Here is a 243793-nt window from a genome sequence, read left to right on the forward strand (position 1 = left end):
ATGAAGATAATACGAGCTGTGGGAATATTGAGATAAATTCATTTCTATATCTGAATTGGGATCTAAAATAGATAAAAAGGGCAAACCAGATTTATTACATCCGCTGTGAACAAAGTCGTTTGAGGGAATAACAGCTTTATGTTTATTCAAACATAACCGAACCAATTATTCTTCAAATGTCAACAAAATCTTAAGAACAGTTCTCTGCTCTGTGGGGTACCACACGCAGAAGGTTTCCTTTTAACTCTGACTAGAAGCAAGAGTGGCATATGGCAGAAATCACTTGGTAGGGCCACAGTTACCATGACAAAGTTGAACTGGCCGTGGATAGATCTTATCATTTAACAGATTTTCACATTTAACAAATATTCTATCAAGACCTCTACAGGTACAAAACTGACCTGTTAAAACAAGATGTTGACAGATACCATTTCTGCTCTCGTTTTACCTTCCTCCACTTTTCCTCCAGCTGTTTCACACAAACTGGTGTGATTGTAGTCTTCTATCCAAAGCCAAATCCTACCCTTGCAAGGTTAAACTAAAAAAGCAAGCTAAACAAAACACACTTCCAGCTCTTTCCCTAGGCTTTTTGTGTTCCTTCCACCTTCCTGCTACGGTCTCGCTTTTAGTATGTGAACAGTATCCTCTTCCCCAGGCTTCCTATTGGGAGTCTTTCCTGGGCCTTTGAATGCCTACTTTTCTCTTCTGTTTCAGTCTTTCCCTGGAACTTTTGTTATACAGCTTCCGTAGAGATGTAACTTTTCCCTGGAAAGTAATATGGAGCAATTCCCACCATGATTCTCCCTTTTCATCCTTCTCCTTTAGCTGTATTATGACCTTTTGTCCTACAACTCCCAGCCACTTCCAGCATCTAACTTTGATTCCTTCCCAATCACCAGGGCCACCTAAAAAATATTCACCACCAAAATTTCTTTACTCTGAAGGCAGGTCAAAGCTAATAAAACTGACTGTCCTTTCAAATGTCTAAAGTCTTGATGCATTCAGCATGGTGAGAGCAATTCAGATCTTTAGCTTCAAAGCAATACTATTTCTCAAATGATGGCAACTTAAAATGTATGTCTACAATGCCAAAAGAAGTAGTGGGAGTGATTAGGGTCTTAATCTGCATCCAGCTAAATAATCCTCTAACTTCTCTCCAAAGAAGTAGAAAAGTCACAAAAGATACAAAGCAGCATCTTGAATAGCTTTCAAAAATAGTAGTTCCCTGAGCAACAGCAAGGGAGGAAGCTTCTGGAAGTCAGTACACCCATAAGGGGCAATGAGCGAAGAAGGTTTTGCAAGAACAACAAACAGCTAAAAATCTAAGAGCATTTGAAAAGGAAAGACTTTTGATATGTTTGTTACCTGTGTCTCCACCCATCACATAATCTCTAATCATTAATATGATGAAAATCTCTGCTGTCTCAAGGAGCTGACTACTCAAGTTGTCCAAAAGGGAGAAGTCAATATGAGCAGATGGTAAAAACTGTAGGTGCCCTGGGAAAGATAGATTACCAAGAATTTATGATATGGTAATTCTGTTTCTCTGAGTCACAGCAATGAATCTACATTTTTAGATCGAGGACTCATTGTATGTCTTACGCTCAAAATACGTCAGGTTGGAACACTCAAAATATATGAATTAAAAGCCATAAAGTGACATCGCTGATTTAAGAACCTGAGGGCCAAACCCATGCTGTCATAAAGAACCCCCACACACTACTTACTATCTTCAAATGTGAAACTGAGCTAGATATATACTTATGTTGTCACTTAATGTAAACTTTCCTTGAATCAGCTGTAATAAACAACTAGAGTAATATAAAAATGGATTTAAAAATGTGTTTGAAACAAGGCTGCAAGGAAGAAAAAGAGAATATTGTAAAGGTTGAGTAAAAGAAAACGTCCGAAAAAGATGACTGCGATCATTGGGTCTAAATGACATGGAGCATCAATAGTGCGACGGGGACAGCACAAGAAGGAGGCTCAGGAGATGGGGAGGTGCATTCTGTGCTTTGTTTCCTTAACTGCAGTGAGGTCATGTCATGCCTCAATGCCTCAGCTTCCCCACAGAGAAAATAAGGACCAAAGACAGTGAAAGTCATACCAAAGTATTTAGAAATCTGCTGATGGGAGAGCTTGTCACTACGACTTACTCAATATCTCCAGGTCGTCCAGGAACGGGTCTTCTCAATTGGTCAAAGAGGCAAGGAAAAGATTAAAAAAATAAATAAATCTGGGGTTGGACTGGATGATTTTTAAAAGTCCCTTGATGTTCCTATTTATCAGTGGCCAAAGTTGCAACTACTTCAGTGGGAGGATTTGTCTCTTGGCAGTGGAAGTTTTATTTCTCTCATTAGCCTGCTAGTGAAACAAGACTCCAATCAAATGTGAATATACAGATACATCCAAACCAGATGCTTTCAAGGTTTTCTATTCATCAAAAAATTCACTGCTAGTTTAAAAGATTCATCATTGTTTCCAGAGTTGAACAAATAATTCATGAGTAACTTATTCACTAAATTCAGCCTACTTTGGTTCAAAGATGATCAATGTGAAGATCATGATTTCCTCAAATGTATTCATCTTCGAATGCGATGAATATGTTAGCACATACTTTGCTCTGTGGATCCTGATAATCCAACTGTAAACTGTATTCTTTGCTGTGATTTGTCAAAGTAATCAGATGGCACTTAGTGTTTGATCAGTGAGTGTGAAGGCACTGCCAAACAACCGAGATCGTTTCCATATTTGTGTCCATAACACTGTAACACTCAATCTGATAACTCGGAAGCTGGAACGTGAAAAGTAAAAACGGCATCAAAATGGAAAACAAATTTATTTTAAAACTGATATGCTTTACAGAGACGTAAAGTGTATGGCTCAGAAGGAGCAGTTACAGGCAAATTTCAGACACCTTTTCCACTCTCCAAATTTAGGTATTGAGGACAGTATGCTTTTTTTCACTCTGCTGCGACTGTAACACTACTTATCTCCAACTTAGAAAGCTCAGAGGGACAAAAGGGGTCTCCAGCTGTAACTGCAAATATGCAAATCTTCAGCATAATTACACTGTATTTCTACCACAAACTTTAATACCTTTTCCAGATCCAGTCTTTTATTAGTTTAATCAAACACGTTTTAATTCAGGTGTTACAGCTCTTGTGAAGAAGCTATGATCCAGAGACCAAAGAGTCAAGAACTATTTTCATAGCTTTTAAAGAAAAGCTATAGTAATATCAGTGTAAAATCCCTAACAAAAACTATAGCCATAGAACTACCCCTTTTATTATACACTTCCAAGTCTTTAAATAGAAAAAAAGAACAGATGCCAAAGCAGAGCCATATGTTTTAATTGTAGCTGTATACAAGCATGATTTTATTTTTTCTGACAGAAAATCTATAACTTGAGTGGGAAGTTACTGAGTGGAATCCTCAATGCCATATTTCTGGCTAAAGAAATAAACTCCCTATAGAACATCTCAAAGTCTGAGCTGAGAGATTGAGACATTTTGATGACAATTCAATACTTGTCTCAAAACATCCAATTGCTTTGAAGTAATTGGTGGGAGGAGACAAGCTATTAATATTGGATTTATTTGGCGGAGTTTGTGTCTTACACTAAAAACAACCACTAGCTCCCATCTAAATTGCTGGCAGGTAGCATGCAATTAAATCAATGGTTGGAATTCAAACTACCCTACTACCGCAATGGCCAAATATGCCTCTTGCTTATTATTTTTAAAAAAAACTTATCTTCTGAATGTAGATAACGGGAAAACAAAATGGCTAATCAGACCTCAAGTGTCCCTGCAAGTTCAAGTCCTGGCTTCAAAAATACATTTTTCTGTAAACTCGTACGAATTGCATTTACTTTCAGCTTCACCAGATCAACTTCAAAGATGTTGTAACGAACACAGTCATGCTTACAGTGAACAAATGTCACTCTGGTGTGAAGGGCTGCAGAAACCTCCCTGCTACATCTCTAACCTTAAATTCTGTATCTTTATATTTGAGCACTCCACGTGCAATTTGTGCAGCCCAGTCCAGAGGCTGTTTGCTGGGAGTCCAAAAAAGCCACCACTGGCTAAAGGGAAAGGTCTCATGTAAGTTGATGGATTAAAGGATTGTATGTGTGTGTAGGTGAGGAGGAAGAGGGATCTTATTTTGAACTTATTTGAACTTATTTTACATATCCCAAACCAAAAGACTTAATTTAAAACTGAAAAAGGTGGAGAACTTCCGAAGTATCTGCCTGGAAACATCACCCAAACACAGTCTTCTGCCTTCAGGTGTCTATCTCAAATTCAGGTCACACCACAAATAAAGAAGAGTTATTTCCACATGGGAGCTATTCAGCAGCTTCTGAGTTGCATGGATCACTCCAGTTTCTGCTGGGCAGATGTTGAGAATGAAAAAAATGCCACTCAAAACAGTCATCCTCCAGGCTGGCAGCCCCACCAGAGACCCCATCAGCTGAATGGAGAGGAAGCATTAACTGTGCTTTCGCTAAGGTCTTCTCCAGGACAGGCTACTGTGGGTTTCTGCTACTCATACGATGTTATGGGCACAGCCAGAAGGACTGATTTGCTTCTGCTCAGTCCCCTGCAAAACGGACCGGAGTCCCTCTGCTCTCAGCTCTGTGGGTGAGCTAACAGGCTGGTGGATGTTCGCAGGCAAGAGGAAGCAGCTGGGTTTGGTACCATCTTCCGTGTCTTTTGAGTTGACCCTGTGCTCATCTCACTGCTGGGTTTTGTTCCCTTTCTTAGCCATGGATCCCTGACCGAGAGCCAGGAGTCTTCTAGAAGCTGGAACATTGCAGGAAAACACTGGTTGCACGTGAAAAATACCCACAAATTAAAACACAGGACGATTCATTCAGAAATATTTTCAGAAGATTAAGGGTATGGAAGCACAAATGAGAAGATAAAGCTAGATGCATAAACCAGGAGCAAATAGCGCTGCACCAGCTGTGTGCATTTTAAACTGTAAGAAATGAGCAGGCTGTACACAGAAAAGTCCATCTGACAGATTAACAAATTCAGCATGGATTTGTCCAGAGTTAAATCTATCACTGGTACGACGGTGCTAAATTGCTTTTAGGGGTTCATAGCTTTTTGAAACTGCGACAGCTTGACATGGAAAAGTGAATGTGTTAACCTGAAGCAAGGGCTTAGACCGAATTGTTTTTGTGAAGTGTCATTTATGCAAAGATCCGATTAAAAAAAAAAAAAAAGAATAAGAACAGAAAAGAATAAGAGGAATGGAACAGAAGAAAACATCCCATATGATTCAGTAACACTTCTGATGTAATGCTGGATTAAAAACAACCCGTATCAATCAGGACCTTGCTGAAACCTATCAATATCCATATTATTGAAGACTAAGAGAATAATCCATTTGGAAAAAAAAGGAGTTTTTTGTACTGATTTATCAAAAGGCATCTACTGTAGTAGTGGTGTTAGAACTGTGTCAGCTCCATCAACTTCTCAACACACTGCATCTGATCTCAGGTACTTGGACAACATAACGAATGGCAGGCTACAAGTCAGAATTGTTGCCAAGGATGCAATCCGAAGAATTATGAAACATCGAAGAGGTTAGAGCTCACAGACAGCATAAATTTATGGTATAATATGTGAGAGAGATAAGCAGGGGGTATTGCAGTTGCAGGAAGATGAGCTGTTTATTCAAAGAAAGCAAATGGTGTTTTCTGCTTTTGCTGTTGATCATTCTTAAACTGTTCAAATTAATGTAATGACTAGAGGGTCTCTGACCTGGAAGAACAAGGGAAATTCTCTGTCAACATGAGTGATTACCTAAGCATACAGACAATAACGAGAGATATGCACATGCAGTTGAAGCTAGAAATCAGGTTTTATAAGCCTTGTACAACTGACAGAAGCAATCAAAGGTTACTAAACAGGGGAAAACACTACCGAGGAAGCATACAGCAGCTGCTCTCCGCTATTACACACCGCTCAGCAGGACACCGCGTCTTCAGGTGATTTCAAAACACTGATGGTAACTCTTTCTGGGCTAGTAGACTTTATCAGCAAGATTTGGACAGGACAGCTACAGACATGGCACTTGGCATAGTAACCTCATCATTTCATGTTATGAGCCAGAAAAAAAGTTGTGAAATTAAGTAATTTCAGATTTGAGACCTGTACTAATGGCTGGAGGAATAAGCGTTCCCTACCTGGCCAGGGCAAGCCTGTCTGAGGTCGCTGGAACATGTTAACTCCCTGGAACAAGTACATGAGATCTCTTCCCTAGAACAAGAAGTGCATTTTGGGAAGGGAAATATTGAAACTGCTGCTTATTCAGATCCAGAACACAGGTAAAATCAAGCAGATATCCAGCAAGCTATCGCACATTATTGAGAATCTTTCTATTTAAACTTTTGTGCTTTCTCTGCTTCAACACGGGTTTTAAGTGTTAGGTGACAAAGGTACAATATCCGTGGCAGGGTGCCCTTTTCTTGAAACTGCACATTGGCTCTGACGATGAAAGTCATGCAGACCTTCACAGGCTCTAAAGCTGCAGTATCACAGCAGCCCATCTCACTGTGGTGTCAGGCTGTGCCCTCTTAAGCAGAATGTGATAAGGAACGATTTGGGAAGCAAAAGTTAGAGGAAGAGAGGGAATCAACCATTTGTTTCACTGTTTTGTCCCTCTTACAAGCCCCCAGCTGAGGGCTGCGGGTGGTAGGAGGAAGTGCCGGGTCCCCTTGCAAACCAGAGGCTGTCTGAAGCTCAGAAAACGTGAAGGTTTGGCTGTGGTCAGCCCTGTTGTACTGCGGCACCATTTCTTCCCACCCCTGCAGCAACACAGGGGCAGGCACAGGTCCCTGTCCTCAGCGGGGTTTGATCTGTAGCACAACGATGCTGGAGCACGGCAAGTGTGACCCCATTGCCTTTCCCATGGCGATAGAATCATAGAATCGTTTAGGTTGGAAAAGACCTTTAAGATCATCAAGTCCAACCGTTAACCTAACACTGCCAAGTTACCACTAAACCGTGTCCCTCAGCACCGCATCTACCCATCCTTTAAATACCTTCAGGGGTGGTGACTCAACCACCTCCCTGGGCAGCCTGTTCCAATGGTAGTGGCGACTAGATCAAAAACACAAAATGAGGGAACTTTTGCCCTCTGGGCTGTGTTGCAAGAGCACTTTGGGAATGAAGAGTTCACGCTGCGCTTCAGTAGCACCTAGCTCAGTAGAACAGGGGACACCACGTGGTGACAGACAAGCAGCAGAGACCACCAGAGCAGGGCCCTGCACAGTTTGTGGCTGCTCCCTTTGCAGTGGACACCTCTAGTTGGGCTACAGCCTTTCCTCTAATGGCAGCCCCTCACCCGGCTGCCGGTGCTGGTGCAAGCAGGACGCCAGCATGCTTCACAATTATGTTCTCTCCGTGAAAGACACCTGCTGCAATTCCTTTGTCAGAGTCTGGCTGTGATGTGAAAAGGAAATTGGGTTTTATTAAAAAATTGAACTTTATGAAAACTTCCCCTCCCCCTGCTATCAAATGCATTTCTACAAACAGAAAATCTAACTCTGCAGTAGGGTTTTTTTCTTTTTCTGGATCTGAATAGTACAGAGGAGACTGTGATATAAATGGAAACATAACAATCATATAACAGACAAAGCGGTGCTAGGCTGTATCGCTAGATCACTATGGTCTCCTTCATGAAAAGGAAGAGAGTGGTTGACTATAAAAGATAATATTAAATAGCTGTAGTTTACCTATAAAGCCTTTAAAGCACGGATGGCCATTATCTAGGGGATATTGATGCGGAGAGATAACAGGGTTATGCACTATTAAAAAAGACTAATAAGACAAGGACACATCTGACACTGTTGAGCAAGAAATATTTGCTCTTTCAGGGGGTGACTGGACCAAGACTCCAGTTCTGTTCTCAGAGCTGATATCATTATTTAAAAGCACACGTACCTTCAGCGTAATGCTCCCTTTGCTGCTTTATGCTAGACAAAGTGGCTGGGCATTCTTCTTTTCATCTTAAGAGATGGTGTTTAATTTTTGTTCAGAAATTGTTTTTAAGTAGTTTTAGGAATCTGCTTGTTATGCTTCTGTAAACGTATCTATAAAGACATGAAAGTGTGGGTGACACGTGCAGTGACGCATCTTCCCTCACTGACACAAAGCTCAGTGTGATTAGGCTGAGGTTATGTGAGCACCCAAGAGGTCAAACACTTATTGTAACTACACAATTTGAAATTAAAAAAGTGAGTTGTAAAGCTCACAAGAGTAGACTTCTTTAAATCGAGGCTGACATTTTTCTTTTGTGTTTTCCATTTCTCCTTCTCTTTCTTTCTTTCTTTTTAACAATATTGCCACCAGTTTGGTTTTAGAAAGAGGTTCCAAGCCAGAGCAGTGCCAAGGAGGAAGCAAGCCCATGAAAGCAGAGTACGTGGCAGGCAATGCTTCTTGGTCTGAACTCAAGTTTGAGAGATGTTTTTATAAGTCTGTTGAAACAGTCCTTAGGAACCAATTTCATTTTTATCAAAGGTATCCTCTCTCTGCCAAAAAATGTTGCTTTAAAGCAGGACCAGCTTGAACTGTACAACTTTCAGTTTTCACATGAATCACACAGAAAAATGCATTACTTGAATCCCTATTTCAAAGATCTCTGCCATGTCTTGTGGAGTTGTAGCCTTGGTATCGAATGTCCCCATTCATCTTAGGAAAGGGAAAACAGAGGATTTCCCTTCTCCCATCCTAGAAAGATATGAAAATTTCGTAGCAGCTTTATGTGAAAACAAACCAATTCTTCTTTTTCACCTGTATTTCCAGGAGATGATAAACTTGATGTGCTAATGACCTATCCTACAATATTTGTGAGGAGAGAGTTAAATTCTGTTCCCTGTTCACCAGTTTTTGTCTTAAAGGGAGCAAAGAGTTGGTAATACTATGCCTTCCCCATGTCAGCATAAGATTTGTGTGAGTACCCTAAATGCTGCAGCATACTATTTCAATCAAACACAAAAAGAGCGCATCCAGGTCTCCTGATTTTATCATAAGACATACAATATTTGAAATCATTGATTCATATAAATCTTGGTTTTCTTTCCTGTGTAAATTCTAGACATTCTGCCTGCAGAGAAAAGAATGGAACTACAATCTCAGGACAACCTACAGATACAAATACCAGGAAGCAAATGAACACAATCTGCAACATATAAAAATCATGATGTTTCGAAGAATAATAACAACTTAGTTGTTAATAACGCTCCAGAAATAGTAATTTTGTAATTGTATGGTCTATCCCAGGAACGCCCAGCTAGGACTTTAAACACCTGTGTTAATTCCAAGAAGCATTTTAGAAAAAGCAATTTCATCCTTATGCCACGTAACCAGCTCCAATCAATATGTTTTCCACAGTATTATGTCTATTAAGTGCATCCCTTGGTGACAGAACTACATATAATATGGACACGATGGTCAAAAAAATAAATAAAAATCCACAGTATGTAGTCAGCATCTGCGTATCGTTACAGCTTCTCTCTCCTCACTGTTAGCAACCCATCACAAAAGTGATTTGTGCTTGGGAGTGTACTCTAAGGGGTCTGTTGCAGGAAAATGTGGTCACGCATGTTTATGCTGCACCTACTGTGGCCAGGCCATCGGCCATTAAGACTACTCAACTAAAACAGCTGGTTTCGGCTCCTTACAAGCACCATTTGCATAGTAAAGACCCTATATTAATCATGAACAATATAACTGTGCAACCCAAATTAACCCTAAAAATAACTTCCAATATAGAGATGTGAAATACTTAGTTCGTGCGTGTTTTCATTTCACAAGAGCCTTGTTACACCAATTACTCTTGCTGGTTTGGCAAAAGTTAGATTTCCTGAGTGCCAAATTCTGCACACAGATGTATGTGCCTGGCTACCGCTGAAATAAAAATCAGAGGCTTTGACTTCCACTTTTCTTTTTATCCCTCTGGTCTGGAAGACAGTCTATCAATCATAGACAAATTGAATATGATGCACACCCACGTGCACGCCCAATGGCTTTATGTACACAAAAGAAAACCGGGCCATTTGCATTTAGAAGTGCTTTTATGAGGTATGCATTTAGTAACTATGTTTACAGCTGGGGTCTGGGAGACGATTTCAGGAATGGCATCCAGAGAACTGAATACAGCACTGGCAGTTAAAATAAAATGCTTGCAGCAGCCTGATCCTCATCCTGAAAGTGGGTGGTATCCCTTTTTTTGGCAAGTATACCACATCACAGGGACTGGATGGTGCTATTCCCCTTTCTACCCCTTCTCCATGCTCTTTCCCCTCTTCCCATTTGGCCTCTTTTAACACATTCAAGGCTCTGGGCAAAATGGCACAGGAAAGGAATAAGAGAGAAACAGGAACCCACACAAGTGAATGTTCTTTTCGTGGGTTTTTTTGGTTTGTTTTTTTTCTTCCCATGTTGGAGCTAGTTGAAGAGAAAAACTGTTAAGCATTCAGCTGTGGGCTTTAGCCAAACCTCCACCTTTGGGTGTTTTTTCAACCTTGTTTTCTCCCCTGATGCCCGCGGTTTTGCCGGTATGATTGTAGTTTGCAGCACGTGCAGTAAGGAGCTCTTTTGTGAATTCGACACCTCTTTGAGGATCAGAGATAAGAAGTACTGGTGCCGATGTAGGTGCCTGCAAGTTCATCTTCCCGAGGGAACTACTGCCCCTAAAACCAGCGAATGTGTTATGGTGATTCTCAGCTCACACGCAGACGTGGTGAGCGCCGGCAGCAACAAGCATACTGCTGAAGCAGAGTGATGGTTAAAATCTAAGGTCATCAGGCTTGAAACGACAACAACAGAGAAACTCTCCCAAAGCAACTGCTGCTTAATTGCTGAAAAAACTTTTAAGAGGTTAGTTGGTAACCAAAAAAAACCCCGCAGTTCCAGTGTATTTCAGTGGCTGAAGAGATTTGCATTGCCTGTCACCCTGGAGTCTGATCCCACGTTTCGCGTTCTCGTGCAGCCCCTATTAACTCTAACCCAAGTTCTGGAAAGCAGGAACAGCACAAGGCTGTGCATACAGTAATGAGCTCCGGCTTCAAAATACGGCTCCTTCTTCATAAAGATGAACCTCTAATTCTGTCTTTAATAGTCTGTGTGGCTGAGGGGGAACATATGCTTTGTAGGCTAAGTTATCAGGTTAAGTAGAAATTTGAGAGAGAGTCTGAGGCGTGTAACAATATAAAATTCTGCTCAGAACTATAACTGGAATGCTCCCAGTCCACCTCTTCCCCATCATTATTAGGCAGTAAGAGGGAAAGTAAGAGACAGAAAATGGGTGCGTTGCTTACCTTGTTTAATTTTATCATCTTACATGAATAAAAAAAAAGATGAATATTTTATAACCTTCGCTTTCATCATAAATAATTTTGTGACAGTTCAGCATTCCTGTAGATTATTTACAGCTTTTTGGTTGATGTGTGCTCCAAAAACATAAAAAAATTATAATGGTTTTTTGGATATTGCCACAGTGGCACGAGCACACCTTTCAGATTTCCCATATTCATTTCAAGGACACTCCAGACTGGGGCTCCACAAACTCTCCCTTTTCATGGAGCTGTTCTTTCATAAAGCACCAACACTCTTGCTCCAAAAATGCCAAATATAGTTGAGAGAACTCCTTGATAACATGTTTTTGCTAAAAACTATTTATATTCATAGATTCCTGACAGTTTGCTTCTTTTTGCTACAGTATCTCTACGTTTACCCTTCCCATTCTAATTTTTTTAAACCTTGTTTTTGGTTTAAGATTTGGAAAACAAACAAAAGCTCTAATCAGGGAAAAAGATATATAACTACGTAAACGACTTATTCTGTGCACACAATTACATGTAAATAGCCATGAATCTTTTTTAAAGCAAGACAAAACATAAAATAGACTGCTTTGCTGTAAATTTAAACCTATTTCACTTTCAGGCTTCACTGCTTCCAGTGTGAATCAGCCTATTATCTTTAAGTATGAAATTAGAAAAAAAAGATTTGCTGTTTGTGTACACCCAAAGATTAACATTTCCCTGAGATTAACAGTGTGTTTCTTGAAGATGGAAAGCATATAACACCAAGAAACGCATTTTAATACTGCTTCTCAAGAGCATTTTTGTTTTTATAGCAAATGCAGCTTGAGATTAAGAATTTGCTTGAAAACCAGCTAGAAAAACTGATATAAACCAAACCAATGAAGCTTTGTGGTGAAAGCAAAACAAATTACTACATGGTTCAAAAGTTAAAGACATAAAATCTGTAGTTTACAGTACATGTGCTTGCATCTTTTTGTGGTATGCAAAATAATGCATGAAAATTCAGGATTAAGCATATTTAAATGTCACTTGAATCAGAATTAGAATAACTGTTAGAATGTTAGAATAATAAGGCATCTGTTTGGAGCAATATCTGCTCTATAATTGTCTGGTCAATATTTTTAAGTTTGCTGAGGAATATCTAGCCAGAGAAAAAGCAGAATACACCATTGTTCCTTCCTTCCTTTATGCCGCCCGAACCTTCAGTCATTCCAGGAATAGTAAAAATATGAAAATACTAACAACATGTGATTTCTATGCTAAGTTTGCTTTGGGCTAATTCTCATCATTGGAAGACACAAGGACAGAGCAGGCTACTGCGTTTACTTCCCAGGGATTTACATACACGACAAAAGTAAAATATACCCTTTACTTATTTCCTCCAATTTGCCCGATTTTTCTTTCTTATTGAGGTCCTTTCTTTCTAGCCCCCAACGGGCCCTGCACTAGCACTAGCACGAATACCACCTCGAGTATATCACTGTGGGTAACAGCACGGGCTGCTAAGAGTGACTGATCCCATAAGGAATGGAGGCAGCTTTGGTGAAAAGCTAGAGGGTTTCCTCATCCATTGGCATTGGAAGTGCCCTGTGCCTTGGTGCTTGTACCCTTGGGGTCCTCTCCTGCTAAAGTCTGGAAAGGCGTCTAGCATTGTACTTGGCTCTCTTGGTCTCAAATCTTTTAATGATATCGAGGCCAGAAAAATACCATGAAAAGCCACCATCATCTATTGTTTCTGCTGACCTCCCTGAATCTCACACACTTCTTGTCAGACCAAAGATATGCTGGCAATATAAAGACCTGATGGACTGTGCTAGGATGCAACATCGTCCACTAAATTCTGAACACATTCTGATGCCCCTGTCCGCTTAAGGCATTTTGTCATATCTGAACCAAGCAAAGGTGGGCAGTAAGTCAGGCGAGGAAGGAAGGGCCAAGTGCCATTACTAGGTACTTCGTGATCATTCTGAGGACATCTCACACTGACCAGGCACTGGCCAAATCATCACAGTGAAATACCAGTCAAAAAGATTGTGGGGAAGTGGAGGGTGTCCTTGGAAGGCTAATGTGGGATGCAGTCATCTACACTGTGCACTGCAGGCTGGAAGAGAGCCTGAGATGCAAAGAGAGACCGTGTGTGTGTGTGTGTTGGGGCGGGGGGGGCGGGCGTTGTTTGGAAGTTTAGAGACTCATTCCCTGAAATTTTTGTAGTCAAGTCCTTTACTGTAGTGACCTAAATTTTGATAGAGAGCTCTTCAGACTGGGAGTTGAAAATCAGAAAACAGAGGAAACACAGGTTGTTTGCAGTTCTAAGAACAGTTCATAAAACGTGTACAATTTGATCAGTGTCTGCAATACTGGATAAACCCCTAGCTCCTACTTAACATGTAGAATCCAAAGTCTACGCGCAATTTTTGCATATCAAGCAGCCCATGGCACTTGAAGTTGCATAAGTGTGCAGCAAGAATAGTGGCTATCTGCCAAAGATTTACTAAACTGAATGAACAGGCTCTCACAGAGAACAACCTGCCTGACACCATCCAGAAAACCCCAGGAATGGGGTTTGTAGCTCCAGAGTCTAGCTGCGTTGCCACAAGCATCCATCTCTTCTTTCTATGTTCTTTCTCTCTTCCTCTTTGTTATTAAAATTGCAAAACCGACTTATACCCACTCCAGACAGTGGAACTCCATCTGGAGATTTTTAGCAAGGTGTCTGGAAAAGGTGTACAAGGAAAACAGGGTATGTTATATTCAGATTGAAATTCTAAGAAAGTTGTTCTTAGAAGGATACAAGTTTGGAATTCTTCTCAGATACCACACCTATGATTCTATGATTCTACAGGTACCTCACTGAAGACCAAAATCCTAAGCCTGCAGCCACAACTCCACCTTCCATTATCATTGAAGAATTAACTCATTTAGCTGTGTTATTTAGTGGCAAAAAGCTGAAACCCAATCACAACAGATAATTGGAGAAAGGCTGTTTGACCTTTAACATCAATAAACTCAGAAGTCATGAGAGAGAGTAAACAAGGAGCTCTATGAGGTTTTATTTAATGTTGTTTTACAGAAGATAACTGTATTTTGTCTTATTTTCTAGGTTTTGCAGTATCCTTTTTTCTGCTGACACCTTTCTTGGCAGATTACATAGCTTAAATATTTAGAGAATCAGTTGGCACAAAAAAAACCCTTGCCAGTATAGTTCTACAAGATGAAAGGTGGGCAAAAGGCGATGTGGGAGTTCACTGCGAGACAGTGCGCAGACTACCACAACGACAAAATGTCCCGCAGGCAATGGGAGAAACAACAGTCTCTTGGAAAACAAAGTCAATATAGAAAGGAGAAGTGAAAGCAAGAGAGTTATCTATTTGGGAGTATTGAATCAGTGGAAGGAATGAGAAAACAAGAGGCAGATAAGAGGAGATGACAGACAGATGCATCACATCTGGGTTTTAACTCTGCTGGAGTAGACCACCTCCACCCTGGTGTCTCCTAGGCAAAGGACCATTTTGTTATTTCATTGCCTACCAGCCATACAGAGCAGCTGGAGTATATGTGCCTGAGCAGTACTTGTTGTGGGCAACCACTGCAAAGCAAAGCAGTTTACACATACACACTCCTCCAGATATAGAAAACAGATCCAAGAAATACACACTCCTCCAGATACAGAAAGAAAACAAATACACACGCCACTTCTCAGAGATGGAGTACCTCAAAGCAGCACTTTAAACCGAGTACTCTGGAAGATGAATGTTAGGCTTTCAGAATACATTATGGCAAAATAGGAAATAGGGAGAAAATAGGGAAGAGAAACACTAGCAAAGAGCTGCTGTATGCGTCTTCTCGACATGTAGTAAGGTTCTAAGAGAAAGGCATCAAACCCCAGTTATTACCTAATGTACTGGCATGTTCCATCTAGTAGGTACCAAGCCAAATGGGATGCGAAGGAATGAAAAGGGACACTCCCACGGCTAGACCGCATACTGAAAACAAGGCAGGCTTTGGATTTAGACTGCATCAGCGCAGACCTGTGTGACGCTAAACCCGTCACGCCTTCAGCACTTCACCCAACCTTCTGAAATAAGCAGTGTAAACACCAAGCAGCCTGATAGAATGAGTCACAGAGGATGTAAACACCCTCGCTGTCATAGAGCTTTGCAGCGTGGTTTTGACTACTTCTTCAATATGCCCTGGAGCTGAACTTTCTCAGAATAGGTTGATGTTTAGTTTTCAGAGTGCTAGTTTTTTTAAGCGAGACTTCAAAGGTCAATGGATGTGGTGTAGCAAACAAGTATGAGCAAACCGGACAACTACAGGTACTAAGAGATGAACAGACTATCTCTACCCTGGTCTTCTAAGCAACTGACCACTGAACTAAGTCTTCATACAGATTGCAAATTAAGGGAGCCTTAGACTCCTCACTAGGCAGACAACTTTAGAGGAGAAAATTAACCTCTGTGTACTATAGCCAATAAAGTATTAAATCTGTTGTAAAGACTGTTCGGTTGAATAAGAATGTTGCAGACTAGCATGACAGAGAGAAATGTACGTCCAAATACGAGGAAGACCATGCTTATTTCTGCATAAGGCAGTATTGCTAAATACTGTAATGACAAAAACCCGAGGAGAACCTAGAAAAATGTAATTTGTGCCAATACTTCTCCAGAAGCCAATTTTTTTTTAGCAACACAAAACTCTTCCTAGAATGATGACTTTCCAATTCCTAGAAAAAGCAGGATATGGGAATCTTATAACTCAGAAGTTGGTTAGGATTTTTGTTTGGAATCGAATGCTGGATGAGGTAAACCAGTTTCCTACTACAGAGGGCAGGACCTAGTAGCAGGCATGATAAGGCTCTTGTTCCTAGTATATAGGTAATACGGGTAATATACTTCACTGACCCTCTGTGAGACTATTCCACTTCAGTGGAAAAGACAGACAAACATGAAAAGAATATAACCCTCCCAGGGAAGAGAATTGATTAATTCCTAAATGAGAAACATATTGCAAATAGATTGAGAAAGCTCCCCTACAGAACTGGAGGTCGAAAATCATTCATTGGAAATACTGCAGTCCTCACCAACAGCATTTTTTCTTGAAATTTCTGAAATTTATTTGGAAATTGAGTTTCAAGATGAACCATAAGTGGACTTCACAAGCCACTGTGCAAGACACTGATATTGTCATACAGGGTTATTACTTAGAAAAGCTGAAACCTCGATAACTTTTGATATTTGTTGTGTCTTTTCAGACAAGTCCTTTTTTAACTGATCTTTTTCTTACCCTTTGCTTCCCTTAATCCTAACAAATAGTGGTTTCATTTGCAGCAATATCCACATTTCCAGCGAGTGACATTCTTCCTAATGCAGATAACTTAAAGCAGAAGGTCTTATTATAGATGCAATATCTATAATGTGTGAGATGGATGGGACCTCTGTGCAATAAGAAAATGAGTGTCAAAAGCAGACATGTCACTAGCCAGTTACTATGACTTACAAGATGAAAATAAATGTTTAAATGCTGTGAAGTGATAAAATGTCAAAAAGGGAGGCGGAATGAATGGCCTGAAGTGGAGGGCTCGTTTGAGTGATCCAGTCCCAGAAAGTTCAGTCATAAGTTCAGTCATGCTGTCCTAACAACAAAAAAACCCTGCAAGTTTCTCCCATTGATCATATGCTTTTTGTACTTGCCAACAGAAATGTATATTTAGTAACTCCCTGAAAGATTTACATCTATTGCATTGACACAGAATACAAATGAGGCATTTTAAATGGCATTTTATGGTTCTGTTGTAAAACAAATTGCCACATCTGTTTGAATTCCTGTTTTACTATACTCATCCTTCAATCATCTTCAACTTGTCTTTACTCTGAGACCCTTCTCTTCCTCAAGCCTCTGTTTTATACCACCCAGAAGCTTACTTCTTTATTTTTCAACTTCATTCTGTGGAATATAGCCACAGTAGCTTCGCAACTTGCCATACATTCCATTAAGTTGAGATATTGTTCCTGTAACATAAGAGAAGAACAGTGCAGTTGCAGTTTTCTCAGATAATGTCAGATTAATCAGTCATTTTTAAATGCCAACAGGCACAAAGCGTAAAAGTACTCAAAATCCAGTGTATATAAAGTGCTTTCTTATGAGGTATAATTCATCACACACCTTTGCCATGGTATCAGCAATACTAATTTCGTCCTTGCACTTCAAACAGCGCATCACTTTGCACGCATTTGTCTATGCACATTGTTAAGGCACGTAGGCTGCTAAAATTCTTCATCCTTCCCCATTCGACAAAGACGGAAAACAGCCAAGTGAGAAACAGTAAAAGCATGTGCCCATATTTCTTCAGCATTAAACATCGGAAATCAAGAAGCTTTGCATTGTTCATTTAATACTTTCTGTGCAAACATAATGGAAAGCAATTTAACTGAGCATGGCATAGTAGGCAGTTATTCAAATGTGTGATATTAGGCACTCCCAGTCCTGTTCCCTCTGTGCTGAACGTAGCTTTTTTCCAGACAGTTGGTGATCTCCCAGCTTGCTGCAGGATGTAGATGTGCTATGTGCAAGTTGACATTTATTTTGTCAATATCGATCATAAAAGAACATTCAGCTTTTGAAAGCTGTGCTTATTGATACCATCTTGTAACATAACCCACTGTACGGGAACATCTAAATTGCACAGTAACCCAATAATGCTGGTAAGATCACATCGTATTTAGAAATGGCACAGCATCTCTAAAAGGCCTGGCAAACCTTTTGAAACTAAACATATGACATTATTAACAGTCCACTGAGCAGGCATTGCCCGAGAATCAATTCCTCAGCAATTTCCACCTTCTCTTCTCTTTCTTCTCTTTCCTTGTCATCCCTGCCCTTCTCTTCTCTTTCCAAGCTCAGTTCTCCTGTTAGACCTAGAGCGCAACTGCATGGAAAGCAGACAGCAGAAGCACCAGTACAGCACAGAACAGCAGCTCAAGATTGCCATTTTCTGCCTTCCTAGTGATGTGTTCCCCACTGTGCACTGCTGGTTCCAGTTCCTCCCTGCTGTGGCTAATGCTCCGAGTATTAATGCATTGGCACAACATCCATGAACTACACACCATAAATGATCTCCTCACTAGCACTATCCAGGGCATTAACGGATGCCACCAGCACACTCACCACCACCCTCACCATACCCTGCCAAAGTACCAATAAGCAAGGTCTAACATTCTCTGTTTCAGTACATATAGATGTCACCAACTTCATCCGATTACTCTTCACCTACAACTTTGCATCCAGTAACAAACACTTTTCCCAGTCTGTGAACACAGCTAGAGATCTCAAGCTGTCTGCACAATGTCCCCATCTCATTATGTCCCAAAGAAGAGATTATTAATAACTATTAATAATACCGATAACCATCTTCTTCAGTGACACAGATGCCATCTTCCTCATCCAAACTGGAAACAGAAATCCTTTCTTCATTTCACCGTAACCTAAGTGAACGCTTGCTTTCTATTAGATTGTCTCTGGGGAACTCCTAACACCCACACCAGTTTCCTAGTGGCCACAGTCAACATAAGCAATAATATATTATAAACCAAAGTATGTAAAAAATCTCAGCAGCCACCTAAAACATACAAACAAGATTGTAATACATAACCAGCCCCTCAAAGGTGTTAGTTTTTGCTTTCAGCAATCTAAAGAGTAGTTTTAACCAAGAAAAACACTTCTCCAGGGATGTAGGTCACATCTTTGAGCAAGCCACTCGCTGCCACGCATGAATTCATTTCATGTATAAAGGAACCCCGTGGTGCTCATAGATCCACGCACTCAGGTGTCTTCCCTCACCTCCTGCAGACACCTTTCAGTGAAATCTGACAGTGTCATTTATGTGGACATGAAGGACATCTAGTGGAGTCTTGCTTGCTCCCAGCAGAATGCAGTTTTTAGCCTCTGATCCCCGATTTCTTATCCTTGTTCCTGAAAACTAGCATATGCTTCTGTTCTCTGAGGTCAGGCAGAGAAGTTCAAAACCATACAGATTTCTCTCTTCCTGTTGTCAGTATGGATGTGCAGTTCCTCACCAGCATTCTGCACTCCCTCTGGAGAACGTGCTGGCTTCTGGTCTTTTTCGCAGTCTCCTGCACCTATATCACCCTCCTCTCCACTCGGTCTCCCAGCACAGAGGCATTCCTCTGCTGCGCCAAGAAGTCTGGACCAGTCAATACCACAACCTACTGGCTTTCTAAACTGCACAGGGTAATTGGTGAGAATGGTGTGCATTTAACCTGTTCTCATCCACCAGGGATTACAGCCACATAGACTTTCACTCTCTGGACTCATCTACACTGTAACACTTAAGGAGTGTAATTCGTGGGCAAAACCCTCTTAACTTTATCCTAGCTCGACACTTTAGCACCGAGATTACGGAGGGCCTGAACTTTCCACAGAAAAACAACAGAAGGCTTTTGTAGCTAGGGAATCAAACTCTCGTATATGGCGAAGCACAATTAAGTCTGCTGTGGAAAAAACCCAAAAGGCTTATTCAGATTGCCTCGTAAAAGCTTAAACATAAATATTTAATTCAGAATATTTTCTAAATTCACTTTCAAAAACCATCATTCACAGTATTTCAAAGGCTGAGGCACAGAGGTGTTTTATCTCTAAAAGAACAAGTAAACAAATGCAAGTTTCCCCCTGTTCATTTAGCTGAGTATGTCAAAGCTAGAAGTTGATAAAAAATTAGGAAAGATGTAAATAACCACCATTGCAATAGGTGGGTATTTCTCGTGGCAAAGATATAACCTGAAAAGGAGGACGGGAATTCTTAGAAATGACATGTTGCTATTGGAGTAAAAGCAGATTGCTGTGTTTCGTGTCACAGAGTCGTGGGAGTTAACACCCCCTTCCCACAGGGTATCTCTCTCGTTGCCCAAGTGTTACAGCGGGTGCCCTTCAGGGAGTGGTGGGACCCACTCGCCCGCGGGACTGGTGTTTTCCAGAGGCTGCCCCACTCCCATCACTCCATCACTTCCAGCCCCATCCCTCCCAGCCCCAAGAGAGCAGTCAGATCCATACAAGAGAAGCATGGTGCCAAGGCAAGCATGGCCAAATTGCGAGCACTTTCCCTCTCTGTTATCTTAATTGGGACCAATCCTATAGCTAGCCAAGACAGCTGAGCCCAGTAAAACAAATCACAAAATCATTAAGGAATTTCTTGTCTCAGATTGCAACGAGGGGGTTGAGTGCAGTGGGTATTGCGATCTTTTTTCTTCAGCCTGACCCTAATCCCTCTGTACCTCTCTATAACTCAGCTTTGGATGGCCAAACTCTACCTGTCCTTCCTCTGCTCCAGTTGATGTAACCTCATCCCTGCTGGCTCCACAGGGCGAGCCAAGGCCAACACAGGGCGGATGAAATCCCCTTACATTCTTCAGCAGAAGTGCCACTTCTTCTCTGCAAGAGACTGACCAAGGCTGTGGAGGCTCACATACTCCAACTGGGGCGAATCCCCCGACACGTAACACAGACATGGGAATTGTCTGGCTCTCTGCCGCACCCCAAAACCTGGTTCATAGAATCATAGAATGGTTCGGGTTGGAAGGGACCTTAAAGATCATCTAGTTGAAACCCCCCTGCCCTGGGCAGAGACACCTCCCACTAGACCAGGCTGCTCAAAGCCTCATCCATCTGGGTCTTGAACACTTCCAGGGATGGGGAACGCTTCCAGGGACGGGGCAACCACAATTTCCCTTGACAACCTCACCACCCTCACAGCAAAGAATTTCTTCCTGATATCCAATCTAAATCTACCCTCCTTCAGTTTGAAACAATTACCCTGTGTCCTATCATTACACTCCCTGATAAATTGTCCCTCCCCATCCTTCCTGTAGGCCCCCTTTAGGTAATGGAAGGCTGCTATAAGGTCTCCTTAGAGCCTTCTCCAGGCTGAACAACCCCAACTCTCTCAGCCTGTCCTCACAGCAGACGGGCTCCAGCCCTCTGATCATCTTTGTGGCCCTCTGCTGGACCCATTCCAACAGGTCCATGTCCTTCTTGTGGTGAGGACTCCAGAGCTGGACACAGTATTCCAGGTGGGGTCTCACCAGAGCAGAGGGGCAGAATCACCTCCCTCGACCTGCTGGCCACGCTTCTTTTGATGCAGCCCAGGATGCGGGTGGCCTTCTGGGCTGCAAGTGTGCATTGCCTGCTCATGATGAGCTTCTCGTCCACCAGCACTCCCAAAGTACTTCTCCTCAGGGCTGCTCTCGGGGCTGTTCCCCCTGCCCGTCCCCTGTTCACTTTGCCTCCCCTGTTGTGCAGGAGCTGGAGAAATCCATCCCAGATGGCAGCCCACCACGTGCACGGCACTGCACACTGAGCCTGACACCCAAACATTCTGCAGAGCACTCAGACCACGACAAGAATATGCACAGTTTCCATTCCCTGCTACAAATATTTTTAGCTGCTCTAACAGAACAACTTGTCAAGACGACCAGGAAGTGTTTTAAGAAGAAAACATGATATAATTTAAGGACAGAGTTACATGATATGGATATGAAGGCTAAAGCAAGAAGCATTTTGTGCTGGAACTGGGATGTATGTATGTCTCCTGGCCCAGGCAACGCGTAACGTTGAGCCCAACGCTTGCATCTACTCCACTTACCCTCTCCAGAGCATATTTCATTCGCCCTGTGCATGAAATCAACATATTCGTGATGGGTAGGAGAGACAGAAAGGGGATATCCAGAATTCACTAAATCAGTGATTGAAACACTATCAGCAATGTACTGATTTTTTAACATTTTTTGAAACAGACTTTCTAATCTTTTTTAGCATGTGTTTTATTATTTTTTTGCAGAGACCAAATTCAAGATTCACTATGTTCAAGTTTTCTCTCTGCCTCACATGGGAGCAGGATTCAGTCCACACGTTTCCTCAGCAGCACTGACCAATACAATTTTGGCCGTCAGTCAGCTACTAATGCTGTCCTACTTTCTTCCCTTTCAAGTTTGAGGAAAGTCCACCCTTAATTTTCTCAGTAAAGAAGTTGTTCATCTGTCTTACCTGAATGCCAACACAAGTGTTGCAAATTATTCTAAGGTGGGATTACAAACCTGTTATGAATTAATCATTATCCACTGTATTGGTGGAAACCTTAAAATAAGTCTCCCTAACATACTGGGTAATGGCTCCAGCAGTTACCAAACACCTCACGTAATTCTACCAGACTCAAGTGTTTCATCATCTTCCAGAGCACCCTGACGAGGTCTGTAGCTGTTTTGTCACGGCCCTTACAGCTTAGCTTTCCACCATCATTCTGGAACAAGTTCTACTGCTTGGAGCAAACGTCCCCAAGCAGCACACGCAGGATGTCACACAGGCAGTCAGCGAGTTAGCCATGCTGCTGTTCGCAGCACATTGCGAGCAAAATGAAAGGGTCTAAGGTTATTTTAAAATAATACTCAAGTAGATTTCCACCAAACACTAGAGGTACAAGGGCTGCCATCTGAGGAACTGAACACAGGCATAAAATGCTCCTGGGAATTTGCACCACAGCATCTAACTTTTTGGAGCAAGCAGCAAAGTCTGAGTTCTTTGATTTCTCATTGTTCAGGTGGAGACAAACAGAGAAGCCGGAGTGAGGGGTTAAGGTGGCTCCACATTTCTGAAAGTTGAACAGACGTGTCTCAGCCTCAGAACGGAGAGGCTGAGAATGCCAGGTTCACCCGTGATTTTGCGAATGCGTACCATGAAGTTGTATGTAGGTAGGCAGAGGGGGTGAGTTATGCCTCCAACGAGCGAACACTCTTGCATGTAAGCACTCTGATCCAGAGAAACCAGTCAAAACCTAAATGAGTAACGGGAGTGGACGTACATAAACACCATGAACCATTCCCGTACCCACACGTGCAGGAACTCCTTTTGCTTGCTAAAGATGCCCTTCTCTCTGTGCTGTGATCCCTTTCAACTGTACAGTTTTGCTGCTCTCAGCTAGAGAAGTCACTAAGAGCAATAATAAAAGTCACAAAGAATACATTTAACAGCGAGATACCACATCCTGTGGAAATTATTGCTTTGTATTAATATTTATTGTTTACCAACTGTATAATAGGAAGGCTAAATGGTTACTCAAGTCGTTTTGTGAGGACGCATTTATACTTGCAATTTTTAGTAAAACATTTGCCAATACTATCTGAATAATATATACGTATTTTAAAATTACCCTGTGGGCTGGTCTGTGGAGGAAAGTATCCTCTGTCGTGCTGGTGTGTTTAAGCCACTTCTGTCACACCATTACCTCTCACATGGACACCCTCATTTCAGCTTGACTAAATCAGGACTCGGTGGTTAGAATGCTCCACGGGAGGAGTTACGCTAGAAAAGGCAGCGGTTTAAAATTCACACCTTGTCTTATGTTAGCACAGCTTTCTCAGGGCCCAGATCTGTAATTCTGCTTCACAGAAATTTTATAGACATACATGTACACACACGTATATTGCTCTTAATTCATAGAGAACAACCTGCATTATTGTCACAGAGCAGCTACATTGTGGCCAGGAAAATTTAGGTTACTACATACAAAAAAGAGTCCTACTGTTTATCCAAAACCAAGGATCACATCTGTGCCGACTGGCAGTTAGGCAGAGCCATCTGTCATTTTGGGGTATCCTAATGGGATTTGGCATCAGAAGATGAGGTTCTGTAACCAGGTAAAGATCAAGGGACAAGAATGCCTCGAGGCTTCAATTACCCACAACTTCACATTGTGCTGCCTTCAGAAATCTGTTCTGGGAACAATATTAAGTGCAATTCATTGATGTTTATGGTTCGCATTTGCTGTTCCTGGAAGCAGAATAGCTTGTAAAATTAGCAGCTGCAGCTCTATAGCTGGGAAAAGGGCAAAAAAGTTGAAATGGTGGAATTTTGATTTTATTTCTTGATATTTCCCCCTTTGGCACAAATCTGGTTTAACAATGCTACGTTCAAAATGCCCTTTATTTCCAGGTGACCATTCTGTATTTACAGCCTGTATAGGGTTTATTGCATTCTCTGTGTACAGTCTGTATCCAGACCTCCAGAGACACCTATTTCTGAAGCCTTTTATCTTTTTAAATGCTGAGTGCCCTCTATTACCAAGAATTTTGGTAGTCATTTTATGAGCTCGGAATGAGATATTTTGTGAAATGAAACAAACAAACAAACAAACAAATCACCACGGAGAATGTAAAGTTCTGCTAAAAAAAGGTGGATAATTCCCCACCCATTATTCAACAATAATCCAAAATGGATTATTCCAATTAGAGATGTGATTTCGTGGCCGAGGCACGGCACTGCTGCAGACAGCTATTTGTACACGTTAGAGCTACAAAGTATCTTCCCTGCCCAGCGGAAAGCAGAAAAGTTTTTGGTAAAATTAGTAATGTATAATACGATTTGGAGCCAGGATAACTTGTATAAACTTGCCTAGGTGTTATGAAAGAAGCTCTTTTATGAAAGAATCCACATTTTTGAGTCTACAGAAACAAAGACGCTATTAAAGCCAACAAAGTTTAAAAGAAACAAACGACCTCAAAACTCCCACAATGAGATGCCAAACCAAATATTGTTGCTGACAGAAGATATGAAGTCTTCAGGCCTGAACTATTTCTAATGTCTTCTATTTTAGAATAATCTGTGAATCTGTTTCAACACAGCTTTGCAACTGCCAGTATAATGAAGACAACACTCATAACAATGCCTTGAATTTTGTGAGAACTGTCGAAGTTCCCAGCGGATGTAAAACCACTGCTCCACTTGACTGTCACATGCTCCAAAGACAGACTACTTAGCTGTAATTCTCAACTGGGAAGGAAATTGAAGAGACTTGGTTATATACGTAATTTCCTCTGAAACATTTCTGGAACATCCATTCCAGTTATCCTTTGCAGTACGGATAAAGGGGGATATACCCAGAAGTTCCCCACTCAGACATTTGGTTAAATGCAGCTTTAAGAGGACAGCATCTAACAAGTTCTCAAGCATAACCTTTCCACACACGATTTTTCTCTTGGCCAAATACTTCGTTCCTTCTTACAACAGCTATGATCAGCCTCCCTGCCTGCTCTCTGGCTGGCGTGCCGGCTCTCCACTTCAGCCAGCCAGGCTCTCTATCGTCTGGCCTTCCCTTCAGCAACGACTGCCTGGGGATTGCTTTGAACCTCCTGCTCACAACCCCAGCTCCCAAACCTGGTTCCTTCTGATCTTGACAGCTCAACCAGACCTGTTGGAGCGGGTCCAGAGGAGGGCCATGAAGAAGAGCAAAGAGCTGGAGCACCTCTCCTATGAAGAAAGGCTGAGTGAATTGGGGCTGTTCAGCCTGCAGAAGAGAAGGCTCCAGGGAGACCTTATAGTGGCCTTCCAGTACCTGAGGGGGGCCCAGAGGAAAGCTGGGGAGGGGCTGTTTGCAAGGGCATGTAGTGACAGGACGAGGGGCAGTGGTTTTAAACTAGAGCAGGGTGAGTTTAGATTAGACATTAGGAAGAAGTTCTTTACACTGAGGGTGGTGAGACACTGGCCCAGGTTGCCCAGAGAGGGGGTGGAGGCCCCATTCCTGGAGACATTCAAGGCCAGGCTTGATGAGGCTCTGAGCAACCTGATCTAGTTGAAGATGTCCCTGCTTACTGCAGGGGGGTTGGACTAGATGGCCTTTAGAGGTCCTTTCCAACCCAACACATTCTGTGATTCTGTGATTTTAACTGGTTATTGAACAGCTATTTAGATAACTGGTCAACCATTCCCTTTGCAGAATGGTATGCCACAATAAAATAGCTGGAAAGTCATTGTGAGTGTGAAACAAGGTGGGTTGGGATGTTTTGAGGCACCCATGTTAGAAACCTAATGCCATCAGACTGCCACTTTGGTGCTTGTGATTGCGCTTCTCCCAAGCCAAGCATCACAGGACACAAAGGTTGCCTGGAGACTGGACTGAACAGCAGGATGCCCAAGAGCAGTTTTAGAGAGTGGCACTATCACAAGAAGGGTGTAATTTCCATATTATGTTAAAATATTTCAGCTTTTTTGGTATGCAACTGGAACTTTCTGTGCATGTTTTTACTTAGAAATAATTAAGAAAAGGTATTCTCTTACCAAGTTTTCAAGTAGACAGTTGGTCATAAGCAGAAAAAAAAGGCAACAAATCAGAAGTAGTCCAGGGTGTAAGCACTGGGAGAGCCTTTGGTTTTTAATTCCCCTGTCGATTCCATACAGCTGTGTTCACAAAGAAAGAAAAACAAGTATAATTTTGTGAGGAGCTTCTCTCTTTTACAGAGAACACTGCAGCGAATGCACATCAACCGACTCAAGGTAGATTTTTTATATACTGCTCCTTGAATAACAGACCTCGACAGCAGAAAGAATGGCACCGCCTCATGCTTAGCATCGTCAGAGGTGCCGTGTGTGGGACTTGCTGCCCACGGCACAGCGCAACTTCTGCCCTCTCACCCTCCCCACTCCAGCAAGGCAACATTGAGAGCACCGGCCCCCACCGCAGAGGCAGAAAGGAAAAAGAATGTTTAGAAGGGGAGGCCATAAGTCCCTGGAGCTTATCTGCAGGACCCAAGCAGCCCGCAGCCGCTACCAAAGAGAAAAGCAGGTAGTCAGCAAATACTATTTTCTGCCTTTGAACCTGGAAGAGAATGTGACGGACTCGCCAGTGTTGCAAAGAAAGAGGAGCATACATGTCCAGTGAAGCTTTTCTTCAGGATTTAAATATTCCTTTTTCCAAACTTAAGAAAGCTGCATTGTTCATGAAATTTAATGCTCTAACTTGGTCCATTTTCAGAAGGTAAATCCTAAAAAGCTCAGTGTGGCATTTTTAAACAACTGCCACCACAAATCTCCAGAATTTTGTGTTTCTAACCTTGCTTTTAAGTGCTTGCATGACTAATAAAGTGTGACATTGCTGAGATTTGCTAGCATTCTTTTCTGTAACATAAGTTCTAGCTGACAAAAATATGGCTAAATTTAGATACCTGCAGCAAACAAGAACCTTCGAAACAAAAGCAGGCTTAAGGATTAAAATTGGCTATGACATGTTTGTGCTCCAACATACGCGAGTTCACATAACCCCTTGTCTGCTGCCCCATTCGCGAAGTCATGGGCTGGCTATGAAAAGTAATTTGCTGAATGCTAGCTATAAAGGCATTACTTAGTTTGATGTGCTGCTGCTCCAGTGGGTTGTGCCAGTATGGCAGGTGGAGCCTGCTGGGTCTTTCCACTACAGAATTTTTTTTTAAAAAAATAAGCCATTAGCGAGGGAAAAACAGACGGAAAAAGACCTCCTCTGTAGATAACAAATTGATGTTAAGAAACATTGCTTGGACTGCACAGAAGTCTCATACCAGGATCTCAAAACTCTAAATACATTCAGATACTATATTGCATTTTCCCAGTTTTCTACTGTCCAGGGGCACATCCAGCTGAACCCTTGCTTGTTTCACCTTATACGTTTCCTCACGTCCCCTGAAAAGTACGAACCGCAGTTCAGTGCTAGTTCAATAACAGCCAAATGGAAGTCAATTGATGGTTTATGAGACACAAATATAGAAGACCTAGAATAGGAGTTACACCTGGAAAAGAGAAATAAGAGGCGGCTTAAATCCTGTAGCTGAATTTCAAGTGTCCAATTGTCTCCTTTTTTCTTCTGTTTTCTTTTTTCCATTGTGCCAGCCAGCTACCTGAGAAGCCACATGACGATGACATAGAAACACCACTGCTTTCTAATACTATTGCTTAGAACCTCTGAGAATTAGCCACGTCATTTAAATGTCAATTTACTGCAAAGAGAAATTCTTTTAAAAAAAGAAAAATCAAAGTACCATTCAAAATTGAATTTTCATGCCATACACTTTACGGGGCTAGTCCCCTTCTCTAGCAGAGGAACATTGAATGTCTGATAGGTATCTCATAACAAGGTCAACTTTTTCTAGTCAAACTTTGCATTAAAGCACCCTAAGAAAAACAAGTCCGCTCATGCAACAGCAGAAACTAAAGCAAGAAGCCCAAATAATACAGCTGCCCTGGAAGAGCCTTCTTTTTCATCACAGTAAAATTCAACTTTCCTTTCTGAAAAAAGCCACCCAAAAGATGCCAGGACCTCCCTGTAGTAACAGAAATCTACAACATGGGTGAAAACTTACATATTATGCTTCCTATTTATTTTCTTTGCAACTGTGTACTTAGTCCTGGAGAGAACACTTCCTGCTCTAAGTACATATTTTGAATTCACTGTCAGATTTAAAAACAAGCAAATGAAATACCCAAACACAACAGTGCATCCAGAAGCATTTGTAGCCTCTTGTCCTGGGAAAAGCCAGAGCTGCAGCTCTGTGGGAAATTCCTGGCAGGTCTGATGGCTTTGTGTTCCTCGTAGACTGTTCGGATCATGGCAGAAATGAACACAATTGACTATCTCTAAAGTTTGCAGAAAAATCCCATGGAACACCCAGCATTACTGACAGAATAATTGTCTTGTGCCAGACGCAAAAACTCCAGATTGCTCAGGCCATTCATGGACATTGCACTATGCCAACCACCTCTTTACTTGCCTGTGTCTCACAGTCTTACACAATTTTGTTGATCATTAAGATCTTTAAATCAAACGAAACCTAGTCTAAATATGCAGCGTGAAGACACAGGTTTAAATATTCTCTGTCGGATTTCTCTTTGTCTCTCATATTCAGTTTACCAGGACCAATGTCTTCCATATGCACCGAAGTCTGTTCCTCCACTCTGTCAGAGGAGTGACCCAGAGACCTGATTAACCCAGTAAGTAACTTCCCTTTCAAAACATTTTTCACTCGACAAAGCATAAACAAAACCCCCAACTACTTCACTTCTATTGTTAGCAGATCAGGACAAAGAAAAAAAAACCCAACATCAAAAAGACCCCAGTGCTCTAAATCTGTGCACACTCCGGGCACCTAAATAACTACCAAAACATCATCACTGGGGAAATATTTTACTAGTGAAAACAATGACTTTCCTTGTCACCAGAATCCTCTTCTCATTTTTCTTCTGACAGCTGTAGGACCTGTGACACTATTTGTATATTAATCGCAACATCTCTGGAAGGTTCAGAAATCAGCAATACTTTAAGAGAAAAAGAAAAAAAAAGCAAGCAGTGAGCTCTGGCTGCCCCCCACCCCTTCTTCTCGCTCCTCCAGGGAACGAAACCGAGGAGCCAGGCAGATTGTGCCAGTCGCAGTCCCTGTGGAAGGAGACGGAACACAAGTGCTCGCTGCTGGTTTTCGTCTCTCTCCCACCAATGAGTTCCCCAGCACTCAGCGCTTAGATGTCCTCCCACGCAGTTTTCCTGTATGAGGATAGCTGCCATGCGAACACTACTGTCGTGCTAGCTGCCATTAGCAAAAAGCTTCTAACAGCACTGGCAGACAAAGGCAGATGATGCTTCTTTCCCTCTGTATTGGGACAACATGCAGTCGACCCAAAAGGGATTATAGCAGAGGCCACGTCAGGCTGGAGATGCCAAGTGGGAGGATGGCCCCAGGCAATACATGCTGCCATCCCAACGCTGGCTGTTCTAATGGCCCAAGAGCTGGGATTAACTCATCTCCCACTCAGCTTCCCCTTAGTAACACAGCATACGGACACAAAGCAAGACACCTACTGCATAATCAGGCCTCTCAAAAGCGCTAGCAGAGTTCACAGCAGTTCCTGTGATACCCAGTGTCATCAGAGACTTATGGCAGTGTCGTGCCTGGAGTGTGAATACCAGTAAAATTCATCCTACTGCCTCTAGGAAAAAATGCCAGGGGTCAGGAAAGGGCAGTGAAAACAGGCGAACCACACAGGAAGGTACGTTGTCCTCTAATGCAGAGGAAGAGCAGAGCTATACCAAAGAAAAGCAGGGCTAAAAATATCAAGAAGAGGGCAGAGGTGCTCACACAGAGCAGGCATACTGGGGCCACAGGAATGCATTTGCAGCTAGTTCTAACCCGCGCTGATTGAAAGACAGGTACTTGTGTGGGGAGAGTTGAAAAAGATGTTTTATTTCCCACCTCTGTACCTTTCCCCCCTCAGTTTTGTAGTAAAAAAACCCTTGAAACACGGGACAAGGAACAGGGAAAGAGAACAAAAGAAGTGCGTGTGGGGGGAAAAGGCCTTAGAAAACCCATAGTTTTTCACTGAGATTTTTAAAGTTTAGGGACACAGTTCTGAAAACAGAATATTGGGTTTGCTTTGTTTTTAATTGGAAAAACCCCAGCTGGCCCTACTCTTAATTAACTTGCAGATAAAGGGATTGTTAAACTACTGACATGCGCAAGGCACAATAACACATTCTCATTAAAAAGAGAACAAAAACACGACTGGAGAGAATTAACTGTACAGCTCCGTCCTCCATGGCCACAACAGAGCAGAAACACCTAAACCGTCCACTTAAGACACAGCGAGAACTATGAAGCTGCAGCCTCCTTTCGCAGGGACTGGGAACAAAACGCAAAGCTCTACACTCACCGTCAGGGTTTCAAGCCACCCACCCTAAAATTAGTTTTGGAGCAACTGAGGAGTGCAACACAGACAAGTCAATTCACAAACTAACAAAAACAACAAAAAATTATATGTATTAAAAAACCTAACCCTTCTAGGACCACAAACTCGAGCAGTTTAGAGTACACACCTCGGCAACATGGAAAGTAGCTAATTGAATCCAGCTCTCAGACACTGGGCTCTGTTTAAGAATAGATTAATTCATGATTTATTTAAATGATCTAAGTTCAGATTACCTCTGAAAGAGGTGGATCTTCTCTCCTTCCGCTCACCTGTGTTTTCTTGGTTGTTGCCTTGAAAAGACTGCTCAGTAGCATGACTCAGGACCTGAACTCGTCGAAATCTTTCTTTTCTCTCTATGGCTCAAATTTCACTCAGATCAACTTCTCATGAATATTAGGATAAGGAATGGATCTGAAAGAGGAAGAACAGGAGGGATGAATTCTTCTTTATAGAGGCAAAAGAAACGTAGAGAGTCTTAAATCAATGGTGAAAGGGCACCCCACTTTGGATAAGTGCTTGTTGTAGGAAATATTGCATGTAGTACACACACTGGCCATTCCAGCAATGGTGGAAAGTGCCCTTTAGATGTTATTTCATATTGTTACTCATGTATAAAGTAAAAGTGTATTTACAATAACTTATTTACTTATTGGTACTTGTTACCAGGTCCTTCACACACACCCTTTTTTTGCTTGATTTTGTGCACAGAGGCCAGTCCTTCCCAGATGAACACAGGCACTTGGGTGCTCCCTCTGTTCCTCTTCGGAAGTGCCAGTGACTTGAGTTTGTTCCTGCGAAGGCTGGTTTCAGGGAGCTTAGTGTTTTCTTGACCGGTTGTCCCTGTGAATGAGGCAGGATTACAAACTCGTCTCTGTGCAATTTGAATACACTAGCAAAACGCTCATTCTAACTGGATAAGAAGATGCTTTTCATCTTTTATCTTTCATTTTCATTGATGACATTCATGCCATAGTTCAGAAGACCACCCTTCAGCTTGTTCTTCGCTGAGACGTAGAGCTTTTAATTTATAAATTATGTCTTCTTAGAAAAAGAAAAAAAAGCTCAATTCTGCCAGTCATATTGTCCTTGTTTTTTAATTACCACCACCAAAGAGAAAAGGCTTTAATGCCTAGAAGAAATGTGCACATATTTTCTACCACAAAGAAATTCATCAATGTTTAGCACAATGGCATGTAATTAATAGTTGTACTTTAAAATTCAAGCTAGACTCATTGTAGTTGTTTGCCAAGAGGTACGCACTAGCACTGCCAGACAGAACCTATTTTTCCTATCGTTTCTGTTTTTTGGTAGGTAGCAAGACTGAACACAAACCAATGCGGCAAAGGCACAGTGTTACCAGAACAGTCCCTCTATGAAGGCTCACTCTACACAAGAATTATAGGCAAAAAATGAATGAAACAATTGCCTCGAGGCCCCCCCCCCCTTCACTGCACAATGGCCAGATGCTTGCTTTTATTTTTTTGCCTTTTTTTGACCCTTTTTTTTTTTTTTTTTTAAATCAGAACGTAAGGATGCTTTCCAACTGCACAGAACAAACCCTTCCTCAGGTGCTGCTCCCAAGTCCGATCCCTTGTTTTCAAACAGCTGATCGTTGTCCTGGTAAAATGCTGGAATAAAATTTTCCAACTAAGTGCCTGGTGTTCGCTGGCAGAGAAAGGAGGCTGGTTAACTGAGAGGTGTTGGGCACACATGGCTCGCGTGAGGGGCTCCAAGACATGAGGTGTGGTGGTTTTAGCTGATATTAGTGTCTCCTCTGTGTCCCTCTCCCCTTTCCTCACTCTAGATCTCTGTCCTATGGCAAGGGCAGCTGGAGGCCCACAGGCTTACTCTGCTCAGTCTAAATCTTCCAGCTGTACAAACTTTTCCTTTAATGGCAATGATGGGTGACAAAACCCATCTCAGCCTTGTCTCCCCCTTGCTTCTGCCTGTCTGCTTCTTCCCACCCGAGTGCTACAGATCTCTTATTTTTGTCGGTACAGCTGTGTGTGGAAACTGAATATCTGAAACTATCTGATTTAAAGGCGGGGAGGCTTTTGATTTTCATTTTATCCAAGGGGTGGGACTGGCTAAGAAGCCAGGCATGAGCTGGGATGGCTGGGGAACAGGCAAACGCTTTACTGTGCCACCTGGCACAACAGGAGCAGCACCTTTGAGGAGGGGCAGCAGCGGTGACTTGGCAGGGATGGCCTCAGCGGCTGCAGTCACATCTGCCAGGTCTCGTCTGCCGCTATGCTGACTTCCAAAAAAATGGCACTGGTAAGGTCTGCTGGAAATCAGGCCTCTTATTTACAATCTAGTTTGCTGGCCTTAATAACGCACAGGAAAAAGCTCTGAAGAAAGTTTTGTGTTTATTGGCTGGCCATGATCCTCTCCCCAAGCTGTGCTTGTTTGTTCCTCCTTCTAACACCATCGTGATGGCAAGATGACCCATGCTGGAAGCTGGGAGGAGAATCCTTGTCTGCAAGCAACAGACATGGGGGAGAAAACAGCTTACTAAATGTGATACCATATCTGAGGAGCTCAGATGCAGCAAGTTCATTTTTCATGCTGTCACATTCACAAAACCCTATCCACGTGTTTACACAACAGATTTACCTGTGCATCCTTGTGCCCATTCACTCATCCAGTGGTGCTTTGGGGATGAATTGGAGGTTTGAGTCAGGAGCTTCCTAAAGCCTCTGAAATGACAAATCCCAGATATCGTACACAACTAGATTTTTCAGTACTGCTGCTTGCCTGAACTCCTTTAGACCAGTATAACTTGTAACAAACTAATGGCATTTGCCCGAAATACCCTCTGCCAGGAGCTGCTGCTGGTCCTGCAGGGACAGTGTGAAGCAGGTCTTGCTGACTCGTTGGCAGAGCTGACCTGCTACCCCGCACCAACACAAAAGAAGTGGGAGCAGTCTTCAAGCAGTGAACACCAAACCTAGGTTTAAGGACAAGCATGGGTGGGGAGCGCACAAATTCTTGGTGTAGCTAAGCCTAAAACCAAAGCCGATTGTTATTTTCAGCATATTGTTAATTCATAAATCAAACTTCAGAAATACGGCTTTGATCTTGATATGTGTGTAGCTAGAGATCAAATTGGGATCTCCAGCTGTTTACAAATCTGCTGGTTCAGGAAGCAGGGAAAGCGGAATCAGTTATTTGCTACCCCGTCTTCTCCCACCTGTAGAGTTTTGCCTTACATTTGCTTGCAGCTCCTGCAGAGCAGGGGCATTATTTTCCTCCTCTGCAATTGTATAGCACCAAAGAACCTCAGCTGCACACTACAACTCCGAGGCAACTGCTGTACAAATAAGAATGTTACTGCTCCCAATGTACTGGCCAGTATAAACGTAAGGCTCAAAAACTGTTTTTGACACCTGACACTTAAAGCTCCTAACTGCCCACAGAAGGTGGGTTCCCATTCTGGGCTAAAAGGGTTTGCTCCTGTTCTGCAGAGCCGTCAGCCCTTGTCCACTGGTTTTCTTCAGAAATGTGAGCCATCTAATGGTCAGCTGCACCTCTGATTGCAGCCAGGTGGAAAACTGAGGGTTCCCCAAAGAGATGGAGAGCACAGAATAGAGAAACAGAGAGGGAGAAAGTATTTTCAACCTACCCAGCAATTTCCACAGCAGTAAAAATGTGACCAGGTAGATAAAAATGACACTAAAAATCCCTCCTTCAGGACCATTCCTCTCTTCCCTCTAATAGCATCCACCCAGGTGATAGACACAGAAAGGACCACTACGTGCAACTTTTCTTCGTAAATCCCCAAAGCAAGTTAGACAGTAAACTAATGAAAACAAGTAGTGCTTCAAATAATCTTTCACTCTTTCACCCAGTGATGATTGTTTGCTTTTTGTATTCAGATCCAATTATTTTTTAAAACAGGGAAGACAAGTTCCAAGCTATGGAGTTTGTAATCCAGAATTCATTAGCCTGAAGAAGAAAGTTTAAAGTAAAGCAGTACTGGTTTTCTTTGTTGTAAATTACTTACACCCTGATTATCTGGCATTTTCCTCTATGTAAAAAAGTGCAGAGTTTGTCTGTTAGTCTTAAATATTGGGAAATCTATCCAAAAGCACCTTGTCAAACTGGTCAGAGCTGTCAGTCTTGTTGAGCAACAATTCCGAGATTCAGTAGATATTAACATGCTGTACACATATCTATACATAAAAACTTCTATTTTGTTTGTGGTGAGATAGAATTATTTATACACCGACATACATCCAAGGCTATAAATAAAAATTAGCATTTTGTTCATGGATTTGAGCTAGACTTAGATATCCTAACTCTCTCTGTTTTTACAGATACATACGTATTGTTAGTATATACATAGCTATATCTAGGGACACTGAGTTTTTACAAAGATATCCAATGATGTGGTCCTCCGAGCTCAGGTTAGGGTCACCTGCAAGGAATTTCATCACCATGTGGCCCCTTTCTAAGGGGAAATAAGAAAGGAAGTAGGGAGGACACCAGAGTAGAGAAGGTTCTCACCAAATCCAGATATGAAAGACACAATTCGCCCCAAAACATTTGCCATAACAGAATTCCATCTAGAACGAGAAGGAGGAATAGCTGTGACCAGCCCTGGTGGGGTGAGACATTACCATAGCGCAAGGTTCTGCTCAGCAGTGGTTGAGTCAAACTGAGAAAAAACATAAGGCCAAACTGCGCATGCAGGTAAGCAAAAGAGGATGCGTGGATGGAGGCCTCCAAAAGGAGGCTGCAGCAGTCCTCCGTCGTACGGCTGAGATCACAGAGAACTCATCAGGTGGTGGTAAAAATGGCAGAAGAAAGGTATAACACAATCCTTAGCTAGTATTATCTGCTCTCCCTAGTTAATCTCTGGCAGGGAACAGCATCCCTCTGCTGTTACATACACTTGATGAATAGCACTTACTCAGATTGTGCATGTCATTTCAATTTGCTTGATCAATGCAGTTCAATTTCCCATTGTAGCCTCCAAACGGGCAAAAATCCTACACACAGGCCTTCAGCCATAAGTCAATCTCAGCTATAAGAGGGACGTGAGCCACGGTTCTGGAACAGAGGTTACCACAGGCTAATGTCCACCTAGGCATACCGTGTGCATATCTACATAATAGATACTGATAGATAATAGATAAATCAGAGAACAGACAGGCATAACTATAAGGACATATAGCTCAGATAGTAGATAGGTATAATTAGATAATAGGCACTAACAGATAATAATTTTAATCAGAGAGATGGGAAGGGGAAGACCAAACATATATCTTTCCTCTGAGATGAGCCTCTAGTATCTCCACCATTTCTTCACATTAGTTGTCAGCCATAAAGATAAAATTTAGGTTTTTCGCTGACAGCACTTGATACTGCTCCTGGGAGAGACATATTTGCTTTGGTGCCAGTTATTTTCTATCTATCTCTAACACCAAGAGGACAGAGTGGACCCTGCTCTCAAACATCAGGATTACAGAGTTTCAGAAGGAGTTTTAAGTAACTTTTGTTTTAAGCATTTTTCAGTTATTCCTGCAGGACCTCTTCCTGCAAGATGCCTCTTTTTCGCATCAGGACTAAATGATGCTTAGGTTTATCTTTAATCTCTCTATTTTATTTCATAGGAGTTGAAATAAATATTTGTTAGCTTCTGCGCTGGCCAACAGGAGCCTCCAGACCATTAACTGAGGGTTATGGCAGATGTTGGTCTGCATAAGTTGCAGGAACTCAACATCTGCAGAAATCCAACCCTTAGATTTTAAGGCATTGCTCTGTACAACTTTAGGTAGTCTTGAAAATGTTTCTCATGAGATTGGCCAGAACTAGCATGGCTTTTTAAGTTTATTCACTCCATCTTACAACTATCTTCAATAAAATATATTTGTTCAGTTGGAATTACGTATTCATTCAGTTGTCATTTGCTTGCTAATAAACCATGCATTATGGGGATTTTCCCCAGCTCATGATCTGTAATTAAGTAAGTATGCAAAGTATTTACTTGTAATCTTGTTAAACTGATAGCTTCGGCTCTGTTTATTCAGGACACTGCTTTTAGAAAAGTCCGTAAAGAAATCTGTCTTGTACATACAGCGCCATGAAAGAGCATCATATTACTACAATCTGAACTACTGCTCTTGCGTTGTGTGTTCTGGAACATAGCACAGCCAAGCCAGAACCACAGATGGTGTTTTACATGACAGCAGTCATGACTATTGGCCCTCGAGTCATTTGGAAAAAAAAACACAAACCCACAACCAAGCCCTCAACATCTACCAGGATCAGGTCATGCTGGTGGAGAGGAGAGAGAAAGAGCAGCATCACTGGTTTATAAACATCTGATTTACACCCTGATAGGTAATTATCCCATGGCTGGTAGGGAAAATTTCAAACAAGCAGTTAAAGTAAATTAAACATCAAAATAAAGAATGGACTCCAACCAACATGGCATTCCCAGTGTGCTGCATCATGCCATTTTGATATGAGAAGGTCCAGAGCAAAGAAAATATTTTGGCAGCTTTTAGGGCCCAAGTCAGTCCTACAATTCCTTCTTTGAGCATTTGCAGCTACAGAGACTGTGGTAGCTTTCAAACAGTTTGTTGTGCCATGTGTTTGTCATAACAGGTCTTTTTTTTTTTTTTTTTTTGATAAAGGCAAGCCAGAACCAAATTTAGCGTGACTCTCCAACAACAAAACTAGGCTTTGAGCAAAATTCATAGATTGGATAAAGAGCATCTCCTTAATGAAACAGGCGTCTTCACAGAATTACCCAAGTTCAAAGCTTCTGGCTGAGTGGCCAGATCGCATTTTGCTTTTGACTAAATATCTCAGGTTTGGAAATTTATCAATCTCAAATTAATAATTGATCTGGGGAAGCATTAGATTTCAGGCCACTGTATCTTGTGTGCTGCTCTCAAATCATTTGTAGCAAATATATCCAGAGTGTCAGGCACTCACTGGTGCATCCAAACCTAAAGCCAAGTCCCTGCAAGGACGCGCTGGACGTATCCTTACTTCCACAGGTAAAGCAAAATCCTGGATCTGTGTTAAAAAAGCCCAAAGTGAGTATCTTTCTATCTACTTGCCAAAGATTTACCCGATTTATCAAAAGTAGTTGCTTGGAAAAAAGGACTCCATGTGATTGTGTAGCACAGCATAGCACAGAACACAGGTCTGTATCCATCTTTGCCTCTGCCTGAGAATGCACCCGGAAGAAATCCCCTGGGTTAAACTTCACAGAATGCAAATGAGAAAGAATGGTGTTTCTAAGGAGTCCTTATGCCTGACACTTTGGAAAAACATCTACAATGCAAAGCATGTTATACTGCTAGTGGGAATTGCAGGAGGAGAGGGAACATTTTCTAAGACATCTGCAGGGAATATTTTACAAATTGAAGTGTGTTTTCTCTTAGGGGACTGTTTCGTCACTTTACTTGATTATCCATGATGTTTTAACGACCATGTTTTTTAAACGTTTTTCAGAAGAATGAAATTTTGATCCTGGAAGGGAAGGGTGCTTTATTTTGGTAGCCAACCATGACCTTGGGGGATTTCAAATGGAAGTGGGGAAAGTAAAGGAGTCTATGCAAAAATTAAGCAGACTGAAAAAAGAAACTGGAAAAAAAAAAGTTTATATAAATTTGTCCTTTGTTGAAGGAACACATGTCCTGTGTTTTAAGGAACTTAAACTAAGCAAAACAAAAAAGCAGAAAGTGGCATTAAAGTAATTCCTGTAATACTCCCATTCAGATCACACTGTCCATTGCTGCAGTGCAGCCCAGTGTAACTGGGCTAAACCCACCAGAAAGAGCTCTGTTTCTCCGCAGGTACAACTCTTGAGTCAATAGATAAGCCAAAACCTGAGCCCTGAAACCACTCACTCACTTCCTGATCTGACTTTAAAACTTGTCATTGCCACCCTAGCACTGGTTTTCTAAAACCTATGGATTTTGTTAGGCTTGCTTGCAAAGGTGCAAGACTGGGATTAATGCCAAGCAAACAGAAGTGCAGTAGTTCAAAACAGAGAGGCTGCCGATCCTTTAAAATTTCCTTTCATCTCTCCGGCTTTTTCACCGTAGCTGCTGACAGTGGTTCTGACACAGACAAAGGTCCAGGAGTTTTAGTCACTGTGCTCTGCAGGTCTCCATGGGGCTCAGGCAGCCACAGCCAAATCCTTGGTAACAGCCTCACTCTCCCATTTACCCTGTGAGTCGGAAGAGAAGTTGCAATGCCTGGATGTATTAGCAGAAGTACGAGACTGCAGCTGGAAACGAATTGTCCAAAAAAAAGTCTGTGTTGTGTGGATTACTCCTCACATCGCTTTCCAGTGTCTTCCAATGACAACTCAAGAGAAAACACCAAAAAACTGCAGTCTGATATGGTTTCTTGATGTATGTTGTGGAATTAAGAGCCAGAAGGTTCAGGCTGTTTCATGAGATGGGTAAGAATCCATCCAAACCATTGGAACTGCAGGGCAGGAAAGTTTCTGAAAAGAGCCGCCTTTTTCTCCCCCTCACGATACAGTTGCCTGGCTACTGGCCAAAGGCACCGACCCCTTCTCCCAGGACCAGAAGTACCCCGTCCCCTTACTGCCTTGTTTGCCTTTATCTCCCACTCTTGTTTCCTCACCGATCGGATTCGTTTAGTTTTGCAGGAGAGAAACAATCTGAACCTAAGTGCTTCCTAACATTAATCCAGCTTTCCCGTCTTATTGGAAAGCCCATTGTGCCCCAGTGAAGGGCTGGAAAGCCTGGCTGCTGCACCCTGCCTGCTGCCATCCCCAGTTGGAATGAAAATCAAACTGTTTCTGCTGACTCCTACTCCTAACCATTTGTAGCGGACAGAATGAGAGCAAAAACAGGGATTCCACCGAGCAAAGAAATCAGGAGGGCACAGGCGTGGGCAAAGCAGCTGAGGAACAGAAGGCAGCATTTGTTTTGACTGATGCAACCTGACAAAAGCCAAATAACGTGTCCATTTGCACAGCTGCATATTGCTGTAGCTGTGGCATGGACACACAAATGATATTTCATGTAACAAATTGGTAACACATAAAGGCATTTTTTTTCCACATTCACACATAAAAATTTAATACATTTTTATTTCAAAGAGATTCACACCATCCTTTTAGGCAAATCCTTTTTTTAGAATTAAACATATGATGAGGTTTATTGTGCAAAGTAGCACAGGTTCACGTGGGGCCAAGCCGTGAACAGTGACACCACCAGTTGTTCTACTTCAAAAGTCTAGTTCATTGAAACTTGGGTTAGTAAGCCTCCAAACTTAAAGAAATGCCTGTCTGCGGCTGGTTTAGGTACCCGGAAATGTGCACTGCGTGGTTAGAGGAGGGATGCACAGGGAGAACTAAGCAGCTCCAGTGTTAGCCTTCAGTGCTTTTGTTCCCCTGGGAAATGCAAATCACCATCTGGTTACTTTTTTGATGAAGGAAGGGTTAAAAAACAGGTGTAACTGAAGAGAAGATTTCAGCTTCACTGAAGAGATGCAGCAAAAAAAAATAATAAATAAACGCATAAACCTAGCTGCACGAAGCCATCTGGGATTCTTGTTACATATGGGCCTGAATTTGAATTGCGCCTGACCAAACGGCGCTGGAGCAACTCTAAACCGGGGCGCAGGGGAACGGAGCTGCCTGCGCAAGAAGACCCTCAGCACAAACCACAGCCGAGACCAGGTTCTGACCTAGGTCTTGCCGCAACAGCCCTGAAAAAGGGACGTCGGTGTGGCCAGCTATTGGGCCAGCCGCATACAGGAGGGATCGCCCAGCGACGCTGTCTCCCCAACGGAGACAGAGTTCTGTCTGCACCAAAGCCAATGTATTCTCTCAAATCATTCATTACAAGTAACACGTCCCATAGACTCCCAATGAATCCACTCTGCCACTGAAGTGGACGTTTCTGAAATACACAGAATGCTTTGTAACGTAATTTTCCTTTTCTTTCTTTAAACTGAAAATGCAAAGAGCTCTAGCCGCAAGCGAGTACAATGACAAGTGTTTTTAGGTTAAAAAATTACCATGTTCTGTAGTCCTCTCACCTGAAGAGGACAGCATCAATGAGTTTTGCAGTGTGCAAAAACATACCAAAAGACAATATTCTCCTGAGCTGAGGCTTTGTACATACAGTCAGCTAGACGTACAAGATAGTTTTGAGATGTCTGCCTCAAAACATATTCCAACTGACTTTCAGTTCCTCTGCTGTGTTGACATTTTCCTGTGACAGGTCTTTTTTGCACAGCATAGTTAGCTTTGCTCGGAAAAATTAAATTATTATCTTGTGTACATCTTGCTTAGATTATATGATATCCACCCTGTCAAAAATGTATCTTAATTAATTAAGACAACAGGCATTTTCCAGAATTGGCCTGTCAGATAAGATATCCTAGCATAAGAGAATCTTAAGGGTGATTTCACTTACAGAGCTTTAGTAAGACACTATTTCTTCACCTTCTACATGCAAGTCTTTTCTTTACCTTCTTGAGGGCTGATACAGCTTATCTTCAGGTCACTGAATATCATGAGACATCATGCTTAGAGCTTTAGTAATTTTTATTGTTTAAATATTTAAACTACAAATCCTCTGGGGATGTGGAATTGCAGTAGAATATCTACCAGAAATTTAAGGTGGAATACATGTCAGAGATGTTTTAATTGTTCTTATTCGGTCTTCCCCGTTCCCTGCCTTCCCAGAAAAGCATTAGTTACTGATATAAATCACAATAAAGTTAAATTTAAACATATTATTATGATAAAATAGAGAGATCACGGTTAGTACAAAACTTTACGCTTTCTAGCATGACAAGAGAGGAAAAAACCAATCAAGCCTACCTTACAAAAGCAAGCAACCAAAACTGTTCAAACTGACCAGGGACCACAAACCCTGCACTGCCTTTATGGTGCTGATGTGGGCCTCAGCACGGCGCACAGAGGGGATGCTAATGTGCCCTCCTACTTTTCTTCCTTTGAAATTAACCTCAACGCCAGATTTATTGGCTTTACACTAGTTGCTTTAGGGACAGTCAGAAATTATTGATGTAGCGTTCACTATATTACATTTATTTAGCAACAAGGGACATATTTAAGTCTTGGTTTAAGGTAGCGAGTCATGTCCTCATGCAGCTGAACTCTTGAGCTGCTTCACCAACAGCAACACACATCTGGACCTGGTACCAACTTATACAAATACACAACAAAGAAATGTAATCCTCTGAAATCCAAAATGGTGCAGTTTGGGGTGGGGTGGTGTTGCCGCTAACTAGGGGAAAGGAATCACACAAGTTGGACAGTCGACACCCCATTAAGAGCATTTCCTGGGAGTAAACTAACCCAGACTAGTTATTGCTCCAAAATAATGAGCTTTAGTATCAAGCACTTCTAATCTGTATGCTAACCGCACATTTTTTGTCCACTCAACTCACACGAACTGCAGGTGTTGTAGTGCTAATCACCCATTTGCTGCTGCTATTCCCTCTGTGCAGTAAACTGCTGACCATTACTCATTCTGTAGGTCTGTTAAAAGCGGGAGACAAAATACATACACAAAATGTTTGGAAAAATGCAAGCAAGGATTCAACTGTTGTGAAAGGCTGCTACTTGTGAGCACTTTCCCAGAGTGAGTGAACCAGTCTCAGGTTCTAGATGTGTGTGACACAGTCCTGTTTGCAAGCAGCGCCAAGGAGATACGACCAGTAGGAGCTATCTGAATATTTGGCTTCTACCATGAAGGAAGCATTACACACGAATGACTGTGTCCTTCCTATTCAGGATGCAAAACTTAACTTTCTCCCTTCACACAGCATGACATTCAATGCCAGTGCCCTGGCTTTGAATGCTGCCTGAATATCCTCCAAAGGCGTCTGGAAAGCACTGGACCAAAGCTTACGAGAGAGAGGGCAGAGAGAGTATTTTAAAATACAAGGTGTAAAACGCTATCTAGAGCTTGAGAGCCAACTTCTGCATGCAAACAGCCATCACATTTCCTGTAAGAACTGCTTCTGGAAGTGGAGTTGTACAGAGCTGAGCTGTACTTGGGGAATCTCGCCCTCCCCGCAGGATGTGCCACCAGGCTGCGGTGAGACTGCGGGGATGGTTGTGAGGGGGCAGCAATGCCGCTCTTCACTAGCCTTTGGCAGTGAATGTGTTGGTGTTTGACAAATAGGAAAAACATTGTTAAAAGGAAAACTTGGGAGGTGAAGGTGAACACAAAGAAAGGAGGAAAAGAAAAGAATTGTAGGGTAATCGCAGGAATGGATGTCAGGAATTATTTGAGCCTAAACTGCAAAACCTGGGACACCATTTAATGCCAGTTACATCTGACTACAAGAGCTCATTAGCCTCCACAAATCTCGTATAGCCAAGAAAATAATAGAAATATTTCAGGATTTTAGGTGTCAAAAATTTTATTTTGATATTCAAAACCACCTACCCAAACTTTCCCCTCTCCTACATGCACACACTTATACACACACGGAGGCAACTTCAAGCTGTGTCACATTTGATGGGAGTCAGACCGTCTGTTGATATCAGAACAGGGACTACATAGACAACACTCCTAACAACAGCAGAGCACCCATGGAGACTCTGAAACCATCCGTAGCCTATGGATAAGCCTGCCTTACCCTTGATAAGACAAGGGTCCAGAGGAGGGCCATGAAGATGAGCAAAGGGCTGGAGCACCTCTCCTGTGAAGAAAGGCTGAGAGAATTGCGGCTGTTCAGCCTGGAGAAGAGAAGGCTCCAGGGAGACCTTATAGTGGCCTTCCAGTACCTGAGGGGGGCCCAGAGGAAAGCTGGGGAGGGGCTGTTTGCAAGGGCATGTAGTGACAGGACGAGGGGCAGTGGTTTTAAACTAGAGCAGGGTGAGTTTAGATTAGACATTAGGAAGAAGTTCTTTACACTGAGGGTGGTGAGACACTGGCCCAGGTTGCCCAGAGAGGGGGTGGACGCCCCATTCCTGGAGACATTCAAGGCTAGGCTGGATGAGGCTCTGAGCAGCCTGATCTAGTTGAAGATGTCCCTGCTGACTGCAGGGGGTTGGACTAGGTGGCCTTTAGAGGTCCCTTCACACCCAACACGTTCTATGATTTGGGTAGAGAGAGCCTGTTTCTCTTCTTTTCCCTACATCCCTTCCTTTTGCTCTGTAAAGGATTGAGATTTGGTCCTTACTAAGTATAGAATAAGTATTCTCCATAACCTCTCCCACTACTAACTGCCTGACTTTTATGTTACCAATCTTGTTTGGCAGTAAACCTAGAAGTTTGAGGGATTTATTACCCATGAATTTCTAGGAGCCAAGAAGAATGCAGGAATACACTCTGCCATTCCTTGTCCTAAAGCCCCCTTCCATCGCTGGATGACAGGTCCTTCTAACTGCTTCTCTATCACCGTGGGGCACTCCACAAATATAGCACTAACTATAATCATATATCTGGATGGGTAATGATACAACTGTTGCTATTTACTGTTGCAGTAATTTTTCTTTTCTTTGAGTTGTTATTTTTTATTCTCTTTCCCTGGGAAACAGAGAGAGGTTGTTAAAAATTCTTGAGCACAGTCATACAGTAACTGTAATGACAACAGACCACAAAATTCAAGCATTCACATCAGAAAATACCACAGTATACTCTGAGGGGGAAACAGTCTATTTTTTCCTCAAGAAAATATTTTCTATAATAAATATATCTGGACAGTTTACAAAGTCCTCAGAGGCTAACCAGTTAGCTGTAACAAGTTCTGTACCTGACACATTTTTCTTCAGGGTAACTTGCTTCATTCAGAGTTTTAATGTTTAAATAAACTGCTGCCCAAATCAATACTCTACAAAATCATTCACTCCGGGAAAGTCCTTCAATCCTTCCCCCCTGTTTTAAGTCAATTTATATGCTACGCTGCAGCTACCTCCGGCTGCATTTCATTACCTTCCCACTCCATCTTGTAGCAGCCACTCTGTAGTTTTGGCTACTATTTTCTCAGCGAGGAGGTCCACGATATTTTATTTTGTGCCAAGCTGTCTCAGACAGCTGAAAAGCCCTTCTGTCTTGTCTCAGCGTTTTAGATCACTGCTGTATTCCAGCAGAGATGGTGAAATCTGAGGCCAAACAGCTGGAACACATCCGCTAGTCTTTGCCTAGTGACAGCAACTGAAGAGGTATCATTGCTGTTGGCTTTGATAATCTCAGACAAAGCAGGTGTGGGAGGAAACAAACCTAGGCTGTATTGATCCGATCCTATTTTATTTCCTTCCCAGCACCAAGTTTGTAGATAGCTGCTCTCCTTCCCTGACATTCTTTTTAAGATACTTAAAATGTCTATTAACAAAATAGCTTCACAAAGTTTTCACAGAACAGTGTTACTCTCTTCAAAAATCTTGTATCTTCAAGTCCTAACCTAGTAAAGCATTTAAGTAAATGCTTTAAATTAAGCTGGTGGATATTACTGTGCTAACAGAGATGGGACCACTCACATGCCTAAATCCTCTTCAGTAAATGCAGAAGTTCATTCTGTGTTCAAGGGGGCTCACCTGAGCAGCAGCAGATGCATAACGTATCCAGTTTCCAGTATCCTTCCGATTCCTTTCCCAGGCACACAGCCCCACAATATCCAGAGATCCTGTGAAATGCTTGGTCTCGTGACACGAGGACATGGAGGCTACAGAATGTGCTTCATCTCAAACCACGCAAAATAAGCAACGGCTGTACAGATGAACACCCCAAATGAGTCCAATTCCAAGCCTTGCCTTTTTCCTCCTCACACCAGGGCTGTTGGGCTTCTCTTCCAGTTGTCTGGAAATAGGAGGGAGAGGCAGTAGTCAGGAAGCACCTGCCCTTAATGCCCTACACACCCTCAGGCTCCCATTTATTTATCTGAGAATCTAAATAGGTCAATATGAACATTCAGAGGTATGTGACAAATTTTGTACCTCTTGGAGAGTACCCTGCATACTCTGCACAGACCCTTCACTCTACAGCACAGTTCCTGGTGGAACCTGCAGCAAGAAACAAGCCCTTACCAGAATTCAGACTGTTAGCTGAGGTGGTGCAGGAGATGAAGGGAAGAGATCCAGCTATTTTAACATACCACTTATTAGTGAATATTTGAAGACAAGCTATCCTCCATCTTTTTCAGATACAGGAAGACCTTAGTGATTTCTTTTAAATCACTTCTTTTCTTTGACTGAAAAAGTAGGAAAAAATGAAATTACTTTGGGAAAGTCTTTGCACTTACACCTTCCCTTCTCTTTAGAATGGGGATTGCACTTCTCTGTCGATAAACAGGGATCATAAAAGGAACAGAAACAGATTTCCCTCAGGCTCACTTCAAGATACACTTCTAGCCTACCTTAAGTAATGGCCCTCATTTACCAAACTGCTGAGGGCCTAGCTGTTCCCACTGATTTCAGCTGACTCCCCATGTGAACTGATGAATACCCTGAAAGGCCCTTGCTCATCACTTAGAAGTTTAATTTGAGGTTCCTGCTTCTGAAAACCTGCAAAGATCCAGAAAAATCAATACACCTGAAAGCTTGTGTAGTTAGTGAGCAATACCTTACGTTAATTTTTCAAATCTCTTTGGAAATACTCAGAGCCACAACATCAAACATCTGCATCTAAGGCACTGATCAGTGGTGGATGGCCGTCCCTCCTGCTCCTTCCGTCTCTACCAGCTGTTCAAGTGCACAGCTGAGCCTTGGAGCTGAGGCAAGAGAAAGAAGCAAATGCACAGAGCTGCTTCTTGGTTTTATCTTTGAGGCAAGATGAACAGCTCTGGGTATCCTCTCTGTCTCCTTTTTACACCGATGCAAAATGGAAAGCAGTGTGTTTCCACGTACAGAAAATCATTGTAGTTAACTACATAAACTCAAGAAAAAAGTGCTTGGAAAAAGTGCAAATACTGTGAAAAAAGAAGCAAATGTAAAAAGGAGAACTTCACAGACCAGGGAAACATCTAGCAACTACTTATTTGTTGCTGCTCACTGTTCTGAGACTACAAACAGGGAGAGATGAGAAAAAAGAAGAGACGGGGGAGAGAGAGAAAAAAAAAAATCTCTAGGATAGAACATTTTTTTCCCCCAAGACAGCCTTCAGACCTTTTTGTTTTATTTCTACTTTGGAAGAATGAAATATCCAGGCTTGATTCCACCTGTCAATCACTGTCGACAGCAGGCTTGCTTGGCTGCCTAGTCATTAGGACTAGCTAATACATTCCCTCTCCTCGGCCATCCTACACCAGAAAAGCTACCAGCTATTGACCTCCATACCAGGGCATGATGGGGCCATCTCAAAGTACTGTACCAGAGAAGAGAAGAGAACTGACCAGAAATATTCCAGAAATTTTTGCATTGCCAATGCTGTAGAAATGTATTTTTACTGCAAAAGAATAAAATTAAAAACATCTTTAAAAGCCAACTGAAAAATATTAGAGTTTTCTGCATTTGGAGGGGGGGGGAAATCCAATACAACCAAATGAAGACTTTCTTATAGATTTGCCCAGATTACCAGGAAAGCTATGGGAGAATACTAAAAGAAAGCATCATGGAGACAGAGCGAGGAAAATTCTGTATCCATAATGCTGTCATCCCAGAATAAACCTGTCAGTTTGTTACATATCCAGGTGTTGTTTTTCTGTAGCTTTTGAGATATTTAATGTGCAGTTCCACTCTTGAGATGCGACACTGTGAACATGGCACCTTCTTACTCAACAGATCATCTCTGCATGGATTTTCAGTCTCATCTCTGCTTACGTTAGGATTTCAGCTGCCTTTCATCATTACCGTGCTGCGGATCCAAGACGAGTCTGAGGGAGTTATCTATATCCTTGGGTTCACATGTCACTGTAGCGCAATCCTGTACTAGAGCATCTCAGGAACTGATCGGGGACCCGAATCCCTATTCAGGCAGAGGCTTGCATTAGCCATGCAGCACAGCAGAGCAAAAAGGCACTGCCAACACTGCTAAGTTCAGATCCTCAGACCAGCTGTGCAGCCTCATGGGCTTCAAATTCTGACACCACTTACACCTGCATAACCTCTGGGAAAGTCATGGGGCGGCACAGGTAGAAATGAGGGCAGCATTTGCACTGCGAAAATGTTTCAAGTGTGAACCAAAAAGCAGCTCATTTCAGAAGGTCAATTCTTCTGCAAAGCCCGAGTTCTTACAGAAGGCTTTTAAAACCAAGTTTAAGCACCACAGTGGCAAACAAAATGCATGCAAAAAATTACATAGGCAAGAACGTAGGCCTCTTTGATGTTTCATTCACAAAGCTGCTTTACAGTGGAACTGTTCAAATCGAGTCACCATCACCACACTGTGTGTTTTCGGAGAGAAAGGAAAAAAACAAAGGGATCTAACATTTCTGTATGGAGATGCAGGGTTTGCTATACTGGAGCAGACAAATTGTCCATTTTCATTCCCTGTTTCTGAAAGCAGCTTGCACGACATGGTTTGAACAGAGGCAGAAAACAAAGCACTCACTCACATGATGCATCCAGCCATTTGCGCCAGACCTTATCACGGGAGAAGACCTCCTTCCAGACCCCTTCAGATTATCTGACAAAACCACACAGCCTCGTATTTTGCAGTGCAACTTACCATAAGCTAATCTGAAAATAGGCTCAGGAAATAAACCCAGGAAAGTGACTCTTGAGTTATGAGACGTATTTGTTGAAGTACAGAACACATTTTTAGCCAAACACAGTTGCAATTTTTTTTCTCTAAAAAACCAGTATAAAGTAAGAGATCAAAACATCATTAGAGCCGAGTGTTCTGCTTTGAGTCTTCTTGATCAGCATACTTCGTAATAACACTTTCACTTGAATTTAGAGATTCTGCTCACATGTTCTAACACTCACTGAGAAGGGGAGGAAGGCAGAGAGACAAGGACAGAGAGTGCGAGTCCGTCTGAAAGCAGAGCAGTGTAAGCACATACACATGTATCCAGTCTACATTTTCTAGTGTACTTCCTACTGAGCTTAACTAATCACCTCCATGGACAGGTAATAAGAAAAGTTTCTTTGTACTTCCTATAGGAAGGGTTCCTATAGTACCCTAGAGGGATGGTAACAATTATTGTCTTGGGAGAGACTCAAGGGAAGACAGGATATGAAAAAAACATACATAAAAATAAACTATACTGTGCATTTTTTTGACACATTATGTGCCACTTTACATCATTTGGAGTTTTATTAGTGGCTTTGACCTTACGGGAAAGTATTTCAGAACCACTATTTCAAAATATAACAAGTTTCTATATAGTGCTGGATAGGACTTTGGAAGTGAACGCAATATAAAAAGAAAGTGGGATTGAGAACAGATCTAGCAAATCTTGGAATTTCCTGTTTTGTCCTTTTCTGAGAAGTGTGCAGGAAGAGGATGGTATCCTTTTAAATAATTTGCAAGCCCTTTACATTTCAACTTTTAGAAGTCACCAGAGACCAGACACGCAGCTAGAGCAGGCGTATCTGTACATAAAGAGCAGTGTTTTCAGGTTCAGCAGTTTTTGAAGAGCAGGCTCCCTTAAAAGGCTTCAAAGACACGAGTCAGTATCCATAGTTGCAAACTCCTACCGTGGTTTGTTTCTTCCTTGATTCAGAGGATCATTAAAGTGCTTTGTTACTAATATAGTTTCCAGGATCAGTGATCAGAATCTGTGCTACGTTCATGTGTGTGTGCTTGCTAACCTGTGCAAGCCACAGAATTCACAAAAGAACTGATACAGGCCCCAGTTAAAGAAAACTCCTGAAGAAGCTGAAAGAGCCCTCAAAAAGCTCTCACAAATCTTATACACCTGAGCTCATTCTTCATAATATGGGGACAACATTATTTTGGCATCTGGCAACAGAACAACTGAATATTCACAGCTGCATAATATCTGGGTGGAAACAAAGCTTTTTGATATGGAAAAGTAATTTTATAGGAGCACTTATGATTTTTCCAGTATAACGCACAAACACCATGGTGGTTTTTGACAAGGGCACTACCCAGACAGAATGAGAGGATAAACAGAGACCCAGAGAGCACAAATGTCTCTGGGGTCTGGATTTTCACATATTAGGTCATTGGTGGAACAATGGAACAGGACTCAGATCCTTGGGAATCTTCTGCAAGGCACTTTCCTGTGTTCTGCCTTGTGTCAGACAAGCAATCAAAATAACACATCCACAGCAATGGGATAAGCCCAACCCTCCCATTAGATTACTCAGCCATTTAGGGAACGTTTCCAGTACCCCAGCATTCTGGGTGCTGCCAAGGGCAAAACCATGAACCGTCAGCCACTGTAGCTGAGAAACAAAAAATTTCTAACAGGCTTAATATTGGGATTCCAAGAAAGAGTATTTCATGGCTGAGAAACACTTCACAGCAGTCTTTCATATTTTAATCTGTCATCTATTGAGAACAAAGAGAACCATCATGATATTAAAGCAATTTCTCTTTGACCCGTAGTGACCTCTAATTCACTGGACTCTGCAATTTGCTTTGTATTGGAGGTTAAGTATAGCTGCTGTAGCTGAGGACCGAAGGATGACATTATATTACTCTGCAGTATATTTCTCTCTCTGCAATGCATATATCTCATTTCTCACTGAGACGTACAGAGAAAGGAAGTTCAGAATGCATATTTCTATTAGGATGTGCTCACGCTCTGGAAATGACTTTAATACAAAGCCAAAAAGTAATATTAGCTTTGCCACACAATTTATTCTTAAGGAAGAACACTTTTATTTGAATAGGATCATTCTGCTAGCCAAAGATGTCTTTTACTTCTGTTGAAACCACGTTTCTATTGTGAACAAATAAAATGAATAGCATAAAAGCTTTTTATAACACCCAAATCTTATTCAAAACATACAGTAGGGGCCAACTCTTGCTCTCTGACACTGCACTAATGCTGCAGATGAGACAGAGATGTGTGTATCGACATATAACTACCTTACAAATGCATTCAATGTATTTCAAAAACTAATTGGTTTGTCATCTAATTGCCCTTTACAAAGTAGAGCTGACAGGACAAACAGTGGCCTCATCCTTTCATTCACTTTTTGGAAAACATTAGTAACTCAGGTCTGGGTGTACCAAGTTAGACAATGCAGATTGATGAGGCAGAAAAGACTGAAAAGACAGCCTTCTTCCTGAAATATGACATCAGAGACTTCTGTCTAGGATGTCTTTCATGGTAAAAGGCTTTCTCTGAGAATGCATGGCCCCTTGCTGCCCTACAGAAATAGCTCTGGAGGCTTTGAACAAAAGTATCTTCAATTCAAGTAGCGTGATAGCAGTTCCTAACTGAAGGTGCAATCTTCAAAATCGCAGGATAGCCAACAGAAAAGAGCTTCCAGAGTAATAACTGAGATTAGACCTGCTGCTCCACAGTATTTTGACTCTAGCTTCAAGGCATCCCCTCCAAAAAAAGTCATCGCAGCAATCAGCCAAACACAGATGTCAAGAACTAAGGTCCCACATCATGGAACACGTATTCCCGATCGTCTTGCAGAAAAGCCGCATGTGCCACAGAACACCACCCTTTTATGTACAGAAATGTAGACATAATCATGGAATTCACGGAAAAACTGAGGATTTAGTAGTCCATATTTTGAAGTAATCCTTCTCTTTCTTCCTGAATGTGCTGTTTAAGTGAGCAATGAGTTACAGGTCAGTTGCTCCACAATTTCTCAGAACAACATTTCAGAAGGTCTGAAGGCGACTCAACCTAAGTTTGTCAGATAATACGTATTAGTAAGCAAAATCTAACGACCAGGGGTGCCAGAGTATCCTAAATGGAGGGGTTTTGAGGCTTAGTTTTGAAAAACAGGTGGACTGAAGCCCATCTGGAGCTCTCAGGTATTTGCATACGCAGCAAATACACACTTGCAGATATCAGGCTTGTCTGCCATTGTTACAACTAAAGGACAATTGCCTATAAAGCTTTTGGAAAGGAGTTAAATTATTTTTAATGGCCTTTTTGCTTGCATGTTAAACACCTTTCTTATTTGAGTTAAATGTCATTTACAACTCATTTGTTTAATGTTAGATTCAAACCAGAGTGGAACTAAACTAATCAGTTTAGGTTCAACTTGCATCCTTTTCCAGTTTGAGTCACAGAAATTAAGCCTAGAAAACATCTCACAGATCTGCTTTACCCCTCTTGGTGATTTGTTTCTCTTCTATGTGCCTTCTAGCACATCTCTGTTTTGGGGGAGGTAAAAGTCAACCCAGAAAATCTGAACACCACTCTGTTCTGGTTAGATTTACAGCACTGTAGGAGATAGCTTAACGTTTACATTCCCCAAATCTCAACATTAATTTATATTTAGTACAATTAATAAGAGACATTCTTATTGATAGGAAGTTTAGCTATGCTTGATAGGGTTCCTTTAATGTCGTATTTCACCAGCAGTTCAAAATTTTCCTATATAAAAATGGCTGCCTTGCATAAGTTTTTATGGCCTGGTTATAGGCCTAAGAAAAATGGCTTTAAAATAAAAATGCTGATGCTACATTAACTCTAGCACTCTTCTCTAGAATAACATCTTTTGATAACACCTAAAATGACTAGGTTTTAAGGATGTTGTTGTAATGAGAAAGGAGGGTGTTTAGAGCTGCAGGTGGCACAGTTTCCAATCTAAGAACACAACTGGGTGCAGAAAATGATGCGCCTCTTACTTTCAAATAATAAATAAGACTATGATATATGTTTCTCTGAAAAGTTACAGACAGAGGAGTAGGTGGAAAGCAGAGGCCAGTGTTGCTGACAGGGATAAAATGGCCAACAACTGACTTTCTAAAACATCATCTAGGTTCTGTACTACCTGGCATTGCATCAGGTCCACTTGGGATTTGCTAAATATTATCTGACTAAAACCAAATGTACAAACAAACAAACCTTACCACACATTTTCCATGACGTTTTCGAGGTAATCACCGCTGAGGTAATGATTCCTGGCAGATTTCTTCTGGAAACCTGAAAGCTAGGAACTGAGCAGATTTTAGGCTGAAGTCAGACACAGCACAGTAAGAGGAGGGATCTGAACTCTTTAAACTCACCGGTGGGAATTCAGCTACAACAATTGCTCAAAAACAACAATGTCTGTTCAAGTGCAGTCTTGCCATCATATCAATCTTAAAATATCAAACAATATTGAATTACAAAAAAGCGCTATAGCTTAATGCTGAAAAAATTATTACAGTTAAAGGTTATGTTGTTTTCCTTAAAACGTTCAAAAGTTACATGAAAAGAGAACAAAAATCTGAAATCACCATTTTTATAATAATTTTTGTTCTGCAGGTTGCTTGCAACAAGCTCTTTTCCAATAGAGGCAATTTGAATCCATTCTGTATTCCTAGATACACTTGCATAAATCATCCAAAGCAAATGACAGAAACAATATCCTGCATCTCATCTCGCAAACAAGAATGTGATCTATTTAATCAAATTTCAAACTTGAGTTTAGCTGTCAATGAAAAAAAAAGTAAAAAAAATCCACACAAAGGGGATTTAGAAAGATAAGAACTGCCTTTTTTATGTAAGAAATTACATAAATAAGAGATGAGATTACAGAAATATTGTGAAAAGAGGTAGCAACGTAATCAAGCTACCCCTATAAGTTTGCCACCCAAACTACTTTTTTTTTTTTTGTTTGGTATGTTCTTATGTTGAATTTCTGGGGGAAAGTTGGAACAAAAACATTCGTTTCAGTCATCTGTAGGCACAACGTTTCTGTTTGGCTTGTGCTGAAACTCAGCAGGTTTAGATTGCTTAGAAGCAGTGACTAGAAGATAAATAAACATTCCAAGTCTCTTAATGATGCCTGCACTTGTCAATACAAAATCCAAAGCTTAATCCAGGTTGTGTTTTTGTTTTGGTTTCTTTTTTAGCTTCCATCAAATATGTGTAATGTTAAAAAAAAATGACAATGCAAGTAATACACTGCCTAATGGTGTGTATATATATGGGTCAAAGAATAAGTATATGGGCTTCTCTCATTCTAGTATTCATTAATATCCAAATGAATAAATAGCTTAAAAAAAAAAGCTTAATATTATTTTATTACTGTTTTCTGCATGCAATACTATACAAAATGTTACGAGGCATTTCTAACGTATCCACGTGTATAGCACAAGAAACTGGAAGTGAAGTAGCAAAACTGCCAAGCAGAAATTCTTTTAAAAAAAAAATCCCACAATGCTACACATGCCCAACTGACACAGCTGGATCAGATCTCAAAAGGCATTACTGATGCAAAGAGTTTAGCAGGATTTAGTGAAATGCCCTCTCCTTCCAACACGGCTGTAACCATTAACCACCGCACTGGAATTCCAACTTGTTGCTTGATTTCAGAATCTGAAGTTTTGGGGGTGTTTTTTGTTTTTGTTTTGTTTTGTTGGTTTTTTTTTCTGATTAACATTGCAAATCAGCGCAGAAAGAATTTTCCAGATCTCATCTGTCAAAACACATGCTGATATCGTGCGAAATCTGTGTTTCTACACTTTGCATTAGATGCAAAAAGTACGCTGGGGGAGACCTGAAGAGCAGATAGCTTGAGAATTCTGAGTCAAAAGATGAGCTCACTATTATGTTAAGAGATTAGTTAAAACCAGCATTTCCACAAAAGCCAAGATTTCTTCCTTACTCAAGAGCCCTGAATCCTTCTCCTATTTGGAAGCTGGTCTTGATCATGCACCATATAACCAGTTTCTAGACAGATACCGGGCAAACAAACTGGCAAATACGAAACCAAAGATTATTTTTATTGCTCTTCCTCTCTTATCTACCAAAGGACAAATTCTGCCTTGTGAGTTTCAGGGGAAGTACACCATTATAAATGAAGATAAAGGTGGGTAGAAAGTCAACTTTAATCAAATATAATCAATGAGTAACTAACAGTGTGCCGTTGTAAGAAACTCTGGCTGATACATTCAATGTGTTGAATGAACACTGCACCACAGATCATGTCATGAACATATTTTAGTTGTTTTACTTTATAGCTTTTCTAACCCCCTTTTTGCTTTAGCTTTATACTATGTGATAGAAGCCTGAAGCCATTAGTCTTTACCACCACCCGTTTCCAGCAAGCTTTTAAAATGCTTTTTACATTAATCATAACAGGGAAATCAAGACTCGTCTCCTGGCTTTGCTTTGAGCATTTGGGGATTTAAGAAGGTTGATTGTGCTGCTGTTCCTTGAAAGGGCAAGAGCAATGTATCTGTAACAGGGATTTCTTTCCTACCTCTATCAGAGAATGACAACAAATATTACAAATAGTTTGTACAAGGTTCAGTTTCCCTGCCAGTTAGTCTGTAGCCCCTTCTTTTCTACATTGCTTCTCAGTAGCAGAAAACCTTTGAGACTGAATTTTGCAGTGAAAAAATCATATTACAAACCCTACAGAAAGAACAAAGTGAGCTCTGGAAACTCAGCCTGTGGGGGAAGGTGCAGCCAGCCATTACATATGCTACTGCGTGAGAGGGGATACTTTTTATTAAGGTTTTATGAGGTGAGTTCTGGCAAGTCCTTGGGATCACTGACTTCCTGTCGGGCAGCAGAAACGGAACCCCAAGCCGTATGAGAATCTGTAATGATAATATTTGCGCCTTACACGAGAGGTGCCTGTAAGTCACTGACAGCATTTATTTATTTGGGTGCTACATATTTCAGGGGAGAAAGATGTGTTTCAGTTAAGATGTGCTTGTAAACATGATGCTGTGTGCTGGACCTCTAGGTACAATATATGGCCGCATAGATCTTACTCAGTATGAAAACATTTGTATAGAATACTTGGCTATATATAAGCTTTAAATACTCCAGCACTTTAAGAAAAATCTATATTTTATGGATTAAAATATGCATAAGTTTAAATTTGTCTGCACATTTCTTCTTTGGAAACTGTTCCTTGAGAATAACATTAATATTTATTACATTTTCCATGTCTGAGCAATTATACGGGCATAAATTCTTCAACAGCTGATTCTGCAGGACCTGAGTGGTTGGTTACATGGTATCCTATTTATGTTACTGGGATCTCAGGTAGGGATCTGTGCAAGGTCTGTGCTTGGCCTTTAAGACATCCTTCATTACATCAGAATTAGCATCCCATTTTACACCTGTGGGAGGTCAGGTAGAAGGCCCTGGCACACGTTTGCATTCAGCTTGGAGGCCTCTTTCACAGCAATGTATTCAGGGCTGCAGAGCAGCTTCCCTCAAAAGTCTTGAAGGCACAACCCCTGTTCCCTCCATTTTCTTAGTGTGACCCCTTCTGTGGTCACCAGCTCCGTTCCTCTCCAGCTGAGGAAAGAGAGGTGGTGGCTAAAACTACAGAAGGGGCATCCTCTGCTTCCCTCCCTGGTGGCACCGAGCTGCTGGCAGCACACAGAGCTCCTCGGGAAAGCCACCGCTTACAGCCAGATGTCACTTCCCCACTTTGGTATCGGCAATAAGCCCATTCCTCCTAATTCCTCTATGGGCTTACCCTGAAGTTTGTGTGGCTCTGCCATGCTTTGAATACCTTTGAGCATTTATTCTCATTTTCTAGTGGAAAATATATATCGTTACAGGATCTTACACAAAAATTGACGGAGCACATTGAATCATCAGATTAGCTGGCATACTTGATTTCTACATGGTGGGACGAAGAAAGGAAGCTTTCTATCAAGATCACGCTGTTAATTCTTAAATACTTGATTTTTTTCCTCAACTACAATTAAAAGTTCTACTTGCAGCAACCTATAAATGCAACAGACATTGAAATGCAGTTACCGGTAAGATACGGGCCAAAAAATCATGGATCCATGCTGTCTGCATCCCTGAGAGAAACAGCAAAACAAATTACACCGAATGGAAAAGTAAATGATGGATCTACCAACTGAGAATGATTCTTCACAAGATGAACAAGTTAACCTCACAGTACCATTTCCATATGTACTTGCTACACAACCGCAAAACCCGCTCTTTTTCTAGCTTCAGGAGAGCGTACCTTCAGCTGGCAAAGACAGAATGCTAGCCACTCAGAAAGGTGACTTTTTTTGGACAAATGAGGAAACTTAATGAATTCCCCACTCCACAGACGGCTGTAGTATATGTTAGAGCACCTGCTGCAACTCACTTCATATCACATTGCAGTTATGAAAAATAGTTTGCTATTTTGGAACCCCCTGGCAGCCAGAGTGAATCACTGAGGGCCCAAAGCTCATTTATCTTTTGTCAGAACTGAAGCCAAATGAACGCCATCTTGCCCGGCAGCTGAAGAATGGGGAAAAAAAAACACTCTGCAAGTAAAAATAACCAGAGGAGCATGCAAGAGTTGCAAAGACAAGTGACTTCTGGCAGGTAATAAAAAGCTTTTCACAACTCACTCAAGCTTTTTAGACCACAGTATTTCCCTGCAAGGTCCTGAGAAAAGCAAGTGGGGGAGAGGAGGAGGGGGCATGGGGAGATGATCAGGTAGGAGGAGGAGAGGGAGTAGGAGAAGAGGGGGAGGCGAGCCTGAGCCAGGGTCATACACACGCTATCGTGGCCTGCCGTTAGCGCTGTGACCTGCTGGGCACATACTGGTAGACAAGTTTAGGATTTTAGCTCCAGGTCTCACGTGACAGATGTAAGGAAGAGCTACTCTGACAGACGCTCTATACCTCCAAAGCAGGAAAGGCAACACTTGCTTCTAGTCAAAACCTGTGAAAGTTGTAAGACTACACGTGGAAGCAATTGGGTACGCTACATCACGGGCTGGGGAGTAGCTGCTCTCTCATTGCTACTAACCAACAGAAACATTATCTGTACCGCTCTCAGAGATCCACGCTGCTTTGGCTTCCCACAGCTCTGTTGAAACCAACACTTTCACTATGCAAGTGTTGACTTCCTCAAGGATTTTATGTAGTCTTAATAGTTTGCAAAAAGCACAGTGCAAGGTGATGAACCCACTACATACATCCCAGTGGTTCACATCGGATCCTTCTTCATATATTTCCATTTTGAACATTTCGCTGAATCACCAACTGAATTATTTGATTCATTGCACTGACTAAATTGAAGCAATGTTTCCTGATGCACACATGCCCCTAAAAAATCTCTGTGGTGACTGACATAAAGCAAAACCAGCTCCTCGAAAGTTCTGAAGTCCAGCAAGGTGTTGGCATGTTTTCCTCAGTGAAGCACAGGAATGACACAGGCAGAGCTACTCTCTTCTACTAGACTGACTAGAAGAGCTTGAAACCTAGAACGTTTTTGGTACAAAAGCCCTTTTCCTCTTCCAGCTATGCTAGCTGGTCTAATAAAAGACAGGCCTCCTTCAAACCTTGTCATGATTAATCTCTGCAATAACTGTATAATCTGAATGTGAGGAGTATAGACGCAGACACACTGTCTTTTCCTTCCTCGTTCCCCTTATGTCTGGTAATGTACACGCTCTTTCTTTCTGAATAGGAACATATTTTGGTTGTCCATTCAAATATGGATACTTGCGTATATCCATGTATTTTGTTCTGTGGCTGTCAAGGATACAGGAATCCTTGCAACCACTGTAAGAGGAATTTTAAGGCAACCTATTTCAGGGAAAAAGGTAAAGCCAGGCATTAACCTAGGTTTAATATGCACGACTGTTACACAGCGTTCATGTTTCTATGAGTAGTTACACTTTCCTCTCATGCTTACTAATTATCTACAAAGTACTATTTCAGCTATTAAAGACACCATTCAGGTATTATTAGACATCCTAATAGATGAAATAATACACTAAAATGCAGAGCAATTCACAGGAGTTACACTTTCAAGTTCAATAAAAACTGAACACAGTCATGACTTTTCTTTCCCCCAGCTGGAGCCACAAAGATTGTCCTTGGAGTTTATAACACAGCAGCATTAAAATGAAATCATTGCTCTGTTTTCTGTACAACAAAGGGTACCTCTAGTGTAACATGATCTTCATATGACTCTGACACTAATGTTTTACCTCAAATGCAAAACTAAAAAATATGGAAAAATGAAGGGAATCAAACAAAAACAGCTCAATGCTTTTGGGTAGAAAGACTTTAAATCAAGATGTCACAAAAACATTTCATTTACTTTGTTTGCAGATATTTAAATATTTATTTCTCTAACTTACAAATAACCCCTGACTTTCAGCCAATGAGCCAATTTAACCTGATTTAACTCTGACTGAAATAGGCACAGGCATTTCTCTTAACTTCCCTGGGAGACAGATCAGGTCTTCTAATTAGCTTTTATTCTTTGCTATTTTGATAATATGAATATGATTTTAAACACTTGTGTTACTGGACTTAATCTGGAAAACTAAAGAGTTTTAAATAGTTCTCACAAATTCAATTCCTCTATTTGCATCAATTTAAATACACCACAGACTGTTCATGAGCTGAAATATTGTGTCAAAAGAACGACAGAAAAGCAGGAAATGAGTGATGTAGCATCATAATTTACAAATAAAACAATAACACAGCCTCCCTCTTAACGCAGTGAGAAAAAAAAAAAAACAAGGAATTCTTATGCAATAATGTCGACGTTTGTGATATTTTGAATCACTTCTTTAAGATTCTATTCTATAAAATCGTTATATATAAAGTAAAGAAAAGCTGCCATTATAAGCCCCAACTCTTCTCTGAGCTGCATCGCAGCAATGACATTTGGACAGTGAAATCTTATATCCTAGATTTAACTTTAAATTCAAATTACAGAAGTGGATCTGCTCCTCCATACACAGCTAAGAAGCACTAACTTGATAACTTAGTTCCTAATGTGGTTTCCAATATGTTCAAATATTCTGCTCCTACCCAGATTACCTCTGCTCCGTCAAAAGTGAATGGAGCTCTACAGTTACAAAATACACAGATTACATGAAAGAAGAATGATGAGAAGCATTGGAAAATCCTCACCATATATAAAGCTGAAAGAGTGGGGGGTTTTAATCTGCAGACAACATAAATGCAAAGAGACCTAACCATTTTGACAATAGTAAACAGAATTCTGATAAGAAGACTTCTAGTTAGAAATATATTTCTTCAAAATGGTTAGAGGAGAATGATTTTCATTTTGGCTTACAATTATGTTGTACAGTTTATTTCTGGAGAGTGATGACCAAGAATCTAGCAAAACTCAAACAGGCTGATACAATGCTGGGGCAAAAAAAAATAATTCTCAAGTAAGGTATTTTCAGACCTGGCCTAGGACAGCCTTCAGCCGCGGGCAAGTAGATAACAGCTGCACTAATGGACAGTTACTCACACTGCTAAAGCAGCCTGAGTGTTACTGCTGGAAACAGATTTTGTCCTCATCCAACACCAGTGATTTCACGGACTACAATCTCTGTTTCTGCCTCTGCCACAGGTTTCTTTCATAATTCTCCTGCCCCTGTATCTCAAGTTTTTCTGTTAGCAAAATAAAAATAATCTTAGTGCTTTAAAAGGAAGCTGTAAGAACAACGACTGCCGCTTTGCCACACACAATGCTTTAGGAAAGTTTGTAATCAGGGTACAAAAGAACAAGTGCACCATGCAGGAAACTAAGGACACTTAACGATAACAAGATGACTGCAAGTGTTGGGAGGCACCTCAGAGCCTGAGGCTTCATTCAGATGCAGTCCTCCCTGCCAAGAACAGATCAATCAAGATTTTCATCATGTGAATTGAGCACAGAGTAATATTGTTAAAAATGTTTGTCATGTACTGATTCTGCGGTTTTCTGTTTCAATACTACAGATGTAACATTTCACCTGCCCCCCTCCTCCCCAGTCACTTTATTTTTAACTGTAGCCGCGGTTCCAGCTTTAAGCCGGTGTGGCCAATGGGCTCAGTCTGTAAGGCTCCAGGAATCCTCTTCCAGTTAACAGGCTGAGGGAGTCAAGCAAAACCCACCTCATCCTCAAGTAGAAAAGATTACCAATTTGGATGGGGCCTTTTACATTTCTGATGGTTCTCACGAACCAGACATTTTGACATAGGCAATGTTTGGAGTTACAAATGAGACCCCAGCTATTTCAAGAGACAGCTATTCAGCTGGTTTGTGGGCAAAAGTGGCAAAAAGCCCTCTTGGAAACCATGCGAGTAAAGCAGTAAATCACGCCATAGGGGCTACACTGAGGAAGAGAGGGTGCGCGAGGCAGGCATAGCCCAGCCTGCTCTTTTACATGACACCAGTTCTCTGTTAACGACAGGGATTTGCAAGAGATCTTGATATTAGCTCTTTACTGCCAAGTGACCTTACTTAAACAGGGGTTCCTCTCTCTGGGAATAGATAACATCCAATTTGACAAACAAACCTTATATTATATATAATACTATACTATCCACTCTATTTAAAGCTTTTTAGTTGAAATCATTTTATGTTCTTTAGTTGAGTTATTCAGATGCAGAAAGCTCATGAGTTTTCTGCTGTCGCAGAGGTGTGTAACTGAGCTAGTAAGCCATACAGCTCACGGCTCTTTCAAATCCTGACAGTTCTCAATTTCACATGGAGACAAAGTCCTTTCACGGCTTCATTAAGTGACATTTAAGGACCTCCATCAAAATTGCCAATAATTTTTGTGAACTTGGGGCTGAATTCTCAATACCAGAATGGATTTTTGCAAATGAATTTCCTGCATCGGTTTGGAAGGATTGGTTTGTCGCATGTGGCGTTCTCAGTCTCACTTTCTCTTAGATGTCCCTGGTGCTTTATCCCATCCTTCTTAATAGAGAAATGCAAAGACAAATGTTTTCTACAGATTGCCTAATAGGTATTAACCCTTTTTCTGAGCGAGCTTTTTCAAAGGTTAAGGGTGCATGAACTTTCTGCAAAGCAGGTACACTTCATGTGGAAACACAAGCAACATTTATTTTGTGCTACAGCTTGTTTTCATTTCCCTTTTTTTACATGGAGAAAAAGACTAATTTCCCATTCTATTTTGAAGCCATTTCAGCAGTCACCGTTTCAAAAGAAAGAATGGGATATATAACTTGAAATTTTTTCTTGAAAAATATTTATTCTTTGAAGGAGCAGCGCTTCTTCCCCCTCTTTAAGAGCCTACAATATAAAATAAATCTAGGAAAATCAGGTACATCAAAGCAGATCTCCCTATAAAGACACTTGGAAAAGTTAAATCATGCCACCACCGGAAAAGTACCAAGCCAGTTATAGCAGAAATGAGACTATGCTAGTACTTACCCTGGTAATATAGCCTTTGGACACCAAACTCAATTCAAGGAAGCACCATAGCTACAGTGCATGGAATTTTGTGAACTGCGTTCTGCTCGCTCTTCTACCAGAGAAGAAAAATCTACCATGTTACTAGAATACTGAAATTCTTTCATATGCAAATATGCCAGGCAACAGCATAACCCCAAGGGTACTGGCAAAACCTGTGAGACACCCGACTCCAGCGAGCTGTTCGTTAAAGGTGTGTTCTGAGCAAGACAGCAAACTGAATGGATTCAAGTTGTATCCATTCTCTTCCTTCCCTTTTTAAGGGTTTGATAAAGTACAGGAGACCTAGACTTACAAAAATTCCTGATCAGTTCTAGTTTCCTCATCGGGAAATGCAAATGCAATGGATTGATCAAAAACCAAAGAGCTTTCATAGGAAGGCAGTGAGTTCAAAGGCAGAAATCTAAGCAGAAAGGATTTCTTGGGTTCACATCAGATTTTCAGGCCAAAGTGAAAACCAGTCGTCTGCCTCCCCAGTCACTAGCAGCCTGGGATCCTCTGTGGGATGCCAGTGGGATAAGAGTAACCCATCTGACACAGGGGCCTGAACTCGAGTCTTGCGCCTTCCTCTGAGCAGAGTAGTGGTAGGCTTATTCCCCTCTGCGGAGACACTGAGGGATACTTCCAAATCTGAAATCATCATGGCTAAATACACTTCCTACACAGCTCTAAACTATGTCCCATGGCAAGTTTCTTTCTGGCAACACAAAGATCATGCTGTGTCATCCTCCTGAGGCAGGAAAGAAAATACCACTTTGGGCAAGAATGTCCTTCAGACAAGGACAGGCTGGGTTTTGTCCCCAAAAAGTATGACTGGCCCGACTTCTCAGTGGGATCCTCAATACATTTCAGAGACAACAGTCACATTTTAAAACCAACGTGATGTTAAAAAAATAAACAACCAAGAAACACCCATAAACCCCCACCAATTTGCAGGGAGGAGAAATGAGGTATGGAGGAGAACACATTGCCCCGAGTCCATACAGGAAGCGAGAGAGCTGGGAGAGAAGAGCCCTGCATCTCCATGGAATTTCACGGAATTCATCCCTGACAGAAAGAGCCATCTCCTTTTTCTCATGCAAGCATATAATAAAAATTACTTTGCTGCTACCTGTGTGGGCAGAGAGCCTGTTGTATGTTGTTTAAATGATCTAGCAGCTTACCTCCACAGAAAAGTCTTCTCAAATAGCTCTAACTGCTAAACATCTGCTGGAGGTGTTTCTTATGCCAAACAAATGTCACGTCAAGAAGGTCATTCACATTGTGCTAACACCTTAATAAGTCATTCTTTCTTTGTTTGGCTTGATGCTCTAATATTTAGAGACGGTTTGAAGTTTTCTACATTATTAGCAAGCAGCTTGTTCAGAACTATAGAGTGAAGGTTACATTGAAAGTGTCCTTTTTCTTTCAGATGAAGTTCATGTGCAGTACTCCAAAGCAATCTAAGAAGCTCAGTCCTCATTAATGTAAGTTTTGAGTCTGAAAATACAGTATCAAAAGGCTTTACTTGCCTGTACTGCTTAATTTCTCGCTCTCTCCACTTTCCTCCTCCGTTATTTTATCTTTGTAGCTGCAATATATAGCTTTTTAATGTTTCTGTGTTTGGGTAACAAGCTGAACTATGCACAAGGAGATACAGAACAGAAAGTTATCTGTATTTCAGATTCTAACTCTTTTGTAAATTCTTCCTGTTATGGTCTGTTCTTCATCACTTCACATTATGCACCAACAGAAGGAAAATAAAGATCACTAAGGACATATCCGTGAAACTTGCACACCATTTCTCCATCAAGACTGAGTCCCCGCTTACAGAAATTACTCACTGTAAGACAACGCAAATGATCTGCCACACACAGAGTAATGTGGCTCTCTGTGTTGTAGAGGTGGCTGTGTTTACAGCCAGGCTTTGGAATTCAGCACCCAGGGTATGGGTCAGTACACTGGAGAAATAAGAATCGGAGAGCAAGAGAGATCGCTTTCTAGTACAGCGGTGGAGAGCAACATTGCAGATTCATCCAGCTTTGTGGATAAACCTAGGAGAGTTTAGCTAATCCTCACACACAGGAGCAGTGCTGTTACAATTGCTCATTCAGCCATTCTGGGGTGAATCTGGATCGTTTGGGTTTTAAGACTATTATGATGGCTTTACGTTTCACTGAGCAGACTATTACACGTTTAATTCAGAAAGACAGTGAATTCTTAAATGTGGATTCCAAGTTTACTGTGCAGAAGAAAACAGTGGACAATTCAAACCGCTGTGGATATCATCACTTACCAAGTACCAGGATGAAAGTTAGTTTTTCTAGTAACAGATATGTAGAATACAGCATTTCCACACACTTTGGGAGGAGTAACAGAAACACACTTCTGAGAAGAATAAACAGTCTTTATGCCAGCTTGTCTTCTGCCCTTCAACTCCCCTACCCTACCTTAGACAAAGAAAACTAAAAATTAGCTGACCTTTTATGTGTCTGAAATTAAATTTCTGTGTTTTACTATACTACACTATTATACTCATGATTTTGTTCACAATTTCTTTATGCCTTCAAACTGAACCTCCATATTTTTATTATTTTCTAACCAGTAGATTACTGCATTTTGCAGCTCACTGCTTTGAAAATATGCATTTTTAGTTAGCTTTTATGGTTAGAGCACAACACTAGAACAGCTCTTATAAGAGACAAAGCGAGAGGCAGATTACTGAGGAAAACTTCTTAAGATTCACCTGTATCTTAGAGCTTTCAAGCAAAATATTGCAATTCTTATAAATGTAATAAGGATTCAGGTGAAAATAACATAGTATATATTTTATAAGAATAAGGCAGAGAATAGGAAGAACACCCTTACATTTAGTTTGCTTAACAGCATTGCTTCTTGCCAGGATTGCAAAATTGCCTCTGTCCGACTTACAAGCTATTTTTACAATTAGACAGCCACATTTGTGTCTTCCTGAAAATTCACTTTTGAATAGTTTTGCCTTGAAATTGAGGGACATTGTGGGAGGACACAAGAAGAATTCTTGCAGCAGAGAGAAGTGATCGTGAGGCAACTGCACCTAGTCCAAACACCCCTGTTGCACACCATCCTGCTTCGAACAGTGACCAAAAGCAAGTCCCTAGGGGACTCGCAGAACAGGCATATATGACACTTTAGAGCACTATTACTGCAACTGAGTCCCCAGCTGTTGGCAGCTCGAGGATTTCCTGAAATAGAGCAGTTCCTGTGTGTTTCACATCCTTCCCAGGATTTCTCTTCCACAAACTTGTACAGCCTCCTGTACAACAGCTCTGCTGGACTTAGGGGTAAGAGTTTCACAAATGAATATTAAGCAATTTTCAAGACAGAAATCTATGGAAAGAGGGGAGGCATGGCCTCAAGACTAAATGAGAAACCTATAGTCTCACCAAGGAAACGGAGGGGAAAGAGGTGTTTATCCTGCTGAAACATCTGGGTGATCAACACTGACTCTTGAGCAGCTAATCAGGGATAAAGCTAAGGTTTATCAGGGAGTGATAGGATGAAGGGTAATGGTTTTAAACTGAAAGAGGGGAGATTTAGATTAAATATTAGGAAGAAATTCTTTACTGTGAGGGTGGTGAGGCAGTGGAACAGGTTGCCCAGAGAAGCTGTGGATGCCCCATCCCTGGAGGTGTTCAAGGCCAGGCTGGATGGGGCTTTGAGCAGCCTGGTCTAGTGGGAGGTGTCCCTGCCCAGGGCAGGGGCATTGGAACTAGATGATCTTTAAGGTCCCTTCCAACCTGAACCATTCTATGATCCTAAGCTGGGAGGGCCCACTGCTACCAACTTTATCTATTATGGAAGACGTACTAGGAAAGAAAGAGTCAAAGCTGCCATCTGCTGTGGCCAGGGAAAAAACCTCACCAACTCCCAAAGAAGTCCCAAATTTTCAGACCGGAACAAGGCACCCTGATGCACATACTCCCACCCCGGCCAAGGGTCATCACCTGGAAAAATAGCATTCAAGCAAGAGTGGACAAACCAGCAGGTGGTGACCCTGCAGATTCCACAGCTGTGGCATTCTGAATGCTTGCAAAACATCTGTGTTCAAACCTTTAACAAGCCTGCTTTTTGCACAGATTATTTTACTAACCTGTGCATGCCCACATCATGGGCAGACCAGAAATTCCCTCTTCAGACCATGTGCTCAGCCTGCTGGACTCCCCCAGTGAGAGCACGCTAGTGCCCACAGAAAGGGAATCAGCTTGAAACTCCACTAAGGCAAAGGGGTTTTAAAATCCCATATATAGGATGTCAATTATCCCTATCCACATTCAAATGTCCAAAGCGTTAGTTCTGATTTTCTGCTTTTGTAAGACACAGTTGAAGTTTAGCTGGGACAATTCAGGGGGTTGGGTTTTTAAATCTGTCTGCAACCTCTGACCTCTTTTAATGACTGTCAGTAATATTGCTTCATTGCATACATGTTAACACATCTTTATTTGAAGATTGATACATACTTTTAAGCTACTTCTTAAAAGATTAATCTGTATTGGCAGTAAATTCCAGGGTGTTTTTTCCAGTCTTTTTGTTGTGTCAGCCATAAAAAAAATTGTAAATTATGAAATGTGTGTAGGGATCACCCTTGGCTGTACAGGTTCTCACACGAGATCACAAAGACTGTAGTATCTTATGGTAACAACACCACGGGGCCACGTACTGTTCTAGAAGACGTGTATCAATGTGATGTCTAAGTTAATCTGCCCTTTATGCCAAACTCTTACTGACATTGAAGAGTTCTGCATACACAGAAAGAGTAGATAGAATATAATACAAAAATAAAGTGGCAGCATCAACTGAAGTTCCTTGTTCTCCTGAGTTTGTCAAGGCTTTGTTATTTGGCAGCTTTTCATACAATATTTATTATGGCTGCAATTTTTCCCCATTAACATGTTTTATCTGGGAAAAATGTCACATTTTTCTATTTTAAATATACAAAGTCTGACATTTTTTGTGAGCTCATCTTTAGGAGATCGCTTTTTGTTCTAACCTCGGAGCAGTGGGGAAAAAGATGCTTCTATCCTCTTACTTTTTTGTTCCTTTGAAGTCGATATATTCCCTGTGTTTTGGGTTTGCGTGGTATACAGATTCTCACAATAGAGTGGAAGTCATAGGTGGTGTTCAGGCCTTAAGCTATTATTGCTCAAACTACAAGTGGATAGAAAACTTCTTTGCTAATATCAAAGATAAGAACAAGTCATATATCAAAGAAATGGGTCAGAGCTGACTCCTTGGGCAGCCTAGATTCTCTCTGGTGCATCAGCATTTCAAATTAGCAGGTGCACATGTGCAGTGTATACAACAAATTGGATAATCTACTGCTTGATAGCTCAAAAACATTAACATTCAGTCAGATGGTACTTTATCACTTACTCCACTATAGATGATGTACGTTGCAAGCAGCACAGGAAAAAAAAAAAATCTAGGCATGTCATAAGAATTCTTTTAGAACTCACCAAGGGGCAGTTTCTCCAAGCTAGTATTTTTTTTCCATTTTTTTTTTTAATAGTTGACTCATACAAACTGAAATTTGTATCTGCTCATCTAGAGTTCATGCCATGCATCAGAAGTCAAAGCATAATTTTCATCCTTCTACATGAACTGAATTGTTGTTGTTATCCAGTTTTCCAGATGTGAAAATCTGTCATCTCTGTCGATGTCTGTGTATCTAAATTTGTATTTCAGCAGTCTGGTTTACAGGTCTGAAACCATGCTGTGCATCTAAAAGGAAAAGGTAATTTCTTTCCCTCCTACAAGGAATGTCCCATTGCTATGATCCAATTTTCCTTTCAGAATTTGTCACTATTATTTTTTAATTAGGCACGTAATGCATCTCATATCCTTCATAGCCTTGAATTCCTTCCTTAATCTGTATTCTTAAAGTTCAGAAATACCAGTTCTCCATTTAAATAGCTGGGGAGATAATTCATGAGATATTTTTTTCTCTGTGTAGACAGGTTAATTTCCCAAAACAGGAAGTGTCTTTTTAAGGTAACATTTACATTCATATCACAAACATTCCATGTGTGAATCTTGTTATGTATAAACGGATGATATTGCAAAAAAAAAATATGGCAAGTTCTGATTTCAATGCCCTTAGATAGAAAGATTTTTTACCTACGTATGTCTTGATGGTCTGTAAGACAGCAGTCTTTGACTATTAGTAGATCAGATCCAACAGTATGTGTGCTGTTTTCAGCATCTTTTCCCCTCCAAACATTGTTTAATCACAGTGAAAACTCATTCACCAAGCTGCTTATCCATGGTGCTTACTTAGAAAGCAAATTCAACTTAATATGCATTTTTGAAGCTATATAACTATCCCAATGGCTTACCTTGAGATCTGAACAAAAGTGGTGCTTTGCCTGTCTTATGGAAAGCAGAAGACATCCCTGACAGAGTATGGGGTGCCTCGCAGGAGAATGCCTGAGTACTTCAAACCATATATCCATAATCTAAGTCTAGATCCTGATTATGTTACAACAAGCCAAGCCACTTCCACGTAGCACATCTCTTTTTAGTGCCCATGGCCTTTTCCAAAGCAGTGTGTCAGCAGCTGCATGCAAAACAGCTGAGAGATAATTAAAAAGACATAGAAATCTCTCTGCTGGTGGCATGGTGAGAATTAGTCAAGAGTTCTGCTAGTACAAACTCCGTCCCGTGTTCAGCTCTCAACCAGACTGAACAGGGGTTTGGACTTTATAAGCATTCTCACCATTCGGTCACCACCGCTTTCCCCCATAATATTTTCTACCACCGTGAAGTTCAGTGTCGATGTCCAGCTGGCAGAATAGTCAATATTAACAGGCAACTGCTCATTTTTGATCATTGAGTATATCCGCTACAGCACCATGAGACAAGCAGGAAGAGGTTGAGACACACATCAATTCCAGTTCCTGGTAAGAGACTACACTTCAATACTGAATGTTGATTTTGAGATTATGTCTCTTTACCAGGAACAGTGAGAACTGGCAGAAATTATCACTCCTGGGAGTTTGCATCTGGAGAATTTACCAGCTACTTATGAATCTCTGCTAAAGTAATTTTAACTGAAGAAATGTTAAACTTGTAACTATATGAAATCTCAGTTATCCACATTCTGGCACATGTAGAGCTCTCCGACCATTCACTGTTGTCTCTTCAGAAAAATCTGCATATGGTGCTACCTAGAACTGTACTAGATGAAATCTGGCCATGTACCTGAGCCCTCCTCCCCCATTCAGTGGCAACCATATTACAAAGATCTACATGATGACAAAAATAAAGTATGACGATATAGAACAAAAGCAGCATGGAGTCTAAAATTAAATCCTACACTGCCCAAGGAATTTGCTTGTCTTCTGCACCAGACCACAAATCAGACCTATTGGACAATTACTGAAGTTGGCAGTTGTGGAAACTGCAGAGACACTTGACAATTTTTATCCAATACATTATAAATGTTATAAATATTTCACTATATAGGCAACATAAGGCCACAAATATATTACCAACTTGCCAACTACAGGATTTTGCTACAATTATTGAGGCAAAAAAAGTTGTGTTTTGTGTTGGTATTTTTTAAGGAATGCAGCTACTTTTGTTACCCTGCTGTAACAGTCACCCTGGCTTCTATTCCAGCAGCCCCTTCTGCCAAAGTGGAGGGCCCTCCTTTTGCAAATCTTCTTAGGTCAAGTGTATGCAGGAATTACACAGGCCCTTCTGCAAGCAAAGAAGGACTGGGATTTTCTTGATCAGGAAGAAATTGGACGAATCTCCCTCTTTCAGACCACCTTGCTTTGACCGTAGCTACTTCCCTCTGTTATGTTTTAGTCCCAAAAATAGCTGTGTCAGGTTCAGTTGATTTCCTTCCAGTGCCAGGCTCTCCTTCATTCTATTTCTGAATTTTTTCACACTTTCTACATCATCAGCTCCATATAAAGAACACCAGTGGAAATGGCTTCTCCATTTAAGCAGTTACTATTCACAGGGGATAGAGAAGTTAAGGCTATTTTACACCAGTAATGGTAGACTCCACCCTCAACAGGTTTCCTGGGGCTAACAACAACATGCCAGTTTGATAAAATCTAACTAAATTCCACTTCACAGTTGCACCAATATAGACAGAAAAGCCTTTACATAAAGAGCCAACATATTTCTTTTTATAACCGTCAAATCCCTAAGAATAGGCCTGTGCCATCTAGTGGGCAGAGGACTTGCCAGGGTTTGAATGCATATTTCCCAGAAGTCCCGCTGTTGTGCTGGGGGGGTTGGTTCTGTGTCTCCCCTCTCCAGCCCCTGTATTATTTCTCTATGTAAAGGATGAGTCCAGATAGAATAGGGCTACCTCCAAGGACGTCTGTATACAGAATGTCTCACAGCAACTTGTTCTGAGTGCTCTGGAACTGGAAACAGGAATTAGATTAGTTTAATAAATGGAAATCTAGTTCTTGATAGATTTACAAATGAGTAGTTCCTGGAACTTCAGCACCTCATGAAGGGATGAAGAGTTAATGCCTACAACTACTTTTTTGGCAAATGTATAATTTTGCTTGAATTAAATTCATATTCTATATTTCACAGCACATATATATATATGTATGTATATATGTTGCAAACTTAAAGTTTGCAACTTGGCAAAGTCTTTGAAAATTGCAGGATTTCTGTTTGAGGGAGTATTTTACAGACACACGCCAAGAGTGTCTCCTAACTCTGGAGTGTTTTTGTCTAGGGGAAGCAAGGAAAAGGAATTGGCAATCTTCATTTCTAGTGGATCGTCCTTCACTCAATAAGGACTCATCCTAAATTGACCCTCAGGTAGGAAATATAAAGAGTTGTTTGAATTCTGTGCCAGCACTCATTTTAAAAAATGCACTGCTATCATTACTCGCATTAGATTGTTACTCAAAGACCATAATTGAAGCACTGTCCCATTGTGCGGCACAAATACTACACAACTCTGCTGGTTTGAGTACCACATAGCACATCAATTTTTTTTAGTGTCACACTAATTTCATTTTTTCTTAGTCTGATATTAATGCTTTAAAAATGTCGGTTTCTGTCGATTTAAGATCTGACACAAAAGGTTTAGCTGTTCCTCTGAAGAAAGCCAAACAGGCAAAATTACAAATCCAAAGTCTATATTTATTGTGTGATTTCATAAGATATGAAAGAGAAATGTTTGCTTTCAGCTGCTGTTCCCATTACTAGCATGATACCAGAACATGTGTAAATACTAGTATAAAATCCAATTTTGACAGAATACACTTCATCCCTACTTTGAGCAGCAAAGATATCACCAAAGTACAGAACCCATGTCCAGGATATTCTTCTGCCTTAGGAACAAATGAGAGTTACCAGACACGTTTAGGATGAAACTAACTTCTGGAGCTGAAAAGTCCTGTTTTCCCTCCAGAGGAACTTAGTTCCTCCCTCCAAAGAAACAGCTGACATGCTGAACCATTGGAGTTCAGGACCATTTAGCTGTAACAACTGAATTTCAGTTGATCTTTAGCTCTGCTATTGATAAAACATGATTCTGTTTACGAGGCAGCTCCCTCATTCATGAAATGGACTCTCTTATGCTGATTTAGGGCTATGGCAGAGCATCTCATTTGCAGAGGCCAATAGTTACCAAACACCTATCAAGCCACTGTAACTGACAAATCATGTGTCCTTGGTGTGCAGCATAGCCTGCAGCAGCCTGATTTCAGGCTGAAAAATAAGACTATTACGTATTTTTGTTTCAGACTAGGACTACCCATGGAGGCAGACGCCACTAAGCAGCTGGTGGCTAACAATTTTTCATGTTGCAGCAACAGAAGACCTTCTCTGATTCCTTTCCATCCTCACTGGGTGGACTTCATTCACTCCTGTACAAGTGAGAGCAGTATGGAGCCACTCACAATACTTCCTGTGGAAACACTATGTGAAGAGAAAAACCAGCTGAATGACACTGTAGAACAGCATCGTAAGAAGCACTTGCTTCTTGTTGACTCTAAATCTGGGAATCAGGCAGATGATTCTTGAGCAGGGCTAATGCGGCTACAAGACGACAGACATTTAGGCCTTAATTCACAATAGGTAGTCTTTGGTGACAGCTCTCCCTAGTGACAGTATTTCCTTATGTTTCCCCCACACTCCCCTTATTGCTTGCTCTTCTTCCTCCTTTATTTGTGCCAGCACAGGCACTTAGCCAAGGAACTGATCTAGCTTAAATAAAATCTGGTCAACAGAAAAGTGGGAACACTGAGGAGGCAATATATAAAAGAGCAGGAGGAGGAATACTCTCAACTAGTGTTGTGAACAAAGGTACACCGTCCTTGAGACCACAGCCTCTGTGAATCAGAGCAGAATCTGGGACAATTCTTTTTGTGTCTGTCTAAGATTCGGACATCAGAGTAGAGCTTGATGTAACAAAGCACCAGCAATGGAACAGAAGTGGTATCTGAAGACAAAGCAGGAAAAAAGAAAACCAACCAAACTTGCCAAAACTGCCAGGAAGCAATGGGAGTTTGATCAAGGGTTACCCCAAAATTGTAGAGGGTTGCTCTTTCTCCTCATTTAAGATCTAGACCATGCTGTGGTGGCTGGAGAAGCTACTATCACATGTAACCAAATCAGGTGGTGAAACCAGGGATACGGTGCTTGCAGTTTATCTCTGGGAACATAATCCAATTATGGATTCTAATTATAACCTAATTACCAAGAAGGTAGATTATGGGGAAAAGGGTGTGAAGACATCACACAGGAGGAAAAAGTCCACAAACCTCAAGATAACACAACACCAGAAAGCCAAAACGAAGTGACTAGCTAGGCTCCTCACCCCCAACTTCCTACCATACCATTTATTCCTCAAATGAATAAATTCAGTCAACCAGACCAAGTAAGGTGACTTGCAACACAGTCACCAAGTACAAGATGATAGCCTTGTACTACCTAAAACTGTCATAGACCTGTTCAGTATATACATAGACTCAAATACAATTCAAACAGCATAACATGCTAAGAAGAGCCCAAAACAAAACATGGAATTACTGAAACAGAAAACCCAACAAATCAATACAGAAGACAAGAAACTCCTACCCAGTGTCAGGTATTGCTTTCTGATTCTTCCTTTTGTCCTCTGTAGAAAGAAAGGAGGACAGAATGCAATAGTCTCCAAAGATGGACAGTTTACAAATCAAGATGTTCTGGCACTTCAATTAGCTCTGTGGGGGATGCTAGTATCAAATTTCTTTCGTATCAGCCACATAGCTTTATTCAGATGAACTAGGTAGTGTTTGTCTGTGGAACAAACTACATCCAGTCAGGTCTAGAGTTTCAAACAAATGTTCTAGTAATTTACACCAAAATACTTCCAAGGAAAATAGCCAAAAAAAAAAAAAGGAAAAATGGCTAACATGACTGTCATTTATGTCTACTGTTCACTAGGGCATTACTTTAAAACACCTAATAGCACCAAACAGAACTATTTCCCATAACGGCACCCATATAGTATTTGTCTTGCAGAGGACTTAGCAGTCCAGTAACTCTAGTGATGTACTGTGGATGTGAATAGCACATGGAGAGCAGGTGGGGGCATACATGGACCTGTGGTGAGGGGAACAGGTGGTCTACAGTGCTCATGACCCAGGGAGAAGACAACTGCAAGGAAAGAGCCTTAATGTTCTGCAAACATTAAGTTATCTTTATTTGTACAGGCTTGCTCAGTGCCAGTAATTTATCAAGCTCCTCTCTGGAAGGAGAGGAGGGAGAAGATAAGGGGTCACTTCAGACATCAGCTCGTTTTATAGCTCACTAACTCCATTACATGGCTGGACACTAAATATTGCATGAATCTTGGGACTGAATGTAGGCTATGGATTTGAACAGCATAAAAATAAGGACTCATGATATCATGGCTAAAAGACAACACATCATCTAACACTACGATGGTCTCTGTGTCTCTTCACTATCCTGGATATCAGATAATCTCAACCATATTCCAATGCACTCTTCGAGTAGATATAGTCACACCATCAGATGCCTCACACGTGCATTTTTAAATAAACAACCAAACAGATGAAATCTGACTGTAAGAAGCTACATATATTCAGATATCACATAAATATCAGCTGTTATTTTCTTATAAATGCAATTGCCAATGTGTAATAAATAAAAGAACAAACCAACAGTGTACCCTGCCAAGACAGGAACTCATCACTACAGTTTTATACTGCTGCCACTGCTGAGCTTCACTCAAATTTTGCCAGGCATAAGCTTCAGGTTTAAAATAACAGTGACTGCAAACTGGAATTTAAGGCAAAGCCAAGAACCTTTCATTCTTGCAAATTAACTGCACCAAATTTAAAGTACTTACATAGGGCAGAGTTTGGGGGTTCTTTTCAAGAGATTTTCAGTTTAGAAAGAAAAGATGAAGTTTGGTGGGTTTGTTTTTTTAAAACTTTGCCTACAATCTATTTTTCAGCCTTTCTGCTCCTCATGGTGATATGTGCACAACAAAAATTTCTCCTCATATTCCTTGATTGGCAAAAAAAATAGCATCACTCATAGCATCATTCCTCACAATCAAGTACCAGTTGAAAACCCAGCTCCAGCCTCCAAAAGGTAGCTGCAAGCGGGAGCAATCCCTAGAAAGAAGTTCCAAATGTTAACCTGGCTGCTAGGTGGAGGATTATTAGAAAACATGCTGTGATTCTCCCTTCTGCAAAACAGAAAGAAGGACTGGGTCAGGGGGAAGTCTACGAAAACCAGTTGTTCAGTTGTTGTTTTGTGAAAAATCAGAGTTCTTATGCTATTAGTGGCTGATCACTTGAAGGAAGTATGCAGCTGTTTTGATTAATGATTGAATTTTAAATATTTATGATGGATGAAGTATGTATCTGGAAATGATTGGGGGTACTGCTGTTTGTCGTATGCTTCTCACCAGGACTCTACTGAAAATGAGATAATATCACAACAGGTTTTAATTCCAGGATAAAATATTGTAAGAAATTATAGAGGCAGAAATAGTATGGGGAAAAAAAAAATAAATCTAAGTAGTTAAAAGCTGATTCAAGACTATTTTCAGAATATTTTGAAATGAGCTTTTTTTTTTTCCCTTAGAAACAATTTTCTGATGACTTGGTATCTAAAGTACTCTTGAATCACAACTTTCAAATGCATTTTAGCATTCAGTAGGAATTTGCATCACCTGTGTCACACCTGAAGTGTTGCAGGCAATGATAAACAAAAACTGGGTGGTGTTAGTAACATACAAAAAAATGAAGGCCAGGTTGCCTCTGATCAAGTTGTTAAAGCTGGTCATTGCCTACCCAGGTTGATACCATGGCTATGGACCTTACTATGGGGCTGGGCTTGGGGACCTGGAATTTTCAGTCTTCCTTCTTCAACAAGGAGGACAGGGGAGGGCAAGATCCCAAGCAGATCAACTCCACATTCATCCTCTCCATTCCCTTTTCCCCCAAGGTAGGATGGTAGCTGAGGTAAAAATAGTTTCCTCGTCTTCTCTTCTTTTGAGCTGCCATAAGGAAAAACAGGCACTGAAATTCTTTAATCTTCCATCCATCATTTTGGAGAGTTTTATACTGCCACAATGGGGTTTTTAAGACAGTTGGTGGCTTAAAGAAGATCCCCTGGGAAGATCCTGTCACCTGGTAGATTTGGGCATGGGAAGAGGTCATAGCTTCCCTAGGGACCATACTGTACAATGAGGCAGGCCCTCAGTTAATGCAGTTCAGGGCTCAGTTCATGCCTCCTGCTGGCAGACAGGCACAGTGTGAGTGTCTGGTTCTACACAGCAACACTAGACAAATGGGAAAAAAAACCCCACAGGCAAACCCAGGGAAACGCGACTACTCACCAAGACCTAAAGATTTAAATGTAGAGGTGAAAATTAAGTGACACATCCGCAATGGAAAATACTGTTGGGTGCTGTGGCATTGTATCCCTGCTAGTTAAGGCACTTCAAATATGCTGCAGTCTTTACATTAAACGATACTGTTGTATCCAAGATTCTTAGAAGTCTGATAAGGTAGATGTGTAGTTGAAAGAAACAAAAATATTGAAAACCAGCTATGTATAAGATACGATTCATAAAGGATGTAAAATACCTGTACTCACATTTTTGTTGTAGTCCTTCTGGAAAAATCCCGCAAATGCATGAGAGTGTCACAGAAAACATATAATCTATATGCATTTACCTCTAGAATAATGTGAGGAAATTATTAATTTTTTTAATGAAAAAATACAGGAGCCCATGATTTTTCATGAACTAGCTTCTAGCTTTCCACAGCAATAATTTCATATAAAATGAGCACATTTTGATTCAGTCTCTAAAGGCAAATCTTTAATTGAATTGGTGGGTGAGCATATTGCAGATTATAGTAACGTACATTATTGATCCATAGCAAAACTTTGCGAGTGGAGTTCAAATTCCAAGATGGTTTGACGATATCTTTTTTATTTTAGATATCTTCGCCAGAGCTGAAATTGTTTATCATATACTTCAGCCTAGGGCAAAATTTTAGACCTGAGCTAAGATCCATTAAAACACATATTCGTAAGGCAGATCTGGACACAAGAAGGAATAACATGGCGCTGCAACCGGAGCGTTCCTGTACTCACAATGACAGCTACTAAAACCCTTCAGATATTCATCAGCTCCTGATGCTTACTTTTTGAAAAGTCTCGATAATTACTTCCTGTACTTGGCAATATTCAGAAATTATTTTCTGCTGCCACAAGAAATATTTAGGAGGAAAATATTCTCCCATTGGTACCTTTCTGTGTGGTATTAAAACTGGGAATGTATTTATATTTAGGTTTTGCCCAAGAGGAAAAGATTCTTGTATAATTCAGTACTACACTTAGAGAGGAAAAAAACCTCTAGGCCACAATATGTAGTTAATATTCAGAATTAAGTCAGTTTATTATGCATCAACTGTTAAGTCAAACTCAGCTTTGTGTGCTGTAATTTATAATACAGCTTTATGCCCAAAGCAATATGGAAGCCCTGAAGCAACACTGTGAATTATTACAACTGAATCTGAACACTACCTACCTAAATCTATATGATTTCTTATATTTCTATTGCATGCAGGCTATAAACATGATGTCAGATGGCTCTATGCTGCAAGGACATCTAAATAAAATACCGGTTTCATGACCAGTGTCAGCATTTGGCAGTCTGCTTCCTGCAGTCTTAATAAGTGGTAGCGCAGCTGCTCCAGCTGATTTAACTAATTCAGTAAAAGTAATATAAGGAGCTTTATAACTTTCTAAGAACTAACAGATTTTTCTCCCCTAATGACATGGCAAATAAAACTGCACAGCAATTTGGTAACATTACAGTTTTGCCCAGGCTGAGACTTAATTTTTCCCTTTTATATTTAGTGATCTACATGGGCAAGGCACGGAGCAATATGATCCTGGAAATCCTCAGGAGCTGAAGCTGGACTACTCCACTCCTTTCTGCTTCCACACGCGGGCTCCTTCCTGCCCCAAAGTGAACAGATATCCCCTCGTGTGGGGGCAAAGCCAGGCTGCCTTTGCAGTGCCCTCACTATGGATGGTTTGCTTCTGAAGGGTTTAACCTACCCTATACGTGATAAAAAACAACGCTGGAAAGGGACACCACTGAAGCAGTCAAACCAGCTACAGACTCTGCAAGTGCTGGGGAAATGAACTTCCCTCACGTTTACCCAGACAGTAGCCTAGAGACAGGATAACGCGACTCTGTAAAATATATAGCGCCTTTGCCGCCTCTGAAAACCAGATATGTTTTTGTTTCAATCATTTTAAAAGGTAAGTGAGCTTAAGACCTGGGATCACTAGGCCAAACACATGTCAGAAGTGTCCCTTTGAAGGGTATTTTCAGACGTGGTGAGCAGCATGAGTGGAGACAAAACAAAGTTTCCATGTTAAAACCAGTAAGTTTTATTCTTCTGTCACTCGGAGAGCTCTACCCTCATCAGGAGCATTAGGAGTAAATTTGCCAGCTCAGGCTTGGTAGCCACTGTGCACTCCTGCTAATACTCCTCAAGTAACATGTGGCCTTGTGAAGGTATAAATTTAAAAAATAATAAAACTCTATAATCAAACCCCATCGACACTGGCTAATTAATTCTGAGTATTTTGATGTTGCTTCTCATCATAGTGTAGCACATCTCTCTGAACTCACAAAGAGCCTTATTTACACATTCCTTGGAGCAGTTTTTCACTGGTGTATCCCTATTATAATGGATTTATACATCCTCCTGACTTACACCTCTGTGAGAGCTCAGAACTAGTCCCAAGAGGTTTAAGCCTCACCTAAATTAGTTCCCAACGTGAAAGAATCTGCAAATAAACTAATTAGAGATTAATTGGCTAATACATATAGATAAGTTAATTAGGGATTAATTAGTGTTTATATAGTATGGTCCTTAGAAGATGTAAATTGCTCTTAAAGTACTAAGTATTGTATGTCAATTTCTATGGCTGTCTGACAGTTTTTAGCTGATGTATATATAACTGTGCTTGCTGTTCTTGCTGTTTCTACCAGCTTACTCATCTCCACACAATTCCTTCTGTAGGGTTTGTCATTATGAATTTGGTCTTCTCATCTTGCAAAAGCATTAACTGGAGAAAAAAAAAAAAGTCAAATCACGGTGCACTACTGAAATGCATACACCTCCAGAGAAGAAAAAGAAACATCCCCTCTTCTGTTGTGCAGGAAGGGTGACGTAAACCTGGGAAGTCATGCTGAGCTCTAAGTTGGTGGTTTCACAAATCCCCATGTGACCCTGGAGCAAACAAGTTCTCTCCAGAATTTGGATCCAGATGCTTCTTCATAAGCTCTTCTCCTTTAACCCCTCAACCTTTCTGAGGCACAGGCAGGATTCTTGTGGAGCATCCATAAGCAAAAGCGTGCCCGTACAACCTAGTAACATGAACTGCCTTCCTATTCTACCTACCTATAACTTCCCACTTGGTTTCAACTTTTAGGAATTTTATTTTCCTGGATCAATCTAACTCCCTCCAAGAGTAATGCCGTAATTCCTCAAAAATTGTATGCTACAGGCTATGGAAAATTTCTCATGTTGTCAATATACTTCTACTTATGAAACGTATTGTGAACTTTCTTTTATCAAGGTTTTCAATCCCAAGCACATATATTCCTACGTATCTTCCCCAGTTCTGAACTGGTTACTGATTCTAAGGTGTTCATCAATGAATGGGGGGCTATAACTGAGTCTTGGAGTCACCCCTAGGAAAGAGGAAACCTTGAACTGCAAGCTTTTCATGGCGAAGTTTTCAGAAGTCCTGTATGCTAATTTACACTCTAAACCTGATACTTGTCATATATATGTATATATATTAACAATAGAGGCTGAGCACAAAGCTAGTGAAAACTAAACAACTAATGCAAAACTCATATCACAATTGACATTTTGGACAACTGCTCAATTTTATTGATTACTCTGCTGATGTGCACATAGGTAGAGCCTTGGTGACCGAACAAAGCTGTGAGTTACAGGTCAGTAAAACTGAGCAGACTCCAGACACGCAAACCACATGGAAATATTCACCAGAGCTGATACTTGAAAACAATAGAGGGTAGAATCAGGGCTACTCTGCTGAGAAAAAGGAAAAACCTTGTGGTAAATTTGTGCCCTGGGAAGAAAGAAAAACTTCAGCATCTTGGCTCTAACAGGTATTGGCAGAGTCAGTAACCCAAAAATGAACAAGTCTTCAAAGTGAATATCTGAGCAGAAGGACAATTATTGCAGGACTAAACGTTAGCCAGGGAAGGCTTGTCTTGCACAAGAATCCACATAGCACCAGCTAAATAAGATGTACACAATATCCCCTGTTGTTTCCAGCACACATCCCACGTGCTAGCAAAGTAATCATAAAAAACCTTTCATATAACTCACGTAAATCGAGCTCCTCAGTCACGCTTCTGAACCTTCTTCTGGCTGTAACGGAGAGCTTCTGCCACAGCGTGCTGCTTGGAAGCACCTCTGGGAATGATGAATTGGACCAATAATTCTTTTCAGGTGGTTTCAGCTGTGCAGATTTAAATGGGGTTTTATTCTCTTAGCAAATAATGGGACTTTTATGATACTACCCACAAGACGGTTTGAACAACTACAACAATGATGCGTTTTCCTTTTTTTCTTAAGGTTTGACCGCACAATCCAAACACTACCATTAGCAGGCAAATCCGTAAACTGTGAAGAGGTTTTTTTAGTGCAATACGCAAAGTTCTCAATTTATTTTTGCCTTTGGTCTTTATCAGAAGAGTTCTACTTCATATGGCCATACCGGGACAGACAACAGACACTTGAAAACAAAACCGTTTAAAAGCCTAGGTTTGCTAGAAAAATGTATATTCAGCTAATAAACTGCTTCATGTCAGCACATTAAAACTAGTTAGCTAGAGAAGTTTGTTGAATCTTCGAAGTTGTACTAACAAAAATACGAGAATCGAGAACAGTCCTCCATTGTTTTGGATACAACGGTTAACTACCCACTCAAGATTTAAACCACGCAGGATTTCAAACACAGAGGTAACAGGAATGAATACCAGGACAATACCACCACCTCTAACACCAGTTACATACATACTGCATAACAGCATTTCCCAGCTGTTTAACACTAAGCCTCAGTTGTTCTCTGATGATATGCAGAACACTTCACGTGAGTTTTAATTTAGTTTAAATTCACCTCTAGCAATATTTTTTTAAACTTGCATCTGACCTGCTTAACTATGAAACTGATCCAGTAGAAAAATGGATGTAAAGTTGGAACTTCACTCCATTTACAAATTTCGTGCTAGGTAATTTTCAAGCTTTATACCTTCCCTGCTGTAGTGTTTCTGCCACATTTAAAGAGGAGTTGACATATATTTCAGAGCATGAGATTTCTTCAACTAGCTACAAAAGCCTCAACGCGTCATTCATCACCCATAAGACTTTTTCTTCTTTTTCCAGCCATACTACTGTCCCCACACTTCGCTGACAAAGGATCTCAGCAACAGGGGGCTGCCTGACTATGGAGCACCATTAGCTTCAAACATAGGTAACGACAAATCACGCTCTGCACTATTTCTGTAACTTTGGTTAGTCTTCAGCCCTGTGACCACATTAATTGCGAGTTCAGGACAACTTCCATTGGCCTATAAGCATGAAAGAGAACCGTGCTTATGAACTGGGAACATCTGCAGGAAGAGCGAGGGTGCTGGGAGGTGTGCAGGATGGTGTGGTACGTGCAGAACAGAGAGGGTCAGAGTTTATGAGTGTGGATACTGCTGGGGTTTACCATTATTGTTGTCAGTTGAGTACAATCAGAGCGGGTCTAACTTCAGGCAGAAGGTGACAGATTCCCAGAAACACAGCAAAAGACTCACTGCCCGACCACTGAGATTTAACCATTTTGCAGAGGGCAGCAGTAACTGAAACGCAGTAGCTGAATACAAGTTTTCAGAGCGTCTTTAGAGAGACTGATTTCCTCCTAGCCTGCCTTTGCACCCTTCCCCCTTTCTCTTTCCACCCAGAAAGCACTCTAGTTACATACAATAGTCTGTGCTATTTCTAGTCAAGGTCAGTAAAACTGGTTTCGTAATTTTGTCTTCAAAGAAAAATTAAAAAAAAAAAAAAAATTACTATTACCCTAACTTGGATGGTCTTTCAACACAAAGCCATGACTGTGAATCACCTTCCTGTTCCTAGGTGCAGCTCTGTCAGCTGAGACACAAAATCTTCCTTACGGAAGAACGTATTTCCCTGGCAAGGCTGTGGTTAGCGCGTGTGTGTTACTGTTACCTTGGCACAAGGGAAAATTATTCCTGGATCATCCTGTTTTTTATTATTTTTTTTTAATTTTCATTTAATTGTAAAATTCTTGAAATCATACTCCCCATCTGGACTCTTCCAGGCTTTTCCAGGACATTTGTAAATGTTTTCATTTCCCTTCAGTGAGTACAGCCATCTTTTCAAGTGTAGCCTTTTCCCTGCAAGCAGGCACCACTTGCAGAGCTTTCATACGCAGAGAATGTAGCATGCAGTAGAAAATGTGCAAAGCTAGTGCAGGATGAGTAAAAGCTCTTAAGTGTATGTTGCTCATTAATTAGTCAACAGAGTCTCCAGCTGCCTCTCTCATTCAAGGCTGTTTTCCTTTGCCTTTCCTTTTTTTTTTTTTTCCTTCCCCCCCACCCCCAGGAAACCAGCTCCGTACATGCAGCTTGCTTTAAAGAGATTTCTGCTGTGTCTCCGATATCACCTACATTAAGTGCTCCATATAAAACCAGGGAACACATTTTAGTAACATTGTGCTGACTCCTTTTTCTTGAAATCATTTATCATTTTTTAACTTTTTTTTTTTACAGTTAAATTTACTGGTATTGCACAGGGCTGTACTTTAATATGGACAAAACATCATAAATCCCTTAACATCTAGCTGTGTAAGAAAGAGCAAGTATGTTTTGCACATGAGCAGAAAACAGAATCCAGGCACTAGATATAATAAAATCATGTTATCCAACTCAAAACATGGGGAAACAGTACTGTTGTTTTACAAGAGAGTTCAAAGGCATCAGTGCTAATGATCAGCTCCAGCACTTACACACACCATGCAAAAAATATTAATAGCTTCTGACCCCCAAAACTCACCACATGTGCTAGTGTATAGATAAAGTGCATATATGTGGAAAGTGCGTTTTTCCAGAGCTAGGAAAATATTTGGGATGCAGCCTGGAAAAGGAGCTTGTGTCCCCTGGAATAGTCTAGGGCTGTAACCTTGGTTTACCATCAGTGATCTGTTACAATCACTAACATTTCTCAATAGCAATCAAGATCTAAAATAATGCTGTTTCTCTGAGGATAAAGGCTTGGGTATTGACGCGTACATCTAGATGTATAAAGATACATTGCGCCATAAAAGTTTTCTTCCATGTTTTAAATAAAAGCTGAGGTTACTTTAATGGTAGCTGAAGGTTGACACCTTTATGGATTATTCCGTTTAGCTTGCTTCTCAGTTTAAACAACATATCAGATAGAAAATAATTCAGAATTTCCCGTAGAACATTTTGCCGGGATGTCAGATGCTACAACGTGAGGGAGGTTTAATTGCTCTGCTTTTAAACCTAGCTCTGAGAAAGGCCTAGCCAGCCTGTAAGTGTCCCATTCAGAAATGCTTTTGGATTGTTTATGTCTTCTTTCACCAAATTTGTATGAAGGACAATCTTGAGCCATCTGGTGCCTATTTAATTTTTAACCACCTCTCACTTGGAATATTTCTTTCTTTATACTTATTTTGTCTTAACAAATTGGCCATAAGCTAAACTGCACCATCTGTGACTTCCAGTAAATACAACTGTTGCTAATGAAATTACCCAGCTTCATCATTTTGATTTAAATGCATTGCCTGCTTTTTCTATGACCTTTCATTGCTTGCCATCAAATCACAGCTTTCACACATTTAGATACACACTCATGTAGGTCAGGCTTCAGGAATAAATCTTATCTGTGAATCTCAAGAAGCCCGGCCAAGCTTGCTCAGCAGGCTGGCATGAGCTGCCACAGCCAGGGCCATGCTAAGAAATCATTATGGCATTTGTGACCATCCAGCTTAGGGGCTGAGCTCAGTGTGTTTCATGCTCCAGGGCAGATCCCCCGCCATGTGACCAATTGGTCACTGTTTCTTGTTCTCTTGCCTCCCATTTGTTTGACTGACTGAATTAATGATTCTGGATGCACTAGCCCAGTCTTTTGGCTACCCTGTCTCTTATTCAATCACAGGACAAATCTGAGCAGACTGAACTGGAGGAAGAGACTGGGACCCTTACCTTAAAGAAAAACAGTAGGAAACTAAGGAAATCAATGGACGATTAGTGATGGAGGTGGGGTATACCATCACACCAATTATCTATAAAGTATTTTATGTATAAAAGTAACCCGGTGTGATTAATTTGAATCTAGAGGAATCCGTTTCCCTTGCCCCTCATGTTAACCTGGTAGGTGCCAGGCATTTTGTAGCACCTCAATTTACATCAAAAGGAAAAGATACAGGTGAAATTTCTTTAGTCAGAATGTGATTCAGTCAAGTAGTGATTTACACATCCAGTAGACATAGGTGATTTCAGTGTCCATTTACAAGGCCCCTGCCATGCTTTTATTAGGAGCACTGCATGTCTGATACCAAGAAAACCTCAATCCCTCAAGCAGAGAGATGCAGCCCTAGTGAGCTGGAAAAATGAGAAGCATCTATTTGACAGGTACATGCGTCTATTTCGGAGGTCCCTTAGGTGCTTTGTTAAGGCTTTGGTTCAATATGGATTCCAAAGCACCATCCTGAAATTGCCGTCCTGGTGAGACATAGCTAAAGACAGACTTTCCACCCTCACAACCAGAGATTCAGACAGTGTTATGAAATCAGTTACTGAAAACACCAGCAGGTCAGGTGTAAGAACAGACCCGAGTACAGCATACACCTACTGTATCCTTCCCCAAACTTTTCCTTATAAAAACAGTAACCTGTATTATACAAATAATATTGCATTATTTTACAGTGTGGCAAGACTGTGAAGAGGTAACACATGAACGCTGTAAGGAGTAAGGAATGAGCAGACAGGTTCCTAGGTCGCATAAATTGGCTTGCTGTCAAGCCACAAGCACCAGTTTGTGATCCCTCCGCCACAGATGAGGAAGTCATAACCCTAGGTGCATTCTGCATTCTAAAATGAACCCTTATTTCCAGTTACCTGGAGCTGTGGTGAAGAATAAAGCAAATCAATTTAATATTTAAAATCAAAATATGGAACTGAATAGCTCAGACTAACTCCTTTTACATAAGAAAGAGGAAGATCCAACAGAAACTTCCAAAGCTCAAAATGGAGTTCATATTTAATCATTTTTCAGAAATCTAACAACTAGTCAGCATTAAAAACATGATGTGATAAAGGCACCGATCTCCTCTGTATATTTATGCTCCCCATAGCAGATGCTAGCCAGGACTATCACAATGGGCCAAGGCAGGCATGGGGACAGCTTTGGATATGCCAACCCCTTTCCACAAACCATCCATTCCATCCTTTTTAAATGGACATACTTCTGTTTGAGTGCCACTCGATGCCTATTCCGCGTGTCCTTCTAGCTGAAGTCATTAATTTAGCGAGGTCACAATCCACGCTTGGATCAAGCTGCTGACAGGTTACATCATCATGTAAGTGCTACAATTTATGAGGCAGGCGAGAGGACTGATGAGTTAGTAGGTGGGTTATGTTTGTACTGAGATATATCGGTATCCAAATGGAAAAGGCAAACAGAATAAGAGCAGATGGCAATTACACTGGCATTTTTGATAAAATTTCAAAAGTTGATACGTTTTGTCAGAAAAAGACAGGGCTTTTGAAAATATGTTTGATACTTTCTTCCTGTCAAGGAAGGGGAATCACCTTTGGAAATAAGCTTACTAGTTTTACTTAAACTTCCAAGAAGCCTGGCAGCGTCAGCCAATCTTTGCAGTTACTTTTTCCTATTTTCAGCACAAAATACATTGTTCTATTGCTCCCAGAACTGCTGTCAAGTGCAAACTACAGGTGAACACACTGTTTATTTGCTTACTCCGCTAGCACAACCCCAATAGGTGCTCATAAAAAGTTAGAAAGCTTAATAATTCATTAACCAAAAAACACTTTTTGGTGTAGATTTGATACACCAAATCAAAATAAAAGAGACCAATGAAGGCATTGAAGGGAAGGCATTCATTCATACTTTTGGAACTTGGGCCTTGGATGACTATCAGAAGCACTGGAAAGAAAGGGTAATTTTTAAGCATACTGTGAAGAAAACGTCTGTCTGGAATTAGGGATTTTGGCAGTGCAATAATCTTCATGATGTCTGGCAACATGAAAGTTTCTGTAGTATCAAGCTGATACACAGAAACAAAACTATAAATGGAAGCAGTATGAACAGCATTGTTCATTAGGGAAGACTTCCAGAAGCTGGCAGAAACTTTAGTGTACAGCCCACAGAAACTGTTAAAATCGCCAAAATGCAAGATGTTATATGGCTACCAGTAGATAAGCTGACTTCCTACGTATTTAAAGCAAGCAAGAACTGAGATTAAAAAAATATATGTGTAAACTCCAGCCAAAACCCATACAAACCAAATATACTCAGCTTTAATGACAGATATTTTAAAAAAAAGAAAACCGCAAACGCTGAAAACCCAGAGCCCTTAATGCAAACACCAAGCTTCCTTCCGCAACTCCCTTCTGCATGTAGTTGCAGTGTTCAAGAGACCATCCCAAAAAATCAAGCCGGGATTATAAACCAAGACTTTTTAAAGGGAAATGGTACAATGTAGATGGGAAGAAATACAGCCAAAGGAAAGTACTGCCTTGATTGACTTGCTATGAACCAATAGAAAGACAACTCAAACCCTTAACAGTTTGGGTTACACATGCTCTAATCTATATCAGCATGTCAACACCTGATAACAGAAAATCACAATGTAATTTGGCATTTTTTTGTTTGATGGGACTAGGCTCAATGTAAGAAATAAGGTCCTGCAAACCCCTCCCCAGAGTCAAGGCATACGTTAAACCTGCCTGATACCAATTAGCCTGCAGTCAGCTATGTTTCACAACATACTCACGTTATATGGCTAGAACAGGATGACATTTAAACTCACACAGCTCATGGGTATTACAGCTACACGGATTTCTTCAGAACTACATTTTTTTTTTAATCAGAAAAAAATACTACTCTTGTTTAGTGACTCCTTGAGAGATTCAAAGCTGCCTTGTCCTGCAGCCACAAGAGTGATATGCATCCAGCTGAACAACAACATACTGTGTAATCAATTGTATTTATGCTAAGCACCAGTATAGGTTAGGGGTGGACCTGCTGGGAAGTAGTTCTGAGGAGAAGGATCTGGGGGTCCTGGTAGACAGTAAATGATCCATGACCCAACAATGTGCCCTTGTTGCCAAAAAGGCCAATGGAATTCTGGGCTGCATGGGGAAGTGAGTGGCCAGTAGGTCGAAGGCGGTCATTCTCCCCCTCTACTCTGCACTGGTGAGGCCACAACTGGAATACTGCGTCCAGTTTTGGGCTCCCCAGTTCAAGAGGGACAGGGAACTGCTGGAGTGAGTCCAGCGAAGGGCAACTAAGATGACTGAGGGACTGGAGCATCTCCCTTATGAGGAAGGCTGAAAGAGCTGGGACTCTTTAGCCTGGAGAAGAGAAGGCTGAGGGGAGACCTTATTATAGCATACAAGTATCTAAAGGGTGGGCTGAAGGAGGATGGTGCAAGACTCTTTCAATGGTTCCCAGTGGCAGGATGAGGGGCAATGGGCACAAGTCGGAACATAGGAAGTTCTGTTCAAATACACGGAAAAACTTCCTTACAGTGAGGGTGACAGAGCACTGGAACAGGCTGCCCAGGGAGGTTGTGGAGTCCCCTTCTCTGGAGATTTTCAAGACTCGCCTGGATGCAGTCCTGAGTAATGTGCTCTAGGCAATCCTGCTTTAGCAGGGGAGTTGGACTAGATGATCAGCTTGATAAGGTGACCCACTTAGTGGATGAGGGAAAAGCTGTGGATGTTATCTACTTGGATTTTTGCAAAGCTTTTGACACTGTTTCCCACAGCATTCTCCTGGAGAAACTGGCTGCTCATGGCCTGGACAGGTGTACTCTTCGCTGGGTAAAAAACTGGCTGGATGGCCGTGCCCAGAGAGTGGTGGTAAATGGAGTTAAATCCAGTTGGTGTCCAGTCACAAGTGGTGTCCCCCAGGGTTCGGTGCTGGGGCCGGTTCTCTTTAATATCTTTATCAATGATCTGGATGAAGGGATCAAATGCACCCTCAGTAAGTTCGCAGATGACACTAAGCTGGGCGGGCGTGTTGATCTGCTTGAGGGTAGGTTGGCTCTGCAGAGGGATCTGGACAGGCTGGACCGATGGGCTGAGACCAATGGTATGAGGTTCAACAAGGCCAAGTGCCGGGTCCTGAACTTGGGTCACAACAACCCCGTGCAGCGCTACAGGATTGGGGCAGAGTGGCTCGAAAGCAGCTCGACAGAAAAGGACTTGGGAGTGTTGGTTGACAGCCGGCTGAATATGAGCCAGCAGTGTGCCCAGGTGGCCAAGAAGGCCAACAGCATCCTAGCCTGTATCAGGAATAGTGTGGTGAGCCGGACTAGGGAAGTGATCATCCCCCTGTACTCGGCACTGGTGAGGCCCCACCTCGAGTACTGCGTTCAGTTTTGGGCCCCTCGCTACAAGAGGGACATGGAGGTGTTGGAGCGTGTCCAGAGAAGGGCTACAAAGCTGGTGAGGCGTCTGGAGGACAAACCTTATGAAGAACGACTGAGGGAGCTGGGGTTGTTTAGCCTGGAGAAGAGGAGGCTGAGGGGAGACCTTATCACCCTCTACAACTACCTGAAAGGAGGTTGTAGAGAGATGGGGGCTGACCTCTTCTCCCTGGTGACAAGTGATAGGGCGAGGGGAAACGGGTTCAAGTTACATCAGGGGAGGTTTAGATTAGATATTAGGAGACATTTTTTCACTGAAAGGGTTATTAAACATTGGAATAGGCTGCCCAGGGAGGTGGTGGATTCACCATCCCTGGAGGTGTTTAAAAAAAGGGTAGATGGGGCACTTAGGGACATGGTTTAGAAGTGGCTCTTGTCAGGGTAGGCTAAAGGTTGGACTCGATGATCTTAAAGGTCCCTTCCAACCTCAACAATTCTATGATTCTATGATTCTATGATCTCTAGAGGTCCCTTCCAACTCTGAAGATTCTGTGATTCTGTGATTTTATCTGCACATTTGAGTATCAAACCATTTATCATCATGCCCAAAGGAAAAAAAACCTCTCCAAAACCTACCTCAAGTAAATTAGAATGATCCAAGAAGAATCAGAAACTCAAATATCCCAAAAGCAATAGTGAACAGCTATTTTTATGGCAAAAGTTATTTGATGGAAATCATTATGCAACTGTTATCACAGTTTATCAGCCTCTGATGTCCTGTGTGCCTTTGTATGTTCAGGCAGGGAAAGAAGACAGCCAAGCTAATTGGAGAGAACTGGATCTAGAAGAATAATCTAGCATAGGAAAAGTTTTGCGTGTTTTGTAACACACACTTCTCTGTTGTCAACAGTATCATCTCACATGCATCAGCATAGCAGGGTGACCAGGCTATCTAGCCAGCCAGCACAGCTTCTCAGAGAAATATTACCTTGTTCTACAGATGCAGTCAAGATAGAGCTATGAACATGTTCTACTGCAAGTAGGAGAAGGCAAAGTTGAATCTTGGTTGAATTCTGATCCAGAAAATTTCTGTCTACTGTTTTAAGTGAAAAACAAGTTTAAGAAGAAAGTTTAGGAGAGGATTAAACTTCTGGTTTGTTACTTGAGATATTCTTCAAAAAAAACCCCTAAAGGCAGTGACGTATGGTCTCTTACACAGAGGTTTCTACAGAAGACAAGTTTTGGTTTTAAAAGCATACAGAAGACCAAATACTGGTTTGGTGTTACTAAGATGACAGTTTTTAAACAGATGTTGTATTTCAACCCTTGTCCTTTTCTACAACCTCCACCTTATGATAATAACATGTATAGACTGGATAACTAATTATCCCTAGAAACATATTTGCTCAAGGCAACGCAGACCCCAGGTCTAAGTTTAAGAAGTAGCTTTGCTAGTACCTTTTCCCTTTAACTTTTGCTCCTCTTAAAAGCACTAACTTAGGGAAATAAAAGTCTTCCTAACCTACATTTTCACTACTTAATGAAAGCTCAAAATGGTACAACATTGCTAGAGCTGGCATTTGAAAGGGCAAGTGCTCTGACCTGCAATTCAGAAGGAGAATTTTTCTCTCGAAGAGCTGAGAACATGCATTGTTCCATTAACATCAATTATTTTTAATAATTCACAATGCTAATTTTAAAAGTTTGGTGTCCGGGTTTTATTAGCCACCTTCTAATTTCCATTTATATTCATTAGCATTTTACATCTTATATTATTTCCAGTGTTGAGATTCTCCTTCTTAATTCTTAGCGCACAACCTTATGCCAGTGTATTCGTACAGTATAGATGCAGTACAAAAGAGGTTTAAATTCACACTGCAACGTTAAACCACTAAAATAAATCCATTTTGATTCAAACATCAACTCAGCATTTTGCTATGAACTCAGTTCTCTATTTTCTGGTTTTTAGCTACACCTTCAAAAGACAAAGTTTCGGGTTTTGTTTTCAGATGTGCTTGCTTAATGTCTACCTAACCATTTAGAATCACAGAATGGTTTGGGTTGGAAGGGACCTTTAAAAGTCCTCTAGTCCAACCTGTATTAAGTGATAGTGTCAACAAAAAGGGTAGGCTTTCTTCCTCTGGGCGGCACAAATATCTGTTCGGCAATTTAGCCCGATGAGCTCCCCCAACTTTGTCAGTTCTGACCATCAGCCTGACTTTATGAAAAACGTTAATGAATTCCAAACTGATTTTATTTAGGAAAATCACTTTTTCACACTGTGAAACCATTGTAGTTCTTTTGCTGCATGAAGAATGCATGACAAACTCACTACATGCCCTTTGCAAGGTATATGGATCCATCCGCCCCCTTTGTAAAGGGTTACAAGTAAGATTTCCCAATGTACTTTCTCATGGAACAGGTGATCTCAAAGAAGAAGGGTTGCTCCACAGCACATGGTATTCCGAAGAGGAACTCTCCCTCCAACAACATGCACAGAGACAGGATCTGACATGTACAAACTTTTAGTTATTCTCTCTACACTGTGATTTTCTTGCTAGAAATCCTCTCTATGCTAATCAGTTCCTTTAAAAATAAGATTGCAACTTAACTGCACACTCAAACTCCCACCTTAAAAGAATGAGTTGAAAAGAACAAAAAGAGGGAGCATGTGCCTGCTAAAAAAAGCAAGAGAAATGAAAGATGGAACAACTTTCTCTTATACACAAGGCTCTGCTGATCTACAAACGAGTAAGAGCAGTGTGGAGAGTAAAATAGAAGAGGAGCACTCCTCCCAGTTGGATTTCAATCACTATATCTATTCTCCACAGTGAAATGCCTGTATTTCACTGTGAAATAAAAGAAAGCACCAAACGCAAATAACCTCCAACCCTTCCCAGCAAAAAGCCTTTCCAAACCTTATCTGCACGTTTTTGTTAAAACTTCTACCACTTCTAGTAGCTTAGGAAGTGACCACCAGTGTCACCGAGACTTTAATCAACCCTCGGCTTTCAAAACCAGATACAACAAATCATGGTTTTTTTAGTTAGAAGACACCCTTTCAAGCCAGGTGACACAACACCACTGAAGAATTGCTGACTGTCTCAATACATTCTGTTTGTAGAAGGGATTTAGTAAATAAAAATCATTTCATCGCTTTCTGAGTCATCAGCTTTGTACTTCAGATAACTTTTCCTTCTCTGGGCATTCACAGTTATATCAAAGAACTTCTCTTATCTGCTTTGTTCCCTGAGACTGGACATTTCTTTGAGCTCTGAAAAGTCACAACAAATGCAAGACCAGAAGCTTTTAAGATGCTTATAGCTTCCACTGCCTGTATTGTCTATGTTCTGTATTTCTGCCAGCTAAAGTGCAGAATGACCATTATTGTTCCCTCCTTGTTTCAAATGCTACTAAATATGTCACAGCTGTTCACCAAAAAAAAAAAATCTCAGGGAGACTTATGAAGAATATTTTGCCCTTTTATAAGTATTTACAGACAAGACTGGAAGAAACAAGACTCGGTACCTGAAGTGAAGTATATCATAAAGGATATACACATACATACACACACTTTGCCACCACCTTTCAGAAGAAACACACTGCTGATATACATTTGACTCTTAGAAATACCTAAGATGTGTTACCAAATTTTATTAAAAAAATAGCCCTATTATCTGCTGAGATATTAACTTGAGAATTCCTTAGCATTAAGGATATTCCTTAATACCTTCCCATAATATTTCTCAAGTTCTGTATCTGTAGTTGCCTAATGACAGTTACCTAAAATCTAAAGCATCCACACTGAATTAATAAGTTAGGAAGGATATCAGGCCCTCAGAATTTGATGTCCTGCTATTTTTGATCTGTGGTTCTAAAAAGAAAGTGAATTACGGGCTGGATGAAATTTAATGTGGAAATGAATTGATACTGCTTGCTGAGTAAAAGAAGTGTTTTAAATGTTGTTCTTATTCTCGCTTTCAGTGGTTTCTGTAACATTTCCATAGTTAATTCTACAAGTAAAATCTGTATTCTCTGTCACCGCCTCATGGCATGAAGTTCGGGCAGGGTGCTAAAACATGACATGGCTTTTTCAGTTGCCTTTGTCCTTCCTGGAAAAAAAATATCTGTGTTTGTATTTCTATTTAAAAAATTACTTCTAATTGTAAACTATTTCATATGAGCATATTAAAAAATCTCCATTGAATTAATGACAGGCACTTGCATCTCAACAGGTGAGCCTGAAAAAACAGCTTTGTACACGCAGTGGAAACATTTAAAATTTACTTCAGTTTTCCTTACTCAGTTATTTTTAAAAATTCAGGATTTCTTTTATTATTATTTTAATACCTGATCATTATTTATGACTCTTCCATTTTGGATCCTGCAGTAAAATAGTACAGAGAAAATTAACTTTGTCTTCCTAGAAAAAGTAGCAGAGCTCAAATAACGTGCAAGATGTTCTCTCGTGCTCCTCGCATTTAAGTAATCTGTAAGAGTTTACAGGTGCTTGCATATGTAAGCTGAGCAGGCTGCTATACAGGAAATTAAATCCAGGTCATTACAGGAAACATAACAATCTTTCATATCCATCAATATAGCTTCAGAAAGAGGGAAGGAATACACCGCATCACCTAACAGTATAACTAAAACCTGTCTACCTCTCTTGTGCAACATCTTTGACTCTGAAATTTAACATGTTTACCAAAAATCACCAAATTTGTTCCTACTAACTTCCATGTTTGTATGGGTAATCAATCATTCTTCACTATGTGTCTTCCAGAGATTCACACATACTGCATGATTTACAGATCTTTTGCTTCAAACCTAAAGGAAATTCATCTTTTCCTCCTCAGTTTTCTCTGCAAAAGGTGGGGGTTTTTTCCTCTAGAGAAATTAATAAACAAACTGCAGTTACCTCACAAATAAATTTGCATAAAGCCCCTCAGTTTTACAGCTGTTTCACATTCCTGGTAAATATTCCTGCTTTCAAAGAGAAGATCATCTGCAGGTAGAATATACCTATATCTATCTATCAGCTTAAGCTGGCTGATCTACAGAGACTTCTTCAGGAACAACTCTTCCTTCTTTAAAGCTACTATCTTTTAACTCTTCAAATTGCCATACAATACTCCTATTTTGGGAATACATATTTTTACTTGTGATAGAGAATTAGATCTACATTTCTACATAAAAAAAATAATCATATAGCAAAATCAGAAATGTGTCTGGTGATGCTTTATTAGAGCAACATTTACTCATTATTTTGTGTAGAACATGTGCTGGAAGACAGTTTGATGTTTAAGTGGGACTTGACTCAGCTTTCAGAAAAATAAGCTTACAGCACTTCATCAAGTCCTTTTAGGGATTACTTTGTATCAAATATATCCTTATTTGCATTTCAAGTTACCTAAAAGGAACCGCTATCAGCTTTTCAGAGTGGATAAAGCCAGACACTTGGTTCTGAATCATGGCATTTGATTGAAAAAAATAAATCCATGTAATAAAAGAAAGACACGGAGTCACAACAACAACAGAAATTTCCTATGCTACCAGTTATTCTGTTATACCACAGCATGATTCTTCTTATGTCTGAAGGTGGTGATAACAGGGAAGTCTCCATGCATATAAAACCTAAAGAAATGAGACTGAAAGAGCACTAGATCCACAAAATTAAGTGCTCAAATTCAAGAAATGTTAAAAATTAGAATGCCTGTGCAATTTTGGCAAGTCCGCTTTGTGAGTGTGCATCATCTGGCAGTCTCTCAATTTTATCACAGGAGCCCCGTCTCACTTAAGAACAGCGCCCAGGAAATGTACCGGATAGCAGGAGGAAGAAAGCTGGTGCCTGTAGTGTGCCCTTGCCCTGCCTTCCTTTCTGAGAGAATCTGGAAAGCCTGAGGAGAAAGATATCATAAGCAAAAGGACAGACTTCATGCCATGCTTTCTACCCTGGTTTCTGCTGCTGGCTCTGTCCCCAGGAATCCGTGATGCTGTGCAAATTACGTAAGGCAGAAGCTCTGTGGTTTCTCTTTATTCTTCATTTTATGGGGGTCTTGAGTTAATCGCTACAAGAGTTGTCACTATGGTTAAAAAAAATACGACATTGGTAACTGAGGTTCTAGAAATGTTATCATTCGGTAGAGTAAGTATCAGACTTTCATCTGCCCCCACTGTCCATTTGTAAACTGGAAGGAATGCTTCTACCTTGTCTACAAGTGGCATTCCAAAAATAAATTCTTAAATGTGAATGATGAGTGTCCTTACGGAAATCAGTATTTCCATATTCAGCACAGTGTGAGTACTGCACAGTAAATAGGACATGAGCCATAGCGTGTGCAATGAGGATAAAATGAAACACTGGAAAACTGCTCCTTCGTTGACTACTGAGTATCCTGCATAGTGAATGAAATGAGGTCCTGCAGAAAAGGTATGTAATTACAGAATTAAAAGTCACCTTATAAGTGCATCTGCACATAAGGAGGCCAAACTTAGGTTGCATGGGAACATCTTAATTTTCACATTTTACAATTTGAACATTTGCTTTTGCAATATTAAAGATGAAATTAAGCCCACCAGTTTAGACAAAGGGCTTTGCACAGCTGAAAACCTGCAAGTTGCAGAATGTGGCCCATCTCACCAGTTAACACCAATAGCCTGATAGCCACTCAATCAACAGGCTGAGTCCACCAAAACAGAGTGAGCCAACTAAATACTGCTGACCACTCAAAAAGTGAGTATCTAAGAAGCAAATGGACTGTTTCCATCCATTCAGCACTGCTGGAAAAAAAAAAAAGAAAAAGTTTAGTTTCAAAAGAATTTATCTAGAAAAAGGGAAGTGGATCTGGCAAGAGTTTGACATTGCTTAAGGCATGCACAGGTGGATGGAACTGCAGGCCAGGTCAAAGGAAAGAAGAGATTTATGTTATGTGCAAAGAAAAGGGCAGAAGAAAAATAGCCGATCGGGCTGGGCTGCACTGAAGTGAATGAAACAGCTGTTCATACAGGGAAGGAATGGTCAGGTAAGACAGGTTGGAAATAATAATCATAGGGCCATCTGCTGCCCTGGGACTTTGCACCCTCAAGGTATGAAACAAATTTTGTCTTCTAGGAGCTCAAGCAGTGTAGCTGTTACAAGCCTGTCAAGTAAACAATGTCTGAACAGGGCATTAAAGTTTCATGCAAAAGTTGTTCAACTAGTTTAACTCACAACAGTAAGTCAAAAGAAACCAGTGTCCTTTCAACTAGATTTTCTGTTTTAACCAAATGTGAACACAAAAGAAATATACTATTGAAGTGCCACTACTGTTTCCAGCTTATGTGGAAGAATTAACAGCCATTTATTTTGTAATTTCTGAAAAAAAGATCAGTTCCCATACTGATTCTAACTTTCCTTTTCCCCAGGAATTTTTTTTTTTAATGGTTTTGACAAAAAGTTTGAAATAGCTGGAATCCGTGGTGCAGGTATTTCCTTGACCTCTGTCAGTTTGTTTCAGGCTTCAGAATGCAGTACAGAAGCTATGCTATGAGATAAAAGCATTTTCTGGATGAATTATTGCTTCTATCCAAGTTATACAATATTTGCTACTGTCTGGAGAAAGAGAATGCATCCCTCCATCTCCAGAAATTTGTGTAGCTCTGTAAGCTGTTTTTGAGACCACTCTTGATGCCCACTGTGCTGGTAAGCCTGTAGTCCACTGCAGGAAAAACACAGGAGAGACTCCAGACCTGTCTTGGTATCTTGGATGGGTCACAACCTGGCTGGCTGCTCTTCTGCAATAAAGCCTCTCCTAGGCTGGATGCCACAGAAGTCTGTTTTAGTCCCCTCTCTTGCTTAAGTGGTATACCAAAGCATCAGGAGGCTGAGTGACAGCTGACAGCCCGAGTGTCTACAATTCCTAGTTTTACCTCTTTCTCTAATCAACTGGAGAGGTGAAGAGCATCTCCTGCATCAGACTGCAACAGCAAATAGAAGAGAAAGGCTGAGAGGCAACTTGGTATTAACTTGAAGAGAGACAACTGAATGCATTGTTAGGGAACTGCCCCCTCTTGCATACCACTATTTTAAAATCTGGATATGGTACTATTTTTTGGCTTTTGGATGCTATTGCTACCATTATTAAAATGAGCCTGCTTCCATATGCTATTCCTCAAAACAAGCTGGAAGAGTATTTTAACACAGTACACAGCTGATAATAGTAGTTCAGGCACCTTGCAGGTTAATGTACATGACCAATATGCCATGCCTTGCACCTTTTAACTACAATGCAAAGATGCATTTTTAAGTTACTGTTGAACTTTTAAAGCAGAAATTCTTTGTGCCACTGCTACCCTGATGACTGCCCACGCGCTTGGACAGCACTGACCCACATAGCGACTCAACATTTTCTACCAAGAAGATATCTAATTTGTAACTCAGAAAAGTACTTAAGCAGTCTAACTTCAGCCAAGGGGGCATTATCTACCTAATGTCACTTTTGTAATTGGCGCAGTTCCTTTCTGGGGCCAGCAGGTTACAATCGATACAGTTGGTCCAATTCAGTAGGACCAAGTAGCTGAAATGACACCTAGGTCTTCACTATCTGTCAAAATCTACCCGCAGAGAGCCTGCTCCTTTTCACAGCTGCCCCTTCTGCCCTGAGCCCACCACTAGGCTGTGGATCACTAGACAGTCCTCCCTCCCCAGGCTCACAGCCTATAGAACACAGCACGCTCCAGCTCCAAAACCTTTCTGCAAGGTTGTCACAGGTCCTGCCAAAGTTGAATGGTACTGAAGGACAACACACCCTTGAAGAACAGCTGCTTTCCTTCTTTGCATCACTATCAGATGGATCTCTTCATCAGCTATAAAAGAAACCTAAGGAGACAGCTTCTCAAGCCTAAACAGCCTTTGTGAATACCTCCATAAATATCTTTGCATTGGCTCAATGGAAACCATATTTGTTAGCCTGCAGAACACACTGTGACACGCACACCCATTCTCCAGCTTCACCAGAAAGACGACTTTGGCTGGTATGCTGTAAGAGAACAGACTTCAGGATAGGGCTTTAAAAAGAAATGTAGGCAGAGATGACCTTGCATTAGGATTCCCTGCTGTTTGCAGCCATCACTTAGAAACAAGCACTTTTAAAATTGTGTAGCAACATGGCACATTAAGTCCAGCTGAAAAGGAAAGATCATTTATTTAATTTAGTTTATTTATTTAAGTTGACCTGCTGAGGGATGCAGTGGGATGGGGAAAAATGAAAGAAGGAATGGCAATGACCTTGCATTAATGAAGATCACACTCTACTGGAAAAATAGCCAGCATTAGTAGGGGCTTTGCTCTAAGGAAACCTGCAGCTGTTGAGTCTCGCCAAAACTAATGACTATCATTATGCCCATTTGTGAAAATAAGCCAAATTTTCGACAAACGAATGAAAGTAGTTGGGACAGAGAGATTTGGAATGTAGTCATAAGATGCCAAAGTTAAGACGAAATGTCAACTCAGTATCACAGTTAGCAACCACTGCTAAAAACGTATGAAACACAGCTCAGACGAAAACTTCCCCTGTTACTGTGATTAAAAGGCAGATGCCAGATGACTCAACATGGCAGAGTCCAACACAACAGCCCAGGTTAGGAAATCAGTGTTGGTTTGGGGTTTTTTGGGGGAGGGGAAGTGGGGTTTTGTTTTGAGCTTTGTTGATCAACACCACTGGACAATACCTGCTAATTTAGCCTTCCACGGAAGAAACTCTCACTCAGGTTGTTGATGTCAGGCAGCTGACACAGAGGTAAATAAAATATCGCAAGTCAGAAATACCTATGCAAATGACACACCAGTCAGGCTGTGCATCCCTTATAGTAAGCGTGCAGCCTCATTGATTGGGAAATCCATTTCAGCATCACTAGGAAAATTCACTGTTTAGGATAGTCACAAACAATTAAAAGTTTATAAAAAGCCCAAACACGGTGTACATAAATGTTTTAGCATTAACATGGCAAAACCCTTGAAAACCACGCTCCTTGAGCAACAGCAAATTTTGGACAGTCTTCAAGCTAGAGGCTAAGCCAAAGGCAAATAAATTTGCTGTGGGCATTATTTAATACAGATTTACAGCTTTTCTTAAAACCAAAGTATAATAGATGTTTAATTTATTGCATCTGAAAATTCAGAATATATCTGGGAGAAAACTGTACAGTAATGATTACAAAATAGTGACCGAAGTCACCAAGAGTATTTTTATCTAAGATTCTCGGTCATGAAGCATAAAGCCTAGGTAAGCTGTTTCCCTTTTCCATGCAACTTTATATACTGCCATCATACAGCACAGAAAAGGCTTCTGGGTATTCTACATAAAGAGACAACTGGTGAGATAAGAAATTAAAAGTTTTAAAACTCCTCATATATCCTGTATATTTTCACTCGTTAACAATATTTCTTGAAACAAACCAATGATAACTCTTGCTCAGAACGTTAGGCTACTTGCAAGCTAAAAATTCAAAGCCACATAGTAAATTAAAAGTTTTTCCATTTTACTCCATTTTTACACCACCAGTCCCCCGCATTGGAGAATGACGTTTAATATATGAATCCACTTTGAATCCAAGCCAAATAAATGCTTTTCTTCGAAGAACTGTCATTATTAGAATTATAATTGGTCAAGTGAGGACCGAAACTTCTTCAGTTTTGATATCTGATCATACTTTCATTCACTTTTAAAATATAAATACAGATTTATACAGAGAATTGTTGGCTTAACAAACACCCCAGAAATCCAAGTAATACATTGCTAGATCATAAAAATATTAATGTATTAGATTGATTTTTCAATCTCAGTCCAAGATCTTTTTATAATAAAACAACCTACAGGTAATTTGCCTGTGAAGAGATTCCTGTAACCAGGCTGCAAGAATTTTTATTTCAGTTAAACATAAAAGAAAGAAGTAACAACATGGAGGGTTGATTCGTCTCAGCTCCAAATTACTATTCTTGACTAGTGACCTTCCCTGAAAGTGGTGATGTTGGAGGACTTCTTAAAAATTACTTTCTGTGTTAATTCTCATTCATATTTTTTGCAGCTACAATAGTGACAACATTTGACATACCTTACAGACATTTCTGGGCTCAGGCCATCTTCTATTTCTTGTTGCTTCGCTGTACCTGGCAAATACGCCCCCGCAGTGTGTCTGCACGATGCACGTACACAGTAACTTCTACTTGGGACAGTGTTTCTGTCGGTAGGAAGAGAGATTCCTCCCTCCCCAGGGCTCCTAGCAACACCTCCTGGATCAGCGGTATTACTGCAGCAAATGCATCCTACAGCTGTCTGCCATATGACAGGGAACAGCCAGGAGCAACTCCGACAATTTAGAAAAAAGGACGTCTCTAAATTCAAAACAGCAAAGGTTAAGAGTTTCATATGATGCTCTCTACCTCTAGCATGCAATTTTGCAGTGCGGATTAATACCAATGTGCATGAGAACGCAGCAAGTAGTATCACCTCGTACTTCAGCTTTTAGTTCAATTGAATCACTGGTTTGTCTGTGTATAAATTGCAACATCCCTCATGGACAGCTGAGTTCACTTCAATATCCTTATCAGGCCAGCGCAGTTCCTCAGGAACTTTGCTGCTTTGCTTTTAAGACTGGTGCAACTATGAGAAAAATCCAGGCGCTAGGACACAGTGCGCTCTTCCCTCATCCACTTCCAGAAACCGTTTTTTGCCCTCCAGTTGTGCAATCGAAATAAGAGACACCTTTCAAATGGTGTTTGGAAGAACACTGTATTAGCAGTCACTAATAAATACTGCATTTATAACACCTTATTTTCTTCAAACATCATCTATCTTGTCATAATAATTCATTGAACATATTTTAACGTAAAAAGAATATACTGGGCCATCGCACCAGTATTTGTACCTGTCGATGGTGCATGAAGTCCTTACTGAATTGGATTCCTTTGCTCAAGCAGGTAGGATTGTATATGTTATTTGTAAACAAATGTCAAAGAAATGTCTGACAGCATTGCTAATTTGTCTTGCTCATCAGAAGCACAAAGAGAGACTACATTCTTCTTAAATCTCCATCTGGGAAGAGAAAGAAGGGAAAGCCTCACGACACATACCGCAGATCTGCGCAAGCAGCCTTCCCCTTGTGTTCTATGTCCCTGTTTCTTTTCAGAAAAGGGAACATCTTGTAAAGCTACATGGAGTGCAAAGGCAAGGACATGTCTATTCCTTCCACTGACCTCTCTGTATCCAAGTCTGCTTCCTTCATACACATGCAGAGAAACAGAATTGAGTTTGGGCTCCAAACTAGGTTTAAAAGATTAGCTTATGTGTGAGCACTAAGACACCAAAACAACTATGTTTTCCAGCCTTTCTTGATTTTTCATATAACTCCTATTAGAGGTAATTGAGAGCACGTGCATGCACACTGACAAGATGCTAAAGCACTATGTGGCTAGTTAAGGTTTAATCTTGGTGTTGCCTGGTACATAAGATGACATCATTTATTCCCAGAAAGACCATAAATAGATTACCAGCTCTCTGCCACAGTAACGTATTTGGTCTCACATTTTTAATACATATCTTTATAAGTTTATTCTCCTAAGTGTCACCTCCAAGGGGCTTTGCTTAAAGCTTTGCATCACCAAATTTACAGGATATTAGCTGTGAAATAAGTCATTCCCTTCAATACCTTTTGGTAGGGGATGGTTGTTCCTTGTTTGTAACTGTCTCTAGTCACCATGACAAATTCATACCATTCAGTATGCCCATAGGGTAATTACTTCCACTGGGGGTGGATTGAGGTCAGGTGACTAAAACTACATCTGCCACAGGTTTCTGTCACAGCAACAAAATCAATTCTCATTTGGTAAAGTACCGCTCACCAACATCACCCTGCTAGTCTCTGAAAACAAAATGTGTCAGTTTGCTTGCTCTCTCACCAGCATCTAAACCACAGACCAACAAGGACAGCTGAAAACAGCCCTCGTCAGCCTAACAGATACTTAGCATCCGACATATTACTATAAAACCCCATTAATGAAATAACTTTTAAAGAGAGAAGGTAGAAGAATGTTTACCCTACACCTTCAGCAGGCTTTTTGGTGCATGTGATGACGAGCAGAAAAGGAGCAGAGAGGACAACTGATGACAGGAACAGCTACAGACATCTGAGTTTGATTTGCTGCTTAACGCAGACATAAACTTCAGTCTTGCTTTTTCAGTAGATAGCCAAACATGAATTACAGCACAGATATGACCACATTGCGAGTCAGCAAGGCTAAAAGTTATTGGGATCATACCATTGCCTAACACCTTCACTACATGTGTCAATTCTGCGTACACACAAATAGTTTCTCAAGAATCTGGAATATGAGTTAAGCAATAGATACCATTGCTACAAATCACACTGTTTCCAAGATATTCACCTCTGTCATCCTATCAATCTAATTTAAACATATATTTCAAATATGTATTTTTGTTTTAATCAGAAATCAGACACGTCTCTCGCCAGTTCCCGCATCAGAGTGAGGAAACCGCTCCTAAAAATCATCCATGGCAAGTTTCCTACAAGAAACTGTGTGTTGGACAGTGTGTTGTGACGGCAGCTGATTAGTCTTCATCCTACTGTCATCTTACATTCCTCCATCCAGTCAACAGTTGTATCATCTTCTGTCTTACCTTCCAGACCAGTTAGGAGACGTTCAGCGTTGGTGCTCTTCAGCTTTTGTTTGCAGTCAGTTTGAACTTACTGGAATTGTCAATACTGTCGACTATGATATTTATGGCATACTTCAAGTTTACGCAAAAAAACAACAATTCATGGCAAGTTCTGCCTATCTTATTTACGTTAATGCATATTCATCTCAACTTGTACAGGAATGCATCAATTTGCAGGGGCAAAATTCGTATTTCTTTGCCACAAAAGGTGTAACATATTGCAAATTTTCACACTGCAATATGCAGTATTTTTTTGTGGGTAGAAACACCATAGTTTGGCTTCTCTGGTGTGTCTGTATCTACTGAAATTCTTTCAGTTCATTGACTAGATCCTTAAGTTTCCAGACACATTTTTTTGGCTCTTTTCTCTGGCTTCTTGCTTTAAATAATTTTGGGGGTCTTGCTAGGAGACAACAAGAGCAAATCTGGTACTTCCGCAATGTATGACATCACTTACAGAAAATATATAAACTGTGTTCTTAGTCATGGCTGATTAGGAAAACAGCTCATCGCATACCAGAGAGTACCTTTGCTCACAAACCAAAACATTTTAACTGGTCTTGTTCAGAGTATGCTTCCAGATACCACCTTCATGCTTGTTCTGACTTAACGGGGTTCCAACTGGCTGCTTGCTTCTGCCCTCAGGCTGCCCATTTGGTTGTGCTGATACAACTGTCTGCAAGGCCAGATTGTGAATCCGATAAGAAAACTGACCCAGGTTAAAAAGTATGTATTTCTTTTTAACATTTACTTACTTTGTTCACAAGCATAGCTGCATAAACAGTGGTGCTGCCACAACCAAATGAATAATGTGGGAAAACATTCAGCTAGCATCAGCAGCAGGATAATCACTGAAGCAATCCTAGTGTTAACTCACATAGTCCTTCACATACCAGTGACTGGCACATTTGGTAACTGCCAGGTATCTGCTATCAATTCAAACTTTACTGCAAAGTCACTAGGGTTTTTTTTTAGTGCATTACTGCCTCTGACAACTAGCAAAATAGATAGTGGATACTGGTGAAGCTGAGAATGAAGCAATGTCCAAGGAGGACAGCGGGAAGTAGAGAAGTGACAAAATTATGAATAGAAAGCAGGAGAAATGTGCAGCAAAAGCAGCCTGCAAGGACCAAGGAAAGATGATTCTTTATAATTATACAAGTACAAAGCACATGCTGACCCAACCCATACCGATCCATTACTGACACTAAAGCTGCTGTGAATTTTGAAATTTGGGTTCTCACCTATAACAACAGCATCAAGATTCCAGTTAAACATTATGCCTGACTTACACCCTTCCTCTCTACCACGAAAACAACACTAGTAGCGCAGTTTCATATCTCAGACTTAGATCAGCTTACGGTAGCTCAATTGATGGGGGTCAGCATGGTGGGAAAAAAGGGCGTTTGCATTTAGTTCAACAACCTTCAAGGGCTTCAGCAGCACTGAGGGATGTTCAAGTTCAGTCAGCCATTGAACATACGTCTACACATCCCTTCATAATTGATGAGATCATTCTGGAAACTGCATCGAAGCTATAGCAACCCTTTTCATGTTTATCCAAACCCAAGACTATTTTTCGCGTGAAGCCATAAACATATTGGGTGAAAGTCCAACATGTCACAAATGTGGAACCTGGCATTTTAATGTCTCCCATACAAGTGCTTTGGAGGTACTCAAAACCACTGAAAATTCGGACCATTTGCTTTTCTCAGCTGCAATATAGCAGAAAATTCAGAAGTTCTTTCTGAAACAGATTAAGCATCAGCTAATACTGAAACCTTTTATGAAATTTAAGTAGTGCATTTGCTTTACTATTTAGCTTAACACTTCAGTCACATTTCTGAGGTGACTTGTAATGATTTGCACAGTGATGAATGTATACTCATACCTCGCCTGCTGCAGTGTCACGGCTCTGATGTGCTTGCTGTACATGCAGGGCTTGCTGTCTTCCTAGAAAGATTTCTCTTTTTTTTTTTTTTTTAAACTATCAGTATGTCTTGATCACCAGAAACAGAGCAATTATTCACAAAGAAAAGTGTTTTTAAAGTTCACCTCCATTTTAAGTAATGAAATCTCCAAACTAGTGCAGTGCTCTTATCCTCCATTTTAAGTAAGGAAATCTCCCAACCAGCGCAGTGCCTCTATTCTACAAAATTCAGCTGCCACCACTGTAACAAAAAATGGTTTATAAGCCATTCTCACAGAATTGGCTCTTGGAATACGGAAATTCTTTATGGGTTTTCAAAAGCTCATATTCATATGAGCCCAGTCAGTACGTAGTCCTGCTTTCATAGATTTGCTATAAAATTAACTATTCATTTTGCTGAGATCAAGTTGTTACAGGCTACTAGTTGGGCTCCGTGAAATAAACATGAACATTAAAAAAAAAACAAAACAAAAAAACAAAACAAAAAACCACAAACCCCAGAACAATCAACAAAAACAGAATTTAATTCCTTAATCCCTGTAAATGGCACTTATTGCTAGCTCCTCTCCTGAGGCTAACGCAGGATCCAGCCTAGAAGATATTTTCTACAAACAGATCGTTCCACATAGAACATTGCCTCCCTAAGACAGCTTGCATTCTTGCTGCTTATACTCAACCCAATTGCGGACCTTTACAAATTGCACTGTATTTCACGTCACATAAAATGACCACAAGTATTTCTTAAACCAGCTATGTAGTGCTTTGCCTAAATTCAAAGTGTCAGTCAAATGCACCATACTCATAGAATAATATAGGATAAGGGATTTTACTGTAGCAAACTCAGTACAAGTACTCCTCAAAAGGTCTGTGTAAAGCACACAGCATCTCAAAATTTTCAGCAAGTGAGATTGCATGAAAGCTATTGTTTCTGCTGTAGCATAATGAAGGATTAATTAAGTTTGCTGTGACTTGAATAAGAGGCTTTATTAGCCATCTTCTCCAGGTAAATTCCAGAACAGCCAAGGTAAAATATTTTTTCTAAAGAATTTTGCTATAAATTGAGTAACAGAAACATCCGAGAAAAAAAAAAAATAGAGCTCAGCTTAAAAAAACCCAGCCTCTTCAATAAAGTTAAATTTATATAAGCAGCTTAGTTGTGTTCCCCAGCTTGAAAGCTACTGGGCATCCCCCTCTCTGACATTACTACTGGACAACAAACTGCAGAAATTTTTAACTGGGCTAATAAGCAGTAATAAAATAGGCCTAAGAGTCAAAAAGAGGGACGTTTAAATACGCTTTACTTAATATTTGCCAAGAAAAGAAATGAAGAATGGCCACGTAAGCATAAACAGAGTACACCAATAATACAGCAGTCCTAAAGCGTTCCCAGAAATTAATTCTCTAGAATTAAGCTGGGAGCGTTTACTGTATCTTCATTTAAAACCCACAGCAGGTGGCAGTGTTGCTAACAGGTAGTATTGAGAACATTAGTATTAGCAAGAAAGCAGGAAATCTCTCCTTCAATCCAACATTTACCTAACCAGAATGCAGGCAACAGAGTTATATATCTATTCTTTATTTAAATGCTCTTACTTGAATTCTCACCGACAAAGAAGTTCTGACAAGAAAAGGGTTTTGTTTATTTTAAAGTGGATATTTGTCATGAAATAATGTTCTTCAGAAAAGGTCACACACTATAGGGACTCGATGACCAAATTAAATTATTTTTATTTTCAATAGAGACGTGGGCCTTTTCCAGGTATTCCATGACCATTCACTCATTTACCCAGAGTGTGCTCACCCACACACGTGAAATATCACAAGCGTCACATAACAATGCTCCGTTCCACCCCTGAAGGGCCCGTCATCAGATCAGCACAGAGCTAGGTGAGGCCGGCAGCCTTTATCCAGGTCAGTACAGCATTATCGATGACAAATGCTTCCTGCAGCATTCATTAATGCAATGGACACGCATAGGCCTCAACACAAGAAAGCAAGATTTCCTCTCCAAACAATTGTCAATACTTATATCTGGCTTTTGTACGCTTTCTGGACACTGAGTGCCAAAGCAGTTGCTAACCTCCGTCTTTGAGAACTATGCCATTGCATTTACCCCATTAGCTCTTTGAAACTATGCAGACTCAACTGTTTTTGTATGCATTGTGTTACTACCAGGCCTGTACAATATATAAATGTGTGTCATGCCCTTAGAAACTGCAGCATGCATTCTTTTTCTCCTGAGACTCTGACTTCCTATGCGCTAGAATTGGTCAGTGCGTGACTTGTCACCATGTTAAAACAACTGATATAAATCACTTGGAGAATGAGGATATTAACTTTTCAAAATATTCATTTTGACTGTCAGGCTAAAACTAAAACAATCACGCAACTGTGTGTTAACATCCTCTCACAGTCACAGAAATCTTTAGGATTTCAACTAGATATTTAGAGAATAGTGCAGGAAATGACAGGTTGTAACAGCAATCCAGGCCTTTTACCAAAGTCTGTAGGCATTGTCATAATAACGCCAATAGAAGTTCTACTTCATCTTTCTACAGAACGTTCACTAGCAGAGAAAGAGTTAATGTAATGGCAGATAAACAGAAGAGGAATGAAAGAAAAGCAGATAAAACGGGGCCACTGCAAACAACCTCAAGAAATAGCCTCATTTTTTCATTATGGTCTGTAAACGATGTTTTCCATGAAAAGAAACACCTGTACGTTAAACATAATCGTTATCCATCTCTTACTGCTTCAGGCTAGGCAGTTGGGGGAGTTTTTTTGGTTTGGGTTTTTTTTGTTTGAGTGCGTGTGCGTTTCTGAAAGAAAAAAACCCACCCAAACTGCCTTATTATAGTGGTACCAATGATCTTGATCTAATTATTAGGCAGAAAAAGGAAAAAAAGTGAGATGAAATTCAAAATTACAAGGCCAAAACCCACATATAATTAAAAAAGACACATAAATTAAGGGTTTAAGAAACAAGTAGCGAACATCCTCTTCAGATGAGAAATAGAAGCTTCCAGGTATTGGCACAGACCTCCTCTTTAGTTCTATAGGCTTAGAAACCTGGTTTTCAGAAATCTTGGAGAACAACTGATCTCAAACATTTATATAAAACGATCTATGTGTTTGTTCCTCTGCTCAGTTGCTGTCTTCAAATACATAGAATTTACATTCTAAGGAACACATTTTCTCATCAGAACCACTATGGCAAAAATAACTGCTCAGCAGTTGCTTCTCTCTGGTACTTAAATTTTAAATAAAGATAGACCAGAAGGAAAGACAACTGTGTGCTTTCTCAATGTTTCTGGATTTCCTTAAACGAGCCACTGCCAAGACAATGTGGTCTAGAGTAGAATACAAATAGAATACAAGGATCTTGTCTGTAGGAATTTAACACCAAACCAAGGAAAACTTTTTTTTTTTTAAAGTAATTTATTAGCAGGTATCGTTAACAGTATCAGCCCCTCCATAGGCTTGTTTTGGGTGAGAAAGTTTTCATTTGTTGCAAGGTAATTACAACTTTATAGTACAACTTCTTTCTTAGAACTGTCAGTGCTGGTACTTGCTAGATTCTAAACCACTGAAAAACACCTTTCTGTGTGGTCAATAAGAAAAATAAACACTGTGTACAAAATTAGCTTCAGCTCAAAGGGGAGTTGAACCCGGGACTAATTGTTCAGACTTTGCTGCACATATAACCTGTTTGGACAAACAAACAATGGCAACTGTCAGCTGCCATCGATCATTTACCTTATGTTTAGAGTGAATCTTAAATCATTGTCTCTTTGGAAAGAAAGAGAAAATTGAGATAGATACTGAACTGTCAAAAGCAGAGAGCTTTGTAATAGAGGGTCTTTCACGAAAACTTGGAAGTCAACCAGGGGCTATGCAAGATATTGAGCTTTTAAACATCATGACAAGTCACTAATGAGCACATACCTGTAGAAACCCTACACAAGACAAATGCTATAAACTTCATCGTGAACCAGAAATAAGAGTCTTTGGAAATCTATGCCTAATCAGAGCAAAAGCCAGTTTTGTTATAGCATATATGAAATAAATGCCTTAGGAAGTGAATTTCAGCAAGTAGAATCAGATTAGTGATATTATAAACAGTGCTCACTGGTTCAGCACTGACACTAGTGAAGATAGAAACAAGTAAAACACACAGATCAGCTAATATTTGTTTTTCAAAGTTTAAGGCTTTTCTAAACTTTGGGGAAAATCTTTGAGGAATTTACTTATTATATTAGAGCTAGCATTTTAACTAACTCAATGTAGACTTCAGAATGCACAAAGTAAATACTTCTGTATTTAAATATAACCTAAAAAATATCCACTTCTTTTATTTATAAACCTCATAAAGTAAGTTCTTAGGAAAATTCTCTGGATAAGCATTATATCTTTTGTAGGGAGAAATGGCTAGCCATCTGAATTTCCTCTGTAGATGAGAACTCTAGTTTAATTCTCAGGCTGTCATAGAAACATCTCGCAGAGAAGAAAACAAAGTTAAGCAGTTTGCTGCCCCTACAGATGGCCAATTCAAATGCTCAAACACCCACATAGGAGAAATATAGCTCCAGCCTCTCTAGAGTACTGGTATCTTGAGGAGAAGTCAGCATTGTCTTGTGTTCTCCATTCCACAGTATCATGAGAGGTCTGATGTACTCAGCAGACAATTTTTTTCTAAAGCTTAATAGGACAACATAACGGTAACCAAGTTGAATTTAAAATCCAGCTCAGATTCACAGGTATGAGAAAAATGTGATTTCCTGTTCCGCTAGCACCTTTTCCACTTTTTCCTTCATCACCCATTAGGACAAAGCCACTCAGTTTTGAAGGTTTCATGATACAACCAATTAAAGGAAAAAGTTTCATCAGCATATGATTACCTGGAATGTGGGAGACTTTTCTTAGCTGAGGGAAGAGGAGGGAGAGAGAACTCTCTTGTTTTGATTTCAGTTTTTAACCAAATCTGAGCAACTCTCCTTCAAGTCAGTGTGTGTCAACATATTTATGTTTTTAATTAATCAGCTTTCCCTCCCATTAACAAAATATTCCATTTATGAAAATTCAACAATAACTCTCTTTCCTAAACTTTTTTGCATAACTTTATCCAGAAAGCTAACAAGACAGTGTGTTTAATTTGTGTGCTCTCTCTGAGTTTTGGCTCAACGCATTCATTCCATTGTGCAAGAAATTCTTAAGTTTTAAACATTTGTTTTCACTAGGATTGAAAATATTTCAAAAAACATTTTCAAGATTTGCATGCTGCTGTAATAGGGAACTAGATCTCATCAAGTAACAAGTAGGAGGTCTGGATAGCAAAGGATTAAGTCTGTCTCTAGACCCATTTCTTCTAAAGAAAATAAAAATAAAAAAATAAGTCATGCTTGACATAATGCAACCATTTTAAAGATTTAAGTGAGTCCATATATTTTGATTATAATATGGTTCAGCACTTCTTATTGTATTTTCCAGTGTCGCACAAGAACTCTCCCAGTAATTGTTACAGAAGTGAAAGGCAAGGTGTACAAAGATAGAATTTATTTGGCTTGCTTTAGTTTACAAGCATTAGCCAAAATTAATGTGTATAAAGGGATTCGTATTTTCTAATGTTTACAAAACATCAAAGGACCACCAAATATCTATCACACTTTGTTACTGACACACTTGCACTGTCAGTGCACAGAATCACTCAAACAGAGATTTAACTTCAGTTAATGGTATCTACATAATTATATTTGATTACTCGACAATTTTAGACATCAAATACCAGTCAGTTACAAAAGCACTGCAGTCCTTTTTGCAGATGGGAAACTGGTGTGTTTAACAGTGAGCACATAAGAACTCTACTGCAAGACACACTAGAAGTCTGGGACAGTGTTAGTAACTGCACAATAATCCCAAACTGGCGTTGCAATCCCAGCTCATCCTTTCTCAGTGAAAAGCAAATGCCTCGGTGAACCAGCTGTGAAAGGGAACTGTAAGTTATTTTGATCAGTGTACACAGTATTGCTTACAAAGTGGCTAAGATACCTTTAAACTTCCATCGCTTCCATATGTTTTGTTGCGGAAGTCTGCTATTCTCACGGCATTCCCATGTTCCAAGAGGAGAGTGTCTTTTATGCTCCATAATAGGCTATTCTTTTCAGCACTTCTTTGGAGATCTCAGCTAACTCATCCTGTATGTCACTTAGCTTGTACAAGCTGATAGGACTGTAAAAGACATAAACCTCTTAATTTCATAGTCTTGTCACTATATTCTAATACAGACCATACAAAGTCGTACTCACTAGCATATAGCACCTTCATCACTCACACAAATGATATTTTAACATTCAAACATTTCAACATAAAAGTAATTTCCCCTATGATCCACCCTTACAAGACTTATTGTAACTTTATTGAAGAAATATGCAAGACTATATTGGGCTTTCTCCCCCCTCCCCAGTTTTAGTCCAGAGTGAATTGCGGGGTTTGTAATCATCTTAATTATAAAGGTTTTTCTGAAATGGAAATGCATTCCCCCTGAAGACTTTATTTTCAAGCCCTTATCACCTGTAATAGAAAAGGGCTGGTGGAACAGTTCAATAATATATTATGCATGCATTCACTTATGCTATGATCTCTACCTGGATATTTAAAAAGAAGCATGTTTTCTTAAGAAAAACTGATAGTAGAAACATTCATCCGTGTTGAAAGGGCAATGCATTTCTGCCCTGTATTGCTTTGTATCTCCTGAACTGAATCTATTTCAGGTTCCACTGAAAATGCACAATAAGTCTCTTGACTGAACTGCTAGAAATTCAGGTGGCCCCAGTTCAGATACACGCTGTGCTCTCACACCATTTTCCTTGTATATTTATAAACTTGAAATGTTAAGAGGTCTTTCTTCCCAAAACTCCTTGGAAAGCACTATAACCTTGTGGCAAGTGGATAGCTGCCCTGATCCCAAGCGTGTAGGTATGCTCACACCTTTGATGGACTTCATCCTGCAAAGCTTTTATTTCAATTTATCTTCACAAGGTACGCTGGTGACTGGATCCTAAATCATGCCCTATTTATTGCACACTGGCATCTGTTTGACTAATGTCATTGGAAGGATTTGGTGGTTTAACTGTCTACTTGTTGCTCATCTGGCACAGGCCTTTGAAAATGTCACACACTTGTGTATCTGTTGGTGGATTAATCAATTGCCTGCCTGCCAACAGCCTCTCTGCTAGAGTTTCACACTCTCTGCTTTGCTTTGTGCCACTGATTTTGGGGCATTTTGTTGACTCCACTCTACCAACGTGAGCATTGCTCATCTGCTCCAGAAAAAGGTCACAAACCTCAGCATGTAGAAGAGAACAGAGGTGACAAAGCCACACGAACAGTAACACCTCCTATCAGACAACACTCAAAGACTCCAAACCCAGCATATTTCAGTTGGAAGCTGAAATATTTTTTAAAAAATTTCTTTTCTAGTACTCAATTCTTCAATGACAACAAAAATGGAAACACTGTGGAGAGCTGTCCTTTTTCAATGAAAAGCTTAGTTCAAATGAAACTCTACATCTTTAACGTGCAGCTTCATTTGAAAAATTTCAACTAATTCGTCAGCACTGCTAACTTTTGGGATGAAGCTGAGCCAACCTAACAGCTTGTCATCATCCAAAGGGAACATTTACTCCCCTTCTTTCCATTTCCTTCCCCTCTCTAGGTACTCAGCTGACTGTTAACCTGGCAGAAAATTCATCCAGCACAGGAAAAGTGAAATATGCCCTTAGTAAACTAATCCATGCCACAGAATTTTTTTGAGTATTGGTATCACAGTACTTCATATATAGGTGGAGAGTAATATTTAACATGTATATTTCCCACCCTTCCATTGTTTGTTTGATCTCAAAGTTAAGACAATTAGGAAGGTGCGACCAAGCAGCACGTGGTTCTTTGTTGCCGTCTGAGGCTAAACCACGACAACCACTTTACCTTCTTCCCAACATTAAATCACTCCGCTCATTTGAATTTACAAGCAGTCTGTATTTGAACAAACAACATCTATGTTCCCTACAGGCTACAAGAAGCTGAAGAACAGCTAAAGCACAAGAGTCTTCCACAGTTGTCCTCTGATTAATCAAATATAGGCTGTGTCAAGCATTCTAATGTCTACTGGATTGTAACCATGCAGCAGTATACACTATACACGTATACCATAGAGTAATATATGAATTTTGGTGCAACTTTTGCCAAGGTAAGAAATGTAAGGCTGCGTTCTATTTTGCCGAACCAAAACTGAGAAAAGCAATCATTTGGTACACAGATGATTTGAATGCTGTGAATGATCAAAACAGTGAAGGAAGGTTGTCAGTGCGTTGTTGACTTAACTACTGAATTGCAGTAACCAAAATCCTCAAGTATATGGGTAATTGAGTGGTTTCCCTGTAAGACGTAGCAGGATAGATAAGTTGTGTATACCTTGTGCTTAAGAACAGAAATAGCCTTTAAAAACTCCAAATTCTCATTCTGATGCACATAAGCATGACATATCAGAAGAGTAAGCACAAAACAAGTCCTACTTAGGCTAAGTTTGTGGTTTGACACTACAAATCATTTGGTGTCAATCTCGCTACTTCTTCTGACCGCTCCGTTCCACCACTGACAGGTTGCACTGGTGTTAAGCCACATGGGTTTCCTGATCTGATTTAGAGTTTGGTTTGATGGACAGTTGGATTTACTCAACTGAGGGCATGGCACAGAAACGGGAAGGAATGGCTTCGACTGCCTTTCAACTGCACAAACCAATATTGTTGCTAAACGCTTCATATTGTCACACAATGGCCTGTTCCATGTGCCATGGCCCACAAAAGGACCAAAACAAAGACTAAGGCAGACCCATGACGAATATCAGTGCCTCCTTGCCACAACTGCAGCACTGGCAAGACTGGCTGCCTAACTGTCTTTAATACCACTTTAGCCATTTTGTTTAATGCTTATTATTTGCAAACACAGCCCTAAATGCGCTTTCAGCTAATTTATGTATTTTCCAGGTCTACAAGCTTGCTTAAGTCCTTAGATTAGGGACAGCTCCACACATGTCTCCATATAAGATGGCATAGAAGAGAATAGATGGTTAGCTCTGGAAATGAAGTTTTGTGCTCACCAAAAAACCCCAAACCCAATCATGTTAGTAGTCCTGTGAGTACTTCCATGTATTATTATATGTTATATCTATTTTCAAAGACATGTGCATAGAATTCCAAAGACTTCAGACAGATAATCTGCAACACCAAGAATGTGTGCCCTATATACAGGTACAATTTATATTTAAAATCGCAAATTTGCAAATAGAAAAGAAACATATTATGAGACATCTACAGAGGAAACTTCAAGAAATTTCTCCATGTACTCTTATCTATGACAAAAAGTAGTGTTATCCCAGTCTAAGAAAACTTTTAAAGCACTTCTTACTAGTCAAACATAAGTGTTATGACAGCTAAGTTACATAAGGGTTTTACACTTTGTGAGTACAGATCACAGGGAGCAACTACTGGAGTCAGAACATGACTCTCAAGTTTCCTGGCCTATCCAGGTTTCTCCATTCCACTTTTTATTCCCCATTCGTCCTTTGTTCTAAGCTCCTAAATCTTTCAAATAACTCTAAATTAGTCAAGCAGGCTCCACAGAAATTACTAGAAAGAAATGAGAGGCCATCCATAATTCGTTATGGATTTGTAAGTCGAGTGAAGACTAGTTCTCTTTAGCAGCAGCTCATAGTTGCAGTCTCTAAAGTAAGAAGTGGCAGTCATGACCCAAATATAGAATAGTATTGCTTATTTTTTAATTTTTGCTTTGTTTGTAAGTATTAGTCTTAGATAGATTTTAAGAACTATTTGAAACAGGTGTGATACGTAATCTCTCCTGATTAGAAAAATTAGCTTTTTATTAACTTCAGCTAAACAGCACAAAGAAAAAGTATGCAATCCCATTAAACAGTTCTGCAATGGCTTCTTGAGCCACCTTAGATCTCTCTGAATCTATTAGATACACAGAAGAAAAACAGGACATACCATATATCACATGGTCTGTTACACAGCCATCCTCAGATCAATTTCTGCAATTCAACAGTAGCGTTAACAGAATGAGCACTTGAGTAAAAACCACATGGAAAGGCTTTTACTCTAAAACATTTGTAAGAAATGTGTACACATGGAAATCTGCACTGATTCCTATAACACTATGTACACGCAAGAAATAACATGTGAACAATCATCGTAGTATATTTTTTCCAACACTTTTAAAACTGCAGGCTGGGATCTACAGTTTTTAAAGCTTTTGACAGCCTCTGATTTATAGCTCTATGCTCTGCATTGACCATATCAACTAGATGATTTTAGCAGTATGGTATCCAGGCAGAAGGAGGGTGAGCAGGAAAGCTGTAAGACAACAGCAGTAAAATATAAAGATTCATTCCCCCACCTTGTGGGTAACTACTGAAACAACAATTTACAGTAGCATCTCATCATTTGCAACCTAGACACATATTCATCAAATTTCACACATAGATTTCTGCTATACCACAGTGAGTCAAAGTTAAAAAAATCTTTGCAGTTAACTCAAAGTTGAAGTAATATGCTCTGTTTTATTTTTAAAGTTCCACAAAAACTTAGAGCATGTCTACTCTTTTGATGCTTATCAGAATCAGTAATCAATTATTCAAAGATGGTGTGCTCTGTTAGAGTGTGAAGAACGTCTTAACAGTGTACGGAAAAAAGTTAGCTAACCAGGGTCTAAATTTAAAAGAAAAGTTTCTCCAGGACTGTTCCCGTGACAAGCATCCTGATACTATTCTAATTTTAAAACAATTATATAATTGCTCCTCAATATCTTTGTCAGAATGTCATTGCACTAAACTTTCATTTTTTCTTATTACTTGATTATATACCTTTGAAGGAAGGATGAGGTCTAAAGCTAGGTTGCTTACGTGTAAGTTACTGACTTCATGATGCTTTCTGTGCTGTTTTTACTGGCAATTAACCTGCAACAATCCCATGGGATCATCTGCAGAAGTCTTTTTGGACTCCTTAAGAGCACCTTAGCCCAATATCATAAGTCTTTAAAAGTCAACAGCAAATTTCTTTCCAGCAGGGAAATGGAGAGCACAGCCAGGGGAAGCTTTATAAGCACAATACAGTCCTCATACATCAACTAAGTCAAGGGCAGATTCAGGGCCACATTTATCAGAGCAGAGGCTAGTACCTGCACAGCTGAGTGATTTACCTATAAAGCTTTGATTATATATGAGAGGAATGTATGTCATACCTGATGGGGAAACATTTCAAAGCCCTAGAAGTACACTACATAATACAGTGTACAAGCAGCTTCCCTATTTTTCAAGTCTTTGTTTTGGACAAGCATTTTAGAATTATACATCCTTACTGCGCTTACCTTTGATAAACAGCAGAGTCTAGAAACAACGTGGCTCACACTCAAGATGAACAGTGGAATGTGAGCGTTGTCAAATTACCAATAAAGAGAGTTTTCAGTGCTCCATCTGTTGACTCCAGTAAAGTGAAGTGCCTGGTAATGGTTCTGCCTCCCTGACTGAAATCCAAACAAAAAATTCTTCTCCTTGTTAAAATTCAATGCAGCTACTGTTTTCAAGTAGCACAGTTTGTCTTCATAACTAGATGAGGTATTTTCCCAGTTATTAACGTAAAAGGAATTTGTGGCAGGATTTCAATATATCAAATTAGCTTTTTACCAACTTTTTACCCCAGAGTTATCCATTTTACAGATTTATCGCCATCCTGCTTTCACTCTCCTTCACTCCCAACCTACCATGCCAATATTACAGGGTTCCTCCCACCTCCCTCTCCCCCCTGCAATCTGAAGACTAGATCAGGATAGATGATGAACAGTCTCACTCTAAAATAAATAACAAAGAATATAAAATAACTTCAACGTAGAAGTTTACTTGTTGACCTGTAGGAAGGGCAAGGATGCAATGACCTGAATCACATTAAATTCACATGTTCCTTTTGATAGATCAACTCTTTCTTTTTTAGAGTTATTTCTCCTTTCATACTTAAGCTTTTCTCCTTCAGACAAGTCAGGTGACTAGATTAAGCTACCATCTTAGTTGCCGACAAACATCTTAAAAACTCCAAAACAAGAGCAAATTGCAGCACAGAGATAACAAATGCTAAAGTCTGAAGATCTGTGTATTTGCATCATCGTTACCTAGTGATTATGCATATGAGATCCATAACCCAAGGGAGGCAATTGCATTAGTAAACTGAACAACATTAATATTCTTGGAACAAATTTTATTTTACATCTAGATGCCTAATAATCTTTCTTTTTCCCTTCACTCTGCCCTTCATGTGCTGTGTGGCATCATATGTTTAACTGCTAACTGCCTCAAAAGCATACCTTTGTTGAGGAAACTGAGACTAAAGCTTTGAATTTTCCAATAGAACCTGGTGTTGTGTTCGTTGATTCTCAAATCCCTCCACTTGTTTCTTAGATTAAGATTTCTCTTGAAGTGGTCAGTCCACTGGCATCTATTCCAAATAAGGTCTTCATACTCAGGTCTGACTAAATGCAACTTTATAAAGCTGTTGAAAGAATTATTTTGTCAAACAGATGCTAACTGGTTTCAAAAGGTTTCATAAGCTAGTTTTCACTTTTAAAACTAAACCTTTTTTTTTTTTTTTAATTTTTATGTACTCTGAGTGACCCCTTGTATGAATAATCCCTGTTGTCAACCAAAGACCAAGATTAGGATATACCTAGTGTAATCACTACGTTACTCTACTACAACAAAAGCATATTTACTGCCAGCAATGAAATAAAAATACTGGCACCTTAATTGTTAAGATTAATTCTTAATTTATCCCCTCCTTCTACTTCATAATTAATCCCCTCTAAAACTATTTAATCTATTACTACTAAAACACTCTCTATTTGGTGTCTATAATAACCAAACATTCTTCCAGACTCCTCAAGTGTTGAGAAAATGGTTAAACATGATGGTGAAAGGTGTAATGTTGCTTTGATGGGCATAGTTTGATGGGCATAGTTTAAATTAACCCAGGAAACACAAAACCTCACAACGTTGGGGTTTTTCTTTCTTTTTTGGGGGAGAGGGAAGTATTCCAGATTTCTTATTGTGAAAGAATCACAGAACAGCTGGGGTTGGAAGCTATCTCTTGAGATTGCACAGTCCAACCACAGTCAGCTACAGCAGGTTGTCCAGGACCATGTCAGGTTGTTCATATCAACAAGGATGGAGATTTCACAATCTGAATGTTTTTAAGAGTGTTGGATGGTGGTGGCGTTCGCTGCTTTTAAAAGTTGACTTAAGTAGTTTTAAGTGGTTGGCTTATTGTAATTCTGTATAGAATGACTGGTAGTGTAAACTTAATTAATTAGGGTCCTTTTAAGAGGAAAAAGTCTGAATTAAATCCAATTAAAATTCCCATTGAAAGAGATCCTAAAAACCCCTATGAACAGTTAATGCAAAATGGACCAGGCTCGTGTAATAAATTAGTAAAGAAGCTGATTGTATTTTCAAAGTACAACATTTCTGCATGTGAATACTTACTAGTCTCCAGATTGGACAGTAACTCAATGAAAATTATCAAAGTAAAATACTCCCTAAAAGAAGTCCACAGTTAAGCGGAATTGTTAGCACCACCCTGTGACATATACCCATTATCTATTCCAAAAGTTCTCAATGTCTTTCTCTTATTTTTTTTTAAGCATTAGATGGTTCTAAAATCATAAGCAAAAACATATTAACATGGTTTTACATGAAACAGTTTGATTTTATTAGGTTGAGACAGATCTGCATTGAGAAAGGATATATTGTTCTCTACCTAGGAAGCAAGCGAGCGTGCGGAGGGAGGGAGGGCATGACAGAAAGGACTGGGAAAGTTTCAGACAGGAGGCTACAGCTCAAGCAAGTGAGAAAACTGTTGCAAGGACTAAACATCCCGACCTTGTTAAAAAAAAGAAAAAAAAAAATTAAAAATGCTTCTGAAGAGCCAGAGAAAGCTATGGTGAGCCAGAAAGCAACAGAGTAACTGAAGCAAAGCAAGGACCCAGGCCTGACCTAAGTGGTTAAAGTCCTAATTAACAAGCTAGTATTTCATGCCTTATATTCAGTAAAACTTGGCTTTTGAAAAAGCAAAAACTTCTGGGAGCTCATTGTAAGGAAAAGTCTAGGAAGATCTCAACAGTTTAGCCAACTTGTATGCTCAGTAAAACTGAAACTCTAGAGCTTCACAGAAACATAAAATCTTAAAGGCATGGGAAATCACTTCGTTGCCAGACAATTTACAAACAAACAAACAAAAAAACCCAAACCAAAACCCAAAAGCCAAAACCTTTGAAAAGACCTTTCACTTTGCATTGCAGCACCTGGTTGAAAATCATCACTAAAGACTGCTGGAAAATGCACTCTACCCCAACAACGCCTCATCTACAGATCATCTAAAGAGGGTTTAATTCCAGAGTTGTTCTTACGCTGGACATATACTCAGGGACCAGACAAGAGACCCTCCTTGTCCCTTAACTCCCTCAGCCAGCCCTTCAAGAAGATACACCAGGTTAAGGAAAAGAGCAGAAAGGGAACAGGAAAAGAAATTTGCCAAAGTCAGAGAGCAAAGCCTAGGTGCAGCCAACAGTATCTGCAACTGGAGAGAATGCAGCAATGCAAAAGGCTGGATAAAAACCAAGAGCAAAGACACATGGTAAAATGGAATGGAACTTGAGAAAAGGCACGGGAAAGCACTGGAAACATATTGGTCCCAAACCAATCTTCATTTAAGCAAGAAATTGAATGCCTTAGCAAATGATCTCTCTCACGTCCTCTTGAGTGCTTGATCCAAGTGGTAAAGAAGGTAGTTCATTACTTCTTCAGATGGAATTTTTAGTGCCATCTACCAGCTCAAATTCAGCTAGCAACCCAAACTGCAAAGACATGCATTTCAAAATAAACAAAATTGTTCCATAGGACCCTACTGCTTCTTCAGGCTATTTTAAATAGGAAGCTACTTCATTGCACCTAAATCACATATAAAGTGAGAAAATAAAATATCTGTTTACAATTCAAGGCAGAAAGCTTACAAATAAAAATGAGGAAGTACAGAACTGAATCAAGGAGAAGACTGAAGTCAGAAAAGTGTCAAAACTGTTTTAAGCACCAATTCTCCACCTTAATATAGGCACGTGGTACTGTTTAAACATGCACTGAGAGTAGACTAAAGTGAAATCTATTTTCAACTATGAATAAAGAGGCTCTACAGATACAACCATCCCTTACATGCCAGAAACCAAACTGAAGGAAACACCGGGCTGTAGAAAGCTCTTCTGCAGTACACTAGCACTCCACTAATTTTTTCTATGTAGTGCCAGTGACACGTAGAAAACCAACAGCTTATAATGAATTTTAGAAGCAACATTTAAAATCATAGCACAAATAATTGCATATAAAAATTTATTGTCTTTTTTTTTTTTTTAAAGACAGGCTTGAAATATATACAACCTAGACAGCTAATTTAGCTAATGTTGAACAGAGCTTGCTAGAAAATAGGCGATATCACAGCATTAAAGGTTGTACCACATTTTTTTCCATTGTAGCAAATCAGATTAATAGCCATGTGCATACAATAGCAGTAAAATTATGACTGCAGATGCTCTCTAAAAGGTCTGTGTTTGGCAGCTTACTTTCAAGTATCTTAAGCTTTCTAGTTTTGGTGAGATCATAGGTACAGGTGAAGAGTACATTTATAGTATCCACCAGCCCTTCAGTATAGAAGTTTAAAAATCCAGGCCTAGCTCTCACAATTGCTCTGCTTACTGAATAGATCTGTGCAGGGACATTGCCATTTTTATTCACTGAGTTCATATCTATAGTACATATCTAGTACAAAAAAAAAAAACCACCAACAAAACAAACCCCCAAAACCCAGAAATCATTCTTTTTAAGTGAAGTCAGTTGGAAAGAGCAAATTTTCCACAAGTTTCTATTTGCAAGGACACTTTATATCTTATTTGAGAGCCAAAGACTGACAGCAAGAGCTCTTAGTTTACTGATCACCGAACTTAAATCTGTTTGCTCATGTATTCCTTGACCCAAAGAGTTACTCATGTATGTACCTAGTGTTAAGAATGGAACTTGTCTCAATGATGTCTGTGGGATTACTCGTACCATTAAGAACTAGGCACATACTTTAAATGTGCTTAAATATCTTGCTAAACGGCAGGCTAACAATCTTCAGGAAGAGAAACTGCAACAAAAATATTTTATCAGAAGTGACTTTTAGCTTAATGAGATGGCACTCTTCCACTATAAACTGAAATATGGAAAGCTAATTACTTTGATTTAAGCTTTTGACATACAATGCTGTCTAAAACGAGCATGTTGTTCCTCCTGGAGAAGTCCTTAAGCTACAGCAATACAACTAAAACCACATACATGCATATGACAGGTGAATAACATTTTCCATTTTTAAAGTGCAGATTTTCATTTACAATATAAACAACAACATTCCAAAGTAAGCATTTCCAAGCAAAAACAGCCTATTTGTTTCATACATATTCATTCTTATGTTGCTCCAGTGCAGTATTCTCTAATACTGAACAGACATTAGGACGAAATTAGACTAGATAAATTGTGTACACTTCTTTCTTAATTTAAAGAGAATGCTGCCTAAAATAGGAGGTTTTAATCAGTTTCAATCAGTAACATAAGGACTTCATTTTGCAAAACGCTAGAGCCACAAGTACTACAACCTGTCTGTAAACCATAAACTTTGACTGCAAACCAGATAACCACTTTATTTTAGAATCCATTTACAAAAACTCCTGACATGAAAAAGGGCAGAAAAGAAAATCTCAGAGTGGGAAAACATTTTAGCAAAAGTTGCCATTTTTAGACTTAAATATGTATTTTAGGATAATAAAATCGCAGTTTTAGAAAGAGGCATAGCTTCTTGAAATAAAGAGTTTATGGCTGTTAACTTTGAAGGAAGCCCTCAGATATTTTATCTTTACTTTCTGCATGATGTTTCCATGTGCTACTTCTATTCAATTTTAGGGATAAAACTGCATACCAAAGGTCAAACATGACAAATCCTGTCATTATCAAGATAGCATTTGTGGTTTCTTCAACTGCAACGATGCTTGTTTCACCAGCTTCTGTTGTTTCCTTGTTGCCTGGGCTTCCTGAATGGCACAACAAATCCTCTGTAAAGCAACATATTGAAAGAGAGAAAATTAAAGCACGCAATCTGCAGTTTTCTTCCATAAATTGCTACTAAAGCCAGTTAATTCAACAAACTTTGCAAGTCCAGTGATGTTGAAATAATGAGAAAGCAGCAAAATTCAGAGGTATGTTAAATCCTGGAGACTATAATGAACTTAACCTAGTACTTTAGGTATGTGAATTCCTTTCCTTTAATGAGTTTTAATATACAAAGTATAAAACTATACAATTTCAACCTTAAGTTATTGTTATGTTTTGTCACTTGTATGCTTTAGACTATCTTGTCTCATCATTCTCCTGGTTAAACCCATTTTTCAACATGAAAGTGTGGTAAGTGGTCCTCAGGCACAGCAGCTTATTATAGAACGGGTCTCTGAATATTACCATCTTTCTTACATGCTGAGTTTCAGCAACTGTTAACAATATCATAAGGAAAGATGATGAAAGAAAATAAAAAAAAAAGAATATACCCTTGCTGTAGTTTCATCCTGAAGCTGAATTGTCCTTACACATTCATGACCTGTACTGTCCTTCCTTTGGAACATCCTTTGATCCTGTTGCAGAGGGGAACAAAAATGTACTTCAGGTGACTCACAAAACAAGGACGCAGGATCTGATACTTAGATGGCTTGAATGTCCACTTCAGGTTAGATTTCAGTGTGGCCTCTGTCCAACCCAACTCACACTTTCAAGAAATCTTGAGTAATGCTGTCTCATAGTCCCATAGTTAGCAGTTCGAACAAAAAATATGTTAAAAGCATGTTTGGACCTCTAAATAGTGTTAAATAAAAAAAGTTTTCAAGCTATTCTTACCAAACCAGTTATTTTTAGAACATTTCCTTCGTAGGAGGGACAGCGTGTAAAGTCTTCAAATAAGTAATCCCACTCTGTTGTCAAATGGCCTAAGATTTCCACTTCTTTTACATATATCACTCTCCTGTTCAGAAGAAAAAAGTTAACATTCAATTTCTCCCTGGGACTGTAACTTTGCCAGAAAAGCAAAGCGAATTAAGAAGAGAGATTTGTTTGAGAAGGCATTTTCTACGTGGATTAAAAGTATCCACTCAGTCACAGTGGAACCATGTTGCCTTAATATATATTCTGAGATAATCACTTTGTCCTTAAGACTCATAGATGACTTATGATATTGCATAGTATACACAGGCCAATTTAAGCAAAACGCACCCAGCCCTCCAAATCCAAACATTTTGCTAGAATTGGATACTAGAGGGTCATCAGTTAATTCAAACCAGTTCCTCAGAGTCAGCCTCTACCAGGTGAAGGCAGTCAAACAAGCTACACACCAGCTACACAGTGACACAATTACTACTAGACTGACAGATGATCAGTTATTACTGCTTACAGTTGTGAGCTAGCTCCAATGTTAGCTAGCACACTAAGGAAAAAAACAGGTCGCAGTTTTCAATCAAGTTAAACTAGAACTTTAATGCATGTGGAGAAGAATTGGGATAAGAAGTACACACTTATCTGAATGTGCAAAGAACTAAATCACCTATCAGTACTTTATCAGTATCTTGAAAAAGCTTGTTCAGCTGCAGTATGAATTTTGAGGTGTGCTAGTCATTATAAAACAAACACAGCGGGATGCCTCCCATAGCGTCATTATGGATAAGCCCCTCTCATACTTTCAGGCAAGGCGGAAATTGGTGACTTTTGGGATATGGAGATCCATGGGTGCCTTTTTATTATCTAAATGTATTTAGAAATTTTTGAGTTCTCAAATTGTGTATCCAAGACTAGCAACATCTTGCATTCTAAAAATTGTCTGATGAGTTTAATATCAATTTTCACACTCAAAGAAACCTTAAGACTCCATTTAGAGTATCCTGTAATTAACAAGATTGTAAACATGTGCATTATCAAAACGTTGGTTTGACTGCAAACACTTTTCACAGGCTAATTGGAAAAATTAGAAACGAAGAGGAAAAAAAAGAATATTTCCCTCCAGTATGATGAAAGGGTCACTGACCTCAGAGTATACTGTCTTTCTAAATTAGTGTTTGGTATTGACATCATTACCATATTACATTTTCCATAAAGGAAATAAAATAAATTATAAAAAAAATCAAGAAGAAAATGTATAAGGAAAGCACATGTGCAGAGAACAGCAATCAGGTTAGATTTAGCCAGATGTCTAATCCCCAAGTTGAAATCAAGATAAGCCCTTAGCAAGCCTTCAAAACTGAATACCTATTGGTAACAATAAGGTTTGCTCTTCTGCCTCTTGGAAGTGCACAGTGATATTGATAGCTCTCATTTTCCAGCTTTCTGATGTGCAATTTCTGAAAAAGAAATAGGAAGTAATTTTGGGGCTGTAAAAAGAAAAAAAAACTCAAAGCAGTATTTTTCAATTCAAAAGCCTTTTAAAAAGTTACCTTGTTGAACTAGTGCTTTAAAGGCAGGTTCTCACAGTGTTCTCACTCCTGAAGCTGAGACACTGAAAGGTCTGATCTGTTCCACTCAAGAGGTGGAACACTGACACTGCAGTATCATACTATTTCTTCAGCTTTAATTTCCTTTCTGTGCTAATAATTGTTTAGTAATGCTCATTCTGTTATGCCCCATGCTGCAGATTTGGTTTAAGAGTGAAAATCCTGCAACAGTACCTTTGACAGTGGCAGCACATGACCCAGACCCTTAGAAATAACTATCAAGTTACAAATACTCAAGGCACCTCAAGGTCAGGCTTCTGAAGCATTGAATGTGCCCATTCAATATTCTAAATAATAAGGTATATGAAAGGGTAGATCAAATTACTCAACACGTTTCTGTTAGACAACTACAACTCAAGTGACAAACTATGAATACAGAGGTTAAAAAAAGTTTCAAAATGAAGTACTGAAGTGTTTACTAGCTCCCCCACCCCCCCGAGTTCTTCATTAATTTTTTTGTAACATATTTTTCAGATTTCCTATTCTGTACATGCTGTTTAACTGAAGTATAACAACATTTTCTAGAGCATGTCACCAGGTTCACAATATTCCATCAACTCCAAAAAGCAGCATGGAAGACAGTCTCACAGTCATCCCTAAATCAAGCTCACAGCAACACTGGCTTAAAGGCAACAAAATTCACAGAGCAACACATCAAAGTATTTATGGGAAGTGGATACACATCAAAACATCATGTACAAAAAGACAAAATTGCGAAAAGAATAATGTAATACCAAAGGGAAGCCAACCCGAAACTAGTTATGAGAATAAATCTGTGCCAACTACTGGTTCTCCTGCTATGAATTTGTCAGAAAGCAGGCGATCTGCTTCTGTTCGTCCTACTTAGCCCCCTGCTTGATTAACAACACATTAACTATGTGTTACAGGTAAAGGTAGTTGAGTTACTCAGTTGAATGAATGTTAGTTTTCAGGACAGAAGCAGTCTGCTAGAATTAAATACATGTTTTCTGTTATAACCCTGTACATATTTACCTAAAACCAGCTACCAGCAGAACACCCTAATGGGAAGCCCCTACAATACCCATGCCTACCGTTCTCTTTGGGGAGGAGGCCATACGTTGTTACATTTAAAGATGAAAACTCTTAGCATGAAAAAAAGTGAAATGAGGAATATACACATTAGGTTTAAAGCTAGTTCTGCATTTATTTTGGACTGCAAAGCTAATTATAGTTGTAATATGCAGCACATACATTCCTATACTGCAATCATCTCATGTCTCTGAACCTGCAAATCAAAGTGCCACTGATGTTGTAATTCTGTGCAGTTATTCATAAGCAACTAGACAATGTTCAGAACCCAGCAATACTGGTAAGAGTAGAGCAGTTGGATTATATATTGTCTGAACCTTGGAAATAAATGTTGGAAAGAGGATGTGCATCAACAGTCATCAACACAGGATTTTACAGGAAGTCCAATTACTACAGTCTTCCTACGTCACAAAATAAAACTTACTATTTATTGCTAAGATCAAGAGCTTTCCACTATCACCACAGAGAAGTCAACTGAGATGCTGAAATTCAATCTACAGTACGTGCACCTCAAACATCTACTCTCCCTTCTGCCACTAAGAATGTTAAATCAGTGTAAAAGGTCTTTATAAAATACACATTCCACTTGTAAATAATGTTTACTTTGCAAAAATGAACAAAGACAGTTATATAGGCATAATGTCCATGCATGTTAACTTTGTACTCTCTAAGCCAGTACAACCATCTTTTTTATCATACAATCTGTTTTAATGGAAAATGTGCAGCTCCTGTGTAGGAACGTGAAGAAACATAAGGAAGAACGAAGGCCACACACGCTCTGTCTGGAGGCAGAACACATGCACCTCAGAGTGCCTGCAACTGGATACTCCAAAATTGGTTTGATGTTCTTCATCACAAAATAAGATGACCTTCAGTTCATTTTATGGCTGTTACTGTGGAATTGAGCCCGTGTATAACAGCAAGTTTCTCAAGTTGTTTCTGACAAACTAATGAGAACAAATTAAGGAGGAAGGACTAAAAATTCAGTATGTTTTTAGTAATTCCTTGTAAAGATACATTTACTTCTGTATTTCCACAGCTGGATCTATAAAACTGATAAGATGATAAGAGAAGCTAAACTTGACTCCACATTTATCTGTCTATGATCATCCACGCAGGCTAAGAACTCTATATCGTTTAAGCAACCAAAATGGAAAGATCTTTTGTCAACTCAACCTACATTAGAATCAACTGTAAGATGCTCCAACATTTATTTATATTTGCATTTTATTTTCATATATTTAAGAAGTTCAACAAAGGTCTTAAAGCATCATAATACATTGTAAATGACCCCAAAACCCCTTTAAGATCAAAAGTGGATTAATATTCAAGAGTTTAAATCAATAGCATAGTGTTTTCCTGAATTTGCTCCCTAGTGAGGTGATGTTTTGAAAAACATTTTAATTCAGTATTTTCCACCAGCCAAAAATATATGTTCCACATCTTCTATAAAAAAATAACACTTTCTGACCATCTTAAAAATTTCTGAAACCATTAAACACACATGAAAGGAAGAAAAATGCCAGAAAGACTAGCTTATCTCAAAGTCTCTTCAAAACATCAGAAGAAAGATGGCAGCATAGGACTAAAATCAAAATACGAACTCACGTTTTATACCAGAACCATAGCTATTTTAAAAACAAGTACAAATTCTAGAATTACAAAACCCACCACCATGTAAGACTGCAATTCAAAGGCTGCAATCCATATTCTGAATCCTTTTGTTGAATATGCAGAAATGAGACATGCCACATATTTAAACAGATTTATTCATAAGCATGTTCCTCTATGTATACTCAAAGCTTTCGAGAGAAAGCCTGTTTCTCATGACTTCAGAAACAACCCTGATAGTATTTTTAGATTTTGCAGGCAATATGTTACTAAAGTAAGGGTTCCTACCGAGCTCTGTGCCTAAGAGATGCAGTATTTCTCAGAGCTATTCTCAATACACCTGATAGATGTCAGCACAATGGTGGTAGCATTATGCAAAAAGGGGGTTGCTCTTGATGCAAATTGCTCCATGATCTGCACACTCTTAAAATTCAGGCATCTTTATCAAAAGCTTTTCTTTTTATGAGAATACTAGAGCACTTTAAAGTTCAGCTCATTCTTATTTTACATGGAAATGAAAGAACCAGTGCAAATTTACACAGCAGAACAGTGACTCAACCAGAAATAGAATCTGCAGCTTCTTGAAACCTAGCATAGTATTCTCTCTGCCACACACTGTCTCACCACCATGTCTTAATTATTCATGAAGCGTTCTGCATTCTTTATAAAGCTCCATGCTTTAACTCTGAAATGAAACAAAGTAAAGCCATAGACACTGAATAATGTATGAATTGCATCATGTCAGACCCTAAGTGCTGGGGTTAGAAGACAGTCTCCTCACCAGAGCAGGCAGCAACACCTGCATATTAAGAGACAAAGACTAACAAGGCCAAAGGCATTCATTACCTGCTCTAGCAAATCTCATCAACTACAAACACTCATACAAAGATTAAAACTCATGAGAACTTATTCCTTGGAAAGCAGTTCTCCTAGAGCTGCCCTATTTGCTCTTTGATTTCTCCAGCTATACGTGCTGTGTGTTTTTGTTTAACAAAACACATTCTGTACTCCTAAGCCTCACTGCATGAGCTGGAGACATGGCCTGCAAGACATCGAATCTCACTTTCCAGGTTTTGGATTGACTGAACAGTTCCCTGTATAGCCCATATACATTAGATCCAGCACTTCTGGGAAAACGCAATGTGTAAACAACTTTACCCAAGTAAACCAATCTACTCCATCTGGCTACTGTCCTCATTCTGCACCAAAAAAACACCTTCTGGGTGGAAAAAAGTAGCTTGTCTTAAGACCTACATACATGCTTCTCCTAAGCTGAGCTCTAATGTCTACCATTGTCTATATTTCACGTACAAGTGAGTATTTAAGCAAAACATGTTTTTTGTCCAACCACTGGATAGTATTGAGGCATCCATTCCTTAAGGCAACTTTACAAGGTTTCAACCTTGTAACCGTGTATTTGTTTTAAAGGGACACATGCATTAAAATTAGTTAAAACAGATAAGAGGGTGAGGATTCTGGTTAAGCTACTTGTAACGTTGGGTCAAAATGAACAGCAGTAGTACCTACAAGTTGGTTCATTTGTGATTAAATTTGTAAATGCATATAAAACTCACTTTCTGACTCATCTTCCTTGTTGAATATCCTATTTCCTGTAAAGACACTGTCCCCCTCTTGCTTGTAATTTACATTAGAAACCAAAACTTTCCCCATACTAACCTCTAGCATAATAATCAAAATCAGTTAGTTAAAAAACAAACAAAATCAAAAATAACACAAACAAAAACCCAAACCCCTGTATTCATTACATGAAGAAATTTGGTTTGCTTATCACAAGAACTTAATTTCACTTGATTAGCTAAAATAAAAATTCACTAAATGTTTTATTTTTTTAACAATTTTAAATTAAATCAGCTGACTATTGACCACTAAATTCTAAAAAGGCATTAGCAGCAGAGATGTCTCTGCTCAATGTTTTTTTTTCCATGTATGATAGGCAGCTTGCTGAGAACAGCTCGTTAAGCTTAGCTTGTTAACTTATGAGATATTGTATTAGAAATGAAGTTTATAGCATTACTTAATTTAGAAATATATATAATTTCATTTTTTAATATATATATATGTAAATTCATGTTAACAGCTGAAAGTTTGAACAGCATGTATGTTCACGTATGTTGAACAGCAAAGCCCCAGAAGACTCTGTGAACTAGTTATATTTTTTAATTGATAAAATTTTCATAAAGTAGTAGTAGTGGTAACCTGAAGTGATAGTGGCTCAGCAGATGTATAAGTGAAATATAAGTATAGAAACCACAAATACAAGTTCTCTTCGCATTTATACAGAAACAGTATATCTGTATCACGAAATTATCAATAAGTATTTTCACAGAAGAAAATTCCATTCAATATCAATATTTTAAATTTTGCAGAAGTATCAAAATGTTGCTTTCTCCCTTCATCCACAGCCCCAGCTCTAAGAGAACGTTAATGAATGAATGAACTCAGTATCTGCCCTACCATGAATTTCAACGCCCCCCCCACTCCCCCCAAGTGCTTTCTGTTGTTGCCATTAATAAGGAGCTAAGCATCCTTAGAAAAACAAATATACAGGAAACAAACCCTCCCCGTCTTTCTCATCTTATTCATTGATCTAATCTTACTGAAGATGGTTATTCAAGTTAGTTAGTTTGTTTTCTTAGCCTGGGCAACACGAACTACTGTTTTATTCAACTGCTACACAGAAAAGATGGGGAGAGGACATTTAAATGCAATCATGCCCTTAATCTAAATACTTAAGGCAGATAAAAGACCGTGACAGAAACAGAGAAGAAATATGGAAAATGTTACTCCATTATTCCAGTTCTTGCTGCGTATGCAAGGGGAGAAAGAGAAAGAAGAGAACCATTAGAAATAAAATAGGAAATAAGGGTTAGATGAACATCTAGAAGGAAGTAGCAAATATGCAAGTTTTGGTCTTGAAATGTTAATGCAGACAATTATATTACTCTAACTTTTTAGCAACAGAAGAAGCATTTTAAGTTAAAATTTAAGAATGTAAAGGCTGGAATACAAATTAAACTGGATTCCAATTAATCTAGGACTTGAAAATAATTGTTACTCATCCTCCATATGTTAGCCACACACAGATGTACGCAGGCTAAATCTCCACACAATGCTGGTAGCTGTGACATTGCTATTAAGAACAATATAAATAAACACCAAAAGGTGGTATTTTGAGAATTCATGCAGTTTTTTCAAGCTCAGACACCAGCCACAAGAAAAAAAAAAAAAAAGGAATTTCAGTAGTTGTATTACATGTCAAACAATTCAAGCTCTATTCATCCTATTTAGAAGTTGCTTAATTTGTAAAACAGCCTCAGTTTTGTTTTTAAGCAAAACATTAGAACTGAGCATCAAAATTTTTTTCTTGTTTTCACATATTCAAATCTCAATCCTAATAATTCTTAATCCTACTACCTCCTTCCAGAGCATGAGATAAGCAATTACAGAACATGATGTGCAGAAGATCATTTAACAGCAATGCTGCAGTTTCCTTGTCACGTTCAGCTTACTACAAGCACTGGGTCTTCTCTGCTCTACATGCTTGCCTTATGTAATAGGCTGCGGCAAACTTTTATGACAGATGACAACTGCCATGGATCCCTGGCAGTTTTTTTGTAATATAATCCTTTATGGAACCCAGTAGATTAGAGAATTTAAACTGTATTTACAATGCAAGTCATACCTCAAATAAATCATAACCCTCAGCTTCCACCCTATCGTATGGTCGGATGATGCCATCTTCGTGAATGAAACGTGGAGGACGGAGATTAGATACTTCTTCAGTTGATTCTGCCACCCTGCCATAGACAGTGGAACAGTATTCTGGTAAGCTTACTACAATTCTGAGTTTCACCAGTATATCTTTAAAAAGTCACCCTTTCACTTGCCACATATCCCGCTTAGACTCACAGGGTTCCCTACAGACGTAAACAGTAAAGACAGACTGCTAGTAATAAATCCAAAGTAACATCAGCCAATTCGACAGCTACAAGAATAACTTGGAGAAGTCTACTCCCATCCATGGATAATTTACTAAGGTTTTCACGTTTATTAACACACCTTCCAAAGGTCCCCTTAAAACACAAGAAGCCCCAGATGTGCACTGCTAACTGAATTTCAAACTGGGAATTTTTTCTCTGACAATTTCAGTGGTCTATTTTTTACAGTAAGTTTAAATGACATTTAAATATTTGCATTCAGCAGTACACAAACATACCTCAAAAGTCAAATTTACACATGATCTTTTAATTACTTTCTGATCAGGGGAGTGAAAGGAGAAAATGTACTAGTTAACGTTTACCTGAACTACAACGCTGCAAGATCTATTCTGAAGCAACAATTTCCAGAGATCATCATAAAATACACTGATTTCTTTACAGGCAACTAGGCATCTCTCAGGCCCATATATCCTACTCCATACTGTATTTAACACAGATAGCTGTGTGTCACTACTGGACCATTTTACCACCTGGTATCCAACATACAGAGAGTACTGCGATACTTCCTCTTGACATTTTACCTTTGAATTCCCTGGAAGGTACTGCTTGCCATATCTACGATGCCACCAGTTGGGCGGGCCACCACTCCTACAAGCCCCTTTCCAATTCCTTTAAAAAACCCAGCTGCACCTTCTTTTTTAGCCCCTTTAAAAGAAAGGGAATAGAAAAGGAAAGAGTTTTAATGACTTACTTGAAGACACTAAAACACAGAATTAAACTATTAACGCTCCAGGCTGCATTAGAACTGTTTTGTATTGGAAACAGTCCACAAAAATAGATTACGTACAATCCACTTATAAAAAAAAAAAAAGTTCTCTATGAAAAGTCACAGGTTGCTTCTCTGTCTGTTCAGACATGTTGCAGTTCACTTAGCACCTTACCAGCCTAAGATGTTAACTAGACTCTCCTTCTAGACTGTAGGCCAATATATCAGTTTTGATAGGTTTATAGTAATAACAAAGTAATCTGAAGACTCTAAGATGCACAAGTATAATGGAAATTAACTATTTGTATCTCAAAATTACATGTTTCTGGTGATACATAACTACACAAGAGCCAAGACAGTGTTTAGAAGCACGTGTGTTCATCCATCAATGAGAGAAGGACTACACCTCAAAATATCTGCCAATAACCTATAAAATACAACACAGTAACAACTTCCAACATTTAAATCACTTTCACATGAATTTTAATAAGAGGCATTTTGTCTTGGATTTTTTCATCCTCTATCATACTGATAAAGTGACAGTCTTCACAAAAATAAATACTGATCTCAGGCATAAAACCAAACTTGCTTTTTAAGATTTCTCCAACCTTTGGAGTCCCAAAAACTTTTTAATTTGGTACTTTTTAATTTATTACTTTTAGTATCTTTATTCTGGCTTTAAACAATTAATTGGGTACTACAGCAGGCTTAACAAAATACGCCACAAACATTCCTCAATTTATACAAAGGCTGAAAATGTGGTAAGCCAATAACAGCTATAAATATATTTGAGTAAATCATCATATAGGGTCACATTTCAATTAGAAAGATAAAAATAATCTTGCTACGCCTTAGCATCACCGCATTTAGATTGATATTTCTTAAAATTACGAAGTAAACTGCAAAGTATTGGGAAGCCATTTAAGTATTGCTGTGCAACCTTAGTGCTTACCTTCTACAGGTTTCGTGATTATGCCCGTCACACCTCCAACAACACCCTAAAATGAAGAAGATAATTAAGTTCCTACTTAGAAAGAGGAATGCTATAGTCCAGCTGGGCAACACGTTGCCTCTCATCCTTCATTTTAAAACTTTACAATGAAATTCAATATTGGAAACACTGTTTCACTGGGGTTTTTTGTTTGGTTGTTTTTTTTTTTTTTAAATTTGCTTTTTTAAAAATTTTTAAGAAAATCATAACTGAGGGAAAGAAAAGTGGGGGAAAACTTAAAATAGCTGAAGAAATATTTATACTGGCAAGACAGACAAAAAAAAAAGTCTTTTATACAGTAATCAGTCCTGTAATAATTAAGAAAGTCACTATTTCACTTTCAGTACTAACAGGAAGCTTCCAAAATTCAGTCATGAGTGAGTGATACCAAGTATTCAAGATAAATTAATATCAACTGACATTCTGAAAGACTTTAAAGGACAAGTAGTTTAATGGCACCAAGGCAGAGGAATAAAAATCCACTGAGGTAACTTCCAAATTTTCAGCAAACGGTATCAGAAACAACCCCACAAAGTTTATTACTTACAACTACTTAGAAATGTGTTCACTTCACTGTTTTTATTTTCAATGGAAAGTGATAGAATTTATTAGATGACATAATCTGCATTCAGTTAATATAGATGTCTCAGTACTTGTTTACACGAGGTTTGTCTCATACTTAGCACTTTAACTAGAAGTAGATGTGATCTTTCAGCAACCAGAAAACGTTACTGATTTTTCATTTCAGAAAAATCTCTCAAATCTGATGTAGTACTTTAATGACAGAATTGACTGCGAGGTAAAATAAGGGCCCAGATACTTTCACTTCATAACACATTTGTTGAACATGAGCATTTGTTTATTTACATAATTCACAGCAGAAATTTGTGTTAGTTCCTACACTTTTCCTTTCCGAGACCTTACCTTTAATTACTGAGGTTGGCCAAAAACACGACCTTAAACACTGAAGCTGATCCACTCTACTGAGTCTCCTATAAAGCGACTGCATGTCTGTCTCTTTTGTTTAGTTCATGAACTGATAAAGAAGATAAACTTGCTTGCATATAATTTTCAAGCACGGATTAGGAGTTGGCACATCATACCCTCAACTTCAAATCCATACCCGTAACAAGCCTTTTCCTCCTTTGGCCAGGCTGTCACCAAAGTCTTTTGGCTGCCGACCCATTTCCTCTCTCCGTTTCTGCTGAAATTCTTTATCCATAGTAATGGCAGCCAAGCCTTTTCCAACAGAACCAGTGATCCTAGACACCACCCCTGCTGCACCACCTGATGGAACAGGGCAGAAACCAAAAGTTACTGTTCTTTCACAATTTAACAGCAGACAACACACAAGAAGCCACAAAGTTCATAGTGATTTCCCTTCATATTCAGTTTAGATATTGTGAATTTACACAGAGTAAATACCACATGTTGTCTCCTTGAGGAGACTCCGGAATCTGGCCTGAACTTAATAAATACAGCAAAATGTACCTGTTAAATGGCTTCAGTACGTGTTATCTAGCATACTGGATGGAATCATATTCTCTCTAATTACTGTGACACACAGTTAAAAAAAAAAAATCTAAGGTAACTGGAACAGTAACTGGTCCTAAGAACACCTTTCAGGCTTCTCCAGACGCTTTAGGACCATTACAATGATTTTCCTTATTCATCCACAGCATGTTACAAATTCGGTTATACATGCAATGTGTCTCAGTTTGATTGCTCAGACTACAAAACAGGCATTTAGATGGTCTCAAATAAGTTAGGTAGGAATGATTTGTATCATGAATACTGACAGCAGCATCTGACAAACTTGAATACTTGTCAAAAAATTACCATGTAGATATTTTAAAACTATAACTTTTCCCTCAAAATAATAATAATAATAAAAAAAATCTCAATGCAATCCATGAGCTAACCTAATTTATTAAAACAGTAATGATATGATACATACCCACTGTGTGTCCAAGAAGACTTTTGACACCAATTACAAAGCCCTCAGCAAATTCTTCAGGTCCTTGAACAGCCCCCTAAAAATGAAGCTTATTGTAAATAGCATAAAACTATAAGTTTATGCACCTATTTCAAGAAAAATTAGCAATTCCTTTACATTGATGAAAGTAAGGCCATTTGAATATGTTATTTCTTTAAAGTTAACATAAAAAATTACTGATTTCTTAACTGTTCAGGGTATAGAGTACAGTGACAGCAAAACTACAACCCTACCAGTATATTCAATCAGCCTACTACTCATACACTGTTGAGGAATCAGGAAGTCATACCTGGAACGGCTCATAGAAGAAAGCTTCAACTCCCTCAGACAAGCCTCTGATTAAGCCAAACGGATTTCCGAGAACATCTAACCCAAGCACAAGAACATACATCTGTTTCAGGAGCTAAAAAAGGAGTGGAGGGAGAAAAAAAAAACAAAACCAGCATTACTAGCTGTTGTTATGCATAGTTCCATGTTAAAACCCAAGGCTGGTAAATTTTTTTATTTACTACCTAAGTAAGGTGTAAGGGTACTTAAGTAAGTATTCCTACTAGAAGGAAGACATACTGCATCTTTTGCCTCAGTCTATGTATGAATAACCATTAGAATACTTCGGTGAAGAAAAATATAAATAAAAAGAACAGAAGCATTCACTTAAAATTCTTAAAACACATTTTCAAGACACTTTTGTATTTATGTTTTCGTGATGTGCCACCAGATTCAGTGCCACAAAATAAAAAATTAGTAGCTTTTAGATACTCCAAATTTTACACGAAGGCTAGACTAAATAAGCTTACTTGTTCACTATAATGTCTAACAGCTCTCTTCATCAGTTGGTCTCTCTTGTAGAACTGATATTTAATTTCAAAGAAAGCAAGTCTGAAAGACAAGTAATCACATATTAGTTATAGACAGACTTCCTCCTTCTAAATAGTTCTTTTTTTCCTTCAGATGATAGTCACGAAGCCCTATTCTCTTAAAAAGGAGCCCAAACCTCATCTTCCCTCCATTCCTCCTTTTCCCCAAAGGCTGTACACATTTATACTAGAGTCAGTCAGCAAAGTTTACCATGGACCAAAGCATTAAATGTATAGTAGCTTTATCAAAAATATTTTTTGTTAAAAATATCTTAATTAGCTTACTTGAAAATAAGATCATCCACATCTGTTAGAGTAGCTCCAATACTCTTCAACAGCAAATTCAGAGAATGGATAGCTATCATTTCCTCCCCCTTATCTGATGCTTCTCCACCAGAAGCCAGAGATAGGCTCAAATGCAACTGTCAAGACAGAATTAGTAAACAAGACAAATCAAGACCCCCCCCCAAAAAAAAAGAGACACACACCAGACAGGTTGTGTGTTGCATATGTAAACAAACCAGTGGTGAAACAGTGATAAGCATATTTTTATTCACTTTGAGGAATTGTACAATTTCAACAAGCATGCTTGAACTCAGTGGCATTTGTTTGTTAGCTTATGTATTTATTTATATTACCATATACAGAAGTGTCAAATTGCCCTAACTTTTGTTATATTTACATCTGTGAACTTCAGTGTAAACAATGAGAGAAATAACATGTTAAGTAGGTGGAGCTTAATTTCCTTTTCCCTTGTTCACCACCATAACCAACATTGCTCCCTTCCACTTGCTTAAAAGAGGGCAGTAATAGCAATTAACCTGTATGATTTGACTTTTTCAAGAGTCCCAATTTTCTGTTTTTTTTCAAAAAGCCTCACAGCCATTTTCATGTCTTCCCACTACCCAGTGGTTTAGAATATTTAGTTGAGTCACTGAAGTAAGGTAAAAAAATGGGAAAGAAGCGCCCCTTCCTGTACTGAACAGACAGCACGTCTAAGCATTTCAAATAAAGATGCAAGAGACTTAAAATTGTAACAGTTTCTTCAACAACTTTAACTAGACTAGCTAGAGGATCGTGTTCAAATATTACAATAGTGTCTTGTTCCTCTTGTGTCTTCCCTGTCTTCATACTCCTATAAGTTTATAAGCACAAGCATATTAGGTTCTCAGATGTTATTTCTTTTTTCTAACTGTACCCTAACAGATATCTTGAGAAATACATAAAAAGTTGAAAAAAAGTGCCAGAACTTAAGCATCTGTATTGGGATTTTATGCCTGTCTTTTATACATTTAGTGAAAAAAGACAAGTAAGCAATTTTTCTCCTACAAATTATTTTTCAATCTGATAGCCTTAGGGGAGCAGCCTGTTGATTCAGAATAATGTATAATTACTGATGGTCTTTATTCCCTTGCTCTGAAAAATCTAACTGGTTCAAGAGAGACATGAAGACATGCCCATGAAAATGTGTTTATTACAATTTATCATCCATTACTTGGGTACCTTCAGGCCAGCATTTTATCTAGCTCTCTTCATTATTCTACCCATTGACTCTTCCCACTTAGCAATGGTTAAGGGTCTGTTTGCACTCACAGGCAAGATGGGCAACTAAGAAAGTTTTCCAACAAAGTATTAAGCTCTAGAGAACATTTGAAAAAAAAAAATCCCCATTAGGAAGACAGCATAAAGACCTCAGTTACCCAGAAGGCTGATCTGAGGATGTATTTACTATAAGGAATTAAGAGATCATTGATATCAAGTGGTTTATTAACCAAAAGTATCTCCATTACATACCTTAATTGGAGAAATATGAAAATGCTCAAAGAAGCTGAGCATTGACAGGTCTGTTAGGGAAGCCTCCATTAGCTCAGTGTTAAGTGCATCCACATCTTGCTGAATTAATTTAGTCTGGTTTTGTTAAAAAAAAAAAAAGAAAAAATAGAACAGAAGTTTATCTAATCAGCATATATGTAATATAATTAATAATATTATATATAAATACAGGTAAAAAATATATACATTAAATAAACAGCACAAATAATAAACACAGACAAAAATAATAAAACAGTTAACTAACTAGCACCTCCAAAACTGAAAACAGACCAATTACTTTTGTATAACACATTATAACTGTGCTAATACATTTCTATAATCCAGGGTAAAAAAAAAAAAAAAACAAAACCAAACAAAACACAAAAAACCCAACACCACCACAAAACAAAACAGACTCCAAACACAAAACACACAACAATTTGTGTGACTTTTCCATTTTATGCTATATCACTTGATATTCCCTTATATTCCTCTATTACTTAAGATATCACTTCCAAATTAATTTAGAAATATTAGTAAAATAACTAACTTCTTGAGGTTCTTTTCAGTTTTGCATTTCCTCACAAAATGAGAATTTTTATATAGTACATCTGAAGATATAATGTCTAAGAAAAAGCAACTTGTAAGTATGACTCTCCTACACATACTAGAACCAAACATCACCTTTCTGAATACTATCCACCTAATTCAGAGCCATGAAAATTTGTTCCTTCTGTTCTCTAAAGACAAGACACTGTAGACTAACAGACAGTTAGAAGTCCACTCTATAAACCCTAACCTTATTTCATCTACCACCCTTAACAGTTTGTACCCACAGTTGAAACAATCGTGTCATCAATGAAACACTAAGAGAGCAGAAAAGTCACACAAACCCAAGTATCAGTAACTCAAGCTTGTCAATTAGTAACGCTCACAGCCAATATTTAACAGAAATATCAATGATTCACTGAAAATTATCTTATCATGTCCCTTTATTCACTGTTGTCAAATGCAATATTCACTCATTTAAATGGAAACATTGAGAAAATCTCAACACTGTTACCATAAAGGCCCTGTTCAGGCAAAAATCAGTTTCTTTCATACGTTACCCTTTGTCTTTCAGCTTCTGGGTCTGTAGATGGAGTGAAAAGTTCACTAAGTGCTCCTAAAAATCCTTGATCAATTTTCAGTGCCATTTCCTGGATTAGAACCATGAAGTATCTAAATAGGAAAATCAAACAGTGTATGCTTGTAGAAGTTTAACTTCAATATCACATGCTTACCCTACATAATTCAAGTTTTGTTATGCAATGTTGCATATTAAGACGATCTACAATATCAACTCCCTATTTACAGTTAGAAGGGCTTGCCAGCCTCACAAAGCTATACATTACTTTACTAGTGATTATTCATATCTTAACACTTCCAAAATTTACCTAGAAATATTAACCAGCACCAATTATTTCTTATATTCTATACATTATGATTCCATGTGCACCATGGATAATGTTACCTAAACAACTTCTTTCTTCCTATTACCCAGCTGCCTCTCTCCAAAAGGCATATTACTGGAGATTTATTTTATTAAAATTCACCATTCTCAAGGATTATATACACACTAGTTGGGTACTGGTACTTGCATTAGAAACCATCAGTGTAACGGTTTTGTCCCATTTTTAGTACACAACCTCAAGACACAGACATATTAACTAAAGAACATACATGTCACAATACATGAACTGTCTGTTGTTAGAGCACCAAATAAATCCAGCACTGTAGAGCAAACAGGCAGAAATGCAACTCTGATATTGTAGTACAAGATGGAAGTAATTCTGATTACTAAGGAATATGCATAACTGTCCCTTCATGCGGTCAGTCCTTACTTTCTAAAATTAAGTTTCTTTTAGAATGATGGTTTTTCACTGGAGATATTTAAAAACCTCAATCCAAAGTCAAGAGCTGTTTGGATAAGAAAACATGAACTTTAAAATAAAGGTTCACTTCTAAAATGCATTAAATCTCTAAAATTGTATTACACCACACTGTTAAAACTCACTTGAACTGCAGTACTTTGCTGTATTCGTTGAATCTAGTGATAATGCTGATGTCAATGAAGGGTTTAGGTTCTAAATAAAAAATAAATTAAAAAAAAATCTAAGCATATGTAAAAAGATAAATTGCAAAGTTACCACTTCCAAGGCTGAATAAATCTGATATCGCTAAAGGCTTTCTCTTACCTGAATCCAAAGCAATCGACTTGGGAGGGGCTACAGGGTGAAATACAACAGGAAACATCGATCCTGGTAACTGATTATCAACCTAAAAGATTATTGCATAATTGCAGGAATATTTTAATGACACTATAATCAAAGACCATTTTCATTTTAGAAGGCTTGAGAAACTTCTTTATAGATAGTGTTCAAGAACAACATAATTCTTATTTTGGGCAAAGGAGAAAAGAGGAAGAGGATTACTCTGATATGATTTTGGAATGTTATCTATTTAGTTATAGAAGGTCAGATGGTTGGAAGTGTTGCACAAGGGATGCCTACGCAGGTTCACACTCACAAAGATCCATTTAGAGGATCTGCAGCTGATGGCCTACGTTGACTGTAATAGTGAAAACTACCTTCAGGCAAAAATAAAAACAAAATGTGAAAGATAAAAGGAAAGAGGAAAAAACTCTACCCCACCAGCTGGTCAGGCAAAGCATCAACAAGGTCCTCAATGAGTGCCCTCCCCTGGGGGACTCTGAACCACAGCAAATGGAGATGAAGATAGCAACGATGATGATTCCTCACCATCATTTCCCTCTAGTACTAAACACTTCTCACTAGTACCTGCTCAAGCGCTCTATTGGTTAATTTAGCAACACTATTAGTACTGACTGGAGTATGCTAATCAGGTGCAAGTGTTGCATATTAATTCAGTGTTAAACTTTCCCGCAGATATATTATTGCGTACTATTTTTGAGTTTTTATATGTCTAATATCTACTTCCCATTAGACAGGTAGTTTTTGTACTAAAGAACTCTGAACCTCTAGATACAGTCTCTAGAATAATACGTTACATGACTGTATACAAACAACGGTAAACAAATTTTGAAAAAAATTGAGGTTTTTGTTTGTTTTAAACCACCTCTCCTTAGAAATAAACTTTCCATCATAGTACACTGCTTTACATTAACCCACAATTTTGTGGACATTTTCCCCATACCACTCGCAAAATCCTGGGATGGCAGTTCTGTAGTACTCTTCCATCAATGGAGCATTCATAGCTCTTCTGCTACTCTCACGTAGTGAGCAGAGCACCACATATATAAGATTTGGAGATACTTCTTCATATAATTGAATAAAATAAAAGCCTTAAAGTGTCCGTTTAGTTTATAGAACACGATGAAAGATGGTACCTGCAGCCAATACAATTGAGCCCGTAAGCTTCTTTGGTGAGGTGACTGTTTGAATTCAACCTGAATTCCTGACAGGAAGTTGCGTCGGATGTTGCATCTGACTGGGAGACGCATTTCCATTGGAACCTTACTAAAATTCACCTGGAAATATAGGAAAGCAGAGCTAACATACAGCTTAATTAGAGAAATAATAAAATGTTATGTACCTGCATGTAAAGTAATGAAAACCACAAGTTAGTCTGATAAACACATTACACTCCAACTTCAGTTGTCCCAAGTGGGAACTTCTGTGTCATATTAGTAACTCTTTCTTCATAAGTTATATATTACACTGGCATAATTAAAGATATTTACATGCAGGTGATTCTTTCCCAGCTGATGCTTTTACCCTTAACCTGAAACATTTAAGTTAGGAGAAGCAAAAGGAAAAAGCTTTCCTTAATTCTGAGTCAAATGTAATGACTTACAGATACAAGGTTTTGATATCACGTACTTTAAATGCACTACTGCAATGTACAATACCTAAATATTCTTACAACTGAGGGTATATGTGTTTTTCAAATGAAACGATGATATAGAAAAGAAGCCTGATAATTGTACTATAAAATGCCTATGTTTTACTTATAAATTTAATGTATTGAAATGTCTGTGTGGAATACAGGTATGTATAATTACTGTCTGAAAAAGCTCAGGTAAGTGAATTAATTTCAAGAGCCTTTGAATGCTACAGGGTCCTTTTTCATATCAAGTCACAGGACCTGCAGCTTACTAAAAAGTTAAAACCAAGATTTCTGCAAAGAATTTAAAGTTAGATCAATGAGAATGTAAGTTCATGACTAACGTGCAGATACCGAGCAATCTTTTCTACCACACAAAAGTAAAATTCTTTGAGATTCTTACTTCATAATACAAGTCTGGAAAATACTTCAATACTGCCTCAGTATTATTTCAATACACAAATATTCTACTGCATAAAATGTGAAACTATTAAAAAAAACCAACTTGCTTTTTGTTTGTTTCTCTTAACAAAGCATCTATCTACTCAGCAAAACAGAAGGCTGTTTTAACTGTTGCCTATGTTCTCCAATCATTTAAACACTGAAACCTCAAAACCTACCTCAGTATTGCCATCTAGTTTATGCCAGCCTGGAGCTTGGAAAGCACTCTTAGAAAGATACTTTTGATAGGCTTGTTCCAACAGGTTTATTTGCTTTTGATTAAATGGTTTCCACTTTTGCCTCGGTTTGAATTCCCAAACAACACCAGAACTGCAAGACAAATAACAAAGTTAACAATTTAAAAGTACTTAAACCTTTCTTATTCCTGCAACTGATGTAAAAAGACATCACCTCAAGAAAACCCATTGTTTACTTTTTTTTTTAATAGAAGCTAAGAAAGGAAGCAATTAAATCCTACTTATTGAAATTGCACAACAGGAATAAAGGCAGAACTTAGTTTTACTTAAAAAGGTTTCACTTATATTAATTTAATTTGAAAGATGTCCCCTTCAATTTAACTGTATTGCTAAAATTATTATTAAAATTAAAGCAAATTTTGATTATTCGAAGGAATATTTAGGTTTCCATGTGCATTACCTAGTAATTCCTATATAAGAGATTTCTTTTTTATTTTCATTGTTAACAAGAGAAAGTCCAAGACTATGGATTGACAAGTTTATTTCTTGATCAGGTTGCTCCAGCTCCTCTGCTTGTCGTGCTTTAGAAACTAATGCAACGTCATCTGTGAAAAGTAGCACTCGTTGGCGTCCATCCAGGAAAGACACCCAGTGTATTTGAGTATTTGCATTGTAAGGGAATTGGCCACATTCATCCTGTATTGGGGGGGGAAAAGGGTATATAATTATATTACAGGAGTAAATCCATGATATTGCTATGTGTTTATAAGCAAGCAAGTTTACTGGCACACACAGAAACTAGAACTCAGCATTCTTCATGTTTGTTCAGTTTACTGCATCATACGGCTTTGGTGGCATCTCGTATCCCAACATAGGAAAGAAGTTGAGGGTTGGGATTTTTTTTTCCTTTTGAAAAGTAGGCATTCCAGAAATATTTGTGGGTGAGAATAATATTGGAAATTATAAGGAAACAAAGGCCTTACCAGCAAAAGAAAAGATTTAGAATCATAGGTGATGGGGGAAGCATTAAATCATATACCACGAAAGAGTAAAAGCAGACAATGATTAAGGTCTCTGCTCTTATTTGTTATTTCTTATTTGTGAATTTTTGAGGCAAAACCGAGATAGTTAAAGCCCTTTTCTCAAAAGCCCAAAATAATCATGAATGTAACCATAATTTTATACTAAGGAAATCAGTTTCAAACTAAAAACATTTTTAAGTGTAAAAAAATGTGACCCAAGGAAGTGCTTATACAGTAAAACACACTGTAATTGGTTAATTGCCAGAGTCCAGCTCTGAGAAACTAAATCCACTTCCAGTATAACCAAAAAACAAACTTGCTTTCCTGTCGCTACTGTTAGGTACTAATATTTTCTGTTTTCTTTTCTTAACTCTCTGTCTAATCAACAGAAAAACCAAGCTATCTCTGAAGAATCCAGAGTTTACTAAAAGGTGCAAGAGGGCTGCTATTTAGAGGCAGACATGTAGAACTTTTGTTTAGCCTATGTTCCAGTTAGGTGAGAAAACTCTTCCTCCATCAATGCTTGCTTCCCCATTCTTTAAGAAAATTCTTGCCTGGTCTTCTCCTAGATTTGCCTCTGCTCCTAGTTGTAGGTTCCCTCTTTCCCCTGCTCATTTTCCGTCTTGATCATTGTTATTTTGCTCCCACAGCACACATTTTCCTATTTTAACATTGCATGAGTTACAAACACAGAAATAACTCTTAGTGAGCAACTCAGAATTTTCTGCTCCATGCAAGCATTTCCCATAGGAAGCAAGAGTCACAACAGTCAGGGGTTTTCTCTATCCTTAGGGAAGTACTTAAGCCCAGTGCAACACTGCTAAAACAAAAAAAAAAAAAAAAAAAAAAAAAATCAGTGAATTATTCATCCTCTGTACTATTTAGTTATGTCTGCAGCTCATACACTTTATCCTCCTTCTTTCATATCCAAGGAAACCATGGATAAAATACAGGCTGGAGTTTGTGTCCAATCCTCCAATTATATTAATCTAAAATGTTGCTACTTGAGAGTAGGCTCAAAAGTCTCTTACAGATGCAAAGTTACTGAAGAAGCTTTCTGCCAGATAATTTTAATCTTTTTACAGTCACAGATTGGTTCAGCATTTTCTTCTCCCCTTCTGAAATTTACCTTAAGTAGGTCATGTTCACCAAAATTTTGCGAGTAGCCCCAAGTCAATTTCCTTGTTTTAGTTGGATCTGTCCATGCAAACAGGCATACTTGGTTTGGTTTCAACTCCATTTCCTCTTGTAAGCCACTGCAGGTTAAAAGATAAGGAGCAAAATGACAGCTTTCTCTGGTTAAGACCACTGATTGAAGCGGTGCAAGCAGATCACGGTGCTACATACTCCACCCCTCCAGCCTTCTGGGGTGAGGTGTGAAGGGCCTATGTTCTCCACTCCAAACTACTCCAGCTGTAGGTACTCCAGCTCTTGCGGAACTAAGATCTAAACTCCCACTTTATTCTCTCCACTATGAAGACTGCTTAAAGTAGATAAAATAATTCAGTAAAATAATATGATATAAAAAAGGGTTTTTTTTCCTGTTTTTCAAGGTACTGTACTGGTAAAAGAGAACTACTTTCTTCACAAAGGATACCCCCTTGTTAAAAAAACAATGGTGAATTGCTTCTTTCACATACCTCTGCTTATATCTGAGAGAGTCCCATGGAGTATGGTTAACAATGAGAGCTGGAGCAGCTCCCTCATGGTAATCCGAGAAGCTTATGACAGTAGAATGCTCAGAAATGTTCACATCTACCAGTAAGCCCCCATTCTGGAGAGACAGTTAGAGAGTTCAGTATTTGTTCTATGCATAAATTCAAGTTAGAACAGACTAAATTGTTATTTTTGGATCAGTCTTTCACCGGCCTCTTACAAACAAAAAAAGGAACTCTGCATTATCTAGTAACAGTAAACTCAAACACATCGGTCACTGGCTTAAGTCAGACATCAGTAGCATCCACAAACTATTTGTTGATTTAATTTAATTGAAAAATTATATTCAAACTATAACATTAAGAATTTATTTGCTTAACTTCAGTAAAAAGTATAGGCAAGCATTACCTTCACTTTGTTACAAAACTTAAAGTTATAAAGACTGCAATTTCCTGCATACTCCTTAAAAATCTGAAAGGCTACTCTAGACAAATGCACTGAAGTTTCTAAAGGTATGACAAATACACTATTACTGTATTAGCATTAGTCTTTCTTCTAATGCCTTTCAAGATATTTCTTCCAATATATTTGCAAGATCTTTCTGAGATATATAAAGCACAATTTTTCTCATTTGCTTATACAAAGGAGGTACCACATGCTTTCCCTTTTAGATAATATCTTCAGATAGCTTTCTTGAATACTTGTCTAGCAAGATAAATTGATGGTTTTGCTACGCTCTAAGGTCTGGAGAAGAGATGGGAGGGGACATAGCTACCTTTGAAAAAGATGATCCTAAATTCTCCAGCTCACATCAGAGGGATGCAAGAAATCATATTTAGCACTTTACACAGTAGTAGTAAAACCTCACTACATACAAGACCAGAAAGGATTCTCTTGTAAAGCTGAGCCATCTAATATCTTAGAACAGTGTGGGAAAAAAACCCCACTATTCTAATTAAGTGCATCAACAGAACACCAGATCACTGATGACATCTTGTTCCAAAAACATTTTTTCAAACTGCTTTAACAAACTTGGAGAGCTAAATTATCCTCACAGTCACTTGTATTTCAGCTAATTATGATAAGTATTATCTGCAAAAACTTGTCTGAACAGGCGACATTTATATGCACGTTCCCTAATGCTAGGCTAGGGTGAGCTCTGAAATAAGATTCTACTAATTGAATCATAAATTGTTTTAGCCATTAACTGTCTCCAACACATATTAGCTTATCAAGAAAACAAAAAATACATCCTATTTTCGGATAACTATTTAAACTAACTGAAGGCACCTAAGAAATACCCTCTGCAAAAGAACAGATGTCAGAGGTGTAGTACACCGTTTTTAATTTAATAGCAATAGAGCTGTTCAGCTTCCTATAAACTTGTCAAAACTAAACCAACTTGACCACATCACGCAGCTAAGAAAAGATTAACAACGTTGCAATCTTGATTCATAACCTTTTTTATGCAACAGAATTGAAGTGCAGTGCACCAACACCGTAGGGCACAAGGTTTCAATCTTGATGATCCTGGGGAGTCGAACTTTCCTAAGTTTAATACCATACAGCTAAAATGGAGTACTAAGAACACATCACACAAAGTCAGTCTCACCAATTCTTCCAGCCTCAGCAGAGTACCGTTATCCTGGGCTTTATAAAGGAATGGTTTGGATGAGCTTTCATAGCCAACTACTCTTACACAAAGTTCACCAGATGAGTTTTCAGGCCAAAATGGAAGACACTGTAAAACAAGAAATATGCATGACTTCAACAGTTCATATATGTTCAATATAGTAAGTCAGCAGTAACACAGTCTCGCGTGACTAAAACTATTTCAAATGCCTTGGTTCTTACCCCAGTATCTACTGATGAACGTTTCATCTACATTTAGTAAGTTATCTAAACTGAAAGACTTGACTGATTTACCGATGTATGCAACCTGTGCTGTTCAAGCTGCCCTGAGATGTGAAGTATCCATGTCTTGCCATCAGACATCACAGGGCTTCTATAGGAGAACTGCTTTTTTCCTTAAGTGACAGCTAGAGACCAGTTGTTTATCTACCAGAACATCCAAAGGAAAAAAACCAGAAACATTACCTCTGAAGCTGAGATATAATTCCATTTATTAGTTGGAAGCGAGCCATTAGGACCAATTTCTCCAACTTCTAGTTCCAGAGAAGATTTATTTGCTATTGTGTAGAACGGAGTGAAGGTAACTATCCTGGTAAGGTTAAAACTGCTCATTTTGATGCTAACTCCAACCTGTTGAACAAGGACAATTTCAGCAAACAATCAACTACAAACTTAAGAGAAAAGTCAGGATGGAAAAAAAGAAAAGGAAACATTACTGTAATTACAAAGGCTAGCACGCAACACTCTTGTTCTGAACATCTGTAATAAAAAAAACGAACCAGCAAACTATGCAAAACAATTAACACAATGCTAAAGAGAGTTTTAGCTGTAGCATTTTGTAGCTGTAGCATTTGCGGGGAAAAATCCAGCAGGAATCCTGTTACAGTAAATCAAGACAACCTAAAATGATCTTACCATCAGATATCAGTTAACAAGTATATGGAAAAATGACTCCAATATCTGCATATTATTATAAGTTGTATTCTTTGCTTGGTTGTGGAAATGCAGTCTTAGACAAGGCTGCTGAGTGAAGATCTAAACACTTGCAAACGATTATGAATTTTGAATGTGAACTCTTATCTCCACTATGCGAGTTCACTATTGTATTTTCGAACTGCCTAGTACTACACATTTGTTATATAAACCACATTTACAAATAACACGGGAAGCTGGCTAGAAGTTTTGGTGTTCTGTTAGAAACTGCTTGTTGCCAGGTGCAGACCTGAATAACTGAGGCATAAAAATCACCCCCCTAGATGTTAAATAATTCCATGATTTAAAAAGCGGCGTAAGTAGTGAAACAAAGGCCTTAAGCAGAAAAAGAAGTCAAGCCAAAAGAACCCCAAGAAAGCTCCACAAAACACAGAAACCTATCTTACCAGATAGTCCATGTTATTGGCTGAACACCTGACACATCCGTAGCTTCCTACAGTATCAAGGGAAAAGCTACTGGACCAAGTGCTAGTTGAAATACATAACTGGATCTACAGACAAAAAAGAACATGGGAAGTACTTCAATAAATTAATTTTTATTTTATAGTTCATGCATTATGGAGTGCAATTATATCACATGTAGCAGTATAAAGACAACATTTAAGTGCTTTTAAAACCTTCTATAAGTTAAGATAAGCTTAAGCATATAGTATCACTCTTCATATTCTGATTTATCAGTCTGTGACTGAGTTCTGGGAAAGATGTTACAGTAAAAGGTAGAAAAATAGAGGAGTCCTCATTGACTCATGTTCATGACAGCACACACACAGATGGGAAAAAAGCTACAGTTTTGTGGTGCTTCACAAACTTGAAGAGGGTGGGAAGAAATAATCAAAAGAACATCTTGCCAAACCATTCTTCAACCATTTCTTCAACTTTGTTGGGTGAAAAAAAAATATTTAAAAGGAAAGAAGGGCCACTTCAGAAAAAATCCTCTACTACAGTACTCCTCATTTCACCATGCAAATATCACATCAAAACAAAAGAAATATGTTTAACATAGGACAAAATATTTACATTGTGCATTTTAAATGTCAAAGTACCTAGTTGAGTAAAACACAAGCCTGTGATTCCTCTTTACTCAGTGGAAAATGCCTCCACAGGAAGATTCAGAGCAGCCACCTTTTTGAGTATAACGAGAGTCCTTGCTCTTCATTTGCGTATCTCCACTAAATTCCTCTCCCAAGGAAACAGTTTCCTGGTAGCGTACCCACTGAGTTTTCGGGACCTAACCGCTCTATACCAGCGGCCAGCTTCTGGTCAGGATCAAAGTTAGGTAATGGGATGCTGTGCAAGACATGGAAAAAGTTGCAACAGACTTTTTGTCTACCTGTCTTCTCTTCTACTTAGTCCAAAAAGTGTAATTAACAAGAAGAAAGCAGCAGCCAAATGAAAGCCTATAGATTTAAACACTACCAAAAAAAAATCCTTAGACAAAATATGCGTTTGTGGGGGGTTTTTCCCTCTTAGAGCAGGATTTTGAAACACCATCAGCACAACCACCACCTACAATAAGCATACCTTATTTTTACTAAAAATATTTTTCTTTTTAAAGGAGAACAAAACAATATCTCTGTAGTCTGCTGGATGCTTCACATGAGTGTCTTCAGCTCGATACTGGAGAATACGGGAAGTCTTGTTGATTATCCAATAAGGACTGAACACAGACAAGATCATACGACTTCCAATTCGCCTAGTATGTATGTAAATATCCACTGTCATCACTGCTGCAGAATGGCACGTGAAAGACACAGAAAAAAATTCAGGCATCCCATCACGAATTTTAAGATGCCCATTCCAGTCTTTGCCTTGGTATTTTATCAACACAAGCTCCATTATTTCTCCATTGATTCTTGAATGAAAAACATCTGCTGCACTCCCTTCTGTCAATTCACGGCCTTCTGCTGTTCCCTGTAGCAAAATTAAAAGGGGCGTATTAAGTTTTTAATATATTAAAATTTAGGTATTCAAAAAACATCATTTTTTTTTCTCCTCTTGCAGGATGCACACGTTTCAGATATCTCAGGTACCACATGTCCCAACCTCCAACCACCATAGGATCATTTGAGGCTGATCCTATGAATAATTTGAGATCAATTGTACTTTTCTTGCAGGACAGTAAAGACTGCTTAATGCTGGATTTCAGCAAGGCAAACTAGTTCCAATGCATCCCCTGTCTCTGTTCCCTCTCCCCCCATAATTTCCAATGGATTTTGGCAGTGAGTTCTTATTCATATACGTACAGTACCAGGTGCAACACTGAACTGGACTGTGCTGCAGATGTACAGCCACGACTTTTCACATTGAAGAACACCCAAGGCAGAAAGTGGCAGCTATGCCATACTGTTTAGTAGCACAGCTTTCCTCAAGAGTAGCATTACACAGCAATAGCTTTCCAAATTTTGACTGAGAAACAGTGTATTTTACTGTACTGAACAGTGGCCAGGCTTGATTAGTTGAGGGATGTGAAGATAATAAGCACATAACCATCTACAGGTACAGTGACTTAAGAAATAGATTTGAATTACTAGTTTCTACCTCCTCGGTCAAGGCAATGGCACTCTATGTTCTGAGTAGAAACTCAGAGTGATCCTGAGTACTGAAGTACAGTGAAGGTAAGGAAAACTGGAAATAGTGCCATTAGGATGTTGGACAGAAGTGAAACAAAGATCTAAATGAATGCCACAGCCAGTTATGCGAGTAGGACAAAACAGAACAAACTAGGATGATAGTTCTAAATCCTCACACCTTTTCTATTTACTGAAAGTTACTCAGCTTTCATGAAGAAATACTAGCTACTGAAAATACTGAAAGAAGAGGAAAAAGGTCTGCATAGCATCCTGCACAGAAATCTCCCAATTTGTGCAAGGGAGACCTCACAAAAGTCCTCAATAAAGAATCAGTGTCAGAATAGAGAGAAGTTGTTTTCTACATAGAAGAAAAGCTCCAGAAATTTCAGATGCTTTTTCTCACACCTCTCCCTGTGAAACAAAAGGTATCTTGCAAAACACAAACAGGATCTCAGAAGAAAGTAAAAAAGAAAGACCAATCCAGGAAAGGATTCATATTTAAAAAGCAAGGCAGAACTGGCCAGGTATACCCAAATTAAAAAATAGAATCAGTCCATCAGCTGACTCACTCATTTACAATAGGAAACACAAAAACCAACATTCAGTATCTTCCACTTCTAAGTAAATATAGCCTTACTTATCATCAAGTAAAGGATTTACAAATAAAACCATAAAATAACTTACCTCAAGTAAATATCTCAAGGAGTACGGTAAAAGGTTCCTCACAGTCAGTGTAGGGTAAAGGTGGATAATGTAGGCAGGATCCCACTCCTCTCCGTAAGTTGAAATAAAATTTAGTTCATCAGGTACAGCTGTTGAGCTGATTATTAGAGGCAAGAAATTTGTTTCGATGGCTGGGCACTGTAACAAGCACTTTACTTCATTGCTCCTATGTAGCTCTTCCCTCCAGGCAATGTAAGTTGTGGACTCCTTAAACTGACCCTCTAACATTCCTGTTGGTCGAATATATAGATGACACCTATGGGAAGACGACAGATAACGGTACACAATAGCTTTCCATTGACAGCTAACTTCACCCATTTTAAAGCAATTGCTAACGTGAGGAGCTTTTGCAGCACACTAATTACCTAATAAAAGTAGCATTTTGGTTTTTTTGGCCCAGTCAGGAAGAGTTCCAAGTGCAAATTTAAGCTTCCACACTAATGCTTTATTTGTGCATCAGTCTCACAAAGATTACGGAACAGAAATAGCGTACCTGTATGAATGCAAAGGAACATGAAATTCCTGTTCTGGTTTGGATACACCAATTGGCTCCAGCGACTTGCAGTCTCTAGCCAGTTTATAGATTATAAATGGGATTGAGAAATGGTTCTTGATCTAGGATCAAAACGCATAATTTTCATTACACTTCTACGGTACAAATTTCTAAAGGAAAAATGATTAATAGCAACAAGGAAAAACATTAGTAGATTTAACTAAAGTCCTCTGGAAAACAGACTTCTATGCATCTTAGTAAGAAATAAAATTCTGAAGGAAAACAATATGCAAGTGTATCAGAAAACTATGCTACTTTTAAGTTCCATGAACTGACAAACATGCTTAAAATGCCAAGTGACATAAAAAGTACATATTCCAACCTCAACGTTGAGGATATTAGAAAGCCAAAAGTTAAAAGTAAAAACCAAATTTTTAATTTATCAGGAAGACACACATACCAGAGTACAGATAAAAATTCATAACATAGATAAGAATTTGCATAACTTTTGTAACTTTTTGGAAAAGTATGATCTCAAAAAACCGCAGTAAGGAAGGAAGTAAGGAAGAAAAGAGTCACTCACAGAACACCATTTCTTTCAGGCTTTTGGTTTGGTTTGGTTGGTTGTTTTTTTTACCTGCAGAGGAGATCGTAGAGTAATAACCTTATTTCCTTCTGTAGCATCTATCTGTACAATGATCGAGTCTGAACGATCACCAAGAACGTTTCTTATGTTGTACAGTCGTCGACCTGGTTTGGCTATGGGAACGTTTACCACTTCCTTATATCCTTGAAGTTCTAATTCATAAAAATATTCAAAAGTCTTAATTAGGCAAGTCAAATCACATCACCATTTTCTATTTGAACTATACTTAAGCTTCTCTAAACTCATCAACAACCAAGATCAAAGCACTCTGGCAAAAGCACCTTGACATGGTATTTGAGCACCGCTGAAGGACAGCTTTAAGATCAGAATACTCTTGAAGACCACAACTTTAGAATATGATTTATACATAGCACAATAAATACACCAAAGGTATTTGTTGCGTGAGTTAAAATGCAATACAGAACACGATCTTTTTATCATGGCTGAGTAGCTTCATACGGGATGGGACGGAAAGGTAAAAACCAGAAGATAATGTATTAGTAGATATTATATCCTATTCTCCTAGGACTATTTTCTGGCAAAGCTCAAAACACGGAAAAATCGTAACTCCTCTCAAGTAACTGTGTAACTACGGAAAGCCAAACGGTAGTAGGGATATGTGAAATGAAGATCCTGTTTAACAGGAGTTGGAACCCACAGGCCTATGTCTCAGGGGCCTGTAAGATGGTCTATCAATGACTCCACGATTTTTTTTAATTGCCATCAGTATTCAAATGTAGTTTCAACACAATGTTCTTCACATTAATTTTGATCACATTGAATTCAAACATGTTCACTCCCACATCTTCCCATTCATGTTCCCATTATTCTCATGTCATAACACACAGGATTCCTTAGCATAATACCTAAATTTAAAGAGAAGACAGAGCTTTCTTGCCGGTGCAATGCAGACAACTTTCCTCGTTGGGGCGTTTCAAAAACAGAATATTCCAGTTCCATGTTCTGACCAATTTCTACATCATTCATATTTTCTTTTTCAACTGAACCAACTATCCGAAAATTGGAGCTAGGAAGCACTTTGAGAGGAACACCTAGGGCATTTTTCACGATGAAAGGTGCTGTCTCTTTGAAGGAATAGTCAAATGTGGATGCAGTCCCTTCTGAAAATGCCTGTAATTAACAACATATTACACATCATACATAAATAGCCACAATAACACATATATAAAGGTTTTAGACAGTTCCCAGCAACTACCATTTTAAAGAAAAAAATAATGAAAAATATATATAGCAATACCTATGCTTTGTACAGTAGTATTTCAGGGAAGTAAAGGCTACTTCCAAAAAATTTCATTATTGTTCTGTGATTTGCAGCAAATGTTGATGCTACAATTAGCATCCATGCTTCTCCTACAGAATTTTTTTTACAGTAAGATCTGAGACGCAGAAGTCCCAAGCACATTCACCATGTACATACTTCATATTCAGCCACAAAACTTATGCTTACAAACCTTTGTTTGATTACACAAAAGCCATGGTAACTGATTGTCAATATAGACTTGAAGTGTAAGCAAGTACTAACTTAGAGAACTGTTGCTCATTTAGAATTAAAATAATAAACAGTCTTAAGTCACCTTCTGTAAAAACAGGTTGATTTAGTAACCAAAATTTCTTCCCCCGATAAAAAGCCGGGGGGGGGGGGGGGGGGGGGGGGGGGGCGGAACTTAGGACATTCATAAGCACACCAACTATCATGAGAAAAATTGGGAAAAAAATATTTTTAACACCCTGGAAATTCTATTTCTACAGTTTGAAAGCCAATCCTAAAATGCACACTTTTATTAGTATTCTATTAAGGAGAAAAGACAAAAGGGAAGTAAATTTCTCTTTTAATATTTCAGAAAAAGGTTTGTAGGAAATAGTTGTGCTGTTGCAGGGCTTTACTTCCATTAAGCCTGCTTGGAGGGCTGTTCCTTAAGTCCTGCATAAGCACATTTGTTCTTCTAACATAGAAATTGCTTATTTCAAAAGCCTGCACCACCTTTTTGTTAACCCTAAAGGACTAATCAGAGTAAAACTCCTCAGCACTGCTAGATAATAGTCATTGGCTTGTGACTGGCAGCACAGAAAGTTCTTTTTAATAAAAAAAATTTCAGAACTTCCTACAGAACCACATAATTTGTCACCTTTGCCTGTTAGGACTACCTTGGCTAAATTACTGAAAACAGCAAGACAGCATTTGGATATTGTTATATTCATTGTATCCTTCGAAGAGATGTTAACTGCAGTTTGTGGCTCAGGAAGAACAATGAAATCATCCCCAGGCATCAAACTTCTCTCTTGAACGGGGTTAGTCTTCATCTAAAACAAAAATGTTATTAAGCAGTTATGAACACATGGATTACTTTCTCCTATATTACAACAGGAAGAAGCTTGACCTAGACTCGACAATTTCGCCAAGCAGAAGAAAACCTACTTCACCTTGCATATTGCAGACACCTTAGGCAAACACAGAAATTTTATACCAAACATTCAAGGCAAGTTAATTTCTTTCCTCTCTGTATGTGTGGTTACACACTACATTTTGCCCATGTAATGGACAATTAGCATTATTCAGAAAAAATTTAATGTGTCTAAAGACTCATGGGTTTTTTGTGTGAAATTGCTCCTCCAAAACAACAGCATTCAGAGAGTCAAGGTTCTGTCACACAAAACTTTTAAGAAATACAAACTATTTCACATAGTTTCAAGTGTGTTTACATACTTCCAGCTTTAAACTCCATTGCTTCTTTCCTCCTTCAACTCGTTCAATAAGCGGCTCCCACACTGCATAGGTTTCATTATAATAATGAATCTAAAGAAAGAATTAAAATTAAATAAGGCATCTGAAAATGAAGGACTTTGTTCCTTCCAACAGCATTTAGTGTGAAAAACATAAATAAGAAAACAATCAATTTTCATTTCACATTTTGGACATCTAGCACTAATTTTTAATGGCTTCAAAAATTAACACACAGAAGTGTAATAGATCATACATTTTTCAAAACCAACAACGTTTTTGAAGAACTGACTACCTGGTTTGCTTGTAAAGCAACCAGACAGCCTGGCAACTTCCTATCTTTTTAACGCCTTCGCTTAACATAATGCAGTCTCTATGCTCTCCTACACTGTTTGAAACAATGACTTTGAGATCAAAAACTTCAATGCCGCAAGAACTTCATTGCATTATGAAATAACAATTAGTCTGAGCAAACTTTAGTCTCAATCTGATCCAGTGGAACAATTAATCTAACTCACAGTCTACACCAAGTTTTTACTTCCCTTCAGCCACTGCAAATCTGAACGGAAGTTTTGGACCAAGTTGTTCTGGACGTTCCCTTTCAGCTATCTTCCTCATCCCTCCCCACTTCTGGAACCAGCGGGGCTTCCCCTAGTTGTACACGATTAGGCGTGTATCTTCCATGCTCTCTTACGATATCCACATCTAGCAGTGAAAGACGACTACTTGTGTATCCAGTACAGAATGGAGGATGAGGCATATTTGGTAAACTGACAAAATATAACTAAGAGGTAGTTAACCTATTGCACAGAGCAGCTGCACATCTGGTTGTATGAAATTTTAACATGCTGCCTCTATAAGAGACTTATACCATCTCGGAATTTACCATATCTTGGGGAAAAGAGCTGCAATAGCTGGCAAAACAAACATGGTGTGATTACAATCCAAGATGCAGAGAAGATTTTGAGAAAACAGTGTAACTTCTATCTTACCAATAAACGCAAGGCTAGAGAAACAAAAAAAAAGGTGGCCAATATGAGTTAAATATGAATATTCAACTAAGCCAAGCTCATTGTTCATATAGCAAAAAGTGAATATGCAAGAACAGAGGAACAGAGAGGACTAGATTATTCCACAGTAGTAACTGCTATTAAAATCTATTATTGATTGCAAAGTATCTGTAAAAACCACTTTATGCTTAGTCATACTTGCTGGATTACTAAAGAACCCCTAAGAGCATTACATTTTAAACTTATTATTAATTCAGCACATAGAAAGTGTACTAAGAAGTTACTTGAACATTATGAAATGTGCAGAATTGTTTTGAACTGCTAACAATTTGCTTCTACATACCTCCAGTGACATATCAGCAGAGACCTCCATCAGCGAGGACCAGTTTTTAAGGACACCTGAAAACACAGATTCTACTAACAATAAAGGGACAGTTCGATGTCCCAGACCACATTCCAAGGTGATCTGTACGGATTTCACTACTACGTCAAATTTCTCTTGTTTCAGAATATGTTCACGGTCCTTAAAAGTTTCTGTTGCTTCCGTGGCTACATCAACACCAAGAAACCAAGCACTGCACTCATCTATAGGCTTCACTTGCCACAAATTCTCAGAAACTTCAATTGGTCCTCTAGAATCCTCCTCTGTTGTTTTGGGTTTTATGGCAGCCATAATAGTCACCACAGTATTCAGAATTATTGGTGAGATCTTGAACAAAAAAAAAAAAATCGTTTATAGCTTAAAACATTTTAAAACTCATTAATATACAAAATATATGATAAATGGAAATGGCAAATAACTCTTGGGTTCCTTGTACAGGTACATAGCACTAAAGGCTCTTATAAGTGATGCAACTTAAATTCTAAGATAAAGGAACAGAATCCATTAACGGAGCTCCTCTTATTTTCCTTTTCTACAAAGTTTCCCAGTTCCTCCCTCACAATCTCACAGGCTCAAGAAAAAAATTCTCAGACTGGAATTTCACTTTTACCCATACGTGGTACTCCCATAACAGCAGTCAATATCAACCTTTTCCCCCACTACACTGTAAAACATGGATTTATTTTTAAGATCTTCGAGGTATTCAGAAAAGCACATTTTCAGAGTTATGTACACCACCATTTCAATTAGCAGTACAGTACATCCGTTGAAAGCTTTATGCTTTTGGAATAATGTACTACTGCTTACAGCTTAAAACTTCACCACTGACACCTTTTCAGATCACAAACGCAAATTTGTGAACTTTTTATAGGAGAAATAGCAAATTCCATTCAGAAAGACCTTTACTATAGACCCAAATATTAATTTACCTATTAAGAACAAGGTATTACACATTGTATATCATTCTGGAAATCATGTTAAGAGCCTTAGATTTACATGCACTACTTATAAGTCTCTCTGAAGAGAAAAATAGTGGTGGTAGCAGCAGGGGGAAGGGCTGTTCCATAAATTTGGAAGAAAATGGTAGAAGGAATCCTAGTATCCGAAGTATTTAAATTAATCCTTTTTTGACAAGAGATTGCCAAAGCAAGGAACATGTAATGATTTTTTCCAACACAGATCAGCTCTAAAAAGGACAAATGCTTATTTTTAGAATTAAACTTAATGGGGAATGGAAGTTTTAAATAGCAATATGTAAAATTAAAAAAAAAAAAATCACAAGCTACAGCTTAAGAAACACACCTGTTCTTCCAAAGATCTTACCTTTATAGTAAGTTCTTCTATTGTTACTACCACAGTTTGTAACCCCGAGACATGCATCATATTTTCCATGACTAAAGAACATGGCCGTAACACCTGAGTGTGAAATATAATTTGATTATTAAGATAACTCCTGGAATCTAACCTTTTCAAATGGTCTTGCATTTTTTAATCTCATAGGCCAAAGGGCTGCTGATCCCATAAAAACAACAACATATTCAATCTTTCCATAGCATTACTGTGCTTCATTCCAGATTTGCACAAGAGCACAAGTATCCAAATTTGCACAAGAGCAATTTTGTACTGGAAGGTTAAAAATTAGTGAAATAAAAGCTTTTGACATAAGGCTTAAAAAACAGACAAAACAAAAACCCAACACACAAATAGATCAATGGTATAGTCAAAAATATCCTGAATCTTTAAGAAAACTAAATGCATAAGGAAAAGATACCATGTGGGAGATGAACCATACAGGCCATCTTTGTGACTCAATGCTCCCTTCCAGGACTGAGTAGATGAAGTTCCAGACAACACGCTGACCCGAGTACTCTACTGCAACAAGTAAACTGATAGGCAGTAAACAAAGCTGTAGAGAGGTACTCTTAGTCTTCAAAACCACACAATTTCTTCACCAAGAAACTTTTACTTTAATTTACAAATGCACTACACAGGTTTTAGAGTCTTGCACCTATTGATAAAAAATTCACCTTTAAATGGCATACCACAGATGCACAGTTCCTTCCTATCTTCATAATAACCAATGATATAAAAAATGAATTTTCTGAGTGCTATGTATATGCCAACTAAAGGACAGGCCTGTCAACAGTTCTCATTACTTTTTTTGTTATGAAAAAGAAGTTTTCTTACCGTAGTAACACTCTTGTCCTGTTTTTCTTTGAGAAAGGCACAGGCCAACACTTTGAAACCCTTCACTTGAGCGGTCATCCTTTGTGCAAGCTTTCCAGATGTCAGAGAAAAGTCACATTGGAAGGAAACTTTTAAGGCAGGGGCATCAGCATTGGTCAAATTAGCAACAAACACAATTTCTGGATCCATGATCACAGCTTTTACTGTCATATTTGGACGTACAGATATTTCTGTGAAAATAAGTAACAAAACCCTTGAATATAAAAGCTTTGAAGACATTATTATGTACATAATACCTAAACCATGCATGAAAATTGCCACATAATTTTAGAGGTACAAATTTAACAAATAATGTCTCAATTTTTACAGGAATACTTTGCTGAAACTGAATATCACACAGGGTCCAACAATCAGCAGCAAACGAATCAGAAGTTTTCTTTTGAAGAAACAGTTTCCATAGTGTAAAAAGACCAGATGAGCAATATACAACTTCTTAACTGAATACCCACTCAGTCTCTAAAGAGACGGAGAGAATCATAGTGTATTTATCTCAGTTAAAAGCAAAACGTTCTAACCTAGCCATGGATCAAGTCACTTTGGTTCTTAACGATAGGCAGTATAGCGGCGTGCGGCCCATGGGTTACTCATACCTAACACTTGCTGGAAATACCGGAATATCACACCTATGCAATGGAACAAGTTGAGGCTCGGTGCACTACAGGAAAAGCAAAGCAAGCTAGGTATGTGGGTTGAAGCCAGCAACACATTCGGGTAGTCCTGAGCAGCCCCTGCAAGTGCCATTTTCCTCATCACACAACTTGCACTTAGCTCCAGCAGGGGAAGAGGAGAGGAACTGAATTGTTGGCATCACGGGGGCAATTCATAAAACCTAAGGATCACGCCTAGCACTCTGCCACAGCTCAGACAAGGCTAGCAATCACTTAAAACCAACAAAAAAAAGAAAAAAACCAACCCAGAAGTGGTCTTTCTTGCTGTTGTTTCATCGTGCTTTACCTTCAGTCTTCAACCAAAACGAGGAAAGCTGTTCATCAAAAACTTAGTTTTTCATAACTGAACTAATAATGTACAGTTTCAAAATAAACAACTTGGAGAAGTAAGGGTAAGAGATTCTTCACCGTTCATCTTTAAAGAGTAAGTTGTTCTTTTTCCTTCCTTATCTGCCTGCCTTCCTACTATCCACATGGCGCTTTTTACCCTAAGGATGCTTCCTTTGCAATATATTACACGTGTAAAAATCCTGTTTAGCATGACTGATTTTCAATATTTAGCTCTGCTGGAGAGCACAACTCCACTGTTTAACACAGCAGTTTTAGAACTTCTACGCTTACAACAATCTATGATATCAGTGGCCAATTTACGCATTGTGAAGAATAAACTAATTTCTTAAGTCTGATAGCAAGATAGCATCTTGAAAAAATTTTTGATTATTTATTTTCAGTATGAAGTCTGTAAAGGCGGGGAGTGGAAATCAGTTTTACAGACCTGTTTCTGGCTTGGATTTTCCAGAAGCACCGTGCTTTAATTGGAACTGTGCAGATCTTCCAGATGAGGATGCCGGCATTGACTTAATGAAAAAGTCTGCTACTGTCAACAAAAACTCCATACTGGCACATACGTACAACTTGTCAAGGACAGCAATGACTTCAATTCCATTTTTATCCTGCTTGTAGCTTATATCTATCATAGAACTATCATTTGTGTCATCTTTCTTGTCTATCATTCTGGAAAACAAGTTTAAGAAGAAACACTTAAAACATCAGAACGCATAGATCTGGAAAAACAAGGATGCATAAGCAGTGCCATTTTTTCTCCCCGTGCCATTTATAAATAAGAATTACAACATAAGCAATCAAGTGTTTCCTCCAGAAGAGTAATATCAATCTAGAATTTCTGTGCTAGTTTTGGAACTATGCAGCATGTACATAGCATGTAACAATCAGACTAACATTTCAGCGCATAGAACTCTCTAGCTGAGGCTGGTTGCTCTCTACTCAGCTGTTCTACACAGTTTACTGTAATATTCAAGATTCTCGGGTAATTTTTTTTTTGTTTTGGATAACATGGAAATCAACATATAAAAGAAATTTGCTTAACATTAAAAAAATCACATCATTCGTTGGTTTTGTGCCACAGTGTGACAGGTAACAACTGACAGTCCTACTAAGTTCTAGCAATCCCATGTGAAGCAAAGTATAGAACAAGGAAACAGTCTTCCTCACAGGCTGCACGGAGTTTTTTAATTTCTGATGCACTCAAACTTACCTTGCAGTCACATTCTGAATTCCTTCTCTGAGATCATCCAGGGTACATGCCTTGAGTTTAACATTGATATCCATTGAGCCATCTGAAAACATCTTCACTGATGATGCCATGAGATGCAGTCGGAGTTCACCAAGGCGTAATTTGTTACTATGCAGTGAAATCAGATGCTTCTACATAATGAGAAATAGTAGGACTGGTTACCACAGAACAAAGTCATAAGCACGTTTCCCTTGCTGCTAGCCACATGCATTTTGATCCATGAATTGAAGTATCTGATTAGCCCGTTGCTGTCATCAGTCCTCCAATGATACAAATTAGTCCAAGAAACTCACTGAGAATACAGAAGAAACAAGTTGGGTTGTACTAAAGTAGTTTCTTCAACATTTCTAGTGGTTGTTCAAAATGCATGGCCGAAGGCTAATCCATCTGAATTCTGAACCTCCTACCAGAGGATCCCTCTGCTCCCATCACACTAATTCAGTGAGGACCTCAGCAATAAGCAGAATGGATATCAAGAAGAAATTAAAGTAAAATCCCATTACAGCGTGTTTCTTCCCTGTGATACTCAACTCACATGAACTTTTTTAAATAATACACCCCTCATACAAAAAGCACCACAAATTCCTGCATTATAGTTATTTTAAATGCAAAGCTACCACGTGTTCACTATATACCAAGACTTCCAGAACAAGCACCTTCACATGTGGACAAAGCATATTAAGTCTAAAAACAAGGCAACATTGCACATCTTTCTCTTCTGTTTTCAGCGCAGGAAGGATGTTCATTATTGCTCACACTCAGGAATATGTAAGAGGGAAATAGGGGTCATGTACACCTTGGATCTGCTTACTAACTATACAGGCACCATACATAGTGCATTTTCCTTTTCCCTTATTCTATTAAACTATCTTTATCTCAATCCATGAGTTGGTTTGTTTTTTTCCCCTCCTTCTTTTCTCTCTCTTCTCCCTAATCACGGGGCAGGGGGCAGAAGTGAGTGAGCCACTGCATGGTCCTAATTGCTGGCTGGGGTTAAACTATGACAGCTCTGTAAGGCAAGCATTACAAAGACAACACAACTGACAAAACTCTTCATTTTACTACCCTGAGTTCTGTCCATGTGAGAAGCCTAACTTCTTCACCCCATGGTAAAATATTTGTCACAAACCTGATTCATATCACTATTGTAGAGAGTTACTGAAAGTGACTCAAAATTAAAGTCAAATTTAAGCGTTGTATAACATTCCACAGAAGACTGAGGTGTAGAAACATTTTTTTCTCCAAATGCAAGAAGAGGACCTGTCAGTGAAAAGAAAATAATTTTATATTTCTTTAGAACACTGGGCTTGGGGGTGCTTTTCTGGATTTGGGGTTTTTTGTTGGCTTTTTTTTTTTCTTTTTTTTTTTGTTTGTTGTTTTTTAAATTAAGATCAGAAAGTCACAAAAAGAGGAACTCTCTGAATCAGGAAGAGTACTCAGAATAACGCCTTTTTTTTTTTATACTCATTATCACTGTGTTCTGTTCAATGCATGCTAGAATTTTTTGGTATCTGCATAAATTCTTATTTATAACTTTTCATGTACACAATACATATGTAGCAAAATTCAGAAAAACAATTTATTTACGCACATTGAAGTGCTTCAGATAAACACAATGTTTGAATTTGCACTTAGCCCTCTGCCTAAACATACTCGGCTTTTGCATGAACATACCCTCACAGAGATCAGATTCATTTGGAACTTTCCCTTTTTTAAGTATCTGCGTATCTTCAATGTTCTCCTGCACAGCATTTGGCTGGGAAGAAGCCGCTCCAAGGTTTTCAAGTAAAATTTTCATAACAACATTTAGATCGTCTTCACTGAGTGCAATCTGTAAAGTGATAAACCCACAACTTCATTTCTGGGGACAGAATTTCTTTCCAACACAGACCCCTATCTTTATCAATAGTGTGCAAATGTTGAGCAGAAAAAACATGCTGCTTCCACCATAAACAAGCTGTCTAGTCAAAATGATCCTGGCCAAAACACCTAGAGTAATTTGCCCATTTTTCCTAAAATATCATTTGTTACTTGTTATGAACAGGAGTTACAACAAGAACTAACACTCTGCATGATAAACTTTCTAGTCTTGTAAAGGTTCTTTGCCTACTACAAATACAAGTAAACGATGATCGTAAGCACTTCTTAACAATTCAGTAATCCAGAAATATAACCAGATAGCAATACACAAGAACTATTCCTTGTACAATATCAAAACTCTAACAGATCTATAAACTAGGCAGTAAAGATGGAAGTCTTAACATTCTGTCAAAAAATACAAATTGCAAAGAGTTTACAAGCCCCTTAACTAGGCTAAGTACTATTCTGAGAATATATGTTACTTTTGATGTAGCTCTGACTTGCCATGATATTACCTGCATTGGTTTTAGGTCTCCTTTGATACCAATTGTTGGGGTTTTATGATACCAAGTTGCTGCTAAGTTTCTCTGGACCAGTAAAGTCAAACTGACAGGACGCAGAATTTCAGAATCTGGTTGAGAATCTGTGGATATAATGCACCTACAAAAGACAGTGGAAGCAGCAGAGGAAAAATATTTAGCAGTTGCAGAATCCCAAATAATACCGTGCTAATCTAGCAGAATTATGGGCACGTTTATTTTTAAATCGATAATAATGTGTGCTTACATGCACTTATACATAGGTATGCACTTAAGATGAACTCGGTTACTGTTCTATTGTTCCTTTTTTACAAGAAGTTTGAGAGATTGTGGACATATGTCCCTATCTAAAAGCACTCCTAAACTTACTTGAGGGGCATTTTTTTGTTTGGTTTTAGTACTTTTTCATTGCTTATCATCTTTAAATAATAGAACAATGCTGCATATGGAACACAGACCTGTTTTCTTTATGAACACTTTTCAACTCAGGAGAATTTCATGTGTACCTTGATAATTTCAAATGAGTTAGCTGCACATCCATGTTGTCAATGACTGGAGGAAGAGAAGATTCATCTGAAGACACCAGCTTGAATTCATTCTGAACTCTGATTAAGCCAAGATCAGCTACCAAAGCATTATTTGAAGTTGAAGATTCAGGAACAACTATAACTGGAGCTTTCAAGTTGACATCCATTAAGAGGCGGAAGCTCTTTTTAGCAAAGTCTTTCATGCTGGAAGCAGCCATTTCTGCTGCCTGGACAGTGACTGCAGTCAGGGCTTCTTGTGCCGTTTGGAAATTGTTTAGGAAGTTCTATTGATAGATAGTGAAAAACGTAAGAGTTTTACGAGAGCAAAAATAAGCCTCAAAAAAAAGGCAAGCCCCAGACAAAATGTGAATTTTAGAAAAAAATAGTACAGGTGTCACAGAAACATGGAAGTTCTAATTAAATCATGCAAGTTTCAAAAGAGAAATAGATTAAAGTCATGCACAAGCTAAGACACTGCTTACCTACTTAATTTTTAAGATATTGTTAAAGCTATCAACTCTATTAATTGCTTTTTTTGTCATCCTTCTCCTTACTTGTCATTCTTCTATAAAGCAATGCAACTTAAGTGACACTTCTTCAGCAAAATATTTCTATATGTTTGCGCATAAGCTCACCCCAGGTACAGCTCAAAGAGCTGATTACATTTTATTAAAAACCTTTTAATGACAAGAAAAGAACTGAAACTAATGTCTTACCAAGAGAGACATAAAGAATGTATGTAGGTAAATTATTTGGATGCAGCCCACTTTCAGAGACATTTTGCCGTCCACCCTTGACATATCAGTGTAGGCTTCCCCTGCAGTAGCATCTGGATAAAGTGCCATGTGAAATCTAAACACTTCATCTCCCATTATGGAGACAGCCTAGAAGATTAAGTCGATATAGTTAAAATTCCCAGTCTGTAATCTGTGATAGAATTACTGCTTAAGTTATCAAACAAGAAATACTTTACAAGAAGATCAGCTGCAACTTATCATCAATACTTGGACAGATATATGCTAGGCACAAAAGGAAACTGAATCAGCTATTTTATGGCATGTCTCTTCTCAATTGGTTATATATAGTCCATTTTATATTTAACCCATGCTACTCAGAATTAAATACATCAATACAAACACAATTAAAAAGAATTAAATACTGAATGGAAGCATATTTTGCTTCCCTCAGATAAAGGAAGTTAACAATGAAGTTTTGCTTAATATTTGGTGCATTACATCGTACTTAGCGTTATACAACACAGCAAATCAACTACAGTGCTGTCATTGAACAACTTAAAAGAACTAGGTCTTTTTTGTTTACAATCTGCAGAACACATCACCTTTTTATGGATTGTTTTTGGATCAACATTTGTAATTACAATGTCCTCAAGTCTGGAGAACACTTTAATCTTTTTAGTTTTCATAGCTACGGATGCATCCATTCCTGATTTGAGAGAAAAGGAAGAAGATAATAAATGCACTTCAACAAATTGCTAAGAAAACACTTTTTAAAAAAGAAGCATTATTTATTACTGAATAGTAAGAATAAAACTATCTTGGAATCCAGCATTCTACTACGTAACAACCAATTCTAAGCCCAATACAGAAGTCGTGACCTTACTACACATGACAAATTTGCCAACATAAATTGATTCTAAGGCTAGAGTAAAAATTCCCAGAGCTATCTAGGATATTAAAAAATGGAAGCTTGTGTTATTTATAACATAGTGCCTTTGTTTCTTTTAATTTTACTCCACTTACAAATTAATTGCCTTCTTTTTCCAAGTCAAACATTTCCTTCCCTTGCAGATATTTTGGCTATTAAAATACATAACCGCAACCATATCACACAATTAAAACATATCCAAATATACGTCACAGAAATATCTACAGTGCACACGCTAGCCTTTCAGAAGTGAATGGAGGGGAACAACATACTTCTTGCTACAATCAACTAATCTAATATTTAAATTAAACCCCTTACCTTGTATTCTAATGTCTGCAATGCTACAGGTCTGATCACAGACTGCAATATTGAATGCATTTAGCTTTGCAGTGAGCTTTAATTCATAGATATCATCATGGGCTGCATTACTAGACACTGGATAGGAAACGAGAGACATACAAGAACTTCATTATAAGTCATTTTTTTAAAAACAAATGTTAGATTATTCATTTTGTACATATATGAACTGTTCAGAAAGCAACCTGCAGTTATCCCCTAAAACTTACTGGTAGTTATTAGTCAAGACATAAAATAAGTCTTTTATTAACACAGTTTTCTTCTGGCACAAGAACAGTCACTGACTAACACAGGCAAACTGCAATCAAGATGTTTTTTCTCATTGATATCTAGTTTTCATGCAACAGTATGCCCAATACATTGTACATTTCATTATCTGAAACACTATCTCACATGAGGAATGCTCCTTTCTGTACAGAGCAGCCAGGCAAATTTAGGCATATTAGGTAAAAAAAGTTTCTGCCGCAAAACTGAAGATGGCAGGACACAAAATGTAACAGCCAGCCACTGTAAACTCAGTCCCAATAGATTTAGGATTAGAAAACTTTGGATTTCACAAACAACACTACAAACACAAGCACCAACCACACAGGACCTGGTGAAACATTCTTAAGGAGCTTCCATACAAACCTCATATTATTTCAAGGTTACAGATACCAATTATTAAAATAAGCACAAAACCCTTCAGTTCAGCACTTCTCTTTGCTTCCCCAGGGCTCGAGAATGTTTATTTTCAACAATGTAAGCACTCTTTAGAGACTTCAGACTGGAAAGCAACAAAGTTGTGACACTGATGCTTTGGATAGGCTTTGGTATTGTTCACTGCAACATCATTTATTTGACTTTTATTATAACAGTCAGACCACTAGCTAGGAAAAAGTTACATTGAGTAAGGAGAATTTGTAAAATTAAGCAGCAACAAAAATATCTGCCTTTTTTTTAATGAGATGCCTTGTTTTTCCACCAAATAGACTGCAATGTTGTCACCTGAAATGGTATCCTTTGAAACCAAAGGCTAGATGCTGTTAAGCAACAGAAGTATGGCCTTTCCAATACTGCATTACCTGGTCTAAGAGTACTTCCTTTTTCTTGTTCTTTTATTTGAGGCTTTTGGTCTGATGCTTTATCAGTACTAGGAAGACCACCTGATGGAACACTGAATGTGAGAAAACTCATGATGGAAAGCAAAGCCTCTGTGTGAAGTACTATATCCAAACATGAAAAGATGACCTAAAAGGAGGGCAAGGAGACAAAGCAACGTTGTTATTTAGTAGCAGTCCTTTGCATAACAACTCAGATTTACTGTCACAGCACTGAGAAAAAAGTGCCTTGCTCAATTTCACAAGTATCTCACCCTTGTATCTCCTTCAACTTAACACCACACAAGCTCCAGAACAGATAAGGGAGCTATGGAAGGGAAGTTTAAAACAGCTACAGAGGAACTGTGCCAATCTAAATATCGATACTTTATGTGGTTATGCTTTTTCAGTAAGCTCTCTTCATTCTGCGGCATTTCATTGTGGACTATTGAGCACTTTGGTTTACATCTTCAGAACCATGTAGAGAGATATTTTAGTAGGTATGACACAACAAAATAAGATTAAAAAATTTCAATCAGAACAGAAAGTAAATAAGTACCAACTGTTTGAGCCAATATTACTTAGTGAAACCTAGCACCATCTAGTCAACTTTTCCTAGCCTAAAGCAACTCCTGCTAAATGCTGGTTTTACTGCCGCATTAAGGGATGTCAGCTTTCTTGACTCTAAAGTAGTCCAGCCACTTTAAATTCCGCATGTTGTTGTCAAGAAGCAAGTTCCACCCACCATTACTACTTTAAAGGAAACATTTTAAAAGCAAAATGACCTGCTTACTTCAGAAGTCACTGAAGCCATGAAAAACTACACGCGCAGTTGCTTTCTGGAGAACTAGAAAAAGGAGTGATTGAACACAAGACCTCTGAGAATCCTTGTTTGACATTTCACCTCACACCTCAATTTCACTGTTATGAACTTTCAAGCTCTGAAACACAAGGCCTTCATTTCACATGCTGCTAAGTGTCTCCCTCCAGAAATAAAACACATCCTATAGGCCTCAGTTAGAAATACGTCCTTATAAATTTTAACTAGCTAAAAGTGTACAGCTTCTAGTTAAAAAAATTAATACATTAAATACTTCTGTAAAAATATAAAGCAGTAAGCTTTAATGATGAGAGAGTCAGAGGTTTGCGTTTGGGTTTTTTTTTGCAGTGTTTTTTCCTCTTCAATGAGAAGAGAAAGAATGGGCAACTAACAAGTTTACATAACTGTTACTATTTGAGAAGCTGAAAAAAAAAATTAAATACATCCAATACTTACATTGACGTTTTGCTTGGTGCTTTTGTAAGTAGTAACAAAATCTGGTCCATCAGCATCAGCCTAAAGACAAAAAAAGCCCAAGCACACAGTCAGTCTCTATTGAATTAACTACATTCATTAACTGAATTTACTGAATTAATTGAATTTACCACACACGCAAAGATTATTCCCGTTGCAAAAGAAAACAAAGGAAAATGGTGAAGCCTGAAGAAACAAGTTCTCTAAATAAAGCACATGATCACGGCAGCAAGAATGGGGTACTCGCTATGCTCTGCTCAGTGACATTTTATAACACATATTTTGTGAAAGTTCAACTGGCCAGTTACAAAACTTTCTTTTACCTAGGATTTATTTACACTGGATCAATATATGCATAGTACTTCGTCAGAACAAATTAACTTGTTTTTCCTCTATAAAAATTATGTCCTTATAGATAAGAGTATGAGTAGTCCACTGGTTCTACAACCTACCAGACTCACAAGTATTTGTGCAGCTTTTGAAGGGTGCTTTTTTTTTTTTAATAAAAGCTCAAGAAGTACCAACATACCACTCCTCAAATGCTAGTTTTACCACCTATAGAGAGCCACCTATCACTTACGTAGGCAAAGACTATCTCACCTATTAAGTTTCACAAAAATACTAATCTGCATTTTTCAGAGAAAAACGCTTACAAACATTTGCCTTCACCCGTGATTTCAGCAATTGTGTTGACTTATGAAGCAAGCCCTATATAGAAGCAGTTGAGAGTGAAATGAAATGATAAGTTGAAAAACAGGTATTTGGGAGAAGACTTAGACAAGTTTTAGATACAAATCCTACAGGTTTTAAAACAAGCAAAAAAAAAAAAAAGAAATTTAATACAGACTAAGTATGGAAGCCTGATTTTACTCAACATATAATCTTAGTTAAAAGGTATTGAAACCTTGATGTATTCCATTTTCAGAAGATGGTCATCTGTTTCACTTGAAGAATTAATAATGCAAAGAGGATCTCCTTTTGAGTCTGCAAATAAAGAAATAAAACTGTAAAGCATTTCTGCTCACAAGCTTTAGCCCACCTATGGAATGCCCCCATGATAATTCTCAATTATATACTAATTATATACTATACATATTTTTTATATATATATATATATTATATACTGAAATAGTGAGAAGCTGCAGACTAAGCATTACTTTGTGAAAACCTGTATTCTTTTTTTTTTCTAGTTAAACTAATCAAAATTAACTTATCTTGTCCCTGAAAGAAGATTCAAAATGGGGAAGTTATTTGCATTCCTGTAATTAGTTTTGCACTCCTATCTTTAGGTTTTTGTATTCAAAACCATACTTTTCTACTTTGAATACATGGCTATTTCAGTTGTTACTTCATCACCCCTTTGAATTGTTACCCGACCAATCAAGGAAGCACACTGGATTTCCAGTGCTGCCAGAACTAGTCATAAAGCACAGATTCAGAAGCTCATCAGAACACCCTAAACAGATAAAGTACTTCTCAGGAATGACCATTCTACTCAAAGTAGGCAACTAAGTCAAATAAATTAACTCAAGCTATCTCTAGCAACAGGAGTAGAACTTGGTATCCGGTAAAACAGATTAATTAAGTGCACCATTAAGTGAATTTGGCATGTAACCTCCTGGCCTTTTTTTTTTTCCTGCTAATTATTATTATTTTTGACCATGCTATCCTCTTGCTACAAAAGCTGATTGCACACACTGTACTGACTGCATTACCAGTTTTCTCGAAGACTTACCACTTATTTCAGTGCATCTCATAATAATTTTTTTCAGATATGCTGCTGCAGTCAATTCATGATTTCTAATTTTGGTTTCAGTTCCAAGCTGTAGCACAGTTAGAATATGTAACGGATATCTCTCCTTCTGAACCTGCTTCATCAAGGTTATTACAACCTTGAATACAGAAAGGGAAATAAATTCACTATTTCAGTAAAGCGGTCCAGATATTATGGCATGCAGTTATAACTGGGCATTATCTCCTCAGCTAAGCTTCAAAAGCAGTATTAATCTAGACATTTTGCCTTTTTACAAAGAGAAATTACACCAGTGTTTCCCTCCTTTCCTCGCTGCTCTTCTCAGCCAAACAACCAATCACATCTTAACCCCTTCAACAACAAAACAAAAATCTTAAGTCTATTAAATCGGCTAGAATTTAATTTTGTTAGCCTAGCAGTATATCTTTACCTTGTCAAGCTATGCTTTAGTTTCATAGTCAGACACTACACAGTGTCTGAACATGGAAAAAACAGTTACTATAAATCATACTGTTCTGGAAGGAAGGGCAGTAGAGAACAGATAGCAACGTGAATCAATCTTTGAATATCTGATGCTATGCAAATAATAATTACGGACACCGAAATGTTTCAACATTACAATTCTTCATGTATAGAAGATTTTAAGCATTACACTGATTAGAATCTTGAAAATGAGAAAAAAACTTGTGCTTCTAAATGTAGCTTAAAATTAAAGTAGAAGAACTAGACATAGTTATTAATGAACAATGTCAATTTCAATGCGGTTATTTCATGAGGCAATTATCTTCCATTCTTGGGAACTAAAAATAGTGCCTCAACCTAACCATTTGTCACACAAGGAATTTACAGAATTCAAGTTTGTCAATACTTTGTCTGCTCCATTATGCGGCATACTCTTTATACACTAACAAATTAGCATTTTATCATTAATCACCCACCATATACAGTCCACAGACAACGTGGCCACTACCTTAGTAAAAATGTCCATTTGAAGCATGTGTAACACTGTATTAAGTAAGACAAAATTGTTCATATGAATTGTTCATATATGAAATAAGAAAACAGAGCACTACAGGCTAGTCTGTAATATGCGTCAGTCCTACCATTAAAAAAATTCTTCACAGCCAAGACAGCAAATCTGAAAGTTAGAAGCTGCCAAAGGTACTAGTGACACATGTTGGCTAACTACGTGCTGTTTGTCAACTGGTACCTCATCAGCCAATTGCAGCTGTAGTTCTGCAAAAGCGGAGAAAACCCCAAACCTGGAATGGTGTCAACTTGCTACCCCTCTACACTTCAGCAGTGGGACAAATATTTTTAGTGTCCTTGAAACTAAGTTTTCTTATATGATTTCATATCACACACACAGAATATGTTCTCCTGGTGGCTGGGGATAGGAGGAAGTTTCTAGTCTTTGAACGCAACTGTTGCTCGGTAATAGAATAATTTTGGGTTTGAAGGTGGTTTTTTTCCTGTCTTAAAAATAGGAACCCAAATCTTGTATTGACAAAAACATCACAGAGATTTTGTGAAACAAAAATTACACACACAAGAAAACCCAACAAAAAACAAAAGCAGTTACTTAAAGTAACCTGCATACCTAAGCCACTTGGCCTGATTCTTGAAAAAGATGAAAGGCCATGCTGAGCTCTTCACATTTAAGTATCACAGACATGTTCAGAGAAAAAAAAAACATGCTTGGACGATTTCTTATGCATAAGTAGCTTTGTTAATTGATTGTTCGTGCATTTTCCCAATACTTCACCTACAATCTAACCTTCAGACTCAGTATCTCTAAAGGAAAAATACTAGTTCTGGCTTAACTATTCCAGCTGGTTTGTTACTAAGAGAATCATATGCAGCATTATGAAGGATTAAGGCTAGGTGAACACAGAACATCTAAAAGTAGTTTAGTTTTCCCTGTTAGTTGTATGATGTATGTTAAATATTCTATAAATACAATCTCACATAATACAGAGAAAATAAAACAGCTAAAGAATCTGGGTTCTGAGGGGCTTTTTGTTTGTTTTCTTTTTGTTGCTAGGTACCATCTTCTTGAAACAGTTAAAATGGACTTCATAGCCCACTACTTTTAAGAAACAGACTCGAGTACTGTATGCAGTAAGTTTTACAGATGGGTACATACCTCTTTGATTTCAAAGTTAAGTAGTATATTGATTACATCTTCATTTAATGTTCCTTTTCCCTTCTCAGACAGCATTCCTTCTGGAACACTCTTATCCTGTGTCAAAAATGATTTCTCCATTTCTTTGATTTTACCTGAAGCGTTCAATAAATTGGTTAGATTTTGAAGTTGCCACCATTTGTTTAAGCTTAAAAAACATATCCAATTCTTTTATTCATTTAGATGGCTTACATTCACCTAAAACGAACTAACAACATTTCCACAAGCAGAGCCTTTAACTTCCAAGCATGCAAAGGAAATAGAAACATGTTCTGGCAACAAGATGACTCTGACAATTCAATACCTCGCTAGTTCTGTGAAAATATAGCTAACATGATTACCAAATTTTCTTCTGATGTTTCCACTTTTTTGACATATTAAAGTATGAACACTGTCCTTGCAAAATTAAGTTTATCACTTACACATCATACTCTCAGATCTAAGCTTGCTTTCCAGATAATAAATGCTTTTCATTACTCCTGAAAGCTAACATACTTAATATTCATGACAAACAAATTTCATCTCTGACCTTCCTTTTGCAGTGCTGATTTTGCGTGAGTTTGTTTTTCTTCTGCTTCACCAAGGTTTTCCGTCAACACTTTGAGAAAGACACTCAAATCCTCTTGACTTAACACAACCTGCAAAATTGCACATCACAGTTCTCAGAAAAAACAAATTGAACGTACACAGCAGTTTGGGTGTTTTATATGACACTTTCAAACCTCTACATTTACACAGGTAGGTTAAACCCTGTTGACATCCCTGAAACTCACTCCACAGCTACTAAACATATGCAGCTTGTTGCATCTTTGTGTCCAGAAATAACGTAAAGGTTAGTTTTGCATTAATATTATCACCAGCTTCTCACCACCTTCTTTTCACAGGACTTACATTCATCGTATCCAGATACCCCGTGATCTCCAATACTGGTAATTTGTGAAACCAAGCTGCAGATAGATTTCGTTTCACAGACAGGCTTAAATTAATAGGATGAAGTATCTGAATGTCTGGATGTGGCAAACCTGTCTCCATAGTGGTCCTTAAAACAAAGGGGAAAAAACAAAACAAAACACATGGTGGGGAAGTTAGAAGTTAAGTCATAAGTTACACTTTCAAAGTAACATCTTAATGTCTCAAATGTAATATCTCTTTAGGCTTAAATGGCTTCCTGAGCAGAACAGTATCTTATTTTACTACTGATTTATTTGCCCTTAAAATAACAGGTTAGTATTTTAACACCAAATATTTGACACTGTCACCAACCACGGTTTCTAAGCAAGTGGATTCATATCCTATAGCTTTTTAATATTACGAATTAGCTAAGGCGTTACTTAGTAAAGTGCACTTTACCTAGACAGTTTCAGCTTTGTCAGCTGCACATCCATTTTGTCAATGACTGGAGGGAGCGAACTGCCTTCCAGAGACACCAAACTAAACTGGTTCTGAACCTTAATCAAGCCAAGATCTATTACTATAGCGTTGGGGGAAACCGAGGACTGAGGAATGACAATAACTGGTGCTTTCAAGTGAATGTCCATTGCAAGTCGAAAACTCCTTTGAGCCAGATCTTTTACACTGGTAGCAGCCTTTTCTGCAGCTTGGACTGTAGCAGCACTCAGTGCCTCCTTAGCTGTCTGAAAGTTGTTCAGGAAAGTCTAGAATAAGCAGTTGAAGAGAAGAGAGAAATGTCTGTAAACAGGTTTTTAATCTAAATTACTCTCTCACTTTACAACATCAAACACCAGTTATGCTGCCTACTGTGTAAAATTTTTCCTGGGGAAAGATAACTGAGTGCCTTCTGTGATGACCTCTAATAGAGGGTGAAAAATGTACTAACTAGTACAATCCACTCATTTTAAACCCATCTCTAATTTTCCTTCCTTCATTACATTCCTTCCTTCATTCATACAAGATTCTTTCACCTCACTAGCTTTCGGGGACGCATTATTTTTAGACCCCCTCTTTGCCCGCAGTGAATACAAATTCACATTAAAGCCAGCACTGAATGACAGAAATCCCACTAGTGCTTTATTGAAAACGCCAACATTAGGGTACTCGACAAAGGCACAAATATTTACAGGGATTAATTTGCAGTCCTCCTAGCATCTAACCTTGCAGAAAGTTTTGCCTCTAATGTTAGCTCAGACATGTTTGCAATGAACTCAGGTTTTTGCGAGAGTGGAAAGTGCAGCAAACACAAAAACCCAAAATACCTTAATAGCACCGACCTTTTCTGTTTCCAAAGCAGAGGGTGGGAAGTGACCCACTTGCATTGTCTTAGTTTTTTGAAATTCAAGCCAGTTAAGCCTTAAAGTTTTTCTATAGCACACATGAAAAATTAAGCCTATCCTTTCCCTTTCAGAAACTTAAGTTATCCCTTGTACGGAGGACACAAACAAGGAAGACTAATTTGAGAAGGCAGCAGAAACATAGGAAGGAAAAAAAGACTTACCAGAAGAGACATGAGAAATTTGTGAAGGTATACTATTTGAATACAGCCTACTTTCAAAGACACGGTACCATCCACTTTTGACATGTCAGTGTAGGCTTCCCCCTCAGTAGCATATGGATCTAATGTCAGATTGAAACTGAAAACTTCATCTCCTACTATAGACACAGCCTAGAAAGAAAGAAAGAGTACCACCAGCCATCAGCAGCTTCTAAAAAGGTACAAAAGGTACTTAACACAAAGAACAACTAAATATATTGTCAGCCTATCAGATGTACAAGTTAGATTTATTTTTTTTAAATTATATCTATATATCTATATATATATATCTATATATATATCTCTCTATCTTTTTGGACATCCATAAATCTAATATGAAAACTACACTTTACCGTGTATCTCATTTGAAAAAGAGGTATTCATGACAAATAAAATATTTTTTAAAGAGTAGATTAAGAATATGTATTACATTTCACTTCTATACACACAAAACTAACCAAGAATCAAGTAAAACTTAAAATCTTGTAGTTGAGTACTTTTTTGTGAAGGGTCCTTGAATCAACATCTGTGACAACTATGTCTTTAAGTCGGGCAAAGAATACAGTGTGGCTTCGCTGAAGGAGAAGAGATGAGTCAAGACCTGTAAAGTATAAAGAGAGAAACAGTAGTATTGCATAACAGAACTTAACACTTGCTTTCAGGGTGGGAACAGAGGACACCAGTAGGGCAGAGGAGAAAAGCTGCCGAAATTATACATTCCAACAAACAATTATTTTGTTAATAGTTTGCTAAATTCAACAAATATTTAAAATACCCACAAAAAAATACCCAAACATACTTGATTCTCACTTCTGTTTCCAAATGAAATAAGTCAGTTACCACATCCCTTGCTGAAGGGACTGTAATAAAAGAGCTCTATTCAATCCAAGGCATATTAGTCTCCCTGTATCCAAGTCAGACTAATTAGAAGTAATGCCTCAACTACCATAACTTCTAAAAAAAAAAAAAAGTATTGTAAGTTCTGGAAATAGAGACTTTTTGCGTGTTATGAGTCAGACACAGAAGATAAGTATATTGTCTACAGCTCAAACCCAAGTCCATATACTATTCTATCTGTTACTAAGATTTGAGAATGTGACCATACTACAGCTTTGAACAAAACATAAGAGAAAAAATTCTAATTGCTCAATACCAATCACCTCTGAAAAGAAATGAGCTACTATTAATAGAAAAATACTCAAACAATAATCCATCTCTTAATAACAAAGCTCCTGAGTTAGTTTACTAAAATTCCCTATCAAAAAATGTTACTATACTGTATTTGAATACAACACTTTTGCATACAAAATCTTGTGAGAATACATTATATGATTTAGAGACGGGCACAAGCAAAACGCTTTTTATGAACTGTACTGCATTATCTTGTATATCACACATTCTTAAATATTCATACTAATTGAGAGTTTTAGCAGCTATTAACAAACTTGGAAGTCAAACTCCCTCCACCCGAATTTTGACAGCCCCTTTGAAGGGTAAAAAAGAATCAAGAAAACAAAACCAAAACAATAAATCCAAACAAATTCTAAGAGTTCAAAACCAAAGAAAGCAGTTTTAAGGTGTTTGTGTTTTGATTTTTTTTTTTAATCCTAAATGATTCAGATACAGCAGAAAAATATCCAAAGATTAGTACAACATGAAAAGTCACCCATAACCAAACTCCTTCAAAAAATGAACCTAATTACCTGAAGAATAATATATCATGCTTTTCTAGCTGGAAGCCAAAACATTATGACACACTAGAAGACTGACTTTGAAAACATAACAATAAAAAAAAAAGTCAGATGCTGAAAATACACACCTTAAATACCTTTTAGTCGAAGTATTAGCAGCTGCTTTGTAACTAAACTACCAGATCAGTTACTACTAACAAGTAATTTCATACCTTGTATCTTGATCTCTGCAATGTTCTTTTTTTCATCACAAATATTTAAACAGAAGGCATCCAGCTTGGCAAAAAGCTTGAAGTCAAAGACGTCCTTATCCTTGGAAGGTCTAGCCACTATAAATGAGAGAGGGAGGGATTTTCAAAATGCTTATAATTCATATTTTCACTTAAACTCCTGAGAGTATTTGGGGGTTGTTTCGGTCCAGGAGGGTTTTTTTTGGCATTCAGATAACTTAGTTGTTTCCTATAGTTTCTTTAAATTGCTCAGTCTATTTATTTTTAACTTTAAGTCAATAACTCAATAGGTTCACGGTAGTGTTTTTTTCAGGTCATCTAATATTTCTTATTCCAAGATCCTAATATAGGAAGTTTTCTCTTAACTGTCAAGCTCATAAGAAATGGCAAACCTTGGAAGCCTATTTCAGGCAGCCAACACACAGGTTTTACACAAGCAAGTGTTAAGGCTGAGGAGAATAAGGTGAAGTCACACACATGGGTCAAAAACTATCTATGGGGGAAGACCAGAAACCATCAGGCCTCACTGATGGTCTGCACCTTCACTAACCAAGAGCGGCAAAGTGTTAACCCAAGTATTCAAATGTTTATAGGCTTTGTTAAACTGTACATAGCAGCAGCTTCTTTTTCAGCTTGCAGATTGAAATGAGGCCATTTAAAATTATTAGTGATTCTGAAGATTCTTCACTAGACACCTCATTTCCAGCTCACCCGATAAGCGCTTGAGTTTTGCACTTAGTATGAAAAACAGTGCGGCTGCTCCCCTCTGAGCCTACTTTGATATAAATTCATTTTTTATTTCAGGGCTACAGGAACAGCAAGATTTTCATTAGGCTAGCAAAGGACTCGACTACATTTTTGAAAGTATATTTAAATTACCTAGATCAATAACATAGCATAATCAAAGTACTATTTGTCTCCTTTATTTTACCACAATCATGCTACTGTTTGAGCCCTCTCAAATTCAAGTCGTGAAATGGCAACAAAACACGAGAATAGAAAGCTCACCTGAAGACAACATTTATGATCATCATCATTGTTTCATGTATTTATCTTTTTTTTAAATCAGTCCTCCAGACTGGTGAGCCAGTCACATGACCTTTGATCTTCACCCCACACTACAAAGCTAATCAGGTTTCTCTGGATTTGATCATTTTGCCAGCATCGGACAAATCCTTTCAAAATCATCATTTTGACAAACATAACCGTACCTTTCTTCAATCTAGTGTCATCTTCTTGCTTTTCATCTTTAGTTGGTGTCTCCCCACTACTTTCACTGCCTGATGGACTAATAGCTGTTAGAAAACTGACAGCAGACATAAGGGCCTCTGTATGCAGTAGAAGGTTCAATGATGAAAAAGCTACCTGTTGAAAACACAAGACTCCGTGAGACAAAAAAATTACTTACAAGAATTGGACTGAAGTACAAGAGCACCCAATGGAATATAACAATTTCTTAGAAACAGAAAAGCTGCATGCGTTACCAGCAACAGATCATAAAGGAAAAAAGCTTTCTGCGAAGCAGAACAGTGGTAAGCTTAGAAAATAAGAAAACCTAACAACAACACAACAGCTGTGACTGTTAACCTATAACCTTCTCAGTACAAAAGCAAAGTGATACAAAATTATCTTAGAAGCGCTAAATGAGTGAAAAACTCATTGTGGAGAAGTGCATTAAAAAAAATGGAAAACTTAGTTAGATGACTAAGAGAGATACACATGGAGTAAGGTAGTGTAACCTAAATGAGGATTCAGTCTTCTCAAGCAATATGCTCTGTCAAACACAGACTCACTCTTGAATGCTCCTGCAATAACACAATACTACACGTACGGGTAAGCGGCAGGTGACTGCCATGTAGATAATTAGTATATAGATACTCAGTATAAAGGTATTTCTCAACAAATCCACTAAGGGAGTCCGAAAGGTGAAGTGCCTGCCTTGTAGTTTAGTATCCACTTGAATGGGCTTGAAATTGGAAAAAGAGCCCAAATGCAATTCTTCCAGACACAGAAGTCCTATTGATGAGTTGCAAGGCAACACCTGATGATGTACAAAAAGTTGAGTTCTCTTAACATCAGCACTATCCCATAGCGTGAAGTCAGTCAACTCAGTACGTGTATCCACCTCAGTAGCATTGGAGTAGTAGAACTGTCATTACTTGCTGTGGCTTCAGGAACCTTTTATTGGCAAAAAGATTCCAGTATTAACTAGACTTCCCTGATGAAATCTATAGGTACTCTAAAACTGTTAGGTGGGAAGTGAAATATTTCAGTCCTCACACCAAAAATGGCAAGCAAAATAATGCCATAAAGTTATAAAGGGAGGTAAGTACCTATCACAGAAAACTGACAGCCCTTTGTAGTTCATTTTGATAACTCCTCAAGACACAGTTGTTCCTTAGATTGAAATCTCTGACTTAAAAACGCACCATTAGTACAACAGTCAGAACTTAAGAAGTTCGGTACTTGATGTCTAAAAACATTTCCCTATATTGCGATAGTTTTTAACAGATCAAATACTCATTCTAGAGTCTGTGACAAAAGTAACAGAGAGGAAAACGCAGTATCACAAGAAGCTTCTGAGTCATATATCAGGGTGAGGAATTAGAACATACTCCCCTTCACCCTCCCCCTACCAGAAAAAAAAAAAAAAAAAAAAAAAAACAACCACCAAACAAAAACACCCCTACACACTCATAAATGGATTTAGACTTCTTAGTAAATTTAGCAGAGTGCTGATTATGTCATGCTCACAATAAAAACAAATTGACAGGAAAGGGGAAGAATTCTAGACCTCACTCCATTTTCCCATACTGGGCATTTGAACTTCATGATCTCATGCATGAGAAGATCCATTCTTATGCTATTTTGAATTTTATTCACATGAGCTAGATAACAGATTTTTTTTGTCATAGTTAGAACTAACATACTGGCCGTATATTAAATTTTAGAAAAACTTCCAACTATGTTTTAACTCTTTAAATTTCCCTGCTGCAAGGTCATGGTTGGAGGGAAACAGGAAAGCCAAAAAACCCTTATTATTCCTCCCTTCTAAGCAAGCGAACCAAAAGAAAATAAGTAATAAAACCAGCAAGGACTCACTTGAATCATCTGTTCAGTGTTGTCAAAATTTGTCTGAAAGTGTGGCCCATTTCTGTCAGCCTGAAAATAATGATTCACATGAAGGTTAATATTAATTCCAACCAGTCACTGTGCTTTTCAGAAGACATAAAACAACCCACTAGCTCTGAATAGTAGGTTTAAGACTTTATAATATTTAAAAGCGCTTTAAAAATAAATTTTAAAAGCTTTATGTATACCTTGGTATATTCCACCTTCAGAAGGTCTAAGCCAGGTTTATCTGAGGAACTAATTAGATGAATGGGTGCTTTTTTACCTGTAACATACCACATGAAATACACAAGAGTTAGGGTAATTTCTCTTCTTTCAGAGAACCAAAGAATTTGTGCCTTTAACATAGGGTTTAACTTTCAACACCATTTGTTAAAATACATAACACCACCCAATATGAATCCCTGGTTTCTCTTTGTTAAGTCCAAAACAGCAAGTCTGTACCCCTTCTCCATCCAAAGATTGAGCACTAAGCTATTTATCTAATAAGCATTACAGTGGGAGTCCAGAGCTTATCACCTGTACCAGTGGGACAAGCACTGCCGATGTACAGCTGCATACTAAGTACTGTAACTGGAAAACTAGAACAAGGTTTGGATTTCAGTGAGCACATGAAACAGGAGAGCCACAGTTTCAGACTAACTGCTATATATGTACACACACTAGTATACTTCTCTTTCATTGCTTATTACCTCCAATTTCATAGTAATCCAAGCTTATTTTCTTTAAATAAGACACTGCTGCTAAATTATAGGTTCTGACAGTAGCTTCTGTCCCAAGATGCATCACATCAAATACAAGTATCGTTTCCTCAGACTTCTTTTGCCTGGTGAGTTCTACCAAAACCTGCAGGAACAATACCCAGTTATACCATCTTTTCACATGTCATATTCTCACCATTCAAACCAACAATGAGAAAAGCGCAAAATTAATGCCTTGTCTGCTTTACTGGAAGTATTATTTTTATTACAGAGTTAAAGTGTAAAAATAGAAAAAAAACCAGTGATTGTTTGATATTGAGAGATATAAGTATCATAGAAATATTTTGGATTTGCTCTTTGCAAGTGACCTGCCTGGGTATTTACCTTGTTCTTCCAGTGCAAATTTTCCACACCCCACCCCCAAATTTTAACTTGGTACTATTATTTTCTACCAAAAATACTCCAATAAGGGGCTTTTTTGCTGATTTTAATATATTTACATACTTCATCTGTGTTTACATGTTTTATTTATACATATACCACATATAAAAGAAATCATACACATACCATATATGAATTACTGAAACATAGAAATAGGTATGCATGTACATGTGTATTTTTTTGTTTGGTGGCTATGTTTTTGCATCCACTACATCTGGAGAACACTAGTAATAGAATACTGGATTTTTTTTTAAATATTCTTTATGTAAAAGATAAAAATAGAATTAAAGAGACATACCTCTTTAATTTCAAACTTCAACTGAAGATCTGTCAGTTCCTCTTTAGCAAGTTCCTTATTTGTTATTTCTTCTCCTTTAACAAGTGACCTGTCAGTTGGTTCAGAACTTTCCTCAAAATCAAAATATTCTTCTTCAGAGTCTACAAAACAAATTATTTCCTCCTCAGTAAACTCCTTCCAGAAACAGGGGTAAATATCCCACACTCTCTTTCCCATTCCAATGGGATTTTAAACTGTATGAGCAGTTAAAACCTAATCTGACAAAGTATACTTTTTAGATCTATACTCCTTTCTTACCCCTTGGATGAAAAGTGAAGAAAATTAAAGCCCTATTTAGGAAAGCACTAGAGTTTAGCTGCATCATTAGACATTCAAAAACACATATAAGGAAAACCAGTTAAAAAGTAAGCTCCAGGAAACAAGTTCCCCAGGTTCCACTATAAGAAAGTTCTTCTCTAGAACAACCACAGAAGTAAATGCTCAAATCCGCAGCATCAATACAGTAACGTGCCATTTGTTATTCCAGTTCTGCATTTTCAGAAAATGGAGAGCTTTGCTAATGCAAAACACTCAGGACAATACACATGTTGTTTGTAACAGTCTGTTTTTGCCACATGTTGGCTGCTTAATGCAAGTGTACACATCCTTTAGACATGTTACCTTTTTATGTGCCCACTGCAAAGTATGTGGCCTGAAGTGGCAGCAGCAGCAGACGATTCATATTTGGCTAAATCCATTTTTAGATTTTAGTCAATTCTGAAACAACAGGTTCCTCAATACTCTCTGCTAAAAGATGTCTCATGACATCCTCATACAGTTGTTATTAATGGTTCGCATTTGAAGAGGTTGCTTATGCATAATATTAATTAATCCCCAATAAAGTTTTTTTTCTTTTTTAAAAAAGTTGTTTATTCTGAGGTAGCATCAACATCTTAATCAAATCATCTTGTGCACTTGAAGTTAGAGATGATCAATCATACTTATCTCTACTGTCCTTATAACACGTTTTAAGATCAATAGCAGCTTGAAAATGTTAACTATTCCCTAAGTTATGGCCTTCTTTTACAAAGCATATCTGTAGCTTCTTACCTGACACTATTTCTGCTAACAACTGGGGTGTATTAAGTAATCCTTTACTAACAACAGGAATTGTGGGAATAGCTTGTACCTAGAGGGAGGAAAAAAAGAAAAAAAGTAAATCACTATTTTAAAGTTCGTATAACTTCGCATGTTCAGTCATATGTTCTGATGATGATGCATGCTCCACCTTGCCTCCCCTATATTAGAAAGGTCAGTTTTGCTGGTACTTATATTGAAACCAGCAGGACAATGACAAAGGTTAAGCTAGCCTTGTTTGAATAAGCCCAGCATTTTCTGATGGCAAGTCATAATGAAGACACTTTGCCTAACTCAGCTTGGCAGCAGATCTCTTATTTCAAGTGAAAAATATCACAGACATTAGTAGGAATTCTTGCTTACAGTGATCACTTTAGTGATGTCGGGGTTTTTTAATTCAATTTTATTAGTTATAGTCAGTTTACCTTTGTGCTTGGAATTGACACAGATGACTTCTGAGGCAATGGAATGCTATCAATCAGATCAAAAATTGCCTTGATTTTCTGGTCAGAAAGTCTGACGTGCACCAAAGGAAGTCCTCCTGACACTTTAAACCTTTTTTAAAAAAAAATTGATTAAACTCCATGACAAAAAAGCACATACCAATTCTTGATTTAATTCTTACCAATACCTATACTTCTATATAAAGATCACATCACAGTAAAGCTAGTGATTCTGCATTAAAAACAGGTTTTGGATGCAGTTTAAACAGTATACTTAGTAACCAGTGAAGGTGAGCAGGGAACTACTAGACAAAAAAAAGGTTTTGCAAAAAGTAGTAAGCTACTTCTATTTCTTAAGTTAATACCTTCAAATTATAAAGCGTAACAACCTTTGGGGAAAATAGAATTTTATTTTCTGTAAGTACACAGTAATTAAAAAGAAGTAATTTCAACATTAATATATTACTTTGCCATCCTGGTATCTCTCTCCACCATCGATTTTGCCAACTGTACATGAATATCCATAGGCTGTAATACGTGCAAAGTTGATGGATGTTGAAAACGAGCCTTCTTCCAGTCTTCACCTAAAAATGTTCAGTAAATTTAGATAAAAAAACCCATCGCTTCCTAATTGATTTAATTAAGGTATCATTAAAGTAATCAAATGGCATCACTAGGAAAGGATAAAGAACCCATTCACAAAGTAGAAAAACTTAGAACAATTTGGGTAAAGCATTTTAAGAGCTTTTGAATCTATTTTCACTAGTTCTTAAAAATATATTGCCTTAGCAGCCTTAAGCCCAATTCTACACTAAAAAATGCATTTAAATATAGAACCCTAAAAAAAAAGAATAGATAGCTAGATAGATAAATATATGGATAGATAAATATAAAACAGTAAGTTAGCATTTTGTTGACGGCACAAACTCATATCCAAATGAAGTATCAATGCAAATTTTACTTGTGTTTTCCTGCATATGACAGAAAACACAATAGTTCTATGCATCCTTGCTTTCTGGCATCAAAGTAAAGGGGTGACACACAAGTCCAAACAAAGAGTAAGCAGCTGTTTGAAGAGAAACTAACTAATTTTTTTCCACAGTCTAATACCATATATCTATCTTTTAGTTAACTACTGGTTTTGGTTTGCCTTTTTTCTTTAAAAAACATATTTACTTATTACAAGTAGGTAGCCTTTATCAATCTCTTGAGTAAACAGTAACCATGTTGTTTTGTTACCTGCTCTTCCAAAAAGAAGTTGCACATTTTTTATTTCCACATCAAACTTGTCATAAGCTTTGTCCATAATCTCCTCTAAAGATGAAAAGCTAGAAGCTTGACCACTGCCTTGATTTATGCTGTTCAGCTAAACACAGAAAGGACAAGATAAAGTTAAGTCTAAAACTTACATACATGTGCTGCTAATTCTAGTGAAGATGAAAAAGATGACTCATAGGAGTTTATGATTGACGTTTGGACTCTTACAGAGAAGAGATCTTAATTCATTTTACACTTCACTTATCCAGAATAAGTAGATTTTATTTTTGTCACTTCTATCAATCCACTCAATTCAAGTTATGCAAAAAGAATTTTTCTTTTTAGTTTACAAGTCTACTGCTGGAGTACAACTAAAATAAATATTTAATCAGTCAGCTAAAATCAGTTAAATTATTGTAATCTTTCAATTTTATAGGAACAAGGAAATCAACTTTCAACACCAAGAGAAAAATTATATTCTCTTTTATTAATAAAAAGCTATCATTTCACAAAACAGGAAAAAAGTTCATAAGTTTTGCTGAAGAAATTAAAGATATTAAATGATAAGCTATTACAATCATGATTACAAAATGACAGTGTTTCCTGGGGAGATCAGCTAGTACAAGTATATCAAAGACAATTTAACAGCCCTGAACATTGACCAAATTGCTGACCCAAATCTATTTGTTAAGAAACACAGTAAGTTAAAACACAGTCATACAGATGATCATCTTTGCCTTCTGAAAACAGGACAGTTTCAAATGACAGCTATGTTAAGAGAAAAGAATATTTTCTTCCTCTGAGCTCATAAGAGAGGTCATTTATATACCTGAAATGTACCAAAGTCCAAAATCAGTAAATCTGATTTTTCATGGTAAAAACCCGTCTGTGGAACCACAAGGTAGGAAGGTTTCAGATTAATCTTCAAGTCAAGGACTTTCCGCATCTCAATAATATGAACTAATCCTTAAATAAAAAGGAAGGGACATTAAAACTGAAACGCTATTCACAAGTGAAACATTTGTGCCAGTCAACATATAAAGAAATGCTATCTGAAAGATAATGCATCTTGAGTAAAGCTTTACTTCTATAATATTCTACTTATTTCTCAACTAAACTCAATGCTCCCCCCTACAAAACATCCACTAATCCTCCAAGTCAAAAACTCAAGTTAAAAACCCAATCATACTATTTGGCCAGCAATCAAAACATAAGCAAAGTGTTTGGAAAATTATATTGAAACATTTTAAGACATTCAGGGGCTCACCTCAGGAGAGATTTGTTATTATCTTACCTGTAGCAGTTCTTTCCTTGATTTCTTCAAGCTTCATTAATGTGGCTGATGTTAATCTTTCAAGATCCATTCCCTTACTTGTCTGAAAGAATTCTACCATCGCATTTATTGTTCTCTTTTCAGAAAAAGACAGACAAGAATTATCAATATACACAGAAGTCACTCAGTAAAAACCTAAAAATAGATCTTGAGAGAGCAAAGAGAAAAATGGCAGAGAAAGGAGAATCAGAAAAAGAGGTAAGATGTTTGGTTACTACTCACTGCATCATATTTTATTTCCACAGGCTGTGATTCAATAGCAAGACTCTGGTCAGCAGTACTATCTTCTGGGTTAATGTTAAACTCTATCTGAAGTAGAGAAGACTTGCTATCCCCTATGGAAGCCACAAGAGATGGTACAATGTTTTCTTGTCTCAGGCCTGTAACATACCAGTTTTCAAGCTTTGCTTCAACCCTAAAGATGATGAATAGTTGAATATACTTAATTAGAATACAGAAGAGCTCCATCTAGGAAAGACAAGCAAGATGAGAAAGCCTTTGATAAAGCCAAACATGACTAGCTTCATAGGACTAACATAGCACATAGTTAAGAAATTGTTACACTGATATATTGGAAAAATAAATAGAAGGCAAGTTGTTCACAGCGATACAACTGTGGTATTTTCTTTTTACCTTCTTTTATCTGCAAGGTGGAGTGAATATAACTTTCAGTTCATGTTTATTAAGAGAATCAGTTGCAAGAGAAAAGAAATGCAGAATATTTATGCTACAGGTGAAAAGGAGATAACTAAGATTTAACTATTACATATTGATTTCAAAAATCAGTTACGGGCTTGTTTTGGTGCAAATGGGTATTCTTTACTGACAGCTTTCCTGACAACAGCATTAAGTGGAGTCAGCAGAAAAACGTCTCTGAAAGAACACCATGTGAACATCACCAAACCACACAAACTTCATTAGTCCTTAGAAATACCTATTAAATACAAAACTGATTTTTGGGTCCTGGATATCCACTATCGGAAACCCTGACTTTGGGAGGCAACACAGTTTGGGCATATTCAGTACCACAAGCTTGGCTCCACTGAGAATTACATTTTTCCAGAAACTGAAAATCAACTAAATTACATGGCATGCATTCACGTAAAACATTCTCAAAACTCTTTTTATTTTTGTGCAGCATTCAGGCTGCATGTTTAACATTCCCCAAAATGTTTTTGAGCAAAAATATTTCAAGAGTCAGCAGCTGAGCTGGTGATCTTATGCATAATGTCAGAAGATGAAGGAACTGCAAATGAAAGCATGAAAATCACACAGACTCATTTTCCAGACACTGAAAATCTTATTCATTGACTGTATAATCCACTAATTTGTGTGCAATATTTCTGGTGTGCCTTCTCTTAAAACACAGGAAGGACTCCATTTCCTACATGCTGGTCAATCTCCTACCCACAATACACAGACACAGCTTTTTGTCTCTCTAGGAAGTAAGTAACACATTCAGTAGCTTGGCCTGGAGTGTGTTACCCAGAGCATTTCATACTGCTTAGGTATCACTTCCCAAAAGTAATATTCTGCACTTTAACATCTGGATTCAAGAAAGAGCTTATTATTGTTTATGAAGACTAACAAATAGTATTCCTTTCTTCACTTCATTCTCCATTATTTATTATGTCCATAAACTTAAAAGTCAATATAAAACATAATGCACTACCCAAGAAAAGATATAAACAGTGGGGGAGGCAGGGGGAGTTGGGGAGGAGTGGGGAGAGGAAGAAAATACCAATCCAATTACTTAATGGCTTGTGCTCCTGGGCGCTGTGATATTTTGGTACTCAGATCAATTATCTGTACTTTAAGAGTTTCTGCCACATTTCTGTCTTCTTTAATTATAAGAGAAGTGCTTAACAGCTTCAGTGTCACAACATGGGCAACATACTAGTGAGAAGGACAGAGAAAATTGAAATTAGTCACCTTGATATGAAAATTTTTTCTGAACTCCTAATTTCAACCAATCTAATGAAATGTGGTATTTAAAACTATTCCAGTTTTTTTCTGGAAACCAAACTATCCTTATGTAGGAAGCGAAACACAGAGTCTTTATCTTCTTTTAACCTTTATCAGTCATTTCTTTAACATAAAACAGTGTATCTCAACAAATGCAGAGCATATATATTCTGTATTGCTTTTCAGGATTCAGGCAAGTTTTTTTAAACCATGAAAGCAAGCATAGCTAAACTACGCTCAGTAGAGAGCTAGCAAGATCAACAAACAAAATCATCATAACCCCATCAAGTAACTACATTTTAGAAGACATTGCATATATGCCTCTGTCATTCTTGCTGATGAATGTCATCTCTCGACCTTGTCAAGAAAGGAAAGGGTTTTGGCTTCTTGACACATGTACCATTTTATGACTTGTCAATCAGCAACTTAGGAAGAATCAAATACTTCTTATCTGAATTTGAAGGCTGCATCTTTCTTCAGGGTATTGAGAGAGATGAAAGCACCTTTACATTTAATTTGGCCAAATTAAAAACAGAAGTTTTTCTACAAAGGTAAGCAAGGAAAGCGTGAAACAAAGGGGAAAAAAAAAAAAAAAAAAGATGACCAGTACTAGGCATTGTTTGAGATGTGTCTCCTCTTTGTTGGCAAGAGATGCTTGCTGCTGCTCTACTCTTTTCAGTTTGACAGGAACAAAAGTTCATAGAAAAGTACAAGGCCTCCATGTTGCCACTCAAACAGTTCTGAGCTTCCCTGTTTGAGGCACATGTAAGCTTGAGAAATTTATACTGAGAGAAACCTTACCATTTCACTTTTTAGTTGTCTACTTTCTAGCTTTCTTCCTATAAACCCTCTCAAGAATACTATACCTGTAAAGATTCATCTTTTATTCCTTTGCCAAAAAATATCTGTCACGAACTTTTTTTTTCATTTTATGCTTTCCTTTGTGTAGTAGAAAAAAAGTACTACAACTGAAATCTCCTAATTTTAATCATTAGGAAAAATGTTTTAATAGAAACATAACATGATTCTTCTAACAAAAGCATCCCTGAAAGTTACAAACATTGGGTCAAACAAAAAATAATCAGATGATAATGTTCACGTTTATATAAACAACAACTATTCAATTATCAAAATCAAACTGACTTTGGATTTGGATTTAAAAAAAAAATCAAAACAAAAACACACCAACCAAAAAAACGTCACCAAAAAGACCATACAGAGTAATTGAGTTTTCACCACAAGAGGTAGCACGAAATAGATGCAATGAAAAAGCTAACATAGAATCTTTTTTCATTTACAGTTAGCTTTTTTCATTCTCTTCCAAGTAGTAAATAGGCATCTATCATCTAATTACTGTCACTTGTAAATCTCTCCAGATTAGGGCTGTGCACAAAGCAGAACATCAAAGAAAACATTAGACGTTCTATGTGTTTTCTGAATAAACCTTTTTTTTTTTAATCTTCTTTGTACGTTCAACATAGATTTGACTTGCACTGACACACATTCTACTGCTAATCTCAAGGCTAACATGCCTGGAGAAGAGAAGGCTCTGGGGAGACCTTATAGTAGTCTTTTAGTACTTAGAGTGGGCCTACAGGAAAGCTGGGAGGGACTCTTATCAGGGAGTGGAGCAACGGTTTTAAACTGAAAGAGGGGAGATTTAGATTAGATATTAGGAAGAAATTCTTTAGCGTGAGGGTGGTGAGACACTGTCCCCCGTTGCCCAGAGAAGCTGTGGATGCCCCATCCCTGGAGGTGTTCAAGGCCAGGCTGGACGGGGCTTTGGGCAACCTCGTCTAGTGGGAGGTGCCCCTGCCTGTTTCAGGCGGTTGAAAATAGATAACACTGATCAAACCATTCTACGATTCCATGATTCTATGCATCAGAAAGGTGTTTTGGTTTGTTTGTTTTTCAACCATCTCCATAAGAAGTTGCTTACCTGCTTTGGTAAGGAAAGGTGATGGGAGCTGTCACTATATCCAATAGCAGTAAAAAGCTTAGCTTTCTCTTCTGGTGTCATTATTTCATCAATTGCTAAAAAACAAAAACACACAAAAATTTGCACTTTAATTAGTAACAATAAGCATTTTTCCTCCCATTTGTTTTCTATTGTACTTAAGTTCTGCTGACACATTTCTTTGACTCTTCATAGTGCACTAAGTTCCATATTGTAAAAATTTACACAGAAGCAGTCTTCGTATATGGCGTTTCATAGGTAGCACAGAAATCAATACAATTTATGTTACAAGACTACACATAATTCTCAATGGCAAAAATAGCTTTGAGGAATACTATTACAACAAAACTCTGGTCCACACAGCAAATCACCAGAATACAGTATTCCAATCGTCAGGTACTACCCTACAGCTATAAACTCCATACTCTTCTCCTTACCAAGATTCCTAAATGCTTACAGCCATTTCAGAAGTATACCTTATTTGCCAGCTCAATATTCATAACAGTAAGTAATACTATAAAATGGATCAATACTGCATTGCACTGTTTATGCCATGCTCTCTCATTTTGTTTAATAGAAAGCAAAACATACTATAACTTTCTTCTTAACGTATATAAAAATTTAAAGTTTCTATATAAGTTCATGCATTACAGTCTACACCTACTTTCAGGAACTAGTGATTCTTCATCTTCCTTTTTCCTAGATTCTCTTTTACCCCAGAAACCACTAAACCATCCTCCGCTTTTTTTTTCTGCTTCAGTGGTTTTCTTCTTCAGTAGTTTTTGTCCTGATCTTATTGTCTACAAACCAGACATTAAAACAAATAATTAAAAGTTACTACCTATTTTGTTTTTCTGTAAATAATACACGTATGTATGCATGTTCAACAGACATTTAACTGATGGACAGCAACACCACCCTGCAAGGGAATAAGAGCACTTTCACTCACCAGACAGAAGCAAAAAGAGGATCAGAGGTGGGGGTGGAGGTGGGGTGTGTGTGTGCACACTCATGTGTGTGTAAACAACCATGTATCACTTTCACTTTGGGCAGCCTTTTTCTACAAATTTCACTAGGATTTAGACTACAAAAAACCAGGAACCACATGAAAAGACAGTATTTAACAGGATACAGGAAGCAATCACATTCCTGAAATCTAGTAGTAACAAACCTGAACACTGATCCTGTACCATTACATGTATTCAAAACTTCTAATTTGTACTCAGGCTTTCATTTTGCATTTTAAAAATCAAGGTCTAACCACAAACACCTCAAAAATAAGAAACATCATTATTATTTTTTCATCTTCATTTTACATACATTCTAGATGTATATAACAGAGGCTACGTCGGCATGAACAGTAATTATACGATGCAACAACAGAGGTTAATTTTCATGTTAGGAAAATAGCTACTTGTAGCATGCTTCTCACAAGACGACTATTCTGAGCTGGCCTTCTGTATGCCAGGTGGTTTTGTTCTTAACTGCATATAACACACTTTTCAAAATGATATAACATGCAACTCCTTGTTAAGCGTCACAAATTATTTCAAAAATAAAATGCAGCTAGAGACTTCATCTACCTTTTAACAATTCTCTGAGTTGTTTTTTAACTAGATTGGCTGTACCCTAAAAAGAGAGTATATAAAGGTAGGATGGAAACAGCTGCACATGTTTGATCTTGAACAGCTGCAGAACCAGCCCTGAAATAACAGAAGTCAAAGGAGAAAAAGAATCATTAAATCATCATCATTAGACAATTGCCTGAATGGTACAACATGGGTAGCATAACACTGTGCACACACGCTGGTAGGTTTTTGGAACTGGTTTCTAGTTCAGAAATTGATTTACTTATTCTTGTCCTGAAAGGATAGGAAACTTGCCTTTCCACCTCCCTGTCCAATCATACTCAGCACAAATTTTTTCAAGATACCATCATGACAAAAACATCCCATTTGAAGCGTTACAATATTAATGAACAAAAACTATTTCTTACCTCAACTTGTGCTTGTTGTCTTGCTAAGACTATATTGAAAACATCAAGCTTTCTTTCCAGGTCCTGTAAAAATGTATGATTAAATCATTTCCCTCAAACACATTTAGGAAAGGCTCACTACTACAAATTCTCTACCAGCTCCTTTGTATTTACACTCCAATTTCTTTCTAGACCTGCTCCTTTCTTTCAAGGGTATACCTGCCCTCCCCCAGAAGCTCACTAGTAGATGAAACCTTATTTTAGGCAATCTAATGTGTTGTGTTTTGGGGTTGGTTTTTTTTGTTTTGGTTGGGGTTTTTTTGTGGTTTTTTTTTGTTTTGTTTTGTTTGTTTGTTTTTTAAGATTAACCTTGCACTTCATTAAATGTCCAAGTTCATTAATCCACAACCAAAAAGGGTTTATTTAAATGGCACCTTACTAGTTTTTTTTTTTCTTTCCACAACAGGTTACACTGAACTTTAGATTAAAGTGGTATTGTCACAGAACCCTTGTGCAACCACCAACCTTGATTACGGTCATGTATATTTAAAGATTTAATAAAGGCACCAAAACATACTTTCTCCAAAGAAAAAAACAACACATACCTGAATTTGCTTCTGTGTTTCTTCTGACAGTTTACTTTGTGTCAGCTTGTTCTTGTACATATTTTTGTAACTCTTCAGAAGCTGCCTATGCTGTTTTATGTTACTCCATGACCACATTTGAGTATGTCTTTTAATGTGAACTTCAAGAACACTGTTACCTGCGTATTTCCACCTACAATGATTCCACGCTTGTGAGTAACTTCATTTCATTTGTGCATTACAACTTAAAATTTGCAGAAGCAGCTTATCAATATGCAAACACTTTGTTCACTACTTGCCATTTGAGTGACCTTTTTTATGAACATTTTAATGGTTTCAACATCACTTTTCAAAAATTGACTGACGGCTTGTATTTAATGCCTGAAGAACTATAATCTACATTCTCTATTGAATTCTGCATGTTTGCGAATTTGGGCTGTAACGGCATTATGTACACTTAAGTAAAGTACTTGGATAATTAGCATCAGTTAGTACTTAGAAAAAAACCCACAATAATGTCTATCAACTTAAAACTTTAAAAATTACGGTTGGCTTTAAACATTTAAACTAAACTAAAATTTAAACTAAAAACTTTAAAAAGTACATGTTTCCATTGTAATACATTTGGTAATTCTTTTTCTTTAGTCTTTCTAAAATTACTTTCTAATCTCTAGAGAGAGCATTGGTATTTAGTTCACAGATTCTGGGGACCAGGGTTAGCTTTGCAAGTCAGATTTTCATTACTTTGTTCTTTCACATGTTCTCTTCTGCAAGCCTTTTCTACTTGGCTAAGCAAAGGTCTGTGGAAGTCATAACAATATATGCAATCTAGTTTTAAAACTACATTTAACCACAAAGGAGAATGAAGAGACCGGAGAGGACTCCAGCATCTCCCAAAGAATGCACAAACGTACAGAGCTTACCATTGTCTAGCATTTTTATGGAGAGGTACATTTGGCCTAAATCTTCTGTATGGTGTATTGCGAACCATGTAATCTATGGACTCCAGAAGGTCTATCACGCTGAGGTACTAAACACACAAAAACATGTTTCTTAGCAGAGGTTCAGATTTTGTGGCAAGCAGTGCTTAAAGTACATGTATACCATGGTCTTCAGTATTCCCCGAACCATACAGAAATTTAAGCCTATGCATTTTCATCAGTATGTAAAAGTGGATCAACTACACCCATTGCTCTCAAAGCACACCACCGTATGAACTTCTGGTTTCCTTGGAGAAAAACAATTGGCATTTCTCTTACCCTGCTCAGTACAAAGGCTCACGCTTTCTCAAACCAACTATATTCTCTTTGTTTGTCAATACACAACCTCCCCAATTTTAGAACTGCCTTTGCATTAGTTAACCTTATTGGTATTGTTCTGAACTCAGATTACACTCTGACATCAATAAGAGCTAAAAAGCTATCTAGCAAACCAACTGTAAATTATCACTGACTAAATGAAAATCATCACTAGCATTGCTGGGGAGTTCCTTGCTACTTCAGCAGGCTTTGCTGCCAAAGCCAATATACTCCATTCGTTCCTTTGCTTGTATCTTGGATGAATACAGATCAGAGGGTCCACAGATAACAGGGTCAGAGTGTCGGGATCTAGCACCTGGAAGTGACTGTTATGCAAAGGGAAAACACTTTTCCCACAGCTACTGCTAAACAGTTTAGACAGTCTACTCACGTATAACCATAAAATTACCAAAGAATGTTGTCCAACAAAAAAATCCTACAGTTCATCACAAACGCTGAAATAGGTGATACGGATACCAAGACAACTTACCTGTGGCTTAGTGAATTCAATGACAATTCTCTGTACTTCCACATTACAATCAATCTTGGGAGTTTTTAGTTCTAATTCTGCATATGGGTTGATATACAGTCTTGCAGAGGCTGATACTGGTCTAAAAACTTGATAAAAAAATTGAGATTAATTTTATGTTTACAATTAAAGTACTTATTTCCACTCCCTGATATATCAGCCACTTTGTACTGATAATGTATACACTCAAGACCCACAAAATCAGGACGCAATTCTCACCAAAAATTAGGTTACCCAGCAGTAGTCAAAAAGCATACAAGCTCATACGTTCTATTATGTTTAGGTTTTTGCAAAATAAAGTTAGTCTGGGCATGCCTGCATGATTAGGTCAGGCTGTTGTATACTAACATGCTCAGAACAGTTTATATTCACTCATTCCTAGCTTACTTACTGTACTCGTAGTCTTGAGGCTTGTTACCACTACATGGAATTCCTCTTTTCAGCTGATCCTGTAAAGGAATATGACACTGTCTAGCAATTGCTGAAGAGCATCACTTGTTTACAGTTCTCTAAACTTTGAGTAGACGAACTTAAGTTCCCATGTATTTTGCAAGGGCCTCCTCCCCCTAAATGGGAAAGCTAAGATAGCAGAAGCACTTAAGAGTGAAGGGTTTAAATACATCAGATTAAAAAGTTTCTCTAAGTTTCTCATATCAAGTGAAAGGTTAGTAGAAGTTTTATTCAGCTTCTGTCTAAATCTTGCAATAACAACTAATGTATGTTAATTTAGAAACATATAGCTCATGTGTACACTCAAACATGTGGCATAATAGATCAAACATTTGTTTTTAAACTCCTTAAGGGTACCAGGAGTATCTACTCACATTCTACCCTTCCGCATTTTTAGCGCGTAAGGAGGCCACTTGAGCCTTCTGGTATTCTGCAGGTACAAGAGGAATTAAAGACAGAAAGAAGGCAGGAAAATAACAGAACAGCCCAAGAGGCCTGAGAAATATCATGCTAGAACCAAGTCTTAATTCAAAATGAGGTCTGTCTGATGCTATAATTCTTCAGGAATTTATTGAGAATGCTATATTCGAGCCCAAACGTTTTATCTAGTTTCAGAATTGCAATGGCACAATCAGTTAAAGCGGGAGGGCTGCTTTTAGGAAGATGTACATATTAGCTATTACATCAAGGCAGATGAAGTGCTTGTCCCCATTTTATTTTATAAAGACTATCAATATTAAGAGTTGTTTTAACAAAGAAAATATTTTGTAACCACAAATTTCTTCAACCTAATGCTTTTCCGAGTTCCTTATTTAAAAACTGGTTTGTATTTTATAAAAGGTGCAATTTCTCATTTAAAATATTTGTATTTCAACCTATATCCTGTTTGCTGGTCTATATTAATAATAGATAAATTTCAATGAGATTAAGTATAAAACAGCTAATGTCACAACCAGCCACATACTCATGTTATTGAAATAGGAAGACTGTGGTACAAAAGTAACAGATTGCTACAGATTATGCAGCTTATTTTGACTACAACATAGACCGATTAGCTACTACGATAAATCTGATTTCCTGATAATACTGCTTAAAATTAAGACCAAAAAAGCCTGTCTGGATGGGAGACCTAGCTTTCCAGGAAACAAGCTACACTAAAAGTTACATATAACATGTACTCGGGTATTTACTACAGATAATGTTACTAAACAAGACATGTTATTTGCTATTCGTTCAGTTCCTGTATTGGTTTTAAAATTCTGAAGGAGAGAGGACTTCACAAGCGGTAAAGAAGATTTACACAACTAATCTTATGCCCATGATGAATTCTGTTCTTCCTCAAGTGTTCTCAGATGTGTTCTGATCTTATTCCTGCTCTCCCACTCTTCCTCTTTTACATGCAAGGACTCAAAGATGACTAATCATAATTGACAAATTTAAACTAACAGAAGTCATCAGTCAAAAGATGCAAAAAAAAAACCCAAATAATGGAAACAATGCCAGTATGCAACGTGATACTAGAATACAGCACCAAAATCGCTAAGGATTTCAAGAACTGGAAAAACTACAAGTGGTGAGATGCTTTAAGTTAATAGGTGATCAGAATACTGGATACTATTTGCTGCAGTGGAATTGCTCTGCCTCAGCATTCAAAGAAAAGTTTACATTACAGCAGGACGTGGACATGCTGCAGACTTTGGAAACAGGCAACTCCATTTCACAGCGATGGAGGGCAAATTCCCAATTATTTCAGAAAGAACCTCTTAAAAACTTGCTTGATGATGGGATAGAAAGTGGTACTTCCTGATACATAAAAGTTAAGTTCAACAAAACCACACCAGCGTCTTCACTTGCAGCTTAATTGATAGTAAATTGAAGTCTCCTTGAAAAGGAATGAGATCTAAGCTGCCAGACATGTCAGGTAAGCCCACAAAGCCATCCGTCCACAAGCACCTCAAGGACTGATTCACAAAGGATCTTACCGACAGTGCTGGAATGACACAGATAGATCAAGCGCTAAGACTTTTGCTGCTGTCAATTCAAACTGTGTATTGGTTTGGGTTTACATTTCACTTCAGACTGAGATACAACAGCAAACATGCACAGACAGGTAATTCTGAAGACTCCCGTAGCTAAAGTAACTTGGTTATTATTAAGAATATGTATGCATTTCTGCTAAACTGAAAAAGAAGAAGTGGAAGTGCTCTGAGGAAACTTAGCTCTTTAAAAAACAAAGCAAGAGATTGTAGATAGGAAGACAAATTAACGTATTCATGATATCTTCTCCATACAGTGAATTCACACCTAAATTTTGAGACAATAAACAGTGCCCTACAAGGGGAATCAGAACAAAAATTAAAGGACTTGGGTTTCAAGTTCCATGTAACAGACAAGATTCAAAGAACATTAAACAACTGGCTGGTTTTAAGCACTTCACAGTTTTGATTTAACCTTCCATACTAGTACCAAGCTCGTTAGGTTAAGGGTATATTTTATTAAGGAGAGAATATAACAAAAATAAAAATAGCTGTAAAAGATGAGCACAAAAGAAAAAAGGAAACAAGTAGTATTGTACAGGACACAGGGAACACCTGTATAACCTTTATAAAGATAATAGGTCAAAAATGTACCATTTTTGCAGAGAACATATATTCACACCAGAAATAAAATGCAGATATACAGACAGCATACACAGCACATCTGATCTTCTCCACAGTAAAATGAGATTCAAACAAACCAACAACAGTAATCAGATGTCCACTATTCCAAGCAAAGTGCCTTGCTTTCATAACCCATTTTAAAGTTTACTTTCAGAACGTAAGATATTCAGCAATGTACTACCCAAAGGTTGCTAGAGTAACTAGCTGTTTCTCAGTACCTAAAAATGAACTCTTTTAACCACATCTGAAACAAACTTAACAGTAATGGTGCTTTTGCAACTCAGAAGTCCTCAGCTGTCACACAGAAAGAGGATGCGTGCCCTCAGCCACAATTTATGTCTATGTAACTGCCCTATTCATACTGACAAAGTTCCCAGTTTTTCTTCTGGGAAGTAAGACTTAGAGAATAACACAGCAATGAAATGAAAGCAAAACAATTACTTCACACACTTACAATATTATGAGTTGCAGTATTCCACTACTCATCTAGCTAACAGCGACTCAAAACATGAATCGAACAGAAAAAACTAGACATAGCCTCCAGGAAGCCCACACACACAAATTTTATTTTATTCTTTCTCTGTAATTAGCATTTTAAGATATCTGTGTCTCATTCTGTCTTGATTTACCCTCACTGCCCTCATGCTGCCTCATCTTCTGCACTGGAGCACCTTCATCTAGTTCTCTAGTCTCTACACCACCTGACTTAGCTTCATGAAGTTGAGTGAAGTATTTCCAGCACCACCTTTTCCATACAGTCTACCTTAATTATGTTCCATCCAACCTCAATTTCAAAAGTCTTCATAATTCAGTCCTACTGCATATTCCACATTTAAAGCTGTGACTCTCTTCTGTCTTTCAAGCATAGGACGTTCATTCACCCAGCTGTATAACTTATTCTACTAAAGCTCTTCAAGATTTTGCCAAAACTACTTCCTATAATAAGGGAAGCTATCTTGAAGAACTACTACATTAGCCCCTCTGCAATTTTTTCTTTCTTTGTTTAGGTCTGACAATGGATACCTACTTACCTAAGTTTTGATTCATTAAAAAGTTAAAAAACCTTTTTGTTTTAACACCTTGTTTTTCTGTCTGGCTTCACTCTATTGGCTAATTTCAGTCATGCAGCTTAGGTAATCTGGATAATGTGTGATATAACTTCCTGTTCTGATAAAGATCTAATATTCTGAATTTTTATTAATTCTATGCTCGTTTACTATCTCAATATCATCTTTTTCATTATAGTAGCTACGTAATAGCTCATATAGCCCATATATTTAGTAAACAGTACTGGACAAACAGCATGAACTCAAGATGAATATGCCAATAGAATGTGATTTTACAGACACAGTTTCTGACCTTTTCTAAAACCTATAGGGTTGATAACATATGAATTTCACAAAAAAAAAATAGCTATCAATGATGCAATGGATTAATATATGATCCTGGCATCAGAATACAGTTGACCATAAGAGTGTGAGGAGCAGGGTGGAAATTAGTATGATGTACTTTTGAATACTAGAACAGCTATATAATACAGTACTGTTCAATGCATTTTCTTCTACATTACCAGTATTTGTTCACGGGAGCCATGATAATACATTTTGCTGTGTATGTTCCAATAAGCACTGAGGCTGTCCAGGCACAAAAGCTGCACAGGAAAGAAAACATTCAACAGATTTCATACTCAGTATTCAACCCATTCTATGAACTTAGGTTTCCATTTGTGAAAGGAGAAAACAAATGAAAGCAAACTAGACAGCAAACCCACAGCATTGAGATGTATTTAATCTTCTAATACTATTTTTGAAGTGAAAATTGAATTGCTAAAAAGCAAGTTCTTAAAGCATGCAAGTTTACACACATTTGTTAAATACGACTCTGGATTGCAGGGGCAAGGGTGCACAAAACCAACATTTGGCCTAATAAAGAAGCCAGGACTATTAAACCCTTTTTATATCATTCCTGTAATTTCTTAGATCTTTGCATACTCCTTTCAGCATGTGGTTGGGTAGCAGGGAGAACAGAGAGACTGCTTAGCTACCAGAATCCCAATTATATCAGGCACACAAACTACAGTAGGAAACGTCAATTTGAAACTATTTGAAAACATAGTTACCATGCAGACTTGCTGCATAATGCATTTAATGAGGGGATCAGTGTTTGCTTTTAAGGGAAATCATTTAAATCATGGAGTTGAAAGTTATGCCTTACCTAAAGTCAGTAATTTGTGCTCTACTTCTGTTTAAAACACATAGCAAAATTAAAAAAAAAAAAAAAACAACAAAAAAAAACACAAACAAAAAAACCAGGAGAACTCGCAAAGGAAACTATTTTTCCAATTTTTACTTAGCACCCCAGATTATTTCTCTGCAAGGTCAGTCGCTCTCTTCACTTGTGTAGAAAAATAAAGCAACACATTACCTTGTATATTATTTTTGCAGCTTCATTCAGAATAGAAGGTGTCCAGTTCTCGTTTGTCGTCTAAAGGTTCAAAGTGATAAAAGTCATTCTGTGCATCCTATTTAACACATTTGGAGTTTTATCCTATACTTTCAAGCACAGAATGCATCATTTTGGTGCTGCCTGATTACAGAAGCCAGTTTCTCTAGATTGCATACACACAAGTCAAAATCCAATCTAAAATTCGTCAGTTTATTTTAATTTTCAACTTTTTATCCTATCCACAAAATCCCTAATATCTAAGGAAAACAGGGGTTAGCTGAAATTTTTTTCCCCCCATTTCTCAAAAGACCTGGCAAAATAGCACATTCTTTATTGTCATGATGTAAAGTTTGCCCTAATTTATTTATTAGGCCTGGAATTAACCTGCCCTATGAGAATAAACATATTCAGTTTTAAAGACCACTTGGATCATAAGAACAAATCACTAGTTTCAGAAAGTGTGATGTTCCTCAATTGTCTTCCCTTCTGCTTGCACAAACTTCAAGTACTATTTGCATAAAGAAAAGATTATCTACGCTTCCAGCTGTATGCATATTTTCATTATATCATCTTAATATGTTACTTTTCCTTTCTGTTACTCCAAAGACAAATAAATCAAGAACATAAGAACATGCATGCACACACACATTACCAGTAGGCTAAGCTCGCTCAACGTCATTCCCAAGGAAATTGGACACTGTGGATCTGTGATCTACAAAAATATAAAAATAACAGCTATTTATTTCTCTTGCTGCAAACAGAAATGTATCATTTAAAGTTGATTGAAACCCTCAGTTGTTTTGAGGATCTTCCTCTCCTTAATTATTCTAGTTGATGCATTCTTGGAACTCCCTAAATTGGGCCAAAACTAATATGGCTGTAGTGTAAAGACTCAGGACTTCAAGTTGAAAATTTCCTTTTGGCTTCTACAATCTTCATACAGGAAAGAACTAAAAACTGCAAAGTGCCACATCACAGTCAGCTATATTATTTTATGACTGCCATTCCTCCCACCTTTTTAAATTTAGAGTCTCTGAAAATAGTCCCAAAATAGGTTTGAGAAATACTCTATATCCAATACTTTTCTTTTACATTCAATCATCTCATCACAAACTGTGTTATCATTTTCCTAAAGGAGGCTGGAAAGTGTAGAGAATAATACCAGTTCACACTGGTTTGGTTCACACAAACCTTTTCATTTATAAATTAAGTGCTTTCAACTATTTGCCTTCCGACTCATCTGTAACCACACCAGTTTCTGCCATTCTGGACTTTACCCAGGACACTAAAAAATTCTGTACACCAGCTGCACACACGACAAACAGCCACCATCCACATTTAGTGAACAAGGCACCACGGGACCAGGCAAAAGAGAGGATATCTATTTCACTTATACAAAATATTTCTGTCTTTCAGTCATTCGTGGGGTACTCTATTTGAAGTGGTGCAGAAGAAACCACAGCAACTTTTTCAAGGTGGCAGATAATAGTTTCTCTCTATGGACTAGACAATCATGACTGAACTGGAGTCCAATTTAAAATGAAGAGAATATATTCCAGATACTTACATCATCTTCATATCTAACATGAATGCCTGTGATTTTGACTTGCACATTTTTTATAACTTGAGTTGCAAGTTTTTCCAAGAAAGTATCTTTCTTCTCCTCCTTTGGTTTGTCTAAAACAATAATTTTTTAAAAGTCAGCATTCAGTATAGTACTTGCATCTTGAGCTTAACCACACCAACAGCTATACTAATGTAAATTTAATGTTCACTCTAACACGAATACTTAACACTTAAGTTTTCACTTGTTTAGATTACATATTCACATTTTTTTCCTTTTCTGTACATCTATATTCTGAAGGTGTGATGTTAGTTGTGTGTGCGCAACACAACCATAAGAAAATTTATGTCTAAGTTTCAGTCAAAAGAGTTTAGCTTACAGCAAGATACTGTTTAATATACTTATCCGCACTCCTTCCAAGGTAAAAGGTTCTCTTCCTAAGAGTCCCTCAGCAATTAACTAGGGACTTCAACAAGCAAATAGGTAAGAATAACCAGATGAAGATGATATTTGCACAACAACGGACCAGTCCATTAGAGCCTTTCATACAAGGCTGCCTGAGAAAACTAAAAAGCTGGTATACCATAATTGAAAACAATTACTCTGAAATATTCCGTTTCTTCCATACTAGACTTCTACTGTGGCCATTTTGCTATGCCACATAGTGAGACGTGAACTTATGCTGAACAAGATAAAGTAGCAGAAGTTGCACACTCACAGAAGTTCATCATTACACCCAGGACAAACGGACACATGCTGAGGCCAGGGGGGTTATTTACAATCCCTCATTATTTAATGACAGAACTCTAAAAACATTATCTCGGTCTGAGTGTCTTAGCATTTTACCTAAAATATGCCTTGATGAGCTGCTTGTTCTCTGCCTGTCTTTACAGGCTACCTTGTCTTGTTCAGTATCCACCTTACAAAGTGGCTATCCCGGTGAAGTGCCACTAATCAGCCTACCACGCTTGTACATTTTTGTTGGAAATGCTACAGATCGCTCAAGTTGAAGAAACAGTCATGGCTGTTCAAGCAGAGAGAAAGAAGGACTACAGGTTTTGACTAAGTTCAGGGTTGCCCTCTGAGTTTGACTTCTTGGCTTACTTTAACTGTACCTTTTTACATATGCAATGCACGCTAAACACCACAGATATATAACTTTTTACTTCTTGCTATAAAAATTAGGATAATTTAAAAAAAGTCTAAGAGATTCAGAAAATGCCTTTAAAAATTAAAAGACTTCACTATTGAACATAATATGACACTATTTTAATCAAGAGAGAATTTGATTTCAAGTAAAAAAATTAGTCAGGAACTCAGAAGAAACCTAAATATTATGCTACTTTTACATGCAGCTCACATTTTGTCCTACTAATCATTTCTTCACAACTGCCACTCCCTATTAACAGAAACCAACACAATACTGATGAAGAAAAAAAGAGGGCAGAAGTACTTATCAAAGCTTCATGACCTTCAAGTACAAGCAAGCAACCCATTAACATTTTTTGAGCCAGATGCAGCTACCAGCAGCAATAGAAGTTAGATACCTTACAAAGCTTATCTAGGGTCCCCACAAAGTTTTTATGCCAATTACAAGTCTACGCTGCAGCTTCCTCCAAGATCAAACATGTAACAATACAATCACAAGGGATATGGCAACCCATTCTTAGTCACATGCTAATACTGGAGACCTACACAGTTTGGTAGGGATGGACAATGATTATCCTCTTGGGGATAAACCATCAAATTCATTGCTATCAAAACATCAGTCATAACACCAGTCCATCTATTTAGAACAGAAGCTAAAAGCTGCTGAAAGACTGTTTACCACTATATCATCAGTAGAGTATCAGATTTACTTTACTTAGCTGCTACTGGAATATTACAAAAATTAGACAAACAGATATCTCTTCCATATGCGGTTTTTCCAACAGTCACAGTGAAGTGCCACTTATCAGCCTACCAAATGCATACATTTTTGTTGGAAATGCTACAGATAGATAGCTCAGGCACAGATGAAGAAACAGGCACAGCTATGCAAGTAGAGAGAAACAAGGACTCTCTTGAGCCTTATTGGATCAACAGCAAAGGAGAGCTCCCGCCAACTCAGATCCTCTCTTTCAAACAAGAGAAAAAAGGGTATCAGTGGATAGCTAGGACTAAGAAAAACTAATCCAAACAGAAAGAAAAAGACTTTAAAAAAAGTTAAAAGCCATAACTTTTACCCACCTTTTGAGTGACCATGACCTTTAAAGGGTCTCTTAAAATGCTTTTTATACTTTTTACGCTTACGTCCTTTTTCAGTGCAAGCAATTTTTTGGGAAAAGGATAAAAATCATGTTAGTAAATCAGAAATCTAAGAAAGCATAAGAAAGAATGGAAGAAAGTTTAGCTTGCCTTAAAGCAGAATGCCTTAGTAAGGTCTCATTAAAAGTTTTTAAAGAACTTCATATCTGTTAAGGAAGCAATCAGCTACTTGTCACGGCACAGAGACTTATTTTTCATAATTTATGTATACCTAAATTCACTTTTAGGGAAGCAACTGAAGCCTTGCTGACCTTTTTTTTTTTTTTTTTTTTAAAGTCACTGAAGTTCAAAGCCCAAGTAAAATAAGTAGCTAGTAAAAACTTTAGATTAAGTATCCAAATTTCTACTGGATCAGTTGTCCTGCCAACTGTAAGGTCAAGGCATTTAATTCAACTTTCATATATTCCTTATGTAACATCAAGAGTTCAAGGAATTACAAATAATCACCAGGCTTCTCTGCCAATACATACCCAGACTTCTTCATGAATGCATTGTATAACATAATTCCAGATCACTTGTGTACAAAAGAGAGCTAAAAACAGAGCAATGGCTGCTTATTAGAAACCCTGCGAACTCTCAGGCGAAGGCATAATCATTGTAACTGAACAGATAATAGTATATACACATGGGGAAAAAAAACATGGAAGTTTAAATTCAGAAGAGGCTTCTACCATACAAGGCCATAACTTTCAACTTAAGATATTTGAGATATAGGTGGAAACCTGAAGAGCACTTTTCATTATGATTCTCATACTAATCAACAATACGGTATGAAAGTGATCTGAAAGAATTATACCAGTAACTGCAAAAAAGGTATACAAAAATTATGACTCTTTAAAAGCTTTAAATGAAATTAAATTCTATTATTTACATGCAAATTATGACCCACACAATCACAACCATTTAATGAATTAAATTAACGCTCATATTTTTCCCACTTTTCTAAAGAAAACCGGTCTGGTGAATTACATTGTTTCTTTCCCCTCTCTGGCCACATAGGGGAAGAGAACTTGGCAATGAGGTTGCCTGTGCTTGACTTTAAGAGGTTGTAGCATGAGAAGGGTGTATCCCAATAAAGCAAGAAGGAAGCAAGTGCAACAGTGTATTTAACTCTGGGGAACAACTTTATTTTTATGTAATGTTCCCACCTGTTCAAACAAAAGAGGAGAAAGTGCCTGCCAAGACTTCAACCTGTCTTTTGCAGGTACAGTGCTCACCCTACAAATACCAAAAAGAAAAAACTATGCCAAAGAGAAACAATGTTTTCTTTTGGATAATTCTTTTTAACAGTACAAGTAATCTTCTATAAATGATATGTTTAAAAGACCGCTTCCTTCACTTACTATTGAATTTGCAGGTTTCAGGCTTTCAAACACATGTATGACAAAACCAAGGCAATGTCATTTTCCTCTTGATTACCTGCATCCATTACCACGTAGAAACTAAATGTATGATTTTCAGCTCATTCTAAACCTGTGCTAAGATAAAAAACCCACTGAGTAATTTTGGCTAAGAATAAATTTCTGAAAATCTGGTTCAAGATGATAAAAACACAGCAGATATAACAACAGTTCCTCTGAATTTCAACAGAAACTGTTTCCTTGACTAACTTGATAGCAATCCAAATAAACAGAACCAGGGAAAAGCATGCTAAATGCCTTCAATCTGTTATGGTTCATTTTACTTGTCCACGGTTTCAAGACAGCCTGAACTTCCAGTATCTTAAGCCCAGACAATTTAAGCAAGGGATAATTACCCTCTAGTCTCAAAACATCTAAAAACAGTGTCTTAAAACTACAGTACAGTGTTGTCAGCATTTTATAACATGCTTGAGCTCAACATGGCTGATGGAAATCTTTCTAAAAGGTCTCTTAGTCTCCTCAAACCACCACTCAATTAAGACAGAACTAGCCACTGCAAGTTTCCATTTGAATCCACAGTCATTAAATCTTATTTCTAGAACCACCAATATGTGGATGCTTACCAAACACGTATTGTTTCCTCATTTCTACATTTGGCTGCTTTGGGGCGGGGAGAGAGGGAGTGTTTTTAGAAGTGTAAGCTGCATACCCATCATGCATGTGCAAAATGTAATCATGCATACCCACCAGGCTTAATGTCCTTGTAAATTAGACTCTCCAACCCATACAAGGAATCTTGTGAATGAGTGCCTTGGTCCACATGGCAGCAAATAATCAAAAAAATTCATTTTGTTTAAAAGAAGGAAATTAGCTCCTGATTTAATGTTAAGTTTATAAAACTTGTATGACACATTAGTATTTCCATTACAGTATCTGACAGCCAGAGCCACTTCAGAGTATCTAGTTTCAAAGATTGTCCATATAGGCAAATTATGCAATTTTCATTTTACTTATAACCAGCAGAAGACAAAAGCTGCAAGCTTTGGTCTCCATATACGAGTTTTGATACCGACGGATTTTAGAGAACAGAAAATAATGTTATGTCAGCTTGTGTCATCACACTACACTAACCACACAGTGAAATTACCATTTTGCTCAATATCTGAATAGCATATCTACAGAAAATACCCACAGTACTTTTTATGCTAAGAGAGTCTTAAAGTAAATGCAAGTACTGAATCAAGATTCTAAACACATTAAGGTAAGTTGAGTAGTATTCGGAAAAACAAGTACAGATGAGAATTCATGGATCTGATAACTTTCTATTCAATATATTTCCTAGATTCTCACCAGCTATTGTGTGCTCTTAAAAGCCTACAGAAAGAGCTGAATTTCTTAGAAGTTTATACTTCTATATCTAGCAAAAGCAAGGGATTTGCTCATGCAGGAACTACACAGGGCCTCCTGAGTACAATATTCTAGTACTACACCAGAAACACAAATAGCTGGCGCTGAGATACAACCACAGCATCATAGAATATATCAAGCTGAAGGGACCCATACGGATCACAGTGCACTATGACCCAGCGTATAACTACAGTTTAAAATAATCCAATTTGAATGTTCCTCTAGCTTTTCCTTTACAAGGCTGAAAGTTTTAAACTGCAAAACATGACTAAATCTAATTCTAGTTCTTTATATAAGGAGTTGAGCTATTGAGGGAGTTATCTTTTCTTTATGATTTTTTTTTTCTTCAAAAGCCTTACAAAAGCTGGATGTAGTAAGTTTCTTTAAAAAAAAAAAAAGAGACAAGTGCTGTAGGTGCACAGAATCACTCTTAATTATATAAAGTTCCAGAACTGGAATTCCTCAAGCAGTGCCCATTAGGTTAAATTCTTCTTGTTATATTACCCTTCATTCCATTGCTACTGGTGCAAAGAGTAATGGCTGAAACACTGCTGCTTTACAGTATCCAAGTCCTACATAACCAAGGTTAAACCTCCATGAACGTTCCTTTGCCCCAGTATGAAGTAATGGCTGCAAAATTAATTCACTTAAGTTGTTTTAGCTCTCATTCAGTTTCTGGTATAGTAAAGACAAGAAATAAACCAAGGCTTCTTTCTTCACTGTAAACTGATTGCTGTTTGGAGGAAACTGCAAATGTACATCTCAAACTAGCAAAACAGAACAAGGCAGTAGAGTCTCCTGTAACCGGAAAATTAAATAAGCAAAGAGATTACAATTAAACCGTCTTTTTCCAAGTGTTCTAAGCACCATTTAATTTTCAGTAACTTTTCCAAGGCAAATGACTTGCAGCATTACAGGTATCCTAGAGATGTATCTTAAGAACCATCATACCACCCACAAACAGGTCTCACTTCAGACAAAAACTTCAGTAATAACTCTTTCCTCTATCATATGTAGTTATCTGGTTTGGAGCTTGCCTTCTGTCCAAACACACCTAATTCACACCATAATTCTGCTAAAGACATTTGTTACAATAAAAGAGAAAGAAAAAACCCACCGCAAATCAGGTTAACTGGACTGAAACGATTGATTATTTTAACCTATAATTGAAGGTTTAAAATTTTTTAATGACCTAGATCAAAAGTCTATGTTTCCTATGTTCAATTGTTTTCTTGTGTCATGAATTATTTGCTGCTCAATAGAGTCTCATTTCCCAAACCAGTGAAAACGCAGACCTTCATAAAAGGACAGCAGAAACTGAAACAAAAGCATTATTGCTGAAAGATTTACAAGCCTTACTACTCTCCTTAAAGTTCCCTTTAAACAAGAACAACCTGTCACATGCACCTCTAAAACACACTATCAAACATCTATTACTACAGCTTTTAAGCAAGATAGCAACGTTAGCCTCATGCAATGCAATTTCTATCTTTGGTCTTGTTCCCCTACAGCTTTAAGAAAAAAAAAAAGAAAGGAAAAAGAAAAAGACATACCAGATTATCAAATCCCCATTTCCAATGTAAGCTGACTGGATAAATGAATGATAAACACAACAAATAACATTTCTTTCAAGTCTTAGAGAAAAAAGGCTTCCCAAAGCACTGTGGTGAGATTAGCTAGACACTTGAAAAAAAAATAATTTATTAAGCCAATCGCAAAACAGGACTTTGCTTTCACAGCACAGTCTAAATCCTCAAATTCCAATGGAGATGTGTATTATTAACCCAGTACCTTTTTCTGCCGCTTTCTGCAAGGCTTCCTCAATTCTTGCCAGTTCCTTTTGCTTATTATCCTGAAAGTATTTTTCTTCCTTCTCTGCATCATATTTAATGCCTGTAAGCCAAGTTGGGAAAGCTTTAATCCTAAATTTCCAGTATATAAATGCATAATCAAGCAATGAACACCATAGTCAACATTACGTTGCAAAACATCTTGTTGGAGATAAAGGCTATTCTCAGTTCAAAAGCCGAAAGCTGCATCCAGCCTCTGAAATTGTTATTTTTACATAGTAAGACACAAAAGGATCACACCAACATTTAAGCATTATTTCATAGGAGAACCTTTCCACAGAAATTCAGACCCTTAAGTGCGGTGTGTTCAATATAAAGCAGGTTTGTAAGTTCCACTACACATATATTTAACACTTGGAAACTCGCAAGTTTTCTTAACATATCAGAGGTTCTGATTTCAGAGAAAACTAATCAAATTCTCTGATCCTCTCCCCTCTCCCTAAAAACAGTTCCAATGCACTATGTTTGATTGCTGTCAGTTAGAAGCAGATGAACAATATCATGCTACAGCCAAAAGATCTAAACCTTGCCAGAACATTGGCTTCAGGATAAGCATAATTCAGAGGAAATCTGGCTGCTGAATTTAACTTGGAACGGACAAAACCAAGGACTTCCATAAAGCAACAGGTGCTATTTTCTCCCACCCTTCTTCCACCAACTTGAGGGTATTTGTCTAGAAATTTCCCTGAGGAAACAGAATGTAAAAACGGCAGCTTACATGAACTACTTCCTATTAGATATATTTCTCTTCCATTTTTTAACTGTGTTATTGAAGAGTTTACATACTTGCTCCAGGAACTATTAGAAGATACAAGCCTTCTAGAGTTGCAACAACTGCCTCGCCATAGAGATTCTTCCAAGGAATCTTCAGGGTAAGTTTATCTAAACAAAGTAGATACAGTTACATCAAAACAAAAATCTAGACTGTGCTTAGTCTAAACAACACCTCAGGCACTGAAGAGCATTAGACCTCTGTCTTGATGCCCTGAACACCTTAGAAGGAGAAACCATATGGGCCTAAACATTTTATAAAGCCCTTGAAGTGATAAAATGCATGCAGAGAAAATATAAGCCATAGATTTAAGCAAGATAATGCAGTTTGAGTCAGAAGACTTCAGATCAAAACCTGAAATCATGACTGCAGTTCAGTTCTCTGGGATGAACGTGATTTTCCCAGGGAAGTAGAAGAACTACAACACGCATGCATGTCCAACAAATGTTTCACATGAAAAAGCAATGCTGACCACCAGGGAAAGGAATTTGTAAGAAAACATATATCTAAGAGTTCCTAAACCCTTGGCATGTTTAACAGTTTCAAGAATTTTATTTAAATTCTCCATATTCCTAATCTGTCCTTTAAAGAGCCACACGCATTCTGCCTATACTAAACAGATCCCTTGATCCTTCCATGTATTTGGAAAGAACCTCTCAGACATGTTTTTCTTACCAGCCTGTAAAGTAACACAAACAGGATTTGCCAGATAACATTTTATGATTTACCCAAGGCAGTCACATAGACTTCTATGCTAGTTTCAACAGTGAGTACAATTACAGAGATCACTTAAGAAAGCTTGATAAAAGAAAATCAGAGGCAGGACTGACCTTAAGGCCTGTACTAAAATCTCCATTTCAATACTTACATTGAAACAAAAACTTACCTATCTGACCAACTTTTATTCTAAAAGGTACATCCAGTTCACTCTGTGAAGAAAAAAAAATTAAGCATTAAACAGATCCAAGTATTTTAAAGATAAGCAAGTTTATACAGCAAAATTATCATTTTTACTTCCAGTAAAACTATTTCCCCAGAACTGAAGGTCCAGAACAGAAACACTTCTCCATGTGACAGAGATTTAATTATTTAGCAATACTCGTGTGAACTCAGGAATCCATAAACATGGTTAGGCTTGTAGAAAGCCTTAAAAGAAAGCATTTACACAGTTTTGGCAATCCTCTCCTACAAATATGATAATGCCTTGCTCCAAAGGTTACTAAGAAGTAACATTTTTATCTACATACAAGAATTTAATATTACATTTTTATTAGTTTGCCACATAGGTATTTTCTTTTTGGTAATAGCACTTAGTATTTACAAACATATAAAAAGTCTCACTAATATAGTTAGTAGATAGTTCTATCTACTAAAGATAGAGAAGTTCTATCTACTAAAGAACTGAGAAGTTCTTTGCAAAATGTCTGCCAAACATCAAGAACAAGATAGGCTCATAAAGATGAGGAACATGTAACAAGTGAACTATTACTACTCTCAGTTAAAACCTTACGAAGTATCTCTCCTATATAGTGTACAGCAAAACCAGGAATACAACAACAGGAATATCAAGAACGTAAGAGGGACAAAGTAAAGAGGAAGTAGGAGAAAATAAATAAAAGGAAAGATTAAAAAAATAGATTAAAAAAAAAAAAACACACCAAGATCCCAGAACTGTCTTCCATTTCAGTATTCTTGTCAAATAAGCTAACCACAATTCAAAGACCTGAAGAGAATCCTTAATCTCAAAGATTATGAAAAGCAAACCCATTTTCCCAAATAAGACAGATATTAACTGCTTCCCTCTTCCCATGTACTAGAAAACAACCTTGACCGCTACTTTTACAATAACTTAAAAACATTTAACAGGGCTGCTCCAAAAAAGAAGATTAATATGCAAATTAACATCTCTGCCAGATTTCCACAGTTTTTAAAAAGCATTCTGAGCTTCAATTAGGAGCCTAACGTTAACCAACTTTAATTAAGTTACTAAACTAGTGACAATATTTCTATGGCTTGTTTGTTTTTAGCACCTCGAAGAAACAACTGAAAAGCAAGAGCTATGGAATACTTTAACCCTTTCCAGGTTACAACTGCGTAGTCCTAGAAACTTATGCTTTAAATTCTTGCTGGTGACAACTGCTCTTCAGCACCTCCCGAATATTTCTTCTTGCAGGATGCTGCATGTTAAAAATCTAGTCAATATGCTTCGCTGAAACCTTTCTTCTCAGTTTTTACTTTTCATTAAAATATATCAGGAAAGAAAAAGAAAATAGACTCACTTAAAATAGTTTGATCTCCAAATTTTGTTTTTAGTAGTAAGAACATGCATTGAGGTTGAAACAAATTATGAGAGCAAAGATCTCTGCTCTTGATAGAGCAGGAGCTGTCACATAGAAGCAAATACCAGCAACCAAATCCACCTCATTTAATACTGCATTTATAACCCACAGCTGAATTGTAAGGGAGAACAGCTCAGTTTGGCCTGCTGAAAGGACATGAGTATGAGTTTTGACCTTGAAAAATTAATTTTTCAGAGGATTAAATTCCAGGGGTGTGTGGGTGGGGGGAAGGTGGGGGGAGAAATGAAGGAAAGGCTAGAAGTTCAAGACGTTTTAAAGTTGTTGAGTAAAAGCAACAGATTAATATAAAATCAAAAACCATGAGAGCATTGGGGTTTAAACTTAACATGAAAAAGATGATTTACTGAAAATACTTCAACACTATAAATGAGAAGGAACTGGCAGTATTAGCTTTAAAGATTAAAAGCTGTGACAAGCTGGATGCAAATTCACAAGTAAAGAAGCTCAGAGTTCAAGCTTTTTGATGGTAATGACTCTAACAATATAAGATGAGAAACGTGTAACAGGTTGCTGAAGAGCTTAGGTCATAGTTTGTGATCAGTCATTTTTCATTATCATTGAAAAATAGGACAAAGCTGAAGAAATCCATCAGAAAGATTTCATCACTATCACTACTACAAGTTTTTAACAAAGTAAAAAAGGAACATTAATAGCAGCTGCCCCATTATACTTTACAGCTGAAGTCACACAAAACAAAACAGCAGCCTCAAAAGATCAAAGTACACATTTCACAAATGACACTTCAGCACTTTGTGTCAGCAAATTCACTTTCTAACATACTTTGGGGAAAAAAATGGTTAAATTTTCAAGGTGCCTAAGAATTCATTTGTAAAATAATTTTGTACAAATTCATTTTAGAAATCATACACTAGTCTTCTTAAGTTGATTTTGCGTGAAATGAAGACTAAATTTTGGTTGAGGTCTGACAATTTTCTTACATGTGAAAAGTACTGTATCTGTATACAGAAATTAAAAGCTTGTTATTTTCTGGTGGAAAACCTTAAGAGGAAAACAAAAACAATCCAGGCAACAGAAGACAGGTAAACTAGAAAAGAAGAAGTTGGCCCATATCATATTACTTTAACCCCTTCTTTTTCAAAAAGGTTCTCCCAAAATGGTGTTCAATATCAACATTCCTTTAATTACTTTTGCATAGAAATCTAACATATTGCAACTGTAAAGCAGTCAGAAACATCCCTTGTTTTCAGTTCTTGAATTTGTCTTAGCTCTCTTGCAGTTCTGGTCAGTCACATACATGACTGTGCATTTTTCTAAGTCAGAACTGCTAGAACTGTAATCAACGGTTGCCATCATCATAAGAAGGAAAGACACATACAAAGTAGATAACACGCTCTTCCTTCCTTTTTTAACTACCAGATTACAAAGATACTTGTATCAAGAGTTTTAAAGTACAATAAAGTTATCAGGAGTGGATGAAACGGGCAGGTGAAATATGAAACTTCAGAACTACGAAGAGAAACAAATGATTAGGTCATACAAAGATCCAACACGTTTTCAATTCACACAAGAGTTACAGTTCTCTTCAGTGAAGTCTGAAGCACGCTAAAGATTGCAGTAAGATTCTCTCACTAGTATAGGTGTTCATTAGCTTGGCTAAAGAACATAAAAATCAGACAAGTTTCTTTTTTAGACAAGAATATGGGTACTCAATGCAAGTTATTTCTTGTTTTTACTTCACTCCGTCACTCCTATTTTAAAAGGAACAGAGCATGTGGATAACTGCTTTTCCTTTCAGAGAGTACACATCTTAAAAATGTCTTCCATGCCAGTTTTAAATAAGCACCAATTCACACAGAAAGTCATAAACGTAAGGTTCAATCCCATCAACTGATGTAGAAGGAAGAACTTTTTCCCTCTTCATCCCCACACCAACAACTGAGAAATGAACCACAGTCTTTCAGAATACTTCAATGAGATCAGTAAGTTTGCAGAAGTCAGGCCTTGAAAATCCATTTACTAAACCAAAGCTGAAAAAAAAAAAAAATCCGTAGGCCTATGCAAACCCTTTAGATCCAGTAAATCACTCAGAAACATACAAACATCTACTGCATGGACATACAAGTGAGGAAAAACCTTATGACTTAACAGAAGTATGATTATACAGTAGCAGTCACACGGAAATTAAATCCTTTAAGTTATACTGGATGACCAAAATGGTAACAGAAACACACCAATATATTATTTAAAGTTTTATCACGTCAATCCTCAAATGCTAAGACAGGTTGTATATGCCTAAAACACTGGGAAACTTACTTTAAAACCCTACTGCTAACTCCTCAGAAGTTATTTTTCTCTTCTGAAGGAGCACACTTACCTTTTCGCCCATGGCTTCTCTTCTTTCTGTTCCAGTAACACAAGCAAAATTAGAAGCAGCTAACCAAGGACTTAAATTCCAATAACCAGCAAAGAAGGCATACCATGTAACGTGAGACTACAGAAATATTTTATCCTATGACTTAGTCTTTAGACCCACAAAAAAAATTTAAAATCATTAGAATACTTACTAATGCATTCTCCTTTATCTGTAAATTGTCAAGTGCCACATTACCTATTTAGAAGAAAAAGGGAAGTACAGAACAAGTGACTTCAACTGTTATGTAAGTTGGAACAAGGAACACAGCTACAACCCTCCCATGTACACATGGATAAAATCTGAGAACCTTATTCCAGTTACAGAATAGCACAATAAATGTCTAATTTGCAAGAGTCACTAAACATTGATTATTCAGACAAAATTTTATGGTGGAAGAGATTACAGAAATATCATCAACCTAGACATCTGCATGTTTCTACTCTATTAAATACACCTACAATAATAGGAAATCTTTCCTATTATTCTTTTGTTGTGAATGATAATTACAGTTCTATCAAAATAGGGTAGACTAGGAAAATCGTATCTTGTTTTTCATGATTTTACATAACAGAATAATCATCAATCATAGAGCCACAAAAAAACATGCCTATTTTCACAAACACATTAACCTTTCCTGACACAGGTGACATAATAGGATTTGCAATGGGAATGCCAGCACACAGAATTATACCTGAGGAAAGCACATATGCTATACCTCTTAGTGCTTTAATGGCAAATTCCTCAGAGTTATATTCCACTTTTAATATAGGCATTAATAATTTATAAATGTTAAAATACTTACTACCATGGCAAGAGCAAAATTAAGAGAAGAGCCTGTCCCTTATGTACGGGAAGGCATCTAAAATAGCCAGCCTCCTCTAGGCAGTACTTCAATTGCTTTTTTACATGCCTACAGGGTAGCTAACCGAAATGTTTGATATATTCACTGAGAATAGCTACTTCACATTATTGCACTATCACGCCTGTTTAACACACATTAATTACAACAATAAATTAGCAGGTGGAAGATGTAGCTCCCCAAGCACCCCAACCAAGGCTTCCCCTTCTCCTGGGACCACCATGCATGAGCCACCCCATGCTTCACCGCACACCCGTCCTTCCACCCAGTACTCCTCTCAAGAAAGAGAAGAAGAATTTAAATAAATAAATAAATAAAATTTGCTGTTTCTCTCTCCACAGCCTGTGACCGTGCGGGGACGTCGCCCCAGCTTCCCTCACGGGCAGACCCTCGCCTCAGGGCGGCGCGACAGCCGTAGCCTCTGCCCGCCATCGGGGGAGCGCGGCCACCACGGGGAGCCGCAGCCCCACACACCGACCCGATCGACCGGCGGCCCCTCAGGAGGAAGGAGGGAGGGAGAGAGGGCCGCGGGCACAGAACGACCGACGGCCCACCACGAGGGGGGAGGCGGGTCCACGGGCACAGACTGACTGACCGCCCGCCCCTCACGGGGGGCCGCGGCCCGCAGACCGACCGCCCCTCACGGCGGGGAAGGGGAGAGGGGTCGGTCGGCGGCCACAGACCGACAAGCCGCCCCTCAGGGGGGGCCGCGGCCCCGCGGCTCACCCTCTCCTCACAGGGGGCCGCAAACCCACAGACCGACCGCCCCTCAGGGGGGACGGCGGTCCCACGGCCCGCCGACCCTCCACAGGGGACCGCAGCCAGCGAGACCTGCTCCCCGCCCACCCCCGGTGACAGCGGCGGCCCCGCAGCGCCGCGGCTACGGGGCGGGAGAGGGAAGGGGCTCCTTACCCCCCCATATGCCCAGCTTGAGCTGAGACTTGTTCAGGTTCTCCACATAGTCGCCCAAGAAGCGGTTCAGCAAATCCGCCACCACCGACTCCAGCACCATGGCGGAGGCGGGCCCCACCGCTCGCCGGCCGCGGCCCTACCGGGAGAGGAGGGGGCGGCGGGGCGCGGCGTAAAGCGGCGGCAGGCGCGTCCCCGGCGGTCAGGTGACAGGGCGGGCGCTGCGGCGGGCGGGGGAAGGCTGGGGAGCGGCTGCGCGGCGGCCCCCGGGTCAGGGACCGGCCCGAAGCGCTGAGGGCAGCCACCGAAACCCTCCTGTGTCTTACCGGCACCCCTATCCCGTCTCCGCACCGGGAAAGTGGGCGGGTTTGGCCGGAGACTGGCGGGCGGCGCGGGGAGGGCGCCCGGCCTGGGCACCCCCGAGGTGATTCCCGCCAAAAGCTGTGTCACCCCTGAGGTACAGCCCCGTAACGTGTACATACAGCCGCTAGGCCTCAGTGCGATGGTGCCATCTCTCCTACTCCGCTCTTTATTTAGGATACTGAATGCCGCCTCCAGGATGAACACCTAATTACTCCGTTTTGCTGGGATTAGGCGGAACGTGGCTCAGCCTTACAGGTCATAAGAAAACTATCAGTTATTCTATCCAGTTATGTCACATGAAAACTCACAGAGAAGGCAACACGAGTAAGAATGACTAAAACCCGGATTTTTTAGGTTTAGTAGCGCTGCAGAGAAAGTCAGAGCGTGCTGCTCTGTGTGGTGAACCTGCAGGTAGCAACGTCAACACAGGAACAAATTTTTAAATCTCGGGGAGACTGATCTCAAACCAGTTATGTGAAGTGGTTCTGAACTCATAGGAGCACCATTATTCATGGAAGAACAACACTTTGAAGCTCAAAATGACACATTCAGTCTCAAATGTGTTCTAGAGAAAGGAAATTAATATTAGCAATAGGACTCAACCTTAAAAAATATATGAAAGTACACCAAGACCACATGAACGTGATCAGTGAGAGACTCTTAACAGGGTGAGACGAATATTGCTTTAAGTGGCATTCAAATATATTGTGGAGGTTAGTACAAGAAGATGTTACAAAGACACAAATAGTTTAAGGAAAAGATTTAAGTAAACTGATAAAGGAAAGGTCTGTTAGAACCTCTCTGGTTCTGTTACAGCCTGCATTTTAGGCTTGCAAGCTCCCTGTTGCTGCAGTTGTGGTAAATCCAAAGAGCTCTACTTGGATCTCTTGACTTTATTTGTACAAGGGACAAATACATGAGATCACCTTCATCCAAATAATGAAGTGTTAAGTGTATTTTCAGCTTGTTAAATATGTGATAAAACATAGAATCCAGCCCAGAGCGTGCAAGCAGCACAAGTAGATTCATTATTTAGCACTTTTTTTCACATTGTAAGGGCAGATGCCATACCTGTACCCCGTTACTCGTACATATATATGCCTACCTTTCCAGCCAGCATTTTTAGCATCGAAGATTCAATGGATAAGTCAGACCTTATGCCACAAAGACCAAAGTTCAGGCCTAGAGTGGCTGTTAAACACGATGGTCCGGATGCAGGTGTGACAGGGGAAGTCATATTATTGAACTCTGGAGAAGCACGGAAATGCTGGGGAGGTTCCTCGGTGGAAAGTCTCTCCTTGGGCTCTTCTGTAAGCAGCCACTAGTAACGGCTATGACGTGTACCAATGCACACTGGCAGCCTTTTCCCTCCCATGTTCTGTGGCAGTTCTTGCACAAGCACTGTCACGTGCTTTACTAATAGTCACAGTATTACTCAAACTCACCTGAGCAGGGTGCATTCTAGCCCTTTTGCAAAACTGGTCTATGCCCGAATGTGGATAAATTGGTTTTATGTTGAGTTGTTAGTGCTGTTTTTGTTCTTTATGAGAACTGTGGCAACCCAGAGGTGATTTCAAGGACCATAAGTCTGTCTCTGTACCTTGGAACTAAACACATTGTGATTCTGGCATGATTACTTTAACACATGGTTACACTACAGGTTTTTTATTCATGGATGGCATGAAAATAATCTAAACTATGGAAAAATGAGGCATGCTTTAAATGATTTAAACAAAGCTATATAAAAAAGCAGCATTGACTAGAACCTCTCTAATAAGTCATTAAGTTAGGGGTAGAAGGGAATTGTGAATGCCACGTACCAACCCACACAGCTTCTATGTGACAGCATACCAAGGAGTAATGCCAGGTTGTTTACTGGAAGACAGGAGTTGTTGCTTATTGCCAATTGAGCACACTTTTGCCCCGCTAAGTGGGAACAATGCAATAGGAAGAGACCAGCCGTTATATAAAGTTTTTAGAGTTTTAAATCAGAGTTGAAAACCAAAATCATCAACCCAAATCTCCTTATTTCTCACCTCGCGATTAGAGCTGTCAACACCTAGACCACTACCATTATGTGTATCTCTACAGCTAAGGGCTCTACATATCTAACTGTATTCTGTGTATAGCCTGGCTAGTGACTTAGCAGTAATGTTTGTCACAGATACAAACTTACATTGGAAGGTTTGTTTCTTTCCATTATAAGAAGAGGTTGCACTGACTCCTAGAATAAAGCAACTCTCTTAGAGAAGTGTTTCCTGCAATACCTGACCAACATAGTGTTAATTTTATTGAACAAGTGCTTTTATGCCATTTTTTCTTGTTTTCCAAAGTCAAATTCATTCCTGACAATTTTTTTAACCTCAAGTAACATGTTAATACAACTTATCTTCTATAATGCCTTACAAGTCCTTTGCCACTTAATTGATTTCTGCATATCTTAGTGTTTGAAGAAAAAGGAGAGAGTTTTAGTCAAAAATTACTGAATTCTCATTTTAAAGTCTATTTAACTTTAGACAGGAAGACAAATTGCAAATTAGGTATACTATAGAGACTACTGAAAATAGCAATTTATATTTTATTTGTTTACTTCTTTTGTGCAGTGCTGGCTGTGCTAAGCCACTCCTATCACAGGGAAGTGGCAATGCAAGAAAACATGACAGGAAATTGTGAACAGAGCTCCCACTGCCATTCTGTTAGGTAACAAACTTTCATTTGTGATTTTTTTTTAATGAAGTTTTAAAATAATTTCACTTATTATGCTTTTTTATACACAAACCACAGCTTAATAACTAAGATCTGAGCAAAAGTAATGGCTAATCGGTGGCAGCTCATGCTCTTAATGTCTTTAAATTTAAGAACAGTCATTCAAATCAATGGCATTAAATGTTGTACATATAACAATTGTACAATATAACCAGGATGATATATCCATTTTCTACTTCGTTTTTCATAACCATCGTAATGATTTCTACACAGCAAAAAACAAAGAAAAGTTAATCACAACTATAAAGGATGTTGAAAACCATAAGAAAATAGTTTGTATGTGGTTAAATAATTTCCTAATTGACTAAAGCGTTTACCTAAAAAACTTAAAGTACTCCATGAATTTTTAAAATCATCTTGTTATAGCATATATTTGAGTAAATGAAATTTCTACTGCACTTTACAAACATGCTTTCCAAACAAACATAAATAATGACCTAGTCAATCAAAAAACTGCTCCTGAAGTAATGGGATTTCACCTGGAAAAGAATCCAGCAAGACACATCTATGTCATATATCCTGTTTCAGTAAAACCTATGTAGATTTTTTTTAAGAAAAAGAAAATGGAACGGAATTAAGAATGGAAAAACTGTGAAGGCAGCAGTCTTAATAGATCTTTTATCAACCATATGTGTGGTTACTTTAAGTACTGAGATATTACTTGAAAATTAAGATACATATTTTTGCACCTCTATTACCAAACAATCCTTTGTTAGTCTTCCTGAGCCTCCCTTGTAGATAGGATGCCACTTAAAAATGACATTAATGCAGCTGTCTGTTGGTAGGTACCATTCCTTGTGTGTTCTTAATGAAAAAGGTAAACACTCCAAAATGAGGGAAAAACAAACCCCAAAAAAACCAACAACCCCCCAAAAAATCCTCATACACGGTTACATGATGTATGAGTTCTGTATCTAGAAGAACAGATACAAAGACAAACAGAAAATTTGCTTACCATTCATTGAATACACGGGTAATGTTCATTCGCCCCAGGGAAAAACCCATACATTTTGCCCATTTTTTCAAAATACCAACATTGAATAGACATGACTGGGTTGATAAATATGAATGGAATCAGTAGTTTCACTCAGCTGAAAGCCATCAAAAACAACATGTTTTCGTTGATGTATAGAGGCTCCTTCTGTATTATTATTGTAGCACTTCATTAAATAAGAGCATTTGATGGTTCCATCACTGCATAATAATTTACTGAAAAGAAAACATAAATACAACACTGTAACACTTAACTTTGTGGTTTTGTTATTTATGCATCAAGATTTGCACAAACCTCTTAGGGAAGCCTTTACAAAAAATGAAACCTAAAAAAAAACTGGGGAAATCTGCACTGAAAGTATCAGTTAAAGCTTCGGTTTTATGAATAGAAATACACATTGCAACAACAAATACTTGTTTAGTGTTGCCTGTTACACAATCCTGCATGCATAAATAAGTAATAGTCACAGCAATTCTAATGCTAATCTGAGGTGGGTACATGGATTGATAGCTCAATAACCAAGCTTTCTTCTCCTATTTTACTGCATTAATATTACAAAATCTCCAGCTCCTACCATCTGACTGTTGGCAAGTGAACAGATGGCAAATTTTATCCACTGTACCTCACTAAACAGTGTATGCCTATTAGCAGCTGGGAAATCAGCCAGATAATGTGGAATCAACTCTCATCACAAAGATGAGAGGACTTTGTGATGAGTTAGATCAGGTTGCCAAGTGCCGCGTTTGGACAAGCTTTGAAAATCTCCAAAACTGGTCATGCCATAGCCTCTCTGAGCAACCTGTTCCTTATCCACTCTGATCATGAGGGATATTCTCTTCCTTTTACCTATTGAGAATTTCCCTTGCTGCAATTTTTGATTGTTACAGTCTCATAAGTAACTATATATTTTAGGCACATATTTTTGGATTTAACAGATGGAAGTGATCAGTATTGATGATTTTGCCGTATTGCCTTTTCTAAAGAAAAGTTCAGTGTTCTGTGTAAACAGTAGTATTTGATAGTGGTTTTAATTTTATTTACTTTTTGATTTAAAATTTTTATAGTAACTTCATTTTTCACTGTTTTTGAGCTTGTTTCTAAGTAGCACACAGGAGATTTCATTAACGCTGAAGGCATTTGCAGAAAATAATGGAAAACAAAAGGTGCCTCAACCATTATGTCAAATACTAAAATAACGACCCAAATTACATTACAAGAACTAGAATAGCAGAATAATTAGAATAAATGCCATTACTTAGCAGTTAGAAAATGGCTAAGTAATAATTATTAAGATCATTCTTAGAAATTTTTGCAACACTTACTCAATTACACTAGCAATAAGTAAAACCAACAGATTAAGATATATTAAGATATCCAAAGCACTAAGAAGATGCCGACACATAGCAATCTGCTTTCCCTTTTCCCCTGTGACAGCTGGAGACTCTCAGTTCTCAGTGGAGAGCCTTGAAGAACTCACATCTGCAAAAAGCTATGATACTGTTTTAGTGTGTGTCCTCTCTCTCTGTGGTGGAACAGTAAAATATAAAAGGCTTCCCAGGCACAAGTATGTAAGAACCAAGTGATACACAAATGTAAGCGTGACAGTATACGAAGCCAGTGTTAACTTCAGCTACTAACGCCAAGGCACAGCCATTTTACAAAGGGACAAAGTTGATCTTTATTCATAGCGATAACTTCAAGCATCTGGAGAAACCCCAGGTTTGTTTCTCAGGATAATTTTAAGCCAGATATGTTGTCTAAATTCTAACACAATGATTATATTTTTCCCCTATAAAAAATGCCACATCTGTTTCTAAATTAAAAAAAGTGCACCCTTTCCCAAGACAAACCTTACATAAAATTGTCCTCACTGGCTACTGTGAGCAAGTTTGCAGAGAAATCTAGAGAAAAAACAGCATTCTCACTGACTGTTCTTTGTTAAAAACCTGGACCCAAAGCTTTTCATGGCTTTCATGTGATTAGAAAAAACAAGGACAGCATAGTGTAGATAACACATGGTAAGAAATAATGCTGTATCCACAAATGAGGATAGCTCCGCAGACAGTCTGAATATGGCAGGTGTTTTTCAAGGGGGTTTGAAGAATCATTTCCTTTATCTGCTGCACCTTATCTGCATCTAAGAGATTTATTAATTAGAATCTGAATTTCTGCATGAAATTTCTAAGCCAAGAGGCTTAGTCTATCTGATCAGTATTGATCATATGCATGTCATACCAACTGAGATTTGAAATATAAATTACATTGCTATCTTTTATCCTGAGCCAGGGAATCTTCAAAAACCAGCTAAGTTCTATCGTAAGAAGAATCTAACTTAATTTTTCATGAGGGCTTTATTTGATGGTATTTCTGAGAATCGTAGCTTTTTTCTTCAGTGATGTGCTGTGAAGATGAAAAAGCCACTAGCTATGTAAGAAAATTGGTTGAAATAAAAATGCACTTGTTTTAATGAACATGTTGCCTTTGAGTGGGGAAGGAAGCAAAAATAATCTAGTCTGGACCAAACACATTTGCTTTTAAATTACAAGTGTAAGTTCATTCACTTGATAAGAACTTGAACTTGTTTATTGAGAAAGCACGTGTAAATATCTATTAATCCAAAGCCAAGCCATTTCACTTGCTAAAAATTTCAGTCGCTTGCACATTCACTTGGACATTGGAACAGTCCTCTAGCAAAACCTACTAAATCATAAATGATTGATAGAATTGTTTGAGATAAATTTTCTGAGTGGCTTTTCTGGAAAAGTACTGACTGATATTGAAGAACTGGCGTGCTGGAAGGTAGTACAATCACTTATTTATTATCAGCCAAAGACTGATTTGGAAATAGTTAAGAACAGTAAGATCATAGAATGTGTTGGGTTGGAAGGGACCTTTAAAGGTCATCTAGTCCAACCCCCCTGCAGTAAGCAGGGACATCTTCAACTAGATAGGTTGCTCAGAGCCTCATCCAGCCTGGCCTTGAATGTCTCCAGGGGTGGGACCTCCACCACCTCTCTGGGCAACCTGGGCCAGTGTCTCACCACCCTCAGTGTAAAGAACTTCTTCCTAATGTGTAATCTAAACTCACCCTGCTCTAGTTTAAAACCACTGCCCGTCGTCCTGTCACTACGTGCCCTTGCAAACAGCCCCTCCCCAGCTTTCCTGTGGGCCCCCTTCAAGTACTGGAAGGCCGCTATAAGGTCTCCCCGGAGCCTTCTCTTCTGCAGGCTGAACAACCCCAATTCTCTCAGCCTTTCTTCATAGGAGAGGTGCTCCAGCCCTTTGATCATCTTCATGGCCCTCTTCTGGACCTGCTCCAACAGGTCCATGTCCTTCTTGTGCTGAGGGCTCCAGAGCTGGACACAATAAGGATGTTCCACAGTTACTGTTTACTAACAGAGTTAGTGAATTCCCAGATGTGGAGATCAGTCTTTAAACAATACAGTAAAGAAAAATTCCAAATGTCCCAATTACTATGAACTCAAAAAAATCAATATTAAGAGTTACTTTCTTCTCACATAAGTCCAGACATTGCTGAACTACACAGTGTTGCTTTTAGTTAAAGAAAAAAAAACATCTAAGCAACAGGAAATACAAAATGTTTACTGTCACCTACTTTTTACAGTGTCTATTTATAAGATACCCTACAATTTTCAGAATCTTAGCAGAGGCTGAAAACATGAATATAGGTTACCTTATTTGCTGCTAATGCGTTATGCCAACTGCACAGTCAGCCAGCAGGTCACCTAGCAAAGCCACCACTTAAGTCACAGGAAAAACCCTGAAAAAAAAAGATCTCTGAATAAAGATGGGCTACCTGCCTTCAAAATAAATCTTAAACAGCAGGTATTATTCCAAAGATCTATTGTCTGCAGATGTTTCTTCTTGGCAATATTTATCTCTCATGGCAACACATGTATGTTACGTAACAACGCAAACACCATGTGTGATTCTTTTGCCTCTTCTGTAAGTTTAAAACTGTATTAACTCTGTTAGAATCAATATACAAAGCCAACATGCATTAAGAATTATTCCCAGCATTTCGCGTGTCACAGTATCCTTCTCACCTCTTGATGTTTACCAAAAAGTGTAAGACAAAAACATAAATCAATTAGGATTGATGAGTCAGGAAAAAACAAACACGGTGTGTAACTTTTATTCATTTGACATTATGCAAAAAAACAAACAAAGCAAAACAAAACCCTTTCTTGTATGTTCCTGAACAACCTGATCTGAGGAACCTGAGGTTTCTGAGCAACCTGATCCAGTTGAAGATGTCCCTCCTTACTGCAGGGGGGTTGGACTAGATGACCTTTAAAGGTCCCTTCCAACCCAACACATTCTATGGTTTTTCTATGATTTTCTATGCCTTTGCACCATTCACAAGACTTCAGAAAAGGTTTTCAGGACACATAAAAATGTCTATAATACAATGTCTGAAGAGTTAATGAGAAATACCTTTTGTATAAAGTAGGGATTACTCATATCCAGATGGCATGTGCTTGGGAGCTGTGGTAGCAGTATTATCAGAGCTAACACAAGTACACTTGGGAAATACCTAAAAAAAAGTTCAAGGGATCTCAATTTTTCATAAACTCTATCATAGTCTGAAACGATTGCCTTGTGGAGCTCTGTTCCTTCCACTGAAAATCCCACGTTTGTCTTCTAACATTTACTTTCTTTGCATACGGCATCATCTGTAATGTATGAAAACGTCAAATTTTGGAGATTCTGACTTTTCATACTTTATTGCATGGTATGAATTACATTTATCACACAAAATCTACGTGCGGTATACAGATAACATGAGTAACAGACATCTTGGACAAAGCACTTGCTATTAATCTAAAAATTAGTAGTCCCACCACAAGGCCCTAATTGTTTCGCTCTACTCTAACCATTTGCATAGATATATCAATGCTGTTTTGTAAAGTCCAAGGAATAAAAAACCCTACAACCTTTAGTTTTTTTAAATTACCACCTGCAGCAAGTGGCAAGCCCTGGCTTAGATTGCCAGACATGATAAATTATTGGATACAAGACTAAGGTGGGACTTGCAACACGTTCCTATGGCAGGCAATAAGTTCTGCAGAGGCTGTGCACTATCAGGAAAATATGTTCTTACCTTTTTATTTTCTGCAGGACTACAGCAGACTTTGAGAGCTGTCCATCGTTGCAACGCAAGATGAGACACTCACAGTAAGACTACCTGGATGCTTGCCTCAGTGTTCCTTCCAGATGATATAAGTTGGCAAAGGCTGTCCTTCCAGTAGCAGACCCCAAAAGAAGTAGAATTAGGCACTAACCAGAAAAAAAGCTGTTTATTGGCAACAGAAATGAATTGAATTCTTTATCTTTTTCATTTTATTCGAAATGGCTTTTTATAAATCAGCATGACAATCAACAGAAATTAAATGATTGCTACAATTTTTTGATAGCGACAATCAAACTAGTGTCACAAGAAAAACTTACAGATGTTCCTCTACATTCCAAGAGAAACCTGTCAAGTGCCCTTCACCATTTCGCTTATCCATTCAAAGAAAACTTAGAATCACAGAATGTTCATAGGTTGGAAAAGATCTCAAAAAAGTCTTACTCCCTGCTCGGTGCGGGACAAACTTCAGAGTGAAATAAGGTTTCTTCAGGCCTTGTTAAGTTCAGTTTAAAAATCTCCAAGGTCAGAGATTGCACGGTGCCTCTGAGTTACTTGTTCCAGCGCTTGACATTCTCACTGTGGAAGTTTTCCTTATATCCATTTGAAACTTCACTTCATTCCATCCATAATTAATTTCATTAGTTAGATATTATTTGGGATTAGTTTTTATTTATTTACTATCTTGTTCAAATTCACTCTAAAAATCAGTTGTGTGTGGAGATGTGTCTTATTTATGCAAAGCTGAACTCTGCTTCCTTCTGCACCATTAGTCACCACTCATACTTAGATATGGTAACAGGTAATTTCCCTCTGTCCCAGGCTGCAAGGACCCACCTTTCCCTGGGGAGGGTTTTCTCCCTGTACCATAGGAGTATGCTGACGTGATGTCTGTACAGTCTTAGCAAGGTGTCAGGTCTGGTGAAGTGGCTAAAGGAAGGTTTTCCCTGTAGGAGTAGATCTGGAAAAGAGCAATGATACATAAGGAGTTACCGTTATAGTTACCATAAGGAAAGAACAGATATTGAGCATTTAGAGCAAGAGCAAACAGTCAGATGTGATGATACTGGTTGATAGACAGACTGATAGACTGTTATGGAGATTACTGGAGGATTTTGCTTCTTCCACAATGTAATTCAGCAAAGCAATTTTTAATACAATACATTGATTGTAACATATGCATAACGATGTACATAAATTCTTTAATCATATTTCTTAATAATGTTAACTAATTAAGTGGAAAGTGGGGCTCAGATACCTGTTTGTTGAAAGTTCCTCCAAAATTTTGAAAATGTAGTCCATGATGACTTGTTCATGAAAATATACTGAGCCTAGCTGTTATGACACTCCTGAAAAGGGACTGTTTACTGGAAAGCTTGTCTGTTCTTGGAGGCAGAAGGGATTTATAGACATATCAAGAAGACTCTGCATTTCTCATTGTACTTTATACACAATTTCACCACACAAAATTTCACCAAAATGTCTTCAAAAGCAGAGGTTAATAATAACAACAAAAATTTGTTAGGTCAATAATAACAACAAAAAGTGCTAGTTACACAACACAGTAAATTCTCATTTAGGTCATTCTACATGAAAAGGGGAAGGATGTGACCTGATCTCCCATATTTCTGTGTGATGATCTAGTTCTAACAACAGGAAAGGAAGGACAGGCAAGGAATAGAGAAGGGGTGGGGTAGAAAAAAAGAAAGATATTTCCATTCAAGAAAAAAGAAGGTTTCCATATTAGTTGCTCCTGGTGGTTGAAGCTTTGACAGTAACAGCAAGAAAGACACAGACAGAAGCCTGCAGAAAGTGCCAACTTCAGTATAAATGGTAGCAACTTGTTATGTCAGCCATTTCAAATGGTTGAGGCACAGGTGCAATATGGGAGGAATCTTATAAGAAATTATAATACTGTTAGAACCAATAGCATGTTTTACCAGTTTATTTTTGTGTTTCTTCCATTATTGCAGATCCATGCTTCTTAATGCAAATATGTTCTTTCTCTCCTTTACACATAATAATGAAGTTGACCCAGGGCTCCTCTTGCACACAGGCTGCATGCTTCAAGGGATTCAAAATCCATTATTCAAAGCTGAACTTACGCAGACTTCTCCCCAGTGAGTCATCAGTTCTGCAGACCCTGCGAGGCAATCCATCCCTGCACTGCAAGGGCATACTCATCAGCAGGTAAGTTGCTAGTTTTGGAGATACGTCTTTCCACACATCTCAGCAGGAGTGCAAAGACAATCTGAGGGTTACTGTAATCTCTCATTGCAGAAGAACATGGTCTTCATTTATATTTCCATTTCACTGTTGAGACTAACTATTCATATGAGAACAAACCTCTGAGTAGCATTTTTAAAGCTTATCTAATTTCAGAGGTTATCGTATTTAAATACCCATTGAAGATAAAGACGCTTACCATTCCAACTTTATTGTTTTATATGCATAATCTGAGTATTCATTATACCAGAATTCTCACATAGAAAGTATATATGTACATGAATGTAAGTGGCAAGTTATCAGTTATCTCACAAGTAAGGCACTTGAAGGTTAGGTCTCGACATATAACATATTCAAATACTGTATTTGAACTCAGACATGTAATATCTGCCCTTAAATTCTTTATTTTTTAGTTCTTCTCAACTGATAAGGGATACTGAGCAGCTGAAGCTTGATTTTAAGAGCAAAAGTCTGCCGCAACGTTTACTCTTGTATTTGGCCTCCCCCTCTTCTCTATTTGGTATTCTTCGGCTTCTTCTGACATTCAGATACTTGAAGTTGTAGCCAAGAATTGCAACTTTTTTCCCCACAGGCAATGCAACAGTCCTGCACTGCCACTACCCAAATAGCAGATCCATATAAATATTGATAATGTTTTAGGGAAATCTAGACTTCATTTCCATTGGAAACTTTAATAGCGATAGTTCATAAAATTGTTGTAGATGTCAGGTTTAACACTCAGATGGTGCTAAATCCGAAGTTTTTCAATGCTGTAATATAATTGTGCCAAATCAGAAAGTGGGACTAGAGTGTTGCAGTTATTAAGCTATCACCACCTTTCATTTTTCCATTAAAATATAACAGCATCCTTCAATGAGAGACCACAGAAGAAGAAAGGTGTGTGAAATGGTACAACAGTTTTCATTTGTGAAAGTTATAATATAATTCTTGTCTTGCAGGTATACATGTTAATAAAATCACTCAATTCCACATGAAGGTTTATAAAATGCTTTCGAATGCCTGTGAACAGCTTTGCTTTGTCTTTTGATCCCCCAAAGCTGGTGGAGTTGCTCTTATTGCTGCACATGTTGTTAAGACTGCCTTCACCTCTCATCAGACTGTTTGATGACTTCACACAGGGATCTGTAGCTACAGTGTGACCAAGCCACATGTCAGCACAATGTGACTGAAGCAGAAAAACTGTTTCCTTGCCCTGGGGTCAACAAGGGAAATGTTTCACTATACAAGAGCCATCAGACATCATAAGCTGAACTACAGTAGCTAAACCTTCCGAGAGCTGACATCATTTAAAAAGAGGACATGGACTGGAGAAGGGCGTGATCAGCTATGGAGGAGACTGTGGGCAATGTAAATACAGGCCAAACTACAAAGGAAAGCTTCAATTCAGTTTTTAGTAAGGATAAGGATGTGCAGGAGAATAATGTTACACTACCTAAGGCAGCAAGTACAGAGAAGCAGAAATCACAGTTTTTCAGGGGGAGTCCAGACGTGAGCTGTCCCTGGTGATCTCTGTGACAGAACACTGAAAGAGTCAGAACAAAAAAATTTAAGTCCTGCAGCAATGATTTTTGATTATGCTGTCAGTTCAAACGTGAATCTCAGAACAAGAAGTATAGCACCAAAATGCCAGGGTAAAAGTGATGTAAGTAGGTAAAACGCCTATAGAATTGACAACAGCTCTAAGGAATATCTCACACCGGTTATGTCAAATTGCACTCTGTGTTGCCCAGATTATGTGTGTGGCAAGTTCAAGCAGGAGGAATAGCATCTGCTCTTACCTCTGTCAGGTGACGTGACTCCCTGCAACAGACTGGTGCTTGGCTGGCTGAGCACCTCTCTCTCTGGTTTAGCTTCAAATTACTCCTCCTGTTAAACTCATCTGCTTGGCTTAGTCAGCAATAAAGTCAAGGAGGAACCCCCAAACTGTAGTTAACAGCACTGCCTCTCATAACCTCACCACATCAAATTAAAATCCAAACTCCGTCCCACTTGGGTGTGTTGTTCCCCTCCAGCACTACAAGCCAGGCAGGTCCTAGGTTAGAACATAGCTTTTGCTTAGGATGTGAGCGAATGGGAGCTAGAGAGGAGACTCTAGGCTGAGAATGCAGTGTAGATATCCAAAGAAATTAAGCCTGAGTCCTCAGAGTAGAATAATTTGCAACAGATTTATCAAAAGTAGATCATATCATACCAGTTGCTATCTTTCTTTGAATGGATAACTAGCTTCACAGACCATAATAATTTAGTAGACCTAATCTAGGTAAATGTAAGCAATGCATTTGATACATGACCAGTGGCAAATCACTATTTTTTAAATATTACTTGAAGTTTGATTATACTTTCAAAATATTTAAATTATTTTAAAATCATTGCCTTTAAATAGAGAAGACAAGAACACATATGAGGATAAAGTGGATAAAGGGGAGATTTTAACAGGTTGTGTTCAAAGAGAAATTGTAAAGATGGAAAAAGAATCCATCACATAAATGATAGTTTTTCATAATAACAGTGTTCCTCATGGATTGCTGTTGATGTCCGCTATGCTTCATATTTAATCGTAGGGAGAGCTAAAGTTCCAGAACAACCTGGGTACTTAGGAAATTTGCAGATAAGCCAAAGCTGGACGGTATGGCCAATACCAGCAATGGCTACTTTATCATTCAGGAAGGATTAGACAACAATGTAGTCTAGGCAGATTGATGTTCTATCTGTACAGACTTTAATTATTAAATACACTAGCACTAACCTGGGTGCTCATCACCGATCCCAGTGGCTGTTGTGAGAAAGAAGAGCGTGCCAAATGACAGCATCTCCCTGAGCTCTGCCTCGGTGGTCCCAAGAAGACCATGCACACAACAGCCTCTGCTCCCCTCCATTAACTGGCCCCCCCCTGCTGTGGGGCAAAGCCAGCTGTCATGTCTCCTCTTTATTACTTGCCTTCAGCATCAAACTACATCGCCCTGGTCAGAGAAAACCCGGGGAAACCATCTCCTCTACTCTGTTCCCTACCTTCGTCCTTCTCAGCAAAGGGGCTCCTTATTTGTTACACCTCTCCTACAAATTAGTGCCGCTTCATTTTCCTTGTCCTTCATTACGATACGAATAAAAAGCTTTCCGTAAAAAGAGAGAGAAAGAAATCCCAAAGAATCTAGTTCTTTGGCAGCATCCAATTCAAGTTGATTTTTTGGCAGTTCTAGCTGTATTGTGATGTTCCTGACTTCTTAGGTAAAAAGGGAATTTCTCCCACGGCCTCTTGCATCCTGCTTAGGAAGCAGTAAAGGCAAGCTGGCCTAGACTACATAATTTTTTAACTATTTGTAGAAAATATTGGGAGACAAACCCCTTTATTTTCGGCGTATTCCACAACCCTAAAAACTAGCATTCAATAATAAAGCTATCTCTAGATGTAGCCTCATCTCCTAAGCTTGCCTTTCTCATGAAACATTAGCCCTCTGAACAGTTCAGCATACATGACTTGGAAAGGCTGAAGCTTATGGATACAAACTGTATTTTAAGTTGTTGTAGGTATTGTAAGATGTCTCTTATCGGAAGTAAAAGCTATTTAATAATGCCTAATAAAAATAATAGCATAGCAACTACCTTTTACAGGTGATTGTGGTTTTTAGGTGAAAGGTTGTACTTGGCAGATGAGATAGAAATTAAGAGCCTCTGCTTACCGTGCTTCTACGTCTTTATTTTTGACAGCAGTGAACCATATGTACTTTTTTTCCTGTTGTTACTATAACAAAGAAGCACTCAGTTAAATATTAAACACGTACATGAATTAAGCACTCATATGCTGTGCTGCAGGAGTCTTTGCAAATCAGACTATTTGAATGACAAATCTCTTGGTTTATGCATTTTATCGATTCAAAGTAGCAATCCTGAACTACAGACACGCATCAAGAGCCCTGTTACACCAAATCCTAGTGACATAAATGGGTTAACTGCATGGGCACAGGGATCCATCTGAATTCCACTGCTAGATTGAAAACCTCCCATGTTCAAAACTTTCTCTACTTTCATCTCAGTTTAAAAATAATTTAAAATACCAAACTAAATGGTTTTGCTCCAGCTGAAATATCTAAATGGTAATCTCCAGCACATCTTGTAACCTGCTTGCCCATGCTGCCCTTATTCAACTTATTCACCTTTATATTATTCCAAGTTCTGTCCTGGTTAGATACGTGTTATGTCCCAACACTAAACATTTCTCATGCAACTCTAGAGAAGCAGACAGTCCTTGTCATTTCATTATTTTTTTTTAAATTTTCCCTCCTCTAAAATGCACAGGATAAGATCTACACTGGGTTTAAATTAGACATTCATTTGTTCCAAAAGCATATTCCCCATTAAGTGGGAATCAATTAGTAAGAATAGAACAGCCAGTCCTCACTTTAAAAACCAAGGACTGACAAACGTGGAAGATATCTCCTGATCCTCTGAACTGAAGAAAAATCTTCTCTCTCCTAGAGAAGCTGAAGTCAGCATGGAGATGCACAGCCTCCAAGCAAAATTCAACTTGTGAGCTGACAAACTCCCTGGCGAGACAGTGCTCTCCAAGAAGGATCAAGGCAGTTGAGCACTCGTAAGTAACATATAATTGCACACATATCATTCTCCGTGGTTTGTCCATTTTCACTTTATGAGAAGAGATATGATATGACCACAACAAATACTTGCCATTACAGCAACCAGCAGATCAGGTTCTCTATTCAGCATTTTAGTATAACAGCACAAGGGTAACATGCAAACCATGACTGTGGTGTTGAAATTGTCTGACCTGCAACGAGATTTCTTCCCTACAGAGGCTGTGGGGCCTGTGAAACTGAGAGCTGCTATCAGAAAATTCCCAGGGGTAAAACTGGCAGCTTGAGATTTATATGTACAAAGTACAGATCCAGTGAGTGTACATAGCCATGATGAGCTGAATTTTGCTAGCATCCTGCTGCTGAAACTTGTCACCAGCATGAAAGGGAACCCACCTCCAGTCTCTAACAGAGTTTAGAAAGATCCTTTCACTATCCTAAACTTCACATGAACACTCTGTGTATACCTCTGCCATTAAAATAGTCTAATCTGAAGATGATGCTACTTCTCTTGAGAACAAGAAAAGTATTTGAAGTCAGTGGAGTTATAACCCTTTCCATGACACAGTGATTTGGCCCATAACCACATCAAATTTTATCTACTTTGAGAATATACAATTTTGAGAAAAGCTGTTTTAAATTGAAACACTCTCCAAGGTAGAGCTAGCTAGAAGCAAACAAAAATGTTCCTTGGCACTTAGATACTTAAGGTAGTAGGCACTGAAGCTTCCTGTCACTCAAATCCTTGAACTCTAGCTGGCATTTGTCAACATAGGTATTGCCTGATAGAACTAACATCACCTGATTTCCAATTTCATTATAACAAGACAATCTGCAGGAACAGACGTACTTCTTGCCTAATGCCCTCAGTCAGCTGCTTTTACTACTGAGGTAAAAGTTATGTGGGAAGGAAAACACTGAGCAGATGGGTATGTTTACTAGGGAGTTAAACTGTGTGCAGAAGCACCACTTACAATATTTCTGGGAATTGGTGTAGTCAGGAAAGGATAAAAGCATATTATAATTAATAATGACATCAGTCAGCTCAATCATAAATGAGTTTTTGTGATTGGAAAAATAAATTTTTTCCAATTTTTATCTTTCATAGTTAATGCTATTAAGCTCTATAAAAATACTTTTTTTTGCTTATGAAATATTTTGAAAAACGCTTCTTTTTACTGAATATTTAAGAAGCACTAAGAATTACAACCATACAATGTTAGACTAGGATCTAAAATAGGTCACACTCCAAAATACAACCTATTCGTGTACTGTAAAGACAAGAGAAGGCAACTTAGAAAGATACACTTACAACATTTTAGAATTTATTTTTTTTTTAAATTAAAGAAAATGAGTGTTCAAATTACCCAGAAATTGAAAAACTTCAGTGGAGGCAGAAGAATTATCTTGAAAAACACATTTGTCACATAAGTTATTATATGTTCTCGGATGAAATAAAAAAAAAATGTTTTTAGTTGTATGACTCTCAGTGCTTAACCTAAAAAATGATAGATAGATCCTTTCTGAGATTTTCTTCTTTAGCAGAGAGTGATGAAGATCAGCTCTGAACAGCACTTAAGTTTGAAGATTTCCAGCTTGAAGAGGACTGGGTCACACAGGTTGTGTCCAAAGCGCACAACTAACTTGACTGTGAGCCAGTGCAGAAGATCAGATGGTACTGGTTTGTAGAGAGACTCCATAATTACCTGAAAAGCAAACCCCAGCTCATAATCCTGTTGTTTAAATTGAGATCAAAAAAGAGCCACATGAAAGGAGGCCATATTGACCTACCATTCTTAGTCCTAAGGCTGGTCCAGAAATTAGCCTTGTTGCAAAACCCTTGGCAAGCTTTGTGCTCATATGGGTAAAGGCAAGTAATAACTAAAGAGGGTAAAGAGTAGCTCTGCAACTGCAACGAAATTTTCAGGAGAAGGCGTTGAGGCAGAAAACTGCAAAGGGGCTGTTTAGGTCTCTGTAGTTCCTTAAGACTAGCTAAATAGGCTTTATCCTCTCTTCCAGGCAGTGTCCTTTATTCAGTAAACCTGGCACTGGCAATCCCCAAGTTGCTAAAGTCCTCTATCAGAGATAGGCTTTTACCAAAAGGAAGCAACTCCTCTTTCAAACACCTGATGCAAAATTAACAAATGTAAATTCTTTTTTTTGTTGGGTACACACTGTGTTTACACACTGTACTAGCTTTATGGCTTCATAAACTGGTGAACTAAGCCAATATAATTGGTAACACATGATCTAATCTCAACTGTCATTTTGGTTTGATTATAATATTGTTCATTTTAAGTTTACAGTAGTTGAGCCTATATGATGTGCTTCTGCGATATTAATATTTACCTTTCTGATTTGCAATTGTTAAAGCCATAAATTTCCCTGGAAATACCAGATAAATTGCCATGCTTTTTAATTAACCTGAATTAAAAATAAAAAATTCTTGCTCTGCGACCAAGAAAAATTAAAAAACATTTCTTTTCCCAGGAAGCAGATCAAAGGCTTTTACGAGAGAAAGGGAATATTTCCTGAATGGTTCAAGTGCACGGCAACATGACGTAATTCATACTATAAGTGCAATTTACGAACATCCTCTTAACCTAAAGCTTGGCAGGAACTGTGCTTCACTGGCAATTGATAAGAAACTGCTTATGCACCTGCTCTGAAAGGAAAAATTTCCTTTAAAAAGAGGCAATGTTTAGACTAACCTGTGAGTAAGATTTTTAACTGGCATGACTGACATGGTAAGTCTTAAAAGTAAGATATTTTTACATGTTTCCAATATAGAAGGATGACCACAAATGCCAGATGTGCTGTCTAATTGTTTTTGGCCAAAGAGCACAGGCACAGAACAGCCACGAGGCATGGCAGAAAATGGAACATGGTAATTCCAAGCAATCTGCTTTCCAGTCTTTCCAGTCATCAGCTGAGTACTGAGAACTGCGTGATCCTGACAATTTCATATAGTTCAGTTTATAGATACATTTCAAACGTTAGCGCCTCTGGACACTAGCATTAGAGACAATTCCTCTGACCAAGTCCCTGTAAAGAAAGACCTTCATGTAGAGCTCTTCTTGACCTCCTCCTCCACTGTACAGCCTGACCCATTTGTAAAGATTTTTTGGAATAACCTTTTATTTCATGAGCCATCTTGTATATACCATTTCTTCAATGAATCCTATAGACTCTCTGGCAGGTTTTATACTTTAGGTGCATTTGGGTTTCTTTACTAGTTCTTATGGCTTCCTTTTTTGGGGAACTTGATTCTAAAACCAGAGCTTATGCTCCTCTCTTGTTTTGTGATTTGGATGTGATTTTTTTGGAGGATGTTTGTTCACTTTGACAAGGCTCCCTTTCCTGTTTAGCTATACCCCTTTCTTTGTGATTTGATCTTTTTGAAAGCATGTTAGATAGGGGAGCATGCATTCAAGTTTCTGATAAGAGCTCTTTAAATGCTCTCTGCACAGCTTAAGTTAAATTTCCTTTCAGCAAGCCTCCTCATTCGTCTGCCCTTATGAATTTGTGTAGTGAATCTGTTTTTTCCTCCTACAAGCTTGATATTTGATGATGGTCTCTACTGCAAATCACAACTATTCATTCATTGTTATGTATCTTGCACACTGGTCAGGAGCATGTCAGGACTGACTTCTCGTGCTGTGGGTCTCTGGCTACTTGAAGAGCGAAGCAATTACTCTGTCCTGTTCCCAGCATGGCATTTACTCAATATGTCCACACAGTTCGAGTTTCTCAGTCTCACATCTGTTATTGTTTCATGGTCACCATTCAGATTTTATGACGGATTATATTACCTCAGCTCCCGTCACTTCAAGCATAACATTTCAATTCATAGGATTTCAGTGCTGACATACTTAGCAGTAAAAAACAAAACAAAACAAGCCACAAAAAAACCCACCAAAAAACAAACAACAAAAAAAACCTAAAAAACCCACAAGACTTACCAGTTTTTATAACATAAAACTAGAGTTTGAAGTATTTGGCATAGATTCTTCTTATGTATTCATCAATACCTAAAAGGTTTGTAACATCCTCCGATCGCCTTTCCTTCTCTGTGAGCTCAGGTTTGTCCCTAAATTGCAGTGCTTAGCCATGAAAGTTTTCTGTTCTCTGCTCCATCAGGAATGCTGGATCTGCACTTTCCTGGAAGATACTTATAAATAACTCTTTTGCTAATGCAAACGGAAACTGTCCAGTATGAGGCTTTTTTTAGACCCTGATAAATAGGGCTGTCTCAATATTAGACAATTGAGAGAATTAATTTTGGCCTTCGCTAACGATGCTCCAAAATGGTTTCTGTGCAATCATACCTAATCTAAGCTAAGGGCTCTTAGCTCTGTGCCAGCACAAGAGTGGGAGGGGTATGCCGGATTCCCCAGACCAACCTGCTCAGGACACAACCACGGAAATGCAGACTTCATGGCAGTGCCTCCACTGTTACCGTCCTCCTTTTGGCTCAGCTCTCCATAATCTCAGGCTCTGTTTTGCACACAGCAGCATAATCCTCAGCCGGGCTTCCAAGAAAACCGCTAAATTATGGAAAAGACCTGTGAGACAGTATATCAGCTAGACTCGAACAAAGTGAGAAAGATACAAGTCAAAGGCAGAGGCAAGATTGTTGAGATAGGGATGGTCACTTCCTGGAAAGGCATAAAGCCCTAAGGGAAAAACAGGGAATCAAGGATGCCAACTCAGCAACTCCAAGGGTGAGCCTGTCCCAGGGAACAAGGAAGGCCCACGGTCGTCCCCCCTCACTGCCAGGTCCCTGCCAGCTCTCCTTAGCCTGGGAAATTGTTAGTCCCACCTATCAACTGAGTGCATAAGGCAACAAATAATCGCTTTGTACCTTGAAGGTCTGTGTATCCTGCTCGCAACGTCTCTTTGTATGCGCTTAGAGTTGCCAAAGCCAAATGATATCGAGAAGAAAGAGCGCACCTCCAGGATGCCAAAAACACCAGCTTGGAGAGGCTGCCTGACGAGATGTCTTTCTCTGAATGACAGTTCATACTCTGCATACAAGCAAGGAAAAAAAAATGTTGGTGCTTTGTTACAGGCAGACAGATTGTTACTAGATGGAAAAAGCAAAATCTATTTACTTGTAACAAATGTTGAGGGAAAAGTTAAAAAACAAAACATGACACAACAAAACAAACGCCTGATCACCATTGACCATCTATTTCTATCTGAGTATCAAGCTTTATGGCTGACCGGTTTGCTAGGGCCAGTGCCAGGAAGACACCCCATCCTCATAGCTGGCAGCACAGGACATGGAATCCCAGCCCAGGAATCCCACCGATGCCCAGCAGTCACAAGGTTAGACTGATAGCTGCTGGTTTGAAGCATGATACAACTTTTTAAAGAGTAGCACTCTTATTTGCCTGCTTTATCTGTAAGGCTCCTTAACTTACCTTAACTTACCTGTGTGGCTGTGGAAAGTTTGTCACATTTATCCACAAACCAAAAGGAAGCAGAGATCGATCTTTAATGTCAGACAGAAGCTGAATCATTGCCTAAACCAACATTAACTACTTTATAATCTCTCGGTAAATTAGTTTTACCTTTTCATGGCACGAGGAAATGCCAATAAGCTTAGAAACAGGAAGCTGAAAATAAGGCACCAGCAAAATTATATCATTTGTTTAACATTGTAGGGGGTAAAATTCAAGAAATGGTGACAGCCATAATGTGGCTTTACCCGGGCTGCCTCCTCCCACCTGCTCCCAGCACTTTGGCCAACCGTTTCCCTCTCCCAATATCCTTCAGAAATAAATCGGGAACCTCCTGCTCCATAAAAGATCTGGATGCTTCCTGCTATCACAGCAATCGTGCTATGGTTAATATTATTATTTTGAAATACCTTGTTTTAGAACTTAACTTTCAGAAAACACAGATTAAAAAAAATAAAAAAATTCTATTGACCTGGGAAATTTTATCCTCAGCACCAATAAACTGGTTCTGCTGCTTGAGAAACTGCTGCTATTGTTTGTTTCCTCACCTTGACCAATGCAGCTACGGTCCCTCCCAAATCTCTATTGCTTTGCCTCTTCTAGATTGACTCTCTTCCCTGCCGCTCTTTTCTTTCGTCTTCTCAGAGCCCCGGTTCTTTAAGCTGTTTTCCCGCTGACTCCTTGGCCAGCTGGGCTGGTCCCCCCCAGCCAGCACCATCTTACCAGTGTCATTACCCACTGCTGCAGAGGGCTGTCATGTCCTGCCAGCTCCCTGCGGAGAGCCCTCCCTCCCCTTGCCCTTCACTCCTTCTTCTCATACATCTGTTAAGTTCTAGCAGGAGGAACAATGTAAACACAAAATAGACAAGCTCTGTGCCGGACCAGAGCAGCTTTAATGGGGGAAGTCTGACTCTACTTGTATTCACGGGCTGAATCAGGCTTAGTTACTCTTTAGGGTTCATGCACACACGGCTTGATCAGAAACAAGAAAAATTAATTTTATTGAGCATGTATAAACCAGATAAAACATACCGAGATTTTAGCAACTAAGATCTAAGTCTGCACGGATCATGTGCAAATTACAATTCATCAAAGCTTTCTAGCTTGCATGAGAACATCAAGAGGTCGCTCCCTGCTGCAGGAGCCGTGCCAAGGCTGTATTTGAATCATTTTTCCAAGCCTTTGGAGACCAGAATGAAAAACCAAGATCTCATTCCTAAACTTGTTCCTTAGAGAAGGCTGTGCCTTTTGATCAATGTTTCTCACTAAAACACAGCCTGAGGTTAACATTCAGGCTAGAAAACATGAGGCCAAACACTTATAATTTGACAAAGTTACAAAGGACTGAAATCCAGCTCCGATGACAGGAAGTGTCAAGCAACCCGAATTACTAGTGTTATGAGCTACAGTTGTAATCAGCTTCCTAATGTTTCTGGTGTCTGTGCTTCACCTGGACTGCTCTGGAGCCATTTTTCAAGAAAAGTTATAAAAAGAATCTGTTTTTGTAGGTTATTTTTACACAGCTGTTTAAAGCATTAGACATTCACTTGGTGAAAGGACGTTAAATCAGCTTCACAAATATTTAATCAAGCTGCAGCATGAATTAAGTTTACTTCTGTCTTTCTGCAGAAAGCTAATAGCTGTGCCTGGAGGTTGCTGTAGTTACCCCTTACTGGAAAAGCATCCAGGCAGTTCATCCCTTTGGGTCTAGGACTTCCTTCCTGGAGCTCTGTGTCAACTAAAATGTTAACTATAGCTTTTTAGAGAGTAAATCTACTATAGTGGGGTTATTCCACTGCCTTTCTGAAAGGGTGGGTTTGGTTTTTTGAGGCTTTGAGGTGGGAATGGGATGTTGAGTTTGAGTTAGGTTTTTTGGATTATTTTTTGTTTGTTTTTGTTTTGGTTTGTTGGGGTTTTTTTTAACAGAATACTATTCTAGAGTGCTGGAATAACTCCATGAAGTTCATATTTACTACAATATTTACACGGAAATGAAAGCTCACAGACTTTCTTTAATGGGAGATATAGTTGTCCCTTTTATTCTTGTTGTGTACATTCTGTTAAAGCTAGTCAAAAACAAATCGGAAGAAATTTAAGCACTGCATGTTTTTCCTGAAAGAGCTTTCCTAGGGCTTTCCCAGAAATGCTGTAAGTTGTTTTTGTAATTCCAGCAATGACCATTCAAAGGGGCATGATTAGTTGGTTTTTAGGTTGCAGGTATTAAGTTTCTCCTCTTGTTCAGGCTTAATTAGATTGTTGAATATAGCTCTCTGGGTATTTGCATTAGTGTGACTGAAAATGAGCTCTCTTCTCCAGCAGCCGGAGGTATTTCAGCATGGAGGCAATGTTTCACTGCCCTGCAGCGCCAGCCCTGGAACACTGAAGATGTGCCAGACTTGGAAATAAAAGAGACCTTGTTCTGCTTCAACGTCAGCCTTGTCCAGCATCACGCAGTGACACTTGGAGGTCTTCCAAGAATGCGTGTTACAGGCCCTGCCAAAGCAGATACCAAAGTCACATAACTGCTACGCAGCTTTGTGCTGTAACAAAGTTACTCCCATGCATGCATGTCTGGGAAGTTACTGCTGAATAACAAAAGGACATATGCGAAATTCATGTTGTGGTGGTTTTTTCCACTACTAAATTTAAGTGAAAAATGTAATAGAAGAAGTAGCAGAAAATTACATTTGCTTTAGGAGAGTACCAAGGAAGGAGGAAAGGGTAAGCAGTACGTAATAGACATGATACGCTTGTTAAGCTATTTTAACAGCTACTCTACTTCACAAAGTCTAACAAAACCTGTTCTTCTGCATCACTCCAGAAGCTATAAACATCTAAACAGGTCACACGGGGCTGAAGACCCTCTTTCCTGAAACGCAGCCATGACACTCCAGCTTCAGGGCCAACTCATTACCTGCTGCAGTTGTTTACCTGGAAATGACTGAGATAAGTAAGTAAAATACTGATGAGGCAATAGAGGAAAAAGTTGTAAAGATAGGTACAAAACTCCTTCCATATCAGAAATACCATAGAGCTCCTCAGGCTGCAAAACACATCAGATGATAGAATAGACTTATGAAATCACAGGTGACAAGAAGACAGTGAATAGGGAACAATTGTTCACTGTTCCAATGCGAGACCTGCAGATCATCAGATGAAGCTAGTAGCAAGTTCAAAAGAAGGGGAGACACTTTTTCACATAACACACAACTAAGGTATGAAACACTTGGCTACAGGAATCAATGTTTACATCAATACCCAAAAACTCTGTGACACATTCGTAGAGGAGAAATCTGTCAGGCACTATTAAGCACAATGAAATGGGCTGCAGGTCAGGAAGGCCCAAACCAGCCTCAGCCCTGTAGTCAGGACTGTGTCACCTGAGCTGCTCTCACAGTCATTCTTCGCCAGTCACTATTGTGATATCCTGCATCAACACAACACTGCACTAGAGGAGCTTTGGATTTTCATAGAATCATAGAATGTGTTGGGTTGGAAGGGACCTCTAAAGGCCATCTAGTCCAACCCCCCTGCAGTCAGCAGGGACATCTTCAACTAGATCAGGTTGCTCAGAGCCTCATCAAGCCTGGCCTTGAATGTCTCCAGGGATGGGGCCTCCACCACCTCTCTGGGCAACCTGGGCCAGTGTCTCACCACCCTCCTAAAGAAGAAGTACATGGGTATATGGGCATTCCTATTTTCTGGCACAGCTGCATTGCCTGCAGGACCATAACCTGACAGCAGCGTTTGTGGGCCATGCAGCTGCCTCAGTGGGCAGCACGGTGAGCAGAGCATGGCACCACCATGCCTTTGGGTTCCCGGTACTGTGGAAGTTAGCTTGCCTGTACTTGGAGCCCACCACATCTATAGACACAGCCAAGTTTTACCCTACTGCTATGTTTCTTTATAGTAATTTGCTCAAACATGGACTTTCACCATTAAAACATAACAGCATGAATATGCAAATAGTAAATCCCAGACAAAAAGTAAAATTAGCAAGATGCCAGGTACCTTATCTCTCCTCTTCAGTTACATCGTGACTTATCACGGTTGACATTTCAGTAAGGCTGTAGTAGCAGATCTGAATTTGAACATTCATAAGAAGAAGATGCAATACACCAGCTTTGATGTCAATAGAATGTCAGTCTCTGTCTACTTCGTTCAGGCTGAACTTAATTGCAGGAACTGCATTAATAGTCAACATAAGCCATCTGTTTAAACATGTCTGTTTTGAAAAGAACTGCCATGTACAATAAACATACTCAACTGTAATGACTCATGTATCTGTTTATGTGAAATGAGGATTCAGCAATTTCCCCCACAAAAACATTAAATTACAGGTTAAAAGCAGTTTTATATCGGGTTCATATGTTTACGTGGCAGGTCCAATGGTCCAACAGTTTTGATGCAGTCTGGGAAGTATGTTAAATGCAGAGCTGCTGAACCAAACTGTTTTGCCAATCGTCCTTCAAGAACCTGTTTGGTAAGTCAAAGCTGCACCAACATCAGCAATTCATGGGATTAAGTGGCTGACAGACACACAGTTAGAGTTGCAAAGTGTTCTTCAATACATTTGACCAGGGTTCACGTGGAGGCAGGATACTGCATCCCAGATGTGATGCAGCAGATAATTCCAAAACTTCCCAAATAAGCTTGGTGGTGCTGGCAGCCTGGCTAGGCTATGTCTTTACCCACCGTAGGCTCATGAATGAGGTAAACATTCATACCAATTGTACATTGTACTGATCTTCAATCCCTGATCTTGCATGGGGGGAAGCTGTTATCCCCTCCTTTGCAGGCCAAAGCTGCTTCAAGCAGCTGACACAACACCTGAGCAATTATGTACAAATGTGGGAAAAGTCAGAAATATGCAACTTCCCATTTTATCTGTCAGGTTGACTCAGAAAAACAGGCTTTCATTCCTTTGTTCTTCCTTAAAAGTAGCATCTAATATACACTTACAAGAGTGAAACAACATGCCATTAGCTATCACTTGTAGTGTCATTTCTAAGTAAGCTTTGTTAAATTAATCATGACAATGCACTGGTGCCTGGATTTACTCAGCAGCAGCATAAATTATGAATCTGCTTCCATACGTGCTGAGCACGGATGCAGAGGCTGGCTGCCTGCTTCCCACTCACACATACAGAGTAGAATTCTGCTACATTTATCAGTCATTAATATGCAAAACTTTACGGGTGCCACTATAGAGAGGCTCAGAAACTGGAGGGGGAAGGGCGGAGGAGAAAGTAATCATGGGGTGAAGGCACGTCGTGAATCAGCAACTCCACCATCTTTCCTCCTCACCTGGAAAGTTAGCTTGACATCACTATGGCCTTGCCTTTTTTTTTTTTTTTTTTCCTTTCTAGAACCATTTTAAATTCAGGGGACATATAAAGAGGCCTTGGTTTATTTCCTAAACTTTTCTATTGCACAGACTGCTAGTTTCAATGAGGTGCAACGCTTCATTAAATTAGGAGGTCAGTAATTGTGTTTTAAGATGTACTTTAATATCACCGGTTTCCTCGTTAAATGTTTTCTGTTTCATGTACCTGAGTGAGCCCTAGACAGTCAGTGGATTGTGTTACTGGTTATATTTCCCTGAGTCTGAAGTGGACACAGATGTAAATTTTAGATTACTCTGTTTTGCTGCATATAGCCCACATCTGAAGTGTCCTGCCACCTCAAATAACCCTCACATAACGAAATGGGGATGAAGCGGAGGGCACGTGGGGGCAGGTGGAGAAGGCTGTACGGTACCAGATGTAAAGCAGAGATAAGGGGGTAAACTTCCTCTCATGTCACACATGGGATGGCAGCATAGTTCTTACTGACACTACCACTAACTCAGTTCTGCCTTAAAAAAAATAAAAATTAAAAAAATGTTACTTACATGGTAGCTACAGGCCTGGTATATTTGAGGGCATGATAAGAAGAAATTTCTCATAGCTCTTTAGACTTCACTGTGTCACACGTATGATATAATAATGTATGTTTATCAAGTAGATTGCTTTGCAATGAGGGTTTAGAGTCACTCTTCAGAAAAACATTAAACAATTGTCTTTGCTTTTAAAGTGCTGTCACTCTTTGGAATTACCTTGAAGAAAGAAACTGAATTTAGGAAAGTGCTGAAGACAATAAACAAAAAAGCCAAAAAATAACAACCACTTTTCTGTTCTTGCACCTGACAGACAAGAACCTAATTACAGAACCCTCAAATAAGATACAAAACACACTGACCTGTTTAACAGGTTTTAGCTACAGATAAGCTCAAAATCAAGAGAAGACTTTTTTCTAAGCTGCTTCTCAGGCCTTATTGCAAATTAAATTCAATAACCAGGATCACAAACAGCACCACGATCACAAGGAAAACTGTCTCTTCTCTGTTATAATGGAATAAAGAAAGTAAGGAAGAAAGATTTTAAAAAATGTCATTTATCCCCCTCAACCTTTCAAAGGACAGTCAGTTTTGGTCACTTTACATAAAAAGGCCAGGCTGGATGGGGCTTTGAGTAACCTGGTCTAGGGGGAGATGTCCCTGCCCATGGCAGGGGGGGTGGAACTAGGCAATCTTTAAGGTCCCTTCTAACCCAAACCAAACAGTTTCTCATCTCATTTTTTTATATGTATCAGCATTTTTATATCCTTTCATGCTTTGAAACCCATTATATTCTATTTAGACAGCAATGGTTTCTAAGTGCAGATAAGACATGGTTAATTTTTTTTATATATATACCACTTTAACTGAAGTATGTTTTTTTCACATACTGCAAGTCTTTTCATCCTCTGAGCCCTCAGTCCTGCAGTCAAAAATCTTGTTAATTTAAGTGTAATGAGCAGAGAAGTGGACCATGGCAGAATCCCATCTTCTGCACTGGTAATTTATAGAAGAGGGAAGCCTTCAGTCTTGCCTAGTTATTTTCATCAATATACTTTAAGCAGGGCAGATCCCAGGCTTGGAGATGCTGGGGGTCAAAGGAAAGAGTCCACCTCTTTTGTCTTCGCAACTAAAACACAAAATAAGCTGTAACATTGAAGATGAATGCTCAAGTACTGGATCTGGAGATAGTCAAAGCTAGCTGAAAGCGTAGGCAAAGTAGACATGTACCTATGACAGTAGCAGGCTGCCTGCTCTGGCAGCAAGTGGCTCGGGTGGGGGAAAAAACAGTAGGTTTGTGCTGTAGCCTTCCCAGGGAGGGATGGAGAGGGTACCTACCCCAGGGAGGGTAACATCAGCACCAAAGTCAATTGCCTCTTCTGCTTCGATCAGCCCTTTTATTTTAATCAGGGTCTGTGTGTAACAACTTACAAGTCCAGAGATGATATGTAAAATAACTTGAAGCAGTCTGCATGATGAAGTATTATTTTTTCAGTTTGTGCGCACACCAGTCTAACCATTAGTAAAGGGAATAATATTTTGACCTTTGTGGATATCTCCAACGTAAAAAGTACGTTTCCAAGGAAAGAGCTGTAGTAACTGGGTTCTGGTACTATGTACCAATATTGCCCTTGTCCCGTAGCTTTATTTTTAAATAAAGCAACAATGATCTGCCTTGAAGCTCACACTTTCAGTTTCACTCCAGGTGCTCAGACATTACCAGTCCATTCTTTGGGTGGAATTGCCCTAGGGGAGGGCAGGGAGATGGAGATGTGAAGAAAGCTAAAGTAAAACAGGAGATCAGCTCTGTCCTTACCAGAGAAAGATTTTTGCCAGAGAACACACCAGGGAGAAGAGAGTTTACTGTATGCAAAGGAGGAAATGACAATAATTTCCAGGAGAGAAGAGTCAGAAAAAATAAGGAAGTGATGTGCTAGAAGTCTGAGATAAAGACTTAGAGGCACTTACTTTTGAAACAGTGACAGCTGAGAAAAGAGCAAGGTATCAGCTAATAATAGGTTAGGTAAGACTCCGGACTGCAACACAGCTATGTTATTACAGAATTTACCCTTGAAGTGACTACCAGCCTGTTTACAGTGTTTTCTGTTTATTATAAATAATTTAATTTAGTAGTCATTGCTTGTAAGCCTGCCTGCTAAGACTTCAACAGCAGCTCCCACTACATCCCGGAGGGCAGCAACAACCACAATTTGGAGCCACTCAGTGTTCCAGGAGAGCACTGGGGTGGCTGCCCAGAGAGGGCTTCTCCCAACTTCAGCATGCACCGCCTCCAGCCCAGTGTATGGGGTGTTCACTGAAAGGGCACTTTTCTCCCCAGAACTGTCAAATTGGTAGTGTCCGTTTCAAATTGAACGGAACCGATGTCGCAAAATGGTATGATTAAATCATAGGCAGGACACACTCTAAACGTGTTGGACTCCGAGTTGTATTTTAGGAAGGATATTGTTGTGTTAGCCAGAATTGTTCTGCCTGTGCCACAGTTTTTATTTTTAATTTAAGATAAGCTTTTATTGCTTCAGTTTTTGCAATAGTGAAAAAATGTCCACTAGCAAGTGAAAAAATAGTGAAAATGGCGTGTACAGTAAGCTAGTAGACACTGCAAGGAAAGGCGCAATAAACCCAATAAGCTCAAAGAATAAGCAGCAAACAATGAACCATCTGAACAGTTGCATTAAAT

The 243793-nt window shown here is 38.6% G+C and overlaps 1 protein-coding gene and 1 long non-coding RNA gene across 8 annotated transcripts; one reads left to right on the forward strand and one right to left on the reverse strand.

The window, feature by feature from the left end:
• Positions 1-107379: 107379 nt before the first annotated feature.
• On the reverse strand, positions 107380-213987 carry VPS13C (vacuolar protein sorting 13 homolog C). Of its 7 annotated transcripts, none has more exons than XM_074601297.1 (86): positions 213645-213987; positions 212025-212068; positions 208026-208068; positions 207154-207249; positions 206309-206410; positions 203858-203920; positions 201672-201737; positions 199446-199555; positions 198531-198590; positions 197858-197917; positions 197004-197084; positions 192715-192772; positions 192285-192412; positions 191420-191526; positions 190518-190689; positions 189934-189996; positions 188602-188737; positions 187920-188014; positions 185769-185911; positions 184238-184430; positions 183977-184091; positions 183512-183648; positions 182665-182791; positions 181892-182009; positions 181408-181537; positions 180956-181034; positions 179867-180006; positions 179119-179272; positions 178615-178691; positions 178397-178456; positions 176506-176659; positions 175277-175393; positions 173871-173974; positions 173338-173505; positions 172236-172540; positions 171777-171924; positions 171415-171523; positions 170847-170980; positions 168683-168839; positions 167852-167931; positions 166930-166989; positions 165639-165804; positions 164536-164652; positions 163892-163995; positions 163269-163436; positions 162532-162836; positions 162002-162146; positions 161301-161457; positions 160756-160886; positions 159588-159757; positions 158808-159046; positions 157305-157534; positions 156441-156533; positions 155079-155444; positions 153711-153800; positions 153152-153307; positions 151852-152116; positions 150977-151137; positions 150340-150461; positions 149808-150102; positions 148075-148464; positions 146940-147044; positions 146026-146190; positions 145541-145669; positions 143913-144046; positions 143402-143528; positions 141711-141946; positions 141233-141383; positions 140116-140256; positions 138944-139025; positions 138763-138832; positions 137816-137927; positions 136689-136802; positions 135180-135316; positions 134835-134916; positions 134327-134440; positions 133999-134074; positions 133165-133328; positions 132003-132048; positions 130866-130989; positions 130029-130143; positions 123423-123514; positions 122025-122148; positions 121682-121765; positions 121060-121192; positions 107380-110173 (listed from the first exon to the last, which is right to left on the reverse strand). In XM_074601297.1, the coding sequence occupies exons 1-85, from the start codon at positions 213742-213744 to the stop codon at positions 121091-121093; spliced, it is 11289 nt and encodes a 3762-aa protein (XP_074457398.1). In that variant the 5' UTR covers positions 213745-213987; the 3' UTR covers positions 107380-110173; positions 121060-121090. The 7 variants fall into 7 exon arrangements, with proteins under 7 accessions (XP_074457398.1, XP_074457399.1, XP_074457397.1 ...); XM_074601298.1 differs by lacking the exon at positions 107380-110173 and adding an exon at positions 117753-118915; XM_074601296.1 differs by lacking the exon at positions 107380-110173 and having other exon boundaries at positions 119428-121192.
• Positions 213385-239491, forward strand: LOC141748761 (uncharacterized). Its single transcript, XR_012589094.1, has 4 exons — positions 213385-213847; positions 224973-225106; positions 229637-229751; positions 237534-239491. It is a non-coding gene; the product is annotated as an uncharacterized LOC141748761 (long non-coding RNA).
• Positions 239492-243793: the final 4302 nt, after the last annotated feature.

The sequence above is a fragment of the Larus michahellis genome, chromosome 9 (genome assembly GCF_964199755.1).
Source record: "Larus michahellis chromosome 9, bLarMic1.1, whole genome shotgun sequence".
NCBI lineage: Eukaryota > Metazoa > Chordata > Aves > Charadriiformes > Laridae > Larus > Larus michahellis.

What these genes read in the sequence shown, in the direction of transcription:
- VPS13C (XM_074601297.1), bottom strand. Translation starts at nt 213,744, where the DNA reads ATGGTGCTGGAGTCGGTGGTGGCGGATTTGCTGAACCGCTTCTTGGGC. An exon ending in CTGCAAAAATAATATACAAG is followed by an intron (nt 197,085 to 197,857) that starts GTAATGTGTTGC and finishes TTTCCTGTGCAG; the next exon opens with CTTTTGTGCCTGGACAGCCT. An exon ending in TGTCTTCTCTTTAAATTTAG is followed by an intron (nt 151,138 to 151,851) that starts GTATTATGCTAA and finishes TTTATGAATTAG; the next exon opens with AACTTCAAGGATATAAGGAA.